Source organism: Vulpes lagopus, chromosome 2, assembly GCF_018345385.1.
Source record: "Vulpes lagopus strain Blue_001 chromosome 2, ASM1834538v1, whole genome shotgun sequence".
NCBI classification, from domain to species: Eukaryota; Metazoa; Chordata; class Mammalia; order Carnivora; family Canidae; genus Vulpes; species Vulpes lagopus.
Window position 1 is genome coordinate 14,316,266 of NC_054825.1, and position 263,489 is coordinate 14,579,754.

General features: G+C 43.4%; 1 protein-coding gene across 3 annotated transcripts; it reads left to right on the top strand.

Annotated features, from left to right (window-relative positions):
• The first annotated feature begins 33,999 nt into the window (after positions 1-33,999).
• Positions 34,000-242,198, top strand: GFRA1 (GDNF family receptor alpha 1). Of its 3 annotated transcripts, none has more exons than XM_041745606.1 (11): positions 34,000-34,099; positions 34,965-35,265; positions 36,083-36,376; positions 37,601-37,684; positions 96,064-96,078; positions 173,821-174,157; positions 202,061-202,170; positions 205,388-205,522; positions 209,282-209,463; positions 233,467-233,520; positions 234,657-242,198. In XM_041745606.1, exons 2-11 carry the CDS (start codon positions 35,226-35,228, stop codon positions 234,810-234,812), a joined length of 1,407 nt encoding a protein of 468 aa, XP_041601540.1. In that variant the 5' UTR covers positions 34,000-34,099; positions 34,965-35,225; the 3' UTR covers positions 234,813-242,198. The 3 variants fall into 3 exon arrangements, with proteins under 3 accessions (XP_041601540.1, XP_041601541.1, XP_041601539.1); XM_041745605.1 differs by lacking the exon at positions 34,000-34,099 and adding an exon at positions 34,367-34,654; XM_041745607.1 differs by lacking the exons at positions 34,000-34,099; positions 96,064-96,078 and adding an exon at positions 34,366-34,654.
• The last annotated feature ends 21,291 nt before the right edge of the window (positions 242,199-263,489 follow it).

Here is a 263,489-nt window from a genome sequence, read left to right on the forward strand (position 1 = left end):
CCAGGAAATACTGGACACCAATATTCAATTCAATGTGCTGACATTTTGATATACCGTATCAAAGCTTAAGTGATCAGGTGAATTGCAAAGGCCTATAATCCTGCCTATAAACAGGGCTGCCAGATTTAGCAAATGAAAATGCAGGATGCCCAGTTAAATTTGAATGTCAGATAAACAATGAGTAATTTTTTAGTATAAGCGTGTCCCAACTATTCTGGGACCACCTTGCTGTAGAGGCGTATTGTATTCTATTTCAGGTAAATTGTGACTTTGTAAAACTGTTGTTTTTAATGATGCTACTATTCCAGAAGAAAAAGGAGGTGCTTTCACTAGATTATCTTCAAAATGAGGGTAGGGGAAGGTAAAAACCGGCTGTGTCATGTTGTGCTGTTTTAAAAGCATGCTTTTCTGTGAGTGAGTGCCCATGGAGGAGGACTGAAATTCAGCTTCTCATAAATTCTGCAGAGCTACCAGGGAACAGTAATCAACAAGGATAAAATCTGAAGGGAAGGTCAGTGAGGCAGGTAAGAGCTGCTGCATCCATATTACCTAAAGCACACACAGCTCCACAAAGCAGGACGGCGAAGAGAGCTTGAGAGGAAGGAGAGAATCATCCCATATGAGCCTCATTAGATTGCCTTTAGGAAAAAGCCCCCATCTGCCCCAATAGCACTTTATTTTATGAGCACATTGCATTTGTTTAGTCCATAATATAGAGATGAGCATGTTCCATGTACTAAGTGGTCTGTCTTCATAATGCCCTGTTGCTGGTGAAGTAATTCATTGCTTTTCTCAAAAAGGACATGGTGTTGCTATGTTCATTTGTCCCTGATCTGAAGAATCTCTATCGATAATTTTTTTTCCCACTAGGCATTTAGATGCTACCTGGCTGTTAGGCCTGAAAATACCAGATGGAGCTTGGGAGCAGAGCAGACACTGTTGTCATAGAAACAAGATGCTATCCCAGCTCTATGCAGCTGCCATCTTTTTTTTCCCCCCTTTCACTGTGAGGAGTTCTGATAGGAGCAAAAACTGATAAAATATAGAGATTCTCTCCCCCTCTTTGGAAAATTGAGCTACATTTCAAGTGCTGCATAGACAATTTGTTGATGTGTCCCTCAGCTAATGGAGAGCCCACACCTATGGAAAGATGACTCGATTTCCAGGTCTTCTAATCAGAGTATATAGAACTGGGAAGCCCATGCTTTGATATCATCTTCTTCCCCTAAATGGCGATGATGCATTTCTCTTATCCCAAAATGAGACAATATCTTTTGTAGCCAGGGGAGCCTCAGTGTTGACATTCCTGGAAAATGCAACCTAAGAGTTCACAATCATTCTGCAATGTGTGTACTCAGCACGAGAATAGAGTGACCTCTCCTGGTTCTCTGAATTCCCCACAGGAGCTGCAGAATGCTGAGTACACAGGCGGAGTATGATGAATTCTTGTGGCTTGATGTCCGAACTTGAGGGAAGCAGTTATTGGCCACCGTCGCACACTCCAGCCTTTTCTCTTTGGGGCCAGATTTGGTGTATCCTCGAGGGCATATTACTGTGAGGGAAGTGCCCACCACAGATGGGAAGGGGAACAGCAGTGTTGTCTAGATGCAAGGCTGCTTTGGTGCTGGGAAACGGATTAAACCCTAGAGCCTTAAAGGTCTGGCTTGAAGAGTTATGTTTAGCAGCAAAGGACTCCTAAGACAGGTGGTTTAGGGCAATGGTTCATGTACTAGTCTCCTATTGCTACTGGAAAAATGACTGCAAATAGTGGCTTAGGACAACACAAAGTTATTATTTTACAGTTCTGAAGGTCAAATGTCCAATATCTGTTTCAGTGGGCTAAAAAGATGTCAGCAGGGACGCCTGGGTGGCTCAGCTGGTTAAGCATCTGCCTCCGGCTCAAGTCATGATCTCAGGGTCCTGGGATGGAGTCCCCCAACCCCATTGGACTCCCTGCTCAGTGGGGAGTCTGCTTCTCCCTCTGCCCTTCCCTCTGCTCCTGCTCTCTCATGGGAGCTCTCTCTCTCTCTCAAATAAATAAATAAAATCTTTAAACAATAAAAAATAAATAAAAATTTAAAAAACCTCAAAAGATATCAGCAGGGATGGCTCCTTCTGGAGGCTCTAGGAGAGGATCTTTCCTACTTTTTCTTACTTCGAGGGACCATCTACATTCCTTGGCTCCTGGCTCCTCACTCCATCTTCAAAGCCAGCAGCCTCGCATCTTGCTTCTGTCCTCACTTTGCCTTTTTCTGTTGTCAAATCTCCTTACTCCTTCTTAAAAGGAGACTTGTGATGACATTTGCAACCCATCAGATAACCTAGGATCATCTCCCCATTTTGAGAATCTTAATTTCACTACATCTGTGGCCTCTCTTTCATCACATAAGATAACACCCACAGGTCCCAGGGATGAGTATATGGATATTTTCCAGGGCCAATATTCTTTCTACTGCATTTCCCAAACCCAGATGATCATCAGAATAACCTGGGAAGCTTTTCAAAAAGAAAGACTGCCAGGCTCTACATGAGCGTGAGCCTATCAGAATTTCTCAGGATGGGCAGAGGCCTGAAAAATCTCTGTGAGAGTCTCTGTTTTCTATTGAAAACTTCTGTTAAAGGCTTCTTCAGGCTCTTTCTCAAGCACATGCAGTGAGGATTTATAACACTGTGATTGAGTTGTCTGGATCGTGTTCAGGGTCAATGAGTGTATGGGAGAGGTTTTAAAAATGTATTTGTTTGGAAGCTTGGAAGGTCATCCCATCCTCTGAGGTTCAGAATACTCCCACAGAATGGCTCTAACAAAAGATAGTGTCACGTGAGCTGGGCCCAGCCACTCTTCAATTTAATGGTAAAGATACCAAAATTGTTTGCTAATGCCTCCCTAGACCTTTAACCATATGAAATATGTATCTCAATATCTGGAATCAGCTGTTGTTCCTTCTCCTTGTGGAGACTTTTCCACTTAGTGCACCAGAACATTCTCTTTCTTCATAGGCGCTTCTATTCCGTTCTCAGAGCTCCTAAATTCACCTATTTTTGCCCACTTCAAGAAAAATGGCTGTGGTAGAGGAAAAAAAACCCATACAGTATCTTTAGAAAAACTGTAAATATTTCATCATTTCTTACTAAACATGCATTATTTACTCTATAATGTAAATATTTTATGGCCTGCAACTGGCAATTTTGGAATATATTGGTATGTTTGGAGAATTGTGGTTCTGTTACAAATCCGACACTGCACACCCAGCTCATATTTAACTTATACAACTCTTTAATAAGCATTTAACTCTCAGAATTAAGGAAGTAACAGAATCTATTTTTCAAACGGGCCTTGAGGACCAGACTTAGAACCTGAGACAACACATTTTGTTAAAGGCAGAAGCTGGAAGCCATAATAGCCCAGGACTTGCCTTTACTGCAGGATGGCAGGATCATTCAATTACCCATACCCGTGTAGATCTGGTTTCACATAGCGGAGAGAAGGGGCAGACGTGCCCACAAACAGCTCATTAGAATGTTCATGATCTGGTTGAGAATGGAATCTGAGAAGTGTTTTACCATACACAAAAAGCAAAAGGCAGAAAAATTGTTCCCCCACTTTAGGATAAGTATTTGGAGCTATGCATAAGACAAGAAAATCTTTTCATTAAATAAAATGGCTAGATGTCAGAACATTTAAGCCAGATTTTCAAATATAAACCTAAACTGTTTGGAGATTTTTTTTTTTAATTCCAGTGACTCTCCAATATAGAGGTCATAGAAGCTGCCATCATTCTAAATTACAGCCCATTTCAGAGGTTGGCTGTAATCCAGGAGGTTGCATTATTCCAAATTGCCTGTCAAAAACTGTCAAAACACTGCCATTATCAAAAAGTAGTCCTTTTAAATAATTTTCTCACTCTTTTCCCTGAAACTTTGCTGGCATTGAACCTTAATATCATAGCTCATAGGCATGGTAAGTGAAGCCTTTCAAATGAGAAGTGGGGGGAAATAACATTCTAGGCATACAACAGCAACATACAAAATTCTAGGCAGAAAATTGAGTAGAGTTTGCAAATGCTGTTACCCACAAAGCAAAGTCATTGCTAATCCACATGTGAAATGGTAACCAAAGAATACATAATCATGAGGCCCAAAAGCATGACTCTTCTGCCATGTTTAGCACATGGAAAGAATTCTATATTAAGTGGCTAAACTCCAAATTTTTCCTTGTTCTCCTCTCCTTCCCTACAGCATTCCAAAGAAAACTGTTGCATCTTCCAGATTATCAATGTCCTTTTCTTTCATTTCATAAATATGGAAATTGACAGCTAGACAGCTATCTGATTTACCCAAGGCTTCATGATAGATCTAGACCTAAACCCTGTACTCTTTTTAATGCACATTTCAGCTCTCTTTTTGACTTGGAAATCCATCTCCTTTCATCTTCTTTTCTTTACTTTACACTTGACTCTACAGAATTTCTCTGCTTGGATTAGAAAAATCTACCCCCCAAAAAGAGCAATCCCACCACCTACATTCTCTTGGATGTAGACCTTGATGCTAAAACTTCCATTCTCACAAAGAATTTCAGCAACTGTTTTGTTTAAGACCATTTATCTTTCAGACAGTGTAAGATGACAAAATATTTTAGAGACTGCTTTTATTTTGAGTCATTACAATTCAAGCAACGAATTAGAAAATCAACAGGGTAATTCAGTCCTACAATCATTGTGACAGTTGTATTTGTCAACAACTAGTTTTCAGAAGAATTGGAACTCAAAGAAAATGCATAGCTTCCAAGTTCAGACAAAGAGATACACAGAAATATTTCTTTAAGCTATCAGTAGTATATTATAGAGAAAATTTAATGTGCAGGTGAATTCTTTTAACAGAAAGACAATGCTTTGAACAAATGTAGCAGAAAGATATTTCAAAATAGATCTTCAGCTTCTGAGGATGCCAGTAATATATGTAATGGTGCTTGATCTCATTAACAAGCAGCTCAAACTCTTCAGCTACCATAAAATACAAATCATCATCAGCACATTCTTGAGAGCAGTATATCTGTCTGACCTGACTTCTGCTCTGCAGTTAGCAATTTTGTTTTAACCCATAAAAAAGAAATTCTCATCATCTCTAAATTGTACAAATGGATGCCCAGAAGATCACACTTGAGTCTAGTGTTCATGGTGCATGTTGTTCTATGTTCCACAGAAATCTTGACAAGCCATTATTAACTCATTATCAACAATGACAACCCCAAGACTTTCCAGTGGAAGATTCCACAGAACACTCCCCCTAATCAATAGAGCATTTTGTTGAGTACTGTGGGTTCTTTACCAACCTAAAATATCTGAATTCGAGAAAAATTACTTAAAGAGGTATTTTCCAAGCTGTGTTTTAAGAAATTCCTAATATTCCTCATGATTTTATAGGCTTTCCTTTAAAAAAGACAAAAACCTATGAAAATAGGTTGAGAAACTGCATTTGGTAGTCCCCTAGAGACTCAGATTGCACAGTAGTTTATGAAAGGTTCTGAGACATCCCACAATGAAGAAACCTGATTTGTAGAGTTGAACACAATGTTCCCAAACATATTTGTCCATGACCCTTTTTTTCATGAAGCATACTTAACCATGTTTGGGTCAATAATGTTCTACGAAATACAATTTGTGGTTCAAAGCCTAGTATGGATTTCTGTTTAGGTAGCTACCAGACTTAGTCCACAGGCCACTCAGCTTTCTTTTGCCAAGGATTTCCAAAAGTTAAGATCCTAGTGTGTGCTGGCATTCTGATAAACTATTGGTCATCAGGGAGAGAGGACATGAGTGTATGTTTTGAACAAAGTAAATCACCACTGATAATTTTGCTTAAAATTATAGGTCCTCCTGATAATAAAAATAATGAACATTTATTAGAAATTAACGACATGTAGAAACATCATTCTCAGTACTTTGGTTATAAATTCATTTAATCTATACGAACATGCATATATTTTTTCTTTTCCAGATAAAGAAACTGAGACACAGCAAGACTGAGATGAAGTTACTTGTCAAAGTTATAAACAAGTAAATAGGAAGGATTCAAATTTGCCACTTGGTCCCAGAATCCCAGAGTTAGCTATGAGGCTAATACATGTGCACAAGCACACATACACACATGCTCATTTTTACAAACGCATGCATAGGTGGGCTCATCTATGCACATTAATTCTTATAGGCATCTAAGTGTTACCAGTATTTCCTTATGTATCCTCAGCCTGAGAATAAAAATAGGATTATAAAACAAATAGCACAATATTATCTCACTTTGAAGACAACAGCTATGTTTGGAAATAATATCTTATGTCACCCAGTTCCCAGGCAAGGCGACATGTAAGCACTGTAGAAGAAATAAGAGCTGTAATTCTCTTTAAATTAATTTATTTTAAGTTACTAATAATGGAGACACCTGGGTTCTTTGGTCAGTTAAGTGTCTGCCTTCCATTCAGGTCATAATCCTGGTGCCCTGGGATTGAGTTCCACAATGGGCTCCCTGCTCAGCAGGGAGTCTACTTCTCCCTTTGCCTCTCCTCTTGCTCATGCTCTCTCTCTTTCAAATCAATAAAATCTTTATAGAAATAAGAAGCTACTATTAAAGGTAGCTTAGATCTGCTTTCTCGTTTCACAATTCTGTGGGGGAAGCAGGGCCATTAGTACCATCGTCTATATTTTATTGATTGAAACTGAGGTTCCAACTTGCTCAAATGTGCATGTGATAGAACTGGTTCTAGAGGTGCCTGGGTGGCTCAGTGGGTTAAGTGTCTGACTTCGGCTCAGGTCATTATCTCAGGGTCCTGAGATCCAGCCAGGCCTGGAGTTCCAGGCTCAGTGGGGAGTATGCTTCTCCCTCTGATTCTGCCCCTACCCCCTCATGTTCTCTTTCTCTCTCTCTCTGTCTCTCTCAAATAAACACATAAAATCTTTTTTTTTTTTTTTAAAGAACTGGTTCTAGACTCAAAAGCCCCCACTTTTGGTTGACTTTTTCTCAACTGAGATGCCTTAATGTGTACAGCTTCTCTGTCCGTTAAGAAAATTCTCTCAGCCTCACCCTTGTTAAAGAAAGGTAAGAAGTCATTATACACATAACTAAAGACCATTGTAATGTTGCTTGAAAAATTAGCCTAAGAAACCAGTATTTAATTGTGAATAGGAATCATGGTTTATACCCATTTTGTAAAGTTGTGTTTGTTTGATTTTGCAAAATCCAACCTATCTATTGTCATTTTCCGAATAAATCTTTTTCTTCTCAGATTTTATTATGAATACAACCACGGTGTGGCCCATTCCTGTTATCCCAACTTCATGTTGCTCTTTTTCTAAACTGTATCTTTCTTTTGTACTTAATCATCATTTGGAATGATAGATGACCACAAGGAGCTGTATCTTGCAACTGTTCAGCTGTTTCAATAAATCACAACAGTCGACACATCCCTTTGCTGTACGTATCCAGCTAAAAATGAATTTAAATGGCAGGTTTGTGAACAAAGTCATGGGAAAGTCTGCCCACAAAGTGGATAGCCGTAAGCACTGTCTTCCACCTGTTTATTTTCAATTTGATATCTATAATCAGTCATAGTTTATTCCTTATATATTAAATAAGATGAATTATAATGTTTGAAGCAGTGAACTATAAAAGCAAGGCATAAAAAGGTCTAATTTACAGTGTAGCCAAGTGAAAATTTTGCCATGACTTCTGTTTCCACACAAATTTATACATTAGCAAAAAAAAAAAAAATTATACATTAGCTCCTTTATAAGGGTTCATTTCCAAGTCAAGCATCCAACTTCCAAATAAAATAGATATTTTATTTATTTATTTACTTACTGGGTTAAAAACATGCAGCACTGAATTATGTTCCTACTTCTTAGGTGTACCATAAAGAGAATGTTCACACTTTTGAACAACAGAAAACTTGTCTGTTACCCACACTGCACTTCAGTTACAAGCTTATGCATGCTACCTTCTGTTTTATAAAAACAATAGGTAGCTCAAGCTTAAAGGTTAAACATTAGCAAATTACAAGACTTAATGGAATGACATGTTTTTGAAATGTATTTTCAGAGAACAGGAGGATGTTTTGCTATGGGACAGGGAAAGGCTTTGAGACGTGGCCTTTGGAGCTCAGTGTGAATATCACATTCAGGTCTCCCCCTTCTCTGCAACCAAACTCGTATAGTACCAAATGGCCAAGGGTTTCAGGGAAGAGAATTCAATTCTTTTCTCAGGCAGAAAGGTTTTTGGGGAGGGTGAAAAGCACTGAAGATCATCCTTTGGCCCTCTGGTGATAGCCAACACAGATTAATGTCTGCAAATCATGTTAATATAACACCTTGCTGGAGGGACAAACAGATTAGAATCTTGATATAATATCTACTTCTGTGGTTAATATCAACAGTGGAGGCAGTTTTTTGTAATTCATTGCTCTGTTGATTTCAAGATAACCCTGTGTGCCAGGCCCTGTGTAAAGCATTTTTGCATGAATTATCTATCTTCTTTCATGCTCAAAATAACTCTATGCTATAGGTACTGCCATTATTCACATTTTAAAACTGAGGTCTAGAGAGATTAAGACATGTGTCCGGAGTTACACAGTCAATAAACGGTGGTGTTGAACCTCAAACTGAGGTCTATTCAGTCAGTTTCTGCTCATTTGCGGCTTGTTTTGTGGACTTTATGCCAAAATCTCATCCCTGTTTAGATTTCTGCATACATTTCTCCCAAAGACTTGTTTTCACATAAATTCATAATCTCTTCCCTTGCAAGGCAAAAATTTAATGCTATTTAATCTTCAAAGGATGTGTTGAATGCTAACAAGCTACTCAGGCATTTGGGGAGATGGGATGAGGGAGGGGAGGGCGTGGGAATCAATTTCCGAAGTTGCACTTTATTCTCATTTTGATGTTAAGAAATTCTTGAGAAATTATTTGAATAATTACCGTCATCTTACTACAACTGTTTATTAAGCTCTCACAAGGCATCAAATGCTATGGACACACAGTTTTTGCTCAATGGATTTGCTCTTTGAAGTAAAACCCTCCTCCACCACCAGCCTCCCTGCCCCCCCCCCCCCCAAGAAAAGGAAGAGGGAAGAGGAGGAGGAGGGGGACAGAGAAGAAAGGGTTTTGTTTTCCTTCCTTAGGAAATCTGGTTTTCCCCAGTTGAGTTCAGGTGCTCTGGTTTTTCTCTATACTATCAAAAAAATAATTCTTCCATCACTTAACATTGTGTGGTCTCTGGAATCAAGGCTCTTTTTCTTTCAAAAATGCAGCAATGGCCAGATTTCCACAGCCTAGAGAAAAGGAAAGATTGAGACAGTTTTCTCAATAATTGCTTCAATTCTCCCCTTTGCGCTAGCCGTGGGAACTTGGCCAGCAACTATTAAAGAGACTTCGGATTGATTTCCCCTCCCTCTTGTTACTGTTTCCTCTGACTAAAATGCTGTCCTCCTCCTTCTAAGCTATCACACTCCCTCTCATTCTTCAGGTCACATGTCACCTCCCTCAGGGAAACCTCAACCGAAGTCCCTCTCTCCCCACTTCCCTGACTACTACTCATTTCTTCCATCCTCAGAAAAATTAATCACCTCTTCCCCTTTGCTCCTGTAACACTTGGTTATACCATTCCCATAGCATTAATCACTTTGCGTTATACTTAGCTATTTGCTTTTCTGTGTTCCCCTAAAAGCTGTGAATTTTCTGAAGGCAGGGAATTTTTTTTTAATTTACCAATACACCCCCCATAATGCCTGGTACATAAGAGGTGCATGGCACATCTTTATTTGATCAGGTTTGCTCCAGAAATGGCCAATACACTACTTCAGCCAAATTCCAAGGGAAGAGAAGTTTGCCTGTGTTAATGCTGCCTCTCATTTCCTTGCAGTAAATGCCAGCTTCACTGCTCCATGGCTCAGCACCACATCTACATTTTGAAGCCTAGGTACACTTGAGTGAGTTTGAGCAACACATTTTTGGTGAGGATAGGACTTCCTTCAACTGGCTTTATTAGTGTCAACTGAATCAGAAAACTGAGAACAGAGAAAATAACATAAAACAACAAATTCTGATTCTTACAGTGGTTCTAATAGTTGTTTTTTTTTTTTTTTTTTTACTTGGGTGTGGCAAAACTCTTTTGGGGACTGCCTTCCTCACCCCAAATGCACATGTAATTGTTGGGAGTACCCATCATGATATGCTCTACTACTATGGGGTTGGGCATGCCCTAGGCCCATTAGAATTTTCCATTCCATTGGGGCCGTGATTGGTGGGCTGGGAGTGGTTACCTTAGCAGAACCAATTGGTGTCCTGTTTCAAAATCAGGATGGATTGGGGGTGTGTGTTGGGAGTTGGGAAGGTGATGAAAAGAGAATGTGAAACAAAAACAGAGCAAGACAGAGCCTCTTGCCTTGTGAAATCATCATAGAAGCCCAAGAACTAGACCAATGAGATGGGACAAAGTAGAGTATGGAGTATGGAGTATGGGGATAAGTACACATATGGGGTAAGAGCCAGAAGAGTGCTCTGGGCCTCCATGTACTGATCCATACAAAGCCAGTGTAACAATGGTTAACTAGGTTTATCCTTGCCAGAACACCTGAAGAAAGGATTCCTCTAGGCCACAAGGGCTTTCAGCAGCTCTGCCTAGCAAGGGTCTCCACGTGGTCACAGCAAGTGTGGGAATAGATCCATTACAGAGGAAGCACAGAGGAAGAGGAAGCTGAGAGACGGAGACAGACACATTCCTGATGACATCATCTAAACACCTGGATCCAGCCTTACTTGAACTCTCCAATAACCCACAACAATGAATGATCTTTTTGGACCAAGCTAGCTTGCGTTTGGTTTTTCTCACTTGAAACCAGAAGAGTTCTGACCAATAGATTTTTGTAGTATACAAGTCTACTTCTCATTTTCAGGTTATGTGAAGAGTACCTCAAGAGCAATGATGCAGGACCACTGAGTTCATTTTGATGGTATATTTGACTTACTTTGGGGAAGCTGTTACCTAAGGACAATTTTAAAGGAGTAGGGCAGGTCAAGAGGATTCCGAATCAGACTCTATTAGAGTATATGTGTCATCTATACATCGAAGTTAGTTCCCAATAAAATTCTAGCCTCCATAAATACATCTGGGTCCCTCAAGAGTGACCACCATGGCCTTCTAGGGTTTCTACTAAGGGATGTCAGTGCCTCTGGATTCCACCCAAATGTGCACCTCCTCTAACATACACTTAGTTTATATTCTGAATATCTTAGTAGTTTTCAAACTATAATAAAGGTGCTTGGTAAGAAAGGTTTAAAGTTAATGAGATTTGTCTTAGTTTGCATTGTTTTTTCTATAATCTAAAAACAAAACAAAACCCCAAAACTTAATAATTTAAAATGACCATTGAGCAGTCAAATAGTTCTCACATTTTCAATTTTCCTGTAATAGATCATGTCTCCATTGAAGTGGACTATTAGAGCTGCCTGAAAAAGTATTGTTTGATGTCTGTAAGCACAGTCAGCAATCAATAATTTGAAATTTGTACCATTTGTACCTTTAAGTCCTGGCACATCATTTTTTTATTTCATTCAATCTGCTTACTGTTGAAGAAAAAGGATTTTGAACCATTGCCACAGAGCACATTTATGTGTGAAACAAGGTTCATTTATATGGTGAGGAGTATATCATTTTGACGTTTATTTGCAATATTAATTGTATATATTGATTCCATTTTTTCAGAAATTGTAAATTTATTATAAATACTACCACTGATGACCTTATTTTGGTGAGAATATTCTTCTGCAGAACTTGAAAACATTTTGGAGTCAAGTCATGGATTTTTAAATTCAGAAAGACAACATATGCTGTAATATTAAATTAAAGTTCCATAATCAGTTGTTAGTTCAAGGACATACCCGAGCAGGAAATGCATTTTTTTAAAAAAATGTTGTCTCTGAACTGTTAGATTAAGAACGAGTGACCTTTGCTATCAGCTCTTCTTTACTCATTTATTGTGTTTGATCTTTGGCAAATATAAATGTAGTGTGGAAAGTCTCGGGCTGTTTCTAAGTGTCACCAAGTGTTTTTAGTTAGTAATCAAAGAGCAGCCTCTCTCAAGGCCCGTCTCTGCCCTCCACAAGTATACTTCCCCCCACCTCCACCCACACACAGGGGTAGGTTTGGGTTTTGAAATAGCTGAGTAATGATCCTTTCAAGGAACACCTGAGTTCCTCACACTCAGGAAGAAAAGAAGTCAAAGAGCTGCCACCCAAGAATCCTGGATGTGTCTTCGGAAAGAAGAAGAAAGATTTCAGATTCCTCACAAGGGATGAGATACTGTCAAACTGTTAGAAGGGGTATGGGATTTTGGGCGCGAAAGCAGGCTTGTCCGCAAAGGATTGCTGCCAGCCAGAGAGGAACACTTGTCAAAGAGGTTAACTACCCTCTGGGAAAGAGAGAATCTGGGTTCTGTTCTTTCACTCACTCAAAAGTGTAGGCCACTTTCTTTATTTTGCAGGCATGATAATTAACAAAAAATACATCAAGTACCTTAGTGCTTGCATTTTTATCAAGAACCTCCTGTGGGATGATGTGATGGGTAGCATGGTGGGGGTGTGTGTGCTAGGGAGGATGAAAGACATGACCCTTGCAGCTAAAAGGCCTCTAATAAAGCAAATGTATAGAACTATAAGAGCATGAGAAGGAGACAAGTGCCTGCAGAGATACATAGATACAGTGCTATAAATACTTAGGAGAGGGAGGACTCTCTCTGCCCTGGGGAATTTGAGAAGACCTATAAAGGAGAGGGCATTGGAGTTGAATCTTGAAGGGCAAGTAAAGAGAGATGGAAGAAAGAATGTTATCCAAAGGGAATCACATAAGCAAAAGGCAGGAAAATATATAGCGTGTTCAGGAAACATTGTTCAGTATATATGGCATATAAAATATCTAGAACAGAGAAGGGGGAGACAGGACTGGAAAAGCAGATTGGAGCCAAATGTGGTGGGACAGGTCTTTTTTTGTTTTTTTCTTTAAAGATTTTGTTTATTTTGTTTGTTTGTTTGTTTATGAGAGAGAGCACAAACAGGGGGAAGATAGGGAGGGACAAGCAAAATCCCTCCCACTGAGAGGGGAACCTGGTGTGGGCTTGATCCCAGGACCAGGAGATCATGACCTAAGCAGAAAGCAGATGCTTAACCAACTGAGCCACCCAGGCACCCAAAGCAGGACAGGTGTGAATGATGAAATCAGAATTTAGACTTCCTCTACAGAGGCCCCTGTTGTTGGATAGCAGGGCTAGGGTCCTACTTAGGGCCTGGGAAGGTCTATCCAGCACCATTCTTCTGGAGGAGCTGTCCAGGAGAGAGGCAGTGAGGGGCCTAATGGGGTGTCAGTTGGAGCAACAGAGGAGACGTAGCAGAGGTCAAACTGTCAGGTGCTGGAGTTGGAGAGGCAAGAGCTGAGGACAGGACTCGAGCCCTGGAAATGACAGGGTGGTAGGAGGTGATGAATTCTATTCTGGACGCATTGATTTGAAGTTTCCGGCATGAGATGGAGGAGAAGAGTCCAGCAGACATCTGGAAATGTGGTTGGGGGAGAGGATGGAGCTGAGATAAACATCTGGGAGGCAGCCCCAGAGAGGTGAGGGTGGAAGCCCTGAGAATGGATGAGAACACCAGGAAAAACATATGGAGGGAGGGCCAGGAGGAGTCCAGAGGAAAATAAACCCAAAAGGAGGAAAAAATAAAGTACCTTGGAAGACTGGCAAGCGCCAGAGAAATGCTAGGTAGTAATGAGGATTCGTGGAATGAAAGGCTATTATTTGGAATGAAAGAGACCTCGGAGATCCGTGGATCTAATCTTTCCATTTGACAGAAAGCAGAGACTCAACAAGGCTAAATTACAGCCACTAAACAGCTGTATTCTGGGCTGTTCTTAGGCCAAATTGCGAAGTAGGTAAAGCTCGTTTCCCTCCCTCCTCCAGTTCCCAGACTGTCCTCTCCCTCTTCATTATTTATAGTAACATCCAAAATAGTGGCAACTGTTGGGCTCTCTCTCAGGACCTGACATAGTGTAATGGTTTGGACTTTGAGCCAGACTTCCTGGACTCCAAATGTGGCCCCTCTGCTTCCTAGGTGCGTGACTTTACACAAACTCCCTGACCCTTCCAAGCCTCAGTGTCCTCGACTGCGAATGGGGTAATCACAGTACTTGTCTCTTCGTTAGTACATGAGTAGTACTTGGCCTCTACAAATAGCTACGTAAGCATTAGCCATTATTTTATGAAGTACTCTAAATTAAGGAACTGTATAATTTATTGTTCAAACTAGGATGCTTTTGAGAAGTGCCATGTGGAACCATATGGGAGCCTACAGCAAAAGGAAAAATCAGTAATACTGATCTTTCTTTTATTTAAAATTGTGGTGTTTTCTTAACCATGGATTTCTTGGTATTAATTGAGGTTTTTAAAAATACTGCCTTAAAATGTGGTTTATCTTGGTCACTGAGTTTTTGGCATCCCTTCAATTTTGCACCCTGGGCAGGTACCTCACTCACTTCATTCCCCAAGTTCTGGCTCTGTTGTTGGGGTGAAATGGAAGACTTTTAATAATTATGCAGGGACAGTAGGGATAAAACAGTACTTTCCTGGCACAATGAGACCTGTGATTCCCCTTTCTCTCTATGAACCATCTATAGAGCTCCTCTGTGTGTGTGTACACATGTGTGTGTATGTGTGCACGCACATATGCATGTGTGTGACTTGTTTCCCACCGGTGTACACATTACCTTTCCAAAGGCATAGCTGTGCTTCCGGACCAATTGGGAGCAATGTATGAAATTCAGGTATGTTCTACAGAAGGTCACTTGGAATTGGAACCTAGACCCCAAACCACTGATTCACTGAAGCTGTTTCCCTAAAAGCTGTTTCTCTGAAACTTCAATCCTTACATCCTTGAAATCGTGTCACCAGGGCCAGTGAGAAGCTGATCTCATGAGATGAAGGTGACTAACAGCTAACATCTTATTATTTCCTGGAGTAATTACTTAATTTGAGGGATAATATTAGAACCTTCTATCTCAGGGCACCTGAGTGGTTCTGTCATTTAAGCGTCTGCCTTCAGTTCAGCTCATGATTTCAGGGCTCTGGGATGAAGTCCCATGTTGGGTTCCCTGCTCAGTGGGGAGCCTACTTCTCCCTCTGTCCCTTCCTCTCCCTGTGCTTTCTCTCTCTCATAAATAAATAAATAAATAAATAAATAAATAAATAAATAAATAAATTTTTTAAAAAAGAAAAGAAAAATACTTCTGTGAAAAAAGAACCTACTATCTCATAAGATTAAATAAAATAATGTCTATAAACTACTTAACAAAATGTGTGGGAATGATAGATACTCATTAGGTGGTAGGTAGTAGCTGCTACCATTATTAATGACAAATATATATACCTAAATAGATATTTATTATTACTATTGTTGAATTGTATGAAACTGCTGGTAGTCAACAGTTCTGACCTACAAAAATAACAATCTCATGTAGTTCAACCCACTACTACGATTATAATAATTAGAATTTTAGATCGAACCATATGAAACTGCCACATGGGTGATCAAAAATGGTCAAGTGTTGGCAATTTCATATGATTCCACCTACTAAAAGCAATGCATTGTCGGTAACATCGAATTAATCCAAAGGGCTCAGTAATTAACAATTGTTATATCGGGCCACTACTTCCCATGGGCCACTACTCACTTTATGAATTAGGAAGCGCTTCCTCATCATACACTATACAATTATCTGCACACTAGCCTTGCATTCATTCCACAAACATCTCTGGAGCTTCCCTAATGCACCAGATATTGAGAGAATGTTAACGGGGACTAGATGCCTGTCATCATGTGGGTCCAGAGCCTGGCGTTGTAGAGACTGTGAGCTTCTACCTCAGATTGTGTCCTTTGGGAAAGGAGAAATTTCTGTAAGTTATTACTGCACATAGTGATTTCCCTATGTGAATAGTTCCCAAGTTTTTTTTTTTAATCTATCTTTTTAGCAAAGCCAGTGAAGTTATCAGGAATGATATGTGAGATGGTGTCAGAAGGTAGAGGGAGTTGTTGCATTTCCAGCTTTATTCCCAGTTCCGTAAGATGCAGCCCAGAGTAAGTTGAAAGGAAACCTTGATTTTGATTTGCTGACACACACTGTGAACCTCTTCTGCCCAGACTCCCTAAGTCATCCCCAAGAGAAGACAGCATTTAAAAATTGGAAGGATCATACTCACCAGAAACAATATGGTTGAAGTTACACTATGTCAGCCAGCATGACCTTTTTATGTTTGCTTTTGGAGAGAGCTGGAGGGATTTGTAAATTCTTCCCTCTGTCTTTCCAACTCTTCACTACTGACTTCTAGAATCTCTCCCCCATGTGCTAATTCAGCCTCCCCTCATTTACAAAGAATGTGGCCTCAACTGAAGTTCACCCAAAAGTAAGTGTTCTGGTTAAATGTGGGTCAAAAAACTGGGACTCATCAGCCATAGAGGAAAATACTCAGAAAGTCAGTTGCCAAGAATCCGTAGAAATAAACAGATTCAAGATTTTTTTTTGAACTCCCCTTAAAACCAGTGAAGCAGTAACTGGGACATGATTAACTCTCAGTAAGAGCGGACGGCAGATAAGCAGGTGTCTGTGAGCCTCAACATAAACAACCTTGAATGCTAGAACATTTTCCCTTGGAAATGATCAACAATGAAACAGTTTCTAGAAAAGATTTCCAAAGATGTTTCAGGAGTCACTTAAAACAATATTGGAGGCTCCGTCTTTGCGTCTTTGCTTTACTGACATATTTATTTATTAGCTACAATTTTTCTTTCCTTGTGTGTGTGTGTGTGTGTGTGTGTGTGTGCTAAGAACATTTAAGATCTGCCCTCTCAGCAAATTTCAAGGACACAGTACCATATTAATAACTATAGTAACATGCTGTACCTTAGATCCCCAGAAATTACTCATCCTGCATAACGGAACCTTTATACTTTTTTTTTTTTTTGGAACCTTTATACTTTTGACCAACATCTACCATTTCCTCCACCTTCCAGTCCCACCATTCTATTCTCTGCTTCTATGAATTTGCCTTTTTCAGATTCCACATAGAAGTGAGATCATAAAAAAAATAAATAAATAAATAAATAAAAATAAAAAAAAAGAAGTGAGATCATGCAGTCAGTATTCGTCTCTCTGGCTTGTTTCACTTAGTATAATTCTTTCAGGTCAACCCATTTGGTTGCAAATGACAGGATCTTCTCTTTTTAAAGGCTGAGTAATATTCTATTGCATATGACTATTTTATTTAATTCTCTTTCTTTTTGGAATAGAAGGGAAAGACTTTTAAAATTTCAAGTTAGAATTTCTGCTGGTGTTCCTCAATGCAGAGACTACAGAATATATCTATTTGCTTTCTCATATTCTATAACTTACATTGAAACAGTTCCTTTATTCTGGGCAGCATAGGGGCCTCAGTTTCTCTTGCTCTGCTTGGTTTGGTTTGTCCTATGGACAGGAGTATTCCTACTTCTGAGAAAGGCAATTTTTGAAGGATAAGCTACAAACTTCTTGAGGTACTGCTTTCCTTAAAAACAAACAAACAAACAAACAAACAAACAAACAACATGAAGAGGCAGCCCGGGTGGCTCAGCGGTTTAGCACCGCCTTCAGCCTGTGTCTCTGCCTCTCTCTCTCTGTCTGTCTCTCTCATAAATAAATAAATAAAATCTTAAAAAAAGGAAAACGAAGGTTTTATTTGTAACCTTTTGTTTTCATAATCATTTTGCTGTCCACCTTCTCGAACACATAAATTGTGTTGATTTTAAGCAACTGGTAAGCCACTTTTGCTTCTTCCCAAATTGCTGTTCTGTGAATCATGTTCATCTCCTTGTTAGTTCACTGAATTTTTTTGAATCTCTTTTATTAAGGAAGCATAATATAGTGTGAGTTATTCAGTGCTGTGAGTTACTAAGTGCTGATTCTGAGAACTGATCAAATAAGATTAAGAAATAGTTCCTACCTTCAAGAAACTTGCAATCCAGTATGGCAAAGACCATCCATATATACAATAACCTGCAATAAAAGGTAGACTGTGATAAACATCATCCAAATTAAATGACTTAAGTGTTGGCAAAAGCATTCTTCTGAATTTCCTCGAGACTCTTGCAGCCTAAAACTTTAATCGCTGGATCAAGCATTTAAAATATCATGTCCCACCAGGCTTTTTAAAAATATCAGATCTTTTAAAAGTAATTTAATCTGAAAGACTTCCTATATTTTCCTTCTCCAAGAACCACAGCCTTCTAGACAATGTGTCAAAGATAACCCTTAAGGAGCATTGGTGAATTCTGGTAAACATGAATAACTCTTAAATGTGAATACCAAGAAATCAATGGCAATATTTCATCAACAACAAAAAGATAGCTGAATGATTAAAATAAAGATGTCTCAAAGACTCAGAAATCATCACCAGTAATAATCCTCTCATGACCAAAGAAAAGCATTTTTATTGTCATCAGCTCAGGTGCCTTGGATAGGTGTTTAAGTATTAATTCTTTGACATTCCCAGAGAACAGTGTGGAAGGAAATTATTAATATTGGTAAGTGATATATGTGGATTTTGTGAAACAATTGACAAAATTATATATGGTAACAATTCCTATCATTTTCTGGTACTTGGCAGAGTGTCTCGTTCCTTGTAAGTGAACAGATGAATGAATACACGATATTTCTTACACCTAGTAAGGTGCCTGGCATACAGAAGTGCTTGCATATTTGTTAAAAGAATGATTAATTAACAACTATTGTTTTAGGTACTTTCCTAAATTATGATCACCATTCCTCTGACAACTCTAACATCTCAGTGTATCAGGTAAAGGGGAGAGTGTACAGTTCACAGGGTTACTGCTGTTACCTCCCCTTTACCCAATAAGTCTTACTCATGATTTGACTCGCAATGTTAATATCAATTCCTAAAAGAGGCTTCCCCTGACTCCTAGACCAGCATAGATCAAAAGGTCTGGCCTGTGACTCACCTGTATTGGGTTTACCAGGGTTATTGGTCAAAGTCCAGATTGCTACTCAAACAGATACTGGCACACCCATGTTCATAGCAGAATTGTTCACATTAGCCAAAAGATGGAAGCAACAATCCAAGGATGTATCCACAGATGAATGGATAAACTATAAATATGCTATATTCCATATATACAATGGAATATTACTTGGCCTCAAAAAGGAAGGGAATTCTGATACATGGTACAGCATGGATGAAACTGGAAGACATTGCGTTGCTATGGGAAAGGGAAGGAGGAGTTACCCTATGGAGTTTCAAACTGGGAAGATAAAAACAGTCCTGGACATGGATGGTGTTGTTGCTTGCACAACGATGGAAATGTGTTAATGCCATTGACCTGTGCATTTAAAATGTTAAATATTGAGATGGAAAAAAAAATATTGAGATGGAAAATATTTTGTTTTCTACCCTTTACCACAGTAATAATAATAATAACAGCAATAATAATAATAAAAGGTAGAGGCAGATTCCTGGCTTCCTTTCTGGCCTGTATAAATCAGAAAATTGAGAGGTAGGGATGCAGCAGGGACTTGCAATCTCTCCAGGTGACTCTGATACAAAAGTTTGAGAACACTGGTCCAGACCACATCAAATTCCCTCTGCTGTATACCTCTGCAGCCATCTACTCTTTTCACTTTATCATCATGCTTGTAATTCGCTCTAAGCTCCCTGAGGGCAGAAACTACTGCTGTCTTATTCAGCACCAAAGCCCCAGCATTTAATACAATATCTGGCTCAGAGTGGCCTTCATTATATATTGACGGAATTACTTTATTTGAACATGAGTTTCATATTCCTTGTTTGTAAAATATAATAATTATCTTGAGTGGTTGGTATAAAGATTTGAGATAATACAAATGAAGGACCTCCCACCATGCCAGATTCATAGTAAGTGTTCAATCACCAGAAGCTGCTTTATTATTGTAATTATTACTGAAAGGAGGAAGAATATAATTATTCAGGATTTAGACCAACAGTTACAGACTCAGAGACCTGCAGGCTCCACGCAGGTAATATAATGGCCTTCGGCATGCTGCTTTTATACTATCCAATAGGAAGTGGTGGAGACTGCAGTGAACTGGACCTGTTCATGCCATATATAAAGGAGGTTACCACTGCTTACTCTTGCCCTTGGTACTCTATAGGTACTCAGGCCAGAGCTACCAAACCTTTTGATTCTTTAAGAGAAGCTAAAAAAATATAAATTTTAATCTGAAATTTCCCAATATATAAAAGTCATATAGTCATTTAAAAATTTTTAAAGCTCTGTGCAAACCAAACCCCCCTCCCCACATTTGTCCATGGGCCATGAATGTGTATCCTCTGATTCACCCCAAGTCTTATCAGGTGCCTAGGATAGACCTTCCTTCTACTGACAATAGAACTGGAATCACCCATCATGATGATATACTCACTGTACTTCTGGGTTTAAGAGAGCATCTGGTTCAAATCAATCAAATCAATCAAAACAAGGGTGGTGACAGTGTCCTTATAATTGACCTGTCAAGGTGTTCAGGGGTGTAAAAGGCCAGGATAGATGTCCATGGATTCTCCAAGCAGTGTTAGCATTACTACCAACCCAAATGGTAAGACAAGAGTAGAAAATCATGCTGTATCCTTTTATTTAATTGTTTTCTAGTAGGTTTCTTGGTGAACTACTTACTGCCTTTGCAGTTATTTACCCACACCTAGAAAGACAGAATTATTTCCAACAGCTAGGGGGCTCTAGCAGTCCACCTTTTAGGCACAAATGGCTTTGCTACAAGTTTCAAATCTAAAAATGGATGACTTGTCATTGGCATCTCTGAATATCAATAGATTAATATTATCTAAACATCATCCAGTCATTTGTAAAATTACTGACATCCTTTGTCAAATATTGTTTTCTTTCTTTACTTTTTCTCCTTTCCATTATTTTTTCTTTATGTAATTAAACGTCTTGATTTTATGTTGAAAGTGTTTTCCAAATTATCTAAATTAGAAAATAAATTCCTATTATTGTGGTAAATAACTTAAATGGCTGGTAATCATACTAAGCATTTAGGTTGGTGCATTTTAACTCCATTCTTATCTAGCACGTCTAGGGAAAAATTATATATTGATACCAATAGATAAGAAAAATAAATTCTCACTCCACAGAAATTACATAATTTGGCCATTTGAGAACCCAAACAACTTTTCAGCTCTTAGAGATGCTCAACAAAAGAAGATTTAAATGGAGCATCTAAGTTTTATCTGCTCATCCCTCCTGCTATTTTTTCTGACATTTCCACTATCAAGACACTTAAATGTAATAAGTTAGCCTTAATTCCCAGTTTCTCTTTATTGTGCCCTCCATTCTGCTCTAGGACATGTTTTAAAAGCACTTAGAAGCACTTAATGGGCAGATTTAGCAAAATCTTCATCCTGTTTCCACAGCTCCGTTGCATACAAAAGCCCGAATAAACTCTTTCCTCCTTCTGCCTTCATCCCCTAAAAATATTGATTGTGGTCAAGGGGGGAAGCAGAGGGAGATTTCTCTTCTGTGAAAGCTACACAGAAAAAAAAAAATTTTTTTGAATTGGTTCTTTTCAGATGCTAAATGCCCACTTCCTCTTTCTTATCAGCCACTTTAGCCCACTACTGAAAATAACAGTACTTAAACAAGTACCCACACATATCTTCAGTTTCCTGAACATCTCAAACATCACTGTTTCCCAAATATACTGACTTCAGGAAAATAGAAAATGCATTTTCTCCCAGACCCTTCTTTCCAATTTGCAAACCCAAGAGAGTTTAAGGGAAATGCAATCCACATGTTTCTGGCCATTTCTACTCAAATACATTCATCTAAAGGATTCTTTTTTTTTCACCCCCTTTATGAAAGTGATTTGAAATCTATGAAGCTTTTAAAATAAATCTTGGTATGCTCCGCCTACCCTGTTTTTTTTTCCCCTATGAAAGGGAAAGTTTCTTTGGATAGGATTAAATGAATACAAGCCCTTTAGGACTTGACTTTGGCTTCAAATTTAAGTCATTTTTGGTAAGGGTAGGGGCTCCATACTCACTTCTAAATTATCACATCACTTAGTTGCTCATCTATTTTTATCCTCTTCTTTATTACATTGTTTCAAATTCTTTAGTAAAGCATTCATTCACTCAGCTTATATATAGAGTGCCCGCTTGTGCCAGGCCCTGTGCCAGGTACTGGGGGTACAACAAGAACATGCCAGACACGCTCTTTGCCCTCGTGGAGCTTAGAGTCTAGCAGGAAAGAGAGATACTGAACAAGGGATTGCAAGGCTGAAGATGGAATGTCAGAGGAATGCAGGGAAGACTTCCTGGAGAAAGTGTCCTCTAAGTCAAGACTTTCACTGGAAACAAAGAAAAGCCAAGTCAAGTGCCAGGCTAAGGGAATAGCAAGTGCAAAGCTTGGAGGTGAAAGGGAAAGAAGGCCAATGTGGCTAGGGTTTAGGAAAGCAAGGAGGAGAAACACAAGATGAGGCTAGGAAGGATCAACACAGGACCCTGTTTCCCTATCTACTTCTTTGAGCTCATGGCACAGTCATGGCCCCCAGTAGGGACAAAACAGGATCCTCCCAGTCTGATGCATCTCCCAGGCATTCCTCCATGAGTTTTTTTACTTGAGGGACACTAGCCAGGCAAAGCAAAGACTCAGAAGGCAAAGGTGCCTCCTATGCAATCTTTCATATACATATGCACATATCTGTATATTTATATACATGATTATATATATATATTTAAATGTGAAAAATACATATATCTTATATGTATCTTTGTGCGTGTATGTGTGTGATGTGTGTGTGTGTGTGTTTAAGCGCATCTTTTACATTTTACTTCCTTTTAAGTGAAGCCCTTTCTCTTTCCCTTGTCTTTCCCTGATGTGGCCTTAGCGCAGGCTTCTTTTCCCTTACTCCCCTAGACTTTGAAATAACCTCTTCAGTCTCCTTGCCTCTAGCCTCTTCCCTCCCCCTATCTCCAGTCTCTCCCCTTTCCAATCTCCAAACAGCTGCCAGGTTTAATAATGTCACTTCCCTAGCTGGAAATCTCTGAGAAGTCATAGATGAACCACTGATAAATCCACATTGCCAGAGTTCAGAATCCAGAGCGGTTTCTGGCCCCAATCCATTTCGGCACCCTGGCCTCCTGCCATTTTGCATCCCACCCCGCTATCTTCCCCAGCACCCCACACTGTAGCCATGCAACCACACAGACTTTCCTTTCTTCATCAAATAGAGCATCTCTCAGCTTGTGCCATGAAACACTGGTTCTGTGGGATGTTAGTAGGAGTTAGGCCTTCAAATACTTAAATATGTTGGGAAATGATGATAAAGTTTGTTATGGGTTGAATTGTGCCCCCCAAAATTCTTGTGTTGAAGCCTTGACCCCCAGTACCTCAAAATGTGATCTAATTTGGAAATAAGGTCTTTATAAAGCTAATCAAAATAAAATTAGGTCATTAGGGTGAGCTTAATCCAATATGACCAGTGTCATTATGAAAAGGGGAAATTTAGGGATCCCTGGGTGGCGCAGCGGTTTGGCGCTTGCCTTTGGCCCAGGGCGCGATCCTGGAGACCAAGGATCGAATCCCACATCGGGCTCCCGGTGCATGGAGCCTGCTTCTCCCTCTGCCTGTGTCTCTGCCTCTCTCTCTCTCTCTCTCTCTCTCTGTGACTATCATAAATAAATAAAAATAAAAAAAATAAAAAAAAAGAAAAGGGGAAATTTGGACACAGGAGACACACACACACAGGGAAATGCCATGTGAACAAGAAGGCAGAGATTGGAGTGATGTATCTACAAGTCAGGGAATGCCAAAGATTGCCTGCGAACCATTGGAAGAGGGGAGAGGCATGGAATAGATTCTCCCTCACAGTTCTCAGAAGGAGCTAAGCCTGCCGACACCTTGATCTCAGGCTTCCAGCCTCCAGAACCTTGAGACAATAACTTTCAGTTGTTTAATCTACCTAGTTTGTGCAACTTTGTTATGGTAGCTCTGGGAAACTACTGCAAAGTCAAAGAGCTTTTTACAGTGCCAGACTTTTCTGAGTTTTTAATATCCTAATGTACACCCTAAATCTGCAAAAGGCTAGAGAGCATCCCTAACTTATTTGACAACAACACTTTTCCCCCAGAGCATCTCCTGGGAATCGATGTTCTGAGCAACACACTTTGGGGGATGCTGACCTAGGGCTGTGAACTCAGTTAAAGGTTAAAGAGGAGAATATGCAGTGAGTGAATGAGTAAACAAGTTTGCCATAAACTGTGAGTAACTAACAGCCACTTAACGTTCTGAGAACTTTCTCCCCCACTAGGTGACTCTATAATTAGTAGATGTTTAGGTCCTGAGGGAAGTTGACTAAAAAGTTGCCAATGGTGAGAGAGCAAGCATTTGGGGTGACTAGATGTTCCACTCTTTGATCTCTAGGTATTACCTTGACCCAGGAGTGGTTTTATAAGTTGCGGGACTCAATGCAAAGTGAAAATGCAGGATCTCTTGCTCAGAAATTATCAACTTCAAAAGATGATAGCAGGGTATTAAGCCAAGATCTTGGCTTTTCTAAGCATGGGACCCCGTTTGACCACACAAGTCTCATGCTTGTGAAGCCACTCCTGCCTTGACTGGCCCAACATAATCCTTAACAATTTTAGACTGCTGTCTCCTCATTGGATGAGTTACATTTAGAACATTTCTTCATTGGGGGTCCCTAAGACAATCCCCAGGTTCAGCAATTGCCTATAAAGATTCAAAGGACTCATCATCTGGTGGTACTCATGGCTATGATTTACTACAGTGAAAGAAGACAAAGCAGGATCAGAAAGGGAAAAGACACATGGGCAAAATCCAGAGGAAACCAAGCACAAGCTTCCAAGAGTCCCCTCTCAGAGCAGTCTCACAGGATGCACTTAATTCCCTCAGCAAGGAATTCTAACAGCACGTGAACTGTTGTTCCACCAGAGGAGCTCATTACAGACTTAATACCCAAGGTTTCTATTGGGAGCTGGTCATACAATAATCCTCTTCCTAGCATGAACCAAAATCTTAGACTCCCAGAAGGAAAAATGAGTGTTTAGCATAAACCATATTGCTTTCATAAGTTGTTCAGGCAGAATGAGCTATTCTTATCAGGAAATAATGGGAACAATCCCGAAATTCCAGTTCCCAGTCATCAGTCCAGAGCCAACCTTGTAAGCTGACTTTTCTAAGGATAGCAGGACACTAGTTATGTTAAACGTTTAACTCTCAGATACGAGCCAGAAAAATTAGAAAACCATGTTGGTAGAACAAGAATCTGTCCTTAAGTCCCTGAATGAGGATTCGGGAAATGAGAGCATTCAACAGAGATCTCAGTTTGTCCACTGAAGGGCAGCACTGACGTGACTTTCTTAACCATTTCTTAGCCTTCACAGCAATCACAGTGAAAATAACTCAGGTGAAGCCAACAGTTCCCTAATATTTTTGAGAAACTTGTGGGAGAAGGGATTTGGTGTAACTCTCTAAATTGTTCAAATTTCTATTTATCCAGGTTGTGTTTAGTCTTAACCTGCAAACTGCTATTTTAGTTTTTCATAAATAGAGCAATCAGATAATGATCATTTTCAATGATAAATTAGTATTTAACACCTGTCAATTCAATGTGCCAGGGATGTAGACTATAAAAATTTGGTTTTTGCCCTTCAGAATATCATGAATCTTAGCTAGTTTGGCCTACAGGAAAGGATACTGGGCTTAGAGCTTGGTTCCTGGACTAAGAAACTAGGTGGATCTGGGCAAGCCACTAGACAGTTTCGAGCTTCAGTTTCCTTATCTGGTCAGTGGGAAAAAACCACATCTTCATTACAGAACAGGTATAAAAACCAAATAGTGTAACTGGATTCATGTGGAAGTGGTTGGTAAACTATAAATCAAATCTTGTGGGGAGGGAGGGGTGCTTAAAGAGCAAAGGAAAGTGACTACATTTAAGAAAACCAGCACGTTTAATAAATGATGGCAATAACCCAGCCCCATTATGGGGAGCAGTTACTGCCATAGTCTGCATCACTGATGGCGCAATTAACTTAATTAACACATACCTCTGTGGTGAGTTTGCTGAAATAACACTTTTCCTTTTCACAGGCCCCTGCCTTGCCAGCAAGGCATCTCCAAGTTATGCATCTTCCAAGTAGAGAGGCCAGAGTGTTAAATGGCTTTGAGTGGGTGCACAAAAAACAGAATTCCAGAATATCCACATTGTTAGCAGCTCAAATTACCTAGAAGAAATAATAGAAGCTTCATCAAAATCTTGTAGACTAGGGCAAAGACCAATGCATCTCAAAGTGGAGGCCTGACTGGGTGGGTTGGCTATGATCCCATAAGGAAGTCCTTCTCATCAAATCTGGAATGACTTCCCACAAGATAGCATCCTGTTCTCCCCAAGGTTCTAACAAAGGAGCCTTTAATCTGCCATGATGGTAACGGGGATTTTTGGGAAGTGAGAATGAATCTGTGTCTACATGAGAAGGAAGTCTGTAGATGGGCTGCTCTGCCCTTCTGATAGCCTTGGTTGAGTGCTATAGAGGACGAGAATAGGGACACTGCAGAAAAAGGGACATACCTCTCCTATTTTGGAGGTTTTTAAACTTCATTCCAGTTCTTCGGAGTAGTTGAAAACCACTCAAGAATGTTCTGCTCGCTCTTTTACTCTCTCTTTTCCTCTTCTCCCAATGCCATGGATCCATTTCCTTTTCTTCCTATCTCTTCTGAGTCTATAGAGCCTTATTTTTATGTTCATCCATGTTGACAATGCATTTATGCTCTTTTACATTATTATTGGATTATTGTAGATATGCAGCTCATTAAAGTGATTGCATTTTCCTTTAGAGCCAACGTTCTCCTGTATTTTCTACAGCAATCTAGTAGGAGGCTGCTCCATAGTAATCTCAGTAAATAATTGTTGAATTAAATTTATTTTCCTTTCTTTCTCTTCTCTCATTGGAAACTGAATGTACTAGTTCTGCAAGATCAGCTGCACGGATCAGAAACCCAGTGTAACAGTGGCTTTAAGACAAGTTTATTTGTCTCTCACATAATAGTAGGGGGTAGAAATCAAAGGTGGACAGATAGCTGTGCCCCAGTCATCTTGGGACTCACACTGCCTCTTTCTTATTACTCTGTCATCTCTCGTCATTCTCATCTGTCCGCCAACATAAGCACACCAGGCGGCCGGATGGTGGACCATGGAAATGTATAGAGTAAGAGTGCCCCTCAGAGATTCTTCACATCATTTTTGTCACATGTTAGTCATCGTATCCTGGCCACGTGACCACAATGGTTGTAGCAGAGGCTGGAGAGTGTAGTCTTTATACTGGCTGGCCATCCGTTTGAAGAAAAATCAGAGTATTATTAATACAAAGCAGTGGTTTTCCAAGTTTTTACCTGTGACTCACAATAAGTAAGACATTTTACATGACAGTCCAATACAGGCATCTTACATACAGAGAAATTAAAAGCGCTTTGGAACAATAGTTACTCATATTTTTGTCTAGTGCATTTTCATATTTTTATAGTTTATATTTTATAAAATAAAGGTGTTTATAATTATTGAATGGAGCATGGCCCGCAATTTGAAAGGCGCAGCTATAGAAGGAAGAGAGAAGAATCCCAGGGGGCAATTAGGAGTCTCTAGCATTTGGATGGAAGCACTCAGGTCTGATCTTAGGCAAAATCATTTACTTGCATTCTTCATGGTGAACATCACAGTACCAGGTGCTGGATAGGCAAAATAAAATAAATAAATCAAAGCAATCTGTCCATGAATCCATCAAGTAGTCAATGAAAGCTTAGAGAGAGTACAGATAGAATCTCTACTGACACTGGAGACAAAATATTGAAGGCTAGAGGGTCCTTTTCACCAACAGAACCTCTAGGGGTGGGAGAAGAAGACATTCTTTTGTCTCTTAACGCAGGTTTTAAGTAGATAAAACACAAACACGGATGTCTATCCCATTGAGCCTTCTGTATTTTAAGCTGAACAGATAATTCATACCAAAACCAAACTGATTTCATTTTAATTCTTTGACACGGCCTCAAATATATGAACTGTGTCAGGGGCAACCTCATGGTTTCATTATGATAGTATCTCCTAGACTATCCTCATTCACTTTTGTGCTAGAGTAACCTCTATATCAGATTTGTCATTCCTTCTATATACTTCAAATTTGAGGAAAACCTCATCTCCTGTGATGTTTTTTTCTTGACAGTTTCAACTGACTTTTGTCAGATTTTTGACAGGGGAAAATAAAACCAACAACTCAAAGAACATTACACTGCATTTGTTTTCAGAGCAACGGTTTTGGATGAGTTTGAAATGACTTTTAAATGATGTCACAATAGATGCTTTAAAACAAGCCCCAAATCCTTTGTGCTACAAACACCGTTGGCTTAATTAGTTCTGGTGGAGGCATCGTCGTTAACTGCAAGCTAATTGCATTAGTGGGCTCATACTACAGTGCTTTCAGAGGTTTGGGTTTTGGTAAACAGTGCATTTCCATGGTGTTTATGGAAAGATGCCTGGGCAAGTGGCCTGCCAAGGACAAGCTGCATTACGGAGCCTTTCACTGCTAATAGCCAGGACCTCTGACCCGCTCACCCCTAGTTTTTGATCACCTTTGCTACCTCCCTGCTTCATCAATGCTGGGAGAAGCCTCATCCCACCACTTCAGACCTAATGAGCCTCAGTAGAAATCAGAAGTTCCTGCTGTCTTATAGGCAGCTAAAAGGCTTCTGAAGAAATGAGTCAATGTTTTCATTCCCTGTCCCAAAGCTCATCTGGATTGGCATCTGTGTTTGCTGTCTCCGGAGAGAGAGAGGCTAATTACTGGACAAAGCTGGGGATTAAGCTTCCCTCTTGCCCTTATGAGGGAACAATCCCTCTGGAATAGGGTTTAGGGCTTATTAGGAGAGTGGTGGAAAGAAAAGGTGTTTCTTCCTCATCCATTCTGTATAAGGAGGACCAACATGTACAGGGCCTTTAATCTGACACTTTGGCAATCACTAAGAAAAGCATGCAAGTCCCCAGAAGATGGGCGATCTTTTGCCATATAGTCAGGCAATAAGACGTGACAGGCACATTATTTCACTGGGGCTGCACACCTTGAGTGCATTTTGTGGCATAAGGCCAAAGTACAAATGGTTTCAACTCTCATGAAATGCAATATTCTTTAACAAATGCATTAAAATCCTTGCACTGGCTTATTAGTATTAAGAAATTAAAATTGCTTAAAAACTAAGGAGGAAGAGAGATTTCCTAAGATAGGTTCCTAGGGGTCAGGCACCTTGATAGCCAGTAAGAAGCTACCATTTGCAAATAATGTTCAAAAGACACATCTTAATATAGTCAGCCTGAGAAAGGGCTCTGAAATCTGAGAGCAACTGGCTCTTCCTGTACCACCAAAGGGCAAATGTTGAAGTATAACATTAGAAAGTGAGATCTGTGTCAGCATGTAGACCCCTTACAGCAGCTTCAGTGTTTGGACGGCCACCATTTTCTCATTTTCCTAAAGGATCCCACGAGGTCTTGTGTGTCTATAAAAGCATTTTTTTACACTTTGTGGGGGCAATTTGGCTTTTAAAAATTTGCCTTCGAGGATGAAGCCTCCAGGGTAATTGTAATCTGGCCCTTCTAAATCCTTCTCTCCCAGAGAGAGACACATTTCTAGAAGATTAGAGAACTTCAGGTGGGAACGCTACTCTGCCTCTGGCTTTATGCCTTAAAATATGACCTAAGGCAAGCTATCATTTCCCAGAAATGAAATATGTCATATGTTACTATTAAAGTGAACCAGAAAAAGAGCATTCTATTACAATAATGGGTTTTGTTTAAAAAAAATGTAAATGTCAAATCCCCAAAGGAATAATACCTATTTGATACTATTATTGGAACAGCAATATCAGTAATTGCATGGAGTACTTATATTTAGTATTATTCGTATAGTAAAGAGATTTTATGTAAACCTTTCAGTAGAATTATTGTGTCAGAGGAAAATGAGAAACAACATCACTCATTATTCATGCAATCAATATACATTTATTGGAGGTGACTATGTGTCAGTCATCAGTCTAAATGCTGGGGATGCAGAAAAAAGGAGAAGTAGGAGGTGGAAGGGGAGGAAGAGGAGGAGGAGAAGAAGAAGAGAAGAGAGGATCTTCCTGCCTTCAAGGAACTCACATTCCAGTTGAAGAGACAGAGTGATTAATGTCAATGTCACAACAGGTATAATAAAAATCCCAACAGTGCCATGGGAATACACTACAGAGAACTGTTCATTCTGGCTAAAGGAGTCCTTGCTATTATCCTTAGTGGCCTGTTGGAGCCGAGCTGCATCTTAAAGTTTCAGGATGAAACACGTATTGGGCAGATGCAGCTGCATGGGCAAATGCGTAGCATTAGCAAATAAGAATACTACTACTAATAATAAATAAAAGCATAGCACGTTTAGGGAATAGTGAGTGGTTTTGTGTAGCTGGATTTAAGTCTGCCAAACTGTCTAATGTCAAATACTTTGATGGACTAGTTTGAGTTAGATAAACTTGAGTGATTTTTGAGCAGTATGATTTTACAAAATGAATGTGTTTTACGTTATACTCTGTAGGGCCAGTGCAATGAGAGTAGGAGACAAAATACTGCATGGAATAAAACTGTCATTCTCACCATGACTCATCTGTTACCTTATGAAAATACACTTACATGAAGAAATGCAAGAAAATTGCTCATTTCACATGCCTGTGGGTAGATTGAACCTAATTTTGTAGCATTAAAACCAATTTCCCACTGAGAAAACATGTCACAGAGGATGGCATGAACCTTTATCATTATTAATAATATTTGATATTTTGATGTCACCTTTCATCCTGAAATCAGTCCTGTACACATGAGAACAGATAAGCTCCAAGGAAACAGAGATAATATTAGTAGAGCAGGTCGCATGCATTCCTATCTTCCACATTCCAAGGGCTTTCCAGCTGTGTGTTTGTCTCACCTTTAGAAGTTAGTGGATATAGTAATAAAGCAGTAATTTTTTGTTAACTTCTTCTATAAGAAGTCTTAAGGTAGAGTAAAGGCCACATCCTTCCACATACAGATCTCTTGGAAGATCAGCTTTTGACACATCCATTCCCCTTACTTTGGTTTCTTTGCCTGTTGATCTCTATTCTGAGTGGAAGACAGACCAACTTTGAGCCGTTTTTCATGGATCCCTTCACCTTCTTCAAAATAGTAGCAAGTCATTATGATCATCAATAACAACTACTACTGCTGCTTCTTATAAAGCACTCATTTCAGGCCTGCATTATTCTACTATGCTAAGAACTTTATATATACATCACATTAACTAATTTCACACCAACTGTCCAATAGGACTTCCGGTGATGATGGAGATGTCTAGTATCTGTGCTGTCCCACATGGTGGCCACTAGCCCTGCAGCCCTTGAAATGTGGCAAGTGCTATGGAGAAACTGCATTTTTCTTTCATTTCATTCTTAATTAATTTTTATTGAAATAGCCATATGGCTAGGACTATGGTATTGGATAACACACGGTGGCTTGTGTTTTTTTTTTTTTTTAAGAAAATAAAGCTCTGTTTTCACCATCAATAAGAACTTAATGATGACTAGTGCGAGTGAATGGTTCAAAACTATTTTTGAAGCTACAAATATTTTAAAAGTCCCATATTTTACATTTGGGGAATTTTTTTTCTACCCTTGCCCCCACCCCATTAAATTTTTCTTTAAAACGTGCCTGCGGAACATTAGGGTAACATGAATCATTTTTAAACAAAGAACACTTACAAAAGATGTGAGTGATACCCTCAAATGAAACCTCATTGTCACCCAATCATCCCATGTGGTCAGCAATGATGGATCCTAGTCTATCCATTGAGAACTGAAATTCTAATTGCTGATTTCCCAAAGGGAGACATTGACCTCCACTTATAAAGTGGAATGACGACAGAGTGTTTTAAGTTTTGGGTGTCCATGGAGAAACACATTCTTCAGATAAACTCTTAATTCACTTTGGGCCAGCCTCTAATAAAAACCACCTCCCCGGGATTTCTCTGGTTTGCGTGTGAAAATATGAGAATAAACTTAAGGTGAAGAAATTGATTAGAAGACTCAATTACATTTCCGCTTACTCCGCCCAGCAACTTACACTGCTACCACTGTTAGAGAAGGAGGACTAAGTATCCCTTGGTCTGAACCATCTGTCGCGAAAATGTGACATATGTTTGCTTTGTTTACTCAACAACCAAGTGTAAACTGATACACTGAACAAGAAATCTGTGTATGGTGTGACTGTGTGTGTGTGTGTGTGTGTGTGCACGCGCTCGCATGTGTTGAGAAGGGTGCTCCACGAGGGCATCAATCCTCTCATACCTGTCCCCGAGGAACACGTGCACAACCGTGCAGATCCGAGAGGTATCCCCCGGGGTTTTGCGCGCGGGAGGAGGCGCAGACACACTCCAAACCATGCGCAGCGGGCGTCTGAGCCGCTACCGCAGCGGAGGGGCGCGCCTGGCTGGTGGGGAGCTGCATGGGGAGCTGCCCACCCCCTCCTCCTCCCTCCTCCCTGTCTCCAGCCCTTGCTCCCCCGCCTCAAACTTTACGCAAAGCGCGTGCCCTTTTCAATTAACCCCCCTCGATCAAGGGGAACGTTCCTTTTCTCTCCTCCGCGGCCCATTGTCTGGTGCAATGGGTTTGCAGATTTGACAGCTGAGCTCACCCAGACCGGATTCAAACTCGGTTTCCAGGAATGGGGAACTTGGATGTCTGCAAAGATCCCGAACCCAAGCCCTGAGGGGCCAGACCGCCGTCCGCCACGGTGGGCTGTTCCACAGCCCCCTCTCTGGACCCAGTGTAGACTTGGGTGTCCCGGGCGCCCCCCGGTGTACGGGGAGAGGAGTGTGTGTTCCGGACGGAGCAGGGCGGGGGGGCGGTGGGTGTCCGCAGCAGGGCTGCGAACGAGTGAGTAGTCCCAGAAATTGGGGCGAAAGGCTGTGTACGTGTTGGGCGTTTACATTTATTATTATTTTCGAATTTACTCCTGGAACAGTCAAGATGGAGGTTAGCTTAGACATTTCCTGAAGCCAGGTCTGGTTTAAATGCAGTGGCCCGGGGGGTTCCGCTTTTGTCTCCTTGCCCGAGCTCCGGGAATGAGAGCGAGAGCGAGAGCGAGAGAGGCTGCGTGTGCATATGTGAGTGCGCGCGCGCTGGCGTGGAGCGGTGCGTGGGCACATCCTGCGATCTGGGCGCCGAGGGTCCGAGTCCGAGTGCGTCTCCAACGCGCCAAGTCTTGAGTCATAGCCGCGAGTGACGTGGGGAAAAACTTTGTGTTCGGAAGGAGGGTCTGGTTCGATTGCACTAGGACGGAAGAAAGAGCCCTTGTGCATCGTGCCCTTTTGTGTCTGAGTGTGTGTGTGTGTGTGTGTGTGTGTGTGTGACAGCGAGGAGGGGAGGGGGAGAGAGAGAGAGAGAGAGAGAGAGAGGGAGAGAGAGAGACTGGCACCACTCGCGGCCCGCTGCATAGCGCTGCGTGTCCTGTGCGCGCGTGCTGGGGCCGGCGCCGGGTCCCGCCGCGGACCGCGGTCTTCATCTGCGGCGCCCTGTGCGCGAGCCTCAGAGGGGACTGGCGGGTGTGCAATGGGGCGGCGGGAGCAGGAGCAGGCCCAGGGGCCTCAGGCTGGGAAATCTGGCCTCGGAACCCGCTAAGCCTCCGCGCGGCTTCCAGTATCCCTCACCGGCAGCGGAGAGCAGAGGGGGGGCTCTGCTCGGAAATCGTCCTGGCCCAACTCAGCCCCTCTGAGCCTCGAAGATTACCGCATCTTCTTCCTAGCGCAGAGAAGTGAGCCCGGAAAGGGAAGGAAGGGGCGGGGACACCCCTCAAAATAAATAAATAAACAAAACAAACTGGCTCCCGTGCACAGCTGGACACGGTCGGTTGCGTCCAGGTTGGTGGCATCTGGAGAGAGTTTTCTCATTCTGTGGATCTGGGAACCCATCGCCGCTCCTCCGTCCCCTCCGCCCCTCTTGCAGGCGCCCTTCAAGTTTGGGGTCCCGGGGACGCGCTCGGCTCGGGGCTGCACCTGCCCTGGCGCTCCGGGGCTGCCGGCCGGTGCGCTCGCCCCGGGCGGTGGCGTTGACGAGCCCGAGTCCGGGGCTCTGGGCGAGCGCGAGCGCGGCGCGGACACCGGGGAGGGAGCGGAGGACGCACCGCGGGTAGGGGCGCGCGAGCCGGGTTTCGGCTCCAGCCGGGACGTCGGTTCCCCCTCGCCCGGCTGCCTCTGAAAGGCGGCGAGCCCGGGGAGGAGCGGGGGACGGCGACCGGGGGCAGCGATTGGTGGTTTGGGTGCGGAGGGCCGGCGGCGGAGCGAGCGAGCTGGCTGGAGGAGGGGGCGGCGAACTTCGGCGAGAAGGGGCTGTTTCTGCGCCAGGGCTGGAGAAAGCCGCCGCGCCGTGTGCTTCGACCCCCGGCAGCTGCTGGCTCCGCTCGCGGCGCTCGGAAAGTAACGTTATTTATTTATTTGCTTGCGCTCAGCCTCTTGGGTTGGCCCCGATAGACACCCCTCGGACTTTGGGAGCTCGCGTCCGACCTCTCCAGCCCCCCCGCCCCCGCGCGTGCGGGAGGCTCCCCGGAATACACGTACATGCGCCCCCTCCTCCCCGCGCGCCCCCTTCCTGCGCCCCGACCCGGTTAGGGGTGGGCCCTCACCCGGGCGCTAGAAAGTCCCCCAAGGCGGGAGCAGGGGAGGGCAGAGGGGCGGGGGAGGTTCTAGCGCTCTCGGCTCTCATTTCAAAGCGCGCTCTTCCTTCCAGGTTGGGTCAGACCTGAACCCCCAAAAGCGGAGCCGCCTCCCACCCGCGCGCCAGCCGCCCGCGGGGAGCTGAGTCGCCGGCGGCGGCGGCGGCGGTCGGACCCGGGAGTTTCCTCTCGCCCTGGATGGAGCTGAACTTTGGGCGGCCGGAGCAGCGCGGCGGGCCGGGGATCGCTGTGTGCTGAGCTCCCTCGACGAGACCCAGCGGCGAATCGGGGTTTTTTTTGGGGGGGGGGGCGGGGACCCGCTGCGCGCCGGCACCATGTTCCTGGCGACCTTGTACTTCGCGCTGCCGCTCCTGGGTAAGTCGAGGCCGCGGCTCTCTCCAGCCCGCTGAGTCCTTCCGAGGGGTACTCGCGGCAGCCCCCCACCCCCCAAATTGCTGCGCTGTTGCGCTCGGTGTGGGAGGGCGAAGTTCCGTTTTGGGGAAGGGGGTCTTGAGTCCTCCGCACCCTGGGCTGGGGAGGCGGGGATGGCGCGGTACTTGCCCGCAGGCTTTGTGCTTGGTTTTTTTTTTTTTTTTTTTTTTTAATCTCCTGTGCTTTTTAATGGCCTATCCTGGCGGAGACTTAAGGGGTGCGAGCCCCCCCCCCACTCCACTCCGCCCCGCCCCGTCCCCAGTCCTCGAGAGTCCCGGGAGCTCGCGGAGGCGCGGCGGGCAGGTGGGGTGTGGGCGAGCATCGGCCTGGAGAGCAAACTTCGGAGGGAAAACTTTTCCCCGAATCGTGTCTGAGCGCTCGCAGACCCGGGCTCGTCCCGCCTCGCCCCGCGCCCGGCCCGCGGCCGCCCTCCTCCCTGGAAAGCCCCCGGGTCCCGTCGGGCGGGGCCGAGCCCGCGGCTCCGGGAGGCCGAGCAGCGGCGGGGCCGGCACGCGCGGTGGGCAGCGCGGGCTCCCGGGCAAACCGCAAAAAGCCCGCAAAACCACGCGGGGCGGCGGCGGCGTGGGGGGGAGCAGGCGGCGGGAGATCCCGGGGCGCCAAGAGGACTCCCCCGCGGAGAGCGGCGGGCCCGCGGGCGAGCGCCGGGCACCCCCGGAGCCCGGGCGGGCGCGCGCCCTCCCCGGAGCCCGGGGCTCCGCGTCCCTGCCCGGCCGCCCTCACGCTCCCCCTCCGCCCGCAGACGTGCTCCTGGCGGCCGAGCTGAGCGGCGGGGACCGCCTGGACTGCGTGAAAGCCAGCGACCAGTGCCTGAAGGAGCAGAGCTGCAGCACCAAATACCGCACGCTGAGGCAGTGCGTGGCGGGCAAGGAGACCAACTTCAGCCTGACATCGGGTCTGGAGGCCAAGGACGAGTGCCGCAGTGCCATGGAGGCCCTCAAGCAGAAGTCTCTGTACAACTGCCGCTGCAAGCGGGGCATGAAGAAGGAGAAGAACTGCCTGCGCATCTACTGGAGCATGTACCAGAGCCTGCAGGGTACGCGCCGAGCGTCCTGGCCCCCCACCCCCATCCCTCACCCCTCACCCCTCACCCCTCCAAGGCAGGCGGGCCCCTCGGCCGGGTCCCGCTGACCTCATCCTCCCTCGCTTCTCCCCAGCTGCAGAATGAGGACCTTTCATTGGCCCCCAGGGACAGCAGCAGCTGGTGTTTGCTGCCTCCCGAGCAGCATTGTTGGGGCCTGGTTGTTGGAAAACCCACGAGGGGGATGGGGGATACCACCCTTCCCCCCCTCCCCCTCGGGCCTGCTGACCTCTCTGAAACCTGGTCAGAGATCTGAAAGGACAGGCCAGGAACTCACAACTTCTCTCCAAGGAGAGCTGGCTTCAGAGGGTAATAATACAAAGACTTGCCCTGAATCGTGTCCGGAGTTCCTTGCCTTTCTTCCTCCCTTCTGTGTATTCTGACATGAGATAGAGAATTAGGAATAAAAGGTCCAGCAGAATCCATTCTGTCTTTACCTCCTCCCCAAAACCTGATCAAAGGCAGATGTGTGAAAAACCATTTGTCATCTTAGATTAGCTGAGTCTTGAACCAGCTGGTGTGGTTCAACCTTGGTTAACACAGGCTTGGGGAGCAAAAGGACCACTTGTCACAAGCATCCATTCCAGTGGGAGTTTCTTCGTCCTTGTGGGCCAGAGGTGGCTGGTGTTTGTAAATCTAACACAAACATCCAGCGCACTGAGTGTCTCTGCTGAGACACCCAAAATTTGTAACATACAGGTTTGACCTCTCAGCCTCTTCCTCTAGAGTCTATTACAATGAAAACCTGTTTTAGAGACTGACTGTTTAATAGCCAGCGTACTGGCTTTCTGACCACATGCCATGTTGAGGAGCAAAGAAATGGGGGCCTCTTTTGGGTCACTTTTCTTCCATTGGCTCCTGGAGGTAAGCTGGGCTGGTGACATCACTGGTTCCTTCCTCTCTTATTTCATTCCTTTGCAAAGAGTGGGAGAGTTTTCTGGCAAGATCAGGCTGGGTTGCTCTCCAGTGTTTTCATGGCACTCTGGGGATAAAAAGGACAACAGAGGCAGAGGGAATGCAGAATAACCATAGCCAAATAGATGCATTTGAGATCTCTGAAAGTTTCAGCATCTTTTTGTTACACAATCATAACATAATTAGAATTTAGATCCAGCAACAAAAATTCCCTGAAATATGTCTGTTTTCCAGACCTAAGCCCAAGCTTTCTGTTGTTTTTAGGAAATGATCTGCTCGAAGATTCCCCTTATGAACCAGTAAACAGCAGATTGTCTGATATATTCCGGGTGGTCCCATTCCTACCAGGTAAGCAGGTTCGTGTTTTCACTCTGATGCCTTTGCCTGCTTGCAATCCGTTGGCTTGCATTCTCTTTGGCTCTCGGATAGTGTATAAGTAGATAGTTGAATGGCACAGCGTTTCTGGGAAATTAGAAATAGGATGATGATAATGAAGAAGCAGAATGCCTAGAGATGATTGTATGACTTGAAAGCAATTCTAAATGAAGTAATGTGGTGTGGTGATTTGAACGAGGTTGGAGGGAGGTGACTTGTTTGAATTCTTTTTCACATTGAAATATGATTGGCTAGCTCTTGCATAGGGAGTGCCACTTCTGTCTGTAGGTGGCAATCATATTCCCTTCTTGCTACATACCATTCGCAGCGCCTCCCTGGAAATGGGATCCGTTTAAATGATGCCACTTATTTTATGAGACTTCTGAAGATAATCTTAGATTGTTGAACAATTTTGGATGGACTCGCTTGTCTGCCTTTGATTTAAAAGATTAAGCTCTACCATTTGTTAATAATTCTATTTTTAATTTTTCCTGAGCAAGTGTGCGCACGTATCAGAGAATGTATTACTGCCCCCATGGCCCTTTACAAAGTGGTCTCGTTTCCCATGGTTTGTTTTGTCTCTCTTTGCAATTCTGCGTTTGTTTTGGAAGTGAACTTAGTTTTAAGGATTAAGTTTTTCATAACACTGGCATTCAGACAGCCCCGTAAATAATGAGCAGGATAGTAATTTCTCTTAATGACATACAGATTTCAGACTGATGTTGTCTTTATTTGTTTACTCTTAAGACATTTTCTCAAGTATATACAGCCATCACAAATGATATGTTTTCTCCGTGGTTATACATGGTGGTGAATGTTGAATTCTGTGAAATGATGGTTTGTTATTGGTGAGAGTGTTCTGGTGTTCTAAACATTTTCTCTTTTCCTGCAGAAGGCCATAGAACCAAGGGAGTATGTAAATACCGATATTATGTGTCAGTGTATCATATATACATTCATTCACTTACAAACACATCCATTGAGTACCTACTATGTTCTAGCCATTGGGATTTTGGCAGTGGGCCAGAGAGATGTCGCCTCTGCCCTCATGAATCTTAGGGACAGCCAGCAAGTGGCATTTATTAAGCCCCTATTATATTCCAGGCACTGTGTTAGAATTTTTTTTGTTGTTGTGTTAGAATTTTTAAAAAAGATTTTAGTTATTTATTTGAGAGAGAGAGAGACAGAGAGAGAAAGCAGGGGGAGGAGCAGAGGGAGAGGGACAAGCAGACTCTGTGCTGAGCGCGGAGTCTCACGAGGGGCTCCGTCTCACCACTATCATGACCTGAATGGAAGTCAAGAGTCAGATGCTTAACCGACTGAGCCACCCAGGTGCCCCTGAGTGAGGCTTTTTATCATTGGGGCACATGGGTAGCTCAGTGGTTGAGGGTCTGCCTTTGGCTCAGGTTGTGATCCCGGGGTCCTGGGATTGAGTCCCACATTGGCCTCCCCGCAGGGAGCCTGCTTCTCCCTGTGCCTATGTCTCTGCCTCTCTCTGTCTCTCTCTCTCTCTCATGAATAAATACATAAATAAATAAATAATCTTTTTTTAAAAAAAGATCTTTTTATCATTAACTTAGGTAACCATTTTCATGTGAATCGTAGGTATTATTATTTCCATTTTAAGAATGAGGCAATTGAGGCAGTGTGAGGTTAGGAAACCAGCCCAAGATCATAAAGCTCATGATTAGCAAAACCAGAATTTAAAACCAGACTTGTTTGGTTCTAAGCCTTTGTAATATCTGTCCCTTGCTACCCAGAGTATGGTCTTTTGACTAGTGGCATGGACATCACCTGGGAATTGGTTAGAAATGTGGAATTTCAGGCTCCATCTAGACCTACTGAATTAGAATTTGCATTTTAAGAAGATCCCTGGGCTGGGTGCTTCATATAGGCATGAAACTTAGGAAGGATTCCTCTATATTATTATTTTGGTTTTGATTCAGAGGAGAAGTGTGTGTGTGTGTGTGTGTGTGTGTGTGTGTGTGTGTGTTTTGGGATAAGATATGAGGGTTTAAGTTTAGTATCAGAGGCATTCATACATTGTCCAAATAATGCTAATAATTTCCACTCCACATCCCTACTAATAATGCTCCCGTCCCCTTGGCTCAGAGAGGGCAGTGTTTCAGGTACCAGAGGAAAGATGCACAGACACCTCTGAGCTCTCATGAGAGCAGGTCTGTAAGAACTGGGGTGGGATGTGGCCCATGGTATACCAGGAGTGAACCTGAACTTCCTGGTGCTTTGAGGAGCAGTGCCTCCTGCCTGCTGCCTTCCCCCTAGAAGTCTTACTCGTTAGTCTTTGTGCTGATGCTTGGAGGGTTATGAGACATTCTGTGGACAGTGAGAGTGAGGAAGCAGGCAAAGAGGAAGGTTCACTTGGGTTTCAATTTCAGAATTGCTATGGACTGTAGGACTGCAACAGACTCATTTTCTCTCCTTGGCTCTCTCTTTTCTCTCTAGTCCTAATAGCTCATTATTCTGAAGGAAGATTGCGGTCACCTCCCGAACCCACCCATTCACTGGACTCTTCAATTATGTTTTCAATCCTTGCATCCATTCTACAGTTAGAAAGGCTTGGTCATTCCCAGATACTGCTGATTTGTCTGAATTTCTTTTATTAGTATTGGAAATTCTTCTGCATTTGGACCAAGCTTCACTCATTCATTTTCTTGGGTCCCTTTCTCAAACAGGTTTCTTTTCATAGCAAATATGACCCTGACTTTGTGAGACCTGTCCTGCTGAGAACCCAGGAGGCATAATGAATTAATCAGAGCCAGGAAGGCCTTGTCTGGAGCTACATTTTATCTCCCAAGGGCATTGAATTTAGGTTCCAGCACTAATGAGCTTTGACCTCTGACAGTGATGGTGTTCCCTAAGTGGGTATAAGGAAGCCAAATGGAACCTTGAGAGGTTTTAAGTCATTGAATAATGCATATTATCTAGTTTGGCATTTGTAGGATAGGAAAGGACAGAGGAGCAGGATGATAAATGTTGCTCTTCGTGGTTTGAATCTGAGTTTCTAGAACATCTCTTCAGTCTTGAAAATCTCTCTGAGGAAACCAGGACAGCAGGGCCTCTGCCTTTTACAGATATGGTAACAATCAGAGTTTCCATATTTGGGTTTCTTTGCCCAATGTGAACAGAATGTTTATCCACATACATTAAGTGTGAGCTGAATCGTCTCACTGAACAAGACATGTTTGACATTTTTGTGTTTCCATTTTCTTCGGACTCCTCAAACCCACAGCCATCTTTGCCATTGTTTACTTGATCACCAGTTAAAAAGCCATATTGAGGTGCTGTCAGTGGCCTGGCAGGAACAAGGAAGGGAACAAAAATGAGATAGAGTCTAAAACCTGTCATCTCTGTTTTGAAGCCTGAGCTGCAGGAAGGATATCAAACAGCTTCGTCAGGCGAGAACTGGAAAATTGCAGTGGGACAGCCCTTGTGGAAATGTGTTGGTAGAAGCATTTGGCCTTGAAAGTACTTTTAAGAGCTCCAAGAGGGGCCTTTGTTGTGGGTTGATGTCAGTGTGGTTTTTTGGGGTCTCAAAAAGGAAGAACCAGGAAGTGAGTGGAAGTGTGTACAAAGGAAAGAGGGAACCAGTGCAAGAAGATGTTGGAGGAGAGGCCACGGAAAAGTATCTTGGGAGCCAAGAGGGCAGAATCATGTGGGTACATGGAGCCCCAGAAGACGAAACCACCACGTGTGTTTCACATCTGCCATGCCTCTGCTCCTTAACTTTGCCTTTTCTTCTTTATGCAAGTTCTAGAAGCAGCAAGAAGTAAATAGTGATTTGAAAGGGAGATGAACCTTTTGGCCATGTATTTAGACTCTTTGGAGGGGGAGAGCAAAGTAGCAAGAAATTTTGAAAGTACAGTGGGTGACAAGAAAAGCCTGAGGATGGAGGATCAAGGAGGATAAAAGCACCTCTATGGCAACAAGAGAAAAAGGGGGCTCCGGGGTATCAAAGTATTGACTAGGAAGTCGGATTTTGTAGAGAAGAGTCAAGAGATGCCAGCCCTTTCTGAAAAATCACCAAAGCCGGTGGTATTGCAAATAGGAAGCAAGAAAGATATGGGGAAAGAGATATATTAGGATTTGAACATGCTGACTCTGTTTTGGTGAAAGTCAAAGGTCTAGCTCTCCGGCTCTGTCATCATTTCCTGCCAAGTCCTAGGAGTGGTCTAGACCTTCCCAGAAAGCCTTTAGGATCTTGACATCAGTTCCCATGCAATTGGAAATAGTTGCTTCAGGAGGAGATGCCCCTAAACACTCTTTTGAGTCTGGCCGCTTTTCCTGAATGATGCTGTGAATAATAAACCATGTTTTGCATTTCTGTTTTAATGTGCCGTCATATTTATGTCACTGTGACAAAAAAAAGCTTTCTTAAAAATTTTACATGCTGAAGTAGAGTCTTTTAAGGTCCTGTGCTGTCTTGGCAAATCAGGACAGGAGAGAAGTGTTTGTAAATACCAGCTACTGAGGTGTGTGATGGCCCTTTGCTTTCCACTGAGCTCTCCAGAATAGCTCTAATTATGTTGTCCCCGTAGTTGAGAATCCCCACTGGTTCCTTATTCTCTGTTCTGACATGTAAACCCCTTCGCGGGCCAGCTTGCACCCGCCTTCCTTCTCCAAGCCCCATCACTCTCTGTCCACTCAAGCAATCCACTCCCTAAGCATTTCATGTGCCTTCACTTCTCTGTGCCTTTGTTCATGCTCTTACCTCTGATGGGGAAGTCTCTGTTAGTTCCCCGAGACCTAGATCCAGTTTCATCTCTGGAGGCCATGCTGGAATTCCCCCAGACAGGCACTTCCACTTGAGATGCCTTCATGCTGCATTTTGCTCTTGCCTTTGTAGTAGCTGTGAATCACAGAGTATTGGACTTATGTATGTGTCTGTCTTCCCACTGGAAAGTTGGGGGACCCGCTTGTTATGCTGGGTGTGTGCTCAGCCTTGAGCCTTCTTCCTGGTTCTGAGTGGTCATCTCGTTAAATGTGGGTGCTTGAATATCAGAGATAGGCCGTAGAGATCTAGTCTATCGTTCTGTCTTTATAGATTGGAGCTCAGAGAGGGCAAATGACGTGGCCAAGACTATACTACACTCTAGGATCTTTGTGAGGACATGGCAGTGCCTTAGGGGAGGTCAGTGTTGGCCTCTTTCTGTTCCACGTGCTTTCTGGACAAACTTCATCCAGCCCTGGGACTGCAGCTACCATCTCCCACTGATGACGGACGCAGAGCCTTCCCTCCTATTCCAGCCTCTCCTGAGCTCTCAGCCAGCATTTCCAGCTGAGTCCTGGACAGGTCAGCCTGGATGTATCTCAGTCTTCAAACCCAGCACATACAAAATGTATCTCATCGCCTCTCCCCATGTTCTCCTTACACCTTTCCCTTCCTGGGTCACCTGTCTAATGTATGGCATTGTCTGCCTGACTTGGAAGCTTTGAGGTTCCCGCCACCCCCTCTGCCATCCTCATTCCTTCAGCCAGATCTGTCACCAAGTCTTTTGCAATCTACCTCCTGTGTTTTGAGTCGCTCTTCTCTCTCTCCATTCCCTAAATATACTCGTCTTATCTCTCACTTGAAGTTTGCATTGACCTTCCTGACATCCCTGTGTCGAGTTCCTCCCAACCCAACCTGGCCTTCTCATTGGCAGGCCTTATCTTAGCACCCCAGTGATTTAGAGGAACTCTCCGGCTTCAGTCAGCTTCCATAGATTCCACTACTAACTGACTTTCCATCTCAGCCCAGCCACCCCACGTCCAAACAAGCCAGTTGACCACCTGCTGTCCCACTAGGGCCCTGGGCAGCTTCACGCCTCCACCCCATTGTGCACGCCAGTGCTTGAGAGAGAACACACGCTCTCGGGTCCGCTGACCTGGGTCCATCCTAGACCCGGGTGCATCCCTTCAGCTTGCACGCCCCACTTGAGCTCACTGTGTCTCAGCTTCCTTGGATATAAAATGAGGTGGAGCTTATTACCTTACAGGTTCTTATGGATTTGAAGATGCCGCATGTAAAATACTCACCTAGTCCCCAAAGCATCCTTGGCCCCCAGTGAGTCTCAGTCATTCTTAATGCTATGCCACTGCCACACTTAGCTGTTGGCTTCCTCCTCACTCCAAGACCAGGACTCTTTGCAGCAGATCTGGTTTCCGGGTCATGGAGCAACAAAAGGAGGACAATCCCGAACCTTCAGGAAGGCTGCTCATAAACTACCCTGGACCAAAATGAAAAATCTAGCCTTTATCTAAAGGGCTCTGGAGGAAGATCCTGTCTCTTAATAACCTCTTTTGAGATTTAACATCCCTTTGAGGAAGGCCTCCCTTATTCCTGCTCTGAATCCCTGTGGTCCTCTGGGGCCCTGTTTTTCCGCTCTTTGGTCGGAAGTGAGTATGCTGCAGCTGGTGATCACCCCGGGTGGGGGCTTTTCCTGTGCTTAAGGATTCTTGTGATCAGCTTTCCCTTCTCAGCTTGACTGATTCCCATTCTTCTAACCTCTCCTCATAAATCTGCTCTCCAGTGCCCCTCAGAGCAAGAAGAATTACTGCTCCCTGAGAAGGGCATGCCTTAAACCTGGGAGAGGCGTCCGTCTCCACAGGCTGTGCTGAGTACACTTACATCTCACTTTCACAGACCACTACTTTTGGTTCGAAAACTTTCCCTCTCCAGCCCCTCAGCACCTCATTTTACTTACTTATTTATTTTTTTTGGGGGGGGGAGTTAGAAAAATAAGAAATTACAAACAGGTTGAGAAAAGGAAAAGGAATTTAAATCACCTAGTCCCAGCCCCCAAAGATAACCACTGTAAACATGAGATATGAGAGTTGATATGAGAGTTTCCAGAATTTTTTCCTTTGTATATGAATCTGCATATGTATTATGCATATACACACACGTCTCTCTCTTATTTATTTATTTATTAAGTCATAGGCTACACATACTTTCTGATTACCTGCATGATGACCTGAGGAATGTGTGTCTTCTTGTATCACTGAGCACTTCCCAGAGGCAAATTTTGTTACTTAGATTTACTGTCGACCTCGAGACGTTTCATGGATAAAACAAGCAGGTCACTCTAGTGGCTAGATACTTACGGCCAAGGCCTGACTATTCCAGTGAAGGCTATGAAAGTAGAGACAGTCAAATATTTTTTGCATAGCGTGACTGTAGGTCCGGTTACTAAGAAGAGGGGAGATAAAACATCAATGAGTGACAGGTAATTGCATGAACTGAAGATTGTTACAAGGTGCAAAATTATTTATAGCCAGTAGGTCCTCATTCCTTCTCCTTAGTCCTCAGAAGTGTTTCTTTCTGCCATCTCATCTCTTAATTATTCTGCTGTCCAAGCTTATTCTTTCCAAAGGATGTCCTTTCTTGGTTCTCCGGGATATAGTACCAATTCACAAAAGAAGGTGTCAAATTGTTTGGTGCAAGGAGCACTGGTCTAGGAGTCAGGGGACCTATGTTCTGCTTCCAGCTGTACCTCTCACTGGCCACTGACCTTGGGCTAGTGTCTACCCTCCCGGAGAGGTAGCTACTCCTTTTTTTTAAAATGACAGCAGTGGACTAGAATGATCTCTAACTTATTTTCCTTCTTTTTTAAGGGACTGCATATTGAATCTTGAGTTATACTGGGACTTACTGTTTTTCTTTCGAGCATTATCTTCATACCAAAGAAACTTGTGATCTTGGTATATATATATATATATTTCACATTAATAACCCTTATAAAGCATGATTTATTCAATATACACTTTACTTGAACCAGAATGTGTTTAAAGCATCTCATTTGGATACATGGAAGAAGATGAAACAAAATAAGAAGTAAGTGGGAAAAATAGGAACAGGGGAAAATGAGATAGGAAAGAGAAAATGAAGCCAGGAAGGAGTGAGTTCAGTAGACACAATGCATGTCAGAAGATTATATTTAAACAAATTAAATTATTAGAAGTGCCGTGCTTGTTTTACAAAGGGATAAATAAAATCACTGGGTTGTAGATGCAGTAGGACTTTTGGAGGTCATTCTAGTCCAATCCCTTTATTCTACTGATAAGAAAACTGAGAGTTCCATAAATTTCTAGGGCAGTAGAACATAAATTGCGCAAGACAGTGATGACAAGTAAAATTAGGTGTGTGTTTGTTTTTAAATTGATATTTGAAACTCTCCACATCCTGGCATTTCCCCCACCTCCTTTAAATTGTCCTTTACCTGCTATGCATCCATTGAGATGGCACACTTGATTTTTACACCGTGAGGGCAAGAACCACAGCCATTGGCTTTAGTTAAGGGAATCATTGTCTGTTGTTCTGGAATTGTTTCAGAACAAGGGTTAATTAATAAGTCTCTGTTTGGCAACAGGAACCAGAAGCCGGAATGTTAATTTTCATATTTTTTGGCCCCCTTCAGAGTCATCTGCAAGGGAAAGTGAGAAATTATTTTTTGCTGTAAGCCCTCCCAGCCTTCAGATTAAAAAAAAAAATTAATCTTTCATCTGGAATTTTTTGTTAAAGAAGCTAACCACTTCCCGTAATTTAGAGACTCAGCTAGCTGGGTCAGTGATGAAAACGAATGGGTGATTTGCATAAGGGGCTAATTTATTATGTCCCCCGGGCATTTCTTTCATCTCTTTCCATTCTAATTAATGTTCTAAGAGGGTCTATCACCATATCAGAAATTAGGGGTGAAAGCAGCCATTGTTAACCTTTATTCTTATGATTTTTTATCTTCTGTGATCTTTTAACCATCTTCTTTTCATATCCAAGAATTTACATAGATAGGGCTGGGGAGTGTGTGGAGAGGAGGTTTCAAGGCTGTGCTCTTTTATGATCTTTATTCGAATAGAAGATTATTGTAAAAAATAAAAATGACTCGGGATAGTTCTCCAACCACAGAGGGAGTTGCAAAACGTACAGAAGCACAACCATGGTGCATAAATGGTTTCCAAATTCGAGTCCCGGAAACACGTATAGAAACACGTGTATACACACAGAAAGTTCTAGATGTATTTGTATATCTGCCAGTTCGTGTCTGTGTGTATTGATTGTGTGTCCATGAATGTGGCTATCTATATTATTAAACGTTTTGCCTCAAAAAGATCTTCCTTGACATGTGTTTCAGTTGGTTCTGGCTGTGACAAAGGCAGCTGTGTGTGAGAGAGTGTGACACAGCTGAGGAAAGGCAAGAGAACAAGCAATTTCTTCGAAAATCAATTGCAATTTACTCCTACTAAATTGGCCCAAGGTCCGCCCCGTCCAAGCATTAGCATATGACAGACTTTTAATCATTTGGTCAAATGGCCTATTTTTGGCCAAACCACAGCTCCCTGGGGATTCCACCCATCAGTCCCAGAGCTTTGTAATCTTTAGACCTGTGCTCTTTTTTAAAGGGGAGGTAGGTGTGGGGAGAGGAGTGCCCCTGAAGAGCCCTGTGGAGTGCCCTGCACTGTCCAGCCCATTCATGGGCACCATTCCCTTTTGGTCCCCGACTACACTAAAGGCTCCATATTATCTCCAATTCCAGAGGAGGAGACCTGGGGTCAGAGAGGTTGAGTAGCTCTCTCAGGACCACATAGCTGATGAGTGGAAGAGCTCCAGTTCTCATCTCGCTCCTGCCTCTCTTTCTGCTGTTATGTGGTGAACTGGACCTTTGGATCCTTTAGGTGGATCTTGAGGTGAAGATATCTAGTCCCTTGTCTCCATCCTTAGTTCCTAGTTTTTCTTCCTCTGTCTTCCACCTTAAAACACCATTCCACAAAGGGCCTCTAATGTCGAAATACAAGCCAATATCTATTATTTTAGTATTTATCTCTGCATTCTGTTGGGTTCTTAATTGACAGCCGAAATCCAGAACATGCACGCTATTAAAACCATTCCTGCGGAACTGCAGAAATATTAACCAAAGAAGCAATTTCTGGATTGTATCTTTTTTCCATTTCAGTGTGAGATGGAAGGCTTCTAAAGTAGAGCAGAATGCCTAGGGCCATTTTTTGTCATGTTGTCATATAAATAGCATTACACAGTGGTAAAGAAAGGAATACATAGTTTAGTCCCACTCTAAGGTGACCTAATATGCTATTCATTTGTCTTCCACCATGCTGGTACCACTTTCCTTTACGTTTCTCTGAATGGTCTAGGCAGCACCATGCCGACTGTTATTTCTATTACCCTTTGCACATTATCGTTTGGTATACAGTTAATAATGTATGAAAATAAGTATTGATTGCATTCTTTGTAGGAACAGGCCAGCAGGTTTCTTAAAGCCCATGTTTATGAAATGTTTCATTGATCCCTGTTACTATGAGTTTCAAACAAACTCTTGATGAGGAAGATACCAGGAAATCCGTGAATTCTGGAGAGACCCTATTGGGACCACTGTTCTCTTGTGCTCTTGAATGTAGCAAGTGGCATTCAAATGAGAAAAAGGGTGAACGGTCTGAAACTCTAAACATATTACCAATGAGACCTCAGGGGAAATAAAAAAAATAATTTCAACAGCTGTAATGAGCTAAGGGTTTTGCATGAAATACCTTGGTGTCAACCTTATTTAATAGTAGGTATTCTTAGCCCTACTTGATGCATAAGGAAACTGAGGTCCAGATAAGAAACTTGTCTAAGGGCACACACCTAAGAGTTGGTTGCTGGCTCTCATCCGGGAAGTCTGGCTCCAGAATCTATGCCGTTGCACCCACTTCACATATATAATAGGAGAGACAGTCTTGGGAAAGTTAAGTGCATAAACTGCATGAAGGATTATCATGCATTTTGTACTGAGCTCGATTGATCTATCTATCTATCTATCTATCTATCTATCTATCTATCTATCTATCATCTATCTATCTATGTAATCTATCTAATGCATATATTTATTTTAGAATAAAGAGAAGAATTGATCGGTTGCTGTGATCTCTGTCAATTTTCAGTATTTCAGTATGATGGAATGACATTTCTGACATTCACTCATCTGATATTCATTGAGAACTTATACTGTGAGCCTGATGTGAAGTCTAGGTGATTCAGCAGTAAATAGGACTCTCTCTCTCTCTCTCTCTTTTTTTTGTTTAGGGATAGGTATAAACAACAAAAACTTATGATGCAAAGTGGTAGGTGAATGAGTAGAACTTCACCGGGCTCATATTTAGCCCAAAGGAGGAAATAACTGACTTGATAAGGTTGTGGGTCAGAGAAGACTTGCTGAAGGTGACTTGGGGCTAGGTTTTGAGGAGTGGATAGGAGTTTGGTAAGGAGGGATGGCTGGAGAGGGTATTCTAGGCAGAGACAACCACAAGGGCAAGGGCAACAGGTGTCTGGGGTGCTGGAATTAAGCCGCTTGCTATGGCTGGAGCGCTAGGTACAAGCAGTGGTGGAAGCAGAGCCAGGCAGAGAGGCAGGTTTGCCACACTTGGGGGCTGGCCTTTGGTCTCAGCAGACCCAGAGAAGGATGATGGCTAATCTACCTTGGCATTGCTGCATTTTTAGGCTGAATCCTATGGAATTGCCATTTTTGTAGGTCAGCACGGCAGAAAAGCAGAAACTGCACATGGTTCGACTTAGTATAGTTTTGTGTTGTAAAAGCATACACAGGGCTCTGGATGGTTCTAGACTAGGCCTGATGAGAATGAGTAAGTTCTTATCACACAAGATAGCTTCTGGGGAAGTAAAAAAATGGGGCCAGGAGCACTGCGCTGTCAGCCTCAGTTCCTGGTAGACTCAGGGCAAGTGTATGTTGGGTTCAGGTTCCACTCTCCCAGTCTTATCTTCTTTTTGCAGTGGGGGAAAGATGCACAAGGCTCCAGAATGCAAAGACCCAAGTGCACACAGCTCCCCATTTAGATGCCAAAGGTGGGCAGAGGAGCAGGAGTACATGGGACTGCTTGGGCCTCACAGGATGGTCCTGGGAAGCTGGGTGGGGATGTGTGTAGAGCAGATGACAACATAGCAGACAGGTGTCCGCAGGAATGAGTGTGGGAAGCAGAGTAGTCAGGAGCCAGGTCATGAAGGGTCTTAATGATCATGGTAGGAGAGCATGTCACTGAAAATTGTTCTTTAGACGTTGAGTTATCTGGCCAGTGAAAGGAGGTCTGTCCCATGGGGCAGTGGGAATGTGGACAGTCTGGGACCCCTGAGAGGAATGAGTCTCCACCAGCCCCCTACACCTTCCCATGCCCAATCCCAGTGCTGCCCTCTGTCCTGGGCTCAGGACCAGCTTCCACTTTTTCACTTGTGGACAGTGGCTCAGGCTGTCCTGGCTGGGAGGGATGGCTCTGCCCGGCCTCTCCATGGACCTTTGTTAGCCTGATGGATAGAACTTGTTTGGGGGACTCAGTGTATGGGCTTGCATTTTCATTTGTTTTCTGTATATTATTTTATTCTTCTGGTTCTCTAGTCCTGTGTCTCACTTGGCTGTTTTCTGCACCAAATTCTCAACTTGCTTCAGAACCTTTTGCAAGAGAGCGTCTGAATAAAAACTCAAAGATTCTAAATGCAGGGAGTTGTCTTAATTGAAAGAGATGCCCGTTCACCCTGGGGCACGCCTGGTGAGGGAAGGATGAGGAAGGAGGGCTGCTGGGACTGCTGCCAGTAATTACTGGAGCTCAACAGAGCTGGTTCGGAAGAATTGACTGAACCCTCTCTCGTGTCCTTTCTTGAGCCCAGGATGTGTTTGTGACGTTGTTTTAATGCTATTGTTGGAGCAGGGACAGTGGGGAGATGGTGCTGCCCTTTTTGGCTGTAGCTGATCTCTGGGTAGGAACGCACCCAGAGCTGGGCAGCACTTTCCCACATCAAGAATCACCAGGCAGACCATCTGCACTCATTCCAGAGATTGGGGTGGGGCTGGGGAGGGCCAGAAGATGAGGTCCTGATGATCCTGGGAAATTAGGAAATGTGGAAGAGCGGTGGTAAAGAGCAAAAGTCTGGGGGTTAAGCACACCCAGATTTGAGTTCCACATTCCAGCAATTGCTAGCAGTGGAACCATGGGTAAATAGCTACTCTGTTCTAGGTTCTGTATCTGAAAATGGGGATAATAAGAGTATCCAATTCATAAGGTTATTGGAGGTAACACTTAGGAAGAGTGCTCGGAAGTGCTCAGTAAGTGGTGGCTGAGTGACTGCTAGTCTTGGCTTCTAATGTGTGCACTAACTCCCTCCTCTCCCAATTTATTAGCGTGAAACAGGAATAGGAGATTATTTGAGTGGATGCAGATCTCTTCTGCTCTGAAAACATAAAATGAAAAAGAGAGGGAGACATCTGTCACCATACCTGAAGTTGAGATCGCTGATTCAATTCAGCCCAAAACTCGGATTATCTACTCTAAAATTGAGAAGCAGTCATGTTTTTGGAGACCTTACTCTGTGACTGGCACTGTGCTGGCTGTTAGGGAGGTGGTGGAGAACCTGAAAGGAAGATCAGAGCCACGGAAGGAGATGGAGGGTGGGGAGGAAAGATAAAGGGAAATGTGTGAAGGACAGAAAATTCTAGAAGGAGGTAGCAGGGACTATCAGGGTGTAGGGATATGGGGAGTGGATTCCAGGGGAGCCAAGGCACATTGGTGAGGAAAGAAAAGATGTTCACCCAGCATGGAAAATTTATAGTGGATATTCTAGCCCTAGGTTGAGTGGATTTGAGTGTGGTGAAAACCTAGTGGGTTTATTATTATTATTATTCTCAACAATGTTTAAAAAATGTAATGTTTGCAAACAAAGTAGAAACAGTGGAAGCATTGTTTTCCATTAGCAGTATAGGGTTCACTGGCTATGGGTACTTTTTCATTCTTGTCTTCCAAATTGTAATTTTAAAAGATGAGGCATTTCATATTCAAGAGTTTCCTTTGTCTGAAATAAATTATTCATTTCTACCCAGTTTCAGAAACAATGAACATAATACTTAATGTATCACAATTAAGCGAGTGTAGTTTCATATGAAATTATGTTCTGTGCATTTTGGTGGCAAACAGAGCAGTGTATCCTATATCTTGTCGACAGTTGTTCCTCATAAGCAAAACATAAAGAAGTAGAAACTCAGAAATGCATTTTCTTTCCTCTCCCGGTGGAGGAGGGGTAAATTTAGACCCAAGCAGCCTTGTTTTTGACATTCCACAGCTGTTGGTGGCTACCTCGCTCTGCAGAGAAAGGGAACTTACTGCTTCTATATTGTGCATGGGGTCAGGTGAGGGTCAGAATTCTTGAGCACTACCCATTCATCCCAGTTCCCTTTGTCTGGGTTTGAGATCTTTCTAGAATTGTCTCGTAGAAGGGCATTTGTTAGGGATGTGCTGGCTGAGATTTGCTGGCGATGACTTCCTTTTGGGTTTGGTGGCAACTGCTTTTTGAATGCTGGCTGGTTTATCATGTGTACCTTTACCAAGGATCTGAGTCTTGGAGTACCCTTCTTGTGCCAGGATCTCCTTAATGAAAATAGGCATTGCCAGCTAGGGGTGAGATCTCCATAGGAAGCCTCTTCAGGCTTGAAAGTTTAACTGTGACGGTCCCCAGGCATGTTTTTGAGAAGCCTCCAACTCAAGTCCTAGCCCTGAGGTCAGAGTCAAAGTTGCCAGAGTGGTTGTGAAGACATTAATTGTGAGATGCCTGCTGGCTGCCCAGCGGGAGGATTCGAGATGTCTTCATAGGTCATTGCGTTTAATCCTCACAAAGGCCCTGTGGATTTGCCCAGAGTGGAGGTGGGGAGGATTATTCACATTTTTACATAAGAGGAACCCAAACCTCAGAGAAGTCAAGTGATGTGCCTTAGGCCACACAGCTAGTTGGTGGAGGATGCTGAACATGAGCCAAGCTTACCCAGCTCTAAAGACCTAGTCCTTACATGCTGTTCTGCTTGTTGCCTTTTTGACTGTTAGGTGAAGAACAGAAGCAGTCAGTTGCAAGATGGATTCTCAGCTACCTCTGGTCTAAGCACTAGTTTATATCTGAATGGAAAAAAAAATGACATCTTTCTAATTTGGGGGGAGATTTAGAAAGTAGTCTCTGGACTTGGCCAGGAGTTTCCCCAGATGCTTCCCTGTTTTGACTCTGGTTTAGTTTGTCGAGTGCCTTCCCTGGCTGGTTGGACTGACCACAGGCCTCTAATGATATGGGCATTCTTGTGGTCCTTGCTTCCACTTGTGGGCTGGTACCACAGCTTGGAGTATCTACTGAGTCCCTTGCTCTGACCAATATTTCCTGTGTGAGGTTCAGAGGACCCTGGAGTTTGACTCTGAATTTGAGGAGCTCCCTTATAGAATATATCCATCCAACTGTCTGCTGGATAGTTCCATCAAGATATTCTGACCAGAAGTCTAGCAAGTTCCCTATTGAACTTTCCCTCTCTCTTCAACCTGGGAGTGAGGCAGAGGCATGTTAGAATCTTAAGGAGAGGTCTTTCTCTTTTGAGGGGAGCAGTGCTGTGGTGCATAGAATGTGGATTTGGGGTCAGGCTGGATTTGCATCAGACTTTATCAGATCATGACTTAGGCAAGTTCTTTAACTCCTCTCAGCCTACCTGCCCGATTTGTCAGGTGGAGATAATAGCTACTGCACAGAATCACCATAAGCTTGGGATCTCGGTGGTGCGAGTGTCTAATACACTGTGTGGGGGCCCCAAAATGATAGAAGTTCTTTTTTAAAAGGATTTATCTATTTATTTTAGAGAGAGAGAGAGAAAGAGAGCCAGTGTAGGGGGGAGGAGCAGAGGGAGGGGAAGAAAGAAACTCAGGCAGACTCCATGCTGAGCCCAGAGCCGGAGGCAGGGCTCCATCCCAGGACCCTGAGATCATGACCTGAGCCGAAATCAAGAGTCAGACACTTAACTGACTAAGCCACCCAGGCGCCCCCTGATAGAAGTTCTTATTGAACAAATGGGAACATACTCATTGGCCTCCAGACATTTCACTGCACGGAGGGAGGAGATGTGCGAGCCTGGCCCTTGTGCCATCCTTCCAGCTTTCTCGCAGACTTTGTGGCTGCTTCCGCAGACCCTTTTGTGCATTTGTAGTTGCCACCTTGAGATGAAAGCTCGAGGAGCAATCGCCTGGAGCTACTATCATCAATAGTAGAGAGCAGCCACACCATGTGGTACCCTGGGTACCTCCCTTGGTATAATCTGTGGCCCTGCCTTCCGGTTACTTAATTTTTCCCAACATTCCCACAACCTGGCAGAGCTGCTGCAGTAGCACCTATGGAGGGTCAGTCGTTGACTTGTGCCTCCACACCCTTGCCCTTAATTAAGACAAAGTGCAGTGTACTCAGACCTTCCAGAAAGGGCTCTTAGCAGATCTGGCTGGCACTCAGCTCCTGTTGCCGAGTACTCCAGAGACCGAGGCAAGTTCACACGTGGGATGAGTCTCCTGCCTTGAATGCAGAATTCTCCTGTGAGGAGCAGAACCAAACAACATTTTAGACAAGCACTCTGATGTGGGCCAGAAATTCCTGGCAAATATTTACCCTAGATGTAAAACACTAAGTTAAAGGTTGTTTAGAAAGCCTTAAAATAGAAAAAAATTATACTCAGGGTTTTATTTTTGGTAATTGTAAAAAAAAAAAAAAAAAAAAAAAGGCCTTCATTGTTTTCCATTTCATCTGAGCTGCCTTTTAAGATACAGGATGATGACAAAGCAGTGTCCTCCCTGGCCCGCCCACTCCCCCTTGCTCACTCAGCCTTCATCTGTGTTTCCCTCTCAGGCACATACCTCTCCTGTGACCCGAGTGACTCTGGTGTTTTTTGCTCTGTAAGTCCTGCCCGTGGACATGGCACCATCTCAGCTGGGGGACCTTATGAATCTCCAGGTGCTGAGCGTGGATGCCCCTGGTGGCAGATTTTCCGCCCCATTATCTTCCGGGAGTGAAGAGATTCTACAGACTGTGGTGTTTCAACTCCCAGAGGAATGGCACTGGGACTTGAGAAATTCTTGACACGTGTCAGGTGTCTGGGTTTGAATCTCTGAACTTCCCATTAAATAAATTACTTTCTTTGGCTCGACCTCTCTGTTCCTCCCTGGAAAAGCAGAGTATATGGGTCTTCCCAGTGGTTCAAACCTAGCAACTTCACGTGTTTTGTGTTGTCATTGTCCTGTGGGCAGAGCTGTGGTACTCTGAGAGCTGGACCCATCCCAGCTGTGTTGGTTGAAAACTGTTTCACTACGACCAGGTGATTTCCCCAGGAACTTTTTTTTTTTTTAAGGATTTTATTTATTTATTCATGACACACACACACACACACACACACACACACGACACAGGCAGAGGGAGAAGCAGGCTCCATGCAGGGAGCCTAATGTGGAACTTGATCCGGGTCTCCAGGATCACACCCTGGGCCAAAGGCAGGTGCTAAACCACTGAGCCACCAGGGCTGCCCCCCTCCCCCCACCAGGAACTTTCTATTCTGACTGGCCACCTGCCCTTCCTTGCTCTGTCAAGGATCTTTGGATGGCTTCAACAGATCATCAACAGAATTTTTAAATATTAACAAATTTTAAAATAGCAATAAATATCTACCAAGCCAACCTTTTGTGGGCTAGGCGTTGTGCTAGGTCCTGAGGGCACGGACACAGACAAGACGGATGAGGCCCCTGAACTCACGAAGCTTATGGTCTAGTGGAGAAGATGTCATGAGTTAAAACAAGCATTTTCGATCAGCAGTGAGTACTCTGAAGAAGACAGAGCATTGTGACAGCAAATAGAGGGGAAAGGAAAAATCCCATTACACAGGGAAATCAGGAGGGATTCTTTGAGGAGTTGACTTTGCCCTGAGAGGCTAAACGATAAGGAAGAAGTGATCCTTCTCAGCACTGGCTGAAGAGCATCATTACAGCACAGAGGCCTCCAGGAGGGCGAAAGGCTGGTGCGCTCTTCATAAACAGGGATGCCAGGGTGGTGGGGCCCTGTGTCTTTTTCTCAGTGATGATCATCTCTTGCTGCCCTGGGCATGGGACCAGCGATGGGGTGAAAGGCCACCACCAGGGATGGGGAGGGAGCTATGGTGGGGGGTGGGGTTGATGGTGGGAGCAGTAGGAGGCTTCCGGGCTATGGCATCTGCTTTCGGGTCTCACGTAACTTGTACAGAAAAGGATCCATGGCTGCACAACTCCACTCTAGAATTCTGAGATGTGAATAAAGCAGCTGAGTCGGAGACTTTGTGTCTTGAGTGTGACCAAAGTGACCAGCTTTGTCCTGTTGCCTTGAAAATGTAATTCTTCAGTGATAGTTCTCTGTTGGGGACTGTTCTCTACTGATTTGTCTCTTTAAAAAAATTTAGAGGGAAATAATTATAGAATATTAGAGTTGAAAGAGTCTTTTATGAGCCCCCAGTCCAGGTCTTGGTTGATGCACCACTGGCAGAACTGGAGACTGGAATGGTTAGGGCCGAACTGGTCCAGGAGCTGAGTCCCAAACTCCTTTCTCTGCCCTCAGTAGACATATGCAGAGTGTCCAAGTAAAACAGGCTTGAAGGATGGGGAGACTTGAAGGCGTGACGACTTTGTTCCTGCAGGCATCTGGACTGTCCTCAGAAGAGGAATTCTGAAATAGCTGGCTCCCTGCCCAATTCTCTGGCCTCGTCTTGTCTCATTCTTCTCCAGAAGGCTCAGGGGCTCTTCAGCCACTCTGCCGTTTCTCTGCCCCCAAACACATCGAGTCTGTTCTGTCTCAGAGCCTTTGCGCTTGCTGCTCTCATTGTCAGGAATGTTCTTTCCTTTCGTCTTCACTTGGCTGACCCCTCCTTGTCATTTTTAACTTCCATAACCACCTAGCTAAATACCCCACCCCCTTTCTGCTCCATTCTTTATTATATCTCCCTATTTCATTTCTTCATAGGACTTAGCCACTGTCCAGCATTATTTTGTTGATGTACTTGTTTCTCTCACTAGAACGTTAAGTTGTAGGAAAGCAAAGACTTCGCCTCATCTGGCTTGTTCACTTCATTCCTAGGAAGTGGCCTAGTACACACCTGGCAAACATTTGTTGAATGAGCAAATGAGTGAATATGCAGTGAGGGTGAGCCAGGTAGTATTTGGTGCCCGGCACTTGTGAAATAGGACAGAAGGGGACACAATCATGCTTTTAGGGAGCTTGCAGTCTTGGTAGACAGGTGCCTCTATAGGATGCTTTCTCTTCTGAATGATAGAAAACTGACCGCTGAGAGGCTGGCATGATAAAGGGAATTTGTTAGCTCTTGGAATTTACCTCCAGAGGTAAGGCAGCTTTCTGGCACTGTTAGCAAGAACACGACTTCTTGAACTCCAGACTTGGATCTGTCCTTTATATGAAGGTATTATCCTCAGGGTCAACAGAGTGACATGTTCCAGAAGCTCCACACTCCTCCTTCATGGTCCCAAAGGGGCCTCAGCATTTCCAGATGTCTCAGCCTCACATGTGCTGTCCTTGGCCAGGTACTTGGTGATATAGCAGTGATCAAAGTCGGGTTGGTCCTGCCTTCATGAAGCTTATCGTCTAGTGGAGGAGAGAGTCACAAAGACCTAGAAACTCGAAGTGTAAACAGTGCTCTCAAGGAGAGGCAGATGGTGTAATATAAGAGCCTGTAGTAGGGATCAGATGTGGCCTGCCTGGGAAAAGTGCTCCAGGCAGGGAAGGGGTGAGGCGATCGTGTGAAGGAGCAGGTGGGTAGGGAGGCCAGTGTGAGATGAAGACTGGTGAAGTCATCTCGGGCTGGTTGGGGCTCTTGGGAGGTGCAGGCCTGTGGACTCAGCCTGTGTGCCTCAACATCCGAGGGCACTGTGGCAGGAACTGTGGGGCCTGCATGGTTTGCTCAGCCGTTGTGATCATTGTCACATTTGAGGAGGACCAACTGCACCCATGTGAGAAAAAGAAATGCCTGGAGCATCAGTGCTGGGCGACCAGGGATTTAATTCATTTGCTTTTTAAAGACAGCCTCATTCTTCTGGGCTGGCCCCTCATCCCCAAACCCCCAGCCTCAGCTGTGAATGGCTCACATTCATACCTGCCCCAGGTACTCCGTAGACTTGCTGGCAGGCCTGCTTGAAATGACACATGGTGGAATGCGTTGTGAACTCCACAGTTCAAAACCAGGTTGCTTTCGGGTGTTTGGATTTTCTTTCAACTGTGGGAAGAGATACAGATTCAAGACAGCTTGAAACAATGAGTCCTAGGACTTTGGGGCCAGAAGGAACCTGAGGGAGCTTTTGGGTAAAGTGGAAGGTGAGGCTGTCTTTCAGCTGGGGATTTGAGGTCATGTCAAGGTGGGCTACCTCTTCTCGGCTGTGGGCAGCACGTCCCCTCCATGCCCTTTAAAGGCTCCAGGGGAAGGAGCAGCTGTTCATCTTTCCACCTGATTGGAACAAGCCTGGCATGTTGTAGGTGAAGCTTGGGTCCAGAGACTGTGGGTGACTTGGCCCAGCCCCACAGTGAGAGAAAGACAGAGCCCCATGGTCTTCTGGTCTCCAGCTCTGTGGCTGCTCTCCTGCTCTCCCCTTTCTCCCTCGCCCCACCTGGACCCCATTCCAGAAGGAGCCTAAGACTGTACATCTGTCGGATTCAGTCTGAGGAGCCTGTGGAGCCCACCAATGGCCGCCCTGTTTACCTCGAATGTTTTAAAAAGGAAACTTCTGTAGGTAAAGTTGAAGTCTACAAGAGTCATTGACTAATTGATTAATTCACGAAGTATTTTATGGGTGCCTTCTTTGAGGCAGACACTGTTCTCTATGTTGAGGATAGAGTGGGAACATGCCAGATAGAGATCCTGCCCTCAAGAAGCCTACATTTTGTCTCGGGGAGGGGAGGGAAGATAGATAGTAAAGGAGATATGTGATGAAGACAAAGAGAAGAAGGTATTCTTCTATTTTAAATAGAAGACTCCTCTGGTGAGACATTTGGCCAAAAGTTGCAGTAAAATCCGGTAAAGAGCCTTTGAGGTTGAGAAGCAACCAGTGCCCAGGCTCAGTGGTGGTGGGAGACCTGGTAGGTCCAGGAAACAAGATGACAGATGAGAAAGCAGTGAAGTGAGTGAGTGACAGTGAAGTGAGTGAGTGAGGGGCTGCCATAGGTGGGGGACTTTATGGGCCATGATAAAGACTTTGGGATTTATTTTAAGTGTGATGAAGAGGTCTTAGAGAGACTGGATGGATTTGGCCAGGAAAATGGTATGATCTTATCTACCAGCCAGAGAGTTTGAGAAAGCTCTCTTGATTGTAGGTCTTGACTCTTGTAGGGCAAGAGGAGAAGCTGAAAACCTGGTTAGAAGGCTATTGTAGCATCAACTCCAGAGCCATTGAGGCTCGCACTGAGTTAATGATAAGAAGCAGTTCAGTCCAGGCGATGCACAGGATGTACTGATGGGATTGGGTGGGTGGATGAGAGATAAAAAGAGGTCAGGGATGACTTCTGGGCAGTTTTGGTGTTGTCATTTACCTGGGTGAATGATGGTGCCATATTCTGAAGTGGGGAACACCAGGAGTGAGTGTTATTTTTGCTTTGGGAATTGAAGATTTAGACTTCCATTTTGGACATATTAACTTTGAAATGCCTTTTGCTCTTCTGAGCAGATGTCTTCCTTTCTGCTTCTCTGGAACTCAGTCGTCATGGAACTATTGTTCATCCTGTCCATATTTTATGCTTTACTACATATGTATTTCAATGAATAATATTCCACTCTGCATGGGCAAGTAGATTTAGCTCCTTGCTTTTGAGATTACAAATAAATATGTAATAATATTTCTATCCTGGCCTCTCTGCATATATGGGGGAATTTATATTTATAAATAGAACTACTAGGTTTTTGGGCTGTTGCACATTTTTTTTTTGTTAACAGTTTTATTAAAATATAATTCACATATCATTAAAGGAGACACAAATTTTTATTTTATTTTATTTATTTTAAATTTTTTTCTCCTTTTCCACATATCTATTTCTTTTCATTTACTCAGTATTTATTTTTATTTATTTAATTGTTTTTGTTTTTGTTTTTTTAATCCTCCCAAACTAGATTTTATTTTTAAGTAATCAAGCACATTAAAAAAAAAATTGATTATTTTTAGAGAGAAAGAGAGCGCATGAGCTGGAGGCAGGGCCAAGGGCCAAGGCAGGGCCAAGATCTCTAGTAGACTCCCTGCTGAGCGCAGAGAGCAGCATGGGGCTCAGTCCCATCACCCTGAGATCATGGCCTAAGCTGAAACCAGAGTCAGACACTCAACCAACTGAGCCTCCCAGGTGCTCCCTAGACTATATATTTTAGAACCATTTTAGATTTACAAAAAAATTGAGCAGAGAGTACAGAGAGTTCCCATATATCCTCCTCCCCTACTCTATCTCCTATTATTAACATCTTGAATTAGTGTGGTACATTGTTACATTAATGAGCCAATATTGATGCATTGTTATTAACTAAAGTCCATATTTTACATTACAATTCCTCTTTATGTTATATAGTTGTATGAGTTCTGATAAATGTATAATGTCCCGTATCCACCATTGCAGTATCATACAGAATAGTCTCATTGCTCTAAAAATCACCTCTGCTTCATTTGTCTCTGGTCTTCTCCTGAGCCTTTGGCAACTACTGGTCTTTTTACTGATTTGCTTCCATAGTTTTGCCTTTTCCTGAATGTCGTGTGGTCAGTCATATAGCCTTTCAGACTGCCTTTGTTCACTTAGCAATTGCACTTAAGGTTTCTCCAAGTCTTTTCATGACTTGGTAGCTCCTTTTTTTCTATCACTGAATAATACTCCCTTGTCTGGATATACCACAGCTTGTTTGTCTACTCTCCTCTTGCAGGATATCTTTCTTCCAGCTTCGATTGCTTTCAATTTTTGGAGATTGTGAATAAAGATGCTGTAAATATTTATGTTTCATTTTTTTGTGTGCATTTATAAGTTTGCAACTAATTTGGGCAAATACCTAAGAGTGTGATTGGTAGACTGTATTCTAGGTCTACATTCAGCCTTGCAAAAACTGCCAAGCTGTCTTTCAAAGTGGCTGTATCATTTGTGATCCCACCAGTAGCATGTGGGAGTTCCTGTTGCTCCGTATCCTTGTCAGCAGTTGGTATTATCAGGTTTTTGGATTTTAGCCATTCTAATAGGTATATAGTGGTATTTCATGGTTGTTTTATTTTTTAATTGCAATTCCCTAATGCCATGTGATGCTGAACATTTTTTCATGTGCTCATTTGCCATCTGTGTATCTTCTTTGGAGAGATGTCTGTTCAGATCTTTGACTCATTTTAAAACTTGGGTAGTTTGCTTCCTTACTGAGCATTAAGAGTTTTCAGTGTATTTTGGATATATATCCTTTATCAGGTATGTGTTTCACTGTGTTTCTTTATGTTTGAAAATATCTTTATTTAGTCTTAATTCTTGAATAATTTCCCCTGGATATTAATATATTCTAGTTTGGTGATTATTTCCTATCAGCACTTTTACAACATCATTCTACTGCCAGTTGCATCTGTTGTTGCTGATGAGAAGTCTCTTGTCATCTAACTATTATTCCTCTGAGCTAGCTCTCATTTTTCTTTCTTTCTAATAGTTTCTTTTCTAATAGATTTGCCTATTTTTTGTTCACTGATTTCATTTTAATATGATTTTGTTTTTAAATTTCTCCTGTTTGGTATTAGGTATGATTTTTTTTCCTTTTTCCCCAATCTGGATACTTGTGTCTTTGTTTAGTTTTGGAAAATTCAGTGATTCTTGTAATACTTCTCAATTCTCTCTAATTCTCTTCCTCTTGCACTTCTATGAGACAGAGCTCTTATTCTTCCCTCTATATCGAAAAACTTTGGATTCTCAGTTTCCATTTCTTTGTTTCTCTGATGTCTACGCTGAGTCAGGTCTTCAGCCCTGCCTTCCTAGTCATTAATTCCCTCTTTGGGGTTTTGTTGAACCTATCTGTTGAGTTATTTATTTCAACAGATATATATTTTGTTTTAGAATCATATATATATGAATACATACATGTTTCTAATCTTGTACTTTTTTATGAGATGTGTTTTGTGGTTTCCATTTTTCTTATCTCACTGAACATATTAACATATTTTCTTAAATCACCTTTCTGATTGATTTATCTTTTCCTCTGAATTTTTTCCCTTCAGACTCTATCATGACTGTTTATTTTGTTGTATGGTTTTTAATTTTTTAAGGTTTTATTTATTTATTTGAGAGAGAGTGAGAGAGTGACCATGAGTGGGGGGTGGGAGGGCAAAGGGAGATGGAGAAGCAGACTCCCTGCTGTGCAGGGAGCCTGCTATGGGGCTTGATCTCAGGACCCTGGTATCATGACCTGAGCCAAAGGCAGATGCTTAACCATCTGAGCCACTAAGGTGCTCCTTGTTGTATCTTTGATATTTCAACTATAAGTTCATTTTCAGTGACAGTGGCTTTCCCTAGAAGTCCTACCTAGGTTTTGAAAGCAGTATAGCTCAGCATCCACCAGTCAAGTCTGAAGTTTTGGAAGGTTTTTTTGAAAATCTGACTAAAATCAGAGATCATTCCTTTTAAATTCTACCTTCTATAAAAAGTCACTTAGGCAGGTAATGATAATCTGTCCCCCAAAAGTTAATCCATATACAATAAAACATATCCTTAAAATTGTCCTACTTGGCTTCTTTCATTATTGGAGAAGAGGAGGTATCCATGAAAATAGAGTTTTTAATGATAAAGAAGCCCTTCAAAAATTGCCTCCTCTTTGTTTCAGAGACCACATTTAATACCACAAAGTCTTAAAGTAATCTATATTTGTTTGTCTGGGCCTTACAGGTTTCATGGCTTATGGGCCAGTTTTAAGTGAATTCCTTGGCTTTTGAGATTCACACATCATGTGAAGAGCATCTTCAGGAATCCACAGTCTTACAAAATTCAGGCTTCTTTCTGTGTTTGTCCCCAGGGAGTGAGCAGAGATACTCTGGGCCTGTTTTCAAATCTGAACCTTCCGGGCCACTGGTTTCATGCAGGGAGGTCTTTGAGAGTTTCCTGGCCAAGGGCCGGTGACCGTGGTGGCTACTCTCTCATGTTCCTGTCACAGTGGTTCGCAAGATGGGCTGTCCACTGGAATCACCAGGGGACTCTAGTGTCCTGATGCTTGCCTCTCCCCCATCCTTAGAGAGTTTTGAAAGCTCCCAGGTAATTCAAAATGTGTAGCTCAAGTTGAAAATCATTACCTGTGAGCATATGCCCGGTTCCCCAGTTTTTCCATACTTTAGTTTTGTTGTTGTTGTTATATTACATTTAGTATTTTCTGTCTTTTGCTTTCTGGGGAGGGGGGGGGTGTTGAACGGGGGAGGGGGTGTGGCAGGGAAGGGGAGTTGTTTACCTGCATTAGTTCAGGTTACCATTACTGACCATAGACAAGAAGCACCAAATTTTAACCAGCTTGCTTGGATAAAAGGATGCAAACAGAAGGTTTCAAGAGGCCTCCCTCCCTGGCTTATTGAATTCTTGCTGCAATTGTTAATTTCTCTGCAAAAGATAACTTTTTCTGGCACCCACCCTCCTTCATTTCTTTCAGCATGTGTGCTTATCACATATCTTTAATTAAAATGAATTTATAGTTTGGGGCTGAATTTGAGTTAATGGCATTCTCTGCCTCGCCTTTGTGATACAAATATTTGAATATATTCTGTAGTAGGAGAATATATTACAAAGTAAGTTAAATTTAGGGGGCACACGTGTAGGAGATTTTAAATGTCACATAAGAAATGATGGAAATTGTTTTTTGGGGGGGCAGTGGTTAAAGCAGATTGTTTAAAAAAATCAAGGCAAGAAGTGATATTTAGAAGGGTGGTAGTTTTTCTAGTTGACCTAAGGAAATACATTTGATATAAATGTGATTTGTAAAGTGGAAAGTGCAATTTTTGAAGGGGTTCTTTGTTATTAAAAATTGTTTTCATGGGTACTTTCTCTCCCCAAATAATGAAAGATTCAAAGTACGGCAGTTTTAGGGACATGTTTTATTGTAGATGGATTGGTTATTTTGAGGACAAATTGTCATTATTTGCTTAAGTGAGTTTTTATAGGGGGTGGGGTTTAAAAGGAATAATCTCTGTTTACAGTCAGATTTTCAAAACAGGTTTTTAAAACTGCAGACTTGACTCTGGTCTGTGCTGAGCTACATCTGCACATAATTGTAACCATAGACACTTGTGTTCCTAAGTATGTACATCTGCAAATAATTGCACTTTCAATTGCCAATGCACAGGATGGGTTTTAGGCTATGTCTAAATAAGAACAGTGGGAAGATGAAGCAATTATCTGGATAATTCAAGCCAAAAAAACAAGAATTCCCCATGTTATATCTTCAATTTTCTGGATATTTCAGTTGAGGGGATGTTTTGATTGAAATCATCTGAGTAATTGCCATAGTTTTTCCACTTCACTTTGTATGTGTAAACACAGCTGTTGTATGATTGACATTCTTTTTTTTTTTAAATTTCCCTTTTGGAAGTCACCATTTTTCAAGATCAAAATTTGCTCAGGGATTGTGTACTTGAACCCCCTTTTCAGATCCTTGGATATAATCTGCTGCCTTCCAGCGAAAATGGCGGGGTAGCAAGTTGATTTTTCTAATCCATGTGTTGAAGAACCTTGTTTCTGGATCTAGCGATATTTCTAGGTAGCCTCAAAAAAAATACAACAGAAAAAAAAAGTAGACAATAATCTAGCCAACACTACAAAATCCTGCATATAAAAAAAGCTTGTCCTCACCTGTATGCAATGATTACAGATAGCATGGCCAATACTTCAGAAAAATATCCAATTTGACCATCCTATCGGTTCCAGATGGTACCTGCATCTGATGAGTCTCTATTTACTGCCAATGTGGAATCTCAGCCAATGCATTTTAATTCCATTCCCAAACTCATCTGCATCATGTGGCAATATGTATTAATACCCATTGAGCTGCTGCTTGGATCAGCTGAGGATGCTAATCTGGTAAAGGGAGGCAATGCAGAGACACTCAGCTGGGAGGCCTCTGAGACCTTCTGAGACTCTGCATTTTTGCATCTGAATGAAGGCAGTGTAAGAACTGAGAAATTGTGTGGTTGAGATTTGTTTTGACAGGTTTGGTTCTCCAAGGCCTCTCTCTGTTTTCTCAGTCTCTTCCAGGCAATTTGAAATGCTCACAAGATAGTTGGACGAAAGCATGGGGACCGTGATCCTCTTGGTGACAGGTTCTTGGAAACATGTGAATTGGTTTTCTCCCCTGGTTGTTGGTTTTAGGAGTTCTTTAAGTTCTTCTGGCAAAAGATACTCTGTCACTTTAGGATCCACGAGTATTGTTTTTGCAAAACCACACATGTTTTAAAAATCCAATGTGTTATGAAATTATAAATTATCCATTATGTGAAAGTAGGTGCATCTTAAGGACGGACTTGATTCTGAGGACTGGGAGCCGTTTTATTTATTAATCACATTAGTGTGGTGACTGGGAGCATAAGGTCTGGTGCAGATGGTTACATGTCAGGGCCCCACTCCGAAAGTCTTAGCTGTGATAATCATAACCTCTCTTAAGCCTCAGTTTTATCATCTGTAAAATGGGGATGATCTTAATTGTGCCTGCCGTATTGGATTGTCTTGAAGATTAAATGCTTGGTGTCATCCCTGGCAGAGAGTGAGCACTGTGCGTCTTTTAGCTGGTATTCATTCATTTATTCCATTCACTCTGCAGACATTTGTGTGCAGTGCCAGGTTGCAGAAATGCAAGATTTTGTCTGTCTTCTTCAGCAAGCAGTTCAAGGGCTAATGGGTTAGAAAAGCAGGTAAAAGTTACCTGCTCTTCTGCGGTGAGTGGAGGGCAGATAGACATACCCTTTATTTTTGTTTAAAGATTTTATCTATTTATTAATGAGAGACACACAGAGAAAGAGAGAGAGAGAGAGAGAGAGGCAGAGACACAGGCAGAGGGAGAAGCAGGCTCCATGCAGGGAGCCCGGTGTGGGACTCAATCCCAGGACTCCAGGATCACGACCTGGGCCAAAGGCAGGCACTAAATCACTAAGCCACCCAGGGATCCCCCTAGACATACCCTTTCTGCTTGTTTCCCCCCTTATTTGAGGGCATTCTTTGCGCTCTGTGCAAGGGATGTGATTGGGTGGCTGTGAAGGCCCAAAGTTTAAAGGGAGTCGTTCACTCTTTAGGTGCTTTCATTTTTGAGAGATGCTAAGATCCAACCTCTTGAAGAGAAATCCATCTCTAGAAAAATGTCTCTCTGTGAGTCAGAGAGTTACTGTTTATGAGAAAGAAAACAGTCATTTGGTGCCAAGGAGTCACTCTTAATTTGTGCTGCGTGGGGAGGTTGAATGGGGCACGGTCCGAGGCCTGAAAGCAGGAGGCGAGGTTGAAGTGGAGTTAAGGAGCCTGGTGTCTGGGCGGGAGGTGTCACCACCCAGCATCAGAGTGGCAGAGAAGTGTGTCACGGTCACAGCGATGGAAGTAAAAGGCGCGTTAGGTCAGCCTGTGGCACAACAGTGGGGGCTTTGTCCTGAAGACTTAAGATTATGGCAGCTGCTTCCTAAAACTCAAAAGTCACTTGGGTTTTCTTGGGGGCTTGATGAACCAGATACGGAATTTTAAAATGCAACGACTTCCCATTTTTTACCACATACTGCATCGAAATCAGATGAATACCTGCTGTAGATGTCCTTTTACCTTGTATGAAGTGCTGGGATTTCCTGGATGTCCTGAAGCACCGAGGGACAAGTTGTGACCTTTTAGTCTGACGACCCCCCTACTCATGTAATGAGGAGCCATGCTAACAGGGTTCTATTGTGCAACATTTTCAAAATTGCTTTCTTTCTTTCCTTTTTTTTTTTTTTTTGCTGAAATTTACTCTTCAAAAATTTTGTTAAATTCTGGGAGACTTGATTATCAGCTTAAGGTCTTGTTTTTGTTGCTGGATTAAAAAAAAAAATCCCAAGTATAAATTATCTTTTAATGAAGACCAGTAACCTTCTTTTGTTGGAGATGATACTTGTCTATCACAAGATAAATAATCATTTTAATTATTATGGTGGCACGGGAAACTTCTTTGTAAAAAAGAATTTCATTCTAAATGTATGACAAGACTAAATTAGTATTTAGGAAGTACTGAAAAGAATTCATTGTTAAGTTATGTTTTTATCTTACATTCTATCTGGCTTTCTTTCTTTAATTGAATGTTATTATTTTGGACCTCATAATATTTGCTGTGGGTAAAATAACAATAACTCATTAGATTCACTGCCTCTGCATGAGATCAATAACAAAATTTCCATTATTTATTTTCCCAAAAGACCTTTAGACACTGCACTTGCAGCATGTTATAAAGGAAAGGGATTTTATAATGATTTACTTTAAAAAGATTTTCACCTCTGATATATATCCAGCAAAGCCCCGCTAGAATTGCACTGTGATAATAATAATTATAAAACAAAAATGTCAAGAAATTGTTCCATCGTGATCTGCATTTTGACTATACATGAAACCCGAGAAATGCAAGGCATGCAAAGCATAACATTGTTTAGACTCAGGCTTTGTTTGAACAAAATTTATTAACTGGATGTGTTAGGAGGAACATAAATATCAACATTTTTAGTGGAAGCCCACAAATAAAGATGAACATGTTTGTTCATTGATTGGCTGGGTGACTTCTCTTTCTCTCTGGACATCTTGGTAAAATAAATCTTCCTATTTGCTTCTAATATCGTTGGACATGGCTCATGATACTCCTGCTTTGAGATTTCTATTCCACAGGTTTCAGTATGAACCCAGTGAGGAAAATGAAAAACAAAACACAAGCTTTCAAAGTTTCTCACTTTAGGGGAATTGCAAATGCTAATCCTATAGCTAGCAAGCTAACCTTAAACACAGGCAAAATTTATAGATTTTTTTTTTTTCTGGTATTGCAGGCTTTAAAAGGAATGGTCATTTGTTTAGCATGTCAATAGTCTAAACTTAAATGTGGAGGAAGAGATATAAATATTCTGTCTCAGAAAAATCTGTAATGTCCCATAGATTTTCGATTAAATGGATTAGATTGGAATAATTGCAGAGGACATTATTCCTTCATTGAGCAGATTACGACCAATTAAGTTGTAATTCTGAGCCCTTGTTAAATAAATATCCCTTATCATCAAACAGGACAGCAAAGTGTCAGAAAAAAGACGAGTGTGAGTTTTTCTGATGCAGTCAGTCACTGTCCAGAAATTGCACATGGACACGGAATATATTCAGAGAATGTGGACAGGGAATGGTGCATGTCACATACTGAGTAATTTGAAGTCTGGGTCCTCCGAAGGCAGCTGCTCGTATCTTTTGAGGGACTGACTGCGAGGCTGAGTGCAGATGGCAAAGTGTGCAATGTTCTTCCAACACTTACAAGTCAGAAGAAGTAAACCATTCGGATACCTTGTGAGGTCACATGGAGGTTACCTTTCAGGCCAGCATTCCCCGGGGCCCGGAACGTTGAAAGACACAGCTTTCCTGTTGTCAAATGCTGCACCTTCCCGGCAGCTGCTCCCCAAAGAGCCTGCGAAGAAATCAGCTGTGTTTGAACACACTTAATGTTGTATATAATTCCGGTGTTAAATTTATTGGAAGGCCGAGACGAATGTAACACACGGTGTAAAAAGGAGGCTACGTGTGTCAGCTTTCTGGCACACTGGGAAGGAGGGGGAGGTTTTCAGGGTGGCTGTGCGGCCCCCATCTCAGCGGCAGTGCCGCTCCTGGGGGCGCAGGGGTGCCCGGGGACCTGGGCACAGGTGCTGCGGGCCCCCAGGGACGCTCCCCCCTCTCCCCTGCGCCCCTGGGGGGCAGATCGTGGGGGCTTTTGGGCAGCAGAGGTGATGCCCGCATCCGTTCTAGCAGGTCCTTTACCCAGGACTGGAGTGACATCAAGTGATGGGTGGGAATCGGGCAGGACGTGGGTCTCCGGGGGACCCAAGAATGGCTCAAAATGCCTCTGTCCTACCTTATTGATAATACCCAGGACGGGAGGCCTGTGGATGCAGCCACTTCGAGAGTGAAAAGGAAACGCAGTGAGAGAAGTGAAGGGTGCAGGAAAGGGAGCAGTGTTTCCTCTGGTGGTTGTTTTTTTGCTATTGTTTTCTTGGTTCCTTCATCTGTTTGCCAAGTATTTATGGCGTGTCTGCTGCATACCGGGTGTTGTTCTGGGCAGTAAACACAAGTTGCTTAAGAGTCTAGGCTTCAGGGGCTCCTGGGTGGCTCAGTCGGTTGAGTGCCCAACTGTTGACTTTGGCTCAGGTCATGATCAGGGTCAGGAGATCGAGCCCCATGTCAGGCTCCACCCTGGGTGTGGATCCTGCTTAAGATTCTCTCTTTCTTCCTCGCCCTCTCCCTCCCTGCCCTGTCCGGCTCACATGTGCATTCTCTCTCTCTCTCTCTCTCTCTCTCAATCTCTCTCTCTCTCTCTCTAAGAAAAGAAAAGAATTTAGGCTTGAATCTAAAAAACTTCAGCTTAAGCTTGCTCTGCCACTTAGCAGCTGTGTGACTTTGGACAAGTCACTTAACCTCTCTGAGCCTGCTTTTCTCATCTGTAAAATGTAATAATGGAAGCTTTCATGTGTCCATCCATAGAAGTGTGGTTAAATATTTTATGGTCCAGCCACAGAGTGGAATATCGCTACTGTATAGCGATAAATATGAGATGGCTTTCTGTGTAAAGACCTCCAAGGTCAGCAAAAATTTCCAAGTGCAGAGCAACTTGGTATGATACCTTTTATGTAAAATATGAGGCTTATATAAACATAAACTTTGGATGGTTATATAAGACGCTAATAGTAAGTTATATGTGAAGGGGTCATGGGAACTTGGCATATGGAGGACAGAAATGGGAGGGAGACTTCATTGTATATATATATATATATTTTTTTTTTTTTTTGCGTTTTTGGACCACATAAATATATTACCACTTATGAAATAATAGTACAGCTTTGTAAGTTTATTGTGAGGATTAAATAAATAACGCACTTATCTCGATGCCTGAGTCAAAATAAGCATTCAGGTTATGTTTTCAGTAATACTATTATTGTGGCTAGTAGTGTTGAAACAAAGTTGCATATAAGAAGTGAACTTTTCCTGTTTAGTGGAGAACAGAGATAATCATAGGATATAACCAATGTGCTGGTGAGGGGGTAGGGGAGAATGTTCTGGAAGCATGGATGAGGTTGCACCTCTCAGCTTTTGGGGGAAGACTAGAGCCTCACAGAGGTGGGACCAGACTACACCATCATTTTCCTCCTTCACCTCCTTTCTTGATTAAATAACTGTGTTATTTAATTCCCACTGTTGCTGCTTCCTTCATATGGGATACACATAGTGTATGTTTAATTTGTATATATTTGGGGATTTATTCAATAGTTTTCATCAGTGCCTGCTTTTAATCATCTTTTTTTTCCTCTGGGTCTGTTTTTTCCTAAATCACCTGCCTCCTGGAAATCAGGAACCATATTAATTTAGCTTGTTTTCTTCATAGTAATTTGTTCATACTTGGTAATTTTTATAAATATGAAACAGCATGCCCTTTTTCTCCATCTGAGAAGGTACTGGCAACCTTCTTTGTGGGAATGGACAGGAAATTTTCCACCCCAGGCCCCTTTCTCTGCTGAAAGGGACTTGTTGTTCCCAGTTCTGTGGTTCCTGGCAAAGCACCCAAAGTTGTTTGGACCAGGCCTGGGAGGGAGTGCCTGCCCCACTATTGTGGGGCAGGTCCCTTCTGGGGATCTTGGGCAGGGGTGGTTATCCCATGAGGGCACTAGGGGGCGCCCACGTTTGTGGCCTGCTGGTTAAGTGCTTGCAACAAAGGCCAAAAGCATTTGAAGATCCTCTTTGGAGCAGAGGTAATCTCCATTGCTCCCTTCATCAGACTCCTCCTCTGTCACTGTGCTGAAGGGCAATGACAAAGCTCACAGAAGTAGAGTCTTAGCACAGGCTGCCATAACAAAAACCACAGACTGGGTGGCTAAACTAACAGAAATGTATTTCTCCCAGTTCTGGAGGTTGGGAAATCCACCATTGTGGTACCAAACAAGATAGATTTCATCCTGAATCTTCTCCTCTTGGTTGGCAGGTGGTTGTCATCTTGCTGAGTGCTCACATGACTGCTTTGCACTGCTCAGGGAGGAAAAAGAGAGAAAGCAAGCTCTCTGGTGTTTCTTATTAGAGCATTGATCCCATCATGAGGGGGACTTCACCTCCCAAAGGCCTCACCTCCAGATATCATCACATTGGGGCATAGGGCATCAGCATCATGAATTTGGGGAGGCATAACCAACCGGTCCATAACAGGTGGGATGGACATTTGTTGGTTTAGGGGAGGGAAAGTTGCTGCAGCTGAATGGTGGTGGACTCCACCCTCCCCTCCTGTGCCATAGCCACAGACCAGATCTGCTTTCTCGGTTTGGGTTAGGGTTTTTACATGTGGAGGGTTGGTCATGAGGCGGTTGGGCAGGAAGTTTCTCATTGCTCAGAGGCACAGTGACCTCTTGTACAGGACTCAACAATATATTTGGATATCTAATCAGATGTTGTCAGTGCCATTTTACTCATCATTAGGGAGAATATGGGCGCTCTGAGACTCATTTCTTATGAAAAGAAACTGGGGCTCAGAAAAAGAAATTTTAATTTAACAGCCTGGGGAGACTCTGGCTTATAATATGTTTTCAGATAAGCTACAGCAACCCTTTGATGCCTCTTGCCTTTGGCTGGCCTTGGTAAACCAGCTGGGAGAGGATGGTTTGGTTTGCTAGTCTATAGAGAGAGGTACGGATGTCCCTAATTCCTGCCTCTGGAGAGTGAATATTGAGATTTTCCTAGCGTTACTCTGGGTTAGTGGTGTGGTTCCTTGTACCACGTCAGGGCTCCATGTCGGGGCCCTGAGTAATAGAGTTTTTGGAAGTGTGGAGTGTTTTACATTAAAGAATGTTTGTATAAACTAGGAAGGACATTCAGAGGCCAAATGCATTGCCCAAGGCCACTGAGCGATCTAGTGGAGGGCATGGCTAGGTTTGCAGATCCATGTCTATGAGGGTTTCGCTAAATTGGATCCAAATGGATGGATCTCCCTTGAGTGAAGTCTCCTTTACCATATATTTTAAGTTTCAGCTATACTCTGAGGATTCAGAAACACCCATCCTAAGGTGAAAAAAGCATGGCTAAGTTTTAGGATTCTAGCCTGTTGGAACTGGTTTCTTCTTTATGCTTATCCCTTTATTTCCTTCAATTCCCAAGATGCTGTCCAGTTAAAAGTAGTTTTGACCCTACCCAGATGAGCATTAATCAGGTTCCCATAGCTAGAAGTTCTTTCCAGCTCTATAAAAGCTTCCCTGGGTGGGGAAACTAAGGTAACCTGGTTGAAGGCATTTTCGTCAAAAGTAACCAAGAAGAAAAATGGTTATAGGATAATCAGAGGTGTGTTCTGGTTTAGCACAAAAAGACCGCATTCATCAGGGTTGTAAATATAAGCACAATTTTACCTTCTCCCAGAGAGTAAGGAGATTTAAAATGCTCATCCTACCCAAGAGCTGAGGAGAGAGACAAAAGGAGTCATATCCAAAAATGAATCGATCTGCAGTTGCCCATTCCCATCATCCATGTCAGGGAACATTGATTATAGTAAATGATAGACTATTCCCCAAAGCCATGTTCAGTGAGGTCTAAGGAAACTAATTCTTTTTTTCTCCTTTTATGTAAGAAGGGCCTTAATTCATAGTTTGCTGCGGGGAAAAAATTAAAAATCAAGTGTATTTGTTAGAAGAAACCAGGCAAAATATAGTTGACCCTTGAACAACATAGTTTAAACTGCATGGGTCTAGTTACATGTGATTTTTTTTTTCTCCTGTACAGTTCAGTACCACAAAGGCATTTTCTCTTCCTTGTGATTTTCTTTTCTCTAGCTCACTTTATTGTAAGAATACAGTATGTAATATAGATAGCATACAAAATAGGTATTACCCAACTGTTTATGTTCCTGGTAAGCCTTCCAGTAAACTGTTAGTAGTTGAATTTTTGGGGAGTCAGAAGTTAAATGCAGATTTTCAACTGTGCCAGGTGGGTGCCTCTAATCCCCCTAAGTCATTCAAGGGTCAACTGTATTTGGATGGTTCAGTTTTCAAAGAAGAGCCAGTTGGGGAGGACTGATGCCTTTAAAGGAGGAAGTTGCTGATAGATTGGGGGCAGCTGATAGGTTGTGGCTCTTGTGGCTCCAGGTGACCAGTGGCAGCAGAAAGGCTATGCTTCTGGGAAGCTTCTGGTCTAACAGGCAGAGTGGGGAAGAGTATCACCAGGGAGGATGGTGAGCCATGGGTGCTTATACCAAGAAGTTTCTGGACTAGACCAGGCCAGGCTGCAGCAGTGTCTGCCCAGAGAAATCATTAACTGGATTGTTTGGAGATGCTGGGAAGGGATCCTGGAAACTCCGTAAGGCAGGGAATCCTTATATTTTAATATGCTCACACACTGCCAGGTGTACTCAGAAAGCTGACTCACCCAATTAAAATTAATTACACCTTTTAAATAATAACAGGAAAGAACTCAAGATGACTTGTTAGAATTCTGGTTTCCGCCTGAACTTCAAGTCACTTGTTCTTTGACCTGACCTATATTTAATTAAAGGCCAGAGATCTCTGTAGCCCCACAAAGCAGGACAACACATGAAAAGTGGGCTTTCTAGCAGTTACCTCTGACTAATGGGTCCTCAGACTGGTGACAACTCTTAGTTGGGAGCCCTGGGAAGATCTGAGGCTTTGGTACCCCAGAACTGAAGGTTGTCCCATAACTCCCCTGATTACTTTTTAACACCTTTGAGCTTAATGATTAAAATGTGTTTCACTTCAGAAAACTTCAGAACAAGCCATGAAAAGTAATTTGTGATTCTCCCTTTCCCCGTATCTATGCTGAATGTGGTGTTTAATTACTCTGTAATAGCTTTTGTTCTGATTTGTTACAAAAATAGACAAGTCCTTTATCACCATTAAACACCAGGATTAGTTTTTTTTTTAAATTAGGGGTCATTTAAATATCATAAAAGGTTTGAAGAAAAATGGCAGAGAACTTTTTTTTTGAGATACGAAATTTTAAACACAATGCCTTGATATTTACAACAAATGGATTCATTCAAATGGTGTATATTTAAAGAGAAGTCAAGGCACTAAAATACTCATCTCTTTAAATCACCCAACAGCTATTTAAGACAGGATCCTGGAGGGTTGCCAAATTATACTCTGTTATGTAGATTCCCCAGGAGGATGAAATCGCTGGTGTTTTTGCTCACATTATTTCTGAATAATATGGAGTATGTTTAATTTTTTAACATGTTTATTTTAACAACTTCCAGAGTCCAGCAGCAGGGTTGGTTGTTTGGCGTAGAGGGCCAAAACCCTTACCTGAAACTCTCACCAGTTTGAATTATTTGACATTTGTTGATGAGAAGAGCAAGTGACCATTGAAAAAAGAAAGAGATGGGTCTCCCTTCTCCTCTCTCCTCCTTCGTTGTCCTCTCTCTACTGGGGTCCCAGTTGGATCCCGGTAATAACATCAACTTGTCCACTCTAAACATGGCCACATTTTTAAAAAATATATTATACTTTTTTATTCATGAGAGGCACAGAAAGAGAGGCAGAGACACAGGCAGAGGGAGAAGCAGGCTCCTTTAGGGGAGCCCGATGTGGGACTTGATCTCAGGCCCCCGGGATCACAACCTGAGCCAAAGACAGACGCTCAACCACTGAGCCACCCAGGTGCCCCAGACATGGCCACATTTTAAGGAAATCCTTCTGAAATGGTCCTGTTTGCAGAAGGAAGTGCCCTTGATTCACAACTAGGTAGAATTATTTTTAAATAAGCTTGCGTGCCCAGATCTTGATTTAGGTGTTGTGGAAATGTGAAGTCATGCCTGTCACAGGGCATTAGCTTTTCTATTATAGTTAGAATTTAAATTTATGAGTATATTCCAATAGATTATTTTTCTTCACTAAGCAGGTGAGTTGGGAAAAAGTTGACAGCTGTTTTTAGTTAAGACAAAGGTCTAGAATCTGGAAAGGGGAAATGGGGAATACTTTTTAAGAAAGGAAAATGGTATTTAATCAAGATAGCGTGCAGAGCAAGAAGCTTTAACATATACACACTGAAAAAAAAACCCACTTCCTATAAATTTCATCATTTGAATCTGCAACAAGATTCAACTAATCTTCGGACGAGTTAGCTGCCTGCTTTATATAATACAAAGGCGCAATTGCTGTGGTGTGTGCAAATCTGTAACTTTCTAGCATAACATTTTATTTTATTTTTTAAATTTTATTTATTTATTCATGAGAGACACAGAGACAGAGACATAGGCAGAGGGAGAAGCAGGCTCCCTGTGAGGAGCCTGATGTGGTGTGGGACTCGGTCCCAGGACCCCGGGATCATGACCTGAGCCAAAGGCAGATGCTCAATGCCTGAGCCACCCAGGTGTCCCGAATCATAACATTTTAGAGGTAGATGGGGTTTTAACAATTATTTAGTTCGACATTATTTAAGACATGGCGGGGACTGAGACTCGTGTGACTTATGTCACAGAGCCAGCTAATGAAGAGGCTGGGACTGGGGATCTAGAGCGACTGATAAACCTCAGACCTCACTGGCTCTTGGAACAGTCGTGAGGACAGGTTTTGGGCCTGCTTGGTTACCTTTTCCAGGACCCATCTGCCACTGATGGTCCCTCGAAGCAGGACCATGAACACTTTACTTCCCTGTTCAGAAGTCTTCTTGGCTCCCCATGGGATGAATTTAAAATATACAAAAATAATTTGAAAATAGAAATTAAAGTCCAAGTTTTCCTTAACATCACGTTCAAAGTCTTTCCCAAGCTGTAATCCAGCCCTGTTCTACCTTTCTAACTTCCTCTCATTCTCTTCTCCCCTAAGAACACAAAGATGCTTCCTTCTTCCAGAGGTGTTCTACTGTTCCACACCCCTGTGTTTTCCTTCTGCTTCTGCCTTGAGTGTACATCCTCTCTGAAGCTTACTGAATTAATCGCTGTGGTCGTGGCTTACTTCGGTAATGCTTTTCTTGCTGATGGGTCTGATAAAGTTTTTTTCTGTCTCTCGACTGTATGTACACACATGTGTGCACACGTACCCAGTTTCTTCAGTAGAGGGTAGGGGCTCTGGCCTGTTTATGTAATGGCTTCTGTCTAGTAATTGCTCAATAAATATTTCCGATAAACCAGTCTTGTTTACGTCATCATCAAGAACTCTTCCCTTAACTAGGCAGAGAAGCTAGATTTCAACTGAGAATTGACATATCATAGCCTTTGTGTATATGTATATTTATTGTAGCATATTTCCCGAAATTTAGGGAGCAAATAGTTCCCATCTTGGGAGGCCATACCACAAAGTGAGAAAAACTTGGACTTTGTTATAAAAGAGACCTGATTTTGAATCCAGCTCCTTCACTTTCTATCATTGTGACCTTGCACAAGTTGTCTGCCTCTGTTTCTTCATCTCTAAGATGTGATAATGCTATTTATCTTTCGGGGATGCTATAAGGGTTAAATCAGAAAATACATGTGATGTATTTGGAGTAGAGTAGGCACTCAGGGAAAGGTGGTAAGAATCATTGTGATGGATCGAGAATTCCTTTGGTTAGGGATCACACTTTAGGGGTGCCTGGCTGGCTCAGGTGGTAGAGCGTGCAGCTTTTGATCTCGGGATCATGAGTTCAAGCCCCATGTTGGCTGTAGAGATTGCTTCTAAGTAAAAAATCAAGGGACGCTTGGGTGGCTCAGTCTGTTAAGTGTCCAACTCTTGATTTTGGCTCAGGTCATGATTTCAGGGTCATGGGATTGAGCCCCGTGTTGGTCTCTGTGCTCAGAACAGAGTCTGCTTGTCCTTCTCCCTCTGTTCTTTCCCCACTTGCTCTCTCTGTCTCTCTCTTTCAAATAACTAAATAAAATCTGTGAAAAAAAAGTAAAAAGTCTTAACAAAAAGAAGGGAGCCACACTTTAGACAAGGTTGTAAATCCTCACTTACCTTATTTGCTTCACCAATGCCCTTTGCGTTGATGAAATTAAACACGGACAGGTGGGCAGCCCAGGTGACAGCAGTTTAGCGCTGCCTTCAGCCCAGGGCCTGATCCTGGAGACCCGGGATTGAGTCCCACGTCAGGCTCCCTGCATGGAGCCTGCTTCTCCCTCTGCCTCTGCCTCTCTCTCTCTCTCTCTCATAATAAATAAAATCTTAAAAAAAAATAAACACGGACAAGACATTCAGAAAGTTGTCAAATGAGTGGATGACTACTCCCTTGGATAAATGGTTTGGTAAAATGCAAAGTGGCCAAAAGAAGCTCCTTGGGAATTTTAAGTCAAAGTCACAGCTAGAGATTTCCAGGGAAGTCTAGGGGAAAGGCAGCCTCCCAAGGGATACCAGAGGGGATACACAATACCGTGGAACAGTCTCCCCTCCCACACAGATATTTGTGTCAGTGAGAGCTGCTTAAGATAAACTATCATCTCACCTGTACAGAGAAAATAAGAGGGGCAAGGATGCCACCATTCCCTCCAGCTATGCAGCTCTCCATCATTAACTGAGCCCTGAGACTGTCTAGGCACTAACAGATTTCCTTAAAACAGGTATGTATTAGGAGGAAAGGCAATCCTACAGCTGATTGTATAGAAGCAATGTGGGTCTATGTCTGTCTTTTAAACTAGGAGAGGAGCCACCTCCCCATCTTCATTAGTCACAGCAAGTATCTGTTCTGTATTGAATACATCACTTAGCAATTATCGGATTTGGGGGAGGGTTTAGGTTTTAGGAATAAGACTCTGAGAACACTGCCACTGCCCTTCCTTTCCCTAATCTCCTTCCACAGGAGAAGAGATCTGTCTGATTCTATTGTTGGTGCTTAGCAGTTTCCAGATAAAGGAGGACAGAGGATTCTGTAGGGCCAACAAGAACATAGGAAATCAACCCAGAGCACTGGCTCCTTCTCTGTGTCCCAGTGCTTTGATGCAATTTGTACTAGGTTATTCCATAAAGACACTTGAGCTTTGTTTTGGACAGAATTGACTAGTTGCAGAATTGACTAGCTGTTTTGGCTGTGCACTCACTGTATGGTCTCTTCGCCTCACTGCCTGACCTTCCCACTGTTTAGTTGTAGATAACCAGTGCATTAGTTTTCCATTGCTGCTCTAACAAATTACTCCCAATTTAATAACTTAACCAGTACAGAATTATTGTAGCTTTTTAGGTTGGAAATCTAGTATGGGTCTTCCTGGGCTAAAATCAAGGTGTTAGCAGGGCTGTGATTCTTTTTTTCCCCCTAGAGACTCTAAGGGAGAATCCATTTCCTTGTCTTTCCTACCTTCTAGAGCCCATCTGCATTTCTTGTCTGCTATTTCCCCTCCTCTCTCTTCCAAGTCAGCAACATAGCATCTCCCTGGCCCTTTTATTTCTTCCTGAACATCTCTCTTGGGAAGGCTTCTCAGCTTTTAAGGATTCAAAGCAATGTTTAGATTGGATCCACCCCAATAATCCGGAATAATTTCCCCATCTCAAGATCTGTAATTTAATCACATCTGCAAAGTCCCTTTTGCCATGTAAGGTGACATAGCCACAGGTTCTAGGGATTTGAAGATGGACATCTCTAGGGGGGGCCATTAGTTTGCCACCTTAGCAGAGACAGAAGCATAGTGCCCTTGGCCATCCGTTGGAGCCATCCTGGCTTCCTAGGGTTGCCCAGCTGGGAGATGATTGAAACCCCTTTAAATCTCTTCCTCAGAGATCTCCTGACTTTTGGTAGCCTGTAAAGACATTTCCATCATAATTCCTTTAAGGTTCCAAATCACACCACCCAGGGCTTTCAAAGGCAGCCAATTGCTCACTGACTTCCAAGCCTGGGTGATAATGAGAGGGGTGGGAGGAGAGCGGAAAATGATGCTTTGATTACCCAGGCCCTGAAACAGTCCATCTAGAAATAGTCCTGTTACAGCCTGTTCTTTTGAAACTCTAAGTCAGGTACATTTTGTAACAACTTCTATAATTTGAAGATGTCTCAAGCCACAAACTGGCTCCAGAAATGAGCTTTGTTCTTTATAACATGCTTTACTACAAACACAGGCCCTTTAAAATAACTTGATAGGCACTTACTGCGGAATATCCTAGAGGGCAGAGATGATGGTACATTCGTCTTTGTATGTGCCCAGTACTGAGCACAATACGTGACTGTCCTAAGTGCTGGAACAAGCATGGTATGTGGTATACTCTTCCATGGATGAGCCCATGGAAGAAGTGGGTCTCATGTGACAGGACACAGAATTGAGCACGTTTTCCACTTCCAGCCACGGAGCACTCCGAAGAAATGGAAGAACTCTGGAAATCTGTCTGCTTCCATAATGCACAGAATGGAGGCCATCAAGTCAGTGTGACTATCTTCTATTTCAGTTTGCTAGAGGTTCTGAACAAAAATAGGTGCAGGAATTTGAGAGTATCTCATTTAAGGAGGCAGGATTCTAATTCATTATCATTTAAGAAAATCACCCTAACCTACTCCCACAGCATGCAGCAGGGAGTAGTGTTTGTGGAATAAGAGGATTGACAGTATAGCTTGATGCTTTTAAGGACGGTAGCTTTGGGATTAGGTCGCATCAAGTTGGAATCATGGCTGTGCCACTTACCAGCTCTGACCAGGTTACTTTGCCTCCAAACCTGCTCTCTTAACTCCAGAGAGTGGGAAGGAAAGTGTCCATTGACATGGTTCTTTGGGCATTGGCAGGATGGAGAGGAGGCAGCCAGACATGTTGGTAGGGGTCTTGGCTCTGCTGCCTGGTGACAACATCTTTATCACCGGGGCCTGCCACACTGAGGTCCATTTCTATTTCTTCTCTTGGGGCAAAGACATACCTCTGGATTTTTTAAAATAAAGTTTCAGAAGGGCCAGAGATCTAGAACTTGCCTCTGCCTCACAGGCCTTCTTCTTACTCCCTGGACAAAGAGATCAAAGAGGGACTTGGAGAAGGAGAAACAGAAACCTCCCTGAACAATCCAGAGTTCACAAGTGAAGAGCGCCCAGGGAAAGCCTCCCAGATGCCATGCAAAGCCCCTGTTAGATGAAACCCCTCAGAGGAGAAGTTCTCTTTCTGTGAATGGGGGTCATTTCATTCTGATCTTTAATCATTTTAAAAGGCAGCCTCTTTGATCATAAGTCTTAAAGAGTTCAGACAAAGTTTTCTGGGCCTGACTTATTTGGGAAACATTTGTGCTTTGTAAAGACTCGGACACACCAGTGTTTAAAGGCTGTGCCGAGCATCTTCGACTCTAGTCCAAGGCACCAATTGGCAGAGGGCAGCAAACAAGGAACCTTTTGTGTCTCCATAATTGCAGGGCAGCAGGCATTTTATAACTGCTGAGTGGACTTCAAAGTTAATCACCATTTAGAAGTCTGCATAAAATAATCCTCTGAGAAACACTGGGAATCAGGAAAGTTTCAGTGATTTATTTATATTTAAAAATCTAAACCAGTAGTACTGGATAGTACTGAGCTACATATGTAATTTAAAAATTTCTGTACCACATTCAAAATATAAAAAAACACAGGTGAGTTCATTTTTACATTTAATTTTACCTCATTTATCCAAAATATTGTTTCAGCATATAATTTAATATAATTATTAACTATTTTACTTTTTTCTCTGACCAAGTCTCTGAAACCCAGTGTCTATTTTATACTTAGAGCACATCTCAATTTAGATTTACCGTGCTCAAGTACTCAATAGCCACATACGGCTAGGTGTAGACTGAGCCATCAGGCTGTGATTCCCTGAGAGGGGATGCTATCTTTCATCTGTGCCTGGCTCTCTTGGTATCCAGTGTGGAGCCACCACCTGGGCAAGCTTATTTAGATGTGTTCATGGGATGAAGAGCTGGATGCAGTTATGAGATTGGCTTGCCCAGCTGTGGCCCTGAGAGGCAGTGGTTGGCATAGCTAGTCACTGGAAATAGAGTCACAACCCAGGACTTTTTTTTTTTTCAAACAGCTTTATTGAGATATAATTCACATACAGTTCATTCATTTCAAGTATAAAGCTCTGTGGATTTTTAGTACATTCATAGAGTTGTAATCTATTAGGCAATTATTTTTTGGACATTTCCATGATCCTAAAAAGAAACCCAGGACCCCTTAACTGTCATCCTCCCCTTCCCAACCCCCTTCTAGCCCTAGGCAACTATTAATTTATTTTCTGTACTTAATTTGCTTGTTCTGGACATTTCAGGTAAATGGGACCATATAGTATGTGGCCCCTTGTGACTGGCTTCTTCCAAGGACAAGGTTTCAAGATTCATTCATATCATTGCATGTACTAGTTATTTCATGTCTTTTTATTATTGCTGAATAATATCCCATTGTTTGGATATCCCACATTTTATTTACCCATTTACCAATTGATAGCCATTTTAGTGGTTTCCATTTTTTGGCTATTATGATTAATGATGTTGTGAACACTCATGTATAAGGTTTTCTGTGGACATATGTTTTCCTTTCTTTCTTTTGCTTTCTTTTTTTTGTGTGTGTGTGTGGGGGGGGGGGCGGGCTCCGTCAGGGAGAGGGAAAGAGAGAATCCCAAATATACTCCATGCCCAGCATGGAGCCCAACATGAGGCTTGATCTCACAACCATCATGACCTGAGCCTCCCAGGTGCCCCTTATATGTTTTCCTTTCTTTTGGGTGTATAACTAAGACAGGAATGACTGGATCATATGGTAATTTGTTATTTAACCATTTGAGGAGATGCCAGAATCCTCTCCAATGTCTGTAGTTTCACATTCCCAGCAGCAGTGTTTCAATTTCTCCAAATCTTCAGTAACACTTGTTATCGCCTATCTTTTTGATTACAGCCATCCTAGTGGGTGTGAAGTGTTACATCACCGTGGTTCTGATTTGTATTGTCCTGATGCCTAATGATGTTGAGCATCTTCTCATGTGCTTATTGGCCATTTATATACCTTGTTTTGAAAAATGTTCATTCAGATTCTTTGCTCATTTTTTAATTGGGTTATTGGTCTCTTTATTTTTGAGTCATAATAATTCTTAATGTAGTCTAGATATAAGTGTCTTATCAGATATATAATTCGCAATTACTTTCTATGATTCTGCAGGTTGTCTTTTCACTTTCTTGATGGTGCTCTTTGAGATGTGATTGTTTTTGAAGATGCAATTGGCTTTATTAAGTGATTCGTGAATTGGGCAGAGTCCCAGTAGCAAGTAGAGAGATGCTCCCTGAGACACAAAGTTTTTAATTTTGAAGCTGTTTAGGCTATCTGTGTTTTCTTTCATTGCTTGTGCTTTTGATGTCATAGTTCAGAAACTATACTCATTCATTTAAAGTGTACAGCTCAGTGATAACAAAGATTTACCCACAAAGATTTATCCGTATGTTACCTTTTAAGAGTTTTAGTTTTATTTTTTATTATTTTTTTCCTAATCTCAATTTCAGTTTAATGAAATTGGAAATACATGTACAAAAGTAGGAGAATTATTTTAAAAAGGAAAAAATTAATGAATTCACCTAAATTGGATTACTTATTTATTCAGAATTATACATATGAAGAGTTCTGTATTAATGTTGACATATTGTTACATTGTAATCTTAATTGGAAAAAAGCAGGAAATACATAATCATGAACAGAATATTCATAGAAAGAAACATGGCAAAATATGAATAGTGATTATACAAAGAGTTTTCTGGTTTTAAATGTTTGATCCATTCTGAGTTAATTTTTATATATGGTATGAAATAAGGGTCTAGTGTTTATGTGTGGATATCCAGCTGCCCCATCACTATTAGTTGTAAAGATTATGTTTACCCCATTAAATTATCCAAAATTCAACTGATAATACATGTGAGTGAGGGTTTTTTCCTAGGCTCTCAATTGTATTCCATTGATCTGTGTGTCTAACTTTATACCCCTGTGACACTGTCTTAATAACTGTAGCTTTGTAGGAAGTATTGAAATTCGGAAGTAGGAGCATGAGTCCTCCAACTTTGTTCTCCTTTTTTCAAGATTGTTTTGGTTATTCAGGATCCCTTAAGATTCCATATGAATTTTAGGATCTGCTTGCCAATCTCTGCAAAGAAAGCTGGGTTTGATAGGATCATGTTGAATCTGTAGATCAGTTTGGGGAGTATTGCCATTTTTTCAACCATAGATTAATTTGCCTGTTCTAGAATTTTATATTAATAAATATAATATACCACGCAGTATGTACTCTTTTGTGTAAGGCTTCTTCTGCTCAGCATGATATTAATGAGATTCATTCATGTTGTATATATTACTATTTCCATTTTTTAATGTTGTAGAGTATTATTCTATTGTATGAATAAACTTAGATTTGCTTATTATTCATTCTCCTGTTGATGGACATGTGGACTATTTCTGTTTTTTTTTTTTTAAGATTTTATTTATTCATGAAAGCCATAGAGAGAGAGGCAGAGACATAGGCAGAGGGAGGAGTAGGCCCCTGTAAGAAGCCTGATGTGGGACTCGATCCCAGACCCCAAGATCACTCCCTGAGCAGAAGGCAGATGGTCAACCGCTGAGCCACCCAGGCATCCCATCTGACTGTTATGAATATGTGTGTACAAGTTGCTTTTGTGGATTTAGGTTTTCATTTCTCTTGAGTGAATACCTAGGAGCAGAATTGCTGGATCATGGTGTAGGTAGATATTTAGTTTTTTAAGGAATTACCAGATCTTTCCCGAAAGTAATGCCATTTTACACTACTACTAACAATGGACAGTTTCAAGTGCTATTTATTAATCCTCACTGACATTTGATGTTGTGAGTCTTTTTAATTTTAGTCATTCTGGTGAGTGTATAGTGATATATTATTGTGGTTTTAATTTGCATTTCCCTTATGACTAATGGTGTTGGACACTTTTTATGTGCTTATTGATCATTAGTATATATCTTCCTTTGTGAAGTGTCTGTTCAGATATTTTACTCACTTAAAATGTTGCATTGTTTGTCTTTTTACTAGTGAATTGAAGGAGTTCCAGACCTTTGTTACATATGAGATTTATGAATATTTTCTCCCCAAAATAGCTTATAATTCATTTTCTTAATGATGTTCTTTATGAGCAGAGTTTTAAAATTTGATAAAAGTTAACTTATTTTTTTCTTTTATTGCTGTTGCTTTCAGAATACTAAGACATCTTTACCTACTCCCAAGTCACTAGAATATTTTCTTGTGTTTTTTCTAGAAACATAATAGTTTTAGCATTTATTTATAGGTCTGCGACCTATCATGAATTTTTGTGTATGGTGAGAGGTAGGAGTCTAAGTTTATTTTTCTCTCATGGATGCTCCAGTATCATTTGTTGAAGAGACTTACCTTTCCCCATTGAATTGAATTGACTCTTTTGTCAAACATCAAATGATTGTAAAAATGCAGGTTTGTTCCTGTGCTCCCTATTCTGCTCTATTGATCGACCTGTCTGTCTTAATGCCAGTAACACTCTGTGTTGATTACTGTGACTTTATTATATGTCTTGAAGTCGAGTGGTGTTAGTCCTCTGACTTCGCTCTGCTCTTTTTTTGAAAGATGACTGGCTATTCTAGATTCTTGTATTTCTTATAAATTTTAGAACTGGCTTATCATTTCCTACAAAAAGTCTGGTGGGATTACTATTGGGATTGTGTTGGATCTATGGATCAATTTGGGGAGAACAAATATCTTAACATTATTGAGCCTTGAGTCTGCGAATACAGCATGAATCTCCACTTCTTTAGGTCTTTGCTGGCTTCCCATGAGCCCATTTTATTTTTTCTAAGTCGCTTGTCCTGTTGTTCTCTTTTCTCTCATTTCCACTTTTTGGTTCAACGGTGGTGACAAGGGAGTGTCCTACAGTGAGATTGCTGGTGGGATCTTTGGCAAATTAACTTACTGGAAAAAAGAGAATGGGAATGATATTTAAGTCACAGAATTTTGGGAGCATTATATAAAATATTTAAAATAAGGCCCTTGGAAATAAGTGTTCAATAAAATGTTGGCTTTGTTTAGGACTGCCCTGCATGATCCAGCTCAGCTTGTACCTGATGCATGAAGCCCCATTCCTGAAATCTCTCTCTTCCTCACTGTGCTGTTTTTACTCTTCCTGTAGAATTCAACACTTTTGCCTTGAGTGTGTCTACACTCCTTTTTATTGTAAGCTGTCTGTACGATCTGGGTTTTTGTTTCCTTCAGGTGCATTGATTGCTCATTATAGTGCATCAGCTCCACTGAGTGTGATTACATCCATTATCTTTTGTTTTCCTTGAAGAAGTAGTAAAGTTTCGCTTTATCCTCAATTCCAGGTGAAAAAACTGAGGGATTCCAGAGGGACTAAGAGCCAGCCATAACCAGTTAGGGACACAGCTCGAATTAGAATCCAGCTCTGGACTTGAAGAATAACAGCCATGATGTTGGAAACACACACACATACCCCATGCGTACGTGTGTGTGTGTATGTGTATGTATACATATATATAGAAAACATGGTTAAAATTTCTTAAGCTCTGCAAGATGCTGGAATCTTTTTCTTCAGGACCAGCCAACGGCACAAATCCTTCATGAAAATGACATTTACATTTCATGACTGGGCTAAGCCAGTGAATAATATCATACAGGTTTAAAAGAATCTTAAGCTGCTGAGTGAACTTTCCCTTCTCTTTTTGAAAAGCGACTCAGTGGGGTATGATGTGTGGTGGCAACATTTATTGCTTGCTGGCTCTTCTTCACAAGGATAAAAGTTTACAGCTACAGGGGCTGATTGTGAGGTCCCCAGCTCTTGGTCCCCTGCCCCCCTGAAATGCTTGGCTCCATTGTAGAAGAGCCCAGCCCAGTGTGAGGTCCTGCCACAAACAGCCGTGACACGGAGAGAGGAGCCACATTATCTACCAAGCCTGTGAGTTGGTGGCTTTAAAAAATGTACTGCTTTCCAGAAGAAAGACCCATGCTCTGAAAGCTTCACAAAGTACCTGTAGTTCACATTTAATTGCTTGCTCCCACCTCCCTCTGCAAAATACTAGCACTTATGTCGTATAGAGTGTGGGGTAATACGTTAGGGTTTAATGTTTGCTCACATAATAAACATTGATCTTGCTTCCTCAGGAACAGTATGACCAGGGGAGAATGAATGCCCCCATCGCTTGACATGTTTTCTCCTTTCTTTCCCCTGGACTGCATCATTAGATGTTGGGGGCTGGTGGGGAGTAGACTTTTTGCTTGTAGATCCATGTGAGTACATTTTACTCATCACAATAAGCATGGTTTCTAGGGTGCCAAAAAATTATGTTGATCTTAGTGATATCGTGAAACTTCATTCCTCTCAAGTCTCTGTCCAAATCATCTGCTTCTAAGTGCCTTTGTAGGTTCGGCATGTGGCCCTATGTTGAATTGTTCTCCCTTTCCTTAGCCTCTTCTTATAATTCTTATCTTTACATCTGGCCCTGTGTCTTGTCCCCATGTCCTTACATTACTTGAGCTGTTGCCATAAACCTACTGAGATGGTTGCATTTGTTTAAAAAATTTGTTTAAAAAAAGAGAATTTGTGAAGTTTTAACAAAGTAAAGGCTCACCCAGGTGGTTTCTGCAATTAGACTCCAAATCCACAGATAATAAAGGTAGAGAAAAAATCGTGGTTGGAGTTCTAGAAATATGGGGATTCATATATAAAAAAATATCGTATGTATGGCTCAAGTTAACTCCTAGAGTGTTTGAAGGAATGAGGTCCTTTGGCTGTTAAACTTTTGCACATCTATCCGTTGGGCATTCAGTAAGAGACAGTGTAGCATACTGGTTAAGAGTTGTGTCATGAAGCCAGACTGCTTGGGTTGAACACCAAATCACCTGCTTCCCTGAGACCTTTGGTAACTTTAACCTCTCTGGTCCTCTGTTTCTTTATATGTAAAATGAGAATAATAATGATAGCTAACTTTTAGGGTGATTGAGAGGATTAAGGCAATCTGTGTATTTAAAATAGTGGGTGATATATTGAAAACTCTGAAGACATATTAGTTACTATTAATATCAAGAAGTGTTTACTACACTCAAATTCTGCTTTGGGCTTTGGGACTATAATGGGCAAAGCATCACTGGCATCATGGTACTTTCAGCTTAGGTGGAGAGAAAGGTGGAGAAGATGGCAAGTGTGCATTAGTGCACCAAGGCGACGTACAGGTGGTTGTGGGGGTATAGCAGAGTCCTGAGGAAAGATTCCCAGGATGTTCAGGATAAAACTGTAGACCTGGAAAGGATGGCAGAGGTGTTACAGTCAAATTCCCTTTGGAACCTAAAGTGCTTAAATGATTTGTCCCCATTTATTCAGAGGATTTATGGTAGGGCCAGGCCAGAACCTGTACCTGCTGAAACTAAGGTCAGGCAGTGTATCATGTGGCCAGACCTCCCTCCCTGAAGATGTGCACCAATTTGCCAAAACATGTTCACCCCCCAAATCATTCTAATCAGCAATGCTTGATGCTGGGGGCAGCTTCTCTGAACTCAAGATTTTAATTGTCTCTGGCTCCTGGGAACTCTCCTGATAGCAATCTGTGCCAAGCCATCAGAATAATGATGATGGCCATTGTCTTATGTTTACTTTAAAGTTGTCTATCCTGATAATGATCACCTGGCAAAGAGAGAGTCTTATCCTGTTGGACGTTGTAAATATCTAGTTTGAACTTAGAAATCTGGGCAACCAATTCGATTAAAGCCTGGCTCTCACAGATCTGCCTGAGGAACACATAGATGCTGGAATTAGTCGACTTGGCAACAGAACTGCTAGACCATCTTTTGGGAAGTGTAAGTTGGGTGAGGGGCATAGAAATTGATTGAAGAAGGCATGAGAATCTTAAAGATTTCAGATGGTGTATAATTTATCTGTAATGGGAAAAAGACTTTACTACTGAGATAATATCTTGGGATAAATTTGAAACCACCAGCCGTATTATGGATGTGTTTGTGGATGTATGTGAATTGCAGGGAATGAAACTTTTTTTTTTTCTGTGAATGTGATTTAATGTGGATAAGATGACGAATAAGCTATATGCAAGAAGAGCCCATTTGATATAATGTGTGTAATTTTAAACTTAAAACCATCATGCTTTAGAACTGGAAGGGACCTCAGAGATCAAACCGGTTTGTAGCTGGAGGAGCCACATCCCAGAGAAAATGAGTGGCTTTGCCTCTAGTACAACTAGAATCCAGATATTTAGACCATTGTGTTTGGAGACTTTTTAAAACATAAGGCTTGATTGACACAGGCTAATTTTTAGTAATGTATCTTTTTTTTTTTTTTTTAACCAATTGTGGTCTTATGGCATTGCTAATCAGAGCCAAACTGATTTTTTTCTGGAAGGTGGACCAATTCTTCAGCCCTCTGCATGTGTGGATGCTTAATACAGATAATTTCTGTTACCCCCTAATTAAAACTCAATTATATAAGTTTAGGGAAATTAGGACAATATTATTTATCAAACTCTTCTTTTGTTTGAGCTATTAATGTGGCTTCTTATGATTTCTCAGCTGATTTAAAAGAATTCAGAGAAAGCCATGTATGCTTTTCTTTTCAAAGAAAAACACTGGTTGCTAGAGGGATTGAGTTTAATATAGTTTCATATCATAGAGGTTTTAATAATGCAGTCTAAAGTATTTGTACATGAATTCATTAAGCCCAGATTAGTCTTATTATAATTACTCAAAAAGTAATTCAATTTAAGAGAAAACATTTTAAATGGATATAAAATACACTGTTAGCTGGGAAGCCATACTGCTCTACTTTATCAGCTCCATAAAGTACTAGCAGATTTGAACATAACTTTCACAGTATACAGAATGCAATCATAAAAAGTATTATTCCTAAATCTATTTTTTTATGTTCTTTCAGTAGTTAAGAGCTTTATCCCTCTGTGCTAGGAATGAGATATACTAGGGATAGTGTGTCATAAAAATCTTAGGGACTTACTAGCTTGCATCTCCTGCACTGTCTCCCAGAGTCAGTGCTGGCTGATGTGTTACAAGCACACGGCCTAAGATTGATGTTGGTAGTGCATTCCCTAGAAAATGTAGCAGAAAGGTACTTCAGGGCTTTTAAAATTTTTTTTTTCATACTCACAAATACTAAAAGACATTTACTGAGTGCCATGTGCCTTCAGAGGTGCGCCAATGACGGGCAAAGTATTGGTCTTCATTTCTAACATGATAGAAGGTGAGGAGAGGCCAGGGGCAAGGAAAACCATAGAACTTTCCCCGGTCTGCATCCAAAGGGAGGCAGAGAAGAAAAAGAAGAGGGATACAGGGCCTTCCTGCATGAAAGAATGGGTGAGTTTTTGGCATCCAGGGCTGGAGACAGGAGCAAGCCCTTCCGGCTAGTGCTCTGTAACTAAGACTCACCGGGCTGTGTTCAATTCGAGCTGCCCGAGTGTGCCTGGGGGAAACAGGAGGAGCATAGAAGTGGGCTGTGTGGCCACACGGCTGCCTGAGCTGTCTGGCTTTGGAGACACAGGAACTAATCACAGCTCCTGGGTGGTGCCATGGAGGCCAGGCTGGGAGCTCTGGAGGAGCCTTCGCTCTGGCTGTGCTCCAGGAGAGCACAGACTTGCACCTGGATAGGAAGGGGCTCCGCTTAAGTGGTTTGTTGTGTTCAAACTTCAACATTTTATTTAATAAAGCAGCAAAACCCTTTTTTTTTAAGGGAAATTCTTCATAGAACTCCACTGCTCAGCAGAGTGGGTCTTACTCCTGCTGCCCCCTACCTTCTTTGAACCCTAGATCTCAAGGGTGCATGGCTTCAAACACGGATCAAAGCCCAGGGCAAGGCTGGGTGAGCCCTTTACGTGGTGGCCTTGAGAAATAAGGACAGGTCCTGAAGAGATAGGCAACATCAGAGGGCTCTGGCTTTCTGGAACTTCTGGGTTTTCATCACAGCCCTTTAGATCACAAGTGTTTGGAGATATGATGTCATTGGGTCTCTGATCTCAAACATTATGAATAATTCATTCATCAGGTAATATTTGAGATTGGCTGTAGAGTTTCTTAGTTGCACACAGCTACATGACAAGAAGGAATTAAAATGATCATTTTATTTTAATGGATTTTTTTTTCCATGATGGGTTTACAGTCCTGCACAAGTCATGAAGGCTTTTCAGATAGTAAGCAATCAATATATGTGTGTTGACTAATAATCCTACAATTCGTAGAGGTCTGAGTACTAGTTACTGTGCATTTTTATATGCATTACCTCATTTAATCTCCACAGCAATTTATGAGGTAGCACAGAAATGAGCTATTGTTAATTTGCATGTTGCTGATGAGTACTGCAAGGCTTGGGGAGGTTAAAGTCATTTGCCCAAGGTCACACAGCCAGACATGGAACTGGCTCTGACTTCAAGACCTGAGCTTTTCACTACACCATCCTACTGCTTATTATTATAACAACATTAACTTTCACTTACTTAACATGTACCATACACCAGCTACTGTGTGCTAATTTGCTTTACATGCATCTTGGTTGTTCCTTTGAATTTGAAAGGAAAGTTATATTATCTCCATTTTATAAATGAAGAAATTGAGACCCAGAGTGGTTAAATAGCCCACCATGGCTAGGATGGTAGACTAGCAAGGATTTGAACTTTTATGATTTGGTGCTAAAGTCCATGTCTCTATTCTGATTAAATTACCCAACTGGATCCTCATCATAGCCCCAGGGTAGGGAAGAAGCTTGTCTCTCCCACCCTCATTGTATAGATGAGAACACAGGCTATAGGAGGTTTCCCCCTGGGCAGGGGCTAGGCCTCAACCCTATAGGTCATGGGATCCAGTGGCCATGGTTATATGGTAACATGGCCCTGAATCATATTTGGGAGAGAAGGAGTTAATCCAGCCCTCCTTGGGAAGCCCACCTGCCATTTTTGGATCTTGGCTTTGTCAGTGTCAAACACAACTACTCTGGAGTGCTATTATTCGACAAGAGAGTAGGCATTGGTCAGCCCACTTTTCAACATAGAAAAGAAAGAATTCATTTCATTCACAGAGATTGATAGAAGTATGCAGACTGAATTCTAGTTACTCTTCATGTCCATGGATAAGGCTTGCTGGATTTTTAAATTTGGTGAGAGGGTAGCTCTGCTGATATTGAAATTGATTATGGTTAATGGTGAACCATAGCCCATTCAAGGAAGCAGCATTCATTTCAGCTGTTCCCCATATCCCTTCCTTTGCCCCTGCTTAGTTGGGTCCCAGTAAAATTTACAGTGCTTTACTGTAAAAGCACTTGTACTTGAAAGAGAATTTTCTTTCTGTAGCTCAAACCACAGGAGGACTCACAAGACAGCTATCTCCCCAGGTGAGACTTCTTAAATGGGAGTTAAGTGCATGCATTTTCAAGAAACTAAACTCCCCTCATATATAATTTAACCTAGAAAAGAAGGCAAAATTGAGAGAGTAGTATGATTACATTGTTTGAGAACTGGTAACTTTACCTCCCCCAGTCTTATGGAAGTCAGGCACACTTTCACTGTTTGGCGTATCTTTAATGCTGTGGGGTGTGGGCTAAGTGTGATGTTGTAATAATAGTGAAGGTTTCTCTAACCATAGCCATGGACTGAGGATTGAAATAGTAAATTATTCCTAGCAGACTGAATGGGCAATAAGACTGCCATCCAGTTCTCCTCATAAAATAAAGCAATAGATAAATAAAGGAGAGCTAACTCACTTAACCCGCGTGGCTCTGTGCACTGCTAATTATTAACCCAGGCACAGGAGAGGGGTTCACCCAGAGTGTAGTTAAATCATTTTTAATAGAGGTAAACACTGGTCATGTGGATGAGTAGCACTCAAGAAAGTTTTTAATCAGCAACGTTTAGGAATCACCCAGCCTAATTGCTATAACTTATTAATAATAATAAGTAATCTAGTCTTTTTATGGCTCCTGTCTCTGGAGGACTCAGTGCATTAAAGATCTCTGGGGTGTGAATCAGTAGCTATGGGGGAGGAAGGCAAGTACCCTTGACACTCATTCCTAATGGAAGAAACTGGACATTGAGGCTAGGAAAGACAAATATGAGTTCCTTTTTAATTTCTTCTTCCCTCATCTGAGTCACCAACTTATACATGGCCTTTCATCTATCTATAGGACCAGAATGGCTGCAGGCAGTGGGGGTAGGGCTGGAGAACAGGCTTTCTTTGTTCACGTGAATCACTGGGGTTGAGGGAAGTGAGTGTGAGCAGAGCTTTGTCTCAAGGAGTTGATTTCTTCTGCACAAGTGTCCCTGGTGTCCCTTGGCCTCCACCTAACTATGGCTGGGTAGGCGCTGGCACCTCCCAGCTCTGTGTTTCTGTGATTTCCCACTTTCCTGGGAAAACAGAAAGGATGGCACTGAGTCTTACTCTTAGAGTGGGTCTTCACAGCAGACAGTGGGAGAATGTTGGTGTAAATTGTTTAATTTAACCTGCCCACTACTGAGGTGTGGGTGTTGGAATATCCCCAGGTCATCAGTAAGGAACTTCAAGTTCAAAGCGCTTAAGTGATCCACTACCAGATGACTCCTAGGGATTGGTTAGCCTAAAGGTGAATATCACACTCAAATTTGAGGACCTTTGAATTTTATGAGTGACTAGTTCCTATGGTTTGGGAGTTGGGGGTGATGGATGAACACCAGAGTACATGAGGATAAGGGTATTTCTGTGGCTAATATCTTCTGAAGTCCAGAATTCTGGGAGGAGGTAAAATGTAGCCAAACAGTACAGGATTGATTTACGTTCTTCTCACTTATTTTTTATTCTTCTGTCCATAAATCATTTGAGCCTGAGCCTGGATGGCTGCTTCAGTCTGGAAAGGTGAAATTTTGAAGAAGGTACCCAAGCCATTACTATACAGACCAAAAAGCTAACTAATGCTAAGAATGGAATGATTTATGCCACAGACTACAAAAGACATAAATTTAGAGTGTAAATTACAAGATAACTCATGTGCAAAATTGTTGCAATATTTATACTAGTGTTTATTAAAATTTACATTTGAATAAAAGGTGCAAAATGTAAATGAAGCCGAAAAACTTTTTTTTTAAATCTAAAATAGCTTATATGAAAATCAAGAGACTTTCTTGGAGTAGAAGACATGAATAGTACTCTATGCAGATTTATCTTCTAAAGCATGAAATATACAGTGAAATTGGAAGGAATCAGGTCACTAAATCCCTGCCTGAGGTTCCTCCCTCCCTGCCCACTGATACTTTCCAGTGATTCACATCAGTTCTGAATTTCGAAGGAAGTGTCCCTGTCAAAAGCCATGGAGACGAGGTTGAGGATCCTGGACGAGGATCCTCGACATCCGTCGAGACTGGATCCGTATTTGAAAGACTAATCTTATTTCACTGATGTTTTCAAGGTTGGAAATTTTTGTCTGTATTCATTAGAGGAGAATAATAAATCTCTAATTTGTGCTTTGCTAATAATAGAGATGAGCTTTTGTGCTTCATTAAGGTTAAATGAATCTCATGTGGTCCTCACTAAGTCTTTAATGCCATGTGTCAGTGACCTTGGGAAAAATATCCTACTTCTGTGGGACTCAGTTTCCTCGTCTGTAAAATGAGGGGGTTGGACCAGATGAGTGCTAAGACAAACCAGTCCTTTTTCCTTCCTTCCCGTGTGGGAGTGTACCTGCCAGGCAGTTAGGACGCACAGAGATGATTAAAACACGTAACTCTTGTCCTCAGGAGCTCCTGGTCTATATAAATAACTAGCTATAATATGAGCTATAATTGCAATGTGTACAAATTATTCTAGGGGCACACAGGTGGAAACAGTGACTTCCTTCTCTGTGGGGATAGGCTCTGAGAAACTCAACGGTGCCTGTGACATTTGAAGGCTGAGGAGGAGGAGGGCTCCTCCAGGTGTGCAGGCTGGTCAGAGGGTGGGTGGTTCTCAAGGCATGTTTGGGGCAGCAAGTGCGTGTGACAGGTGTAGTTAGGAAGCTGCATGTGGTCCTTTTCAGAGTCTCCGGACAGTGTCGAGGCATGGGGGAGAGTGCCATCCACACAGAATCTGTACTGATGATGAATGACTGAGGCTAGAAAGTAATCCACAGCATGTTTAGGTTAGGGCAGAGTTGGAGTTGTCCTTTAATGGGTCCATTAACATCCCAGTTAGCTTTCGTGAATGTTAGGGAGAGGGTGGTGTTTTAGCCTACTCCCTGGGCATTGTGAGCCTGCCACCTGTCATACCTGTGCCATAGCCTGGATGTGCCCTTGGGAGCATGTGTATAGTATATAAATGACACTCCTCGTGAGGGTCACATCTGTGAGTGGCATGAAGCTGCTCCCATGGGGATTCTGTCCTTGTGGTCTGTTTAATCCACCAGGTGCATGTTCCATCTCTGAAAGGTGCATATGCACCATTCCCGGGGCTGTCCACTCTCTGTGACCTTCTAGGAGCTGATATTGTAGCTGACAACTGGCAGCAAATTTGAGGTTGATGATGTAGCCCTTAGTTTTTAATATGAAAGTAGAGTCTTGAAATTCAGATTATAGATGAAAAGCATGACCATTGTTAAAAAATTCAAGTAATACAGAAATGCTTGCATAAAGATGTAAAAAAAGTGACCCCAGATTCCATCACCTGAAGACAAACATTTCCAGGGCAGAGCTATACACATGCATACTCACATGTAAGTGGGTTCAGGGTACATGTGCCATGTTGCCGTCTGATTTTTTTCTTTCATTCAGAAGTAATCAAAGTCTTTCAACAACATCTGAAATGGCTGTACCATAATCCATTGCGTGGGATACATTGTTTGTGGTGGATTCCCTATAGCCCAATAGGCAATATCCATTGTTTTGTCGTTATACACAATGCTGTGATGAACATTCTTGTAGACTTATTTTGTACTTTTGTTTATTTCGTTAGATTAAATTTCTGGAAGTGGTACTCATAGATCAGGGAGTGTATATTTCACATTTCCTTACATATTGTCAAGCTATCTTCCAGAAGTTTTGTAGCTAACTACAGCCCCATTAGTAGGGCAGGAGCCAGCTCACGTCTGGGTGGTGCTGTTTGTGTTCCTACCAGCACTGTCTTGCATCTTTAAGTTACCGAGTGAGAAATATGAGCAGACGAGTACTTTTGGGGTGGTCGGGAGGCAGCAGAAGCAGAACAAGTCAGAATGCTCATGAGAGATGTCAAAAAGGACCTGGTGTATGCACATCTGTTTACGAGAAGATACGTTACAAAGATACTCATCACAATTCCTAATTGTCAAACACTGAAAACAGTCCAAATGTCCATCAACATTACAAGGGGAAAATAAATTAGGGTATAATCACACAGTGGAGTACTATATAGCAAAGAGAATGAATGATCTACTGCTGCATGCTACGTGGAGCATGGGTGACTCCCACAGTCACTATGGAGCAAAAAATGGTAAACAGAAAAGATATATACCAAGTGAGTCCATTTATATAAAGTTTTAAAACGAAAAAGTGAATGGAAGGTGTTAGAAGTCGAGATTACCCTTTGAGGGATATTAGTGACTCCTTGTTCATTTATGCCTTTTGCTAGAGGCATGTTTCCCAGTGCCAGACAGAGTGCTTGGCATCTGGCCTTTCAAATATTTGTTGAAATAAAAATCAATATTTTTTTTACCTTTTGACAAACTTTGACCTAGGATTGATGTGACGGCACAGTGTTAGTTGCGAGTTATGATATGGAGAATTCATACAAATGATTTTCTTCTGTGATTTAAATATGAAACCTTAGCGTATTCATAGACCCCCTCCTCTGCTTATTCTCTTGTGTGGTATTGTTGCTTCTGTGTTATTTATAAACCAGTCAGACACTTCATGGTGGGTGAGGAGACAGGTTTTAGAATCAGACATTTGTGTTCAATGCCAAGCCCATTGCTTGCTTCTCTGAGGCCTTGGATGAGTTACCTAACTTTCTCCAATCTCACTTCCCTTAGTTTGTTTAGTAAGGATGAGAATACAATCTACTCTCTAGGGTCATTGTGAAAAATAATAATATTAATATTAATAATAACTACCAAATTATGTTTGCTACGTGCTGGACACTGATCTAAGCTCTTAAAACATAGGACCTAATTTGTTTGATCTTTCCAATACTCCTATCTATTTGTGGTTTAGGAAATGCAAGCCACAGTGTTACTAAGTGTTGAGCCAGGATTTAAATCCAGGAGTTTCATTCCAGAGCCTGAGCTCTTAACCACTTCCTCCGAGTTAAAGGAAATATTATACAAAGAGCGCTCAGCAAAGTCAGCATATGTTAGCTGTGATTATCATCATTGTCATTTTCAGTGACATCATTATTAATATTTTTTTTCTCCTCTCTCTCCCTCTCTCCTCCCTTGTTTCTCCACCCGCCTGGCAGATGTGTTACAGCAAGGTAAGTTCACCGTCTTCTGCCTGCTTCTTCATTGGCTGGGCTCTTTTGGAAACAAGGGTGTGGTCTGTGTGCAGAGGGTTATGGAGCTTTGCATTCTCTGTGATCTTATCATGGGGGCTTTAGGAGATACCACAGGGACAGTGGCCTAAGGTGGCCTAAAGTGCCATCGGGCTCTCTCGGCCTCTCTGGGCCTCTGGTGCCCAGACTCTGCCTGTGGACCGTGCTTGGAGCTAGGGTGGGGGCTGGGCAGTTTGGGCAGGCACACTGGGGAGAGTCATTGCTGAGTCCCCATCAGGGAAAAGGTATCTTTGGGACTCGTGGGACTGGTGGGGAGCAGGTGTCTCTGGGATGAGGGTTCAGGTAGAAGGTCCCTGTCCCTCTGGGCTTCTGTATCAGGGCCAGCTGCTGCTTGGGCAGGGCTCCATATGCTGGCTCCATGTGGGGATTTCTTTTCTTTGCCAAATGCATCACTGTCCTGAGAGGGGTTGTAGACACGACCATGGCATGACCCCTTCAACCCAGGTGTCCCTGGCAACCCCTCCAGCTGGGCCTGTGACAGAGATGGAGCACGGCGAGCATGTGTAGTGTCTAACCTGTCTTGCCAGCCAAAGTAATGCGTTCTGGGGAATTGGAGATGGAAAGTCTAACTACGTCTCCTGGCATGCATTATAGTCCTCACCAAAGATGCACAACTAGCTCTCGTGCTCTGGGATCCAGAGGGAGACTCTTAGGCTTGGCCTTGTCGAACCTCCCAGACACACATTAAAGGGATGCCGCCTCTCTCTCTCTCTCTCTCTCTCTCTCTCTTAAATCACAGTCTGGAACCACTGGGTACGATCGGCAGGGCATAACTGTATTCGTGAGCTGGGAAATACGTTTGTGGCACACGTTTGCTGTGTCTTTCATGAATCCAAGGCTGGCTTAGAATAAAAGACACCGGTTTAAAAATATATCTAGGCATCCCATAAATAGCTTCTGAATAATCTTACAGGCTTGATATTTTCACAACGATTATTTCAGCCCAAACATGCAGTGTGTGTTATGGAGAATGTCTGCTTGCTCTGATAGAAGCACAGTTGTGGGTAACAATGAGGGGACTGTTGTGTTTGTCTTTTAAGAGTCTGGAGTCATAGACCTACTTTTATAAATAATTCATAAATCCCAACAAGCTATAAGTAATAAGTTCCATTTGGCTAGAGACTAAGAGATGAGCAAAATTGAAAAGGTGCCGTGACTGTTGATGTAGTGAAAGCCCTGCTGCCAGGGCCCCTTGCTGCAGTGTGTTTTCTTCCTTGACAAATTGGGGGTTCATGGAGATGCTCTGGAAGGAAAAGAGGGTTTTTTTTTTTTTGCATGAGCTAGAATATGAGTACCACCCAGCTCTGAATTACATTCTTTTTTTGTGACACAAAACACGCTTGAGTTTGGGAAGTCTTCCTGGAGCATGAGTGCTGAGGCACTGGGAGAATGGGGAGAGAAAAGGCTTGTAGGAGAACTGGCTTTTCTCCCAACAACCGGGAGCATTCACCGTTGTCATGGTTGGTATAAAAAAAATGGCTTATTAGGCTACCTATGTCAAGTTTGCCTCCTTTTATTATCAGTCATGCCACTTGATTGATAGGGTTTGCCTGTCAGTTGCAATGATATGCAGAGCAGAAGTTATAATCATCTGCAAATCACTGGCTATCAGGACTTGATAGCATCTTCCAGAGACGGAAGCTGCTAGCTGCCCGTTGCCCCGTGTAAGATATTAGTGGGATTTCAAATGAAGAGAACTGAACTTGTTTTTGTGAATTATTTACGTGGCTCTGGCCTTCTAGGACCATTTCATATGGAGGCACATTCTCTGAAACAGTAGCAGGGAACCCGTCAGCTCGTGCCCCCTCCTTCCCTTTGCTTCTGGTCATTCTGCCAAGGAAATTAATGCTCGGTAACACGCGACAGTTTAAATGTGTTGGTGATGGTCACATCAGACCAAGACAAATGGTTCTGTGTCTTACAGATAGTCTAAAACGTGACTTCACAATGTCTTCTGTGGTTGAAAAAACTCTGTTTCAGAATTGTGCCATTAATTCAAAACACGGGAGCCACAGGGTGCTAGAAAGAAACAACCAGAAAACGCCGTGGCCTCAGATGAACAGAAGCCACTGGGTGGAAACTGAGGCCCATCCACACACACCGTGGGAACTCTGAGCGGCTTTGACCTCCTGACCCTGCCATGGGCATCCAGGCCCAGGCGCCTTTGGCTTGCCCTAGGAGGAGCCAAGAGCAGTTGCGGGAGATGCTGCTTGGAGGGTGTGTGCTTCTGGCCGGGAGAGTGAGGCCCATGTGCCCGAGGAGTGCCTGCGTGTTTGGGCTGCTGTGCACCCTGGCAGGCAGAAGAGAGAGGTAGCCTGGCAAGCTGACAACATCAGACGTTCTCAGAGGAAACCGAAGTTATTTCCCCTGGATTGCATTATCTTTTATTTCACTACAGATCAATCTTGTTAGAGGAGGTGACAGCGCGGCAGCTACTGTGGAGCCTTTCTTCCCTGTGTCCGTGGTGTGTGCATGTGGGGACGTGTTTCTGCCCTGCTCCTCTGCCATTTTATAGCTTGTTTCATTTCTTTCATCTGTAAAGGCCACTTGCTGTGGCGGTTAGACCACAGGACACGAGGACCGTCAAGGACCAGTGGGCCCGCAGCTGGGCCTTCTGTGTATATGAGTTCCAGGGCCGTGGGGCCACGTTTTCAAGGAGCCTTAATTGACACACGTTCTCTGTTGTCCACAGAGCTCATGCACCATTGGATGGCTCTCAGAAATGCCGACGAGCCATAGAGCTGCTCTTCACAACATCAAATGCAGTTGAAAACGCTGTATCTGCACACGTGTTTTGAATCTCGAGTTTTAGAGCACTTTTATATCAATCGTTTAATAATGAAGTCAGGACCACACACACACACATACACACACACGCCTCATTTGAAGTTACTGAAGCACCTTTTGAATACTCATCCATGGGCTCAACCTTGATTCTGAAATCGAACAGAAACCGAGCGAGTGGCTTGGAAATCAGAGCGATGCCACTCAGCAGGGTGTTTGAAAGTGTAAGTGGGCACAGTATAAAGACTTCACCATTGAGTTAATTCTGTGCTCCGTGCTGTGAACTGAAGTCCCTGATAGACTCCGAGCCCGAAGAGGCATAGCCTTTCCTTCTGCACAGCTCTCGCCTGGAGCTGGGGTCTTGCTATTAAAGAGATTTTTCTTTCAGCTCAAGTAATACCTCTCAGACACAGTGCACTGGTTTATTTTGCAACCGGTAAATATGTGCCAGGCACTTTCTAGACCTTGAGGATGAAGGGATGGACAGGACAGCAAGGGCTCTGTGCTGCTCATGGAAATTACTGTCTAGCTTGGGGGACCCTGGTGCCAAGCATGCCACAAAACAAACAAGGTGAATTCTGAGGGATACAAGCAGTGAAGATAATGTCACAGGATGATGTGTTCATGGCTAGGAGGGCCATTTTAATGGGATGGTGAGAGAATGCCAAGAAGGACCAGCTATTGGAGGATGTAGAGGAACCCCACTAGGCAGGAACACCCCAATATTCCAGAATCAGAAGGAGGCTGGTGTGGCAGGAGCTTGCAAGGAAGGGAGAGTATTGTGTGAAATGAGGAAATGAGAAGAGGGTAGGAGTGTACACTGGAGATTGGAGGAAAGAAGTCAGCAGTGGGTGTTAAGCAAAAGAGTGTTGTGGTTGATTTATATGAAATATTTATATGAAATATTGCCACACTGGCTGGTACAAAAATGCATAAAAAGTGTGTGAGAAGTTAAAATCAGGACCAGGGCTGAGTGCTGAGTGGGCTCAGGCCGAGCTGATATGGGGACCTGCCCACAGGCCCTAAGCACTCCCCTCCGAGGGTCTCTGCAGCCCCATTCCTGGCCAGCTTGCCTCCACTAAGTGTCTCACTTTCTGCTCACTTTACCTGTGGGGAGGATTGTGCCCAGAACTTACACCTCCTCTCCTTAAGGCTGGCAAGTTGTGCACATCAAGGGCATCATTAAAATACCCCTATACTTATCTTTAGATTTTAAAGAGCTACTTTTCTCCAATATACATATATATGTGTATCATACATTATTATATATTAATATATACATTACATGCTCAGGAGACCTCAGTTTGGCTCCCAGCAAGGTTGCCTTTTGGGGGGCTAATGGGCCAGTTGCTTTGCCCTGTAGCTTCAGTTTTCCTATCTGTAAAATGAGAGAATTGGGGAGATTTGTGACCCAACTTGGCTTCCTGCTAATGCTTTATCTTGATAAGTTGTAATTGTATTTGAGTCCAGAAATATCCCATACTACAGGTTATGACTGTTCTCTAAAGAACTTGGGTGAAAGCAGAGGCTTCCCTAGTGGCTGGGAATTATGGTTAAAAGATTATGGTTTTGGAAGTCTAACCTACTCATAAGCCCATTTTGAAGCCTCCACTCTGGAATTCACAATGGATGGCATTGCTTTTACTAATTTGAAGAGAACAATAAATCATAGTTTGGTTTCTGGCAGCCTGGCCAAGCCTAGTAATCGTTGGGGTGGACTTGTGGAAACAGGGACCACTGCCATTTATAATGTGTTTGACTTGAGCTCTTTAGCATATTTCAAACTCTTGGTCAAACTGCTGAGGCTGGATCTCAGGTTTTTCCCAACCACTTCAGAAAATCCCATCTATTATAAAGCTCTGACCCTTTACCCATGAATTATGGTTCCCTTGGTAATGTTATACAATATGAAATATTGTTTTCTTTATGAGTATGGGATTTGGGTGAATAAATTAAATCTATTGTTACCATTTCCAGCTAAAAATTCCAAGTTGTCGTGAGTTGTTAACGAGTAAATGAGAAAAATGCGTTAACATTTTTATGATGGAAAGTGATTGGTTCCCTGATCACACTTCCCATATGCTAATATTGATTACGTATGTATATTATTCCCCATCCTGTCCAGAATCAGTAGGATATTCTGAGCTATGTAGGAAATGCATCCATCTTACCAGCACAAACTGAGCAAAGTTACCATTTAATTTTACATAGATTCACTTTGTGTGTGTGTGTGTGGTGTATGAGGAAAAGGATAACCATATTTAAATAATTGCATTTTCTGAGATGCTTTATCACATTCTGTGTGGGCTGTGTAGAGAGGCCTGTTCACTGCCAGGTGACCTTGAAAGAGGTTTGTCTTTGTAGCTGATTCATCTTGTGCCCATTTCAATCCCATGGTATAAGTTTCGGGTGAGGTTTCGAAGCCTCTCCTCCCAGTAACTTGTGTTTCAAAATTGCCAGATCAGTAAAGGGAGACTTTTAGGTTCTTCTGTTGAAATGGTTACTGATAAGTTTAAATACCCTGATGAGGGTAATAGTAATAATGAGGGTAATAGTAATAATGATGAGGGTCATAGTAGTAATAATTATGCCACGTTTGTGTACCTCCTGTATTCCAGGCATTGGAACAGGTACTTCGCATACATTTTCTCATAGAATCTCCCTCCCAATTTTATAAAATAGGTATAAAAATCCCACTTTACAGAGGGGAAAACTGAGGCATAGAGGAGAATCGACCTTGTGGCAGTTATATAACTAGTGAGTGGTAGAGCCTTTTTTTTTATTGAGAAGTTTTATTCTGCAGAACAGTTTTAGGTTTTCAGAAACACTGTTGAGTATGGTACAGAAAACTGCCATATACCTCATACTCTGTTTCTTCTATTTTTAATGTCTTACATTAGTATGGTACATTTGTTACAATTAATGACCCAATATTGATCCATTATTATTCACTGAACTCCACAAATTCCCTTAGTTTTTGCCTGATGTCCTTTTTCTATTCTGGGATCCCATCCAGGAGACCACGTTATATTTGGTTGTCATGTCTCCTTAGTCTCATCTTGGCTGTGACAGTTTCTAAGACTTCTCTTGTTTCTGATGACCTTGACAGCTTTGAGGAGTACTGGTATTTTGAGGAATATATTGTAGGATGCCCCTGTCTTGGAATGTGTCTGATGTTTTTCTCATGATTATAGTGAGGTTATGGATTTTGGGAAGATTGCAGAGGTAAAGTGCTGTTTTGCATCACGTCATATAAAAGGCCCCTACTATCAACATGATCTATGACTATTGATGTTAATCTTTATCACTTGGCTGAAGTAGTGTTTGTCAAGTTTCTCCACTGTGAGGTTACTTTCCCTCCTCCTTTCCATAGTGTACTCTGGAAGGAAATCTATGCATAACCCACTATTAAGGAGTGAGGAATTAGGCTCCACATCATTGAGGGGAGAGTAGCTACATAAATTATTCTTTTGCATGGGAGATTTGGCTCTTAGCCCTTATTTATTAATTTATTCAATCATTTATTTAGATCGATATGGAGTCATGCATATATATTTTCTACCTGGGGTTATAATGCAGTACAACTTTATTTAATTTCTTGATTTGGCCACTGGGAGCTTTTTCCTTTAGCTTCTTGTGCCCCTTTGACATATCCCTGTCAGTTTTTGGTTGAGCATTTGTACCATATTTTCTGATACTATAAGATGCACCAGGCTCATCTTGTATATTTCTCATTCTTGTTCTAGATACAGCCATTTCTTTAAGGAGATGGAGAATGCTATTAGAAACCAAGATCTGGGAGCTAGGTGTGCTCATTGCTACCGGGGTGTCATTTCTTTTAAGACCTCTCAGCTGACAGAGCAAAGAAATAGAAGTGTGCATACTCACCCACATATATATGTATATTTATTTCTATGTGTAACCAGATATATCTGTGTTAAGCCTGAATTCTTGCTATGATTTCTAACTCTAGCCTATTACCACATGAATCATCCTGGCTTCCTCCCTTTATCTGTACATTCCTGCTCCCAAGGTGAGACACCTGAGCCAAGATTTTGAACTCAGGTAGTTTGACTTCTGGTCCTGCAATATGCTGTCCTGATTTTTCACAGTAACATGCTGTCCACAGGCTTTTAAATGCCTCTTGGAGGGACACAATCACAAATCCTTGACCTTTCTCAAGGCCCAACATCATGTCCCAGTTGCAGAGAGGTGAGATTATTGAGTACATATCTTAGGCTGGGCTGCTATAACAAAATACTATAAACTGTGGGGGCTCAGCAACAAACATTATTTCTCATGGTTCTGGAGGCAACAAGTCCTAGATCAAGATGCTGGCAGATTCTGTGTCTGCTGAGAACTCACTAACTGGTTCATAGATGGCCTTCATCTTGTTGTGTCATCACATGGCAGAAGCAGGGAAAGAGATCTCAGGGGTCTCTTTAATACGGGTACTAATCTCATTCATGAGAGCCCTATTGTCATGATCTAACCATCTCCCAAAGGTCCCACCTCCTAATACCATCACACTGGGATTAGGATTTCAACATACGAATTTGGGAAGGCGACGCAAGCATTCAGTCCATCACAGTGCCTCTCTGCTTCCACACCAGACCCAGGCTTGCTGTCATGACTTCTCAGCTAGTTCTAGCTCTGCAAGCTTCTAAGTGGGTTCGTCTTTTCTAGAGCGAGGCTGATTGAATAGTGCCTTGTTTCTGAGGTAAGACATTTGCACTTTCTCCCATAGTCTGGGCAGGCCAGGGATGAAACAACTTGTCTGTTTATAATATTCCAGCCGTTGAGCACTTAAACTCTCCTGCACCTTCCTTAGATTGATGGCTGCTTATTGGAGTCCTTTAAATTGCTGAGTTTATCTTGGGGATAGATTTGAGGCTGTGTTTTCTGCTTAGGCAGGAGGGTGCTTGAGAGATTGAGCCTGTTTATATGTTTGGGCTGCACCCATCTGTCAGTTTCCCCCAGCTCCCTCTCTCTCTGGTGCCTCCCCAATCCTGCAAGATGCCTGGGCTAGTGCACTATCTCTCCCCCCCCCCCCCCATCCAGGCAGAGGAAATGTTCTAACTCAGAGGCTTGCCCATGACAGCTACCTTTAGCAGCCGCTGATAGGGGCGGGGCGCCTGTGGAGACAGCTGGTGACCATTTGCGAATGCCTTCTGTACCTCTGGTGCATCTGGTCCCCTCTAGCCCAGCGGTCAGGGAGTGGAGTCTTTTGAACCCCATGATGTCAGGGAGCTTCATTCCAGTTGTTTTTGGAATATGGCTTGCCAAAAGCCATGGAGCATACAAACAATTGTTGACTTATTCATATATTTTGTTCACAGCTGAAGCAATCTTTTGGGAATCAGTTTGTGAGCTGATAGAAATATGCTGAAATATGATATTTTAGATAGCTTGAGCAATGATTTTAAAATCTAGGCAGCAAAGGCAAAACTTGTTTTAGGAAGCCGAAGGAAACCATTGTAGCTCTTGGGCAGTTCTCTACCATGTACTGGGCACATGATATAACTATTGATGCTGTGTGTGGGCCAGCAGGGGATAAAGATGGCCTCTCCTTACTTTAGCTTGTGCCAGACACATACATGAACTCATTTCTTCCCCAGAATTAACCCTAAAAGTTCACACACTCCTTTATGACCATTTTAACTCCATTTTTGAGATGCTAAAATAGATTCAGAAAGCTTCAGTAATTTTACCTTATAGAAGGTCTCAGCTAGAGAAGGATTGAATCTGAGTTTAGACACAGGCAGTTAGTCTGAATTCTCAATGACCACATCATACATCCTGGAAGGACCAGGAGACTACGTTGGGCTTGCCAGTAGATCAGGATAGACGGTGCCATTATCATATGAGAGGTCGCAACCAAACCCCAGAGAAGTGAAAGAGTGTGTCCCACTAGAAGACTCATGTACTCCAGTCTTCGTAGCAGCTTTATTAATTTAGCCAAATAGTGCAGAGAGCCCAGGTGCCTATGAATAAAAGAAGGGAAATCGTGCAGAGAGCCCAGGTGCCTATGAATGAGAGAAAGGACAGTTAGTGTACCCACAGAATAGAATGCCACTCAAAAATAGAAAAAATAGGAATGCAGAATGTTGATGCACACAATGTGGATGAATCTCAGAAATGTTGGGCTGAGTCAAAGAAGCCTTTCACAAAAGAGAATGCTGTATGTATGAGTCCATTTACATGAAATTCTTAAAACTAATCTGTAATGGACAAAATTCAGAACATTGGTTGCCTCTGGGGCAATGGGAGTGAAGAGGCAGGAGGGGGCTCCCTGAGCTATGGAAAGACTCTCTCTTGATGGGAGTTGGGCCTTCGCAGAGGTGTGCATTTGCCAAAACTCATAGAATGTTCGCATAAGACTTGTGCATTATGTGTTTGTCGATTTTACCCTAAAAGGAGAAACTTGAAAACAAATATTAAAGACCAGTTAATGATGTGCACAAGGAAGTATTCAGAGGCAAGTGCACTATGTCTCTAAATGTCTAAGCATTTATTCTGAAATGCTTCTAAAAAACCAAAAAGATGTATTGATGGATGGATAGAGGGACAGATAGATGGGTAAATCTGTGATAAAGCCAGTAGGGAACAATGTTAATCATTCATGTCAGTGGCAGGTATATGGGTTTTCACTGTAAATTCTTTCAACTCTGTTGTGTGTTTGAAAATTTCATAATAAAACGTTGAGAGAGAAAAAAGAGGGACCCCATTTGGGATCCTTCCTATAAATAGATAACATGTGGCTTCATCAGTCACAAATGCAGCAGCCAGTCAGGGGTTGGACCACCCCAGAAGGGAAGACAGGGCCTGGGGTCCGGCCTCAAGTGAGAGATGGGTGGAGAACAGCCTCCGAATACTCTCCTGGTTTCCTAGGGCTGCTCTGGCAAATCGCTACAAACTTGGTGGCTTAAAACAATAGAAATTTGTTCCGTCATGGTTTTAGAGGCTAGGAGTCTGAAGTCAAGATATCAGCAGGGCCATTGTCTCTCTGAAGGTTGCAAAGAAGGATCCTTCCTTAACTTCTTCCAACTTCTGGAGGCCCCAGCAATCCTGGGCTTTCTCCCTCTTAGCGCTTTTGCTGTAATTTCTCCCTTCCAGGTCACATGGCTTCTTCTCTCTGTGTCCTCTCCTCATCTTATGAGGACACCAGCCATTGGATTTAGGGCCCACCCTAATCCAATATGATCTCACCTTATTTTGATGACGTCTGCAAAGACCCTATTTCCAAAGAAGTTCACATGATAAAAATTCAGGGTAGACATGCATGTGGCAGGACACGATTCAGTCATGATGGATGACCAAACAACCACTTGGGGTGACAACTTTAACGGGGCAGGGAAGGGAGTCAGAGGCGGGAAGAGGCAAGGAAATCCCAAGGGGAGTGGAGAAGGAAACCAGATTAACTTTGGCAAGATAAAGAAACAGATCTCAGGAGAGAGGGAGGAAAGTCAGGCAAGTAGGCTTTCCAGGAAAAAGCCAGGCCTCACCATAGGCCTCTCTATCTATTTATCTCCTGAATATCATAAAGAATTAAAATGTAAATCTCAGAAATTAAATCCGTGGGCACAGTGTAAACAGAGGACGCTTTTGCAGAACAGACAAAGCTGTTCTTTTTCCTTGTTAAACAGCCATGGTGGGAGACCACGACTGTATGCACAGGTTTTATTTGAGATGGATTACGGTTCATGATGAGCGAATCTCCGAGGGATTGGAGGTACTGTTCTCATAAGCCTGCAAAAGTTCAGCTCCTTATCTAAGGCTTATCCAAACCTGACGAAACCTTTTAGGCCTGTGTGGAGGTTAGGGACCTCCAGCAGCTGAAAGTTAATATCCTGCATCAGGAAATCACCTGCATTGTGAGGGGGGAGTAAGAGAGAGGCCTATAAATTAATGTCCTCTTGGAATAGAGGCCTGCTGTGGTTTGGGGCCACCTGAGCTTGGACCACCCACTCTCTTTGGTGGGAGGATTACAAACTCAGCCCTTGAGATTTCTGGAGAAGGAGGTGATGCATATTAGTTCTTGAGATCCTTTACAACATTCAGTTCTCATGTCAACTCTTGTGATGTGGCTCCAGCACCCCTCTCGGCTCCACTCTTTCTAATATTCCTCCCCTCCAACCCCCCGCCTTGCTCAGTCACCTCCTCAGGTCTCTGTCCAGGTACTTGGGCCCATTATCTGATCTCAGTCCTGCCTTTGTGCCCCAGAACATTCCTCCTATAGGTGATACTCTGTTAGCCAGTCACCTCTCAGAGATGACTTCCTGGCCACCCTTGCAGAATATTATTTACCCCCAGACCACCCCCCCCATTTCTTCATTTCTTTATAGCATTTGTACGAAATGGTTAGTGGGTTGAATAATGTGCCCCTGAAATTCGTGTCTGCTTGGAACTGCAGAATGTGACCTCATTTGGAAATAGGGTTAGTTAAGGACCTTGAGATGAAATTGTCCTGGATTTTGGGTGGGTTCTACTTGTCCTTATAAGAAGAAGACAGGACACAGAGAGAAGGGCACATAAAGCCAGAAGCAGCAGTTGGAACATTTCTGGCACAAGCCAAGGAATGCCTGGAGCCACCATTCAGATTCACTGGAAGAGCCAAGGAAGGATCCTTCCCTAGAATTCTCAGAGGGAACACGGGCCTACTGACACCTTAATTTTGGCCTTCTGGCCTCCAGAATGGTGAGAAAATACATTTTTGTTATTCTAAGTCACTAAATTTGTGGTAATTTGATGCAGTGGCCCTAGCAAATAAATACAGCACTCAATACTGTTTGAAATTACTTTGTTCTTTTTTTTTTTTTCCTCTTCCTTCTTACTGATCTCTTGCCTGTTTCTCTAGCTAGAATATAAAGTACGTGAGAGCAAGGGCTTTGCTGTGTTATTCAACCCTACATCCCTATGTCAAGCATAGTGCCAGGCACATCGTTAAGTCCTCAGTAAGTATTAAATTGATGAACCCTGTGAGATCAAAATTGTTGTATCCATCTCTGGTTGATGAAATTGATATCCAGAGAGATTTATTAACTTGCCCCAAATCACACATTTGGAAGAGTCAGGATTCAAATGCAGGCTCTCTGTTCTCTAGGCTGGGTTTACTTTACCATATCACAGCAGCTTTGTTATTCTAAAAAGATTATCCTTGGTATCTTTGCAATTTATTTTGAAATGCATTAAAAAAATATAGTTTAAACCTTACAAAAGTGGAGCTGGAACTTTTCCCAAAAGGCTTTGGGTGTTAGCCTGCCCTGGAGTGGAAGGAAACCCATGGGGGTACAGAAATGTGCAGCTTGCTTGGATAGCCACAGAGCGCAGACTAGAATCTCCTGGGGCCTGACAGTGAGGGAGCTGATGGATGTATAGTGGATGGATGTACAGGGTGGATGTACCCTGACCAGGGAAGGGATGACACTCAGATGAATTGTGACTCTGACAGGTGCTGCATCTTTCTTCTCTGCTTTCCCAAACCTAGATTTGTTGTTTTTGTTATTTTTTCCCCCTGGTCACTCTAGCACATCTCGATCACCCATTAAATTTTATCTGGGACCTGCAATTTGGCTTTGGGCTGGATTGTCTTGTGGGTTTGGGTCCTGACACATCCCTTGCTGCACACCTTTTACTCTGTCCCCTGGTTCTCAGCTTCGACAGGTTTTCCCATTAGGTCGTGTGGACCTGTTTTGTACCCGCTTCCTTATTAGTCTTCACTGGTGCCATCCACCAGCTTTACTCTCTGACACACACACATAGGCACACACATCCGATTGTAACTTGGGTTTTCTTTGTGTGTGTGTGTGTGTGTGTGTGTGTGTGTGTAAATAATGTACAAACTGTCAATTTTTTATTAAAAGAAATGTGCTTTGATGTGCTAGCATAACTGCTCTAGCTTCCTGTATACCATAGTTCTGCGTGGCTCAGATTTAGTACCTATGAACAGATGTACAAGACATTTATTACATTTTTTACCAAAGGGAGTTATTGTTGTCCTTGCTCCAACTTTTTTTTTTCTTTTCTTTTTCACAAATAAATAAAGCTGACTTCTTACTTAAGGGAAAAAGAAGATGGTATAGTGTATAGGTCTTCTAATATCCTCTCTTAGTACATGTCTTCATTACATGAGGGTGAATCTGGCTTTCAGAAAAAGCTAAAAGTCATTCAGAGTCCCTTTGGCTAAATAAAGCAAGCAAATCATCAGGTGTGGCACTGCTAGTCTGGGTTGGAAATAGGATGTGGTGTTCGGGTTAGCTTTCCTTCTCCCCCTACCAGACTACAAGCTTCTTGTAGGCAGGACCCATGTTAGTTATCTTTAATCACTAGCACCTGGAACATAGTAGGTATTTAATAGATGTTTGAATTTGTGGATGGATGGATGACTTACAGCCTTGTGAAGGCAATTCTGAAAAAGGCAATTCTGAAAAAGGACTTGATACAGAATTTAGAAAAATCATTACATATGTGGCCACTATGAAGGTATATGTCAGCTTTCTGTTATGTTAAAGGAGGCCCCTGGCTATAAAGTCACAGTTTATCTATTTGAGTGGGTCAATAATATATTAAATAGTCTTTTCTTAGTTTTTTTCCATAGCCACTAACTTGTGGTTGCTCTAATATCTGAAAAAAAAAGTGTAGATATAAAGTAGAAAATTCTTGTCATAGTGGACTGGCATTCAGAGGGCAGGGGGACTTTTTGGGCACCATACCTAACTACTATGTGATATTGGGAAAGTCAGTTTTGTTGCTTGAATTTTCTCATCTGTACGATGAGGGGGTTTAACATCATTTTGAGGACTCATCCTGTCCAGTCTATTATTCTGTGAAATGGTGAATTCCAGTCACTTCTACTTTGGTAGTCAAAACTGCTTTACCTTTGTCTTTCCCCCAACTTTTATCTTTCCCTCTTGAAATTAAAGTTTAAGCCTCTCTTTGATCACTACCTCCCCCATGACATAGCCGAGAATGGCACATATGTTGACACACAGTCTGGACAAAGTGTTAGTCACTCAGAGACTAACTTGGTTTTTGGAGCAGCTCAGGACTGTAATTTCTGTCACTTGCTTCTTGTTTGAAGTAGCAATATATGGATTTCTGAAAAGGCAATCTGAATTTTGGAGATGTTGAAACCTTACTTGTAAAGTTTCTAAGTGTGTTGTTTCCTGTCCTTCTTTGTGTCTGGTGGGCATCTCCATTGGGGATTGGCTCAGCTGGAGTGCACCTCTTTTTCAGAAACTATAATGCCTATCCCTTGGTCTCCAACCCCTGCTTTCATTAGTGTTTAAAGATAAGTATGATAGGCAGAATAAGGGCCTGCCAAAGGCATCCTAATCCCTGAAACTTGCAAATATGTTATGTTGCATGGGAAGAAGGATTTTGCAAATGTGAGTTAATAAAGGATCTTGATTTGGGAAGATTATCCTGAATTATCTGTGCAGACTCTGTGCAATCACAAAGGCCCTTTTAAGGGGAAGGCAAAAGGGCCAAAAGAGAGAAAAGTAGATACAATGATAGAAGAAGTTGCAAGGAGCAAGAAAGCAAGCTCGGAAGATGCTATCTGTGCTGCCAGCCCTGAAGATCCAGCAAGGGTCCTCACGCCAAGGAATGTAGGCAGCCTCTAGAAGCTGGAAAAGGATCTTCTCCTAAGAAAATCTAGAAGGAACGTGGCCCTGCTGACACTTTGATTTTAGGACTGCTGAGCTCTAAGACTATAAGATAATAAATCTGTGTTGTTTTAAATGAGTAAGTGTGGTAATTTGTTACAGCAACAATAAGAAACTCATATAGATAGGGAGGCATCTACTCTTAGATTAAAAATACCAAGGGAAGGAAGCCTACTTGGGCAAGATGGTTATATATTCATTCATCCATGTAACATTATGGAGGATCTATTATGTGCCAGACAGTGTGTGAGGCACAACATGGGTGTGCTGTATTTAATAATAATAAAAAAAAATTGAACACCAATCTAGGAGCTTCCAGTTCTGTGAGGAAGATAAGACATTCTGTGAATGATGGGTAGGTCGACCAAGTAGCTGCTTAGGGCACCTATCTATGGAGTGGAGGCTGCTAAATATCAAATATGGCTGAGGAAAGACTGTACAGTCTTTGGAAAAGGATATGGGATATGTATGGGAAAAACTGTTTGATAAGTAGTTAGGGATAAGAACTGGAACCCCAGGGAACCCTCTTTTTTGGTGAGACTTAGGTTTCCCTGATTAGGTTTTGCAAGTTGGGGTCTGAGCTGAATTGCTGGGAACCAGGTAGAGGAATCTGAGTGCCTCACTGATGTGCCCCTGACATGGCAGTCAGTCCTTTCTCTTTAGGAATGCTAAGCAACTGTTATTTGACAAGCATGACAAGCATACTCTCATTTGGAGAGCACAAAATTAGCAGTCTGCCTCGCATGCCATATATCTCAGTCTGTCTGAAAGTAGAACAACAACAAAAGATAGAACAGAATCAATAGGGCAATTTAAAGTAAGAAAGAGTTCTTCCAGAATACACTAAAGGGTCCATGGGGGAGGTGTTTTCTAAACTTGGCCACAAAGGTAAAGAAAATATTATTTCATTCCAGGAGTTGAGAAACTACGGCCTGCTGACTGGCCACCTAGTTTTTGTAAATAAAGTTACATTGCAGCACAGCCACACCCATTCATTTAAATGTTGATGGCTGCTTTGTACCACAGGAGCAGTATTGAATGGTTTCCATAAAGATTGTATGGGCTGCAAACTGGAAGCCTTCATTATCTGGCCCTTTATAGAAAATTTTTGCTGACCCCTGCTTTTCTGCATCTCCATAGCATTTGGTCAGAAGCCATTCTAATGAATTAGAAGTTTCAGAAATGGTTCTCAGGCTGGTTAGGGAATTAAGATGAAGATATTGATAGAGTGAGGAAATAAGACTACCCTGGCTCAGAGGTGTTCCTAAATGCTTAAATATCTTCTTAGCTCAGCTATGTAGAAAATAATTATTTTTTTAAAGATTTTATTTATTTACTTAGTGCATGCCCAAATGTGCATGTGAGCACATGCGTGCGTGTGTGTGTGCGCGCGCTCACACACACACACACACACACACACACATGAGTTGGTTGGGGGGGGGGCAGAGAAAGAAGGAGAAGCAGTCTCCCCACTGAATAGGGAGCCTGATGTGGAGCTTGATCCCAAGACCCTGGGATCATGACCTAAGCTGAAGGCAGATGCTTCACTGACTGAGCCACCTTTGTGTCAATTATTGATGCCCTCCTTTGTGTCAAGCAGTAGGCTACTACTGATCATTAAAGAAAGAGAGAAAGAGAAGAAAGAGAAAGAAAGAAAGAAAGAAAGAAAGAAAGAAAGAAAGAAAGAAAAAGAAAGAAAGAAGAAAGAAAGAAAGAAAAGAAAGAAAAAGAAAGAAAGAAAGAAAGAAAGTTAGTTGCTTTGTTGTTTTTTTTTCTATTCTAACTATTGAAGATCCGTAATCCATGGGTATAAGGTAATTCTGTTTCAACCAGAATACTTCATTATTCAGAACGCCAGTCCTTGATCCAGCTAAATATTGTGTACTTAGTTAGAGATCCACAGGAGCTATACCAGAAATTTTAATTAACCTTTCAAACTCCCTTTCGATTTCCTCAAGATAAATTAGAGAATATAGTGTCTACCGGGTTCATCCACAGAGAGGGGTAGTTTAAAGTTGACCAGGGAAGGTGAGCTGGGTCACGGATGATTCATTGGGAATAGCTTTGTTTTCTTGACTTTCTGGTGAGAAAGAATTCATGTGGTTATTTTTAGATATTCCATTCTCATTTATCAGTCGACTTTGGCAACATCGATTTACCTAACGGACCCAACTTGTAAATAGTAAAACAAATTCATGGGAATATTTAGAAAGCACTTTCTGCATATACAGCAGGTCGAGGGAGAGCAAATTATTAGTAACTCACTGGCTGATCTAAGGCTCTTCATTTGAGGCTTTATAACGAGCTTGCTTTTTATAGATTGTTGACTCTGGTTGGCTTTGGGACAGGACTGGCACAGATAAATAGAGTGGGAGGAGGGGAAGGACCATCTGGAAGCAGGTCCAAATGCAAGCGTACCCAAGCTGAGTTGGGTTAGAGGTTGTCTGTATCCCTTTGCCTGTCTGCTCAGGTAATAGAGCACATGGTTTTTCCAACAAAAGCAGGATTTGTGTCTCTTAGGAGACCAGTCCTTCTCTGCTGGCCACATCAGAAAATACAAAACAGATACGATTGATGGGGAGGGATTGGTTGACATTTCTGTGAACTTGGGGCTCGATGAAACCCTTTATCTTTGATCTTCCATGTGTAGTTTTTGTCACTTCATCTTCCCAAGTGTGTTTGGTTTTATTTTCCTTTGAATGGTAAAGAATATGTTAATAGATTTTTAAGAATCAACTCAAAAAACCCCCAAAGTCTTAAAAATCCTGTTTCCTTCCCCTCCCCAAACTTTAATAGCCCCTGGAGTGGGTGTGGAGGTGGCAGGAGTCTTTTGTACTTTCTGAGCCTGCTGTTTGCACAAGTGGCTGTTATGACTGCAGCAACATAATTGCTCTTAAAATGCCTGGATAATAAAAAAAAATCTATTTTTATTTTGTAATCTTGACGCTCCTTGGCTCCCATTTTTCTAGGCCACTTTAGTAACTTCTGAAAATTAGCCTGACAAATATGGTTTCCCAGCTTGATCAGGGAATAGCTCTTTGTCATGGGGTGGGGGAAGCATGTGGCTGTGTGTGTGGACAGGAGCTGGGGAGAGAGAGAGAGAGAGAGAGAGAGAGAGAGAGAGAGAGAGACTGGGTGAGCTATAAAAAGGGTAGATGGATTTGATTCCAAGATGGCAGCTATTCCTGCCTTCCCTCGACCCCTTCAAAGGAAGCATAGATAGAAAATCCACTTTTCACCACTCCCCTGGGACTACCTCTGTTTCCCCAGGCTTGGTTGCGAATGAGAGGGAATCATCTTTTATTCCTTATTGGTTTTGTGTGTAATTCCCTGCTGGGCTGGCCAGTTTGGATCTTCACTACTGCAGAAGGCCCAGCCATACTCAAGTGGTTTTTTTGTGTTACCCTGAACCACGTTCCTAAGGGGATGTGCTCTGGCTGAGGATGGAGGGACAGAGCCTGTCAGCTTTGAGAGAGTGGATTCCTGCTGGGTGAATGTGCAGGAGGCAGCCTCTTGTGACACTCACATTCTGCAGTTTGACTCTTTGTGGATTCAGCCTGCAAACAAAGCAAGCTCTGTGTTTGCCTTGGATGATTCATTCACCTTTCACCAGACCCTGATGCTGATGTCATCCGGGATGACCCTGGAAGTATGGGCTTCTCAGGAGCTGAACCACCTCACTTTCAAAGGCAAAGGCTAGTGATAGTGCCAGGGCAGGTCATAGAATGGAAGCTCCCCTGCATGCCTGCTTCTAACATTTGGTGGCCCAGGGCAGGGGTACAAGCAATGACTGACCCCAGCCCCTTTCATAGGCAGGAGGCCTCAAGACACCCAACCTACAAATCCAAAATTCTGGTCTGTGGTAGGAATGAGGATTTGTTTCCATTAATATAGGATATTCCTGGTCCAGGGGGACAAGGAATGAGGGTGCCCATTCAAAACAAGGGCATTTGACATGACTGCAGGCAAAAAGCCCCACTGAACCACTAAGAAATGAAATTACTCCTTAAATCATGGTGAGGAGCGAAAGAGAGAATTCATGTGGACTCTGCAGTGTTAGTCGGACAACTCCTAACCTTCTGCTAACTGTAAACTAATTGATTTGTTCACACTGCTCTGATAACTGAAATACCAGGCCTTTATTTTTTCTTTTAAATGCTTTAGCTCACGTTAAAATGTTTTTAGGTATGTGGAGACTCAAGGAGACAGTCTGGTAAAACCTTGTAATTTCCCCCTGGCCACGTGTAAGTCACCCCTTCTGGTAGGGTGAAAAGGTATAGTTAAAATTAAGTCAAGCTGTAGGATGCTGGACGGTTTAGAACGTCAGGTTTTCACGATGTGGCTGCTGAAAAGTTTATTGCCTTGTGCCAAATAAAGTCATTCTGATTTCATTTTTGAAAGTTGAATTTAAAACTCTGAATATACTTTCTTTATAATTATGCTTCTTATTTGGCAACATATGGTGAAAATTTATACGGCCTATCAATGTAAAAGAACAGAGCTGAGGCTCCAGGCTTTTATGGTGATTACATCTACCTGTATGGGGGCTTTATGTGCTTACAATTTGAATCATTTATAGATGCACACTCAACAGAGTTCTAGCATAACTAGTACTGTGGGGTTTTTTTGCTGACTAAATGATAGGCAAAGCAATTTTCAACAAATGTCTCCCAGTAGGCTGTCATCATAGAAGCCTTGTAATATTGCTTTTTAACCTTAGTGCTGGCAGCTCTCCAGAAACTATTGCATTGATACCAAACTGCCTGGCACTAGGCAGTTGCCCTTTTCTCCATGGGAACCCAGTGAACTCTCGAGTAGGTGCCGGCTTCCCCCCTCGAGTTCCCTTGTTTTTATTTCAAGGAGATCTTTTACCTGCTCTTGTTCAGCTGTAGGTAGCCAGGCACACGGGAAGTTTAAAAATATAGCAAAACAATTTTCTGGATTGTGTTATTATGCCTTTAATGCATTCAATTAACATTCAGAGCTTTGTCACCAAATAAATGACGCACTTCGATGGCACAAAGGGGAAGGAAAGGAAAGGCTTTCTGGCTTTTTTTTTTTTTCCTCAGGCAAAGTCCCCTCCAGCTTCTTCCTTCTCCCCCCCCCCCCACCCTTCCTCCCTTCCTTTCCTTTCTTCCACTTTCAGAGCCTCTCATAAATGGCTTTTGGGGATTGGTAGATCATGGTTCATTTTGGGGAAGGATTTGTTGAGACTTTTGGGGAAAGATGGAATGAAACCCATGTCCATGCCCTGCAGAGGAGGTAGACAGAGGGTGGGCTCCAGGCACCATCCTTGGAGTCCCTTCAGGAACCTCAGCTCCTGCACCTGCATCTTTATGGAGCTCCAGAGAAGCCGGTGGATCTGGCTTTCTTCCATCTCCTGTCTGCAAAGCACAGGTTTGGGATGCACCTAATTCCCTCGGAGCCTGCTACTCTTCTTGAGCTTCAGCAGGAGGGCACTCTGCTGACCTCTCCTATCTAGGTCAAGGAAGGGCCAGTCTGGTGACTGTGTTTCATTCTAGAAGTTTGATTTCAAACACTGATCAAGCTTTGAGTTCACCTGTGTCTTGACGGATGCTGAACACTTCATAGAAAAGCAACTCAGTTGTCTGGTTGAATTCTTTTTTCTCTCCGTGGGAACTTGCTGTTGCATTCATGTGCCACATCAGCTCTGATCTGACTCAGGAGTGCTTCCATCAGCTGCGTCCATGTTGCTGTGCCGCGGTGTCCTCCCCGATCTCTGGTCCCCCTCTCTGCCTTGTCTGGGGCTCTCATCATGGTTGAAATGCCTCCCTGGGGGGCATTTGTCTTCTCATAGAGAGCTATGCCCATCTTTACTTCATCAGGAAAGGAGACCTTAAAAAAACCTCTGGCCTAATGCATTTGCCTTGACCTTCTAAAATGATGAGTGCTATAAATGGAGAAATAGATAACTATTATATATCTGTGGTTCATAGAAAAGTCTGTCTTTGGCTTAGAAAAAAAGCATTGTACTGGATAAAATTGGAAATATAAACTGTAATAGAAAATCAGACTGAAGCGTTGAATAAAATTGTGGAAGACAGTGGTTTTCAACCTACTTTCCTTTATTTCTATTGCCTAAGAGATGTTTCATTCATTAAGTATGAATGAATAAATGAACCTGTTTATGTAATAAGTCTGCTTTGATGGATACTTAAAGAGAATTAAATTTAAGAAAGTTAATGTATCTGATTGTAAATGTAAATGTTGCCCCAAAGGGTAAAATGTGCTTAGAGTATAACTGGGGTTGGGGTTGGGGGAAGGAGTGGAGACAGGGAGAGAGATGATGGGTAGAAAGACAAAAGGATAGCAAGACAAACATAAATGAGTACTCTAAAGAGCATGCTGGGAACGAAGGGATGTTATTCCCTTGGTAAACAAGATGTGCTCATCAAGGAAACTCCTTGGAAGAAGTATTTGTTGAACTATGATTTGAAAGAAGAGAAGCATTGCAGGATAAAACCCAGACTTTGTTGAAGAAAGACATTTATTCCACCTTTAAGTCGGTGGAGAGTTAGAACCAATGTTCTGGTCGAAGGGTAGGTTCATTCACTGGCCCAGGGAGCAGGCTCAGATGCATAAAAATGCCCAGTTGCTTACCCCCCCCCCTTTAAAATTGCAGTAACATAAAACTTACCATTTTAATCATTTTTGAATGTACATTTCAGTGACCTTAAGTACATTCACATTGTTGTGCAGCCATCCCCGCCATCCATCTCTAGATGGATTTTCATTATCCCAAACTAAAACTCTGTCCCCATTCAACACTATCTCCTCATTCCTCTCCTTCCCTGACCTTGGTGACACCAATCTTCTTTCTGAGTCCAAGAGTTTGACTATTCCAGGTAGCACCTATCAGTGCAATCATACACTGTTTGTCCTTTTGTGTCTGGCATCTTTTACTCTTCGCCACCTTTTTTGAAGATTGGGTTTTCATCACCAGGAGCCTGTGTAGTGAGGGCGACAGTATTCCTTCTTCTGAACCTCAGCTCCTGTGGGGACCTTTGCATATGGCTGGACCCCTCACGTTGAAGGCTTCAGCTTAAATTATGTTGCCTCTAAGAGGCCCCCTCCCTGCCCATCCTATCTTAAGAGATCCTCTTCCCCCTTCTTCTTGGTCCTGGTATTCTGCTCTTGCCCTATTTCTCCTGTCTCATTATGTGAGTATGTATAAGTTTATGATTTCCATCCTCATTGGCTAACTAGTCCCCAGATTTTAAGATCTGAGAAGGCTGGGGCATCTACCATCTAGATGTATATCTAGAGTATAACCCAGTGCTTATCACCTAGGAAGTGCTCAGTAAACACAGGTTGGAGGGAGGGATGAAAGAATGCATCTCTGAGAGTCTAGCCTTGGCCAAGAACCATTATAAGATCATACATGTGACTGTGTTTTGAGTGCCTCAGAGGTAAATGCGAACTTGCTGCCGCCATTTCTGTTGGTCTGCACTGCTGTCATGTAGATTTTTTTTCTAGGACAAATGTTTATAGATTTCAAACCTCTCCCTCTCATAGCCTGGTAAGGTTCTGGATTGTTTTGGTCTAGTTCCTTCCTGTATGTATGCTCAGAGAGGGCAAACGAGTTTGCCCAACCTACATAAAGCACAATTAAAAGCCAAAACCTGCTACAGAAAAGGCAATCCCTGCGTTCTTGTGCTAGATAAAATGCCTTATGGATGAGATCCTTCACTGGATTATCCAAGCCACTAACTCCTAGATTATTATGTTAATTAGACTTTATTAATATTAAAAATAAGATAGCAGTTTTCAGGCCTGAGATTTTAGAACATGCTCCTTGAATAAGGCTGAAGTCTTGGAGGGTCCTCACTGAGCACCTAGGACAATTTTCTCAGTGAGAAAGAGAAAATTTCAGGCAGGTGACAACAGGGGCACTCAGTGTCATCCAGAGATGCTGGCCAAGCAGACCCTGGAATCCAGGGCTCATGACCCCAAATGGACATGTTTGAATAAAAAAATAATATGCAAATATACTAAATGTTCACAGAATATTTGCATTCAGGAAGAGTTAAGTCTTTTCCAGAAATACTCAGTGCTTTTATTAATTCATACAAGTATTGCAGTCATTTTGTTTATACCTTGTTTCCTTTAAAACCCTATCTCCATTTAAATGCAATGCTTTCTTCATTTAAATACCATAGTTCTTTGAACATACCTGTGGAAAAACTTCCAATTACTCTGTCATTGAGTTTTAACATTAAAGTTCCCTGGAGATCCCTGAGTGGCGCAGCGGTTTAGCGCCTGCCTTTGGCCCGGGGCGTGATCCTGGAGACCCAGGATCAAATCCCACATCGGGCTCCCGGTGCATGGAGCCTGCTTCTCCCTCTGCCTATGTCTCTGCCTTTTCTCTCTCTCTCTCTCTCTGTGTGTGTGTGTGTGACTATAATAAATAACTAAAAATTAAAAAAAAAAAATAAAGTTCCCTGGAACATAACTGGTTCCTGGGGAAAGGACTGAGATGTGACCTTATGTGAACAGGTCACCTTCTGGGTTTTGAGGCGACAAGTTGTAGGGCTGCTAGTTTGAACTCAGGAAGGGGAAGAAGCACTTGAAATTTGCTTAAAAAGCTCACAGGGTCTTGAGACATGAATTTCAGTTAAAACTATTCTGTTTCTTCAGGGGAAGAGTCCTATTTCTTATAAATACTGTAAGTACTTTCATTTGCCAGGAAAAAATCTCATTTCTTTTATGTTCTGTTCACCTGAAACGCTAGTAGGAGTTTGCTTGCGATTAATTAAGCAGATGATAGATGGCACTTAAAATGAACATTCAGCATTTTCCCCTGTCTGTATACAGACTACAGAGATAATTGGATGGGAAACAATATGGTATTTAAATGTGGATTTCTTTAAAAGAGCCTTTCCCCTTTGACTTATATAGTTGAAGAAAGATTGGCCTTTCAGCATTGTGCAGTGTCACAGACATCTGTGTAAACCAATCCGTTGTGCCACATGCCCTCATTTTGTAAGGGCACCCGCTCATTTGGCTGTTGGCGAGCTTGCTTACTGGTGCATCAGTAATTAGGAACTGCCATCACCTCTGCATGAAGTAATGTGGCTTTTTTATCATGTCACTTAGTTCCTTTGAGGGTTGTGAGGGAGTCACATTGCATCACTGGTAAAATACAAACCTATATGGAACCTGGCAAGGTGGTCCAGGACTGTTTTAACTCCCTCACAAGCATCTCTCTTTCTCAAGGACTGTCACTGGGACAGTGGTGCCTGCTGCCACTTGGGTTAGCATGGGAGACTTTCATACCTCTGGTGCCATTTTTGGGTCTTGTGCTGAGAGCCTGGTCAAGCCACAGTCTAGCTGCTGCTGGCTGACCCTATGTTCTAAGGCCCTAGGAACAAATTCCCCATGGTTCCTCCTCCCTCATCACCCCCACACCCCAAAACAAAGAATGAAGTGAAATAAAATAAAAAGGATCATGAAGGCAGCTTTCCCAGAGGTACGCAGAGTCCACGTCTAGGGATCAGGTAGGGGTCATCCAGTTGTGACGTTCTGGAGACATCGTGGAACCTTGTGAATTACATAGTAACAGATAAAATAATCAGTGGTGCCTGCCCAGCCTGTATCATCCTGCCTCATGTTCAGCAGACTCTTGAGATGAGAATGTGTGTGCGAATGATCTCCTAAGGAAGTGCTCCCTGAAGAAACTAGTAAGGGAGGAGTGAGGACAGAGAATTGGGAGAAGCCAGTGCAAATTCAGATGCAGGCCTTTTGGACACCGGTAGTCCCTTGGCGAATGAGGTGTCCCCACAAGGAGACTCTCTGCCTTGGTCCCAGATCCAAGGGTGAGAAGGTCCCAGTTCCCAATGCCCAGGGCTCTGGTTAAACAGCCAAGAACCTGGGATGACTGATGATGCTAATTTTCCCTGAGCCTCCTACTTTGGAAACTTGATCCAGCCTCATGTCAGGGCAGGGAAGATGCACTGAGCTCCTCATGCCTCTGCTGTGACCTCTGAGGAGACATTTAAATTAGAGCTGGAACAGTCAGCCAGGGAGCCCAGCTGTGGTGCCAGCTCCTCTTGGAAATCAGGGCCTGGCCAGAGAAGGGCCCCTCTTTGGTGGCCAGATGCTGTCTCCACTCTGCTGGGGAGTTGGTTTGAGGCTGTATCCGGGAGCTACAGGTCCCTGCCAGGCCCAATAAAGAACATATTTCACTCCTTTGGGGGAAATGCTGTCATTCATCATTAGCTTGGTAAATGAGGGCATTTCTGAGAACCAGGAGAGCCAGATGCTGGCGTGTAGGCCTGGAGAGAAGACTGCTTATCCAGCCTCCACCAAGCTGTGTGGACCTCTCCCTCTAATAGCCAGCCAAGAGGTGACTGGTTCTGGCAGCTCCGAATTTGCAGGGGCTCCCCCAAGCCATCTGGGGGCTTTGGCAGGCAATTCCTCTATACACCTGGCAAGTCCATGAACTGGTTACTCAGGGGTCAGGAAGGCTGCCTTTCTGGGGCTATCTTTTCAGTATAGGGAGAATCAAAGAGTCTCTATCTAACCAGTGTGTATTTCATGAGCAATTTGGCTTATGCAGAAGCAAGTGACTTTCTTAGAAGGCTTCTAGGTGGGTGCCATGTCTTGTGAAAATGCTCCATACAACTTCAGGAAGCACTTCTAGCAGCTAGCACCTTGGAATATTCCCGAGCACTGGCCAAGGCAGTGACCTTAACTCTGGTGAATTTCTCAGGGGAGATGGTAGAGTGAAGGGAAGAGCATTGATCTGGCTGGCATTCTGCCCCAGGTCTTGATAGTAAAATTAGAGCATGTCCCTGGGGATGCTGAGATGGAGTAAACATTCTCCCAGTCTTCAGGGAGTTTGAGAAGAAACTGGGATTGAGAGGTGGGCAGTGATGCCCAGATCAGTGGCCCCAGTGTGCTACCAAACACAGAGGTGCCTGGCATCAAAATGTTGTAATGAGCAGCATCAGCTTCTATTGCCCTAAGAGACCCAGTGGATGTGAAAAAAGAGTGAATGCGTGAGCAAAAGTAAGGGAAGAGGAGGAAGTAAAGAATAGAGAGGACCAAGAGCTGGACGTCTCACCTGGACTATAAGAGTCCTGGGCCTTTCCCCAAGAGGAGCACCCTGGGAGAAGGGAGAGCCCAGATGGTACTACTCTTGACTCACCTATCTTGCCCTTTTGAGTTGACTTATGAGCATCTTGCCCTCCATCCATTGGGTTCTGCCCTCTTGATGCTGAAAACAAGTGAGGGATTGGAATAGGATGAAAAATCATGATTTCAGAGTAACCAGTGTTCCTATCTACCCTCTTGATCTTGAGCAACTCAACCTTTCTGAACCTTTATAATAATAAAGGGCAGCTCATAGAGCTATTGAGACAGTTCCATGACAAAATGCATTTAAAGTTGTTGGCAGACATTTGCATGTGTCACTCACTGCAGTCAGTGAGTAGAAGCCCTTAGAATTGGATTTAACCCATTGCGGGGTTCCTTGTGTGGTGGGTAACCTCCCAGGGTATAGGGGTATCCTTATCTCCAGGCCTTATCTGACCTGAGGTGATCAATCTTGAACTCAGGCCGGTGAATGAAACTTCTTTTCTCCTCTTTCTGGAGTGCACTAATGAGGTGGTTTTGAAATGGTTAAATAAAAGGAGATAGATTAATAAATGCCGTGCATGTTCACTCAGAGGAAAAAGAATGCATTTTCCCCTTTAATACTCAAGACTTGGGAAAAGTTGGGAAGTTAAAGAAAGATGAAGAGGGCAAAATGTATCCAGTCAGACATTTGGGAAGGCCTTAGGGTGACCTTATTTCCAAAAGATAAATAGCATGGCTTTGGGTCATCACAAACTTCTTACTGGCTTGCTTTTGGCTGGAAGCATGGGGAAACTGAGGTCTCAAGACTTGTGACATGTCTTCCAGGAGCACTCAGCTCAGGTCCTGGTGAGATTTGGATGTGGATATTTACCCGGCTGCTTAGTGACGTGACTGCAACACTCAGAATGAAGGCTGGCTTGCTTTGTGTGGCCCCTCTGAGCATGGGCCTGGGCATCTCTCGGAACTGGCAGAGTGATAGTGACAGGTCCTTCACCTTTCTTTCCTTTTGTGATACTTGGAAAAGGTATGAATGGGGGCTGCTAGTGCTCCCAGCAGTTGAACATGAGGCAAATGTTGTTTTGTTGGCTTGCTGAGGCAACTTCTGGGCTGCTTCTGGGTCATCTCTGGTTCAGAAGATGGGGGTGCAGCTTGATCTGTTTGGGAACTGGCCTTAGCATCAGGAGGGCTCCCAAATGTAGTTCATTTGTAGTACTGGCCACGGAATCAAGAGCTCTCCAGATCTGCTTACTTGGCAACTTTCCGAAGTGCTTGTTTAATTAGGCTTTTGACTTCTGGGGGTTGGGAGTAGAGGAGTGATTACAGACAGAGCCATGTTCGTCCAAACTCTGCCACTTAAAACAGGTTTGCTCTTTCACTGAACATTTAAGACATATTTTCTTTTTTTGTAGTTCCTAAATAAAATACAGAGCCAGCAAGAAAGCTATTGTTATTATTAATCGTAATAATATTATCATTAGACCAGTTAGTCATCCTCCTCAATTTATGGAGTGCTGTCAACGTTGCATTGTCAAGGGACAGCCCCTCTCTTCAGTTTATCTAGTTTTTCCCTGCGCCATTCCCACATCTCTGCCTCCTCCCCACCATAGTCCCGACTCACATGTGTTTAGTCTGTGTTATCGAATATATGTGTCTCCTTGAATAAGATATTTTTTAGGCACCCACGTTTGTTTGTTTGTTCTTCCACACAAATGATACTGTACTACAGATCTGCTCAATTTCTTACCACTTCCACTCAAAACTTCGAAAGATTAATTCCTGTTTTTCTACTGTACAGCCAATTCATAACTTCTGCTGCGTGAGCTTTTTAATAAATCCTTGAGAAAAGAAAAAAATGGGGTGTTGTTGTGGCCATTTTATAGATAACTAAAGTAAGACTTAAAGCATGGGGATGTAAGTTAAAGTGCATGGCTACGTCCTGTTTATTCCGGAGTCCTGGCCCAGTGCTCTTTCCACTACCAGGGCAGTGACTTTGGTTTCCTTAAGTATGTTGGTGACTTGAGCCTGTAAAAGTCTGGCTTCGGGTTTTTTTTTTTTTTCCTGTGTTTTATTTATTTACTTAAAGTAGTCCCCACACTCAATGTGGGGCTTGAAATCATGACCCTGAGCTCAAAAAATGGGGTGTTGACTGAAATTACTGACTGAACGAGCCCGATGACCCTGGCCTTGGTTGTCTGAATCTCCATGCCTCAGCTTCTATCTAGTTGCATTCTTATAAAGTCCTACGACCAGAGGCTGAGCACCCAGGCCTTTGGCCAGTCCTCACCTCATTCTTCTATTCTGCCCACATGGCACATATGCCCTTGTTTCCTGCTCCTTGAGAAGAGACACAGTGCCTTCCCTGCACAAAAGCAAAGGTAGTAGCACAGCACATTATTTTTCTTATAGGCATGAGAATAATAGTATCTTTGTTCCTTGGTTCTCACAGATGGAGTCCTGTAGGCTTACTTAAGTTCATGATTATCATCCACCTTGAGAGCTTCATCAGAATTGGCTCTCTACCAGAAACACATTGTTTAGGGATGACAGTAGTTGCTGGAGATGATTTAGAAGGAGGGAAAAGATCAGGCTCCTGAACCCAGGGCCCTTCCTGCCTAAAACTGTGGGTCCATAAAAAGGTTTATACAGATTACTCAGAAATAGAACAAAGATCTCTGAAAGGGGATGCTTTCTGGAAAGAGACTGCCAATGTGGTTTATAGGAGGGCCTAGAAAGAATGGTATTTGGAGGGGGTGATTACAGGGTTGTGGATGCTCAGAGGGGATGGAGCTTCTAGTTGGAACACACAAAGGAACTCTAATCCCTGAATTCAAAACCAAAGCAGAGCACTTAGAAACCTTAAGAGAAGGACCTAAAAGCAGGGGCCGAAAAACAGGAAAAGAAGCCAAATGATTGGCTGTTGTTAGATGTTGAAGCTAGAAAGTAAGGATAAGATAATTAGTTTGGTTGGGAGAAAAAGTTAGGAAGCTGGTGGCAAAATTTGTAGTGACTGAGTATTGAATGCAAGTTGACACATAACTTTAATTATATCGCTCTGTTATTTGTTACTCCATTATTACCATCCTTTTTTATTTAGTAACTGAATAATGAGAGAGAGAGTTGATATTGATGAAGACCTTCCAGCCGAAATATTTATCACGGGACCCAACTTTCTTGGAATAGGTGTCAGGAAACGTAGATTCACAAAAGAAAATTTCATATTTGTGAGGACAGTGTAAGTATTTGGCTTTTATTTATGTTCTCACACGCTACACAAATAGGTTTTCTGTCCAGTGTGTTGGAATTTATGCTGCGGAGTCTTATTACAATATTGTAAATTGAACCATGTATGAATTTTCCTCTGGAAATACCATTATTTTTCCTGCGTGTTCACCTCAGCCAGACACTTTAAAACCTTTGAGTCAAAAAGGTGTTGTCTGAATTAATTATGTATTTGTTCTGAAAGAAATATTTGCTGACTGGCATGGATTGGAATAATGATTATTAAGGAATTTAATTCGTTTGACAAATTGCAGATTGCCAGAGTTACAAGACTCGCACTATAGAAAATAAATCGTCTCCTTTGCAAGGTCGGCTTGGCGGGTGACACCTAGAATCTGTGTTTTGTCTCCAGGGGACTGTGCATCGGGCCAGACTCTCTGGGCTGACCACCCCTAGAACTAAAAAATCTGACCCTGCCTTTCTGTGACCACAAAACAGGTGCCTTTCTATACAGTGTCTGCTTGCTTCCATACCCCATGGCTCTTGGGAGCCTTCAGCAGTGGGGCAAGTTGTCCTCAGCTGCCATTTAGAGGCAGCCTTTTGCTCTGTGCCCAGCAGGTGGATCCAGCCTTCTTTCCGGTGGACTCGCTCTGTGTTCCCAATACTCCAGCCAAGCCAGTGTACTCAGTCACCTCTGTGTCCTTTCCTGGCTCCCTTTCTGACATCTCTTCTTCATGGAGTGGCCTGCTCCTGTCTTTTGTTCCTGTCTGAATCCCATTCATTATTCCAGGCCCAGGGTACACCTGTCTGTCTCAGACCATTACCTCAGACCCCTTGACCTGAAGAGCCCACCATACCTTCTGCCTCCAGTGTCTAGTTCTTGGGTCTGAGCAAAAGGCAGTGTACACTGATAGTGAAGGGCATAGGTTCAAATCCTGCCACTAAACAGTCACATGACCACTAGCTAGTCCCTTAATCTCCATGCTTCAGGTTCCCCACTGGCAAAATGGTGATGAAACTAGTTATCTCATAGGGTTTTATGAAGAGTCCATTAGTTACCATTTTGTAAAGTGTTTAGATGAGTGCCTGATGTACAGGAGGATTACTATGCTAAATCAAATAAAATCCTGATAATATGACCATCTGGTACTGAGGGTCTAGTTGGTTGTCTTGGGCTTATATTTGGTTTTTTCATCTGCTTGTAAGCTGCTTGAGGGCCAGCCAACCTCGTGCTTCTGTGTAACTCCCTCCATACTTAACACTGCTGTGCACACCAGCCATTGTTAAGGGAGAGAGTAGATGGGGAGCAGGGCCCTGACTAGGGAGAGCTCTGGCTCCTGCAAACAGACATGTGCCACCTGCATTTAGCGTGCTCCAGTGCACACAACGTATTCAAAGGATGGACCCAAAAGGATGACCTCATTAGGGAAGAACCCTAAGAGAGAATAGAAGAGAAAGCCCTGAGTCTGCAGAAGATTTAGTATGATGATTTTCTGTTTGCTTATCTGTCTTCCTTTGGAAGAGTGTCTCCACTTGGTTTGAAGGTTCCTTGTTTGAGTGTATTTACTGAGTCCAGCACAGTCACATAGTATGGAGCCCCCAGTCAGAACAGAGGTGCCAATTTGTCACCGCCCTCTTCTGGGCATCGACTGCACACTCTTTCTGCCTCTTGTAGAACCTAGGGCAGTTACTCATCAGATATGAATCTTTCTCCTACACCCAATTTTGAAAACTTGGATTGCCTCCCTCAACTCCTGAATTAGATGCCTGAAGTGATGTAGTCACGGAGTCCCTGCTTTGTAACATCCAGAATAGTGTAACTCAGCCTGTTCTCAAGAAGCCTGACATCTGGCCAAATGACAATTAAATAATAATAAATCGGGAAGTAGTTAATTAACAGTACAAGATAGTAAAGACAATACATACTGTATAAATTTGTGGGGAGAGATCCACCCCCCAAGCCCCTTGTGGGCTGGAGTGTTCCAGGGAAGGGTTCCTGGCACGGCAAAGATTCCTATGTTTATAATTTGGCTTTATTTGAAAACTTCACAATTTACCAGTTGGGAGGAAGCCAAGCCCAAACAAAATCTGTATGCAATTCAAACTCAGGTATACTGCAGGCCGAAGTGCCTTTGCTTTTCAAAGTGTGCATTTTATAAGTCTGGTGAGTTTGGTGCCAATGAAGAAATACCAAATGCAATTTTAAAAGATTTTAAAAATGCAACCATAGCATCAGCCAGTGGACCCCGTTGTCATAGATACAGCAGAATGGGCTCAGGCCTGGGGTTCTAGGGCCTCCTGCCTCTGGCTGCCATGAGCTTAGGCTGTTGGGTGGACATTGTTTCATGGCATGTTTCCTTTCTATCTCAGAATTGGGATATCTGGCCCAGACATGCAGATATGTGTACTTATTTGTCAGTAGGAAGAAATAGTGGGAGGTGGGTAGAGGTGTTTAATTGATAGTGATACCACTCAGATCTTCAGAAAGCAATTTTACTGTTTCTTGTTTATGTGATTCATTTTCCTAGCTAAATTACCATCTCCTTGATGGTACGTCATGTCCCTATGAAGAATGGGAGCGGATACCTGGTGCCTCCTTTCTCTCTTCTGCACATTCCATCTATTCCGGTGGTTTTGGCTACCCATCTGTACTCTAGCAACTGCCACCTCTAGCCCAGGCCCTTCTCCCAGGCTCTAGATCCTTATTTTGAGTGTTTCTTTCTCACCTTCCTCATGCTCATCATTGCCCCAGCTCCAGGCTGCCCTCTCCTTGCATTTCCTACTGCAGATGGTAGCACAACCTTGGCTCTGAGCCTAGAGTCAGCCTGTTTTCCTCTGGCCCCTCCCCTCCTCCACTCATCACATCCATGTGGGTCCCTGGGTCCTGGCATTTCCGGGTTCATTTCAAATCCTTCCCCTTTTTTCCAGGCCTGACTCTTCTCTCTCAGCCCAGGTCCTCATGATTTTGCCTGAACCAATTATACAGGTGTCCTGATGGATCACTCTCTTTCTGTCCTCCACATGTCACCTGGGTCCCCATCACGACACATAGATAGGCTCCAATAATTGTCATGGTTTGAGAACCCTGGATGACTCCTCATGGCCAGAGGAGGAAGCCCCTGTATTTCTTATCAGAGCCTTTGGTACGCTTCAGAGTCAGACCTCTGGTTTTCTGTCGAACCTTGTCTCTAGCATCCTCTGTGCTCTAGCCACACTTGACTTTTTTACCTTTCCCTAGACAAGCCAGGTGTGCTATAGCCTTTATTGCTTTAGATCATGTTATTGGTCTACCCAGCTCTGACATCCCTTCTCTGTGAAGCTAGGAACCCAGACCACAGCCCACCACAGCACCTGCCACGCTACATGGCCATCTCCTGCTTGTCTGTTGGCCTGTTGGCAGAAGTGAACTTCCCAAAGGCTCAGACTGAATCTTTGTATTCCTAGTGCCTGGTTCGTGGTAGGCCTCAGGTTATTGGTGTAGGGATGGTTAGAAGGATGGAAGGAGGGATGACTGGAAGGAAGGAGAGAAGGAAGGGAGGGAGGGAGGGGGAAAAGGGAAAAAATGGAAGAAGGAATCAATGAATTGCATCTCGAATCCTAGTGTATTCCCTTATGGAGGCATTCGTTCTGTCTTCTGATGTCTAAGGTGCCATATCCTTTTTTTATTTCTTGCTTCAAAGCTAACCAGGGGCGCTGGCACATAGTAGGCTCTTAGTAAGTATTTGCAGGTTGACATATGTTTGTGGAAAATGATTCTGGAATTCTCAGGCTGTAAAAAAAAATAGGCAACTGGTTGATATTCTGACTGTTTATAAATTAAAGATTTTGTTTGTCGTCTTTTTAAAAAGTAGTGCATTTGCTGGGTTACTTGTGGTGGAAACAGTCTGCCTGCATCAGACATTAGTAGCTCCTATTTTTCAAAAAATCCACTTAGGAAAAACTAAAGGAAATCATTTAGTAAACAGCTGGAAACTCTACCTCACACATGGACTTGCTTTTTGACTTAATGTTGAGGCCCTGCAAAGTTGAAATGGGCAGGTCCCTTTGGAAAATAAGGCAATGAACATAAAAAAGAGAAAAAGCATTCCATTTCTTCCTGAATTTAAAAGGCAGTGCAACTGAATTATTTGTTTACTTTTTATTACCATATTGATGTTTACATTTTGTAGCTATGGTGATGGAGCAGTCCCACAGTGAGAGAGGAGCAGTAAAACGTTTCCCCATGGTAGGACCATAGCAAATCAAAGAGACCCTGAGGATGGTGGAGGTCTGGGCCAGCTACCTTTACTGATTTTTCTGAAGCTTCTAATTTAGCTCACAAAGCAAAGCTGGCAAGGAAATTCTGGATGAGGTTCCCAGGCGAGGATTGTAACGAGCATAAAATCAACCCGCATTAATCTCACCCTTTAATGATCTATGTATAGTAATCTAACATTGCATTTTATTTCTCTTCTTCTGTCCTTGGCTGAAGGCAGCCTGCTGGGCTCCCGCTTGCTCAGGCTTTCTGATAAATGTCAAGGCATCTTTTTGGAGCTGGCACGTAGTTAGACAGCTAAGAAGTCACATATTTCCTCCAAGTCATCCTCTTTCCCAAGGATGTGGCTCCATGTTGAGGATAAAGCCTGGTGTACATTCTGCACAGAACAAACGCTATTAACCTAGAGGAAAGCTGACATTTCTGCAGGCTGCCGCAGTGTTGGTATTTTATTTGCTTCCCCTGGGGCCTGACCATATCCTGCCTCTTCCTCGTGATGTGCTCAGGTGAAGCTTGAATGCCGTGTACAGGTTTTCTAACAGGTTACGGAAGAAAGAGATTTCATTTAGAGTCCTAGGATGGAGGGAGCGAAGAGCATCTGCCACCTTAAATTGATTAGGACAGTGCATTTGCAGGCAGGACCCACAGTTGGGGCTTTCTCATCAGTTATGGGAAATGGTTGGGCAAATCATTTGGAAAAAAATACAATAAATCCACAACTCTCTCAGAGCCATTTATATATTATATTTTGCTTTCAACATCGAGAGAGAAAAATCATGTTTTAAGGCTTATTAAAATGTTACCCATATAGATAGTTTTAAAAGATAATTTATATTAGCACTGGTGCGTAACCTTTTAAATTAATATTTCAGGACTGTGACAAGAGTTCAGTAATCCCTGGTAGTATATTATCTGACTGTTCCACTGAGAAATTAGCACTTAGGGACTAAGGTATAAAATTGAAAAATCTAACCCATTTGGTAGTCTGTTCTCAGTTACTAGAGCCTTCTTAAATAGAAAGCCTATTAGTGTGAGAATTCTGATTTCTGGAATCAAATCTGTTTTAGGTCATTATGGAGTTTTATATAGAAAGGCCTGTGCCGCCTCACAACACGTTGAAGTCTTAAAAGTAGGCAGACTATTGATTTTTAGCAAGAGTTTTACTGCCCCAGACACTGAAGAATGATTCTCATGACTAAAATTTATAGGTTATTAAGGAGAAGAATGCAGGAAAAAGACTAGTTGGAAGATTCACAAAATTAGCTCATTTTGTTCGTTAGAATTCACTTAGCACTTTTTCCTGAAATATAGATATATCTGAGTCTGAAAAGGGCTCTTTGGTTACATGGTAAATTTATATAGATCAAAAATATACTGGAATTATATTTTAACCCACAAGGACACAATCACTTTTTGGAGGTTTGCAAAGTGTTATATAAAGCAAAGCAATTTTTTTTTTTTTTTTTTTAGAAGCCTAATTCATCGAAAAGATCAGGGTTGGCAGATCTGGCCACTGGCTGACTTTTTCCACTTGGAAAAAAAAAAAATCTGCTCAGCCCAAACTAAATAGATAGATTACAGAAAGCTCTTTATAGTTTAGGTGGGTATTTAATACAGTGTTTTGTTTTACAATAATCAGATTTTGTGCCTCGGTTTAGAACGGAACCTTTGTGAATCCTTTAGGGGGTTTTATTCTGTCTTGTGGCCTTCAGGGATAATGTGTAGATTATTGGAAAGGCAGTTCTGTGAAAGCAATGGGTATATTCTTCATCCCACGTGGGTTAAAAATATAAAATGTGTCTTCTACCGGAGATAGTGCTGTATAGGACAAAGCACTTCACTAGGAAGATTAGAAAGGGCATCTTGTCTCAGTTCCATCACAGAGCTAATATGACTCTCTACCCTCTGAGCCTCATTTCTTCATCTGTGAAATGGGAACCATGACAGGCATGATGCCTTCATCAAACTCATCCTCAGAGTGTAATCCAGACTCCCCCATCCAGGGATCACATATGGTGTGTGCACAGCAACCAGGAAGGTACCAGCCCCACAGCACCTGTCCCCAGAAGCTGAGGTGTGCTTGGTTCTCAGGGCAGTAGACCTGAGGATGAGATTGCATCGTCTATATGAAAGTGCTTTTAAAAGTACATTGATATAAGAACCTAAGCGTGTAAAAAAAAAAAAAAAAACAAAAACCTAAGCATGTAACAATTTCCAGTTTTAAAAAGTAGATATTTGTATTCAATACCAGACATACAGAAAATATTTCACAAATATTTGTTGTGTGAGTGAATTTATATATCCAAATTAGTATTGTCTTCTTCAAGTAGGCCCCTATAAGGTGCTGCTCAGAGTTCCGTTTTCACATCAGGGTTTTGTGCTCACACCTCCAGGGGTCTGCAACAGCTTGTGAAGGGCTCTTGGCTTTGCTGCGTGCCGTTTCTTAAGCCTGTGTCTTCACAGCTGCCAGACAGAGCTTCCTCAAGTGCAAGCCCGAGCAAGTGGGTTTGCTCCAGCCAGCAGGGGAGTGGGGTGTTGAAACCTCCCCGGGGCGGGGGGCTGCCCCAGCCCTATTAAAATGAGGTTCCCCCCACCCCCCGCTCCTCAGCCTGGGACACAGGGCCATGTATTTTCAGATTGTGCTAGCTTTCTAGTTTTCTCCTTCTATATGTTCTTCTCTCCAGGCCAGCTGGAGCTACTTGAATTTCCCAAAAGTGCTGGTCTCCTGTTTTCACACCTGCTTTCCTTTTTGCCCAGGATGCTCTCTCTGAACTTGTTCTTCCTTCAGGAAGGGACTCAAGTGCCACTTCTTCCTCCTGAAAACCCTTGCATCCCCTCTTCCAACTAAGTCTGGGGTTCCCTATCTCTCACGGACAGCCTTACCATGTTGTACTGTAACTTTTGGTCTCTGTGTCTGCTTCCTTGCTGGAATCTGAGATTATTGAGAGTAGGATTACTGGGCTTTCATTCCTCCCCATCCCACCTCACCAGGAAGCACACCATAGGCTCTTGGTAGACATTTGTTGGTCAGGTGGGTAGATTGATGAGTGGAGACCCGTGAGCTCCCAGTCCCACTTTGTAACTTCTAGCATATCCATTGTCAGGAGTGAAGGGCAGTGTAGAGATTAGGGTCTGCATGCATATTCTATTAAAATTGTGAGTAATCCTGGGTTCTTTCTACTCTTCTTCTAGCAAAACTCCAGAGGTTTTATAAAGACAAGAGAGTCTGGCTCAAGAACATTTAACCTGGTCCCGTCTTCCCAGGGGTTCTCAGAGCTGAGGGTAGATAAGGCTAAGTCTTGGAGTATATCCTCAGGTAAAGGAAGGCACCCTGAGTGGAGCTGTGGGGTATCTCAGTGGCTACAGGAGAAGGGAGGAGGAGAGAGTACCACACCAGGCGTGTGGTGATTGTGTGTGGGCTGATGTAAATGTGATTTCCTTGCCACACCTCCCTCTGCTGCTTCCCACACCAGCACCCGCAGAGTGACCCTTCCTCAGGGCTCCTCTTTAACTGTGAGCAAGACAGAGACAGTAGACAAGGGCCTTCAGAATCTCAGTGACTGTGGGAGAGGGCACAGGAAACCAAGAAACCCCTGGTCTGAGCAGCAGGGAAGTTCAAGGAAAGCCACGGCCAAGATGCGCTGTGGCTCAGCATCTGCCAGCAGTCACCATCATTCCAGCTGCGTGTGTGCTGCTTTAGGAAGCCTCATAAATCTGGTGATTTAATTACACTAAATTACTTAATCAGAGAACTTTTTATGCTACAAATTATTACTTTAATAAACCAGAGAGAATAAAGAAAAATTTCTTGAAATATCTTTGCCACATCAGTCTAGGCATCCATTTTCAATTTAATAACTAATAGCAGAGGAGATTGAAATAGATGTTATTACAGATTTTTACAAGGCAAAATATATTTAAGCAGGATCAGAAGGTTAATTAAAATTATGGTTGGGTCTTGTCATTATCCTGCCACTCTTTTTCTTCTGCACGGTTGCTCCGAGTTGAGCGTCTGTTTGATAAAAATGCTTAAAATGGAATCCTCATTTAAAAGGGAATTATACTCAGTATTATTTCTGAGCCTGATCTCATATACCTACGTCGGAAATAAATGCATAATTAACCCTTTTTCATGATAAATTAACATTCATTTTCCTAGGATTAGTAGGAAATAGCATAATACAGGGCAGGGTTTGCCTTCTTTGGAACAGTCCCCGGGGACCTCTAACATTCTTAAAGGATTAGTGAAGCCTGTGATTCATTGTGTATCTGTGTACAGGAGAATAGGATGCAGTTCCTGACTGGCAGGGAGAGAGGGTTTCCTAATTGACAGCTTTTATGGTGAAACATAGAAAGATTAGCCTACAAGAACTGTGAGGATGACTTTGGAGCCCTAGCCAGGGTATGTTATCAAAAAGAAGTGTCCTGTGAATATTTAAAATTAAAAATGAATTCTCCCAGGACTCTCAGACATCAAGTTAGAACAGCCGTGGAAATCGAGGTCCCTGGAGAACAGATAAGCTTTCAGGAGAAGCTCTTTGTCTGGTGCCTTCTCGTCTAAACTCATTGGGGTTTCTTGCTTATCTGAGCTCAGTTTTATCAGCTGAGAGGTTTGCATTTTACAGAAACAGTATAGTTTGTTTCATTTGACTTATTAAGATCAGGATGGAAAAATCAGGGGCCTTTTGGAGAGTAGAATTCTGAGCCTCCCTGAGTCAATACTCAAAATTCCCAAAGCCTGATGAACAAAGATAAGTTGCTATCGAATATGTACTGAGCGCCCCAAAGTCACAGGTAGGGAGCCTGCATTTTAAATGTCTAAGGGCAGGATTTCAGGAAAGGAGAGGGTAAAAAACATTCCTGCTACTACAGTCAATAACAGATAGGGTATAGAATTCCTTTGATTTGGCTCAAAAGACAGGAGTTTGAAGGGCGGATGGAGCCACCATCTGTTGAGTGGTTACCATGTCCAGGTCATGTTCCAGGCATTTAATGTGAATTATCTCAATAGAGAACTTAAAAGTAAAGAGTGAGACACTTTTGAGCCATGTAACCCAGAGAGAGGATGAGGCTGACCCTTTCCCTTCCTATTCAGTGCCACCTACCAAGTTAGATGCTAAAAAAAAGTTAAAGATTCTCCTCCTCTATTTATCAAGACAGGCTCAGTGTCATGTTGTAAATGGCCCTGGTGACTTTCTCCCCATCCTGACTGTAAAGGGAGCTTATTAGGGACCTTTGATTAGCAGGTGATTAAGATCAGCTCTGTGAGAAGGAGCTTTTTATTTCACTTTTTAAAGTTTAGATTTCCAGAGAGTCTTTGGAAGGCAAAGAGTGAAATATACTGGTCAGACCACGGAGGACTTGGGTGATCTCGGGGATGCTGGGTGAGTTGTTAGTGATCCTAGAGGTAGTCCCTTGCCCTGAAGTTGGAGGCAGGGCTCCATGGTGGCAAGGGCAACCAGTGAAGGGAGCTAAGTGTGAAGTGACTAGGGGAAGGAGGCACGGCCAAGGAATGGGGACCAGCCCCCTTGCCAGCAGCCGTGAAGCTACCACTCATTTCCCAGGGGCAAGGTACACTTAACTGCCCCATCTGGAGCCTGTGTCTAAATACCACTTAGGGTTTTGTTTTCAAAGGGAAGCTATTGAAGTGCTCTGAAGTACCGAGCGATTGTTTACATAGCAGAGTCATTGTGGGTTTTATTTTTGAAAGAAAATCTGGTACGCATATAATCTGCATGCTGCATGTGGATGGCTTCAAGAAACAGTTGGATCAAATAAAAGTAATGATGAATAAAACAACTCTAGCAGCAGCCAATACACATGAAAGATTCAACACCAGCCCCACAGCTTCTGCCCAGCAGACAATGGAAGGGAGGCTCTCGGGGGACCTTAAGAGAATTCCTTGCCCAGCCCCACAAGCTTGCCCTGCCACACCATTGGTCAGAGGCCCCCTGAGGGCTTGAATGTTTACTTCCACAGCCTAGCACCCACACACTTCCTTCAGAGACCAGAACCAAGGGTGACACAACAGCAGGTAGACATTTGGGGAAGGAAATAGCAGACCCAGAAGGACACTGGGCCAGGGCCACCCAGTGTGGGAACTGGTTACACATGCTGTGGAAACATGTGTGCTTTGGCCCTGTTATAAACTTCAGGTTTTCCTCTGCTTTGTCCTCTGTCTTCTCCCGAGACCTGTGTTAATGGTAACCTGGCTAGGGTGCACTGGCACCCAGCCTCCTCCAGAAGGCAAGCCTCAGGAGGCAGGGATTTTTCACTTCATCTGTCAAACTTTTTGTCCTATTCCAAGTGCCTAGGAGAGTTCCTCATGCTTTACTAAATCAATAATTGTTTATTGACAGTTGAACTTGCCTGTCTCACCTAAAAAAAAAAATCTATGAGGTTTTTTGATGATTTACTCTTAATAGAATTAAGAATTTCATGAGTCAGGACTGAATTTTGCTCCTGACCTGAAGGTTAACTCTCATGGGTGTTTTGTAGCAGGCCTACAAAGACAGGAGTTTGAAGGGCAGATGGAGCCTTTCAAACCCTAGGATTTGGGTTATAACCCAGGTTTTCTCTAAGCATGGCCTGGTCACTTAGAATGCTGGATAAAAATGCAGATTCTTGGGATCCACTCTAGAATCAGTACTTGAGACTATCTGAAGCTGGGAATCTTCATTTTAAACTCAGGCTGTCTGGATTGTTCTGCTCAGTAAAGGCAGAGCTTGGTCTTTGGGTGGTGCCAACTGAGAATCTAACAAAGAAACTGGGAAGAAAAAAAAATGACTTTGGTCACAACTGATTTTAAAAATGAACTCATTCAGCATTCAGCAGGCATCATGTACCAGGCATTGGGCCAAACGCGCAGGGATTTTAAGAGGATTGAGATAGTTTCTATCCACAACAAATTTAGGATCTGGCCAGGGAGAGATGACAGGAGGAGAGATAATATGACATAGAGAGTAAGAGGGTACATCAGATAAAGCACTACAGTTGTTCAGGGGAGAGAAGGACAGAGAGAAAGGAGCAAAGGGAAGGCCTCACGGAGCTGGAGCTGGACGTGTGACGATTCATGGGCATCCCAGTTGGTGATGTTGAGGAGGGCAAGCTCAAGTTCGAGGGATTTCTTGGCCAAAGTATTGATACAGAAAAGGCTTGAAAGTCTGATGTCAGGGAGGGAAAGTCCATGAAGAAGTAGACATTTGACTATTTTCTGTTAATTGAAGGTTAAGGAAAATAAGGTCTGAGAAAGTGCTGTTGGACTTGAGGTTAAGGAGATTGTTGAGATCCACTAAGAGAGAGAGTTCCTTGGTGAATTTTGGTGAGAGCAGAGTTTAAGGCTGATGAGGAGAGGAGGAGCCAAGTGGAGGCTCTTCTCTTCCTGACTCCAGGGTGTGATGGTGGGAAGTTAGCAGTAGGTGGCAATTTGGGGATTGATGGGAAAGTGTTTTTGGAGAAGGAGGCCTGGATGTGTTTATGTGCAGAGAGAGATTTAGTAAAGATGTCAGAAATAAGTGAAGTGGCCCCCCAGAACAAGTATGGTTGTGGGAGTGTAGTGAGTTTACACAAGGCCACAAGGTCCTCTGTTTGTCTCTCTTTGTCTGCCTCTAGTGTGTGTGTATGTGTGTGTGTGTGTGTGTGTGAGAGAGAGAGAGAGAGAGAGAGACCAAGACCAAGGCAGTGTTGGAGACCTTAACACGTACACAGTGAGTTCCAGAATTGTTTCCTGGGCTGGGAGAGTAACAGTAATCCCGCAGACTTCTCCTGGTTAGAAGTGATTTCTGAAACCAAGGGAAGTACAATTAAGGACCATGGTTGGATAGCTGATCCGCCTTACCATGTGAGAGAGCAGATAGTATAATTCATGTGGGTTATGGTCTGGCATTGTGATTGAGCCAGACTGTCCCTCTTGGGATATCCTCAGTTTTCTAAGGGGAAAAAAATGGGCCACACATTTTAGGAGTATGTCAAGTAATTTCTTATGCACAACAGAAGGATAGATGAGTGATAAAAACCAGTACTGTGCAACACAGAATCACCTTATGCTATTTTGAGCGTTCCTGGATAGTTTTGAGGATGAGGATGTGTCGAAAGCAGGTCAAGATACTCAGGATAGTACCACCAAAGAAACTTAGACTCTCATTTATTCAGAACACTTCAGACTCAGAGATTTCGGGATGAAAAGTTCTTAAAAGCTTGGCATTTCCAGAGAATACAAAGTCTGAAGGACGGCTATAAAATTCAATAGCATGTTATTAAGAACTGTCTGTCCCTTGCAAGGTAGAATGAGAAAGTACACTATTGGAAAGTAGTGCTGGTAATATACTTTAAAAAAAAAAAAACAACAACAGTTTTTACAAGAAACTTACAAAAATTGTGTATAAATGGTTTCATGAGTTCAGAACAAAATGCACCTTTCCGACCATGGTCATTGGGAAGAAAATGAGGGCTGGTTTCAGAGGGAGGGCAGGGTCTGGTCGGGCTTAATCTCTGCTGAAGGTAACACTGGGTTGCTGCTATTTGAAAGTGGAGTAAAGATCTTATTTTTCAAGTGCAAATCGTATTTGACTTTAATAGTATGAATTCTGTCGAGTAGTCCATAGAATAAATTTGCACACAGTTTAACATAACACGAGTACATTAAATAGGATTTGGCATTAAAAGACCCAACACCAAATGGGAATCCGAAAATGAATGCCCACATTCTCCCCAGAAGACCATTCACCCTGAGGCCTTGGCCATTAATTGAACTGGATGAGGAAGCCACTGGGGCAGCTGTCGGGAGCTTATTTGATTTGTGAATAAACAATGCCTTCATTTTAAATGCTGTTCACTCTTACCCAAACCAAAGCAGAACCGAGAGCATAAAAGAGACTAATTGGTTATACAAAAACTACTGAAAAACAAAACAATTTGAGATTTTTTGGGGGGTCAGCAGTGGATTTTTATTTAAAGGAAAAGGCAAAGCAGAGATGCTGCTAATTTTTAAGCCAGTGGATGGTACTAAGCCCCAGGTCATGTCTTGCTGTTAATTGATACCGTGCATTCAGACATCCAATAATGAGGAGTTGGGGTATGACAGGCTTTCTGGTAGAGTCTAATCTTTGGGCTTGTCAGCCTGAATTAGCCAGCCTTCTGTCTGTGGCATACAGGACCACTGTGACAAGGAAGGCTGAGAAGAGTGGTGTCCTTTGTTGGTCCCCCCTTGGGGAAGCGAGAGGCCAAGTTCTCCTGACTTAGTGCTACGGCAGACCTCTTCGAGAGTGGGAATGGTATCAGCTGAAAAGAAGCACTGGGGGTGGGTGGGGGGCGCTCAGTGAGAGCATTTATGGAGTGTGCATAGCAAGGGCCAAGGGCTTGTTGGCATTGCACAAGGTCTGGTGGCATTGGATGTCTGGTGTCTCCCTGGTACTTGAGAGACTGATTAAACTTGAGGACACAGACCCTTGGGGATTCACATGACTTAGAATCCCTAAATGAATAGGGCCACATGAAGGAAATTTGTGGCCAATGTTTGCGAAGAGTGTGAGATTGTGGCTCATCTAGATCCCCCTACCCCCATGACTTGCAAACTTACCAGGTGCATTCCCATCTGAAAAGGGAAAGTGGAAGAACCAAGATCATAGTGGGGGCCATGGGCTTTGGGTTCTGTAGACCTGCCTCAGGCCATCTGATGCTGGGGCAGCCAGGCAGCAGTGCCTGTGGGGAGGGAGGTCTCGTGGGAGAGGCGAAGGCATGTTTCCAAGGAGCAAATTGTATTTATTCATGAATTCGCATGAATTTCAAGATGCTGCTTAGAGTGTGCACTTAGCAACTGACAACCCAAGATGAAATGGGCCTTGAAGGCACCATAGTGACATTGGAAATCTGAGTCTGTGGATAAATTGTTTTCCAACAATGTCTTCAACGTGTGGAGAACAAATAGGTTGTCTGTGGTGTGCTTTGGCCTCTGGTGTTTCTTGTTCAAGTTCTTGGCATGTGAATGCTTAGGGAGCACCGGATCCAAACAAGAGCAGTTGATATGGATAGAAATGAGGAAGAAAATGTTAGGCTGAGTGGCCCATGAGGTTTTTCTTCTCCTCAAATCATATGTGTTAATGGAGCATGGGGTTATGCCCTACTCGTAGATTTTTATGGTATTTTCTTTCCTAAAGAACCAGTGGATAACTAGAGGTGTTTAGTGACCTTCTTTATGAGTGGATTCCTCTTATGGGTCATTACATTGATTTTCCTCATTTAGGCCTGGGGAGATTAAGAGCAGGGCACTTGGCCTTTCCCACACTGTGGATCAGGGGTTGCCTGCCAGCAGCAGCAGATGACACTACAATGGTCTGCAGCCTTGTGACCATCACGGTGAGGAGTGGTTGTCTTCCCATCCTCCTGTTCTACACACAGTATATTTGCTTTTTTTGGTAAAATGGGAGATCCAGACCCCAAATCTGTCTTTACAGGTCTAGTCATTGTCTATCCAACAAAGGCATGCACAGCCCTCAAAAGGAAATCTCCTCTAAGTCAACGTTTATAAAGTTTTGTAAACAACTCAGATATAATTTACATACCATAGAGTCACCCATTAAAGTGCTTTCCAGTATATTCACAAGTTCATGCAGCCATCCTCTGGACAATGGGATAATTGTCTTTTTAAAAATCTATTTTGATAATTGACCGTTTTCACCATGGGATTTTTGCTTTCTTGTGAGCTTCTTCCATTAAATGAAGTGCCCATGGTTGTGTGTGTGTGTGTGTGTGTGTGTGTGTATGTGCACATTCTCCAGAGCCTCTGCAGATGAATTTCTTTTGAATGGACTCTGAGGCCTACCACATGAGCTCGACAAGAGAGCCCAGAGCCAGCTGAACTTGGGAAGTCCTGCTTGGGAAGCCAGCATCGCTGGGAGGCCATCTGGGCTGCCCCAGCTTCCCAGCCACCTCCTGACCACCATTAACAGTGCTCCAGCTGGTGGGGAAATACATGCTCTGAGCTCTGAGACTAGAGTTAATGCAAATCTCGTAGGATCTCTGATCTCTGGCCTCTTTCTACCTAGACCTCAGGTCCCTGCTCTTCCCTGCCTTGCCCTCCTCCTATTCAGATCATGAATTGGGCCAGACTACGCCTGGCTGCATAGACTCCAGTTCCAACGACCGCTGGTTAACCAGTCTTGGCACCTTTGGATTCTGGGAGAGCTGGTAAAACACGATGTGGTCAGCATTTGGGATAATCCCCAAAAACAAAATCAGGAAAGATAATCCTGCTCAGAAACCTTGAGCCATCCTGTCTCTCTGGTTACCTGTGCCATCTTGCCCAGAATCCTCCTGAGAAGGAGGCATGAGTCCCAGGTGTGCCCTGGTTTCTACTCTTGCATGGATTTCCTTTGAGGAGGTGAGCAGTAAATTAAGATCCTATAACCAAAGAATTAATAATGCATTGTGGTTATTGACAGGTGTTCTCCTTTCTGAGCATTAAGGAACCCACCCTGGTTTGCGTAGAATTTAATGTGGCACGTGAGTGGCTCTTCAGATCTATTCATGGCTGTGTGCCTGGTGGTCCCCGCCACTTGGGGGTTGTCTAAATGCATGATTTGTTAAAGGCAATATATCCTTTTGTGAAATCTACATTGCCCATTAATTGGTCATTGATCTCCAGCCCATTTAGGACGGTTATTCTTACAGATAATTGTATGCCTTTGTCATGTTGTATAACACTGGATCTTAGTTTATTGCTTGTGGATTATGGTTTCATCCCAGGCACTTGAATGATGCCTAATGATTTCTTACTGACATTCATCTAGCAAATATTCCTTGAACATCTACTGTGAGTGAGATGAAACGCCACGCATGTGATACACAGAGATGGATAAATTACGTTTGCTGCCTGCCAGGCATTTGCTGCCTGCCAGGCATGAGACCTACACCCAGATAAACTATGGTGGGAAAAGTGCTAATAAGCACCCTCCTTCTATAGTGTTGGTCAGAATGTAAAATGGTTAACAGCACTTTGGGCGAGTCATTTGATAATATCTTTTAAAGTTAAAAATATCCTTTCCTTCGATCCTGCCATCCTCTTTCGAGGAATTTGGTATATGAACATGTGGTGCTCCACGACATAAATTCTGGCATGTTTACTGCAACATGACTTGTAACGATAAGTAATAAAAGCCCAAAGCCAAAAACCGAAAATCTTTTATGTCCAGCAATGGGGTCGGGGGAGGAGGAGAAGCGAGGAAAAAGTGACAGTTCTTACAAGGGGGTACAATGAAGTCAGTCGTGTGGATGAGACAGTTCTGTATGTTGTCCAGGGAACATGCCCCTGGAAGACTGGCTAGTGAAAAAAAGAAGCAAATTTCACATGATTTCTGTTTTTGTAAAGAAAACAAATTCTTTATGTTGGAGTCTTTATGGTTTAGCTATTGATGGGAGATGGGATTAATTACTAATTTAGGTAATTAGTAGGTTGCAGAATTGCTGGCGACCTTTACTTTTTCTTTTCTGAACTTGACCTAAGAGCCACTCTGGTGGGTGGCAGGAGGGGAAAGGACATATGTCCCCTTGGCCCTCTGCATGTGGCCTCCTGTGGCCTTTGTGCCGTGGTGGGGAAGGGGGCACCTGATGCTCAACAGAGTGAGCCTCCCACCCCAGCTGCCCCTGTAGCCACAGGTCCTCACTTCACTTGTCAGCAGAGGACTATGAAACAAATGAAAGTGGTGCAGTGTGTAGTAAATGCACCATGTGCTTGCTGCTAGCCAGCCCTCCATATCCCCAGGCAGACCTAGGGCCGGGGCAACATGGAGTGTTATACCCTAAAAGGAGCACCTTCCCATGGGGAAGCTTCCCCAGACCCAGAGCTTGGCACATCCCCTGTTCTGTGTCTCATTCTATGAAGTAAGGTGGGAAACATAGAATAGACTTGGTGTCACCTGCGTGGTGGTCCGCCACATGGGAGCATGGAAAGTTCAGTGATGAGGTGTGCTCAGAGGAGAAGGACTGGGTTTGGGACACAGAGGACAAGGACAAGTGGAGGAAAGGGGGGGTGGGGTGGGAAGAAACATGCTCATCTTCTTTCAGACCCAAATGGCCCAAGTTTATCTGATAGCAAAGCTTCATGTGAGCATGACCATTTCTCTCAGTTCTGAGGAACACACTTGGGAAAGCTTGAGTCAGAAGTTCCATGGGGCTGAACACAATGGGACAGAGTGGGGTTCCTCTCTGCCTCTGCAGAGTAGCAGCATCAGAAGGTAACTAATTTTAGTGGGGGGACCCTAATTTTAGTGACTTTGAGGTCATGATAGAGACTGGTTTGGTTTTTTTCTTCCTCTACATTTTGACCTGTATTTACTGATTTGGGTTCCTAGCTGCATCATCCATATTTGAATGCAGTCAGGATCTGTTAACATTATTTTAATGTAGCTATATCACACCTCCATATCCCAGGGTATAACAAGGTACTGTTTTCTTCAAGTACAAAGCTTTGCTGCAGACCCTGGGCAGCCCTTGAGTTTGGTGGCATATTGGGGTCCAGTGTGTACTTGTTTAAGAACCACCTACACTGCTTGGGGGGGCTAAGACTATGCATCAACCTTCAGCACTCTTGCAGAGCTTACGGTTCCCTACGCCCTCCCTTTGAGCTTGCCCCTGGGAACCCAATGCCCTTGCACCAAGTGTAGCCCCCTAGACTCTGGGCTTCACCTTACTGAAGAAGATCTCATTGGTTTGCCTTCTCTGAATGTTCCCTGGGGAAAGGGGGAGTAGATCTCTCTACCCTTCCTTGTTTTGGTGGTCCCCAGGGTCATGTGAGCATTGCCTAGACACCATTGTCCTCATGCTGATTCTACCCCTCCCTGAGTGCTGGCTTCTCTTCTGGAATAATGCTCTCCCTTCCTGTGGACAGGCCTCACTCCAGGGCCTTAATGCTGCTCCTGCCTTGCATTGGAAGCCCAAAGTTCAACTCCAACTTGCTTAGAGCACTTCTTTGGGCCTGTAGAGTTTTCTCATGACTAAAATGGAGAGAAAACCACCTTTATTTTTTCCCACCATCTCAAGGTTTTTGCCTGAATCATTCATTTATTCATTCAACAAACAAATTTCCAGCCTGGCACCATACCCATCCCTGGTTCTCAACCCTCATGGAGTTTTAAGATCCAGCAATCCAGTCACATAATTTCTAAATGTACTTGGTGATCATTGTCACAGAGGGAATTTTCTATCATGGGGTAACTGTCACTTACTTTCTTGGCACCACACTGATCAGGAATAGTGATACCACCTTCCAGCCCCATGGCCATTTACTCTTTGTGGAGTAAATCTTACTGCCTGCCCTGGGTTGTTTTTTGTTTTTTGTTTTTGTTTTTTGTGGGGTGGGGGGGAGGGGTAGTGGTGATGGTAGATCTGATAGTAGTTCCACAGGGACAATCCCTGATGAAGTGGGAGTGACAAGTCATACAGCAGTAGGACTTGTTAGTGGGAGGAGCCCTTACTATTATCATGGTTTTCATATCTGACAAGTTCACTAAGTGAGGAAAGAAAGGCTCTTGTCTGTTTAGATTATGTGTTTGTGCAAGGTCAGGGGGACATCAGAGCCTATGAGTCGCCCTCCATCACCACCCCTGAAACTAGACTGTGGAAATCCATCCATTCATTCATTCCTCCATTAGGCCATCACCCATTGTATCTGGTGCTGGGGATCGAAAACTTACTAAGGTAGTTCTGTAGTCAAGAACTCTCAATTTAGCAGGACAGAGGTATGAACAGATGTTTATGACAAATGTCATTGGTCCTGTGAGGGTGAGGCAGGGCCAGGAGGACGAGAGAAACCTCATTGGAGGAGAAGGCAGGATGGTGAGAATCAGCAGGGAAGGCTTTTTTTCCAAGGACATGTAGGACTTAACCAGGAGGACAAGGAGGTAGTCAAGACACAGAAGCAACACGTTCAGGAGAATGAAGCCTTAGGTGAGCAGAACCCTAGACTCTGGGGCGAGTGGCAAGTAGGAAGGTGCCTACTTTCGCCACGACTACTGCTGTGCTGGGATTTCCCCAGGTGGCTAGTTCAGAAACGTGCAAGAACTGGCATGTCTGCCCCTCCTGGACATTTGATACACAGATCTAGCAGCTTTTGGACTATTGGACCTTCAGAAGAAGTCGCTAAAACCCTACTTTTATCTACACGAGGTGCAGTTTGCATCCAGGCCAACCAGCAGCATCTCTCCAGTAAACTACATCCAAATGTCCTCCCTCCAGACTTCACTGTCCACACACCAGTGGTGCCCGGAGAGCTAATGCCAGAGGAAATGGTTGGGTTAATCTTTCCTTTACTTTTTTCATGTTTGAAAGCTCTTCTTCACTGAGTTCCCACCTTGGTCATTGTACCTGGGCGAGCACCGCAGGCTGCAGGGGATCCCATTGTTCTGTGATGGTGTGAAGACGGTTCTGCTGCTGAACACTGGAAAGGAGTGACCGGGCCATTGAGGAACTGGTTGTAATTTGTCGACATTGGCCGTGTTTCATTTATAAATGAGGGCCCTTGTGCAGCACGCTGGAGGAGGAGGTAATGAACCCTCCCTTAGCTTGGTAACAGGATGGGTACAATTCAAATTAAAGAACAAAAGGGAAACAGCAACGAAATACCATCTCTAATTGGGTTTTCTTCCACAATAGCACAGATTAAATGCAGAGTATCAACTTAACCTTTCCATTTGCCGCCTTTGTCAGCCAAAAACAGATGGTTAACATAATTTATATTTTTGTTCTTATTGTAGTTCTTAGCTGTTTAATTGGAATCAGATTATCAAACTGTTTTGTAAACAACCTGGAATTGAGGTGTTTGTTTTATCACTGAATAAAATATATAAAGAAATAGGTCGGGAGGGGATACATGTTCGACTGAACCAGAAAAAAACACTGCATGGGAGGCGTGGGGGGCACAAGACAGATTTTTGAAACAGTTTTAGCTGTATTTCAGCATTCGGGCCCACACACAGTTCTTTGCACAGGAAAGGTTTGTAAAGTCATGTAAATATCATTTATCCTTTGAATGAAACATGCAAAATAAAATTCTGGGCAAACTCTTCAGAAAACTGAAGAAAATAATTTAAACCCATAACTTAATTTGAATTACGCCTAATGACCTGTAATTTCCTCCTTTTGAAATAGTCCCATTACATTAATCAGATTGATATAGTGGTGATAGATTATTCTCATTAAAAGGAATATTCTTTTGTTGTCCTTACTGATCTACCGTCTAGAATCTTGGGCTAGGAGGAGTTTGGAAAGCTATGTCTCCATCCCCTGTTCTGCGGGACCCACTTTGTCTGGTTTGGTTGATGCAGAGCCCCGCATTCTTTTCCTTGCGTGGCTAAATGGAAATAGTCTCATTTGGTACCTGCTGATGGCAAAACTGATTTGCTGGGCCCACTCAGGCCTGCGTGGGGGGTAGGCTTCTTTGTTTTCTAGCATTTTCTAAGCGAGTGCGCTGGAGAGCCTATTCTGACAGAGGACTTCTGCTTTTCCAACTGGCCAGATTCATAAACCAGAGTTGGTCTTTACAACCATCTATTTTTTACCAAGTCGTAAACCTCTATGGCTCTGGCACTGCCTGTAGTTCCAGCATGCGTCTAGCGTGATGATTTGGTGGCACAAAAGCAGGGCTGTTTTTACACCCTGACAGCCAAACCTTCAATTTTTCATGAGGTGCTAGAGGAATAATTGTGCTTTCCGGCATTTTCCTCAGCACATTGCTTTCAGAGCTTTTGCCTTTGTTAACCATCTTTCTCTGAACCTGACCGTGCTTGAAGGATAAAAGTTGCTCAGTAAATCAGTGAATTTGGGGTTGAAATATAAAATCATATGTTATAATTTTGTATTCCATTGATGTTTGATCAGTGTCTGGGCTCTGGAAGAAAAGCCTTTGTTTTCATTGGGGCCTTCTCTAGATGTTTGCAGGTGACTTGGCACAAATCACTCTCATTCTGAGGCTCCCTCTCAGCACCCCATGAGTGAAAGAAAGGCAGGTGACAGGTGGCATCTGTTGCTAGCCTCTTCCCTTCCTCCGCTAGAGGGTGGAAGATTTAGAGGGACAGTGTGTACTTAGAATGATACTGTGTTTAGGACAGCACCACCAACTCTTAAAAGGGCATGGGAGCACAAGAACCTGAATTTAATCCATTTTGCTCTGCCAGTCAAGAAGAACTGGCAGTTACTTTGTGTCGGGTCTTTTCTGATTAGTCTCTATTGAATAGTCTCTACTGATTAGCCTGGGTAGCCCAGGGAGAGAGGTGAGCGATGTCAAAGCTGGTGGGCCACTGGAGCAGGGACCTGGTCTTGTTCATGGGCACATCTTCTCTCCTCCCTGTACCAGCCTGGGGCCTGGTAACATTGTTGGTGCTCAATCAGTGCCTGGGATGAAGGTGTTAGGAGTCCTTTTGAAAAGTTAACCTTTAAAGTTGACTTTTTTAATTGAAGTTAATAGAATAGTGAACAAACTATAACTGTACAGCTAGATGCAATTTTACTGAGTGAACAGAGCCACATAAGCACCACCCAATGGATAATTGGGGCATTGCCAGGATCCAGAAGTCCCCTCCTCACCCTCCCTAGTCACTGCCCCCCTTAGAGGAGCCCCCGTCCAGCTGCTGTCAGCATGGATTAGGTTTGCCCATATGAATGTTACATAAATGGAATGATATCATAGGTGATTTTTGAGACTGGCTTTTTTTGTTCAACATCATTATAGTCATGAGATTCATCCATGTTGTTGCTTGGAGCAACTGCTCATTTTCATTGCTGTCTGGTATTCCATCCTGTGACGACATACATCACAGTTTATCTGTCCTACAGTCATTAGACATTTGCTCACATCCCATTTGGTTCTATGAATAATACCGGAATGAAAATTCTTGTATGTTTCTTTTGGTAAATATGTGTGCACGTTTCTGTTGAGTAGAATTGCTAGGTCAGCAGAGAATGCTTGTGTTCAGCTTTAGTACTATCAGTTTATTTTTCCAAAGTGGTTGTACCAATTGACACTCTACCAGCACACTTGTAAGAGGACTGGGTGTTCCATATTCTCAGTCATGCATTTTTTGGTTTTGTTTTTTAATTTTGTCCCTTCATTGTAGTCACCTTGGTGAGTGTGTAGCGGTTTTGTTTTTGCACTTCCCTGAGGACTAATGATGTTAAGCACTTTTCTGTATTTTTTTTTTAATTTGGCCACCTGAATGTTCTCTTTTATGAATTACATGTTTGAGTACTTCACCTGTTTTTCAACTCAGTTGTCTGTCTTTTTATGATTGATTTGTTGAGTGCTTATAAAATCTGGATGCAAGTCCTTGGTCGGAAATGTATTGTAAATACCTCTTCCCACACCATAGATTGCCTTTCACTTTTGCTGTGGTTTCATTGGATGAATGCAAGTTTATTTTATGTAGTCCAACTTATCAGGTTCCCCTCATGCTAAGTGGTCATTGTGCTTTGTTTAAGAAATCTTTGCCTATCTCGGGTCTTTACTGTTTTTTCCTATTTTCTAGAAGCTATACTATTGACTTGCATAGTTCGTGGCATCACTACTTTTGAAAGAGCTCATAATTAAATGGAAAACTATCCAAAGTGATGTCTTAAAGTGATGGATATTTAATCTCCAAAGCTGTGGATAACACCCAGCCAGGCAGGAACTCTGGCATTGTTCAGGGTGGAAGTCTTTGATAAACCCTGTTGCTCTGCAAAGGGCCTGACCCTGACCAGGTAGCTGTAGATTTCTTACTTTTCCAGGTGCCCTAGTCCTCATCTGTCCAAGCCTACTCCCGCTCCAGGGATTGCAGGAAGATGCAGTAAGGGAGGGGACAGAGTAAAACACTAGTCCTGGGGGCTCTGGGAAGGCTTCGTTCTTTGGTTAGAATTCCCCTTGCTCTCCCAGTCTCTGCACCTTTTGAAAACCTTTGTGTCCAACTTCTAAATGTACTCTCCTGACTCAGGAGCTCCATAGATGGCTTTGTAGTGTTAAACAGATCACTTTACTGCCTGGAGTCTGTTTCTTGATCTGTAAAATTGGGACAATAAAGAGGATCGTAGAGTACTTATTTGTTGGATGGATAGATGGATGGATGGTTGATTGATGGTACTGACCATTAAATAAGACTAGGTTTATAAAGTGCTCAGTCCAGTGTTGACGTGCAGTTCAGGGCTCAGTAAAAGGACTTATCTTCTTCTCCCTTCCTAAAAATCAATAATTACTTGCTGAATAATAAAAAAAAAATCATCATTTAGTAAACTAGCAAATCTACTGTAGCAGATATTAAAGTAAGTCTAAATTATGTTTAAAATTCCACAGCACAGTTTTGCTTACAGTCAGGGTAACAAACATGTGTCTTTGTAACATCCCCCAAATAAATAAATACATTACAATCAAGTCCCTCCTTAAAAATCATTTTATCCAGTGACAAGTTACTGCTCTAATACCATATGAATGATCGTCAGCTATCTCTCCCATGAGAATTAGTGGTTGTGGCATACTGGAGATGCTCCCTCTATCTTTGGCCTTGTGACAGGTACATGTGTGTTCCTAGTATCCCTGCCAGGGGTGGGGCTGTTCAGTAACATAAACTACAAAGACTCCTCCCTTGGAGTGGTTTTTAATCAGTGGCCCCTTGGTTGGGGATAACAGAGACCAACTCAACTTGCTTAAAGCTTAACTCACAGAGGGGAATAAGAACTCAGGTGTATCTCATGGAAACCCAGGAGCAAGAAACATCCAGGGCTTATAAGGGCCTTGCCTTGATACTCAGTCCTGTTTTATTTTGTTTTTAATATTTTATTTATTCATGAGAGACACACACAGAGAGGTAGAGACATAGGCAGAGGGAGAAACAGGCTTCCCATGGGAAGCCAAGGTGGGACTCAATCCCAGGATCCCAGGATCACGACCTGAGCCAAAGGCAAGTGCTCAACCACTGAGCCACCCAGGTGCCCCTGATATCTGGTCCTGTTTTATGCAGTCAGTGGAGAATACCAACACCAGATTTCTGTGAGACAGTATTTGATCCAGACGATGACCCCTTGGTTTAATCAGATGTGGCTGAGATGGGGTACACTAGCGAGATGCTCCTTAATTACTGTTCTTTGGGAGGTGTGGTCTGTGCAGATATCTGGGAGACTCCTACTGTGGAACCGCTCAGAACTATTTCCACGCATCAGGCAGGAACACCAGCAGGAAAGGCTAGCTTGCCCTGATCTGGGAAGGTTCCTGAAGGAAATACAGTATGGCCAGGGTTTTTCCTACAAAGAGCAATGGGGCAGCAGAGGTTATAAGAAACTCATTCCCCAAATGGAAGGAGGAGCCATGCACACTCTGAATACACTATTGAGAGGATCTAGAGCCTGATGGGCTGAGCTAGGGGAGCCAGAGGAAGAGTAACTAGATCTTCAGGGATGAAGTGGATCCAGAAGAAAGGCATCTGCCTGAATTCAGATCCCAGCCACAACATTTGGTCTTTCTGGGCCTCCAATTCCTCATCTTTAAAACAAGGAGAACAGAGTAAAATATGTATGTAGAGTGCTTAGTTGATACCGTGCTAGACACATAGTGAACCCCCAGTAAACATTGACTAATATAACCATTAATCTCCAGAAGGTTATTCTTGGTGTGCTTGAAACATGTTAAGAGGGAGCCTCTCTCAGCCCTTTGGGCCCTGAGTTCAAGCTTTAAAATAGTGGCAGGTTTGTTTGTTTTTTTTTATATATTTTATTATTTATTCATGAGAGACACAGAGACAGAGAGGCAGAGACACAGGCAGAGGGAGAAGCAGGCTCCCTGTGGGCAATCCAATACAGGATTTGATCCCAGGACCCCGGGATCACGACCTGAGCCAAAGGCAGATGCTCAACCACTGAGCCACCCAGGTGCCCCAGCAGTTTTAATGATGATGGAGAATGGTTTTGCAAATAGCAAACTACAATCATATCCTACCCAACCTGAGGAATTCACAGACTGATTCTTGTCTTTATATAACTGGGAATGTGCATGAGATGAAAAGTTCTAAATCAGCTCCTTCACTGATGTCCTCAAATGACATGTTGGAATGTGTAACGTTAGGATGGACCCGAGTCAGCAGGTACATCTACCTGGACTGACTTGAAATGCTTGGAAATTATACGCAGTAATAATGTACCAAAGAAAGAATACATTTTCTACTTCTCAAATTATAGGTGTCTTTCTGCAGGGGGGAACATGTTTTCTTCTTCCAGTGTGTAGTGAGCAATTTGTGTGCTCACAGTTTAATACCCCTTCAGCTATGCATTCCCTTTGATCCCGAGCTTATTAAAAAATGCAAATCTAAATTGTATCTTATTAATGTGATCCTTTGTGTTAAAGCTGTGGGGGGTTAAAAATCCCAGTTTCTCTAACATATTTGGATTTTTAATGTGTAAAGTACGACGAGAGCCTGCTTTTCCGCAGGCCATATTTTCTAATCAACAGTTATGAAAGATTTTTTATTGTGCCGCTATTTCTTGCTTTCTTGGAATTCAAGGAGATAGAGAGTAATGACTTCATTGTTATACCCCAAGTATTCTCAAGCATGTTGAGATCCTTATTAATTTGCCATAACTTCTCCAGCATAACATTGGCTCCATCTTCCAGGAACGTCCTGGAAGCATATTTTAAAGATGTGCGTAGCGTTGGAGGTAGTTGAACCATATGATGTGCTAGCGATCCCCCTAGGCTTGTGGGGTGCTTAGCTGGCGCCAGTGCCCAGCCAGTCCCTTGTCTGGATGTGTGCAGTGGTCCTTAGACCCAGTCTGCTCTGGTTATTAGAACAATTCCTTTCCTTTAAAAAATAATGTGTTTGAAATTTAATTTGAATCAAGTTAAAAATTGATCCCGTTAGAATCCAGATGCATTTTTCTCCCTGTCTCACTTCTGTGTCTCCTCTTTCTCTCATTCTTCCCCTCATTTTTCCCTGCCCTGGTAAAAGCTGCATCCTTGTGTTTAATGACTTTTTTCCTTAAGATCAAAGCCAATGACTTTACGTAAAGCATCATATGGAAATGATCATTTTACAGTCATTAGGCTGTCTGTACATACCCCAGTAAAGCTCTTTCTGGAACAGTGGTTGTGATAGTGGAGTCACAGCAGTGTGAAAGAAATAAGTGAAGGGGTTAATGGTAACACTAAAACAGCCAGTGCTAATAGTACTTGCTAGGTGCTGCACACATAGCATCTCATTTAATACTCCCAACAACCTTCAGAGGCTCATACTGTTACTGCCACATTCCCATGAGGCAGATGAAGCAATGGAGGCATAGAGGTTAAGTTACTCACCCAAAGCACATGCTTGTAGGGTCTGGTTTTAGGGTCTGTGCCCCTAAGCGCTGCCCACCACTCCTGTTTCTCTGCTGCAGGAAGAAGTGAGCATTTCTCCTGCCTCTGCCGCTACCTGGCTGTGTGGCTTCAGGCACGTTGCTGCTTTCCTTCACCTTTAAATTAGAATATTGGACTAAATTATCTCTGAAATCACATTTGGCGCTAAAGTTCTATAATTCTTGGTAATTGTTTTAAAGTGTTCCAAGGTGAAGCCAAGAGACAAAAAGCATAATTCTCAAAGCAGCCTCCTCCCCCACCCCCTGCAAATAACTTTGGTTGTTATCACTGTTGATAAAAGCACAGTGGAAAGAATCCTAACTGTCATATCCTATAATATCCATCATTTTAGGTAGAAATTGTTACAACTCATATTCCGAAAAAGGCTCCATGCTGCTTTTTGACACCTCCACTGTGGTCCCCAGGAAACGGATATGTGGGGGAGGAGCGATTGTAGGTGGGAAGAGTGGAGGGTATATTTTTAACTTAAGATCTTTTGCAGAGTTGCTTCCTCCTGTGTTTGTCTCCAGTTCTAGGAAAAGAGATTTTCAGTCACCGAGATGGCATCGTGGTTCATAAAGGAAATTTCCTCTTGGTTACTGGTGAAGTGTTTTACAAAAAGAAGTTTGATGTGCTCTGTGAGCGGATGGCAGGTGGCAGCTTTTTGTGTCATTCTTTGACATGTGCTGGCTGATGTGAAGTGACATGTGGTGACAGAGTCTCGCTTGGCTCTAGCGATTTCTTTTGTCTTGATAAAACAGGTAGCCCTTTCTGTGGGGAGTCAGGAGTGGAGACATAAACCAGTCTCTTCTGGAAAAAAAAGGATGTGTCACCATGCACGTTTTTAGGTGTGATGGTGTAGTGTGAACGCCAGCTCCAGCCGCTGGTGCACACGAGCTTGACCTTTGATGACTGACAGCTGTCACAAGATCTGTCAGGCTGTCCTCCCCTTGAGCCAGACAGCTCTCACAGCCACCTCTGCAGAACTCCCCACTGCCGTTCCCCAGGAGACTTCAGGATTCAGGCACGCTCAGCGTGTTCTCTGCCTCTGTCTCTCCATGGAACATCTCAAGTATACAAACAACTGTAAACAGTGAGATAAATATAGTTTGGGTTGGGTGGGACAGTCCTACTGGGTCCCAGTTACTTCCATGTATGGTTGAGTTATTGCAAGACATCCCAGAGCAGGACTGGTGGCACAGCTTCCAGGGATCCTCCCATTGCCCACTGTTCCCACTCACGGGCAATGTGGCATGACATGAACACACAGGACCAGAGGTCATAGAGCAATGTGAATATGCCCTGTGGTGCCTCCACCTGATGTTTGTGGGCAGTAGAGGAGAAACAAAGTATAAGAGTCTGAAGTTAGTCTGGTGAGAAAATGTCAAATGATTAAACATGTCAAATAAATGCATGATTTTATTCTTATCAGTACCTACTCAAGTGCTCTCCTATCCAGAATATACTTGACGATGTAGTGTATACAATTATATACACATCAATTTTTGTTTAAAACTCTGTATTCTTTTTAAAGAGAGCCTTGTAAATTATGTATGCTCTAGCTCCACAAAACCTGAGATCTGCTCAGATATTGGATTTGTATCCATCTTGATTTGGTGTTTATTATTCTCTTGCATTCTTTATCTTCACTGCATGTGTGTATACATATATATGTGTGTGTGTGTGTGTGTGTGTGTGTATACACACACACACATACATGTGAGTATTGTGTATGTGTACATGATTGTTTACTAGGTATTTATTCTTTTTTTAGGTATTTATTCTTGATATAAATGTTATTACTTACCTTGTTTTCAAACATTCTTTTGGGATTTATCCATTTGGATGCATATGGTTCTTGTTTATTCATTTTCATTACCATTTATAGTATGTGACTATGTCAGAATTTATTTGTCCTGTCTTCTATCAGTGGACATTTGGGTGATAATAATGGCTAATTGAAAGTAAACAGTGAATAATGAAAGATCTTGTGTTTATTTGTATGTCTAGTAGGTTCTCTATAGCTGTGGTCCTCAAGTGCTTTTACTCAGATATTCCCCAAAAGAATCTTAGAAAACTGTGAACCTCCTCATTGTTAGACACCTATAAAATATTTCAGCTTAAGTTCATGTAGTTGGAAAGGATTTAATTTGTGTAATATTATAAAATGGGTATTTAATGTTAAAATTAAGAACACTCTTTTCAGAGTTCGATGAAATGAAAATAGTGTAGTTTGATTTGATTCTCACTAGCACCATTTAAATAATATACTACTAAGATTTTTCTTAATAGTTAGAAAGTTTATCACTCTCTTTGCCCTTAGACCTTGAAATTCTATTCTTCTCCATCCTCAGAATGTATCTTAGTGCAATATATTTCTATGCTTGACAGTCTCTTATTGATCATCTCATCATATTCTTCTTTCATATTGATTCATACGAGTTCTATGTGATTTCTGGATATCATTCTTTTGTCATTTTGTGGAATTATCTTAATATCTTATCTTAGTCTAAGGCTTATCTTCATACTTTGTTTTTGGAATGTTTTGGTTGTACTAAATTTTTTATTTTAATGTAGTCAATTTATTAGTCTTTCCTTTATGTTTAGGGTATGTGTGTCTTGTTTATAAATTTCTTTCCTATCTCAAAGTCATAAAGATAATCTTCCATGCTTTCTAACAAAAGTTCTAAAATTTTGTTTTTTCCCATTTAATTCTTTCATCCACTTTGGAATTTATTATTTTTTTGTATGGTTGTCTTAGAAATTTAATTTTATCTTTTTCCAAGGGGATACCCAGTTGTCATAAGACTATTTTTAAGTAGTTCATCATTTGCCAGCTGATAGTTTCTGCCAAATTCTCATATATATCTCTAACTGTATTTTATTCCTTAGATGTATTTGCTCCTTGAGTTTTCAAGAAGGGGCTATTTTTTTACTTGGCTGACATTTTTTTTTTTTTTTTGTATTCCTCACAGGTAAACAACACATGTATACCATACCATTTATTTAGTTAGAATTCACTCACTTGAACTGAATGCAAAAGGTAGATTGGTCTTGGAATAATAGGGGCAAAATTTCATATGGCTTAGCCTATAGTGAACACCATAAATGTTAGCTTAAACACTATGAATGAATGAATGAATGAATGAGCAAATCAGTGAATTATGTGATAGAATTCTGATTAGATTATTAAAGAATACCTGTTATGGCTTAGATAATTATTGGCTTTTTATACTTCTGGATGTGGAAAATTGATCTCATTAATAGATTTAGTCTTCTAGGAAGCCGTTTCTTTTAACAGTGCAGTATTTCTCAAAATGTGGTCTAGCAGAAAGTGTGTTAAAATGCAGATTCTTGGGTCCCACCCCAGAACCACTGAATCAGACTTAATGGGAATGGGATTCAAGCCCTTCGAGAGATTCATCTGCACAAAAGCCGTAAGAGTCACTGGTTTAATGTAACGTCCTTCAGAGCATTCAGATGTACTCCCAAACAGAGCCGTGACATTTTGGCCAATACACCTGTTTGAACAAAGCCAGTGAACTTGCAGGTCAGAACACATCAGCGAGACCCGGGGGCCTGGGACCGGTCTTCTGGGACCATCTTCTGAGGGTGCTGATGTCTTATCATGTGACCTCCTCATGTGGGCTCCTCAGTCCTGTGTCTGTGATTTTGCCTGGTTGTGCCTTTTCCAGCCATGTTCCTTTTAGGGGAGAGAAGGAGGAATTCAACTAGGACAGAGAGCCCTGCCAGCTGCTCTCTCCTCCTCTCTCTCTAACTCTACGTAACGTTAGTAGCAGTGGCAACGTATGGATATTTTGTCATCAGCTCAGAGCAAAGTGAGCCTTCCAGAAATTTGGAGACTCTGCAGGGAAATTGCCATGGCTGCCATTAGTAGGTTGTCTTGGCCACGCAGAATAACTGCCTGGAAGTCAGTGGACCTTTCATGCTCTGCTAAAGACAACTGAAGTATTTTATTAGAATCAACCTCCTGAGTAGAATCATTAGGACTCTTAGATTTCAGAAAAATAAATAAATACCAGAGAACTGACTGGTCCCATTTGTTGGAGAAGCACTATGCCCAGGGTCCTAAAACCCAGCCTCAGGAACCAACTCATCACAAGTAGCCACAATGCGCCAGTGCTTCCTCTTTGCAGTAATTCAATTTGAATGGACCTACACTCCAAGTATATGAACCGTGCAACCAGTTTTAAGCAGGGATAAAGCCAGGATCATCCCCACCTCCATCCTGAGTGGTACAATCATTTTTTATTTCATTCTGCTCGGCAGTGGCAGCAATTAAATCTCCCAAAGTATGAAATGTTTTCATCAAGTAAGACATTAAAAATATCGGCCAGTTAGAGGGGGAAGTGGTCCTGTGCTTTACAGTAGCTATTCTTAAGCAGCATCAGGGCATGACGTGGTGAAAAGCATTTATTTCATGCAGTGGAAAAATAAGGCCAACTTCAGCTTTAATCTTTATTATGAGGAGTCTCATCCCTGTTGGAAAGTAATGAGTGGATGCACCCCATTTAGTTTAAAGTAACAGATCTATATAGAGTTGTTAATTTGTAGATAAATATGGGGTTTCTACTATTGATGTTTCTTGATCTGCACAAAGTGGTTATATTAATACTGAAACATTATTAATCAATACTTTGCTCTTTAAAAATACATCAGTAAGACTACCCAATTACCTTTAAGTATATATCAAAGGGCACAAAGCAATCTGATGTATACTCAAAGTCCATTAGAAGCCACCAGACATATTAATTAAATTTTCTAGTTACAATGAACTTCACAATGTGGACAAAAAATTTCTGTGTTGGTAACCAACAGTTACTGGTGAACTGAAAAGCTGAGATTTGCAAATCCATTTCAGGGCATGAAAAGGTCTTGGGGATTTTTGCCATAATGCCAGGGACGACTCCATTGTACTCGAATTCAGCACGTTAAGGGCTTTTACTCAGTACCATGAACTTAAAGATGCAAGGGCTTCTCTCTGGTGTGTGCCAAAAGGAAGGGCAGGACTGTCCTACTTTGAAAGTAAGTGCTACCGAAGTGGTGGTAGTTTTCAGGTAGGGCAGGTAAAACCTCACCGGAGATGAAAAACAAAAGAGAACGCTAAGATGTGTGACACAGCCCTTTCACGGTCTTGCTGTGTGGCTGGGCATCACTGAACTTGAGCAGTCTGGTTGTGGCAAATGCCCACCATGAATAATCCCTTTGGCAGTCATTTGTACTGATGGAAGACTCTGAATTTGTGCTGAGACTAAATAATCTTTTGTTTGCATCTAGCAACAGCAATAGCTGTCCTTTCAGACTTTCCATTCTCACTGTCGACAGCCCAACTTCGTCTCTTGTCCAAGAAGACCTGCTTAACCAAACTGTTCACCAGACTGGCATCCAGAACTCACAGACAGTGTAGGAGCTTTAAGAGAAGAAGAAGAAGAAGAAGAAGAAGAAGAAGAAGAAGAAGAAGAAGAAGAAGAAGAAGGAAGAGGAGGAGGAGGAGGAGGAGAAAGAAGAAAGAAGAAAGAAGGGGGGAGGGGGAGGGGGAGGAGGGAAAAAGAGAAGGTCAAGACTTGTGAATGCTGTCCCCACCTCTTTGCCCCTTGCCCTTGGGCTCCGCACATCTAGTTTCTTTTTTTTTTTTTTTAAGATTTTATTTATTTACTCATGAGAGACACACACACACACACACACACAGAGAGAGAGAGAGAGAGAGAGAGAGAGAGAGAGAGGCAGAGGGAGAAGCAAGCTCCGTGCAGGGAGCCTGACATGGGATTCGATCTTGGGTCTCCAGGATCATGCCCTGGGCTGAAGGCAGCACTAAACCACTGAGCCACCCGGGCTGCCCTCTAGTTTCTTACTGTAAGAAGTGAGAGCATCAGCTCTTAGGATCCAGGAATGTGATTTATAGTGATATGCTCCCTAAACAAAGCTCGACAACTAAGACTTGGATGCCCTGAGGAACTTTCTGTAACAGTACTGGACTCTACGGTCTCATACATTTCTAATTACTTTGTCAGAGAGGGTCAGCTTCAGCCCTTGCAAAAGAGGCAGCCAGAAGGGAACACATCAGAGATCCACAGTTAAACATCCCATACCTGCACTGCTTGTTTGGGATATATTCTCCCTCCATCCTCTTGGCATCTGTCCCTGAGCCATTATCCAGCACAAACCATCCACTGAGACTAGTGTCAGGTGTAACTGATTGTCATTCAACACAAGTGAAATCTTTAGGTGAGCATTAGTCACTGTTTTAGACACGTTAGCTTCAAGTGGAAGCAGTCAATTACAGACCAGAGGTTTTATGGCTACATTATTGCCATCATACTATTAGGTTTTCAACAGTAGCATTCTATTTGATCGATCTGTGCCAGGACATTGATGGATAGCTTTGTTCTTCAAATGTCAAATATGTGGGACTTCTGTACTTTATGTATTTACTGACACACTAATCTCCTGTGGATACCTTTTCCCCCTTCACAGTGTTTGGTCTTAGCAAATGATTGTGATCCCTTTCCTTAGAAGATCGGATGAGGTCTGTAATCACATTTATCACTTCCTTCCTCTTCTCTCTCAAATGCAGAGCACTCCAGAGTTATTGGTACTTTGGAGATGTCTTCACCACACTAAGAGGACCCTCACTGGTATCAAGAAATAGGTTTAGACAATTTCTTTTTCTTTTCTTTTTAACATGCAAACACCATATGAACTCATAAAAATGAGTTCACAGTTTCAGGGTATAGGTTAGATTTCTAAAACTTTGGTTCTCTGTTATACTATTTGCCCTATCTTTCTGAAAGACACATTTATTTTTTGCTTCTTTATACAAATGTATTCCTAAGCCAAACCTCTGAACTGCATAAGTCACTCCTACCAGCTCAAAACGTCACAAAATATGGTCCCACTTAAAGTATTGAACAGAACTTCGTATGTGAAATCCTTGAAGGGCTCATTGTAGACTCTAGGGGATGGATCTCCTTTCAGTTAAAACTAATAGCCCTTAAATCTAATACTGAAGATCAGCTGTCACACATAATAAATAAAATAGAAACTGAGAAAGCCTTGTTTCCCACCAAACGGCCAACTGGACTTCCATTTTGTTTTGTTTTGTTTTTCCCAAGAACTTCTTGGAGGACACTCAATAGTCCTGGGAATGCTGGCTTCCTTACTGAGTCAGACCAGTCTCCATTTCAGCCTTCATGCTTCTAGCTTGGGAACCATGGTCCTACCATATTTTCTACTTTAGGAACTTTCTCAGCTCTCTTGGCTCAGTTCATTAGCTAATGCCACAGGGAGGAATCTGTGGTTTCTGTGGAAGAATCTGGTCATTCCTGGTAATGAGGGGGCAGCTCTAGAAACATCAGGGGAAGTTCTCAGGAACCAATCATTATTCTCTTTTTAAAGGCCAAAGGTGCAAAGGTTGATACCTGTGTTTGGCAGTCTTGTGTTAGGAAGGCTAAATCTCAGAGATACAGGGTCTGGTTTTGTGTGGTTCTTCCTATATCATAAAACAGGACTTCCTCAGGTGCCTGAGTGGCTCAGTCAGTTAAGTGCCTGACTCATGATTTTGGCTCAGGTCTTGCCCTCAAGTTGTTGAGTCTGGCCCCTACATTGGGCTCCATGCTGGGCATACGGCCTACTTAAAACAAATACAAAAATAAAACAAAACAGCATTTTCTGCAATACGGAGCCTCTTCTATCAGTGCAGGGGTGTCGGGGACATCCTCCTATAGGGCAGAAATTCACTGCTGCTTTTCATCCCTCTATCCCTGACAGCATGGCTGGCCAGTCTGAGGCTGGCCTTCCTCATGTCTCTTATCCCTAAATGCCCTAGTGAAAGAGTGACCCTGTACCCCTGGCATATCCAGGGGTGCTGAGAGCAGCAGCAGCAGCTGGCCTGTACACCAGCACTTGTGCTTAATGTCATTCTGATCTCTCTAGGTGTAAAGCTGATAAAGTCTTCTTGGCCCCGACACTTGTATCCAGCTTCAGCCTTGCCCAGGGTTTAAATGTAACTGTTCAAGTGCCATTTCTCACAAAAACTAGCTTGTGTACAAGTCCAGATCTCTATCAGGGAAGGCACATTTTGAAGCTTACAGGAGTTTTGGGATTGGAACACATGCATTTTGCCTACCCTATATCTGCTTTGACTAAGCAAATAGCTAAGTGGAAATATTGGGCTCTAGGAGCTGGGATCGCTCTCAATTAGCCCAGGCGTCTTCTCCTTTTTTAAAAAGATATATTTATTTATTCAGAGAGAGAGAGAGGGAGAGAGAGAGAGAGGCAGAGACACAGGCAGAGGGAGAAGCAGGCTCCATGCAGGGAGCCCAACGTGGGACTCCATCCTGGGCCTCCAGGATCACACCCCGGGCTGCAGGCGGCACTAAACCGCTGCACCACCAGGGCTGCCCTAGCCCAGGCTTCTTAATTTATGTGTACATGAAGGACACAACTCTATAGCTGATATGCTTGTTGAGAAACTGAGGAAAGATGTTCCAGAAGCAGCCTGAGTCTGCTGGGTTTCCCACCTGCCTCCACCTGCCTCCACAGACTCACAGCATCCCATGGATAGGAGCCAGGTGGGAGAACACCTCCCAGGGAGAGGTGGCTTGGTGCCACAGAACACCACATAGATATAGCTGTATTTACTTTGCAATTGCTACAGGAGACATAGCTGCAGATTAAGTTGCAGAGACACAGTGGAGGTCCTGAGTAAGGAATTTTAATGTGAAAATGCCAGGGTTTAAACTTAATCCTTGAGCTAACTGGTGTAGTCCTTCAAATGGGGATCTAACAGGAGTTACACCGAGGCTCTGAAGGGTAAATGTGTGAATGCATTTGGAACCAATTTAAAGCTAGAAATGAAATGAGTGGGAACACTTGCCAACATACCATTAAGATAAAACATAGAGGTTCACTGAGGCATGTAGATGGGCTCACAGATGCCTGTTCTGCTGTTTGCTTCCTCTGCAGCTCATGGGAGGCCATGGGGATGAGGGGGTGGGCCTTTGTTTTTAGCCTACCTTGGAAGTATCTGTGCTAGGCCCACCCGGTAAATCTTGCCTAGGTTGATTTTGAAGTTACACTGGGGAACGAACGAGGGCAAGAAAAGCCCTCTTGTCAACAAGATCCTCGTGTAATCAGGTAGGAGGCCCCAAAGGGCTACCCACCAGAAGGCATCTCATCGGGACTGTGCTCCTGAGACTGACCAGAACCAACCAGAAAGCCAGGATTTGCTAGGAAAATAAGTTGGGGTGCGGATGGGTTGTCAATGTGAAAGGTTTCACTCACTGAATTCCAAGCCTGATCATCAGAAGTGTTTGGGTGCTTTGTAAAAACACAGATTCTAAGGGGCTGGGACAGGACCCAGGAATCCAAACTTTTGTTTTTATTTTGTAAAGTGTGTTCTCTAGGGGCTTCTGATGCCCCCTAGGTTTGGTTACTACTTGAAGGAATGAACTCTTCAAACACTTAAAACATATTTGCATAGAAGAGAAACAATGTGCTAATCTTAATTAAAGCAAGTTGCCTAAGAACCCTTAACCAAACAAATTATTAACCCGACTTGACATGAAACACCTTTTTGAATGAAGCAAAACATTATTAAAAATTTATATATATATATATATCATCTAGATTCACAGATCTGACTAATTAAGATGGTCAGTCCTTCTCTCCATCATCTTCTGGAATATGGCTACACTTAATTCTGGACATTCTGTCCTGGCTACTGGCTTTTTCTCCAGAAATGGCCTCAGCTTCTGGCTCCTGTCTTTTTGAAAAGGAACACTCTGTAAACTCAAAGTCCTGCCATTATTATTCATGCAGCTTTTGTTTCTCTTCCCCAAAGAAACAATTGAGCTGTAGCAGATGAGTGATGTTTGCTGGGCTGTGGTGAAGGTAAAAGCCACTGCAGGTGGAGCAGCTTAATGGGGTATTAATTGGGAAGCAGGTGAAGGCAAATAGGTAGCACAGCAGGTATGTAAATAGGCTCGTGGGAGGAAAAGCATTGAATTTTATGCTCTTTAACTAAAAATAAAGACCTGATATTTAGCTTATCTTTGCTGAAATCCCGCACTGTGAGGGCCCTGACAACTGCCAACATCATCAATGATTCATTATTATCTCAGCATCATTCAGGCTACTTAATAGGATCCTCAGCCTCTTCATTTTTCATTGTTTTAGCGGATTCTTTGGCTTCAGAATGCATACTTTTCCTTCTTTTTATGTACAGCAGAGGCCAGAATAATTTTTTTAGCTGGTGTAGTGGAAGTAACATTTGAGCCACTAGCCTGCCTTCTGGTGGCATGCTTTTTGCTCTAGCTAATCAGAGAAACACAGCAAACGTACAGCATGACTATGGCTAATGAGCCTGCCAAGAATGCGTACATCCAAATGAACAATGTCCTTCAAAGTAGTCACCTTCAGAAGCAAAACACTTACTCCAATGCTATCATTGGCTAAAAGCTTTTCAAGAAAAGCCACTGCACTGATTGTTGTCAGAGTTGATTTGTAAGTCACCCATATGAAAAAATCCTTGTGTGTATATATATATCACTGATTTTCTACCCCTGAGCATTGTACAGCATTATGCCTGCTATATTACCACATTTAGTGCTAAGTGACACTTGATTTTTAAAATCCATCCATGCAGAGATTTGCTGTTGCTCAGAGTATCCCGAAGAATATGCCTCAGGCTCCTAGGGAAGAGTTTTGAGAAATATCTGGAGTGCTGGCAGCCTCCTTGGGATAAGAGTCCAGCTTCCCAGAGAGATTACTTTGCCTGGAGCACACTTAGAAATTTCTAAACTTGAGTATGCCAGTTTAAAAGTTTGGGCATATTATTTTGAGGCTACCTTTTTATTTAATGGTAACTTAGAAAAGTAATGAAAACAAACCTTTGCATATTTCCCCTGTAATTAGTCCTCTCTGAGGTGATACGTTAGCAGAAGAGTACAGAGGGACCTAAGATTCTTCGTTACTTGGTTGGCCCACAGTCAGTGTTTTCTCTGGGGAGAGGTAGCACTAGTTTTGAAGATGTGTTTAGCCTTTTACCGTTGAAATGGCTAAATATTAGTGAAGCTACAGTTTGTACCCCATAAAATGAGTTAGGTTTGCCTTATCATGCAGATCTTTTCCTGTGGTTGAAATACTCATTAATTTTACTGCTAATGAGATGTTAGCAATTAAGTACCTTTAATTAATGAAAATCAGACAAAAGCAAAGGGCTGCTGTCTGTGTCTTCAAAAAATAGGGAAGATTTTTGTAGATCTCGTCATGAATTTCTTCCTGTAGAAGGACCATGAGTCTGAGTTCTTTGGAATCAAATGTTCTGGTCCAGAGAAAGTCATTAAAATAGTTCACTTTTAGAAAATGAAAGGATTAGGCATTTGGGGGGATGTTATAAAGATTATCTGAGATTGGGAAAAAAAATACTCCTAACCGGGAGCCAGTCCTACATGTAATAGCAAATTTCATGGTTGAAGATGCAACAGGATTGAGTACAATTAATAGTTCTGAAGCCGTCGTTGAATTCTGGGGTAGGCCCTGAACACATAATTAGATTATTAAAAATGGCCTGTCTTAGGCCGACTATTACTAAATTGAAATCCAATTATGGCTTTATGATTTTGCTGAAAAATATTTAGCTGTTTTGCTCGAGTCCTCGGAGAAGATCATTTCCTCTTTGCATCAGAGTTTGCGCATGTCACAATACATTTTCCAAACAAATCTGACCTCAATTATCTCAGAATCAATCTTACATTAGATAACATATATTTTAATGAGTGTTTTTATGTGTAATATCATAATTGTGTCTCTCCATACTTGAGGAATTAAAAGATGACGAGAGAAAATTTTGCCGAATATCTTTTTAATGAGAGGCATGCATATTTCAGAAATAACAAAATTGCGCCATCTTAATACACGGAAAGCTGTTGTATGTGCCTGAGTGTGCTGCAAGACAAACTTGGTTCGGCTTTCAGTAATTGGCATTGGAACTGTAATAAAGCAGTTGTTTGCAGAGAGATGGGCTCAGAAATTTCATGCACTCCTGCAGTGTGGATTTAAATGCTAAGTTAAATATTTATGAACCCGAGATTTTTATAATCGATCATTGTGTGATTTATACACCGTAATTATAATTAGGTTGAAAGAGATTTTAAAAAGCCAGTTTCCTGGTAGCCAAGGCCATTAAATAACGTGATGCTGCCAAAACAAAAATTAGGTGGGAACCCAGCCACCGAGTTCTGAGCGCCTGTCCCCATATTCCGTGTACAATGAGGCACGGCACCTCACCAGCCATCTCACCTGGGCAACCACTCCTGCGTCACCTGCTATCATTTTTCATGCCTTTATTTCAAACCTAGTTGAACATAAACAAGAGAAAACTTCGGAGATCCAATGTATAACAAAAGGAAAAGGTGGAGGAGGTTGGAAAGGTTAATTAAAAATGTAATGATCCCATTTGCTGAGACAGCACTATTAATCATCTTGCAGCAGCAAGCATGTGACTTGCACACCACTTAAAGGAGGCATCTGATTTTTTAAGGTATGGATGGGGGTGGTGGGCCCCAGTGTGCACATTATGGACATGGAAGCTCTACAGGGTGAGCCTGGGGTGAGTGAGCATCTGGTGAGGAGTGAGCATCGGGTGAGCTCATGACCTGTGGTTAACATTGGGCACAGTCTTCACCAGACAGAAGGGTTATTTCCAAATTCACAGGTCTTCAGAATAATTCCGTCACTGTGAACCCCAGAGAAAACTTCGGCATGGCTCAGGTTTAATGTAGTCGTGTAAGGTAGGAAAAACCAAGCGAGGAGGAAATCCATCATTGTGTAATACAATATGCCTGGAACGGTGTATGAATGACAAAATGAGCTCCAAAGAGCCAACATGTGTGTTTTAAATGTAATTTTTTAGCACCCGGGCTGGAAAAGGCCAAGCTCTTGAAGGATCGATTGCAAGGGTCACAACCTGTATGATCAGATTTGCCATCTGATGCACACGGATATCAGAAGACCAGACTGTAAATGTAAGCTTCCAGAAAAACCTGTTCTTCCCCTCTAAAGATCTTGGAGCTTTTGCCCATTTTTTTACTTGCTGGAATAACACGTTAGAGGAATGCTGTTAGAAGAAGAACACTAGTTATGCTAACATGGTAATTAATCAAGTCAGAAAGAAAGAGGAAACCGGTCGTGAATTCACTTCTGCAGCCCTAAAAAAGAAAGGCAGAAAGATACCCAGAAATCGGCAGACATTCATAAACAATGTTCTCTCCCTATGTCTTGTGAACTTTCTGCTTAATAAACCACATCTTCATGCAGGCCATGCAAATTTTAATATATTTACTGTTTTATTCCACCTCATGATCTATAGAAATGGATTTCTAGTTGTTTCCATCTGTGTTTCATCCTGAATCATTTTGACTGGTTAGCTGGCTCCAGCATCTGCCAATAATGGTGGCATTTTCTAAGTGTAAAGAATGAGGGGCTGTGGCCATAGTGATAGCCTCTTTGATTTGGGACAGTGTGAGGATTGTACTTGGGATAAAGGCCGTTCCTTGCTCCAGAGGAATTTAAAATGTGAGAGCTTCTTCCAGTGCATAATTCATGCCTGACACCTCCACATCTCCCAGTGTTGGAGGGATCTTTTACATTTGCTCTGCCTGTAGGTCAGGGTTGAAAATGTCGGTCCATGTACTCTTTGGAACAGCAAATAGCTGAGAGAGTGCTGGGATTTTCTTTTTTTTAATGTTCTGTCCCTGATCATCAAGTTTTATCCCATATACCTCCTGTAATAATTAGAAAATACATTTTAAAAAATTATAACCCTCAAATCAAAGAACCTTGAGGCTTGAGGGGACCTTCGATATATCGTCTCCCAAGTGGGGAAACTGAGGTCCACTAGGGGTAAAGCTGACTTCTATGAAGACACTCAGATGACTGAACCACATTTAAAATCCCTGAGTCCTAATTGATTGTTTTCTCAGCAACACATGACCCTTTTTATTTGAATACGTGGTGTCTGGGAGCTGGCCCTCCCATTGCTATGCCGGTTATACCTCCTGTGCCCAAGAAAACAGGAAATAAGTCACGTCAGGTGTGATCACAGCCAAAGAGGCTTAGAATGATGATAGAGAAAAGCAATAAGTAACCTGCAAAGCAACAACATGGTTCTATCCAACTTTGAAGAGAAAAGCTTGTTCAATTGCATTCTCTAGAATACAGTGCTAGGCTGATGCTGGAAAGGAGCTCCTTAGCCTGCACAGCCCACACACATGCGTCCTCCCACAAGAAAAAAGGATTTCTAGTAAACAGCCTTCATTCTGAGAATACTTCCCATTCAGGCAGCATCCCAGACATTCTACCAAGTTAAAGAATGAATAACAGCAGATGGAGGGAGAGATTAGAGATGGAGGGGAGGAGGGGAAAGCCACATTTTAGTGCCGAGCTCTAAAATGAGCTGTGGAGAGGATGGCACTCAGAGTTATGGCAAAGCTGTCCGGAAGCCTTCCCACGCAGGCGAGGAGGCGCGTGTGCCCAGACCATAAAACACAGGCGTGCGCCCGCTCCTCCATGCGGTGTGTGAACTGATAGGGAATTGAGTGTGACTCAAGTGGCCTAAATTAAATCATTCTGCATGTTCTTCTCTCTACCCTCAAGTCATCAATGTAGCATTTCTGTGCGTGCACTCGGGGTTCGGGGGGTATCAATCAAATAGATACAGGGGATCAGTCTTCTTACCAAGTGAAAACTCAGCTCTCATTTATGTGTCAGGAGTGTTTAACCAAGAAAGGAGGCTAAGTGGTGCTAAGAGTTGCTTTCCGCATTCTGTGCATATGAAACTTTTTTTTTATTTTAATAGGGTATACATGAATCTGGGTTGGGTTTTTTTCCCCCAATCATCTATTTGAACATTTTCAAACATGTAGAGAATATTTTTACAGTTAACCCATGTAGATTCTATCATTAAATTAGATTACAGTTGCTTTGTAAGCATCCATCTATCCATTCTTCTTTCCACCTATCAGGTAATCTACATTTCTAAAATGCAGATGTCAATATACTTCCCCTACATGCTTTAGCATACCTATCAGTAACCAGTTTTTAATATTTGTTTAGTTTTTCTCCTTTTGATGTAAAATTTATATATGTACAGACCTTAAGTGTACCCTTCTGTAGGTTTTTACTCAAAGTTCTATTAGGATACAGTTACCATCACTCCAGAAAGTTCCCTCTGGCCCCTTCCTAGCCAGTCCCCACCTCCAAACCCTAAAAACAACAATTGAGGAATCTTTGATGTTTTTCATCACAAATTAGTTTTGTCTTCTCTAGAACTTGACATACATAGAATCATTCAATGTGTATTTTTTGGAAGAAGCTTTTTTTCTCCCCCTTCAGCATCATATTTTTGAGATGTATCCATGCTATTGTGTGTATCACTAGTTCATCTTTCATCTGTTCTTATCTATGAGTGGTATTCCACTGCGAAAATAAACCACATCTTGTGTAACCACTGTTTATCCAGTTTTTGGTTATCAATATAGTGTAATCATACTTTTATCCATATATTTTTATGGATGTATATTCTCATGTCTTTTGGATAAATACCTAGAAGTAGAAATGCCAGGTCAATAGAGTAAGTGATGTGTTTACTTTTATTAAAAAGCTGCCCAATATTTTCCCAAAGTGATTGGACCATTTTATACTCCCACCAACAATGTATGAGATTCCAGGGGCTCGACATCTTTGACAATATTTGGGATTGTCAGACTACTTTTAACCACTGCAGTGGGTGGGTGTATCTCATTGTGGCTTTCATTTACATTTATTTCCCTGATAACTATTCATGTTGAATACTTTTCATGTGCTTACTGGCCATTCATATATCCTCTTTAGTGAGTGTCTGCTCAAATATTTGGTACATTTTTCAATTGGGTTCTATATTACTGAGTTTTGGGTATTCTACGTATATTTTTTGGATACTGATCCTTTGTCAGATGTGTGTTTTACAAACATTTTCTTCTAGTCTATGATTTATTTATAACTTTTCTTCATTTTTTATCAGTGTGTTTAATGAGCTGACGTTTTTAATTTTGCTGAAATCTAACTTGATTTTTTTCTTTTATGTTATGGCTTTCTAAGAAGCCTTTGCCTACTTCTAAGATTATCTTGATTTCTTATTAAAAAATTGTAATTTTGGCTTTTAGGTTTATGTCTGTGATCCATCTTGTATTAATTTTTATTTATAGTATGAAGTAGGGGGGTTTGTTATTGTTTTTTACATTGATTTTCAATTATTTTAATATATGTTGAAGAGACCTTCTCAGTTAGATATTTTTTTGGTGGTTTTGTGAAAAATAACTATAGATGTGCAGGTGTATTTAATCCAAGTTCTGTTTCATGTTCCGTTGTTTGATTTGTCCATGCCTATGCTGTACCACACTATCTTGATAAGTATAGTTTTGTGGTAAATCTTAAAATCAGTATAAACTCCTTCAACTTTGTTGTTCTTTTTCCAATCGTTTTGGCTATGCTATGTCCTTTGCATTTCCATATAAATTTTAGAATCCACTTGCCAATGTCAAAACATACTATGATTTGAAGATCATTGATATCTTAATGATATTGAGTTCTCTGATCCATGAATATGGTATGTACTTCCATTTATTTAGGTCTTCCTTAATTTTCTCAGCAATGCTTTTTAGTTTTCAGTATGGAGATCTTGCATATCTTTTGTTAAATTCATTAAACACCCCCTTTTTGGTTCTCTTATAAATGGAATTATATTCTTAAATTTTGTTTCCTAAAATTTTGCTGATGGTTTACAAAAGTGCAATTGATTATTTTATATGAAATTTTATACCCTTTGACTTTGATAAATACACTTATTGATTCTAGTAGTTGTTTTGTAAATTCTTTAGGATTTTCCAAGTCATCTGCAAATAGAAATATCTTCCTTTCCAATCTTTATACCTTTTATTTCTTTTCATTGCTTTATTGCAATGGCTAGGACCTCTAGTACAATATTGACTACCAGTGTTAAGAATGAATATCCTTCATTTATTCCTGACTTGATGGGGGAAAAGTCAATATTTCACTATTAAATATAATTTTTACATGCAGGTTTTTTTTATAGATGCCTTTTATCAGATTAAGAAGGTTCTTTACTATTTTTAGATTGCTCAACATTTTTTTTTTATTATGGAAGGCATACTGAAATTGGTTGAATGCTTTTTCTTTGTCCATTTAAAAATAATCATATGGTTTTCTTCCTGTCTGTTTATATGGTAAATTGCATTAATTTTTAAATGTTAAACCAGCCTTGCATTTGGGGATAAACCCAAGCTGGTTTTGGTACATTGTCCTTTTAACATATTGTTAAATACTATCTACTGAACATTTTGACTCTTAAGAAATATTGTTCTGTAATTTTCTTTTTTTGTCTTTATCAGGTTCTGCTATTTGGGTAAGACTGGCCTTACATATCAAGTTGGAAAAAGGGTCATGAGAATATGTTATGTAAATGAGAATCAAAAACAAAAAGCACACTGACCTGTGACCTAGATATCAATTCATAGTTTTTTTTTTCCTCTCTGAATGTTCCAGGTGTTCATTCTGGAATTTGTCACAGCCTCTGAAATAATGGTAGAGATGGTGCACTGGCAGGGTTATATATCAAGGAAAACAGAATCAGCTGAAAGTGAGTTTGAGTCACAGCAGTTACTAAATGAAGTAAACTTTAAGCAGTTGGTTTGGACATAAAATGATTCAGTCTATTCCCACTTTGTAGAGAGCTTTTCCTTTGAAATACTGCTTTTTTGATAATAGTAAGAAAAAATAGTAGTTTATATAATTTTAACAACTTTAAAAAGGAAGCTGACATTATTATTGAAGCTGACATAAAGCAAGCATACACTGGACCATTTTTTTCTTTTTGTTTTCTTAAGATAAATTAACATACAGAGCTGTATAAATTTGAAGTGTATGGTGTAATGACTTGACTTATGTATATTGTGAATTGATGATCGCAAGTTTAGTTAACATCTGTTACCTCGTATAGGAACACACACAAAAAAAGAAGAGAAATGTCTCTGTGTGTGTGATGAGAACTTTTAGGATTTACTTTCTTAGCGATTTTCAAATATAACGTAGACCATTGGTTAACTATAGTTATCATGCTGACATTTCCCATTACTTGTTTATCTTATAAATGGAAGTTTGTACCATTTGACTATCTTCATCCAGTTCATCTTCTCCTGCCTTTGGTAACTACAAAGCTGTTGTTTTGTTTTGTTTTGTTTTGTTTTGGTGGTGTTGTGTTTTTGTTTGTTAGTTGCCACATAAAAGTGAGATCATACTGTATTTGTCTTTCTCTGTCTGACTTATTTTACTTCACAGGGCAGGATTTCCTTTGTTATAGCTGAATAGTATTCCATTGTGGAATACTATTAAAGAAAGAAAACCACTTTTTCTTTACCCATTCATCTATTGACAAATACTTAGGTTGTTTCCATGTCTTAGCTATTATAAATAATGTTGCAGTGAAAATAGGGGTTCAGATACCTCATCGCCATAATGATTTTGTTTCCTTCAGATGCCTAGAAGTAGAGTTGCTGTATAAAATGATAGTTTTATTTTTAATTTTTCAAGGAAATACCACACTGTCTTTCAAGGTTGTGCCAATTTACAGTCCTACCTACAGTGCCCAGGGTTCCTTTTTATTTACATCTTCACCAGAATTTGTTATTTCTTGTCTTGATATTAGCCATTCTAACAGTTGTGCAGTGATACCTCATTGTGTTTTTGATACCCATTTCCTTAATGATTAGTGACATTGAGCAGCTCTTCAAGTACCTGTTGGCCATTGGAATATCTTCTTTGGGAAAATGTCTATTTAGGTTCTTTGCTCATTTTTAAATGGAATTATGATGATGATGATGATGATGATGATGATGATGATGCTACTGAAGTGTAAGAGTTATTTATATATTTTGGATATTAACCACTTATAAAATATATGATTTGCAAATATTTTCACTCATTTCATAGGCTGCCTTTCATGGTATATCAGTTTCCTTTACTTTGCAGAAGATTTTTAGTTTGATGTCATCCCATTTGTTTATTTTTGATGATGTTGCTTGTGTCATATCCAGAAATTCATTGCCAAGACCCACGTCAAGGAGCTTCTCTCTAGGCCTATTTTTTTAAAAAACTTACGTGTTACACAGACTGCTTTAAGAGAGAAATAGGGCAGCCTGGGTGGCTTAATGGTTTAGCGCCGCCTTCAGCCCAGGGCCTGATCCTGGAGCCCCGGGATCAAGTCCATTGTCAGGCTTCCTGTATGGAGCCTGCTTCTCCCTCTGCCTGTGTCTCTGCCTTTCTCTCTCTCTGTGTCTCTCATGAATAAATAAATAAAATATTTTTTTTTAAAAAAGGGAAGAAATAAATTTTCTGGACCTTATGTGTTTTTATTATTTTTGTTATAATTTTGACACTTATGAACATGGAACTATAAACTTTTATTTTGTAATTTTACACAACTATAAAAAAACACGCACAAATTAAACATGAACAGAAGTTTGAAAACAATGAAGTGCACATTAATTTAATGTAAGGACTAATACTATTTTTCTGAAGCTAAATTGGTGCTTACAGTTGGAATACACTCCTGTTTCAGTAGGAGTTGTTTTGTGTTGAGCAGGCCTTTGTTACTGGGTATCATGTGATAACTTGATTCTTCTGCCATTTGAATGCCATTTGCATTCAAACTTCCGTTCATATATCATTGGTTACGTCATTTAACTATTAAGTGCACCTCTGCACCTCTATTCTTTTCTTCTTAGATAGAGATTGTAAAGCACCATTCAATACCAGAACAAGTGTAAATGTAGGCAGTAAAACTATGTCCCAATATGTAGCCTGCAGGGCCTAATCCAGATGATCCAGAATTTGGTCATTAAATTATTGTAGATTGTCATTAGAAATGCATAGTTTGTAAATTTTCTATGGACCTCTAGACCTTCAAGAATATAAATCACTATTTGCTGATGGGCCCAACAACACATTAAAAGTCTCAAAAGAAGAAAAGACCAGATGTGTTACCAAGGCCTCTAGGCCCTGGCAATCCTGTCAGAGCACACAGTGAATATTTCATTTCTTGAGTCCTGAGGAGCATGAGTGTGACACAGAGGAGCCAGTGAGAAGCTGGTCTGGGAAGGTCACAATGGAGAAAATGCACCAGGTGTGCTTGTTAAACCAGCAGGGATATATGTGCAGCCGCTGGCTTCTTGTACTGCTCACTGAGGAAGGGCCGAATGTCTTGTTTATTGCCTTTCACATTAAATTGTTAGATTCAGATGTCATCGCAGAAACATGAACCTGAGGCATAATGGTATTGCTCGTGGTGCCAGGGTATAATTTTGTGATTTCAGACTTTTGCATACTGGGCTTTCTTAAAGCAAGACACATCATCAGTAAAACAGAAAGTCTTTTTTCTTTCCCTGAAATGTAAGACTTGCTTTAGGTGCTCTTTACTTATTTACATTTTTTTGGAAAAAATTGTAGTGAGAACATTTAACATGAGATTTACCCTCTTAATGGATTTTTAAGTGTACAATACAGTACTGCTAACTCTAGGCATGATATTGTACAGCAGATTTCTAGGACTTACTCATCTTGCATAACTAAAGCTTGATGCACCTTGAACAGCAACTCCCCATGTCCCCCTCCTCCAGCCATTAGCATTCTACTGACTGTTTCTCTGACCTTGAATTTTTTAGAAACCTCATGTAATTGGAATCATATAGTGGTTGTCCTCCTGTGACTGGTTTATTTCACTTAGTATAATGTCCTCAAGGTTTATCCCTATTGTCACACCTAGGGCAGGATTTCCTTCTTTGTTTAAGGTTGAATAATATTCCATGTGCCCTTCGGATGTACACTAAATGCACTACCCTGACTTTTGGACCCACCCAGCCCACTTGGACGTTTTCTCTTCTCTTATTGGTTCTCTAGCATCTTGTAATTTCCCAACTGCCTTCATGGCCCCCACCAACTGGGGCACAAAGAGAATACAAGGGGGTTCCAGAACCCAAGCACGGGCTGAGGGCTGAGCAGGAACTTAGTGGCAGGGTAGGGAGAGGACAAATGCCACAACTGAGTGGTATTATCTGCTGCCTCTTTGCTGTGTCTAGAGAGTCACTGCTACACTTAATGATAGTTTTCCAAGGATCACCTTATAACCTGGCCCTAGAAGCTTTTTCCATCACTTCCCTCCCTGTGAAAACACCTGTGTTGTGAGGTCAAGCCACATTTACCTTTTCTTTTCATCTTTTAACTTTGTGCATTGGGCCTGGCCCTGCCAATCCACTTGGCTGCTGCAGTGGGCCCTGCCTCCCCTATGCTCTCTCTCCAGGGCCACACAGTGAGCAGCTTGGCAGTGGACAGCCCTGTTTTCTCTGAGCATGAGCACAGAGAGCTTGGGTAGAAGGCAACATATGTTTTGTGAGATTCCTGAGGCCTATGGTTTGAAAGCCCATTGAAATTCTATCCAGAATCCTAGCTGAATTTTTCTAGTTTGCAGCCTCAATACGCATAGATTCCACATTTTGTATGTGGCAAGTTAAGTGGTAATTGAGGTTTGCAAATTTTCATGTAATTTATTCTGGTTTTCTTCCAATGGCCTGTGAGCTAGAACTTAAATACAGCTTCGTTGTAGTTGCTTCTTCCTGTTTAGAGAGCTGGCATAATATTTTGTCTTCTGGGCTCAAATAACCATGTAATTACTCTGTAATCATATAGTAATTAGCATGTACTATATGCATTTATTACATAATTATATTCCTGGAGGATTGCATGGCAATTATACTTACATTCAGCATATCATTTTATATACTATATAATGAACAAGTATATAATTTGTTGCTTTTTTTCTTTTATCCTAATTTCAGTGTACCAACCAGGAGCTGGAAACTTACTCTCCTGTTGCCTTGTTTATATATAGTCGGGCAGGTGCCTGAGCTCCTTCTGCTCCTTTGGCTTTACTCGATACCGCCTAATTATTCATCTAAAGGAGCGCTAGGGGCTTGTGGGCTGCCCCGGGCTCCTAGCCTTTGCACTCCTTATACTTTCCTCCTTGTCGTGAGCTCATTACCTATTAGCTTCAAAACCCAGAGTTGATCAGAGCTCCCAGCATCGCCCGGTAAACCGCTGGACCTCAGAACAGAAGGATGTGAGCGGCCGGGCCCCCCACACCGTGCTCACGCCTGCCTTTCTCTCCTTTGCAGTGGAGCACATTCCCAAAGGGAACAACTGCCTGGACGCCGCCAAGGCCTGTAACCTCGATGACACCTGCAAGAAGTACAGGTCCGCCTACATCACCCCGTGCACCACCAGCATGTCCAACGAGGTCTGCAACCGGCGCAAGTGCCACAAGGCCCTGCGGCAGTTTTTCGACAAGGTTCCGGCCAAGCACAGCTATGGGATGCTCTTCTGCTCCTGCCGGGACATCGCGTGCACTGAGCGGAGGCGGCAGACCATTGTGCCCGTGTGCTCCTACGAGGAGAGGGAGAAGCCCAACTGCCTGAATTTGCAGGACTCCTGCAAGACGAATTACATCTGCAGGTAAGCGGGCACCGGCAGCTGGGTGATTAATGAGCTGGCAAGGAGAACCTTTGCGGCTGCTTCAATGGCCGAGCTCCTGTTTTCTGAGTTTCTATGGGGTGGGTGGGAGTGAGGAGGCTGAGGGGAAGGAGGGCGGGTGGTGGAGTGGATGGGCCAGAAACTGACCTCTGCATTTGGCACAGGGTTCTTCCCAAGCTGCTGAGGCTTTTGTGCTGGGGAAGGTTCCCGTCTTTAACCTGGGGAATACTTTGAGAGGTGCTTAGTAAGCAAGCACAGAAGGTCACCTGAGGCCAGGTGAGCTTGAAGACTGGTGCCCACTCAGCAAGCTCTGAATTGCTGCTGGGAATCTCAGGGGGTTAATTCAGTCAGGCGGGGCGTGGTGGTGGTGCTGCAGATGGGAGGCTCTTGACTGTCAAGGTCTAAATTCTGGGAGAGACCAGTGAGAGCAGTGAGAGAGACTGAGCTGTGTCCAGCCCTGAAGTGAACTTCCAGAATGCCTGGATCTGTTCGGGGCCATTCAGTCATCCATGTGGCTAAGGAAAAGTGGGTAACGTCCTGCTCAGCCATGATTCTGGATCTCAGGCCCCAGCAGAAACCCTGCTAAGCCTGGCCCTTTTCTTGAAAACAGTGGAGTCCATTTCCCTTTTGGCCATTTTTTGGAATTTAATTTAATTTTGAAGGAATCCATGAACACATTCTCTGTATTAAAAAAAAAAAAAAAAAAGGAGTAGAGAACTAGGTAGCTGTCCCCTTCACTCTGCTTCCACTTGCCCCCAACTGTCACTATCAGTAATTTGATATATATCCTTCTAAAACATGGGGTTGAATTCAGTTGCTGATGGGAGCAAGCAGATTCTGATAAGCAGACACCCAAGTCTTCGCAGCCTTGGGCAGTGAGAGTGCTGTGTTCAGACTCGCAGGTTGGATCGCTGGCTGGAGGTTCAGATGGGGCATTATTTTGACAACATGTGTACTTTGTCCCCAGGATAGAGTCAGGAGCCTTCAAATGCTGTGTCTGAAAAAGTCCCATGTGCTCAATGAATGTTCACAGGTGGACAAGTAGATGAGGGTGTGACTGTATACCTGTTTGCTTATAGGCTTCCCGTGTCTAAAGAGCAGAGAGCAAGGGAGGGAAGTGTCATCTGTTGGAAATTCTGGAGACCTGAGTTTCTGGTCAGTTGAAGTTTTACTTGGATAGAATAGCATCCCATTTTTTCCTTAAACTGGTCCTAATAGTGACCAAAGAAAATGAAAAGTCCTCATTATCTGTAGAACCCTCTCATGCTGAGATTTTTCTGGAAGTAATATGCCACCACTTTTTTTTAAGTTTTCGGTAGGTGACTTGCTATATGAGAAAGAATGTAGGTGACCATTTGTGCCCTGGGAGGAGTCAGGTGTTCCTGTGATGCCTCTCCTTCAAGGATTCTCTCTTTCCTAGACCTCTGTTCCGTTGAGACCATCTTAGCTATGGGAGAAGCAGGGCCAGCTTGCTAGAAGGAAGAGGCAGGTCCTCCACCCTGCCATAACCTGGGGAAGCCAATCAGCCAGGGAATAAAAGAACCCCCTGCTGGAGAGAATGTGGCTGAGGAGCAGGACACAGGGAAGAAGCATAGGAGTGGGTTGGGAGGGAGCAGAGATTCTGAACAGCCCTCCTGTGAAGACCCCTGGATCTGAAACTCAACTTCCTGGTGCCCCTCATCTTTGAGCAGAAGATATCCCTCTTCTAGGAGCAGGACTGAGTTTTCAGGATCTTTGTTGGCTTAAAGCCAGACAGATACAGCTCCTCCTTATCTTTTCGGTACATGTTATCCTGTTCACTGATGGGTCCAAGCCAGGCAGTCTCAAGACAGTAAGCTGTATGGGGAGGGAATGGAGCATTGACGGGGAGCAGGGAGGTGGGAGAGGTGATGGAGCTTTTCCATTCCCTCCTCATGATGCACCTCTTGCACATGAGCTCCGGAGGAGGGTCTGCGACAGCTCCTGTCCAGGCTGAAAGCCTGCTGTGAGCAGTTCATCTTCATTACCTGGCCTACTCTTCTCAAAATAGAGAACTCTTGGTGCACCTGGGTGGCCCAGTTGGTTCATTATCCAACTCTTGACTTCAGCTCAGGTCATGATCTCAGGGTTGTGGGATCGAGCCCCATGTTGGGCTCTGCGCTCACCCCAGAGTCCGTTGGGGATTCTCTCTCTCCCTCTGCCCCTCCCCATGCTAAATAAATAAATAAATAAATAAATAAATAAATAAATCTATAGAGAATCCTTGGAGGATTGGTGTGAATTAGTTCTATGTCAGATTGCTTTTTTGCTGAGCTGTAGCGAGAAATATCTGGGAATTTGGGAACTTGGGGCATTCTGGAAGAGATAGCAGAAGGAATGTGCAAATGACAGGGTGACTTGGGTGCTCTCTGGGGCTCAGACTGACCTGCTAGGAAGGATCTGGGAGTTATTTATGTTGAGACAGCCTCAGCAGCAGAGAATGGCCTCAGCCGATGGGGCAGAAATGTACTCGGGGAGCAGCAGGACAGTCCTGCCTGATGATGACTATACCCGGTCCCACCAAGGTGGGGAGGTAGTGACCACAGCTGCCATGCAGCGGAGTGGAGGCACATGTGACTGCAAGGCCGTCTGGAAATCCAGATCCGAGACCACCCCGGGGCCCTACCAAGTGAAATTTGTCTCAGCAAGATTGATGGGTTTTATACCCTGCCTTGAGTCTTCCCTGGAAAGGGGAATTGGCACCTTCCCCACTGGTACCCATCAGTAAGTGATTTAGCCTGTGATTTCTTTCCAGGGCCTGGACTTATTACTCATGATCACCTCCTCCCTGTCAGATGTGGTAAATGTAATTTAAGCTGCTGGGTAGGCTAGAGGTGTTTTCTTTCATCAGACTTTATTAATATCGTCTTTAATTTTATGCCTTTTATTCCATCCCTGCTCCATCCCTCCCGGGGAGGCCCTCCTGGCGCCGACTGCCCAGAGCAGCAGCTGGTACTTGCCAGAGCTGGGGCTTCTGCAGGTTTTGATGTTCCAGGCGCTCTGACGCTTACCCACCCAGAGACCAGAGGCATCCCGGATAGGATGACTTAAGGCCTAATTTGAGTGTCCCGAAAGGGAAGGGACTGCAGGAGGAAACAGTGCTTCCTAAAAACAGTTTTCTTCGAAAGCTCACACTTTCAAATGCTCCGCTTGCATCTGCGCACCAGCAACCATCAAAGAGTTGCCCCATCTCATTAAAACTCCCCTGTACTTGATGGTTTCCCACTGGCAGCACACGGGTTCCTCCTGCCAGGGGCCAGAGCTGCTTCTGCACAAAGTCTGTCTTGTGTCTTCAAACAGAGGAGATGCAACTTTAGCCTTCCTTTTTGACTTTCTTTTCTTTTTTCCTTTCCCTTTTAAAGAAGCCAACTGATTCCTTTCCTCTTGGGGTGGTTGGGGCCTCCAAGCTTGTCTACTGAAAAGCAAACGCAGAGGTATTATGAGGAAGATGTGATGAAATTTAAAAGACACACATTCTTCCCCTGAAGCATGGTATCTCCCTTGCCAGTTGTCCCTCTGGTTGCTTTCCTTAGTGCCTGGAAGGATGTCGGGGCTGGGTTTGGCCATAAAGGAGGCATATTCCTTTATTCCTGTAAGTTGTTATAGATGCATAATTTAAATCTCCGCCTTACCTCCTTTCCCCCAAACTCTGGTAGTTCAAAATAAACTCAGCACTTGAGCCCTGGCTCAGGGTGCTCAAATATGTTCATATCTCCTTTATGTTTCTAATTTACAAGGACACCTCAACTCTACTTTATTACCAAGAGATCTAGCATCTTCTTCTGGAGCATGCCCCCTTCTGTTCTCTTCTAAGAATGACAGAGCTCTACTCCAAACCCCTTTCTGCTTCCAATGCCAGGCAAAGGGGAACATGAGGCTACTGACCAGCTCCCCGACCTGTAGCTTTAGGTACTGAGTCATGGTGTCGCTGTTGAGAACAACCCAGAGGATACTTGGTTTGGTGGCTGTGTCCTTGGCCATTCTGCACAAGCAGCAGAGGTGCTGCATCCTTGGGTGCCGGAGTAACTTCGTTCATACTCAGTATGTAGGTGCTGTTTCCCAAAGCAGGACATGCTGCCCTGGGGGTGGGGCCCTGAGAGGTTCCAGCCAGAGCCAACCCACCAACTAAGACTTTTCCTTTATTGGCAGTACATTCGGAAGTGAATGTTGCAATGTTGCATTTCCTTCCTTCCTTCTTTCTTTCTTTTAAAGAATTTTTATTGTGGTAAGGAGCATTTGTCATGACATCTACCCTCTGAGCAAACCTTTGATGGAATGATCCAGTATTGTCGTCTGTAGGCACAGTGTTGTACCGCAGATCTCTAGAACTCATTTAACTTCTATAACTGAAATTTATATACACTGATTAGCAGCTCCCTGCTTCCCCTCCCCCATTTCTCAGCAACCATAATTCTGTTCTTTGCTTCCATGAGCTCAATGATTTTAGATACCTCGTGTAAGTGAGATCATGCAGTATTTGTCCTTCTGTGACTAGCTTACTTCCCAGCATAAATTCCTGGGTTCATCCATGTTGTCTTATATTGTGGAAGTTTTTAAGGTGAAACAGTGCTTGGTCAGGGATAGCTCATTCCTTCTAGAAAGATTCTGATAATGCTGAACCTTAAAAGAGAAAGGTATCAGGGCCTCTGTTCCCTCTGTCCCCGAGACTTTCTTGGGGCCCTGCTGGAAATAGACTTGCTCGTCCTGCTACCTTGGCTCTGTGTCCTCATGGTTTCCAGGGATGGTGATTTTGTTTAGGTCACCAAGTATATGGCCCTCCCTTTCCCCCAGGGACTGGAGATGCTACAGTTGTGTCCTGGAGACCTGGTTTTTGTTTTGTTTAGTTTTATTTGCTTTTAGCAGAATGAGGAAGGTCTCTCCGATACTGTTCCAGAAGAACAGCATATGTAATTTTCAAAATACTGCCCTTGCCAGCACCAGTCTCCACCCTAGGGCTGACTCTGTTATACTTTGACGAAATGTGTTGTTGTTAATTTATTAACTGGGCAGTTGGGAAACACATCACAACACCAGGCGGCAGATTTCTGCTCCAGTAACTTACATGGTTTGACAGTGTTAGCACACCTCTAAAAGGTGAGGAGCATCTCCTTTGCCTGGAATCAGATCCCCTTTGCACAGTACACTGTGGCTCTTAGGAGTTCAAGGACATCCTCCACGGCTTGGGCTGCACTCCTGAGTTGAAAACTGGGTTCTATATTACTATATCTGGGCTTGTCTTGACATGCGGCAAACACAGGAGAAAGTGGCTCAGAGGATAATTAATGCCTAAAACTAGATGGGTAGATTAATTTGGCACTTAATTTTATTTTACGCTGATTCATTCACAAATGGAAATCAGCAATTAGACAATGCAAACTTTTGAACCATGGAAAGAAAGGTTCGGGAATATGAGAAAATACAAGTAAAACATTTTCCAGTTCATTTGAGCAGTTTTTATTTCAAATGATTACATGGGTGTCTTTAGCAATGTATCTAGAGTGCCGAAGAGCTAGGTTGTTCATGTGTCCCACCTGCAAGAACGGCCTGTCACCTGGAAGCCCCCTGGACTGGAGGGGGGAGCTCCTGGGTGCATGCAACGGATTCATCAGGGTCCTGAGGGAAGAGCAGGGCCGTCCTCCGACATCTGCTGCTGCCTTTGACTCCAGCAGACGGGAGGAGCATGCTTCTTGCTGGGTCTTCTGGGCTCCCACCCCCAGCCTGTGCACTGAGGACATGGGCAGCACCAGCGAGGCGGTGTCAGAGCTCACCATTGTCCTGCCTCGCGGGGTAACCCAAGCCGTGAATCAGGCAGGAGCCCGCTACAACTTGCTCTGTCTTGTCACCTCGTATCTCTTTCCTTATCTGTCCTTTGGCAGAGGCGGGTGTGGAGCTATTTGTCTGCTGCTGCTGCTGGAGCCTGTCGCTAAAAAATGCCTGTCTAGATTTACACCACATTCTGTCTCTCTCCAGCCCGCCCCTTCCCAGCACCTGCCCAAAGCTCCAAGTCTCTGCCTCACCTTCTCTGCCCCTTCCTTCACCTGCCCACTTCCTCGCCAGTGTCACTTTTGCCATTCTTGGTCCTGGGTCAGAAAGAATCAGAGGCTCCTTTCTTTATATTTGCACATTCTGTCAGTTACTAGATCCACATGGACAGATGGAGTCTTGGCACCGGAACTGTGATTTACCGTCTTCGAGTATGAAGGTGGGTGGAAGATGGATGGAATTGACTCTGCCCAGGAAGTCTAAAGAGAGAGCCCCATATTTCCTTGGGGGGTGAGGCGTCAGAGTGGAGGTCTCAGGAACCAAGGGCCTTGGTGGGTGAAAAGCAGGGAGAGTCAAGCAGAAGGAAGGTACTGGGTTTGGGAAGGATGCAGTGGTGAGGGTGGAGCAGAAAGAATGAGCTAGGGGTAGATTTTAGAATCATCAGTGGTGAGGGTGGAAGGTAGGGACCTGGAGACTCTGCTGGAGGGAGAAAGATCAGTGTGATATAAAGACAAGAGGTTGGGAGTCTCTAGTGCCATGAAGTATTGACTTTATCCCTTGAAGCTTTATGAAGGAAGAAAGACACGACCAGCTGGGCCTTAGAGGGTCCCTCCTGGCAGTGTGGAGGGATCAGCTTGGGAAGAGTCCAGGAGACAGTTGGGAGGTTCTTACGATGGACCAGGATGAGAGGTGACCAGGAGAAGAGGATGATGGTCGGGAGACTTGAGGCACCATGGAAGGAAGGACTTGAGGGTTTACCAGGTGCCTGGCATAGACAGAGACTAATTTGGGTCTCTCCAGCCTGGTGAGCAGGCCAGTGATGGTGTTAGTAGCCAGAATGGAGAACAGGAGAAAGAGGGAAGGACCTGACCTGTCTCTTGGGCTGGAGGTGGGGGAAGAGGACCATGAATTGTTTGGGTCATGATGTGTTTGAGGGTTATGTTCTTTGGGACTCTTTTGGTCCATGAGAGGCACCTAGTTTAAGAACCTAGGGCAGAAGAGGGGTTTTGTGTTAACTCATAGGACTGGGGAGGCAGGGTAATTGAACGTGACCAAGACGGAGGGCACAGTGTCACTGGAGCTACACTGTCACCTCACTGCTCCCTCTGCTTGCTTCCATCTCCTATTTCTCAGTGAATGCTGCCACCACAGCTGCATGCACATATTCTGTCACCTCATAATCAAAGATAGAAAAACTCTTCTCCACTATAACCCATTAGAAAAATCCTGGGTAAGAAACTTGATTGGCCTTGGTTGTGGCATGTGCCCATCCCTGGATGAACCACTGAGGCCAAAGGGAATGTGTACTTTGGCCCAGTCAAAGCCAGGGTTGTCAGAGTCTACTACCAGAGTCAGGGAATGAGGGCCAGGCTCAGAAAAACAAGATGGGGTTAGCAGTGCATGAGGACGTCCGTGTTCTGCATGGTGATGGAAGGCTTGGACAGAGAGGCACTCAGAGGTAAAGGCACGGTCCTATCAGTGGCCCCGATACCCCACACGAACTGTCTTTCTGCCCTTACCTATCTGGCCTCTTCTCCAGCCATCCTGCCTTGGCTGCTTCAGCCACACTGGTCCCCCCCCCCTTGCTGTTCCTTGAATGCACCAGGCATGTACTCACCACCCCGACTCCGGCTTTTTTTTGGCTCTAGCTCTTCCTTCCACTAGACCCACTCTTTCCCCAGATGCTCCTAGACAAACTCCCACACCTCCAAGTCTCCTTAAATCTTATTTGAATAAGGCTCACACTGGCCCCCTGTTTAATGCCGTATGTCCCTGCACATTCCCAATCCCCTTAACTTCCTCTCATTCTTTTTCAAAGTACTGATCATCTTCTGTCACACTGTGCAATTTACATACTTGGTTTGATTATTGTGTGCCTCATTTCTTCAGTGAAATATAAGTTCCACAGTTAAGATATATCCATGATACATCCTAAACTGTCCCTGGGCCAACTGTGCCCAGGACAATATCCTGTGCTTACTAAATATTTGCTGGATGAGTAAATGAATGAAGACATTTAAAATATGAATGGATCTTGGAGAATAAGCTAGGGGTAGATTTTAGAATCATCAACTTAGAGGTTGTTGAAGATACAGGATTTATTACCCGGGGAAAGTGGGTGAGAAGAGAAATAGGCTAAAGACTGAATCTTGAGAACATCAGATTTATGGTAAACATGTCTAAAGAGGCTTTATAGAGAGTAGGAAAACCAAAGACCTCCACAAAGCTAAGGGAGAATAGAATTTTAGGAAGGAAGGTGTGGTGAGCATGGGTATTAGTCACTCAGAGGGAAAAGGAGTAGGACTCAGAGTGACATGGTTTTAGCATATAGGAAATCTGTCCAGCCACATAGTCATGCACCCATCCATTGGTCCATGTATGTATCTACTCACCTGTCTGTTTATTCGTCACCTGCCTTTCCATCCATCCATCTGTCCATCCGTCTGTCCATCTATCCCATCTATCTACCCATCCATCTACTCCATCTGTCCATCCATCCATTCACTCACCTACTTACCCATCCATCCATCCATCCATCCATCCATCCATTTATGCATCTACCCATCCATCCATCTACCATCTACCTGTAGATGTCTCTGCATGTGTCTACACATCTGTGTGTCCATCCATCCATCCATCCATCTACCCACCCACTCATCTGTGCATCCATCCATCCATCCATCCATCCATCCATCCATCCATTCATCCATCCGGCTGGCCTGCAGTTATTGTGCCAGGAGTAAAGACCCAGCTTCTTATCTATAGTGCAGAGAGGAAGGCAGGCACGTATAGAGTCATTACAGCCTGGTATGGTAGTCTGTGGTCAGGAAGGTACAGAGTGCTATGGGAGAACAGAGATGAGAACAGCTAACTCAGCATGATAGGTCAGCCTGGCTTCCTGGAGAAGCTGCCATCTGAGCTAGGCTGGAAGGATGAGCAGAGAGAGAGAGAGAGAAGCTTTGTAGTCATGGGACAGAGGTAGGGGCCTGTGGGTGTGAGGAAGCCCTGGGATGTAAACAACAACCTGTTCACTAGGCTTTGATGCTAAGCATTATTGGGCACACCACACAAGCATGGTCTCTAATTACCCCCCGCTGCCCTGCGAGGGGATAGCCAATGGAGCGATGAGCCCAGGGACTGCCCAGCTCCTACATGGAGGGGGTGGGGGTCAACCAGGTCTTTCTAACTCTGAAACCTGGTTTCTGTCATTTTTTTTCCCAAATGATTGTCTTTCATGACAAGAATACAATGTTCTCACACTGTTCAGCCTTACTGTCTTTAGTTCCAGACAGGCAGAATGATAATCCCGGCCAGCCTCTGAATCCAGACGTACTTTATGGCTCAGTAACTAAGACAGCACCAGTTTTTAAAGACAGTTTTCACAGACAGGACATAATGTCCATCAGGGCCTCTTAGCGTCATTTAAAAAAAATCTACTCAGGTAATACATACTCATTAAGTTCTTACTTTATCTAATTTCCTTTAGAGCACTCATTGCTTATTACAGAGTGGTTTCTCTGTGACAGCTTACTGATTACAAGAGTCATTTCTACAAATAAGAAAAAATCCTCTTGCACCACACCAGTTTATTCTGTTTATTATTATTATTAACTCAGTCCTTCACTTGGGGCACGTTTACTGAGCACAGTCTATTTGACCATAACGATTCTAGACATTTAAGTCACGTACCCATCACCCAGCAGCTCCCGCTTACCTGGTTGGACTCCATAACTCCCTGCTGAACTGTCATGGGAGTTCAGAGTCCTCAACCTTCACCTACCCCAAGGCAGCAGAATTCAGGGACCTGGCTGTGTATCTCATGGGAGATGAATTCTTTCCTGTCACAGAGTGACAACGAGCTCTAAATAATCCAGTTATGTCACCAAGTTGGGGTCATCCAGGTGCTTGTCTTCCTACCTTCTCCTTGCCCTGTGGCCATGACATTAATCATAGGAAAACCTCCATTTTGTGAATTGCATCTTGACTGCAGCACGGGTAAAAGGTGTGATAGATGAGAGATGGAGAGTCATTCCCGGAAGTGCTGAAGTGGGGGCCACGGGGGGCCCCAGGATGGCGGACCACCTTGTCTGAGACTGCTGGCAGCTGAGAGAAACCCCAGCTGATCCCCTCTGCTCCTCTGTGCAGCATATTCCTCTTCAGAGGGGACCCTTCCACTCTGCCCACCAGCTCTGTCACATGCTAAGACCCCTGAAGTTCACAGGGAAGCAAACTGGTTTCCGCCTCAAGCCTACCTAAACCCAACCATGTAGATCTTATTATTTCTTTTTAACTCCAAAGGAAGGCGTTGTTTCCAATCATACAGCTCCTTTTACATATGAGTTTTGTGCATTGGGCAGAGAATGGGAAAGGGGGGACCTCAGTATACCTGGGGGAATGCCCTCCCATCCAGACCAATAACTTTTGGGGACCAGTGGCATCCCATGCTGACCAGCATGCTGTCCCCATAAGCTGAGGCTGTTACCTCTGTCCTTGCCCTCCACAGGAGACAAGATTTTTTTTAGTCAGTCACAGTTTGCAGTTGACAGAAGTACCTATAGCCCATGACCCACAGCAGTCTCGTTTTGGTGTGAGGAAATCTGCTCCCTCAATTATGGGGTGGCTGTTGTAGGATTCATGCTGTGGTCTCACAGCCAGGTTTGGAGTCCTCCACGCAGAAGACCCCAGACCCCCTACTTGGGCACTATCCTAAGTTAGATATCCCACATTTACATTTCTGTGCAGTGTTTCCAATTCAGTGAATGGGCAATTGCTCTGTAATTTCTAAAAGCAATTAATTATGCAGAAAATTTTGCATCCAAGGAAAACAAGAGTTTAAAAGAACCATCAGTGTGAAAAACACCACACCAGGCTGGAGTTGGGACTTTTTTTCTCCCTCTCTAGTGGTTGTCAGTGTTGGTGGTGGTCAGAGTGAGGTGGACTGGGGAGGGCATCCTGGTTTTGTTGGTTCTTGGAAGTGGGTGACTGGAGGCCTCAGTCTGGCGTCTGTAAAGGACGGGGGTGATTCCACCGTCACAGGGCAGCTCTAAGGACTAAATGAGATATCTACGCAAATGCATCAGCTCGGTGCCTGCCACCTCACTCTGCAAACACTCAGTAACTATGTCCCATGCTCTTTCCGGAAGTTGTAATCATAGAGGACAAAAAAAGCTGAAGTCCCAAATGTAACATACCCCTCCCCCAATAGCAGGCAGAGACCTTTAAAGTAGGCTTGGTGGGTGGAGGGGGTAGATTCGTACTGCTTTACACTTCTGTGCACCCACAGCATTAAGCAGCGTGTGGAAATGTCAACGCTGTGATGTGAGATGATGTTGCTAAGCTTTACACATCACCATCTTTCCAGTGTTACCCCGCTAGGGGAAAGTGAGGGGCAGAGGCGGGGGTAGGCAAAGTCCAGAGGTGTTTGGAGCATGTGTCATCTCAAGAACATTCCTGTCCAGAATAGACAATTATTGACATACAAAGATAACGCAGTGAGACACGAACGGAGGTGGCCACGAGATTGTTGGGCCCGAAGCGCTGGATTCACTATTGTTGAAACTGAATAGGCAGTGGGGGGACCCCTGGCAGCCTCTAGGGGGGCACGTGCGGCTTCAGTGACCCCGAGTTCCCGTGAATAAAGGGTTCTTAGAGGTGCTTGGGTCTGAGTCAGTGATGTGAGGGATCCAGCAAAGGGCAGTGATTGACTCAGTATCATTGAGACTGATCCCTCCTGGCCTCTGGGCGGTTCTGTGCTGTGAATCATCGTGCCAGCCCATTAGGAAGCCAGCCACAACCGGGGGCAGCGTGGCTCGTGGTGCAGGACTCAGGAACCCAGAATCTGCAGAGCCAGAGACATCATGACAGGCATGTGTGGATGATGGTGACAATGATGAGGATGATGACGAGGAGAGCAGCATTTGTGTGACATTTACTGTGCACCAGGCACCGTGCCGAGTGCTGTCACCGCAACCCCTGAAGAGGGGCTGTCGCTATCCCCTGCCCTGTTTCTGGGATGAGGAGGTCGCCCAGGGGGAGCTGCTGGAACGAGAGCCCAGAGGGCCCGGTCGGCAACAGAGCCCAGGTTCTGTGCACCTGCTTCTGGTGCTAAGTGTGCACCTCTTGCAAACCACCCCCATAAATTTCCTAAGACGCTCAGCGTGTGTGGAGTTGGACACCTGAGGTGACTCTGTTTCCGTGATTTATCCCTTTGAAAACAAAAATTTTAAACAAGAGACCTTTGGATCTCGTCAAGAGAGGGCTTAAGTGCCTCTCACCAAACATATTTCACTTCTCGTGAAAACGGTGGTTTTCAGACTTTTTGGTTTCAAGACTCCTTTACACTCTTAAACTTACTGAGAATCCCAAGGGGGTTTGTGTGTATGTGGGATAAATCTATCGATGCTATATATATATATATAGAGAGAGAGAGAGAGAGAGAATCAAAGCTGAAGAAAGGTTTACATATTTAGTACTTCATTTAAAAATGACACCAAGAAGCCCATTACATTACTGTAAATAACATTTTTATTAAAAGTTACTGCATTTACAAAACAAAAAAAAATGTAGGGAGAAGTATGGCAGTGTTGTATACTTCTCTAATCTAGTAGTGTCTGCCTGCAAGACACCTGGAGTCTTATATCTGCATCCCCCATCATGTGGCTTCTGGAAAAACAGGGTCCTCTTGTGAGAACATAGGAGACAGAAAGGTAAATAAAAATAGTATGGATAGGAAAACAGCTTTGACCTCAGGGACCCTAAAAGGCTCTCTCAGATTGCCAGGATCCCTGGGCCTCTCTTTGACAGCTGCTGCAATAGGAGGAGCAGAATAGTGTTGGGCTGGAAGACGTGTGTGTGCACAAACGTTCCCACAACATCCTTGAACTAAGACATTCTGAGTGTGTGACCGCCCTGTACCCAACCTGTTCAGCATCAGCAGGTCAGAATGGTGAGGTTGGGGCTGGAGGGGTGGGGGGGTGTGGGGGAGGTGAGGGTGAGCCCAGTGCCAGAGCCCTTCCAGGGGGAAATGATACTGGTACCTACAGAACTGCTGATTCCCATCAGCCATCACTCTGGGGCCGTGTGGCAGGCTGGCATGCCTGGCCCAGCTTGGTCTCTTGCTCCAAGAGATGCCCTCCTGACGGGCAGCACCTTCGCAGACAGCCCTTCCTTCTCCGTTCTGGCATGCCGAAGAGTTCAGTGTCACGTTCTGCTCAGTCAGGGAGGACTCTAGGCTGATGTGCTAAATCCACCCGTGTCTAGAAGACTCAGTGGCACTTTTCTCTTAGGTGGGAGCTCATGTCACAGGTAAGCCTCTGCTCCTTGGAATGCTGGGTGGGGTGACACACCTTGATGTGAGCCATCTCAGGTGATCATTTGCCATGATGAGAGCTAAAGGATTTTAATGACAGGAAACCTCTTAGAGTTACAAATGGCAGGAATCCGGAAGTTTGAGGGTTTTTTTAATGAGCACTCAGCAGTTGAAATTCCTACTGGAGAGCTTGGCTGGCTCCATCTGACAGCTTTGAACTTCTTAGAACGGAGGTCTGGGGAGAGAGAAAGCCCTCTCTCCAAGAATATTCACTCCAGCAAAGGATCTTGACACTGTCCTGCTAGAAAAGCTTTTTCTGGAAATAGACAAAAGCAGATGGGAAATACCTCTTCCACGCTCCAGGTTCAAAAATTCAAGTTAAAACATTTAGCTAAAAATAAGATATATGGCTTGAGAAAATGTGCTTTTTGCTTTGCTTCCTGGTTGGTCGTTGGTTCATTCACTGGCTCAGCAGGACTGGAGTGCCAGGTGCTTGGAGGGACCCAGAAGGCCAGAGAACAGAGTGAATGTGACCAGCAGAGGGAAGAGAGTTGGACTCAGGGACTTTTCCCAGGTACCATCGCTCTATAGCAGCGTTTCTCTAATGTCAGTCGGCACTGGAATCAGTTTCTGATTCATGAGGCCTGGGGTGGGGCTTGGTCATTTGCATTTCTAGAGCATTCCTCATGGTGCTGCTGGAGTCTACACTTGGCCAGAGAGCTGCGAGAATCTTGACCAAGTGATATTGGCTGATGGGCCTTACTCTGCTCTCAGAGGGGTCTGCAAAGCTGGGAATGACAAGGAGCAGACAGCCAGACTGGACCTGTGAGGCACTGAGGAGGGGACATGGGAGAGGATGGCATGTTGTGGCTGGGGTGAGGGCTGCCAGTCCCATGGTGGTAGTAGCAGGACAGGGAGAATACTTCAAAGTTTCTGTGCTGCACTCATGTCTGGCTCTGACTGGAAGGCTGTGGGCATGGGCTGTGAAAGGCTCTGATACCACCTGGGTACTAGTGCCTCAGAAACCAAGGATACTGAGAAATGGCTACCATGTATCTAGTAAATTACTACCTGAGCAGCCCCCCTGCAAAGGGAGACTTGCCTCCATTGGAGGAGTCATAGATGGTGTGTTGTCCCTAGGCCCGAGCTTGGCCAGAGATTAGAATTCATTGGCTGAGTTTTGCTTGAAAAATACAAAATAAAACAGAGAAGGTTTCAAGGCAAACCTTTGAAAAGAAATCCTTCTAAAATGACCTTTGGATCAATCTTTGACCTGAACTATTCAAATGAGGAAAGCTGACATACATGGACGCCTCTGTGGTTGTCAGGAGGGAACGTGAATGGGCAACACCTATAGCGATGACTCGTAATGCGGGTTACTCAAACACAATGTGTGTTTGAGATTCAGAAGTGCTATGATTGCATGGGCCAAGGTCTCTTTGAGCCACCAAGTGCAGTACTGTGGTCTCACCCCTAGTGCTGTCTCACCCCTAACTCACTGCTGATCATAAGAGAGGGAAAGTGGTGGATGTAGGTGATGGGAGGCCAGATGCCATATCCCAGAGGAACCGTATCTCTGTCTTTGATTCTGTCTCACCACGGCCATCACCTCACACACGATGTCTTGCATTGAAGGCGTGTAGTGACTGTGGTCATTGGAAGGTTGGTGCCTTGTGGAAGGCAGGTGCGGTCTGTGCCAGGCATTGTGCTGGCTGGGGCTGGACCACAAAGTTGAAGATGAGCACTCTGGGCACCAGGCACCTGGATGCTGGTGCACCCAGATGCTGATGCACCCTTAGGAGTCACCCTGAAAAACTCAGGCCTTGCGAGCATCACCAGGCTCAGAGAAAGCAGAAAGGGTGTTTCCTGGGTGTTTCTTGGGTGTACAGGTGCCACCAAGTACTGCCTGTCCACCAGATTCTGTTCCAACCCACATGGGAGAGTGTCCTCTTGAGGGAGCTAGGCTAAGTGTTCCTTGTCCACAGGGCGCAGGTGTGCTGGCCTCAGGTGGCTTCAGAACCCAGCAAAAGTCCTGTTTCCATGCATGGTCTGGCCCTCCCTGGCTGAGGATCCTGATGATCCACTTAATTCCTCTATTCTTGCCCTGTCGTGAGAAGGAGGAGAGACACCTGTCCCATTACCTGCATCACAGGCCTGTGGTGGGAGAGAAGGAGCCAGCACTGCAAGCATCTTTAGCATATAACAGTAACATTCACATCCAGCCCTATTCTGTGCCCAGGCCCCGGGTTCCGGGCCTCCGTCCTCCCCACAGCCCCATGGAGGAGGTCCTGTCAGTGTATCTGCCTTTTATACAGAGGGAGATGCAAAGGTGAACACAGCAGCAGAGGTAGCAGTCTGACTTCAGGGCTCCTGTCCTTTTCCCATGATGCCCCCACACCCACAAGCTCCGAGAAGGGTCCACACACGTGTCTGCTCTTCCATCAAGGCATCCAAAGAGATGATCCCAGCCAGGCCAGCTCCTGCCAGGTGCCTCCCTGTCTCCAGCCTCAGGAGTGTTCCTTGCAGTCAGGAGAGGGCTGGTTGGGGAGGCTGCTGACTTCTCCCTGCAGGCCTGGGAAGCCCCACTTTTTGTTCCCCTCACTTCTCAACTTCGGCCACATCCTCTGGGGAGACTGTATACAAAGTCAGGGGCAGGGAGCGGTGCTCAGCGAGGGAAATCTGGGGCCAAGGGACTTCTTCACATAGCTGTGTCATGGGATTGCATTCAGCCTTACTGAACAGTAACAACAGATACTATGTTTTAATGTTTTTAAACTGCAAGCCCTATTAAACAAAAAGAATGCCCAATCCTCCTGTCATTACACTTTATTGGACCTAGTAAATATTACTTACATCCACTTAAATCAGATTCCAGCCTCTCAAGCACACAATTCACATCATAATGGCAGCAAAAGTCCAAGAACTAAAATTTAAAAATTGAATATTCGTTCTCCTATCAGTGTTGTGGGGGTGAGGATGAACTGGAGAACCTGTGGTTTTCTTTTGAAAGTCTGGCTCTCTTACCAGCTCCATGACTTTGGCTGGATATCGACCTTTCTGGACCTCAGTGTCCTCCACTATAAAGTAAGGCTGACCCAGGCGGTCGGGCTGTTATGTGTTCGGTGACACAGGTTGGCGAAGCATCTCACACAGTGACTGGCTCTGAGTAAATGCAGTTGTTGTTAGTACCGTGCTGGAGAAGTTAGATGTGGGCTGAGGCTTCTCTCCTGTTCTGTGCTGAAACCAGAACACCAAGATGTCCATGATGAATATCAGTCTCTAGGTGATCAGAGCCATAGTGTGCGGCACTTGGGTTCACTGATTTATTCATTCATTCCCGTATTCATTCAGGACGTATTTACCAAATATCTACTCTATGTGAGACACAAGCCTAAGGGCTCAGCTTCTCATGGTGGAGGTGGTGAGACTATTAACAAAGTGAGGAAGTGTAGGAGAGATGTGGTGAGCACCCACCTTGGGGCTCAGAGCCAGTAGGCAGAGTTTGGCTGGAGGCCCCCCAGGAGACCTCGGGAGCATTGAGAGTAGAGCACAAAAAGCCTTAAGCTCCCCTGGTTGGGCAGAAGTGTTGTTTTATTTTATTTTAAATTTATTTATTTGTGTTAGACATAGAGAGAGAGAGAGGCAGAGACACCGGAGGAGGGAGAAGCAGGCTCCATGCCGGGAGCCCGACGTGGGACTCGATCCCAGGTCTCCAGGATCGTGCTCTGGGCCAAAGGCAGGCGCTAAACCCCTGAGCCACCCGGGGATCCCAGAAGTGTTATTTTAAACTGGGCTGAGAGCTTTAGGGAAAAATATAGAAAATGGGGCCGGGACTGTGGGGGCAGGGCACACTGCTGACAAGAGGATATTCAATGTGAGAATGGATTACCAAGGAGATTGTGGATATTCTGAAAAAAGGGGAATTATCTGATAGCAGTGGAATAAGTGATTTATTCTTTTGACGTATAACACCACAATTCCCTGTCTCCTGAGCATTGGCCCATCCAGGGAAGAAGATATTAGGGACTAGTTGTTTGCTGAGCTCAAAGTCTCTGTTGACCTTAAAACAACTTGCCTAGAAGAAAAACACCTAGTGTATATTTACTATTGAACATAATTTTCCTTAGGAAGTCTGCAACCCTATTAAAGATTAATAGGAAATCTTATTTTCATATGTTTCTGCTTAAAGTCTGTTTGTGCAAGTGTAGGCTGTTAGCCATTCAGACATCTGTTTACGTTCTTTCCCCACCCCCTCTCCGGGCAAGCAGAAGCTAGGCTCCTTTAATGTGTGGAAGGTAAATTAACATTCTGCTGAGCAGAGCTTGAAGCTTGAGGCTCAGGTACCACAGAGGTATTTAGCGCTTGTCCTTTGGGGGTAAGGGCAAAGGGAGGAATTTTGCAAATTATTAAAGTCAAGAGAACCTGTGTAATTTCAATTTCTCATCTTCTGGGAATCCCCAAAGAAGCAAGGTTTGACTGAATTGACTGAAGGAGGCCAGGCAGCATTTGGGATAATTTCTAGAATTTACCTGTGTTTCTCTGAAGTAATTAGAGTTTAGTTTCTCTAGCTACAAACATCATGATGCAACACTTCTTTCTGAAGGGACAGACAGCGGCACCTCCTTAAATTGCTACAGGCCTGATGCTAGCCGGCTCAGCAGAGGGCCACATATGGGGACCACGTGTAGTGACCTGTGGAATTGCCTTGACTTGTTTCTGGGAGTGTGATTCCATTGGCCTATAAAACACATTTCTCTGCTAGAAGATGTGAAGGACTCCAAGACATTGCTCTTTGGGCATAATGGTAGGATTAAGCCTGCTGTTAATCATGAGGGCATTGAGCACATATAGACCTTGGACAGATGGATTAGTGATCTCAGGACAAAGCATTTCATACACCAAATTATTAGCAGAAGAGTTCTAAGAAAGGTATCAGTTTGACTGTCTCTACCCTAAGGCTTCATAGAGGTCTCAGGATCAGAGAGGACCTCCAGGGCTGGTCCAGAGCAAAACAGAAGACACAGGGCTGACGAGTCCTGTCCTCATCTAGGAATCTGGAGGTCATACACAGGTGCTAGGTGCCTGGCACACTGGCCCTCCAGGAGCACTTTGAAGGACTTACTAGCATCCAACTAGAGTAAATCAAGCTTCAGAGATGCTAAGGTACTTGCCCCAAATCCCATGTTTTAGCAAGTGGCTGAATTGCAATCGAAGTCCTGGTCCATTTTTAAATTCTACGTTCAAAACCTCTACTGTATGCTGATTTTTAGTAGTGTTTGAGTTTTCTTTTGCTGTTGTGGTAGATTACTGCAAACATGGTGGCTTTAACACAAATTTATACTCTTATATTTCCAGAATGACCAGAAGTCATACACAGATCTCATGGGGCTGAATCTAAGCACCCGCAGGACTGAGTTCCTTTTGGAGGCTCTAGGGGTGAATCCATGTCCTTGACTTTTGGCCCACACACATTTCTTGGTTCCTGGTCCCTGCCCCCATCTTCATAATCAGCAAAAGCTGATTCAGTCTTTTGCACGTGGCATCTGATCCTCTCATCTGCCTTCTTCCTGTTTTAAAGATCCTGTGATTACATTGAGCCCACCTGCATGATCCAGGACGCTCTGCTCACCTCAGGATCTAAGACTATAATCTCACATTCAAAGTCCTTTACACCATGTCAGGTAACATAGTCCACAGCTCCAGAGCTGATGAGAGTAGAGTGTAGACATCTTATTCTGCCAACTGTAGTGTTTCTGCTGAGCTACGTTTGTAATTTTTGCTAGATCATGAATTGTAGAACTAGTTAGTCCTGCTCCTTGCTAGAAAGTACAGAGCCAAATATGTAGCTTTCATCTAGCCAAGGGTATATGTGCATTTTGTAGTAGCTGTACCGCTGCCTCTATCTGATCTTTCAACGGCCCCAAATACCTTCACTCATTTTTACATTTATGCTGTTGCATCAAAGCTACATCTGAATGCATCTCAAAAATCTTTCTGAAGTGAGAGCGGACATAAATAATTCAGTGAAACCAGGGTAGCTGAACTTTGCTGCCCCAGGGTTCCTAAGCAGTTGACTTGGAGCTCCTTAGATCCCTGGAAGAATGTAAGGTGACTGCTGTAATTCACTCCTGAAGATGGAAGTGCCTGCAGAATTTTACAAAGTGAATTCACACTGTGTTGGTCTAGAGTTTCAAGGTATGGTTCTACTGGTGAAAGATTGGTTGAGCGTCTAGATTTCTGTTTTTCCTCGTGGCCAAAAGTCAAAAAACTGATTACTAAAGTTTCCCTGCAGAAATACAAAAGACCTACTGGATAAGCTTGACTCTTAAAAGAGTTTTAGCTTATTTGTCACAGACAGCTATTGGATATCTGAAAGCTTTATGATAATTTAATCACCCAGAGGGATCCCTGGGTGGCGCAGCGGTTTGGCGCCTGCCTTTGGCCCAGGGCGCGATCCTGGAGACCCGGGATCGAATCCCACATCAGGCTCCCGGCGCATGGAGCCTGCTTCTCCCTCTGCCTGTGTCTCTGCCTCTCTCTCTTTCTCTCTGTATGACTATCATAAATAAATAAAATTAAAAAAAAAAATTTAATCACCCAGAAAACCTCAAATTTATTTTTTCCCTCAATTTCTTCCCATAAAAAACAAGTAGTGTCAAAGCTAAGTTTTCTGCACTGAAGGACATTTTGTAGCATGGATAATACAGAACAACTTTATTTGACTTGGCAGTGTAGCATAGGACTGCTTGCAGGGTTTCTGTGCCCTATTATGACTTAGAGTCTGCTTATCCTGTGACCATCGGTGTGTGCAGTAAAGAGATTGGTGAGGGCCGTGAAGGGAGGAGTCCTGGCTGGAGGGCAGCTCTGGGGCATCTGATCCCAGGCTGCCAAGAGCCCCTTCACCATTGGAATGGATTCCTTTGCCAACTGCCATAGCTTGCTTTTCAAATTTGCCACGTAGAGATTAGCTGTCAGCCACTGTCAGCCACTCTGCAGCTGTTGATTGACAGCTGTCAGTGCTTATGCAAGGTGGCTTCATGAGGGATGCCCAGATGGATCAGATGCCGACCTGGACGCCCTTCAGGGGGCTGCTGCTGCTGCTTGATGTAATGGAAAAGGCTAAGGAAACATTGCACCTCTGCCCTGTGGCATGTTACACTGAACCCTCACCCTGGAGAGACACCCCAAGCAGGACACATGGATTAAAACCATGTGTGACTCCATCTGTATTTCCTAAAGCCCTTCTTTGGTGGGACTTGGTCACAGCACCGTGGCTCAAGCCCAGAAGGCAGTGACTGTAGCCTCCTGGGACCCTCATGCTGGGCCAGGAGCTATTGGGGAGCTGGACAAGCCACTGTGACCAGGGTTCTCCAGGGTGAGTGATAAGAGGGCAGGGGTTAAATGGGTTGTGGCCTCCCAAGTATCCGGATGAAGGTGAGCAGGGATTTGGGAGGAACAGGCCAAATCTCTGCTTGGCCACAGGGACCGTACTGTCCCAGGAAACAGAGGCATTTGGGAAAGCTTCTTGGACCTCCTAGTACTCTCTCCCAAAAACGTGGGGCTGCAGTTTGGCTAAGTCAATGAGAAGTGCATTAATTGGCTGAGGCTTTAATCATCCCACCAGGAGTGCAAACCCACTCCTGAGGGGTTTGAGAAGGGGCTGAGAAGCTCTAGATGTGCAGAGCTTTGGGTATTTGTGTCCCGGTGTGTGAACTTGCGCGAAGTCTTTTGCTCCAGAATAGCCACAGTCACTCTCTGGCCCGGGGAAGACCCTGGCTCTCTGAAGGGCGGCCTGAGCCCTCCAGCTCTGCAGCCTGTCCCCCAGACAACATGCTGGGCTTTTGCTCTAGCAGACCCATGTGTACAGCACAAAGTGGGGAATAGCAAGGCAAGAAAACCCCTCTGCAAAATATCGTTAATATAGGCTCTGATCAGTGAGAGGATGCTTTCCAGATGTGCTCTCCTATGGGCTGCTGGGGAAGAAGGGCTAAGGTAACTTTCTAAATACAGAATGAGAAAAATCTGTTTTGTGTCATCGTACCAGAAAATCACCATTCCAGAACTCTTGCTTTGTCATCCCGGCTCTAATATTAGCAGCATGTTTTTCAAATTATTTTTATTCTGCATAAGAGATTAGCAGTCTTAAACTCACTGATATTTAGTCACTTAAAAAATATGTATTTCCCCCTCAACCCCAGGGGGAAAAGTAGCTTTTCTTAAAATGCCTTTATTCTATGAGCTCATATGACAGAGAAGTATTAAGTAACACCACAGGATTCCTGGCTTCAGACTTCTCAAATTTGTTTTGGTCAGAGTCGCTACACAGATGTAGACTAAGTATGTGATACAAGGGCGAGCAGAAGACAGGCTAGGATGTGCATCTCCCTGTGTCTAGCTTGCTGTGGGTCTCTACTGCAAGGGCTTAATGTTGGAATGGACCAGGAATTGGGGAGCCAAACGAGAACGGATGGGAAGTAAAACTGTATTGGGCAAAAAAAAAATGTATTGGGCATCATGTATTCTGGGTTCTGGGTGAGGTGCTTTATTTAACTGTGAGTGAGTTCTCACTGCAGCCACATAATGCCACTGTGGATGGCATTCACCCTATTTTCCAGGTGAAGAAATGGGGAGCTGGAGAAGTGAACTAGTTTGCTAAGGTGTGAGAGCATGAAAAAAGTGGAGCTGGGAGTGGAAACAGGTGCAGGTCCTTCTGAGGCCTGACATGCTTTGTTTCCTCTAACAAAGAAAACCTTCAGACACGAAATGGCTTGCATTGAAAACCCAGACTTTAAAGCCCTGATGTTCACACTGGGGTCAGAAAAAAATGCTAGTCATTTTTTACATGAACAGATGAATAAAGGGATCCTGTCCCAAGGTTCTGGGTTTTTACCGGTCAGTCAAGTTCTGCGGTTTTGCTTGGACACTGATGCCATCCCCAAAAGCCCTGTAATAAAGGGAAGCGTAATTCATGGGTAGACTCACTGCCCTCAGATGAAGCATTTTGTCTGCATCCTTGATCCCTGCTGTTCCCCCACATGCCATTCCTAGAGCCCATGGAGGTCATATAATCAGGGAAACATCATTAGGGAGGAGGCTCTGATGAGCAGTTCTGGGCCAATGGGGGGAGGCGAGGGGAACAGTTCTACACTCGATGACTTAAATGATATCCCTGGAAGCTTCAAGTCCAGCACCCCCTGCCTTTTCCCCTTGCAGGGCTTCCACCTGCCACCACCCACTGTGCGACTCAGAGCAGGAGCTTAACCTTTTTGGCCTTTAGCTCTCTTGTGTGTGAGATGAGAGGCTTCCCTAGAAAAGCCTGAGTCCCTGTGCTCAGAGGAAACCCAACGCCTAGACACTAAGTAATGGCAAAACGGGTGAGAACAACAATAACGTTTTGAAAACAAGTGTTCTTTTTTTTTCCCAAGTATCTTCAAGTGTCCCATAGATTGTGTTGCTGAAGTGGAAGGGAAATTCGAGAGCTAAGTGGCTCGGCAACATCTGTGGGAGTTCTGGGTAGCCTGTGCCAGAGCTTGGACCTCATTCAAGACCTCACAATTCCTAGTCCAGACCTCAGTTGCACCAACCACACGGCTTGTGTCCAAGGATGGGATTCAGCCTGGGAAAAAAAAAAAAAAACATTTAAAAGAATAAGACGATCCAGGATGAGTTAAACTGGGCCTTCATTACTCATATGTTGGTTTTTTTTTTTTTAAACCATTTGCCATAACACTGTTTTCCTAAAAATGCTTCAGAAAATGTAGGTAAATGATTTTCCCCCACTGTCAAAAGACCATCTGCTGTTTGAGAAGACTCTCTCCTGGATTTTATCGTTATAATCATTTTTCTATTTCCAGTTAGCAGCATGCTCCCTTTTATATGATATTTTCTGCAGAAACCACTGTTTTCTCTTTAGCAGATTTCCTGAGGCTAACTTGGCATTTACCGGTGTCTTCCTCCTTTCTCAGGGTGAGGATTTTCTTTCAGAGGGAGATACATTTCTACATTAGCGCCTATTCATTTCCTTTTCATTTACTCAGAGAAAAACAATCAGGTTCATCACTGCTTGTAGTCATGGAGATTTCATGTCTCCAGAAGAAATCCAATTGTGGAATTCCTTTGTTAATCCCACACTGGACATTTAAGCTTTTGTGTTTGGATCAGTGCAGCCCAGGCAGGGGAGCCAGTGAAACAGGTTACAACACGACTCTTAATCCAGGGTGGGCAGGGGAAGTATGTGCAGCAAGGCTGTCCTGGGATGCTGGGGGCGGCAGCGGGGTTGGGTAGCAGGTTCTTGGGCCGTGGTTGGCAACGGGACAGGTGAAGATCTTAGGCTGGAACCACCTGCAAGACATTTGCATCCCATGGTGTGGGTGAATTGAGCACAGTACATCTTCCTTGTAGGCCTGTCCTGTCCTCCCCTGTGTTCCCCCCCTACCCCCAGCACCACCGTGTGCTGAGCTGTCTGCGCCTTGATTTTGCTCCTCCTTTCTATAGTCTTGACTTCTATTCCTAATGAAACCTGCCTCTCTGTGCATCCTCCTTTCTTCCATTCCTTTAGGCCTTCAGATCTCCCCACTTGCTCCCCACTGGCTGCAGTCTCCTAAGTGACTGTCTCTCCCGCCACTGGCCAGTGTCCTGCCTCCCCATTGCTGCTAGACCAGTGAGGGCACAGGGTAGGTCTCCAGCAAATCTTTGCCGGACAACTGAGAGACTCAAAAGTCTTCCTAATATGCAAATCTGATCATGTTACTTCTCTGTTTAAAAACCTTCAGTGGTTCCCAGTGCTTTGTAGGATAAGATCCAAACTCTTAGGTCATTCGAGGCTCTTCACATCCTTGCCAGCATCATCACCCGTCACTCACCATTTGCATCCTGTGGCTCGGCCATCCCCAGTGAGCAACCAACAATTTTCTGGGTGATGCATGCGTTAAGTGTAGCGGTTGCAAATGATTTCCAGCTCTGGAGTCAGATTGAGCGTGGTCGTGCTCCAGCTCCACCAGGGAGCTCTGCAAACTGGAGGGAATTCACTTAAATAAACTGTCTTTGCCTCTGCTTCCTCATCTGCAAAATGGGGCTGATAGTAACACCTACTAAGGATTGATGTGAGAGTTAAATGTGTTTTGCATAATGAATTAGCTAGAAACAACTTAAGTGTGCATACTCGTCAAGCCCTTAAATCAGTCTCTGGCATATACAGACATTCCATTATAGTTACCCTGGGAGTTCTCGGAGCTAGATAAAGTCCTCATGCTTCCCTGGGATACCCCCTCCACAGGGTTTGCCTGACAGACCCGAGCCATCCTGTGATTCTCAGTCCCCAAATCGTGGCCTCTTTGAAATGAACATCTGTAGCTATGGAGGGTTAAAAGCTTAAGTTACGGCATCAGAATATGTTGTGTCACATCCTGCTCCTACTATTCACTATTTTACTCTAGTCTTATCTTGCTAAGCTGTGATTTCCTCCTTTATGAACTTCGGGTAAGAAAATAATCATCTCTACCTTATTAAGAGTTGTCAGGAAAAAAATATAAAGTCAAGATACTTCATTCAGGTTAGCGATCATTTTTATTAGCAGCCTTTCTGCCTTTTATCAAGAACTAGCCACAGTATTATGATAAACTTTTTCCTTGTTTCTCTCCATGCGTTATTTGAGTTCAGAGACAGGGAATTTATCATTGCATCTCAGGCACTTGACACATCATTCAGACCATGGAACTATGGAACCCACAAGGATTCGGCTGCTTTATTCTGGATACATGTGACCATTTGAATATGTTGCTTTAAATAGAGATTTCAGAGGACCATGTCTCTTAAGAGAAGATGTTAGGAGGGAAGGGGTGTTTGAGGACTGATTATTCTTTTCTTTGGGAGATCCTAAAGCCTGAAGATTAAACGGTCCTTCACCATTTAATTTGGTCCAAAGGTGCCTGGATATGGAGAGGAAGCCAGACTGGAAAGGCTGGGACTTCACTCCCGAGCCATTACTTGTGTTTTACCAGTAGGATTGAATACATCATCCTGGCCCCTAAATGGGGTTATGCCCAGGCCTAGTAACACAGCTGGTTATCCAAGAACAACACCAAGCCCTAATTTGTCCTGTTACCTGATCATCTTACTCTCACCAAGGTTACTTTCAAGTCACCGCGATGATGTTAACCAACTTGCAAAGTCCCTGAAAATGGACGAGGCAGCTGGTAATGAGCTGGTTCCAGCACACACTCTGTGAACTTCGTCCTGCTTCACTTTTTCGATCTGTAAAATATGAGTGCTCTGAAGTTACTGTCCTGTCTCCAAGTAGAAATGTCAGTGGGAGGTGAGTCAAATGTGGAAAAACAAACATGCAAATGTTAGTGTTTTGGCAATGCCCCATGTGCTCAGCATTATTTCGAAACTCTTTGTGTCCACTGGCTGTGTGCATCTTAGGACCGGGATCTGAGCTGACAATCTTCTCTTGCAAACCAGCCTGTCTGGAGTTCTGCTCAGAGCAGTGTATCTGGTTTTATCCTCCCAATCAGGATTATACTCTCTGCAGCAGACTGACTCAATTAGCCTTTCATTCCAAAGTCCAATTGTGAGTCAATTCTGAGGTTGTTAAGCAAAATGAGTCTGGTGGCATTAGCCTCGCACTGAAGGATAGTAATCCGCACCACGGTGCCGTTCAGTTAATAGCCTGCTTGAGAGACTACAAGAAACAGGGACTTGGAGACAAAGCGACCTTTTGTCCATCTCCGGGGGACAGGCTGGGAGTGCAGGGCTGCCAGGTCGGAGAGCTGCTCAGGTTGTGTGCAGAACTGGAACCCAGCTGCCTGGACCACAGTTGGCCTTTGCAAAGTTAGAAGCCCAACAGCACTAGATCATTAACTTTCATGACCGGGAAAATTCTTCTGAAATTAACACTTGTTCCAAGCTCCGCTGCCATTGGAGCCAGTTGAGTAAGCCTGAGCCACCTTTAGGGATTTCCTTGGAAACATAAATCCTCTAACCAGGCTACAGAAAATGGCCAGGTTTTATGCCCTTCAGTATGTTCAATTAGAGTCAGAAAACACCGACTAGGCTTAGGCTGTGGGAGATCCAGGCGCACAGAAAGGCACAAGCACGAGTCTCATTTGGAGGATTTTGCCAAGCCACATGGCCCTGCTTGGGAAGCGGTAGGAAGGGACCTCTCTGAGGACTGTCAGGTGCCGTGCAAAGAAAATAAAGCCGAGCTCCAGCATCTGCCCTGGGGACGGACAGTGATGCACACACATAAGGGTGTCCAGATCGGCACAGAGAGGGAGGCTCAGATACCCCTGGTTAAAAGGGTTCAAGGAGAGACCAGTCCCTCACAAACACCCTGCAGCCTTTGCAGTGTGCTGTGAACTCGGACGATTTCATCAAGCCTTTTAACTCCCTTCGAGTTACAATTGTAGTAAAGGGACACATAATGGGCTTCCTGCAGGCCTTTTACAAACCTCTGTGATCTCCATACACGCTACCTTGCTCTGCCCCACCACACAAGCAAGCTGGTAACCTAAAGCATGCTAAGTAAACACATTTTCTTGGGTGGAAGGAAGTAAAAACAGGCTGCCAATTTGGGTAAGCTGAAGAGAAAAAGGCTGAGACAACTGTCCATTGTCTGCCATAATTGCTGGATAATTTAAATTCTCTTGAAGTCCATTGTGTTCTTCACTCAGAAGCAGAGCTGTTGTCTGCTGAGATGACCTCAGAGGTGGCCCCGCTCTCATTCAGGATTTCTCCAACAATATCCTCTTCATACTGAAAAACAGCCAGTTGGCCACAAAGAGCCCTCTTCCTCCCCAGCCTGGCGTGGCTGCGGCCCCTCTCCACCTCTGGGTGTCTGCAGTTTCACCACCACTCAGGGCTTCCTGGTGGACTGCCCTGCCCCCAGGGCTGTTCCCCAAAGTGCAGACAGAGTCAGCAGCTGATCAGCGCCTCCAAGCACCACCTCCATCGGAAGGCCTAGTCATAAGGTGAAATGGTGCCCAGAGTGAGCGTGAGCATCACCTGTCCCTCCTGCCTTTCCCCTTGGTCTGGAGAGGGAGCTCCTTCTCAGTGTCACTTGGCTGGAATCAATCTCTGTCCCCTGGGCTGGTGAATGAGAGATAACTTACAAGACAAATTCACGTATTTTTAAAGCCAGCAGGAATTACGGGAGCAGATGGGCTGTAGGATCCTATTTTGATGCCAGGGACATGTTTCTGTATAAAGTAAATATTTTCCCAGTGTGGATCTCTGGTGAGTGTGGAGAGAAGCATATTTCCTAAGGATGCAAATAAGTCTGTCAGAAATAAATATTGAATGGAAACTTCAAAGCATCTCGATTTCTACAGTTATAGGCTCTGAAGACTTCTCTGCAAATAAGCAGACACACAGGTGGGCCAGGGCTGCGGGAGGGAGGGGACAGTAGTGGGGGGTGGGTTGTATAAGAGACGATGCTACCATCCTAAGAGTTCATACTTCCTATATTTTCTGGTGTGGAAAAAGGTCTATCAACAAAGGAACAAAGAAAAGTTGCCATTTGTCCAGAAGTTTAGGGTATTTGAACGCACACCACCTGCCCTTTCTTCCCATTGCAGATCTCGCCTTGCGGATTTTTTTACCAACTGCCAACCTGAGTCAAGGTCTGCCAGCAGCTGTCTAAAGGAAAACTATGCTGACTGCCTCCTCGCCTACTCAGGGCTTATTGGTAAGATTGGAGAGAAGCGGGATGGGAGAGAAATCTGGTTTACAAATACAGACCTTTTTCCATTGTAGCCTGCCACTATCTGTGAAAGGAAAAAAATCCTCCAGGAACCCTCTGTGCTGGAGTTTTGCTGTTAAGCCCTGTAGGACTCCCCTGTTAAAAAAAGGGGGGGGAACACAAGGATCATGGATGTGCGGAGGCAGAGGCAGGAAGAGGAGGATCACAGTATTAGTATCGCAGTATCACAGGCAGACCACAAGCATGAGCACCTGGGAAGCATCCCGGGTGGAGATCTGACCACACAGAACAACAGTAGGAAAGAAGCATGATTGTGAGAGAGGGTAGCAAGTCAACCCGAGCTCATTGAATTAAGGAACTTGGAAGTCATTCCGTCTGGGGAAATAAAAAAAGGCTGTTCCCCAGAAATGGAAATAAAACCTCTAACCACCAGAGTCCTTCTCACCATTAATATTCTTGGTAATTCAGATCCTGGTGTGCAGGGGGTGATTTAGCCTAAAATTTTTCCCTGAGAACAGACATAGCAGAAACAATGTTTTTGCCTCTCAAGAGCTGAGGCTTTAGAAGAACCAGGTTCTCTATGTCTAAGGCAACAGTGCAGTTGCCAGGATGCCAATGAGTTAGGAGAGGCAAAGAGGCAGATCTGTGTCCATGGATAAAAGGGGCAGGCGGGAAGAAAGGCAGGTGTTCCAGGTCGCAGGGCCTGAAGAAGCCTCGGTGGCGGGGCTCTGTCACGATTGACGTGTGAAGACAAACACGTAGTGAAGGCTGTGGAGGGCTGAGGGAAATCACCCTTGTCAGAAGTGGATGGCTCAGCCAGGGTGTGTGTTCCTGCCACAATCGCACAAGTCACCAGGCAGAAAGAACTTCCCACCAAGAATGACAGCACAGACTAAATCATTTTGTCACTAGAGTGTCTTCAGCAAGAGCTTTCAGGAAAGTCAACTATGGCACATAATGCAGGGATATTACAGGGCCCTGTACACTCATCCCCGTGGTTGAAAGGTCTCTTGGGCAAAATCTTTTACCAGTATTGTTTACCATTTTTGTGGATATATCCCAATGGGTGTATCTTCCTTGAGTCAGTATTCCAAGTTTGCATTCACTCTTTGCTTTCTTAAGTTGGTCTCTAGTGGGGGTTACTTATCAACTGTGGAATTACAGGAACCATGGAAATAATTAAGCCATGCTCATTATAAAAAGTTAAAAAAATACAGAAAAACCCAAAGGAGACAGTAGGAAGGCTCTACAACTCTACACCCAGACGTAAATACTATTAACACCTTAGTCCATATCCTTCCAGGCATATGTGCTCATTAAATCCTCCATGAGTGGCCAAGGCAGAGTGCTGCCAGGGATTTCTGGCTTGGCAAACCATCACATGCCTAGGATGATGAAACACTCATCACGTAATGGAATGAAATGGTTGAAGCAATGCATTTTACAGACCAAAATTTATTTTCCTCTTGGGTCTGGATCTTCCCCTTCACACTGGTCATTGGGTTCTAATGTCTTTCAGGACAAAGCCTGTGCCTCCTTCTTCCATATGTCAGGGATCCATCATGGTGCCCAGCATTCAGTAGCTGCCTAGTAGATACATTTTAACTTCTTGGCTTAGGGTTTTGGATATCTTTTCCTTTCTCCTCCAAAGTTAGGTGCTCACTGTCTGCTGTGGGTCAGCATGACCATTAATTATTATGTAATTGATTAAACTTTGATTTCCTTTTTTAAAATCGTGTTGCATTTGATTCCTGATCAGATTCCCTCAAAGTGAACCCTTGATCATCTGATATTTTGGATTTTATGGTGAGATCGTAAGGGTGGAAGCCGTTAAAACATTGTTCCTTATTTATAAACCACTTGAAGTAAATACCTAATTTTAAGTTTGCACTTTAATATCAAACTTAAAAACGAAACAGTTCAGAGTAGGTTAAGTGATCATGGTTCATCATTATTAGATGTGTGAAATTCTAAAGGAATCAAATAATTCATGATGATTTAAAATTTTTCTGCAGATGATTTTTTTTAATATACAGTGTTTGTTTCCTATGGATAGCGCCCCACCCCCCCCACCCCCGCCCCCGCAGCATTGACCTCAGCAGCAAATTTAACTTGAATTCACTTAGGATCACAGGAATCAGGGGAAAGTGATTTAAAGGTGGTTTCTCCAGCACATTTTAAGAAAAGGGACCAAAAGTTATTTTAGCTTCCTGTTTTAGCATCCCGAGGTATAATGGGAGATAATGTACTCACACTGGTAAGGAATGTAGGGCAAAAAAGGTATGTCCTTGACCCAGAAGAGCTTACAAAGAATTTTTCTTTCTGTTTATGAACCAAATATATCCTATGGCTCACTGACCGCCTATTACTTCTTAGGTCCATAAAATACAGAAAAACAGAAGGCTTCTTGGCATGAATAGGCATCGCCTGGTGTGAGCCACCCAGGAGAAGACATTTGAGTTGTATTAAGTATAAATGCATTGTTTATTTACACCAGCACAGAGCTCATCAGAAAAACCATGAATATAGGAAGATGTAGGCAAGAAAGACCACCCAGTAATTCTTTGAGGACTTTTGAGGACTATTGAGACAATACTCTAAAAGCCATCAGCATAGAGAATTTCCACTGTTTATTTCCAATTCCTTCGCAACTTGGAAGACTTTATTTAAATCAGTTGAGAGTCTGATGAGCAGAGGCCTCATTATATATGTTCCGGATGTGGGGTAACCCAAAGGATAGCTTCTAAGCTTCCCTGTGTTACTTTGAAGGAGCCATTTGCTTCTGAGGGAAGTGGATACAAAGTCCTAAAAGGATTTTTAAGATATGTAAAACCAGTTCTATCTATTTATGAAGATTAATGACATTTTCAAGAAAATGCAAGGGATTTGGCAACTCATGCATTCTAAGTTAATTCTCTCCTACTCCGTAACATCCATACCATTTGTGCAGGAAAAAAAATACCCTAAGTGCAGCTCAAGGAGTTCTGTTATAATTTTTAAAGTAAATGTGTAAATTATTTTTTGTGCTCAAGATAAATTGCCAAGAAAATGAACTGTTTAACATAATTTCCCACTCAGCAAACACAGTGTTTGTAATTATCTGTGGCGCATCCACCATCAGAGGAGCTTTTGTTTCTTTTTAGGCTATAGAAAAGTCTGTACTGTCACATAAGAACAAGATGCCTTGTTTTTACTTTTTTAGGTACAGTCATGACCCCCAACTACATAGACTCCAGTAGCCTCAGCGTGGCCCCGTGGTGTGACTGCAGCAACAGTGGGAACGATCTAGAAGAGTGCTTGAAATTTTTGAATTTCTTCAAGGACAATACTTGTCTTAGTGAGTTTTAAAAAGAAAAAGGAAGCAAACACACAGACATGCTCTCCTCTATGTGTTCTAGCCGTACCTCCATGTTTCTTGTGTCTGCCTCTTCTCTTTTTCTCTCTCTGTTGCTTTTTTCCTGCTCTCTGGTGGTGAATCCAGCATCTCTTGGCCACACTACGCAATGCAGCAGGGAACAGAGCAAGTGGGTGCTGCCAAGTCCGTGAATCCAAAGGCCTAAGAGAGCAAGAGATTCAAACAACGGAGGGTACATTATGTCGGATAGAACACTACTACCCACAGATCAAATTTTGATCTTGGCAACCAGTGCAAAGTCTGTTCCAAAGGTTCTTAAAACCTGGGCGCAATATACAGCGTGAGAAGCTCAGACAAATTAGACAGGGGTAAGCCTCCAAGGGCTCTCTGAGAAAAATTAGAACATTAACATCAATAGCCCCCTGGATGTTCAGGGTTGGCTCAGAGGAGAAGCCACAATTCTTGAGTGGGATAAGCTGATGATGCAGCCAGGAGCCTCAGGATGTCAGTTATCTCGGGAGAGAGAGATGAGCACCCGGGGCGGGGGGTGGGAGGGCGGCGGGGGAGCTCCTGCTTGGAAATAGTATTGGTTATTATTGCAGTTGCCTTCAGGCAATTTGGAAACATGTTTCCCAAAGGGAGAGGGATAGAGAGGAATGTACAGGTGTGAACAATGGGCATTCGTCAGACCTGTGCCAGGTCTCCCTTCTATCCACTGAGATGTGCACGCTTGAGGTGATGATCCAGCCGAGATGCTTGAGTACCTCACTCTCATTTTGTGGCAGGCATCATGAATTTATTGGGTGCCTTCAACTCACTCTATAGGGAGTGCAATATATACATTATCTCATTTACTGTAATCGGCACAAGGGTCCTAGGAGATACAGGTATGAGCATCTCCATTTCACAGTTGAGTAAACAGCTGTTATTCGCCTGGACCCTCCATGCCAGAGATGGATCTGAAGCCCCAGTGCCTTCTTTTGCAGGCAGGGGCTTTTGTGTCATGCCTGATATTAAAGGGCCCATTGGAGGAGAACATATGGCCAAACGCTTGGGTCAGGTGGGACTTCCTGGTGAGAGATGTTGGAGCAAGCTTCTAGGAATGAAGGTTCAGCCACCCCCCCAAGAGCCATGACAACTCTCCATGGTGCTCTGCTCTATACAATGACTGATTACCAGAGAATTAGCTAATAACTTACTGTGTGTACATGGAAAAGCTTTTTGGTGTTACGTATTCTGAAACCTCTTTATTGCTGCCTTTGTTGAAAAGACAAATCTAAATGATTTGCTTACTCGGTCCTTCAGTAGTATGGCTGTAACCAAATGTTGTAATCATCTTAAAACTAACACAAGCTTCTGAACACCTAAGTGATATTAAACCACACAAAACTAGTCAGAAGTATGGAGACATTTGTTAAGACATTGGGCATCCCACCGAACTATACCTCAGATTTCTTGTTTGGTCTTTCCTTAAAAAAAAAAAAAAAAAAAAAAACCTGGAAAGTGTGTATATATCCTTCTTTTCTACATCCTGCATAGTCTTCTGGCAGAATGAAAGTTTTAATGAAGATAAAGCAGTGAGAGTATAGGTCAGTGTGAGAAAAAATTATAGTCACACTGGCTGGAAAACTGCTCCCTTGTGGAGAAATTCAAGGTGTCCCTGCTTAATAATATTTTGGTGAAGGGGAGACTAGTCTGGCATCTTTTTTTGCTAATGACTTTTCAGTAAAAAATAAATGCATTTGGTCTTCAGCAGGGACCAAAGCCAGCCGGAATTATTCATAGTCATTCCATTTACACTTTGATGAGAAGGGGCACAGCACACCAAAGACACAGTGCTGTAGATTCACTCTCTTGTAAAAGGCTCTATAGAGTAGAAGGAATTGAAACTTGTAGATTGCAACCCAAATGCAGTAGCCCGCCAATTCTCCTGCCAGATCTCTCTCGGATTCCTCTATCACAAACACAGCTTTAACTGATTGCTTATTTCTGGTGATTGGAGGAAACAGTTCTTTTTAAGCCAAAGTACATGGCCAAGGGGAGGGGAAGAAAGAGAAGAATGAACTGGAGACAGAGGTAAGGTCCCAGTTACTGCCACCTTCGCCTCCCTGGACCACTGTATTTGAACTCCAGTTGCCCATTCTACTCTCACCCTTGCTTCATTTTCTTCAAGCATTTCTCATCGCCGAATGTATTCTGTGTTTCACTTTACTTGCCTCCCCAGTTGGCATGGGGTCTCCATGAGGGCAGGGGCTTTTGACTGTCATTTCTGTCATCAGTGTTCACTGCTGCATGTCCAGCACAGAGCAGTGTCTGGCATCTAGTACCTGTTCCATTGATATTTGAGTAAATGAGTGAGTATTCACTGAGTAAACAAATGACCAAGTAGCAAGGCAAACACACCTGAAAACAAAGGTAGGACCCATAAATGGCAGGGATCTCCTGAATCTACCTGTCTTCACAAGAAAGAGAAAGGAGTCTTCTTTGGTTAGTGGTGGTGGTTGTTCTGGGTCATTCAAGGAAACCAGGCCCCCGTGTACCTCTTTCTCTGCATCCCCCCAACCTGCCAAGCCATGTTACATGGCTAGGAACATAAAAAGCATTTATATTAATTCGAAGCTGTTTCTTACAGCCTAAAAAATGTAAAGTTTTAGAAAACAAGCTTCCAATTTGCTGAACCTAAAGGATAATAATTTTAGAACAAAATGTCACTTCTAAGAGGAAGATTAGGCTTAAACTATTCTGTCTTGTATATCGAAAAATGCCAGCTAAGAATCATATATTAACAATTTGCACATTCAGGTCTCAAATGGAGGAGTTTGATTTCTTACACAATGAATATGAAATAAAAAATTCCTAAAGCCAGGCCAACTCCCTGAGGACCTGATTAAAAACTGTTTTTAATTCATTTTGGGGAGGGGAACAACACACAACCAATTTACTCTTGCCATAAAAACAATCTAATCCCATGAAATTGTAATAAGCTTTTAAAGTTTTACATTTTAAACTTTTCATTTAAGCAGGGCTGCTCCTACCTAATTATGCAGATTTTGTTTGGAAGACTGGGAGCAGAAAGGGAAAAAATAATCTTACTTAAATTTTCACTATACATTGATGAGATTTGGGTAATTTTTTTTCTTTTAAAGAAACCAGTTGCATCTGTACTTTGAGCAGTGCCTGGCTCATACTGACTGCTCAAAGCATGTTGCAAGGTGCTCTGTGGTGGTGAGTCACATTTTTTGCTGTTTGATTTTACTGCCTGCCAAACTAGTTTGTATGCCACCAAGTTGCATCATAACTAAGGATATGTTACTTTAAAAAAAAAAAACACTAACTACTTTACTTTTAGTATAGAATTTTAACAAGGGTATTCTTGGAAGATGGAACAGTGATTGTTATCCCCCCAAAATAGGCTTGAGGCTGGGTTTCGAGGTGCTTGACTGATGAATATCTCAGGGCAAGGATCTTGCTCAGCACCTAGTACATAAATAGGAACAATATTTGTTGCGCTCTGAGCATACCTAAGTGTCCATCTCGGTGCTTAATGAATGAATTGATTTTTGAGCACCTGACCCAATGGCTGGCTCTCAGCATGTGTAGGGTGGATGGATGGATGGGTTTTGTTCAGGGAAGTCCAATACTGTAATCAGAATTTCTAGTGTGCCTCTCTGGCTTCATGTATCCTGTCTGTTACATTTGCTGCTTGACTTTGAAATTGGATTTCCTCCTGTTTTACTGCAGAAAATGCAATTCAAGCCTTTGGCAATGGCTCTGATGTGACAGTGTGGCAGCCAGCCCTTCCAGTTCAGACCACCACTGCTACCACCACCACAGCCTTCCGGGCTAAGAACAAGCCCCTGGGGCCAGCAGGGTCTGAGAACGAAATCCCCACTCATGTTTTACCACCTTGTGCAAATTTGCAGGTAAGAGCGGCAGCCGAACTCCCTGTTGGAGCTCACTTAGGAGGGCAACACAGACCAGTTTCCTTCAGTGCACTTAAAGATAAATGGCTAATGATGAGGGCTGTTGGGTTTGAATCTTAAAAGTGCATTTTAACCATGATAAATGGAGATTGTGATGTGCCACAGAGTGAGGAGAAGGATGAACTCTGGAACTGACTCCCATTTGCTGGGAGCATGACATTGGTCAGGGTACCTGGGGCTGGCCTTGGCGTCCTCACCTGTAAAATGAGGGGGCTCAGCAGATGAATCTTTAAGCCTTCTGCTTGTGGAGTGGCCAAGTTGAGTTGGTTTTTAATTTATCTATCATCCTTATTCTGCATTCTCTACAAAGCACAGCCTATTGAACTAGAAAGCACTCTTGGGTTGGTCACCATCACTGTCATTTACACTTAACGTGGGGTATTTAACTCTGTCTGAAGGTAAACCAGAGACAGTGTTGCTATTGAGATGTTAACTCCAATGTAGAGTCCCATATGGCTTCATTCTTCCTGAAGCAGAAGAAAATGCTTTTCTGGAGAAGGAGGAGCCATGTGGAGCTACCTCGCAAAGCCTCTTGCATGTATAGAGGCAAGTGTGAATGGCCAAGAGACTTCCTTGGGGCTAATCCAGATCTCCAAGGGCAGAACCACAATGGCAGACTAACAGTGGTTTCCTGCCTTTAGTCAAAGCGGTATTTATTCGGCCTTTTTATTGATTTTTTTTTTCATAGTAACGAGTGTTCAACTACTTAGCAAGACATTACATATTTATATTTTTGTACCTCGTTGGCTGCTATCCTCCTGACGGCTATGAGAGAGCGATAGTTTTATTGTTAGCCTCCTCCTTGCGTTTGAGGACACTGGGGCTTGGTGAAGTAACACTTTTGCTGGAGCCTACGGAGCTTATGAGTCACAGAACTGGGAATCCAGGAGACTCCTGTTGCTTTCATAGTTCTTCCTGTGTTTGGGGGGTAGTGGTGACCACATGATGGTTTCTCCTTCATGCCATGCTGGGGAAGGGGACATGTGCCACACACTGTGCTGTCACTTCACACTTGTCACTGGAGTATATTCTTCTCCTTTCTCTCTCCTCACCCTGCTGCCACCAAGGATCAGGTTCACCAGAAAGTTCACCAGAAACCTCTTTTGCCAATACCTTCTTTAACTCACAATCCTCTTTGTTCCTTATAAACCATGCGGCAGTTCTTCTGCTTCTGATTTCATTGCTGTCTTTTCTCCCCCAAGGTCTCCCTTCTTCTTGGATACCCTACGTGCCATTCAGCTGGCTATTGGTCTCTGTCCCATCTTCCTATGTCTTCCTCCCAAACACAAACCTTCAGACACACTCATACACACACACACACACAACACAGCACTGAGGAGAAGGCGGGGAAGCCACACAGCCTAAGGTCAACCAGATGTTCTTCATGCTTCTGAAGCATTTCCTGAGCATGTCCAATATCCAAAGCACAGTGCAAAACTGCCAGAAGTAGGAGGAGGCTTGGGGACTATTACAGCATCTAACTGCTCCATCTTGCAGCAGAGCCCTCAGGCTCTGGGAGGAGGGGTGACTTTCACAAAGGCCCCCAGTCAGTGAGAGGCAATCTGGAGCCAGACATCGCACCACAGAAACAGAATCTGTTCTTCATCTCTGGCTGATGCTCGGCATCCTGGTTCCTCCTACGGTCAGCCTTCTCTTCTTACTGGGTCCACTCAGATTCTAGCATCAGTAAAGACAAGTGGCCAGAGGAAGGATAGGACCCTGTTGTCATTCACTGATAAGAGTGGGCCAGATAGGGTTCCTGACCTGTAGAAGAGGCAAAGCTCTGGCTGCAGCAAAACGAGGTTCGTTTCTGCACATGTCTGAGGGCACAGAGCACGACTGCAGAAGCGGTGCTTTAGCCTGTTTATTGAGCTCCTTCTGTGTTTCGGAAACTTCATCAGATGGGCACTCAAAAAGAAAAAATTCTCTCCTCAGTGAACTTACAAATAATGGGCAAGACACAGCTTGTCAACATTTTTGGAAGGTCAGACCAAATTAAGAGATGACATTTCAGGAGAAGAGCCATCATTGGAAATTCCATACAGTTTCCTCCATGAGAGAGGACTGTGTCAGCCCTAAGAAGGCATTCCCCCCACCTCCCCAGGCCCTGCTTCCCCACCCCCAGATCACAGAGTGGGACTTCTGCTTCCTGTGGCGCAGGCATGTCTTGGCCACACAGCATCGTGCCTCCAACCCAGATCTGCCCAGCCACCCCTTCCTGCGAGGAGGGCTCTGTGCTGCTGCAAGGTTGCCCTGGCAACGTCAGGGGACACATGAGCTCTGTTCCCAAGAAACGGCGCCTTTCCTTCCCCTGTGTTAGGATAGGAAGTCTGCCTCATAAATAGAGGGCAAAGTAAAATTAAAGCATGATGTTTGTGTCAAGACTGCTATTTAACTTCTCAGCGGAGGGGGAAACGGAAGTGTGGGACTGAGGAAGGAGGGCCCAGCCATAATTCTCTTCCCTGTGACACACACACAGAATCCATATACTTGGAGCCAAACAGCATTTCACTTCCGGAGAGCCCTTCTCAGTTCTATCACCCCTCACCTTTCCCCCTATGGAGAAGACCTGCTTGAGCCTGGTTTTGCACACGAGGCAGGGAGTGAGGGAGTGAGCTCTGCAGCCAAGCCTGTGTTCCCACCCGGCCCTTCTGCTCACCAGCACCATGGTTTCCGCAAGCCTCAGCTTCCACAAAACTCGAGGATGGCCAAGCTGCCAGGGTTGAGGGGACTAGACGGGGGTCATGCTTCAGTGCTGGGGCAGAGTGAACCCTCCAGAACGGTACTTTAAAAATGGCACGTGTGATGCTTGATCCCGAGTTAGTTGGCTTCTGGGTCCCTTTACAGCAGATGGATGGTGGTGTTGTGCCTTGCTTGCAGACATCCTTCCCTTTTACAAATAAGGCAGCCGAGGCAGGGAAAGGTGAGTGACTTAACCAGAATCACGCAGTAATTCTTTGGAGAGGCTGGGCTTTCTGCTCCAAGGCCAGTGTACTTCTGCCATAATCCATGACTTCGAGGAACCCATCTGGGCTCTTTCTTTGAATTAGAAATGGACAGAAAGGACAAATGAAAAATAGAAAAGCAGGTTATCCAGGCTTTGTCTTTCTGCATCTGTCTCATTTCACTTGGTGTCATGTCCTCTAGGTTCCTGATCTCACATATATGTAGAATCTAAAAATGTCGAAATTTTAAGGCAAGGAGAATGGTGGGTACCAGAATCTGGGCAGTGGGGGAGATGGAAAGGAACTGGTCAGAGGGCACAGGTGTCAGTTACCTGGATGGATGGGATCTAGAGCTCTAGGATACAATATGATGACTACGGCTAGCAGCACTGTATTATATACTAGCCCATCTGAACTGCTCCCATCCTCCCCTCTGGTAACTACCAGAGGTGGTAGGCTAATAGCTTGATTATGGTAAACTTTTCATCATGTATGCATGTATCAAAACGTCCTTTGTATTCCTTAAATACAACTTATTTCCAAATATTGAATTTTTATTTTTAATTTACACCTGAGGAAAGCTTGTTGGGGGCGAGGGGTGAATAGAAAAGACAGCAGTGAGAAGCTAGTTTCAAGAGAGCCATATGACCTACTGCTTCCTAAAGGCAGCTATTCAAATAATTGGGAAAACACAAAGTTCATGCTTTAGGTTGGGATTCTTCATGCAATTCCAGGATATAAGGAATGAGGGAAAGATTAAAAGTTTGCCAGCAAAACTTTTTTTTGCAGCTTGGTGATGTCTTTAGAATGACCTATACTAACAACAGTTGAAAGAATCATTGGAGGCCGGAGGATGGGGGGAGATGAGTGAGTGATAAGAGACGGGCCTTCGCCCCGAGAACATGGTACCTGGCACTGATTTAGGACTCGCGCTTTGGAGTAGGGCTCCCAGGAGACTCATTCTCCCCATCTGTCCTTCTTTTGCCTGCCTAGCTGTCTCCAGATAAATTACCATTTGCCAGGGGGTCCTAGAAATATCTTAGAGTGGCGTTTGTCCCAGCCATGTGTGTCATTACTCAGAATAGAACTGACTTAAACCAGCTTGGGATCCATTGGTAACAGATTTGGAGAAAGTCAGCTATCTTTGGCAGCTCTAAAGTTCACTTCCCTTGAGAGGCACCCTCTTGTAATATTTTAAAATATACAATAATATGAGAAAACTCTTGGGGACTTGAGTTTCTGTCTTAACATTTGAGATAGATTTCCCCTTTGGAAGGGAAGAAATAAGAATAAACATTTTCAAAAGTCGGCTCCAAAGTATAATTATCAACAAACCAAACCCAGTTCTTTTGGGGAAATCGGTGGCCTTGGGTGTGGGACGTAGAGACTCATCTGCAGTTTCTATGCAAGGCTTGCCTTTAAAAAAGGAAAGTTGATTGATTAGTATAAAATGTCATAGAAATGTCCAAGTGCTAACCCCCTGAGGTGATAAAATACCAGGTTTTGGGTAACCCGCCAAGCTCCCATGTCAGGATTAATTGGCAGTCATATTAGTAACAAGCATGACGCAGGCTGTGCTATTGTTGGCATATCCCTTTGACTTGTACAAAGTGGTCACATGAAAAACAAAGGAAGATTAAAAGTTCTACCGATTATTTCATCTTCTGTGCACTTGAGTGGTCTGCTAGCTGGAAAAAGCTCAGGATATTTAAACCAAATGGACTGTACTTGTCGCCTATTTAAAGTAAATATCTTTGGGAGATGTAAGTAGGTGTTGGAAAAAATCCCAACTTTGCATCATTGTACGCCACTTAATTCTGGAAGCTTAAAATATGGACCCCTTATAGTGGCGTTTGTAGGTCTTGGACTTCATGGAGAAAGTTCTGCTACCTCTGCCTCTTTGTACTCGCATCTCTCTCCCCCCATCCCAAAATAGCTGTGATTGACAGGAGGAAGTCTGGTAGCTTGGGGAGTACACCCTCAGATCCAGGGCTAGCGGGCTGGCTGTGGAAGAGCTGTGAGCAGTCGGAGAGCTCTAGTGAACAGTGAGAGCCACAACCAGGGTCAGTGTTTCTTATGAGCCAAAGAAAACATATCTATCTCTGGGGAGATATGAAGGGCCAGGTTGTAGATAGATCTCAGGTAGGGCTCCTCCCCTCTCCTTAGGGGGACTTTTAAGGCTGCATCCTGGAAAGGAACCAGCAATGTGGCGTTCTCAGTCAAGGAAGCGATGTGAGCACAGTCCCATGGATAGTCTTTGTGAGACTGTTTGCTGCTAAAAATCACCAGTGTAGAGGGCAGCTGTTCCCTTCTTTGCCAACCACCCATCATCTGCTTTGGTGGTCAGGCCATGCTAGCTAGCCCTGAGAGTCCACCACAGGGACACTGCTGGCCCTCAGTGGGCTGTGGAAGCAAAGGCCCTAAGGTGGGCATCTCCCCTGGAGGAGCGAACCTGCAATATCCACTGGATTTGAATCCAGGTCTACATCTCCCTGGCCTCCCTTATTTGCTATAGTTCCCTCTCTTCAGAGTATGGTTTGAAGCTCACAGAAATGGGCTGGGTGCTTGTAGGTTGTAGGCTTGTAGGATGTAGGTAAGAGGGGCAGAGGGCAGGCAAGATTTGCCTATCCATTTAACTCCTGCATATAGGAGTATTCAAATATTTAATTAGAATATTGAATATTAGAATATTAAAAATAATCTAGATCTGAAGCAAGACCTTCCATCCCAGAAGAACAGCATATGCCTCTGCTGCTTCAGTACCCCGTCACCTAAACAAAGTCCCTTTGTAGCTGACAGGGCCAGACCAGACCAAAAATGATTTTAAAACTCTTCCCAGGGCCAGACCCCAAAATTCTAGATGTGGCGGCAGGAAGGCAATTATCCAAACCTGCTAAATACCCAGGACTCCTCTAGCTGTGACCAAGGGAAAATTTGAAGTGTTGAGTTTTAAAAGGAAAGCTGCCAATGGGTGTTCTGTAAATCATTTGTGCCAGCAGACTGACCCCATTATGTCAGCTAATCCTGGAAATACAGGAGGTAAATTTAAATCTTCAAGCATGAAGCACTTAATCAATATTCTAAATGTTTTTCTTGCAATTTATGCTAGCAGAGCAATGGGGTGCTTTGGCGTCCTGTTAATCTTCCACTGGAGAAGAGGTGCTTGAGAGCAAGGCCAGGGTGGTGGGATTTTGCACAGGATGATTGGTGGGAGGGTGGGAAGTTGGAAGGGGAGAGGATGAGGTGCTTACTTCCACACCAGGCCCCTGGCATGAGGATGGTCGTCCCCGGATTCAGTGCACCCATTCCAATGGGCAGAGCCACCCTGCGGCCACCTCCTGTAGCACTTTCCTTAAGCCTAGGAGTTGCTCTGCTGGGAAGAACATGAGCTCTGGGGTCAGATGGACCTGAGTGAGAACCTTGGCTCAGTTCCTATTGCTCTGTGACCTGGGGCACGTTTCCTTCCTTCTCTAAATGTCTGCTGTAAAATAATCACCTGCCTCTCAGGTCTGTTGTGAGGATTAAAAACCTGGTGCCCATATGCAAAGGGCCCAGCATGACTGTCCAACCCTCTCCACTTGGTAAGTAGCCACCACTCTTAGTGTGATTGAGAAGTGTGAAAGCTTTAATTCTGGACCCTGGGACCATAAAGGAAGGACTGTGCCCAGCATCTGGGAGTCCATGGAGGAAGAAAGACGGAGCTCTTTAGATTGTGCTTCCTTAATTTGTAAGAACCATTGGAACTGAGTGGTATCCTGCCGATTCGAAGAATTGGTCATTATAGAAAGTCCGAAGGAAGGAGGGAAGGAAGTTCAGGTGTATTTTGAACACCAGGACAAGGAGAAAGGGAAACCAAATGTCAATAAAGAAAGGACCAGGTCTTGAGGGGTTCTGACTTTTACAAACTCCATCTCCCCATGCCCAGGAGTCTGTTCAGAGTGTCATCCTAACAACCAGCTTCTTGGTGTTATGACTAGAGCCATGACAGTAGTCAGATCTTGGTCCAGCCTGGGTACCGGAGCAAGACTGTCTACCAGGTGCCATTGCCACATCTCTTTAACCAGTGCTGACATTGGGAAGAGGTGGCATAGCTGTGAACAGGACACAGTCTTAGTTGTAGAAAAGGTCGTGTCTGAGAACCAGCCCCACCTCTCAGCCTCTGACACCAGGACTTTGATTCTTTCCCATATCTGCATTCTGCTGGTACTGTTGTCTGCTTCATATTTATCTTTAAACTCAATTACTAGGTATACTTATTTATATAAACACTATCATTTTTAGACTCATCCAAAGCTGTTAAAAACATATGTGAAACATATGTGAATCAATGCACTAGTTCTCTATACATTAAAATCAATACCTACATAGTGTCATATGTACCAGTAGTCTCCAAACGCTACTTTGAGAAACATTAAACTATCCAATATGATAGAATCCAGAACTATTTGTTTTGATAACATGCATCACCTCTGGTTTTTATGGTTGGGTAGTAATAAAGCAAATATGCATAAGCTTTTCCCATGAGTCAGGTACTGTTCTAAGCACATTATATATATACACTCACTCATTTAATCCCCACAGTAACCTTATGAGGTCAGTACTATTATTATTCCTATTTTCTCAGACAATAGGCCTGAGACACAGAAAAGCTTGATCAGGAGAGGAGAAATAGGAAAAGGAACATCTTTCCCTTGTATGTGTTTTAAATGACTACATTGTATTACCTAAATCAGAGCACTTTGCTTTTTTGTTTCTGGGTATCATTATTCACTCAATATAAATTAAAATCAGTCCTTACATTCTTGTGAAACATCTGGCAGATGGAGGTGCCAGACTGGTTCATAAACTGGCATAAAGAAAGGAAATGGTGCCTATTCTGACACCAACTGGTGTCCCTAGAACTCAGTTCTGACACCAGCTCTCGGAGGCAGCATAGACACCAAAGGTTAAGGCCACGGTCTCCCAACAAGCCTGCCCTTACTTCAGATGATGACCACACTTCAGGGATCCCCAGGCCACCTGCACTTCTGACCAACCAGCTACAAATTCCAGGCTTCCCATGACCCCTCAGATTCAACTCACTAGATTGACTCAGAACTGAGGAAAGCACTATACTTATGATTATGATTTTATTTTAAGGGATACAAATCAGGATGAGCCAAATGGAGAGATCCTTAGGCTGAGGTATGAGAGAGTCTCCAAAAGAAAGCTTTCATTCCCTCTCCCTGTGGAATCAGGACATATCACCCTCCTGGCACATTGACACATTCACCATCCAGGAAGCTCCACTGAGCTTCTGTGACCAGAGTTTTAATTGGGGTTTCATTGCATAGGCATGATTGATTGAGCCATTAGGCCTGTGATTGAATGTAATCTTCTACCCCTCTCTGCTCCTTAGAGGTCAGGCGCTTGGGCTGACCTCACACGATTCAGAGCCACAAGCCCTTGGCCCGTAGGTGGTCTCCTGATGACCAGGGCCCGTTCTGAGTCATCTCATTACCATAAACTCAGGTATGATCTAAAGGGCTCATGAAATATCAAAGATACTCCTATCACTCAAGAACTTCCAGTGATGTAGAGGTTATCTCTCAAACCAGGCACAAAGCGTAGTCAAATTCTAATTTTAATTTTAGGGGCAAACAGTGAAACTTCTCATAAGAAAGCTGGAGTTGAAATTTTGAGCACAGGCTCATTTTACCACTTACCAGCCATGAATCCTTGAACAAACCGCTTAGCCTCATCTTCCTCATTCCTGAAATGGGGATGACAGTCATAGAGCCTCCTGGAATGTTATGAGGATTAGCTCTGAGCCTGCCTGCAAAGTATGTTTTGTTGTAGAGCCTGGCTCAGACTCAAATAAATAAGTCTTTATTATTTGCGAGTTTTGTGATGCTTCTGGCACGTGGATATCACTAGTCCTATTTGCCCCATCTTTGGCAATAGAGAAGTGCCCTGAGAGGGGACAGGCTGGGTTACACATTGCTTTATGGGTCCTATTTTCCAGTGGCTTTTCTGGTCTTAGTGGGGCCCTGTGGGGACTTTGCAAGTTTGTAGAACAGGCTTGTTAAGGATAAGAAAAGGTGAGGCCTTCTCAGGGTGGTGGTTTTAAAATGTAATTTAGTGAGATGCTTCTTTGTGGGAAGTCCCTTGCTTCCTTGGAATTCTTAGCAGAAGATGGGCTGGGCGCCTCTATGCCAATCTTGGGAACTTCAGTTCCTTAGGCTGAGGTCTGAGAGAGTGATTCCTTGGCCATGAATGCAAGAGTTCCTCTAGGTCAGACTTACTCAGGCTTGGCTCTCTTAGCTTTTTGGCCTGGAAAGTCTCTCTTGTGGGGGCTGTCCTGGGCCTTCTGGGGTGTTGGATGGCCTCTACCTTCTGGATGCCAGGAGCACCATTACCCACTTGTGACAATCAGAAACATCTCCAGACATAGCCCCGTGTCCCCTGGAGGGCAAAATCATCCCTGACTGAGGATCACTGGTCCAGCAAATGAGGGCTGCCTCATAGACCTCATTTGTTCATAAACTTTTCTGTTTTACAACAAGGGAAGTGGAGGTTTTTGAGAGTCTTTTTGGGTTTCCCTACATGGTAAGGGGCATATGGAGATAGAAGAGTGACCGACCACATGGGACCAGATCTTTCCCAGGTGGTGCAAGTAAGAATAAGGAAAAGAGACTGCAGTTGCCACCGAATGCCCAAGTTTAGACATTTAAGTTACGTTTGGGCATTAAGTTTTCCCAGGGAAACATTCCCCTTGGAGTGGGACCTGTGGATGGTGTCACAGGTGGTTCTGACTGAGGCTCTTGATCCAGTTCTCACCATCCAAGGCCCTGCTGGACTCCACAGCATTCAGAGCCCCACACACCCTCGCCTGCTTCTGAGGAATGTTTGTTCACCCACCTGGCACCCTGAATGGGTAACCCACAGGTGACATTTCAAAGGAGACACTTGCCAGATGACCAGAGTGGGTGGAATTCTTTATACCCCACCACCCTCAGGTCTCACGCATGGACTTGGAGCAGAGGAGTCTCAGGAGAGCAGGATCACATGGCCAGTGCCAGACACATTACTGCTGAACCCTCAGCACATGTGCTAAATCTCAGTGACTCTGGCAACACAGATGCCATTTCCTGAGCCTTTTAAGAAAATGACCTTGGTGCTGCCTGTTATTTGTGGTGTTTGGTTTATGGTCTTTGTGAGGTCTCTATCATTTCTGTGTATTACAGAGTGTTTTCTAGCACCACTGTTGTTTTGGTCTCATAAAAAAAGAAATCCAAATGTTGGCTACACCCAACATTTCCTTTGCATAATACTCTCCTGCTCAGATTGAGTGTGTTTATTTCCCCCACTCTCGGAGAAATGAGCTGTGGGGGGTGTCTTCCCTTAGCAGAGGCTGTAAGCCTCGGGGCCCCCCACCCAGGCTGCTTCTGGGCTCCCCTGGAAGCCTCACTGCAGAGCTCTGGACTGGGCTGCCAAGTGGCCTAGGGGCCCGGGTGCTCCCAGTGTGGAAAGGCTGCCAGCGGCCTCCTGGGACTTAATCTTCCCGGCTCCAGGTGCCAGCAGATGAGCTCAGAGGGAAGCTGCCTCCCAGAATCCACCCACGTTAGCCCTGGGAGGAAAGAGGCTGTTGTAAAAACAGTTTTCGAAATAACTGCTTATAGAGCATTTTCAAAGCCCTTCATCCAGGAGAGTGTTTGAATTCAGAGCTCAAAAATTGGGTATTACCCCGTCAAGGCTGCCTTACAGCATGCTGAAATGCGCCTTCAATTGTGTATTCAAACCCTATTAGACATGGAAGCTTGCGGCACGTCACTGGCACCAAAACACAGACATTTCATCTTGGGAATCAGGCTTCATTGTAGGCAGGTAAGCGTGTCACCCATCCCAGAGGGCAGTGTCATACATTGCCATGGTGTGCTCAGGCTGCTGCAGGGAGGCACCACAGACCAGGGGGGGGGGGGGGGGGGTTTCAGCAGCAGACATTTATTTCTCATGGTTCTGGAGGCCAGAAATCCAAGACCAAGGTGTAGACAGGGTGGCTGGCTCCCCAGACTTCTCTCCATGGCTTGCACAGGGCTGCTTCCTCACTACATCCTCACATGGCCTTTCCCTGTGCCTCTGCATCCCCGGTGTCCCTGTGTGTGTCCATGTCTCCTTTTCTTGTAAGGGCCCCAGTCAGACTGGACTGGGGCCCATCCTAATAGCTTCATTTTAACAAAGGGTCACCTCTATTTCATAGAGGCCTATCTTCAAATATAATCACATCCAGAGGACCTGGGGAATCAGGCTTTACTATATGAATTGTGGGGGGGACACCATTCAGTCCATAACATATGTGTAAGGGGCAGGTACTAAATAATTAAATATTCGACGTTCAAAAATCTCATTTATGGCATGAATTTAAGTGGGAAAAAATTACTATTGCCATGGGCCTTCCCTCTGTGCACAGGGTTCCGCTAAGTCCCTCTTGTGAGCTTTTGAACATGAGAGTCTCACCCTTGGCTAGTCCTGTGATGGAAGGAACATGAGGAAAGACTCCTCCGTGGGGCAGAAGGGCCATCTCGCCCAGCCTGCAAACGTCTGCTGTCTGCCTTGCTTGAAGCACATGCTGTCACATGCGAGCTTTCCACAAACTTAATTCAAGTAACGATTTTTTTTTTGTGATTGGCATGTCTGCATGGTAGCAAACTTTGGTTGAACATATTGTTAGAATACACAATACTGTAATTTAAGATTATTTTATCAGCAGTAGAGAGTTTTATAATTCATTTAAAAAGTTGTAATGGGCTCGAGCATCTTCAGTATAGTTTAATAATATAGCGTTTTATAGCTGGCTGTAAAATTTCAGATTACGGTTTTAGCAATTGTGCAATTCTATTTTATAGTTTAATAATTGTTCAAATGAAGGAGAGTATAAAGTTCCTAAAAACCAATTTCATGACTTAGAAAAATAGCCTTTATCAAAATCTAACATATACCTTTAATGAACCCAGATGTCACCTTTTCAACAAAGGCAGATCGTGGCATCTATTTTTCTCAACCACAAAGCCCTCCCAATTAAGCACATAGAGTGCGGTATCTCTGAGTTATATTTTTTCTCCTTCTTTAAAAATCTTTTATCCCTAATCTCCTACAGCCAGAATAAGCCTATTGCCAAGTGCAAGGTGGACATCAGCGAAGCCAGAAGAGCTTCAGTGGAAACAGGGAGTAAATTCGTTCTCTTGAGAAGGTTCTTTGTTTGACAGATGACCGTTTGATCACACCGCTTCAACCCCAGCTCCTAACTCTAATAAAGTCCCTTAGTCTTGCCTCCAGATAGTTCATACTTCACCATTCTGGGAGTGAGTGGCAAAATGGGGAGCCCTACATTATACTAGAATTGTATATTATTGTTAAGTGTAATAAAGGTATTAGCATATAGCATTGGGGAAAAGGCACTATCTCCCATTGTTGAAATTATAGTTTGTGTTGTGATATTCCGGGGTTTTCCAGCGTTATTTTGTCACACAACTAAAATCAAGAAAAAAGGAGGCTCTGGACCATTTACAAAAACACAGCTACCATGGAGCACATGTCAGGAATATGGTCCCAGGACCCTTGGGTGCAGTGATCCTTGGGTGGACCAGCTCTGGATCAGAGCCCTGTTGCAGAGAAATGGCAGCAATCAGAGGAAGAACCCATGTGGCTGGGCTCCTTCCTAGCAAGGGTACAATCCAAGAACGTGGGGCTCCCAGCACTTTTCCACTATGTTATAAACAGTGACTGTGATGTAATGGCAGGGTGTGGGGAGGCTGACTCTGACCTGCCCACCTGAGCGGTGAACAGGAGAGAGGGCACCTGCAGTGGTAAACTCTCTCGCATCACCCTCAAATGATAGGGGCCTCCTCTTCTCTGCTTCCCACTCAATTCCCCCTTCTTTTTCAGCTCCAGAAAACTTCTAGCTGATATTTGGTGCTTCTTGGGCAGAAACTGAGGGCTGTCTGTCTCAGCACATCTGGGTAGCCTTTTCCAGGTCACAGTCACATCAGCAATGATGCCCACGGTTGGCAGGCATTCTTGCTGTCGTGGGACAGGTATTGGGTGCAGGTGTCTCCTGACACCTGTACCTATTCCACACATGCCCGAGCACATGGCACCCCCTACGTTATAACAAGGTAAAAGGTGGCACTTAGTGACTGTGAAGTCCTATGAAGAGCATAGGCAACACAATCATTCAATTTATGCCCAAACCAAGCTCACTGTGAGATAATAGATTCCAAACACTGAGTGTGCTGAAGCTTGACAAGGGATTGTGCAGACAGTAGGCCAACAGAAGTGTGATTAGTTCTCAGAGGCTTTAGTTTTTAAGAAAAAGAGATTGTGCTTAAGAATAGAAAACACTGAAGGATCAGGTTTCTTGCTACAAAAGAATCAAACTTTCCTGTGGACTTCAGTGGAGAGTAACTTCATCTCCTTAACCCTGGGTTTCATCATCTGTAATATGGGAATAATGAGCACTGCTGCTCAGGGGGGTTGTCATAATTAAACAAATTAAAATTCTCCAGCGTAGTTACTGAGCCTCCAGTTCAGCACAGCAACTGTTTTTATCGTTATTTTATCTTCCCAGTTGGTCTGTGCTTGAGCAGGAGACAGAAGGAGCCTCTGCTAAAGGGGGATTTGGTGACCTTTACCCCAAAATTCATTGGGGTCATGAACTTGGGCATCATACGGGGCATGTGCCCTGCAAAAACCTATTTTTTATGATCACCCGCTTGTGATGTGTTCTCCCAAACATCTTTTCTTTACTGCTTTTGTCAAAAAATGGGAATAATGACTTAAGGATGGGGATGGGAAGACTAGACCCCCTCAGTGCATTCTAGGAAGAGCCATTAGGCCAAATGCACCTGTGGTTTAAGAGGGCAGTGAGGCTGGTCCATCAGAGGGACAGTAATTCAGCAGTTGGACAATTGCTTAACCCAATTGCCGGGTAATAAACATGCTTAATAAAAAGGAATAGGACATCTGCACCATCTTGGCCATAAATATGCTCTCTTGTTCTGGGTAATCTACAAGAATACCTCTGAGCACACTTAGATCACCTACTATAAATAAATCCAATTTCTTGTATCCCCTACTGACCTTTTATCCTTAGGACTTCCAGCCAACCATGTCTCCCTGAATAACAGTCTCTGCCTTGTGTTTGAGCCTTGGAGCTCATGTGTGGGAAGAAAATGGCTCCGGTTCTCGTGTGAGGTTCAACAGAAGGTTCTCCTTCACTGGACCCTTCCTTTTTGAAGCCCAAGAGGAGTCATACCATGGACAGGGCTGTGGGGACAGGAAACGGAGGATGGTGTCTACTGAGTAGACATCGTAGGAGTTTCCCCAGAGTGGCTATTGCTGTCTACTCACAGGCAGCATGCATGACCCCTGGCTTATTACTGCCTCCACGGGCAGCTCTGTAGCTGTCAGCAGGATAACCAGAACTACTTCCACGGGTTGATCTTAGGATTATGGAAGATAATGTGTGCCATGTCTAGCATGGAGTTCATGTGCATGGATTTTGGAGTCAAGGGGATGGAGATTGGATAGATGCTCTCTCAGTGAGGGCATTCCAGCTGCAGAAACTTGGCAAGTCCCACCCTCTCTGAGCCCTTGTTTCCTGATCTGTGCAAAGGAGAGAGCCCCACTCAGAAAGTCGTGTGAGCAGTTGGGAGTGTTCCATGAGTCTTAGGTGGGCTCAGTTTTGGGTGGGAGCAGTCATGAATGGCAACTGGTCACAGTTCTCACTGCGAATCTACTTGGTTTTCCTCAATTATCTGTCTTTGTCTACTCAAAGCATGCTTTTCTTTAAAGTTTTTAAATGTTTGCTTTCACCTGGTTTTTCAGAGTACCAAGGGTGCTCCATCTTTTGAACAGAGGGTGAACAAAAGCCCAGGGTCGGTTATATCTGCAGACCATGGCGTTTTATATGAACCTTTAGTTAGCACCATAAGTCACAGAGCCATTACGGGGCCGCACTCAGCTGCACATAAATGCACAGGAGAATGAGAGGCTTAATAAATATGATCTGATGGCGATGAGAATGCGTGTCTGATGAGACAGGCTTCATGCACTTCTCATCAGAGACCACAATGAATCTTTTCTGTTGCTCTTGCACATTTGCATTTCTGACCGCACATTTGAGAAAACAAATGTTTCATTTTAGGGCCATCCCCCGAGTTGCCTTTATACCATTCTCACTGAATGTTTGCTCTAGAAAACGCCTCCCTTACCCCAAACCAAAATGTCTTTCACACATTGTTTGGCATAATCTTACTGTTAATTGGGCATAATTGTCTAAAATACAGGTCGTAATTGCTTCTTGTCTGAATATTTTACAAATCAAACAAGTTAACCATGAAGGATAACACAGTTCTTTGATGTACTTTGCAACCTGTGTTTGCCCCAACTTAGGGAAAAGCAAAATAGATGCAAGATGATCCGGGGAGGTACGGAAGGGAGATAGGCCAGCCCAAGTGCCGTGTTGGGCTTCCTGCTGTAGACTGTGTCTGCACCCAGCGCTACTGGCTATCTTGCCATTAGTGTTAAATTACAAGTGCAGGGCTGCAGGCATCCTTTTTATGGCGTGCTGGAGACTGACGGGCAAGCCCGGGGGACTGCTTAGCTAATGGAGGGCTGTTGATATATCGTACTGGACTGTATCTCTTTCATTGCATTCATTTTTAAATCCAACGGCTCACAGGAGATCAAGAGCCAGTTCTATTCAATATCATGTTCACAAGCCAAATTAGCTTGAGCTTTTGCATTTCTCCAGCCCCTGCCCCAATCCAAGAATACTAGCCTAGAGACCACAGGGATCCTGAGCAATCATCAACAGCACCCTGAGGTTTTTAAAGAGCATCCACCTTTCACATTTGATTCTCAGAACCACTCTGTGAGGTAAGCAGGAGGGCTGGGATTATTATAATTAAAGCTGGAGGTTGAAAAGCCAAGAATAGGACCTTCCTAGCCTGTATTCATTTTATCATACTTTATCAATCAAGCTGATAGCAGGAGTAAGTTCTAAACTATAGGAGAAGCTCTCTTTACTGACCCTCATGTAACCAACTCATCCCAGAAGCCAACCTCTCCATTCTCTTGTAAATAGCTAGTGCCCAGGGCTGACCGTGTGCCCCAAGCTGGTCACCTCCTCCTCACCTCCGTCCTTGCTCTCTCCATTTGAGAGGCAGGCTTCGAAGAGTCAGGCCCATTTGTTCTCAAGCCTTTTTTATGCTCTTAGAGCTGGTGTTTTCCTTACAGATTTAAATCAGTATACATGAAGGATTGAAATAGGCGCACAAAAGAAAGCATAGTTGTTTTGATAAAAACTAAGCCAAATACACTGAAAACGCCAAATTCCTTTAAAAGATACCTTCACATTAGGTGTGGGTGCGACAAAATTATAAAAGACTGAGAAAAATTATAAAAATGTAAAAAAGATTCTGCACTGAGATTCCTCTGAGGATATCAAACAAACATCACTCCTGGTTTAAAGAAACTAAAATTGGAAATTGTTGATCATGAATTAATTATAGGTGTAGCTTCTGCAGACCATAAGCCAGGGAACTCCAATCAGCAAACTCTTTCTTTAAGAAACTTTTTTTTAAGATTAATTATTTATTAGAGAGAGAGAGAAAGAGAGAGAGATCGCACATGAGCAGGAGGAGCGGAGGGAGAGGGAGAGAGATCTAAAGCAGATTCACTGCTGAGCTTGGAGCCTGAAACAGGACTCAGTCTCAGGACCCTGAGATCATGACCTGAGCTGAAGCCAAGAGTTGGACCCTTAACCGACTGTGCCACCCAGGTGCCCCCCAAATTTTTTTTAATGGAAGATGGCCTTGGTAATGTACCCCCAAATCAATAAGTGACTGACATTCAGATTTGAAGGTAGAACATTTGATACAACACCTACAATGAAATCTTATTATTCAGCCTTAAAAAAACAAGGACATCCTACGATATGCAACAACATGGATGAATATGAAGGACATCACACTAAGTGAAATAAGCCAGTCACAGAAGGACAAATACTGCGTGATTCCACTTGCCTAAAATATCTAAAATATTCAGACTCCTGGAAGCAAAGAATGGCAGGTTGGCATTCTCTGGCAACCACAACGGCATTGTGGTTGCCAGAGGCTGGAGGAGAGCAGAAACTTGTTACTCAGTGGGTGAAGAGTTTCTCTTATGCAAGAGGAGTAGGTACTAGAGGTCTGCTGTGCAACATTGTGCCTATAGTTTAGGGATACTCTATTGTGCACTTCGAATTGTGATAAGAGAGCGGATCTCATGTTCAGTACCCTTATCACACTTTTTTTTTAAGCAGCTTTGCAATAAAAAGTTTGATACAAATGTGTAATTTTTGAGTGATTCAGTGATCTTGCCTTTTAACTTCTCAATTGACAAATAATCTATGGGCTCCAAACCTGTCAGGTAAGAGGATTACTACTCTAGGCTTAACCCTAAACTCAACATAAATTGCAGTTCAATTTGGAATACCCCATGGGTGCCAGGAATCCAAGACCTGTAGACTCTGGAACTTGAAGCCACATTTCTTTCAAGGCTACAGTGCAGCCCCTCCCCTCTCCCCACCCCTCAGTCTGGCCTCATTTCAGTTCACTGCACTGACTTTGGAGGCCTGTCTAAACAGTCCAACCAGGATCTGAGCCTGGACTTTTTCTGGGTAAGGAAGCATGACTTCAAGCCTCCCAAGCCCTTCTCCCCACTCCCATCTTCTGACCAGGCTCAACCTGCCCAGAGCATACCAGACTAATGAAACTTGGCACTCTGTGGGCCTTCCTAAACCTGTGCTGAGTGAAATATCTTTATAAGGCTTTCTTAGAGCTTAACATAATGAATGTCTTCTGGCTGAGGTTCAGTTCAGACAGTGTCTTGCCAGGAGTGTGTAGAAAAGCCACCGCCCCCTTCTCAAAAGGACACTTGCCCCATCTCATCCTTGCCCTCCATGTAGACTCTTAGCCCCTCCCCAACCTTGAGCAGGGTCCACGGGGCTGGCAGAGATCAGCTTGGAGGACATGGATCCCTTCCTTGTGGAGCACAGGATCCAGAAGACAAACATCCCAGCCCAGGGGCTCAGAGCAGGTCTTATTTATGTGTCCACTTGTTTTACGCAGCTGACTTTACTGCACATTATTCAGACCAGTGGTTCCAAGTGGTTGTTACCAAGTTTGTAGGACAAACAAATCAGTAGGAAGGTGAGTTTCGAAACAGACAGTGGCAGGGATTTTGGAAAGGCTAGCCCACAGCTTGTGACCTCCCCAACAGCACTCACACCTCCCCAGGCTCTCCCAAATCCAGCAAGCAAGATCCAAAGAGCTGAAGAGAGCATAATACTAGGAGAGCTCTGGCCAGACCACCATTACTTAGCTTGGATTCACTCATAGGCAGCTTCTTTTTTTCGGTCTGTTTTGTGTTGAAATTAATTTGGAGGAGTGCATATCAACTACACGATAGGATTGCTGTATGGTGAGTACTGCCCATAAATGTCTCTAGTCGGGGGAGTCTATTTTTTTTTTTAACACAATGTGAAAATGCAGACTCTGAAGCAGCTTCTGCTCAGTTACCCTTCAGAATTAGGTGCACATCCTTCTTCCTATGTCTGGTCCTACCCAAAAATGTAAGACCTGTAGATTTAAGTTGGGGAATGGCTGTTGCAGGAAGAACTCAAGCCACGGTTTCCCCTCCCAAGGCCCGATTTCTGCTGCAGAAGAGACCCATATGCTAATAAACTGGTATTGACAAGTGTGATGGATGCAGCCAGGTACTTAGTGCTGGGGAGCAAAGTTGATTGCGTTTTACAGTCTGTGTATTTCTCTGTTTATTGCCTGTATTTTGTCATTAAGCAAACAGGTCCCTAATATAGCAAATCTCTCTAATCAGCAAAGCAAGGGAGAGAAGAACCAGAAGCATCATTAATTATGACCATTTGGCTGCAGCCTGGACAGTCTGTTGCCATTGGATTGGGCGACTTCCTCTGGTTTTATTTTCTGGAGGTAGAGCAGAAACTGGCTCCCCTTACGTTCCCTGCCCTGCTGGCTGACAGCTGCCTAAAACCCCGAGATGAGGCACTGACTTCTCTACTGAAACGGAGTCCTGGAGCAGCCAAGGCCAGGCTCTGCGTCAATGTGCTTCTAAGTCTCCGATTCCCTAAACAGAGCAAGTGTGCTGCTCCAAAGCCTGCTTCATCCCCGAGGCTCCAGGAGAGCCTACTGTGGGCAGAGCTCCTATGTGGGGGCTGCGGCTCGAGGGGTGGGGGTGGGTGCTGGACTGAGGGCTCCCAGAGATGTGTGTGTCTGTGCCTTCTGAACAGGAAGCCTATTGGCACCGGGGCAGGTTTTCCAAATGCTAATCACTGGGATCAAAAGCAGGAGCGTCCTCATTCTGACTCCAGGTAACAGAGGTTAACAGCATCTAATGCATTTATTAACCCTCTGGTGCCAGAGACTGGGGAGGTCTGGCCCTACAATTACAGTGCCGTGGAAATCCTATTACCCAACGTGCCTGGACTAGCAGATTACTACCGGTGACAATTTTTTAACCCTGCTGGAAGGACAATGTTTAGGAAGTGCCTGAATACAAGTTCTCCGGTTTTCCAGAATGACAACAAGGCTGCTGGGCTGGAGATGGTCCTCCCCTGTCCCTTTCATCCCCCCATCCTCAAGATGAAAACCCCGTGGTACTGTGGTTGGCTGGTGCTGTTTCCCCTCCACTCAGAGTCAGGTGGCTTCCCCCCTAACCGCAGAAGTCTGAATTCGCTGCTAGGAAACATTCTTTCATAAAAGAGATTAAAGAATTCATTTTTCAACATGCTGTACTGGTGGTTAAAATGGACTTTTAGAAAAATGAAATCCACTCTCTTCTTCCCTTCTTTATCCTTTCTTTTCTTTTCTTTTCTTTTTCAGGAGATGTCATATTTTAAAGCCATACTGTCAGGTTTGGGGTCTAGATAGGTCCGGGCTGGCCATGCTCTGTGCTGGGTCCCTGAGTATGTCATTAATGAGCAGGGTGCTGGGTCCGCAGACAGGACCTTGAGCTGGCACTTCCATTATTCCACCCTTAGTTTTACTGGTTTAAAACTCAGCAGTAAGACGTCCTCTTCTGGTTTCTAACTTACCTTCTACCTTACAAGATCTCAGAAATTTTGTTTGTTTTAATTTTCCTGGGACCATCCCAGTTTTTATCACCTGAGAGACAATACTGAAAGTGTGTAAGTACTCTTTGCAGTAGTTGAAGATGTAGGCTACCCTGTAATTCTGTGTTTATGTTTATCACTCCTGACTAGCAAGACAAGTGATAGCTTGATGATGTTTCCAAAAATGCTCAGGATAAAAGCCCTAAAAATGTAAAAATAACAGGTTGCTTAGGCTTCTAAAATGGGCTCTAAAAGCCAGATTTTCATAAGTGGTCTCTGGATTTGCATAGCAGATTTCTGACCCTCAGTGTCACTGGAGGGATTCAGACTGCACACAGGACTCCTAAGCCTCCAGCCAGCTAGACAATACACTGGTCTTAATTCCCAGACTCTGCCCCTCCATCTGCAGCTTATGAACCCTCACAGGCACCAGCCCCCCAGGGTGGTGGGGGGCACCACCTGTACTTGATGCTAGTCAGTCCAGGCAGCAGACCCACTGGCTCTCGTAATGGGCACTTCAGGTTTGATGTAGGATTGGGGAAAAAAAAAAAAAAAAAAACCTCATGTCTATACATGATCTTTTGATTCTGTTACCCAGAATAACAATAACTGGTATTGTTAAAATGACAATATAAAACAATATAAAATATTCCAATAACTGGTAACATCTGCCCTTCGCTTTCTTTTTTTATTATAAATTTATTTTATATTGGTGTTCAATTTGCCAACATACAGAATAACACCCAGTGCTCATCCCGTCAAGTGTCCACCTCAGTGCCCGTGCCCTTCGCTTTCTAATCAGATTCCCAGACCTTCCTGTGATCCATGTGAGGTTCAGGTAGAACTCCAGGATCCACTCTGCCTCTGCAGTGCTGGGAGTTTCCACTCTAATTGGGAAGCTGTGTTAATATGCCATGTAAGCAGAGTATTTAAAGTCCGGTGTGCATGCACTGCTAAGCTTCTGGAGTGCTAAGTGCTTCTTTGGGTTGGGAAGGCATTTAACAGGGGAGAAGGCATTTTCTCAAGAGTATTTGCAGGGGCCTGGATACACACTATTATCTTTACTCTGCAGGTTATCTACTTATGCCAATGAGAATGGTCCTCAAGGCAAGAAGAACTTGGAGATGCTTCCTCCAGTTATTGTGAAGCCAATGGGGATACAGGGAGACAAGGTCTCACATTGACCATTTCCTTTAGGTAGATGCCAACGGGATGCCTGCTTTGGGGGAAAAAGAGCTCAGAGATTTCAAAGACCTGAAGCTGGTCTAAATGTTTTCTCATGTGTGATGGAGCAATAATCCCCACTGTTTCCAGATAGAAGGCAAGAGCCTGCATGCCTGTAAACCTACATGCAGTGTGAAAGCCTCAGTGACCAATGCGGGTCAGAAATCTACCTCTACAGATCTGGAGTCCCCTAAAACAGTCTGTTAAGACAGAAAACTTTTCTTATCCATTGGTAGGAGCCCCTTTATAATGATTTAATAATGACGGGCATTGTTACTAGTATTTCAGCAGATTCCTGAAGTGACTCAGTATGGCTAATGAGTATGTCAGATTGTGTAAACAGTGAGTAAAACCCTACATATCAGTGCTAATCATACAGACCAGAATAGGAAGGAGGGCCCCTCAACCCTTCGAACTTCTAGGCCTATAGAAGGTTTAGGACACAGAGGCATAGTTTAGCTATGACCACAAGCACAGAAATAACTTGAAGGCACAATGTGTCCCAGACTAGAAGTCAGACTGCTTTCTCTGCACATTTTAGTGAACTTCTTAGTTATGCAAAGGCCATTAGCAAGGGTTTATGTCTTTTGTAGATTATGGCCTAGCAAAGAAAAAAGAGAATGAGATATTTTAAGGCCATTTTGGTATCTGGGCACAATTCCAATCTTGAACAGAAATAAAACATGTAAAGTTCTGTACATTATTCTCTGCAGGTAACCATGCAATGGACTAGATTTGCTATTACTATAGATTAAAAGTAGGCTTTTGGGTAAGGTTCAATTCCTCTTCTAATTTCTCCTCTGATCCTCTTATACATAACATTTAGTGACCTTTGAACAGCCTGGGGATGCCTCACAGTGTCTTATTTCTTCATGGCTGTTTAAAGGTTTCTATTTCATATTCGCAGCTGGCATATGCAAATATAGGTAAAGATTATGATGCCTCCCAAGTAGCATTATGGTCAGTAAATTACTCCTTGGGTGAACAGGCCATCATCATCAGCCTAGCATGTCTTCAACGAGTTACAGAAGTCTTCCTGCAACAGACAGCCTGCCAGTTGCCATTCACTCGGAGCTGGGTGCCCAGACACTCCTTGATTCAAGTGTGATGCTTAACCAGGGTCATCCTGTTGGGACATGAGCTCTCTGTCTTTGGTGTCAACAGACACTTGTTTTGGGGGAAGGAGGTCATTGGAGGGGAGTTTGTCATGTGGATTTGGGGGCAGGTAGAGCATGAAGAGTCAAGCATGCCAGGATTCCTGGGAAAAAGCACTGTAATAGAGGAAAGAGCACATTTTCTTTCAAGAGTTTTAGAGACCTGGTCTGTATCCTGACTCTACCAGTAAATGGCTATGTGACCTTGGAGAAGTCACTTAACTTCACTGCACTCTGTCTTCCTTTACAAAACAAAAGGGCTGTACTGGGTCAGCAGTTCCCATTGTCACTGTTTAAGTGATGGAAACTTCCCTTCAACTCAGCTGTCCGGTAGAAGCTCAGTGGGGACTAGTTCCCATGTGAGGAGATGGGGAGCTCAACGCTTTCACTGCCACTGCCCCAGAAGCAATTGTATGATTACTGGAGCTGGATCCATAGCACCCTGCACAGTTCCTCCAGGGAATCCATCTGTAAGAGTCCCTGCCCTGTGCGAGAACTCCTAAGCCACGAATGGGTTACTCAACTAGAAGACAGTCCCGTGAGCCCAGAGACTATATCCTTTGGCTCCTATCACCTGATACCCAGCTTTGGAAAATAGCTTGTCGACTGAAGCAATGAATAAAACAAATGAACAAACAAGCTTCAGGAAGACCTATCTCTATATTACTAATGAAGGGGGATTTTTATTGCCACGTTTTTACCTCAAAGGCACATCCCCAAAATGAACATTCAGAGATATACATGAGTTCCAAATATGGATGACCTCAAAACTTGGGGTGCCTGGGTGTCTCACTCAATAGGTTAAGCATCTGACTCTTGATTTGGGCTTAAGTCATGATCTCAAGATCATGAGCTCGAGTTCCATGTTGGGCTCTACACTAGGCATGGAGCCTGCTCAAGATCCTCTCTCTCCGTCTACCTCTGCTCTCCCCTCCTATGTTCTCTCCGCACTCTGGCCCTCCCTCTCATACTTTCTTCCCCCTCCCCTCCCCTCCTATCTCTCAAAAAACAAAAACAAAACTTTGTCTTTAGTAACCTAACCTAGTCTTGGGCTGCCCTCGCTAGCCATCGGCCACAGGTAGCTACTGAGCCTTTGAAAAGGGGCAGGTCTGATATGAGATGTGCAATGTCAAATACGCCAGGTTTTGAAGAATTAGTATGAAAAAGAAAGTGTAAAGTATCTCATTAATGACTTTTTATATTGACTGCATGTTGAAATGATAATATATTGTGTTAAATAAAATACGTTATTACAATTATCTTCACCTTTATCTCTTATGTGGTTGCTAGAAAGTGTAAGATTATGTATGGGCTTATCGTTGTGACTCACATATTTCTATCGATGGCCCTGCCCTATACAACTAAGTGATGAGTGAATCATCAGTAATTATTATTCTGTACTGTTTATGAGTGATTTTATGTGTGTGTGCATGTGTTTGTCTTTCTGCAGGCACAGAAGCTGAAATCCAATATGTCGGGCAGTACACACCTCTGTCTTTCTGATGTAAGTTGTGTTTCTCCCTGGGTCTCCCTGCATTTCTAGAGACAGAATCCTTTGCACCCCTGGTGATGACATAAAGGCTCAAAGACAATGAGGTTTCAGATCTAGGAAGACGATCTAAGGCACCCTCCATGTTTCTGTCCTTTGAGCCAAGTGAATTCTTCAGGTCCCAGGGCACAAAGTTAGACCTAATGTGGGACCCAAGATCCTCATCTCAGAGTTCGATCCAGCACAGATACTATTGTTCCAGTGCCAGACTATGTGACCATAGTCATGTAAAATCAACCAGCACAGAGGACATACAATAGTTCTCACTGCTTACCAGATGTCCTCTGTCTACAGATCCTTTGACCTCTGCAGCACCAAGAGGTACTGGTAGCTAGAGCGGGACACATTACTCTCCCCATTTTATGGGTGAGATGAAGGATTCTGTCCTGTGCCAATCATTGTGGCGGGTTTGGCATTATGAGGCTGAGGGAGTGCTGTGGTGGGGAAAGAGTCACCCATCTAGGGAAGGATAGCTGTGCCAACTGGAAGTCTGAAGGTTGGAGTTCTGGTGTGGACTCTCCAGCTGATAAGTGGGGCAGGCTTCTTTGTCTAGAAAATCTAGAGTTGAAGGGGCAAATGGAGATAAAAGTTGCTGACTGCCCTGCTGGTCTCAATGCAATTTGTGGCTCATCTCTGCATGAACTGATACTTGCCTGGACCAATTTCCTGAGATGAATCTTCCTGCCCTTCTTCAGTGATGGTGAGGGACAGTGGGCTTCCTCCTAAGTCAGTATGAAAAGGAGAGGCATTCCATGTTGCCTTAGCTGTGGAGAGAGCCGGAAGGTAGGCATGAAGGAAGATGCAAAGTGGATTTCAATAATCTGTAGTGGAGGAGTGCGAAGCAGGTGTTGGCCAGTTTATCATAAAGTATATAAGTGTATTATATCCAGTTCTCACCCAGATTCATGATTCCTTTCCATAAAACTACAAGTCAGTGAATGAAAATCTCCATGGTAATATCTTGAAGGGTCAGCTTTGGTGAGTGGTACAGCTAGTTGGAGGTGAGGGTGGGAGAGAGAAAGAGTAAGGTTAAAATACACTGGGATAGGAGGAATACATGTGGGTGACAATGAAAATATTCTCTCTTACAGCGTGATTATGAAAAGAATGGTCTCTCTGGTCCTTCCAGCCACATAACCACAAAATCAATGGCTGCTCCTCCAAGCTGCGGTCTGAGCCCACTGCTGGTTCTGGTGGTAACCGCCCTGTCCACCTTATTATCTTTATCTTTGGCAGAAACATCGTAGCTGCATTGAAAAAACAATATGGACATGTACAAAGACAAAAACCAAGCTATCTGTTTCCTGTCCTCTTGTATATCTGAAATTCCAGTTTTAGGAGCTCATTTGAGACACTGCAAAAAGTTTGATCCAACTGGAACTTTTTGTTTCTTCTTTTTCTTTTCTTTTCTTTTCTTTTTTTTTTTTTTTTAAGAGATCTTCTTGTGATCCTTAGGGCTTCTATGGGATACCTTATGCAGTGCTACATTCCATATTGAAAAGGCTTTGGGGCATGCTGTATTGCAAAGGGGCAGTTCGTAAATTTGGCTGTAAAACAAACTGGGCCTGTGTTTGACATGATGATGATGTTGATGATTTTAACACTTTAACTCTGGCCTTTACTAGCTAAAGAAGGACTTCGTATTTCTAAGGAATCTCCCGTATCTCATGTAATGGCCTTGGTTTCTGATGACATCACTTTAGCCTAACATGGGTGCAAGCTTATTTTGTCACAAAGCAAAGATTCTCACCAAGAGGATCTTGGTGGACTTTGTGCAGACAAGCTTGCACCAGTGCTCACCTTTCTATATGCACTAGCATTTTCCACACTGTTTGTGTACTGTAAACAGTTCTACACTCTCGTACCAAACAAATGACACTTGTCACATCAAAATGTTAGTGTCTGTCTTTGAATCAGAATAGAGGGGACGAGTGTGCATGAAACTTCGCAGTACCTTGATTACTGAATGACACTCTCCTAAGCCTTACCTGAGTGAGAAGCCCTTTAACTAACAAGAGTCAAATATAGCTGACATGTCATTCTAATACTCTTTACACGTATGAGGTTATATGTAGAAAAAAAATTTTACTACTAAATGATTTCAACTATTGGCTTTCTATATTTTGAAAGTAATGATATTGTCTTCATTTTTTTACTGATGATTTAATACAAAATACATGGAGCTCGTTTTCCTCTCGTAAGTAGTGTTAGCTCCAATATTAACTTCACGAAGACAGCTTTTCAAAAGCAGACTCCGAGGAGCCTCATGCTTTAGCAGAAAGCTCTGCATCACGTTACTGTGGACAGGCAAGAGGAAACAGAGCAGCCAAGTGTTGTCTTTTATCATTTCTTGAAATGCAAGCGTGCATACCCGTGAGGAAACTGATGGCCACTTGTAAATGCCCTGCAACATCTGATGGCACCTGTGCCAATTGACACAATCTAGTACCTTGGTTTTCATGTTGCTTGACAAAGGCAGGTTTGACTGGGCTGGAGGACAGGAACATGCTGCCCTCTATTCTGAAGCAGATCTGTGCCAGGGTACAGTTCTTTTCCTAAGGGTTGTCTTGACTCTCAACGATGATGACCTGGTCACTGTTGAGAGTGATTTGGTTTGAAGGTCATCAGGAATCTACTTGCATCTTGTTATGTGTCCTCCATGACAGACTGTGACTGACTGTGGAAAGAAAGGCTACTGGATCAAGAGGACCAACCATAGGTCTATAGAGATGAGTTGGCTGGCAGAGATACACAGAACAGAACAGGACTTTGGAAACAAGGCATCTGGCTTGTTCACTGCTCATCATCTCCCATCATTCTCATCCTGAAGTGCACTTTTGAAGTCTGGTTGATGGTGACATTCAGAATCTACAATGATCGAGTGCTAGGAGCCATGCTTCTCCAACACTGAGTAGAGAAGAGGAGAATCCACCTGAATAGAGTGCTGGGAGCATTAATCTCCCCACATCAGTAGAGGGGCTGGAGGAGGAATCCAAGGTGCACAGTTCATACTGACCCCCTTTGCCCGCTGATGTTTGCCTTGTAAGAATTAATCAAACCACTGGGGTGGGAAATCTATTCAACCCAAGATAAAGGCATAGTCTTTTAGCTCTATTGGTGTTTGAAGTACATTTATATCCAAATGTTAATAAACATAAATGTATAATACTACGTACCGAGTTTTTTCAGTTCAAAATGTTTTCAAGGAAAATTCATCAAACAAATTTGATTAGTGAAAGGTTTCCTAAAGACTCTTACTTTGAATAAACACATTAAATGTGTCGAAATATTTGGAATTCCAGTCATCTATGAAAGCATATCTCTTACAGAGCATATTTTGTTTTGATTAAGGTATCTCTGTGTATCTACACTGAACTAATTGCATATAGGTCTGATTCTATGTGATCTACTGTAGAAAGCTATTGATTCCTTCTGCAGTAAACAGCAGCTGTAATTAGCTTCAGATGACCGAAGAGGAAATAGGAGTTATCAGAGCTAACAAGGTAGCCTTCGGTGAAGAACTCGGGGATGTGCAACACATAAATTACATTTTGGAAAGCCTCATCTATCAGCAACAAAGATCTCATTTTTCTTTACAGATAGAAGCATATTAGAGTTACCAAATTCTAAATTTGAAAATAAATTACTGATTAAATAAACGGGGGGAAGGATGTTCAATGACAACACGTTAGAGAGACTCTTACAGATTCATGCCAAGCCAAGTGTTTCTGCCATTCAGTGTGATTCTCAGTTTAACACAGTGAACCCAAAACACCATCATTTGCCCCAGGACACTAAAGCAAGCAAGTGACTTAAACCTTTAACTTACTTGTGCAGCAGGGCTGACAGCAAAAATGATTACTTCCTATCTCTCAGTTCCTGCATTGGGGTACCAGATGCAAGGGCCTTCTGCTGGGGTTTGGGCCTCTTGCAGAACTTATCTCATTGTAGCTGATTTTGACCAAACAAAAACAGTAACTTATATCCATGTAGACCATGACTCCCACATCAAGTCTAGCTGTGCCCTGCTTATTTGAGAGAATGAAGAAAAGGGACAGTATTGCCAAACTGATTGGAAGCACATTGATTCCACTTTGATGTTAAATATCTTTGACCAATAATATGTTGGAGTATCTTTTTAATAGAGCACATGGAGGAAGAAGTGCACAATAAAGAAAAGGATTCATAATGCCATTTCCATGTTTATTTTTCCATATCTGATTTCAAGACCCTAGAGTATAAATTGAGAATTACTCAGATTATTTTTTATTAAGTATAGTGAACTGTATCCAGAGTACAATAAGAGTGTGGTTTTCATTTAAAAAAATAAATTATTGAACAATTCCTTATCCTGTCGTAAAAAATGTCTTAGAAGCCACCTTTGAGTTAACCAAACCTGGGACAAGTTTTCTCCAGAGCTGCCTTTGATTGGGTCTATATGAAGACTGTTCTAACATGCATATGTTCCAGGGATGGGTCCTCTCCAACTGCATCCTCTCGCCCGCCTGTCCCTTTGAACTCTAAACTAGACACTCCTGAGACTCCATCTGCCAAACTAGGAAGGGAGGCGAGCAGAAGCATTTTTGAGTCCGTGTAAAGTGCTTGTTGGGAAAAGAGATGTAAGAGCAGTGGGAGTTTGTATAATTAGCAATTTCTTTCCTTCAAATCTGGCAAAAGTGTATTTCTGTTGTTACTATTGACAAAATAGTGGCCATGGAGGAGCCATCGTTTGGAAAATAAGTTTTTATTCATGTAGTCAGACAACTCATGACTTACTTGAGTCAATAAACGGTAGACCAGAGAAGGGCTGCTTAAATGAGCTTCCATTTTCTAATTCCCTTTCGATGCTGGTCTTGTTCTCCTGGATGCATACCCCTGTGATCTCTGTTGCTTCTGCTCTTCGATAAAGCAGAGGAGACCATGTGAGACCTATCCTTTCGAGAAAGACTACAAAGCAGTGGCAGCAGATGGGCATGAATGACCAAGGGCCTGGGTCTTGGCATGACCGAAAGACTGGTCTGCACTGGACTCTAGGAGTTTGGAGAGATAAAGCAAAACCCAGGAGCAATACGAGGCCAGGTGCCATGGGTAAATGGGTCCCATGGTCTGCTGGCATTCCTTCCTGATCCACGTAGGAGCCTTGACCTCACAAAATAGCCAGAGTCCCTTGAATGAGACAGCAGTGCCTTTGTGGAAAGTAAGCTAGAGCTAATATCTGGACAACAGAGGAATACATTTTTTTTTTTTTTAGAAATTCTAAAACTGTAAAACAGCTGAGAATTCAGTTGGAAACCCTTAGAAGCTATGTTTTGCTCTTATCCCTAAGATAAGCATCTCATGTATATATCTGACACTTCTTGACTTTGACAACAGCTTTTCTTCTCAAGTGGCCATTTGTTCTAAGTCTGTTGTCTAGGATTCTAGAGGACTATACATCTGAACACATGCTCATGGCAGAGGGTTTAAATCTGGGGGTTTGGGCACTGCCTGCATCCTGGGGTGAGTTTAGTGGGACATTTCATTTCACAGGGAGAGTTGTCTTAAGACATGGGTTCACTCTGTCTCTTTCATTCGATTATCAGTGCCGAGTCCCCATTTGTGTTCTTTATCACTCAAGTGTTTAACAGGGTCCCTTCCCGTCGATTTTTCATTCTAATCATTCTAAATTTAGTCCTACTCAGATTAATTCTTGTTCTGCCAGGAACCCTGGCTTTTTGAAGACAGAGAAGCCTCTCTCCGGAGTCAGGTGATCTGAAGGTGATGTTAATCCCCCAAGTAGGAAGTTCCCCATCCAATCCTCCCTCCTCTGAGCTCCCTCTTCTTAGCCTTGGGATCATCTTGTCTGCTCATCCTCACCAGGCATCCTTTTGTTGCTCCGGGGCTCTCTGATGAGCTTCTCCTCACCCCCCTCCTGGAGATAGCCCGGGGTTGTTCAGCGGGATGCGCCACCTGCACTTCTGATTGTTCTGAGATCCAGCCCAAAGGGGTGGGGAGGCGCACAAACCCCGTTTCAATAAACTGCCTGCAGAGAACCGCAGCCTGCTACCAGTCATTGAGGTCCTCGCCCCCTAAGGTCTCCAGGCTCATTTGACCAGCACAGCTGCGACTTGGGCTGTCTGCCTCTGGCAGGTGCCAATATCAGTGTCTTGTCCCACTGCCATGAGTTTATTTTTGCTCCAGGGCAGCTGCCAAGCCCAGCACCAGCATCAGTAAAAGGTTTTCTCTGATTTTCTTTGTCCCACGTCGGGTTTTCTTACCACTCCCCACTTGGCATTTTATAGAAAATAAAATGACCAGAGACCATCAGTCCCTTCTTTCATTTGGGCTTTGGGCATCTCTTCCCGCTCCCCCAGCCTCCCCTAAGGGAAAGCATGCTCCATGGTAGATATTTAGACAATGTTGGGTGAATGAAAAACTCTGGGGCACTGAAAGACTCTATTTTGTAATACAGTAGCAAGAACTGGTCTACCTGCATTGTCTTGCCAGCACTGAGCTCTTGTACACAGCAGTAGAGGTGTCCTGAGGTTACGGAGAGTGACCCAGAAGGGAGTGTCAAACAAAGCATTAGAATTAAAGCAGCTTTAAATCTGCCAACTGTATTTCCTCTGAGAGATGGAAATTTAGCATTGGGCCCCAGGACAAGCTGAGCACAACCAGCCAGTCCCAGACAGGACAGGACTCCAAATCGGGTAAACTGATTTCAGGGGAAACTAGCCATGGAGTGAGTTGATATTTTAAACTGCTTGAGTGCGGGATGCTGGCCAGAAAGGTGGACCACTCCACCACTCCCGGACCAAGCCCAGGCCTTTGCCAGCACCCTGAGAAGCAACCTAGGTCGTCTTCAAATCAGCACATTTATTGAACATCTACTCTAGTTGAGTGAACCGTCATTTAGGACTGAAGCTCCTCCACGGGTAACTTGAGAATACAAGGCCTTCCGACACCCATCTTTTCGGGATGACAAAATCCTTCACTTTAACATCCTTCAGAGAATCTAAGTTCTCTTTACAAGTAGTCCAAGAAGCCACTTTCCCGACTCAGTCTCCACAAGGCAGTTAAGTCCCAGTCAATAGGCAGACATACAGCAAGACGCCCAGCTCAAGCACTATGGGGAAGGCAGACATAGCCACCCTCAGCTGAAGCCTGACAGGCTGCCACGGAGAACCAAGTGGGGCCACCCTTTGAGGCCTCAGAGGGCTGTGAGCGTGGCCAGGGGGCCATGCCAGTGCAACTGTCCCAGCTGTTGGGTACCAGCCACAGCGCAGGTGGGAAGGGAGACATCAGACTGCTTTAGCAGGAGAAAGCGGATCGCCAGAAGTGTTCATGCAAAACTTTCAAAGTACACAGTGACCCCTTATGCCAGCGAATACAACCCAGATGATTAGACTAAAGAAAAGTAGGATGAAGAATTGGAAAACTCAGGTGATGCCCTGGGTGGGAGAAGCACAAGGCTCTTAGGAGTGGGCAAAGGTCTGTCACCTGTCATTGGGGCCAGGCAGGACATCTGCACAGGTGCAGGGGAAGGTCTTGTAGGCCTTCTCAGCACACTGGCCCCCGTGGCTCCATCACAAAAGCTCCCCTCCTCTCTCCGTGTCACAGCTTCTCCAGGGTTGTGTGATCTGGCTTTATCTTCCTGGTGTGCGAAGCGTGCTTGATCTGGAATCTGGCTTTTTAGTTTTTAGCTTCAACCGAAAGCATTTCTGAAATGTGGGAAAAAGAATGGGAACTGGAGAACCAGCTTACACACTGCCCTGCCTTATTTGGCTGTAGTCTTCTAGTAATGAGACTTCTAGATTCAGAAATAGCTGATTGTCCTCAGAGGGTTGAAGAAATGGTTTCAGAAACCCAAAATCCAGGGCCTTCTATTTCTTCTAATTATCTATTTTTTCCTCTCTCTCTTTTTGTCCCCCAAGGGAGGAGAGGGAAGGCTTTCCACCACAGAGTTTTCTTTAAAGAGTTTTCTCCTCTCTTGTGCATTATCCCTTAGATATTGAAATTATTTTCTCTTGTTTAATCCGCCTCCTGCTGAGAAGCAGTGTGAGATTCAGGATGTGGGCTTTTGGGTTGTATTCTTTTAGATGGTATTGCATTTTTACTCCTAACCTGAGGGTATGTCTCAATTTCTGTTCCTTCTGTTTCATGTAGATTAACAATCCAGGTTGAATAGAATAAGAATTCTGGTTTTTAGGAGGGTTTTAGACCTCTGTCCCAGGTGAGGGGGTCAGACACCCAACCTCGTCCAGAGCTGAGGTGAGAGGTGTAGCGAGCTTCATTGAAGCCTCCAGTCAGGAGAGGATACAGGTGAGCGACTTCCCTCGTGGTCTCCATATTATACTGTGTGTTTCCTGAGTCTCCCCTCGTAAGAAATACACGATCTCATCACCTTGTGAATCTGCTTTCCTGCAGATGGGCAGGAGAACCTGTGCATTCTCCTGGGCCATCCCCACACCGTCCCTCACTCCGCTGTGTGCAGCCTGCTTTACCACCACCACCCACGGAAGAACACCTACATATAGAAGTACAAGTTTTGCTCTTTGGACTTTGGAAGTGGTTTTGTGATGTTTGACTTTTCTGTTAACATACTGCTCAAGCACTACAGAATGTACGTACGTAGTCTGTTCGGCCATCCTCCACCCCGGAATACCCTAATAAACATTGTTTTCTTTTTTTAAAAAAAAACAAAACTACAATTGTGGTGTCTTTTCCTTTTATCTTAATTCTTTGGAAAATGATCTTGAAACTGCAAAGGCATGGAGATCCCAGTATCAAGATATGGGAGGGTTTCTGACAATGGAGGAGATAAGACTCCTGAGGACTGGATGTCATTGACACAGATCCTTCTAGGATAATTCTTTGTTGTGGGGGATGGTGTCTGGTCCTGTCCATTGTGGAATATTTAGCAGCATCCCTGGCCCTGACCTACTAGATGCCAGTAGAAACCACCCCCAAGACACTGTGGCCCTATACAGACCCTGGTTCCTTTTAGGATGCGTATGTGAGCTGTTGACACAGTGTTCAACACTCATGTGTTGAGTTATTTGTGTAAGCTTATAAACAGTAAGTATTTTGATAAAAAGTAGAGACAGAGTAGGTCATTTTTTGTATTTTCCAGGATCTAGCTCAGTGCCTGGCAAGGAAAAGTTACTTTACACTGCATGAACCTGGATTTTATCCCTGGGCATTAACATCATGATTGTAGTTGCTCAAAATATGACTCCCCAGCTTCCCTGGGGAGGTTCTAATCTCTGGCACCTTTATTGCCACCAGGACTTTTTAAGACAAAATACTAAAGCACAAAACACAGTAATTAACCTCATCGATGTCATTTGCTTCCATCTATAATTTGCAGTCCACTACGTAGCAAGAAGACCTTGCCTCTTACAGGACAGAAGCCTGTGTTTCAGTGGAGGTCCTGCAGGACCCAATTTTGTGATCTTTTCATTCAATTGGGTTTTCCTATTCCTTTGTCTCCTGGGCCTGCTTTCCAATGACCAAGTTTAAAATGGTTTCTAGCAGGCTTCACAGTTTGGATTAAAAGTTTATGAGCATTTGAATTTGAGCCTGGTGTTTTAGAGATGTGACAAAAACCCAGATCCCAACATCTCCCCTGGCTTTGGGATCCTCAGGCTGCCTGAGCAGAAATCCATGAGTTCATTCACAGAGAAATGAACCTCGTCATGTCAGCACGTGGGGCAGGCCCCTGAGAAGGGCAGGACTCTGAGTTCCCTGGATCATAGCAGAAACGGGGAGGGAACAGTCCCCTGGGGACATCAGTTTCCTTTCCCGAGTCCCTAAGGATTCTAATCACCTTCTGAATACAACCACATCCCCAGGATGCAGGTGATAGAAATTTTAGGAGCTGGAACAAGAGATGACTAATAAAACCCTGAGAGAAATGCCAAGAAAGTGAATAAAAACTGTGACAGAAACAAGATACAAGGCTGCTTGTGTTTGGTGATATAAATAAAGCATAAACAGAAACACAGTGATGTGAAAGATATGAGCAGAGTATCCATAAAAGTCACATAAACTGGCATTGCTGGCCACACTGACTGCTTTTATCCTCGCGAAGAGTCCCATCCAGGCTGCTAGGCAAAGAATTCACCATGTTTAAAAGATAAAGGGAAGAATACCTTGGGTGGCTATTTAAATAGGGATGATCTTTTTTAGAAAGCCATTTGACAATGTGTATCATAATTTAAAATCCGTATCCCCTTTGAGCCAATAACTCCACTGCAAGGAATTCACCCTGCATTCTTAACACAATGTGCCAAGATCTATGCAAAAGGATTTCCACTGCAGAATAATTCATAATAGGGAAGGCCTTGCAACAATCTGAATGTCCATCAGCAATGAGCTGGCTGAAGAACTCCTAGCGCATCTAGACAAGGGAATGCTGTGCCACCGTTTATACAAAGTAGATGCATATCCGCTGAGACTGGAAGTATATTAAGTGAAAAGGCAAAGTAAGAACAAAGAAAAATATGGTCCTACTTGTATCCATATTAGAAACAGATTAAGTAGATGATAGATGATATAGATAGATGATAGATAGATAGATGATAGATAGATAGATAGATAGATAGATGATAAGGGATGGATGGATGGATGGATGGAGTCTACCTATAGTTTTTACCATGTTTTTATGTCATTTTTTCCCCATTGTTTTTTAAAGAATAAAAGGGAAGGGAAGGTTGAACTCTGTAGCTGCTGGAATCCAGCCAAGGTTTGGCCCTTGCTCTTTGGAGGAAAGAGGCAGGTGCAGTTCTGGCTCAGAGCACTCCCAGGACCAGATTTCCTCTTTCATACAGCAAAGCCTGACACAGTCTGAGAGGCAGTGAGTATCTGCCCCATAGAACCTCTTTCAGGATAAATTGCTGCAATTTGGGGAAGAAGCACCTTCCTGGCACTGTGCCTATGGTGTGTCCTGGAGGGTTTTTACTAATTCCTCACTTTGTGGTCAGTGACACAGGGTAAATTACCTATGTAGACAGGGCTCATCTAGGCCAAAGGGAGGCTGGGTCAGCTCTTGTGGTGACAGGACTGTCAAGGATTGGCTTGTACCCACAGAAGGCTCAGGATAATCATGGCCCAGTAATAAGCACTCATCATGCATCCCTCCCCCCAGCACCAGGATGGATGAGCTCTGGGCATGTGATCTCATTCAGGCCTCACAACTGCTCCAAGATGGAATGAATCTAATTTTGCAACTGAAGAGATGGAGGCTCAGAGATAACAAGTGACTAGTGCAAAGTCACACAGCCGATGGAGGAAGAGTGGGACTGGGATTTAGTTTTCCAGTGCCAGTGCCCATTTAAACTATTGTCTGCCCTCACGCCTTGTGGGTGGGAATGTCTCCTGGCTTTTGAGCAGAAAAACTCACAGGTGCACCCCATATCCCGATTTCATTTCCCGCCACCCACACTTGGGGCATGTTATGAGAGCAGCCCTAACTGACAGACTGCGGCATGAGCTTGTCTTCAAAAGATAATTAGAGTACCTCCCTCACCTTAAGGAAAAGAACAGCAGATTTAAAAAGAAATATGACAAGCCATCTGAGTGCCAGGACTGCTCCCCAGAGAGTCACACTTCCATTTCAGTCCCTCATTCTAGACACGAAACCAATTAAAGTAGTTGCAAGGTACACAGTTAACACCAAGTGACAAAAGCCTGCCTAAGTGTTTTAAAGATCTAATTTACCCACAGACTGTGCCCAGAAAAATATAGCTGGCCTGTTCTTGTACAACTTTGGAAGTGCTTGGCCCAGCTCCAGCTTCGGGGGTGCCAAGTCACCCTATTCAGATCCCCCACCATCACTCCCTGGGCTGCTTCTGTCTTTAGAACCATGACAGCAGACGATGGGAGCTCTTGCCACTGGGTGGGGAGGTGCTGGAGGAGGAGCTGGATCTCCCTGGCAGGGTGGCTGGCTCGGCAAAATCACTTAGGCCCTGGGCCCTGCCTTGCCCTCTCCCACTCTTCCCACACCGAGAAAACATGAACACGGGGAGGGAGAATGTATGGCGGAGGCAGGCCCTGTCTCGGGGCTTCTATAAATGCCTGAAAGCAGGTGTTGTGGTCTTAACTGCAGACTGGGGCATCTACTGATGATGGAACGTGGGCTCTGTCCCTTAATTTGCAAGGATTTCATTCCAGCTTCAGGAAGGGGTCTTCAGAAAATCGTACCCGGATGGAACAGAAAATGTGCAACGGACAATAAGAAAAGGGTCATTCCTACCAGACACGTCTCTCATTCATGTTTGCTTCCCTTCTCAGTGCATTGGAAAATGAATCCCGGACACCACCCGCCGTCCACGAGGACCCAATGTCAGCACAGGAAAGCGACCACACTCTGACACAAAGCTTGCTTTTTTTTTGTTTTTCTGGAATGTTTCCATCCCTAAAGGATCCACTAGGTACTCAGATACCATCTCCTTAACTTAGAAGCCTTCTCAGTTTGCAGAGCACCTTCATAGTCCCTCCAGTGGAGGGTGGGGGGCTAGTTGATTCTCCCCATTTTATGGATGCAGAAGGGCAGACCCGGAAAGGCTTTCATCCGGTAAGCAGTAGCGGAGCCCCTGTAGTCTTCACCCCCACCCCCCTCGCCTCCCCCCCCATGATGTGACATCTTTCCACTCACCCAGGAATTGCAAACTATTTTAAGTGACCATCAGCTTTTGCTGAGCACATCTAATGTGAGATGTGGAGTTGAATGTTGAATACTGAGACTCTTTTCTATTCCACCAAGTTTTTCAAGGCATTTTTTTTTTTTTACAGAGTATTAAGTGTTCTTTGGATAACCCCTTCTGTGTTTAGGGGATAGCCAACCTCAGGGACTCAGCACCAGGCTGCCAAGTGACCTGGCTACGTGCTGTTCCCTTGCCCATAAGCCTCAGCCGTGGTGGGCAAACAAATGGAGCACAGGCATGGGATGCTGGCTTCCTCCCTGGACAGGAAAATGCTTCCAGGTAGCAAACTAAGGTATGGGGACAGGGGCACCGAGGGAGGTGCTGGCTGCCCTCTGGCAGACCCAGTGACCTCTGCGTGCTGGGTAAGCTGACCTTGCCTGCCCTGCGGGGAGCCACCACATTCAGCTTTGCCTCACCTGTGGAATTTGCACAGAGCCCCCAAAACGCAGCTCACCCAGGTGACACCTGGGGCCTCCAGATCTTCCCACAGCCCCTGCCATCAAGTCCATTTCTCATGTGGTCTTTGCTTGCTTCTAGCCTTTTCTCATTTCCAGGAGCAAATGCGTGCCTCCCCAGGGCCCCTCATTCCTTCCTCTGTGTAACACTGAGCATCACTGAATCTTCACCGCAGCCTCCAGGCAGGTGCTGTTCTTCTAGTTTTGCCGATGAGGAAAGAGACTTGGCAAAGCGCCACAGATCAGAGGGGAACCCCAGGATCCAAACCCCGAATCCGGGCAGCCTGACTGGAGGGTCTGTGTCATGTCACCTGAGTGCTGGCCTGCAACCCCATGCCTCCCGAAGAGGCTTCCTGCCAACCGCATCCTTTTTCAAAGCCACAGAGGGATTAGATCTTTAAGGAAACCTGAGATTTTAAATAGGTAATCCTCTTGTAATGTGAAGAACTAAAGTATGCGATGGATTTTTTTTTTCTTAATTCGGGATTTAGTGACAGTGAAACAGAATTGTCCCTTAGGCGATCATCGTTGGCGACATTTTAATGAGTTCTGACAGCCGACTTTGCCTGCGAATGTGGCACACAGATCCCCTGCCCGGGGAGGCTCGCTGAGCTCCCACAGTAAGCCGGGAGCATTTGTGAAGGTAAACAAATATGATGCGACAGTGACAAGTGCTCTCGGGCGACAAGTGCTCTCAGTTTCCTCGTCTGTAAAATAAAGATGATAAGGACACCAACCTCACCGGGTGATTCTGAGGGTTAGGTGAGCTGGTTCAGGTGAGGGGCTTGCCATGTGGGCATACAGCTAAGGACTAAGGAAAGGCAGGGGGCTATTACTGTGGAATAAATGGGGTGCTGCGAAGAAAGGGAGCAGGGAGCAGCTTTAATCTGGGAGAGCAGAGGAAGTGTCCCCCAGGAGACATCCTCGGGTATAAAGCCTAAGCCTTGGGATGCCTGGGTGGCTCCGTGGTTGAGCGTCTGTCTTTGGCTCAGGGCCTGGTCCTGGGGACCAGGGATCCAGTCCCATGTTGGGCTCCCTGCATGGAGCCTGCTTCTCCCCCTGCCTGTGTCTCTGCCTCTCTCTCTCTCTCTCTCCTCTCTGTGTGTGTATCTCTCATGAATAAATAAATAAAATCTTAAAAAAAAAAAAAAGCCTAAGCCTTGAGAAAGCACCAGCAGTGGGGAGAGAAGTGGGAACCGGGGTGTGGAGGCCCGAGGTGGGGAAGGAGGGGATGGTGCATTGGAAAGAGAAAAATCGGTCCAGCGGTCAAGGGTGGAGGGGCCACTGGGGAGAGAGGAGAGAGTGGGGAGGCTGGAGGGCGGTGGGGACCCTGTAGATGTCATAGGCAGGGGGAACCCTCTAGCACATGGAGGGCAAAGAGGCCCAAGGAAGGCTTAGGGCGAGGACACGGCCCATGCAAGGGGATGTGGGGCAGGCTCCGGGTGCTTAGACTGTGCGGACACCAGCGGAAGCCTTGGGGGGCACAACTGACCGGGCAGGTCGGTGCCTGGAAGTGGAAGGTGACCAAGCAGAGGGCCCAGGCCGGGCGCAGGCAGGCAGGTGAGCCGGGCCCCTGTGCGGCGGGGCGCCCAGGAGGGAGCCGAGGTTCCAAGAGGGTGGAGTGGGAAGGACCCAGCGTTCTCTCGTCCCGCGTGGGAGCCTGCGAGCCTGCCAGCAGCCCCCACTTACCCTGCCCGAGTCCCCTGAGCCAGGGGGGCCACCTTCCCGGCAACCTCCCTTCCCCTCTGGTCCCGCTGCCTGCCCGCCGCCAGCTGTCACCTGCCTCAGGCCTCCCCCCTCCAAAAGAGTCCCCTGCACTCCGCTGTCACCAGGCTCTGACTCCAGGCTGCTCCCCGCCCTTCTGTCCTACTTCCTCCCTGCACAAGCAAGCAGACCTACCGCTGCCTTCTCCACCCCCTCCGCGCACCTGCCACTGTGCACCTGCTGGAAGCCTTTCCAAGTCAGCCCAGCTTACGCCGGTCCTCCTCTTCGGGGTGCCCATGGCTCTCCAGCTCACCTCACTCGCTCCTCTGCTCATGTGTGACCTTGCCCTGTCCCTTAGCTCCGTGTGCATGAGCCTACCCCACCCAGCAAGGCTTTACACCCCCACCCCCCAAAAAGGGAGGACAGACTCCCTTGGTATCCCCAGTGGATGGCAAAGAGTAGATACTCTAGGGATGAAGTCTCGTGAGCTCTCCAGACCTCCAATTCCCCAACTGTCAAAGGGTGTAAGTAATAGAACCCAGCTCAGGAGGCTGCTCTCGGTTCCTGTGTTGGCAACAGCCGCTGCCATGTAAAGAATGGCCATCAGAACTGGGACCCAGACCTGGCGCATGGTGGATGTGAGCACACACCACTGGCTTCCGAGAGATTGGGTGAACTGAGTTTCCCCCAGGCTCTGTCCCTCCTCCCTCCGCAAATTCCCCGCAGGCCTGCCATGTGAGGGACACAATCTTTGGGAAACAAAGAAACCTGCCCCCATGGAAATTTATAGACTTTTCTTTCCCCCCTCTACCCAAGCCCTGAAGAATGCAGACTTCACAGGGAGGGGGCAGGAGAGACCTCATTCCCTCTAGGGAGGCTGTTTCATCAGATCTGCATGTGGGCCCCAGAGAAGAGTCAATGGCATCCAAAGGGACAGCTAGTCCTTACAAATAGGCTTAAAATTCTTCAGGGTTATAATGCCTCATAGACCCCCCCCACCCACCCATTTGTCTGGTTAGGGAAGAGTAAGGCCTTCAATGGACAGCTGAGTCCCTTCCTACCACACACTAAATTGTTCGGAGACAGGCTGCTCCCCCAGTGAGGTGTCTGCACATTTACCCAGCCGGTTGGACGGCATTCCTCCAGCACTTGATACAGAAGAGCCGTTTCTGCATCTACTCACATCTTGTCACTTAATTGTCATTGTATAGGAGTTCATTAACGTTCCCTTAATTTGTTGTGAAGCGTTAAAAGGCTTTCAAATCTAGTCAAACTCAAAACCAGTTTATTTGCCTTTTATGATGATTGAAATGATGTGCACTGTAAAAAACCTTATGTTCAACATTCAGTGATATTAATTTCACTTGACTTCATGACTTAAGGTCAAATACGTTAATCAAGGCTGCCATCATTAGCACAGTTTCCTTTTCTATTAAGCGATTATGATCACTTACTATTAATGAGTCGTGAAGTTTTAATAAATTTTTGCTGGTGTGAAATTGCAAAACAGTAATTATGACACATACTGTATGGATGGCTTGTTCTACGACGTAAATTTGGCCTAATGTTGGTAAAAATACAAAAGAACATTAAGTAATTAATTAGTTGCCTCCATGGAACCAAAATAAGCCTTCACCATGAAGATAAATGGATGAAAAATGCAGAGCCTTTGTTGTTATTAGTGAACTGTTACACAGTGGGACCGGGCCGCTCAAAAAGACCCGATGTCCCCAAAATAACAACTCAACTGAAATCAGAAGACAAATAACTTTGCAAGAATTTTTTGGGTTGAAGTCAATATCTCTGGCATGAGGCTGATTGTATGACAGCATGGGGCAGAGGAGGCTTTCGAAATTAAATATTGATGCAGATAGATTGATAGAAATGAAACAAGAGGATTACTGTCTCAAGGTTGAGAGAAGTCCTATGAGCCTAGGATAGAACCAGAGGCAAGGATTTATTTATTTTTTTATTTTTTTTTCAGAGGCAAGGATTTAACAACCACATCTGGGGTTCTCTGCAGGGCATGCACTGAAGATTCTATTGAAATGCAGATTCCTGGGTCCTGCCCCCAGAGATGTTGGTTCAGTAGTTCTGAAATAGGATCGGGGCATCTGCATACATTCAGGATTATTCTGAGACACGTGGTCTCTAGCCCACACTTTGAGAAATAATTATGTAGAAGCCCTAAACCACAACTCTGCAAAGCTATACAGGAGTCGGAATTCCTACTGAGCAAAACACTCATGTGTCAGGCCCCCATATTAAGCACTAGATTGTGAATTTTCTAGGTTGTTTATAATCGAATAAGTATGGTATACATATAAATAACCAATATACCACCATTTAAGATTCCCTGAACACTGACTTATAATGTGCCAGGCATTGAGCTGAAGATTTTACAAGCACAATGGGACCTGACCTCGCCACAACCCCATTTTACAGATGTGTGTTGGGACAAGTCATGGAGAAGGCATGACCGCTGGTTGACTCATGAACTGGACCCGGGCAAGGGGAGGGTTGCACTTCCTGCCCTGTCATTGGAATGTGCACTCCAGCTGCCTTCCTCATTCCCAGAAGCTGCCCCGAGGAGACAGCCTTGAGATAGTGATGTAGTATTGAGACCAGCTGGACAGTGCATGGTCTGAAGCCAGTTAAAACCTCTACATAAACTTCAAAGACCTGGCAGGCAGGTGTGGAGAAACACTTGCCTTGCAGCTGCCCAAGGTAAAACTTGTATGTGCACCACCTACCTGTCCGGAATAGCCTGCATCTTCTTTGGGAACTTCTTGCCCTCTCTGTATGGGGCCAGGCTGTGAACCAACAATACAGAGACTAGGACGCAGAGAGCAAGTGACTCGCCCACAGTCACAGGGCCAGCAATGCGGGGCTGAGACGTGGGCTCCAAGGCAGGCAGCGGGCAGTGACTGAACACACTGTGGCCGGGGAAGAGCAAGATCTCTCCCGGTGACAGCAGTGCGCAGTGGGGGTTCAGGGCAAGGCCAGCAGAGCCCCACAGAAGGTTGTTTCAGGTATGGGGCAGTGGCTTTCAAACTGCTCCCTGCAGTGCTGGAGATTTTGGTGTGAGTCCCAGGGTCAATGCTGAGGTGAGGGGGTAGGCTGGGTTCCTCATCCTGTGACCTTCTCACTCTACACTCCCTAGTGTCTTTTCCATATTGGCTACTGGGGAATGCTGTCATACAACAAAATGTTAGAAAATCTCCAGCTTGGGCACCTGGGTGGCTCAGTGGTTGAGTGGCTGCATTTGCCTCAGGTCATGATCCCAGGGTCCAGGGATGGAGTCCCGCATCAGGCTCCCCACAGGGAGCCCGCTTCTCCCTCTGCCTATGTCTCTGCCTCTCTCTCTGGGTCTCTCATGAATAAATAAATAAATAAATAAATAAATAAATAAATAAATAAAATCTTTAAAAAGAAAAAGAAAGAAAAAAAAATCCCCGGCTTGGGGAAACCAAGTAGAAAGAGGGGCAGGGAATAGAAGGGTAGGTTCAGAGACGCTTCCAGCAATGGGACCAGGTATTTAACCTGCTGCCAAAGAGCCATGGTGGAAAAGTACATCTGGAGGTGGAAGTGGCCAGTGGTTCCTCTAAAAGGCAACTCAGCCAACCAGTTGTTGAGTTTGCAGGATGGTGAACACTTGTCTCCAGCTCTGGAACGTGCTTACTGCTGCACGGCACACTGGATAGAAAAGCTCACGGAGTTCAAGTACCTCCCTAAGGATCGCAGCTACCCTCATGCAGCATCCACCAGACACCAGCCCAGCACTTCAGGTATCCACGCCTCAGGACAGCTCATGAGGAAGGCAGGATTGAAGCCCATTAAAGCATCTTCTAAGTGAGCATTTTGGGAAGTGGGACTCCAAAGCTCATGTTCTTTCCTGTCTACCTATGATGACATGGTTAAGACTGAAACCATCTTAAGAATCGAAGAACAAAAGATAGGGCAGCATCAGTTCCACAGTGCAAACTGGACAGATGGGACCTGCCAGTTATGCTAATTTACAGCACAGCTGGACCACTCAGGCACTCCTCAAAGCCTGCCCTGCTTGGAGTCACCCCTCCTGCAAGGACAGGCAGGCTGTCTAAATGCAAGAATGATGAAGAGTACTCAGAAAACCGAAGTCCAGGGAAGGGATATAAAATCTGATTGAAAAGGCACAAGGCATTTCCTATGAACACCAAATACTTTTTTTTTTTTTTTACATTTTTAAAATTTAAATTCAATTTGCCAACATAGAGTATAACACCCAGTGCTCATCCCATCAAGTGCCCTCCTTGGTGCCTGTCACCCAGTTACTCCATCCCCTCACCCACCTCCCCTTCTGCAACCTTTTGTTTCCCAGAGTTAGGAGTCTCTCATGGTTTGTCTCTCTCTCTCTAATTTCTTCCAAATATCTTATCATGCTGGATCACTTGTCTAGGAAACACTTCTTTCCCCTTAACCATTGCATATGTCATCATGAAGCCGGGAGTCCCAAGAATTTTCTGGGGAGTTCTTCACTGACAAGTCTCAGACCTCACAACCAGGGCCACAGGATCCCGGCCCCATCAGATGCCCATCTGAAAGCCCGTCTGGGCTTGCCAAGAACAGTGTGAGAACCAAACCCCAGCTGGCAAATGCTGCCGCCTGTGTTCCCTTACAAATAGGGTCATTTCCTTTATTCTTGGCAAGACGGTGTCATCTGGTCTTTACTTCATTAAGTTTTCTTCAATCTTTACCCACACAGGAGGCAAAACTGAGAAGTGACTTGCAGACAAAACAGTGCCAACATGGAAACAAAAATAATGAGGTTGTAATCTGCGAATAGCTCCAAGGAAACATATTTGCAAAGAGAGGGGGGCCGACATGGCCCACTGCCTAGATTCCAGGGAAGACAGTGATGTGACGGTTACTCCTCTCTGGCTCAGGTCACAGAAAACCTTAGCTCGAGTGCGTAAGAAGTCACCACCTATGGACTCTGCTAGAATGGCCACTAGCATCACTTTAAATGATAAAAATGAGAGTGAAAAGCTGATTTTTTGTTGAGCATTAACTATGCACCAAGAATGCAGCTAAGTGCTTCTAGAGAAATTTCCTCTAAATAAGAGGAAACCAAGATTGGTGCAAGGAGCCTCACTTTACAGACTGGCCTCGAAAGGTCATGCTATTCTGTGGTCACACAAACAGCAGGTGGCAGAGCTGGGATCCCCTCTCCTACCCCATCACCACAGGGCTGCTTGGAAGGGCATAACCTTTTCAGAAATCAGCATCCTGACCTGGAAACATCTGAAGGTGGGGAAGCAGGGGAAAGCAGCAGGCAGGTGAAGGCAGCGCTGAGGTGGAGACAGGGGCCCTGTGCACACCCAGGACACATGGTCGCAGATCGGTATCTTTAGTCTTTGGAGCTTGGGTGTACCAGTGAGGCCCAGGGAGATCCTCCTTTCTCACAACGAGACTGTGTGACTCTCAACTGCGTAGACTCTGTGGGGTTGATCAGCTCCAGAAGACTCTATGAGTGGCACAACATTAACAATTCTTTTTTTTGGGGGGGGGGGCAGGACTTTGGGCAATTTCTCTCGCCTTTAATATCAATTTTAAATCTTCAACATGGAGCAGTTTGTTCATACGATGAAAAGAACAGCAAACTCTACCTTAAAAATGTACATTAACCCATTAACTTACCAGCTATGATAAAGACACCCTAGGAGGTTATTGCCACCAACATGAGTCACTGAACAAGGGGTGCTTGGGGCGCCCTAGGGGGTTCAGTCAGTCAAACCTCTGCATTCCATTCAGGTCATGATCTCAGGGTCCTGGGATCGAGCCCCAAGTCAGGCTCCCTGCTCAGTAGGGAATCAGCTTTGCCCTCTGTCCTCACTTGCTCTTGTGCTCACTTTCTCTTATAAATAAATAAAACTTAAAAAAAAAAAAAAAGCATCGCTGAACAACGTTTGAAAGAAAGGCCCTAAGTAGACTGCTCCAGCCCAGCACATGCATTCAGAAGTTGCTGAATTCTCTTTTGGCTACTTTCCTCTCCTACTTAACAACCTACTGTCTTCCTTCCTTCCTTATTCATTCACTTCATGCTTGCTTGGTTCTACAAGGAACCTTGGCAGCTTACACACAATTTAGTCGGATAAAAATGTGAAGTCAGTGAGAAAAGAAGAGGCAACAGGAAACAAAGCGGGGATGCAGCACGCATACCATTCAAGTCTGTGTCACTCTCCCAACTGGGTCCTAAAGTTGACAATAGTAGAGAAAGGAGCACTAATTACAGTGGCACCAGCTGACAGCACTCATGAGATCAAAAGAAACATAGGAGCACCACCATCCCTGAAACCACCAACAAAAGCATTTGCCCCGGAGTGCCTCAAAAAGATGATTCTCTGTGATGCAACAAGGATCAATGTCCTCATCAATTTGACCATAATTGGTCAATCATGACTGACACAGAGAGACACAGCCCAAAGGCATCACCCTAACACACGGCCTAGAAAAGGCAACTCCAGGAGGCCACAGTTAGGTCCAGGACCCTTCCGCACTGATGTCTGAGTCAATCCAAATTTTTGGGTATCATAAACCGTGGTGGCCAGACCCTGTAGTCCTGAAGGTTGCCTCCAGGGTCCTGCGAATGTTTATTTAAAATTTTACTCTTAATGTATTTTAAATATCATAAATATGTAATCAAACCACCTATAAACAAATGTATTAAAAAAAAAAAAAAAAACAAATGTATTGTGTAACAAATTTTAACATTTTGGAAAGTACTGAATTGATGAGTTGTGCTGCTGAGTTGATGTGTTCTTCTGTAGTCCTGAAAATGAAATCTTGCTATACTGGTTTGATTGAGAAATGTCCTGAGAAGGCCAATTGTATCCACTTATCCATGCGATTCAAGACATTTTTAAACCCACATGAACACAAATTAATATAGGTACAGATTAGGTGAGGAGATAGGTATTTCTTCAATTCTCCCCCAGAACTGGTAATTTTAGTTTTGGATTCATGAAAACAACCTTACAGACTAGGAAGATATGATGACCAAATACAATGTGGTACTCTGAATCCTGGAGCAGAAAAAGAACATTAGTAGAAAATTTGGAGAAATCTAAATCAAGTTTGCAGTTCAATTAATTGTATTGTAAGAATATTAACTTCATAGTTTTGAGAATTTATCATCATTATATAAGATGTTAACAGAAGAACTGGGTGATACGTGTACTTCTCTACATACTATCTTTGTGATTCTTCTACAAATCTAAAATGATTTCAAAATGAAGAGTTTAAATTTTTAAAATAATCTCATTGTTTTTCTGTATTAACTTTATAAAAAGCATGCTGTACATTTAAGTTAAAATAATTATATAGATATAAAAAAATTTCATGTGAGTCTGTTTTATGGATTGATGGTTATGGTCCATGGAAGATTGCATTTGAAGAAAGGAATCTGTGGCTATAAAAGTTTTAAAATTCTCATTCCTCTTCCCCAACAATTTGGTGTAAAAGATATTAGATGGGACAGAGCTAGGTAGATGACCACACCAGTGAGGTGGGGAGAGCCACAGTGATGCAGGACATGCGCCAGGTGCCAGAGACCAATAGGAATAGGAGTAAGGAGGCCATCCATACTGGAATGTGGCTTTGTGCACGGTATTGGATGCCCAAGGGGGAAGAAAGGACACCCAGCAAAGGCTTTAGCACCTGAATCATGTGCAAAGGTGGCCCAAGATGAAAGCCAGTGCTCAAGAGAACTGAGGAAGGTACAGGAATAAACCCTAATATAGGTTGTTGGGGGGTGCAGTCTGACATGGGGAAGCAGAACCCATGTGGAGGGCTTCTGCACAGAAGATCAATCTGCACTGGGGGGTCAGAGCCTAAGCAGGATGAGTAGAGCAACCCCACTGGAGGACTTTCATATGCCAGGGCACCACAGCAAGGGTACTGATGCATTGGCAGAAAAAGAGGGAGGCCATGCTGGGAGGTGCAGTGGGTGGTAGGGACAGGAGACTGTTTACCTATAAGTTACTGGTCAGATTAATCGCTATATTAAGAATAATAGGAGTCATGTTTCTTACTGTTAGAATTACAAACGGGGAAAGGAAGAACATTAGAATGAGTTTTGTTTGTGGTATTGAATTAGAACTGGAAGCATTGTGTAAGCTCATGGTTTTCAACATAGAGATATTGAAATAAACAGGTGTAAGAGGTGTGTATCTGTGCATACATACAATCCCTTTCTCTGTCCATTAGCAGGCCTGGGAACAGGGATGTCCCAATAGCAGCGAACATACACCCTAGCCAGATCTTGATTTAAGCACCATTCCCCACTAAAACAAAGCAGGGCTTCTTAGATGAAGAGCTGATTCTAGGACTATGGATGAGATAAGCCTGGACTATCTTGTGTCAGAAAGCAAGGAAGTACGCAAAGAAGGATGGAGATATATCAGATGAAGGGGAAATTATTGGTCACCCCTCAGAAATTTTGGATATCAAAATACATAAATTGGAATAAAATAGGAAGCCATGGGTCAATATTGATATAGCTAAACGAATGAATTGAAAGTTTGATGAGGAATGGGTTATTTACATGGTCTCAAGAACCTCCCATAAAATACTTATTAATTTAAGTGGTTGAGAAAGTAACATTACAGTGAAGAAGTTTCATAGATACATCTTTAATCTAACAATTAAAGTTAACATCATCAGAAATGGGATGAGTCCACATTGGGTTGCCATCTGATAGGAGGGATAGGAAGAACCCATGGCACTTCTGTGACATTCCTGCCAAAGATGCATAACTACAAATCATGAGGAAACATCAGATAAACCCCAATGAAGACACATTCTACAAAATATCTGACTTATAACTTTAAAAATGTCATGGTCATAAGATTTTAGGAAAGACTAAGGGAAAAGACATCAAAAGATAGAACAATAGAAATGTAACATGTGATCCTGAACTGTATCTTTTTCTATAAAAGATGACTCATGAAATTTGAATCAAGTATGAGGATTAGATGGTAGTGATACAGCAATGCTAAGTTCTTGTTTTTGTTTTTGTTTTTTTGGTTGTGTATAATCAATGTCAACATAATCATGTGGAATAATGTCCCTATATGTAGGAAATACACCAAAAAATATCTGGGGGCAATGAGGTATCCATCTGCAGCTCACTCTCAAGTCCTTGAGGACAAAATGTTATTTTTAATGTACTTGTCAAATGTTTTGGTTGGTTTGAGGGTGTTTCACAAAAAGTTTTGAGAATCACTGATAGAATAGAGGAACTAGACATCAAGCTTCTGGATGCAGAAGAAGAGACCACACTCCATTCCCACTCAGAGGTGATCAAAGTTGTACTTGCAGACAGAACCAAGATTTTCTGTGGAGCATACGCTGAAACATCTAGTACAGACAAATAGGGATTGATGCCTCCAAATTTTACAACATAGGACATTTCTGTAATAGTTTTATCTTTGAATGTTTTTGCAGTAGGAAAACAAAACACCTGCCTCATCCATAAAAATGCCCCATTGAAAGATCCAAGGAATGCAGTGTGGATGTTTCCACCTATATGAACTAGTTACCAAAATTAATGCCAAGATGAGTGAACAAGGGGAGCTGCTGAGCTGGTTTATTAACTATACAAGAGTTCTTAATCAGTTTTGATTCTAGCAATAATTAAATAGCAGGGCCAATTGATCATGAAATTAATTAAGTGAGATCATCTGGATTGGTTATTCTAGGTAGGTCCCAGATATGGTGAATGGCACAGAGTAAATACTACTTGTCGTCATCCTCATGCTTGATCATTATTATTGTTGCTACTGGACATTCCCAGACTGTAAGAGCAAACTCTCTCCCTGGAATAATGTTCTATTTTTCATTGCAGGTGGGCATACTTCAAGTTATTCAAAAGTGGCATCCAATCACTGAGGAACAAGTAAAAAAATATGTGGATGCCAAAAATGGTTTCCTTGATGCTGGAAATTATTAACTGATCATCCCAGTAACCATTTGTGCTGAGACAGTGATTTGCTCAGTGGTATCCCGGTGCATGTTCTGGGCAAGCCTCAATAACCCGGCACTACATTAAGTTCACACATGTCGCTCTATAATTGGTTCCAGCCAGAGAGTCAAAGGCAAAGCAAAGGTCTGTAAACAGCAATCTAACAGTGCTCCTAGTTTATTTCTCCATCTGCAACTCCTGTAAAACACTGACCTAAAAATTTTAGGCTAGTTGCATATTGTGGATAGAACAGGCATAATTTTAGATGGCATGCCCAATAAACTAATTGATCTGTAACTAGGGAAAGAAAAAAAAAGGGTAACTCAATAATTACTGCCAGCAAAATAACAACCTAGATACCTTTACCAATTTTTCCACTGAAAATAGCTAAAAATGCTGGCAAAAAAAAATGTAAACATCTTCTAAAGTGCATTGATGAACTGGCAAGAAAAGAAGCATGAAGGTAAAAAAAACAAAGTATATACCTAGGAGTTAAGGAGCAAATTAAATAGCTATCACCCTGGGGACATTTGCAAAACCAGATATATTGAGCTTAGATTTTTACCACTTCACAGATACCAAAGACAAAGGGCAGGGTCCACCTGGGAGGGCATTGACTAGAAGACCCTAATTAATCAAACCAGATCCCATGAGTTAACTTTAAGTGTAAAGGTGTATTAAAATAACTACACTAACTCCTTACCACCAACGGGACTACTAGAAATGTTATCTCTTTGGAACCTTGGAACAGAGGGAAGGAGGGAAAGAGCCCCTGAGAATCTATACTGACAAGCTGGCCCTCACTCAGGATTTCAGCCAGAATCATTATGGCCTAGAGTCTGAAAACCTTCAAACCAACAATTTAAGTGGTCCTAGATTAGCAGCCATCACAGGCATGTAGCAGAAGCTAAATGAATCCTCCCTGGAGAAACTCACTTTCATCCCACAGATAATTCTTTATTTCCACATAGAATTTCTACATAGAAAGTTCCAAGGAAAATGAGCAACTCATTTGCTGAGCACACAAGGAAATGAGAAAACAAAAGTAAGAATTGGCAAGGACAAAACATCGGTAAGAATGACTTCAGATACTGAAATTATCAGAGACAGAACACAAAATTATTATGTTTATAGAAATTAAAAATAAGTTTGAATGTAAGCAGAGACATGGAAACTATAAAAGTGACTAAGATGGTACAGCTGAAGAGAGGGGTAGTGAAGAAATTATTCAAATTACAGTCCAGAAATAACTAATATGAACAAGACATTAAGAAACAAGATAGATAAAGGTTCAATATATGTTTAAACCAGCAGTCTCAACCAGAGGCAATTTTGCCTTCCAGGGGACATCTGGCTATGTCTAGAGACTTTTTCTGTTGTCACAGCTGGCAAAGGATAGGGTGTATGTGCTACTGTCATCTAGTAGATAGAGGCCAGGGATGCTGCTGAACACCCTACAATGTTTTGGACAGCCTTGCACAATGGAGAATTGTGGCAATAGTACTGAGTATGAGAAATCTGGATCAACATGAAGTTCTAGAATTAGAATAAAGAGGGAATGAGGCAAAAGTAGTAATTGAAAAGATAAAAGAAACCAATTCCAATGAATCCTTCCCAAAAAATATATAAAAAGAAATTCACAGATATTAAACTTTAATACACCAAAGAGAAAGAGTAAATATTTAAAAAGCCAGAGTGCATTAGGGTTCATTATACTATTTTGTATTCTTAGAAATTTTCCATATTATCTTAATTAATTTGGTTTGCTATAACAAAATATCACAAACTAGGGGGCTTGCAACAACAGAAATTTATTTCTCACAGTTCTGAAGGCTGGAAATCTGAGATCAGGGTGCCAACATAGTTGGGCAAGGGTTTTCTTCTAGGTTGCAGATTTTCCTCACATGGCAGACGGGGCAAGCAAGCTGTCTGGAACCTCTTTTATAATGGTACTAATCCCATTCATGAGGGCCCCACTTATAACCTAAGTACCTCCCAAAGGCCCACTTCCTAATACCCTTACACTGGGCATTGGGATTTCAATAGATGAATTTCGAGAGGATGCAACCATTCAGATCATGTCACATTAAAAAGTTATTTTTTTTAAAGCTAAGCCAGAAAAGAGACAAATCACCTACAAAAAATTGGTAATTACTTTCTCAATTGCAAAAGATATAAACAAGAAGGCAATAATGTCATCTATAATGCTGAGAGAAAAATTACTGTCAACCTAGAATTCTATACTTAGTCACTACAGTTTTCAAGAACAAGGAAAAGTCACCTTCAGATGAATAAAAATTGAGTTTTCTAAATACAGATACTCAATAAAGGAAATTCTTCAGGATGTACTTGAGGCAGAACAAAAGGGGCTCCACATGGAACATTTGAGATTAAAGGAGGAATAAAGGAAATAATTGGTTTAAACTGAAACATTTATTGTCCAAAATGGCATTGATGATGATATGATGATGATGATGATGATGATGATGATGATGATGATGATATGATACTGATGATGATGATGACAATGGTGATGATGTGAGGATATGATGATGGTGATGATAATGATGATGATGATATGATGATGATAATGATGATGATGATAATGATGATTGATGATATGACATTGATAATGACGATGATGATGATAGTGATGATGTTATGATATGATAATGATGGTGATGATGATGCCTAGAGAGTTAAATTCCAACCAACTTTCTACTAGAGGAAATCTGATACAGCCAATAAAATAGATAACCAATAAAATAGATTCTGAGACAAAAACATTATTTGTGACTAAGATATTTAAAATGATAAAAGTAAAACACTCAAAAGTGATACAGGTTTTAAATTTGTGTCATATCCTCATAATATGATACAAATATTGACAAATTACAAGGACAGATAGACATATTTCTAACTATTTTGAATATTTTGATATATCTTTCAGCAAAGAGAGATTAAACAGGCAAGAACTCAGCAAGAATAAAGAATAGTTGACTATGATCATTAAATCTGGTCTAACGGCCATAGATAGAACACTGCACCAGACAAATGCATAATACTTATTCTTTCCAAATACACAGCAAACATTTGAAAACATCACCACAAACCAATCATTCTGGTTTCTAGGACAGTACCCATATACGCTGCTTAACATCTCTCCAGTTTTGCATTTATCCCAAGCAAAATCATCCCTGTTTGTACATTGAAGTATATGATTCAATGTATATGGCTAGAATTAGCTATAAGGCAGGTGTTAAAAAATTCAAATAACAGTTACCATACAAAGCATGTTCTCTCCATAATATTTTTTAAATGGAAGAGATCACAAGAGAAATTAGAAAACACTCTAAGACAAATGAAAATGAAAACACAGCATACCGAAAGCCATGGGATACAGTTAAAGCAGTGCTTAGAGGACATTTTACAGCTATAAATGCCTATATTTTAAAAAGGAGAAAGGCCTCAAATCAATAATCTATGTAAAGCACTGGATAAAGAAGAGCCAAATAAGCCTATAGCAAACAGAAGGAAAAAATAATTCAGATTAGAGTGAAAATTGATGAAATGTTATGGAATTATTTCTCTGTTTTAAATATTTCAGTGGCTCTTCAAATCTTCTAGGATAAAATAGGAATTGCCAGGTCATTCAAACCTCTTCATAATCTGACTTTTGCTGACCTCACCAACATCATCTCTCATCACTTTGAGTGATCCTAGGACGCATCCTGAGACCCAGAGATTGATAAGCCATTTCCAGGTGATGTATGTCCTAAGTTTAATGGTTAAGAATGATCTTTGGAGAAATGGGGAATAATTACCAATGGGTATAGCATGTCTTTTTGGGGTGATAAAAATGTTTTATAAGTGATTGTGATATTTGTACAGCTTTGTCAATGTGCTAAAAATCATTGAACTGTACACTATAAATGGGTGAATTGTATGGTATGTGAGTTCTATCTGTTACAATTAACTGTTGTACAATTTTAATTGTACAACAGTTACTATTACAATTAAAATTAAATTTAAAAAATACGAAAAGATCCCTTGGAGCACATGCGTGGCTCAGTCAGTTAAGCATCTGACTCTTGATTTCAGTTTAGGTCATGATCTCAGGCTTGTGAGATCAAGTCCCATGTCAGGCTCCATGCTGGGAGTGGAGCCTTGCTTAAGATTCTCTCTCTCTCTCCTTCTTTCTCTGCCCCTCCCATTTCCTCTCCCCCTTTCTTAAAAAAACACTGAAAGATCCCATTCAGAGAGTAATTAAAAAAAAGTCACAGAATGGAAGTTATTTACATCAAATATAACTGTCAAAAGAAATGGTACACAGAATATAAAAAGGATTCCTACAAATAGATAATAAAAAGACAAATCCAATAGAAAAATATGGGAAAAAAACTTTCACAGCAATAGCTCATAACCATATGAGAGGATGATTAAGTTCGTTAGTAATCAGGGAACTTCACATTAAAACTCCGGGGAAATACCACAACATCCCGCCAAATATGTGAAAGTTTGACAACATGAAGCCTTTCCAAGGATGGAGTCCATCTGGGCAACACATATTGGTAGAAAGGATATAAATATTTTAGAAAATATTTTGATGTGGTCTAATAAAATCAATCAATCATCTGGTTGGATTGACTTTTCTACATATGAAATGTGCCTCTTTATGACTAGTAACATTTTTTGTATGTTTTAAAGTCACCTTTGTTTGATAGCAACCCGAGTATTTTCACTGTTATTTGCATGAGATCTTTTTCCTTTTACTTTCAATCTTTTTATACCTTTAAATCTAAAATATGTCTCCTGTAGATAGGAAATAGTTGGATTTACTTTTATGTGTATGTTGTAAGGCAATGCTGTCCAAGTCAGGAGCCAGTAGCCACTAACCACTCATGTGAAAGTTGAGCCGTGACAGTGATTAGTCTGAATTAAGATGTGCTATAATTACGAATAAGTCACCAGATTTCAAAGACAAAGTATGGGGGAAAAATAATGTGAAATATCTCATTAGGAATTTTAAATTAGCTACATATCAAAATGATAACATTTTGGATATATTGGGTTAAT

Coding starts and splice junctions, on each gene's coding strand:
- GFRA1 (XM_041745606.1), top strand. CDS start 35,226: ATGTTCCTGGCGACCTTGTACTTCGCGCTGCCGCTCCTGG. Junction 36,377..37,600: donor CATGTACCAGAGCCTGCAGG/GTACGCGCCGAG, acceptor TGTTGTTTTTAG/GAAATGATCTGCTCGAAGAT. Junction 233,521..234,656: donor CACACCTCTGTCTTTCTGAT/GTAAGTTGTGTT, acceptor TCTCTCTTACAG/CGTGATTATGAAAAGAATGG.